This window comes from Hippoglossus stenolepis, chromosome 1 (genome assembly GCF_022539355.2).
Source record: "Hippoglossus stenolepis isolate QCI-W04-F060 chromosome 1, HSTE1.2, whole genome shotgun sequence".
Lineage (NCBI taxonomy): Eukaryota > Metazoa > Chordata > Actinopteri > Pleuronectiformes > Pleuronectidae > Hippoglossus > Hippoglossus stenolepis.
This window is the reverse complement of record NC_061483.1, coordinates 15493405-15704272: the sequence shown is the minus strand read 5'-3', so window position 1 is coordinate 15704272 and position 210868 is coordinate 15493405. Positions and strand designations below refer to the sequence as shown.

Here is a 210868-nt window from a genome sequence, read left to right as displayed (position 1 = left end):
CAAAAATGTTTGGGAAAATAAACACTGTGTAGTGTGATAAGAACTAGAAATGACAAAAAAAAACATCTTTGAGAAAAATATACAGTATTAGACGTGTACTTTAACTTTTTTGTTTGGTCCATTCACTAACGTGGAGGAGGCATGGTTTATGACCTATACTGCAGCAAGCCACAGGTAGTGATGGAGGCGCTTTGGCTTCACTATTGACAAGACGAATGAATCAAGCGAAGCTGCACAACAGAGCTCTTTTCCCTAATGAAATGCTGCCTCCTGCTCATCTCTGTTTGTCCAAAGAGAAAAACACTTTTAACATGAGTGATGACAACAAGAAACACTGATGATGCTAATTTAAACTATATCTCAGAAAATTTAACTTGGTCTATATGTGTGTGACTCTATCATGCAGTGATGGTTGAATCTCAATCGCTTACGAACCACATGGTGCGGAGAGAGTTGACATGGATATCCAAAATAAAAGTTTATAGAAAAGAGAGGTCAGAGGGTACGAGGTGTAAGGGGGGGTTGTAACAGAAAATGAAAGTCTGAAGAGGATGCACCGTACAACATTCTGACTTTGATTGTTATTTATCCTCTTAAAATATTCCCATCTGCTCAGATCAATTGAACTTTGACCCCAAACCCTGAAGCCATGGGAAGTCCTGGTGAGGTGGTTTGATTTATTGGTTATTGTGGATGTGGGCAAACACAGTTTAAATAGATGTTGACCTCTCTGCCAAAAACGATTTGAAGATTCTGACGTCTGCACGACATACCAGAGTTGGCCCAGTACATCTTTTTAGTATGGACTCGTTTCAAATACTAATGATCGTCTGAGAATATTTTAAGTATTTCAAACAAATTACCACCCCTACTTTTAACGATGACATCTCCAAACCTGAACTTTCTTTTCTTCACCACTAAACGTCCAAAAAAAGCCTCTATACTCCTGCATGTTCTGCAGCCAATCAGATATGTGTACACTGCTGAAAAACAAGTTACACCAAAATCATCCTCGCTGATATGATGCCACTGAGACAACAGCCTCTAAAAGAACATAATTACACGCTCAGAGGAACAACACATACCAAATGCGCATGCTGTTGTCGGGAATGAATATCACGGTGTGGGATGTTTTGTGTGGAAGTGTGCATGCAGATTAAATTAGGTTTGGTGAGTTTGACTGCCCGAGACATTTGCTCTGGTGTTAATGCGGTTGAGCAGCAGTCGGGGTGGGAGTGTAGGATTTGTGTAAATTAGAGTGACAGGGTGCCTCATCGCTGTAATCAGCCATTTTTTATCAGCAGCACAATGTGGACGATGGTGGGATCTACAGAGAGAGAGAGAAACAGAGAGTTTCCAAAGGCTGGCAAACCTATGCTGAGCACAGATAAAGCAGAATGCAGTTTTCAGTCCATTTGGGAGATTGGGTTGTGATTACATTTCTGCAACACTGGCACAGATAAACACCTTATAATGAGAACAACTGCAGCACTATTCACTGCATGCCAATTGTTATTGGCAACAAAAATGTAGAGAATTGCATTCGGTAACATTAGCTGACCACCATCACTCTGCATCTTCCTGCTGAGATAGGATCTGAAAGTACACAATGCGCTCAAAACACCACATCATCACTTGTGGCGTATTGCAGCCAAGTCAACTGCATAAACTGTATTTTTGACGTGGATGAACGGTTGGGAGAGAAAGGCTTCTTCCTGTGTGCAGGCAGGACGATGTGTTCCGCCTCCTCCACAGGGAACAATTAGGACACTGGATCTCCACAGAGCACATTTCTCAATTGCAAAAACAACCCAACCACAAGTAATAATGTCACCTGAGACAAGAAGTGATTATTTGTCCTCATGATGCAACAGTGGGCCCTGTAGTAAAGCTGCTATAGGCAATAACCTCATGGATCTACAAAGTGATGGGAATGTACTGGTGACAAGAACAAGAATTTTAAGTCAAATCCCCCCCGAAAAAACCGTAGAGGGGACACAACACACACATGTATCTGAAAAGAATGTTCTCATTTGTGTCACATGAAATGAAAAGTAAATATGATGCTACAGCAGCAGTCCGTGAGCAGGGGCGTGGTAAAGAAGGCAATAGCCGGGAGCATGAGATGAGAGGGGCCCCCGGAGAATGGCTAATTACAGCAACAAGAATTTTGTATGAACTCCCTTAAATTCAGTCATTGGTTATGTACAGGAAACCAAAACCTAACAAAGCCCCACGCCATGAGCTTTTTGCCAGAAGGTTTGTAGTTTTAGAGGTTTGGTTAAAATACTTGAACGTCTTGATGTGTGAATATGATACATGTGGGATGGTGGTGGAAGTTTGCACTTTACTTTACTATTATTTATGAGTATGCACACTATGCACAGAATTGTTTCAGACATTTGAGACGGGTGAGAACCCAAAGACAGATAATGGACTTAGCAGGAAGTACAACAAAGGAAATGTTTAATTCACATCATACAAAATAATACACAAAGGTAGATTCAAGGTGCCGAAGAAACACAAGGAGATTCTGAGACCATAACATAAATCGAAAAATCCTTTCGAAAACTCAAAGAGTCTCTCAAAAGCATAATCATGGCAATTGTCTCAGTTTGGTTCAAAGAGGAGGCCCCCAGGTCCCTTTTGCCTCGGGCTCCTAAAGTCCCTTGAAACACTCCTGCCAGATAGATCAGCGTAGCACAAAGACTGGAAACTCCATCTTCTCATGTAAGGAGATGCAGCATGAGCGGTAGCTTTTTCGCTCTGAGTGTGTGTGTCTACACAGGAGTCACTCAGACACAGTGAGTGTAGTTCCCCCATGCTTTGGCAGCGCCCAATACCCAATCCCTGTGATTATGTAAGTAAAATGGAAAGAAAAAATGATGCTCCAGTTGAGAGAATTGTGAGCCATTATGCAGAATACATGGACAGCTGGATAGGACATATTACAGATGGAGGAAAAAACTGAATGTTTCTGTTGTGTACCCATTTTCCTTTACCACTTTATATATTTATATCTGGGCTCAGTGATATTTGAAAGCAGAATCACATCCTACTAGGATAACCTTTTGGGCACAGTCCCTTCTTCAGGCAAAGACTAAAGACAAAATAAATGTATATATAACAGTATGAGAGGTAGTGAAACATCCTGGCGTCACGCTCCAGTTACATATCTTGATGACTTAGCAGTGGTGACTGAATCAATAAAGTCTTGTAGTGTAACGCCCTTTTTAACCATCACAGCCATTTACATGTGTTGATGAGCATCAGGGAACAATGTGAATGGTGTTTCCCTAAAGTGTGTGGAGCCGCACCCAACACGTTTGATTGAGTCAATGAGTTAAAGGCTCGTGTCACCCTGACCTGCACCCCCACCTCCCTCTTCATCATCCGTGGTTTTTAGGGGGAATTATCCATCTGTGGGGACAAACATGCATCACACACACGGAGGGCAAAGATGTTTAAGTCCAGGAGCTCAGCGCCGTGATGAATCACTGTGTGTTGACAGGCCTCCATAAACAAATGCACCGGAGCGCAGCAAACACTCCCACATGCACATATAAAAGTGCAGTATACATACCAGAGCAAATAACTATATCCTCAGATGGATGTGTACAGTACGTGTGTGTGTGTGTGTGTGTGTGTGTGTGTGTGTGTGTGTGTGTGTGTGTGTGTGTGTGTGTGTGTGCGTGTGCATATTGGATGCCAACAACAAGTGTCCCCGTGGCCTGATTTGTGCTCTCCGCCCCTCCTCTGTCCAGGCAATCCCTTTTATAGAGTCAATTCAATTCAGCGGGTGAACTGAGGTCGATTGATGTGCTTTCAAGCCAAGAGCGAGCAACGTTGAGGCAGACAGGGAGTAAGAGAGGGAGAGAGGGAGGGGGAGAGAGAGAGAGAGAGAGAGAGAGAGAGAGAGAGAGAGAGACCCGTAGCAAACAAAACAGCCAAAAAAGCTAGTATATCAGCATTTAGGTCTGATTGATCAAACGTTCGGTGGTAAAACAATTAAAGTATTGGAACAAATTAATTAAATGAAACTGAAAAGCTTTGCAGGCCGTGCTGGACCTAATCTCGCTGTCAAACTGTTGGTAAACATGTGTGACCCAACAAACATGCACGCCACAGCTTCGCACACAAACTGTCCCGGCAGCTGCACATTTAAAGCTTTGGCTCTGTCGTGTTTTCATTTTGGACAGAAAGTGACACAATGAGCTGAAAGTGCAAGCTGCTGGCTCCGAGTCCAGGCTGGCCGGGTTTTATCCTCACCAGATTAACATTTTAGACTTTTCAGATTTGATTTCAAACACCCCCACCCTCACAGAGAAACGTGGGACATTATTCTAATACCTTTTAAAGTATTTGTCTCCCAAGGTGTGCCCTGCAGTGAATACTTTTATAGTAATGAGTAGTAGATAGTACTAGTCATAAAGACAAAGAGATATAGATATGATTAAAAAGACATTTACGTTGTTTAAAAAATCGGTTATTTCTTTCCAAATTTAATTCAAGATGTCTCAGAATAAGGAATCTAGTATACAAGACATTTGTTCACACACACACAAACTCTGTAGCATACAGGAAATCATATTCTAAAATAATAATAATCAATCTTCACATTACATTTTCTAAATGATTATAAAGGGGATAGTTTGTTAGTTAAAGGTTAAATCAACAATGTTCAAAGACCTTGGTACAAAATTCTCATGAGGAACATAATAATGTCATACACCTTTTGTTGTGTTGTAGAGGTCTGATTAATAACTCATTAAGTACCATACATCTGGATAACTGATTGGTGAAGACATGAAACCGATATATAATAAGATGTAAACACAGCTCCGCCTGCGTCCTCGGACATAAAACACACGTTGTGAGCGACAGATCTGCGTTTCCTGCCGGCTCCTCTCGGCTCACACGAGAGACAACAAAGCAGGAACACCTCAGGAGAGAGTTAAACTGATTAGCATTTTAAAAGGACGAGCCCCAAAAGAAAAAAGAAAAAAACACAGAGCTTTGGCAATAAATCTGAGACTGTCAAACATGATTTACATACTCGATCCATAGAAGCAGCCATTAGAACAGGAACTAAACTGCAATATTTCCAAGAATCGACAGAGATTGACACTCCAATTCTGGCCGAGTGTCAGAGGTTAATTGGTTGTTGTTGTTTATGAACGGAAAACAGATGCCACACAGGAAGATTTGCGACCCCATATCCGTCATGTCTCCTCTGCTGAGTTTTAACATTTTCCCCACAGACTCCCAAGTTGCATCTTCAACCGTCGTTCAGCACCAAAACCGTCGCTTCAACACAAATGAAAGTGGGATCGGTTAATTCCGTCCTCCTCATGGATTTTTCAATTCTCTCTTAGTTAAGTCTCATGGATTAATGTATAAATACAGTCCGGCGTGTATTTATCACTTCAAACATTATCTACAGCAGTCACAGTTTCTTAGCGAGAATGTGTTTTTTTTTATCTCGCAGAGTGACTCATTTGAAGTCAGCCCATCATAGTTTGGTCGGATTACATCTTTACTTTTCAATTTTTTTCTTATCTATGTCCTGTTAGTTCTTTTCCATTTTCAAATTGCCACTAATACTGCAGAAAATAGCCGAGCATTATCACTGTAAGTGTTCTACAGAGCAGAAGGCTTTTTAGAAGTCCTCCGCCATGACAGTAACTTCACAAGCTGTTCTCCAGGCCTGTTCACACAAATTCATATTATAATAACTTAAATGATATTTGTTCATATCCCCATTTAATGCAGAAAAGGTTTGTGTCCACCACACCAGATGTTCTATAGCTCGTGTTTTTTTTCCCGTTTCAGAGATTGATCCATGTTCTCTGTGTTTTTTCGATGATCCATCATTCCTCCATATACATCCATAAGCGGAACAAAGGCGGCTTGTTGTCTGCAGACAGCAGCTGCACGAGGAGGGGGAGTTTCCTCGTTTGCATCGCTGCAGCGTCGCCGTGACAGCGAGCAGATGTTTACTGGGATTGCTTAGTGGGGTGTTTATTTCTACACTTTTCCTCATCTAAGCTGAAACATGACTGTGTAAAGACTCACACTATATTCCAAAATCATCCAACCCTCATACAGGCTCTACATGTATTTACCTGTCATATTTCACTGTCCATTTCTGATGTGATATTTTAAAGACTCCATCCGATCATCATGTATAAATTCATTTTAGATTTTATTTGTGGTGCTTTATACAATCATTATCAAATAAGTATTCTTGGGAAATAGAGCTTGCAATAATACTATTCCTATGTACTAAATACTATGTTTAATGTCTGAAGGATTGAGCTGTCATATGTTGGTTGTGAATCTTTTCTTTTGCTGTGGTTCTGCTCCTGCACTTGCTTTTGTTAAGTTTGTAGTGTTTTGTAAGCCCAGTGGCACATTTTGGTGCAGGACACCAAATTTACGAGATGTTCAAATGTCACATTGCATGAACAAGTTGAAGTTTATGGATAAAAAAAACAACTTTGATATCCTAATCTGATTTGCATTGTTCTGAAAACATGGAAGCTGAAATATCAAACTGGAGCTGGGAGCTGGGGTGCATTTATTTAAAGAAGCTGAATCATGTTGCTGAATGAGCTGAAATGCAAATGATGCACTGCCAAAGCTGGAAGCAGAAACAAAATGCTTTTAACCAGATGAACTGCATCCTCAAACAGCTGAAACCCTCTTCAGTCCCTCTGGGGAGAAACAGCTCAGCTGAGGGGAGAACTGGAGGAGGAGGAGGAGGAGGAGGAGGAGGAGGAGGAGTCTCACATTTTTTCAAACCTTAGTTGGCTGGGATTCAATGACATGTTTAACATAATAACTCTGAAGATAGGTAGACCTACAGAGGCTGAACAACCTGAAACCTCCCACTAGTCAGGTAGAACGGAAGATGCCTCTTGGATGAGACAGGAAACATCTTCAAGAAACAAAACCAATTCCAGTTGCCTAGGTACACATGTACAACTCCTGAAGATACCGTGACTGAAATTCTGCACAAAAACAAGTCCTATAGAGTTTGTTCCAGAGCCTGAAGTCTCACAGGAGAAAATCTGGAAAAGAATCCACCAATTCCTCAGTTTGACGGCAAAAGGAGAGAGAAGGTGTTCACATCCAGCATCCCGATACTCCTTCACCTCAGTGGCTCAGCACCTTCCAGTATCAGCACCTGTCTGCCGCAGGGCGACACGGTGGATCAGTGGTTACCGCTGCAACATCACACACAGACCTCAGCCGAGCAGCGGAGCTATTTCTGTGTGGAGTCTTAATGTGCCTCCATTTGTCAGTGTGGGTTTCCTTTGAGTACTTTGGTGTCCTCACACAGCCCGAAGACATGACGTGCAGATGAACCGGACACTCAGAGTAGCTCCTTATTCCTTAACTCCAACTCCATACCACACATGTATTATAAATGCTCACCACTCGAAGTGATGACAAATAATCACTGTCCAAAACCTCAATCTCCAGGACCCAGAGGAACTAAAGCTTCTTATTCATATTACAAGATTAACCTCCTTATTTGACTCTGGCCCCCATTTCAACGTTTCTATAACCGCCCAGTAAATATGAGCCTGACGGTGGCTCCTGATGTTGGATATCCTCAAACTCATTTGGATACGTTCTCTGGGAACCTTAAATGTTAGTGTGGACCAAAGTGGTGCACCGAAGAGGACTCACTTTGACTTTGTCTTCTTCTCTGTGTCGTACTGCAGTGATGATGTAGCATCTGCTTTCACAGTGACAGTATCATCAACTGGCCAACAGGAAGAGAAATTGATCAGTGAGGTGATGAAGTTAGATAGAACAGACAGGTGTGACCTGACACATTTACCAATCAGTGTTTTTTTAGTTCTCAGCCTGGACCTTTAACTGAGAGCAGTCTATTAAATATGTAGCGGCCAGTGGTGGAATAGGTTTTTTATGCTGAGGATGTTCTGTGCAAAGTTTTATTACATCAACCTACTTTATTTCTTTCACAGATCCGTGATCACATTCACAAATTGAGTCTAAAATGAGAAACTCTCTTACTTGTCATTCAGTCATTTGTCAAAGTGGAGGGACACATGACAAACGACTGAGGTGTGACGAACACGTCCTGCTCTGCAGAGAACACCTCTCTGCACACTGGTTCATCCCTGCTGCTTTGTTTTGTTGCATAACGAGAGTTTCACTTCACCTGATCTGTCATCGCAGACGGCGGAGCAAGTGTCGAGTCTCCACTCAACAGTGAAGTGACAACTAAAACACTGAGATTCAAAGGGCCAGCACAAGATGTATATCAGCTGAGAAACAGCTTCTGTTGAGCTTTGCTGCAGTTTGTCTCATTAACATTGACCGTGTGACAACATGGTGTTTGACCTTTAATTCACTGCTTCCCTCAGGGTGAGTTATCATCAATACACATCTGATTTATTATGATTTAATTTGATTAATTTAATTTGACTGACATTTTATCACCACATATTATATATATTATATATATATGGTATAAACTACTGTATATCATGTCTACTTGTACATACACAGTATATACTGATACATGTTTTTACAGTTGACCGAGTTAAAATTACACACACATCACTAACAAATGATGAATAAGGACTTTTCTAGGTCAACAACCTTTACATGAGTTCACAAGTTCACCATCCAATCACTTCACCCTTCACAGATTAGACGGTGTCAGAATCAGCTGAAAATATTGGTGCGTGTGTGTGTGTGGGAGTACATATTTGGAAAGGCCAGTGCGGTGACAGAAGAATATTGCACTGAGGAAGGATTACACTCCTGCTACACAATACAATCCAGTCACTTGAGTCAATCACACACACTAGCTCTCTGTCTCACGCAACACACTTGCTTTTTACCAAACCTCACCATTTATGCAATGACAATTTCTTTAAGACTCTCACTGTGCCCTCTTCATTTTCTTTCTCTTCCCCATGTAAGAAATTCAGAAATCTCCTGAACCTTAATTTGTATGAATCTGCCTAATTTGAATTTGTGTGTGTTTGTGTAGGTGTATGGTTGCTGGTGTCGCTGGATTCAAACAGAACACGAAGACAGATTACTGGAATGTGATTTGCTGATTTGCTCTCTGATCCAGTTTTTGACTTAAATCCAGGTATTAGACTAACATAATGAAAATTTTGAGATATTGAGATATTTTTTTGATGCCAGTTTTATTGTTGTCTGAGACATTTAAAGTGAACAGGCTGCCAGATCAGGATTGTGTGTGTGTTTCTAACCCTTGTCTCACAGATGCTGAGGGATGCTGGGTAATCAAAGTGAAGGTATGCAGGCACTGCACCAATCACAAATCTACCCAACATATCCATTACCCAAAGGAAAGCTGCTATATAACTGTAGGGTGGGTAAAATGAATGACTGGGAGATAGTGGCAGGAGGACTATTACAACTTATCTGACATCAGATACACAGGATACACTGTATTCTGTGGGCCACAATCCTTGGTGAGTACTCACACAATTTCAAATCAGAGTGAAACTGATTGAGTACCACACCACACATGGACATTAGGAAAACTACAGACTTCAGAGTATTGGACTGTATCTGCAGTGTCACAGTGCAGTGCAGTGTAATAGCGGGTACACATTCATCACAACAGTATCAGTTCACCTGAAATAAACCTAAACATTCACCTGAATTCTCAACTTATGCTGCACATCCATATTTAAATCCACATGTAAAATCCTCACACTCAAATCCTCAAATCATTTAAGCATCAGCAGATGATTAGTAAGAAAATCAGCTGCTATTAATATCCCACAGAGATGGGTCGACTTAACACCTAACTTTCTGAATATTTATGTAAATATTCAGTTTTGATGGCTTGTTTTGTCCAAAAGGTTTATTCTGTAAAAAAATATATATCTGGAATGGATATTTTCCACTATAAGAACAACAGTTTTGTCATATCTGAAAATTCTGAACAATAAGAATTCAGCCATAAACTAAAAGGACTATTTTCTTTCAGCATATTTTCAGGCTTGCTACTTTGACCAGCAGGAAGATTTCAACAGAAAACTTTGACATCACACCAAGTGTCAGTGCAAATTTTTATTTTTTCTTGTATGGAAATGATCTCTTCAGTAACATTTTCTGCATATTAGAAAAACAGAAATCAAAAATCAAATCTACATGTAAACAAATGTAAAAACTAGAAAAATATACAAATACATTTTTATTGAAGCTTATGTGACAGTATGGTTGATTAAACCCTGCAGTACTTATACCTGCATGGTCTAGAGTTTAGTGCAATCATTCTGTCCTTTCATATGAAGACAGAATATTTTCCTCACTGCAAAATGTCAGAGAGAAAAAACATCCAACACAATGAGATGAAATAATGTGTTGTTAAAGACAACAGGCACTTTAAGGTAAATGGATCAAACAAAAAGAGTGAATTTTGTTTAGATTTTTTTCGGTGATATTTAAGCGCCATCTGATATGTTTAGTTAGCTTCTTTTTCTATGATTTATGATGTATCCATCAAATAAAGACACGTCTTTAACAAGGATCCTTCTCCTCTGAGCGGAAAACATTTATAACTGAATATGTACCGAACTGGACATTGTACAGTTTGGAAAATAAACGCGTCTATTCAACAGATTGTTTCATAAAGACGAAAAATATCCTCAATAAATAATAAGCATTAAAAACACATTAGATCAAAGGGTCTTAACGTTTCTCAAGGGAGCGGTGTGAAGTCTGAAGAAACCGGCAGAAAAACATTTGGAGGTGTGACGTTTGAAAGAAGCGAGCTTACCACACCTGTGCAGCCCACTCCTCATCTCTGCTTGAGGCTCGGGGCTACATGAGCTGCTATTTACATAACACACATGATCCTCAGACCTAACTGTCTGTAGTTGAGTTGCATTGTGGGAAATAGAGTTGCCACTTTCTGACAAGGAAAAAGAATGTGTCAAATAAAATTTACCATATCTTTGGTTGTCGCATAAATGTTGATCTGTCCACCAAGATTTAAACATTGTTAAAAGAGTGAACAGATTAATGACTTTTTTAATATCAGCACAGAAGAAAGATTCATAGTCTAAATGCTGGAAGTCGTGCAGTTAAAATTAATGACACCAGTCGTGAATAAATCACGTCACCGCTCAATAACCTGCACTACGACTGATGCATGAGAAGATGCAGCTTCTGTTGGATGATTTCAGAGTTCATGGTCGACAGGAACTCCGTCAGTCCTCCGGTGAGCAGCTCCTCCATGGGGACAAACTGCAGCACCTGTCTGTCCCAGCCAGAAGTCGGACTGTCACCGCCCTCTCCTCTCAACAGCTGACTCATGCAGTTGTGCACGTTTGTGAGAACGGGCAGTATTCGAGCGGCAGCGCCGGCACAGAAGCCAACGCACACAAGCACCGTCCCGACAACACCGGTGGGGGGCGGACACCTGAATGTGACTGAGCGAAAACACACATGCAGGCAGAATACAACAGCTGCTGTGACACGTGTGAGGGCAGAAAACACAGGCAGCAGCAGGGCATCCCCAGAGTTCAGCGTCTGCAGGGAAAACACAACACTGCCGACGAGCTGCTGCTGGTACAGCGGCTCCCCGTCGTGCAGCGTGATGCAGCCTCTTTGAGGAAGGGAAGGCTCTGCAGAAAACACTAAGCCCAAATCCTCAATTTGGTTCTCACGTGCACACCAGACTGTGCGGCTGCCAAACACCAGGCACTGTCTCTTCTTTTTGTTCCCGCCACTGTCACCTGGAAGACCGGCCAAGATGGAGGCTGCACAAACCACATGGCAAGAGTCACAGGGCAGCACACCAGTCCAGTCGACCACTGTGTCCATCAGGGCTTCATTCAGGTGGTTTAACAGCCCTCCTTCACAGAACGGAGAGTTTCTGATTGCAGGCAGCGCGGGCCCCACAATAACGTACCACGAATCCATGTGACACTTGGACTGGGGGCCTTCCAGCACGCAGCCCGTCCCACCGGCCTCGGTGCAGTGTCTTTGTATCCAGGCGGCATGGTTACCCTTCTCGATGCGCTCCCTCCAGGTCAGGGTCTGCAGCTCCCTTCGCTCATTAAAGGACCCTGTTTGCTTCCTCTGCCCCGGAGGTCGACCCCCTGAGACGCTGCAGCAGGCGGGACTCACAGTGTTACGAGAGACCCATCGGCTCCGTGGAAGGAAGCTCACCTTCACACAGAGAGAGAGGATTGATCAAGCCTTTTAGAAGACTTATAAAGTCAGCAACAATGAATCTTGAAACTAATGTTGGATTCAAGTGAATTCGAGCACAAACCAGAACATAAAATACCTTCAAAGGGTAAATCATAATTTTTGTATCTTTTGTACCCAACCAAGGAAAAAATTAAGATTAGTATTTTGTACATATTAATAAATGGTCAATTATGTGATCAATAAAAATCAAACCTGATCCAAATCTTGACAATAAATTCGCCAATTTGGCAAATTGTGTTTGGAAAAAATACAATAAAAAGAGTGATGAGTTGCAACTTTGCTGTCTTTCAAACTAGAATTTTTTTTTACTTTTTGTTTTTTGTTAGTCAAACTAAACAAGGGAATAAAGCAGCATTATTCAAGACAAATTTCTGTGGCCGTAATATCAACACTTACCACCACATAATGATTTAGTATTTAAAATCTTATCTAATCTATGAGAACCTATATTTCTCTTCATCATGTTTGTTCAGTTATTCATTTATCACCAAGTACGATTTAACATACACTTATATATGGTTATTATTCAATAATACCGTATAAAAAAGGTAGTATATGCCGTATGTATAATTCTTTCTGAAGCTACTTTGTAACAGTTGGTAAATTGACCATTAAGAGAAACAGTTTAACTCTGACAGAGGTCCTACCTGGAATCGCTGCAGGTATTCATGAACTGCAGAGTCCCTGACGTGGTCGAGCCGCTGCCTCTGCTCTGTGCTCATCCTTTCAAACAGTCGCAGGTTTTCTGTGATCGTCTCCAGCTGCAGCGTGTGGAAGTAGGAGCACACCTCGTCGTGCTGTTTCAGAAACGACTCTGGAATTAGTTCATTTGGGAAAAGTGCCTCTCGGTCGGCCAGCTCTGGACCATAATTCCGAATGAGTTTAGAGAGCAGGGGCCTCACAGCTTCCTTGCCGTCATAGTTCAGACACACTACGTAAACCTCGGAGTTGCCGGCCTTGCTGGTGGCAGGTTTGAAAACGTTTACAGTGCGGAAACAGCAGTTCAGCAGGTAGAGTAAGCAGATGGAGGAGTCTTCGTACAACGTGAACATCTTCAGCACAAAGGAGCCACCGGGGCTCAGCAGCAGCAGTGCAGCTGTGACCTCGCAGTAATGCAGCGACGCCACCAGCGCCTCCTGCTCGTCTGGGTTCTCCTGGCAGTCGAAACTACCGTCTGCCGTCACCAAATCCACTCTGTGCATGTTAGACACAAACTGCTGCAGCTCCAGCAAGTGCTTCTGGAGCATGATGTTGCCTGTGTTGTCGGAACCAAAGAACCACCAGGGCAGCGTGTTGGCGATTAACCGGTCATCTGCGATGGTCGTGTTCCCCCCGTTAGCCTCGTGGTACGGGTTGAGAGTGTTGGCTGCCCAGGTCCAGTCGCAGTAGCGCGTGGCCTCGCTGGTTTTGATGTAGTGGTTCAGAGCGGCTATAAAGGCCCCCGGAGCTTCACACAGGTGGACGGTGTTCAGCTCTCCACTCTGAAGAGCCTCCTCTGGAAGAAGGTTAAAGGTTCCCAGGATCTCATAGAACTTGCACCAGGCCTGAGTGCAGATCTCGGCGTTGGCAGCAGAACGCACGGCGGCGATCACCTTCCCCGCTCGATTGGTGGAGTTGGTGTGCTGATGCCAGACCTGGATGTTCTTGTCGCTCAGCTGGTTCTTCACAGCGTTCAGAGCCACCTTCAGGGCCTGCAGCCGACAGTGCTCCTCCACCGTGTGTTTGAGAGCATCATTCGGATCGGGGATACTCCACTCGCCATCCGACGGCTTCACGTAGACTCTGACTTTACTGAAAAGACCTTGAATCTCGATCAGTGTTTCGGGGTCAGACGCCACCACGCCACTGAAATGCTGCGGCTTGACTTTCCTCCTGGTCCCATTTGCTGAGCTCATCCTCCCCACCTGTCGAAGACCAACACCAAGAGTTAGATGCTGACTAATTAGAAGAAGAAAAAAACACTCTGTTTTAATGTTATCCACCAGACCGTTCAGTATTAATGTGACCTGCTTACAGTGCATTTCTGCACACAGCACATTCACAGTGAATTATACCAAGACTCAGCTCCGCATCCCATTTTGCTCTACATGCATGAGCGGTGTTGAATTACTAATGTCGACTCATTGTGATGTGGTACCCTCAGGTAACAGAGGCGACTGTAAATACTGGTGATTACCTCACTCAGAACAACAAGAGGGTTTCCACATCACTGCTGATTACATACACTTTTCATTAGAATGACTACATTTTGGCAAATGTTCACATATTTTATCAAGAATTTCAGATCGTGAATACATTTGGATCCAAGTTAAAATAAATACTTTGTTGGTGCAGTGTTGAAAAAACACATCTGCACATTGCCAGCTGTTCATATGCTAAGACAACAGCCCAGTTTTCGGCTTTGTGAAAAGCGTTTTTTCTTCAAATTGATCTTAAGAAGTAGAGAAATTCCCTCAACTCTTCAGGGAACACTCGTTTTCAGACAAGAACTCTGGAAAATATGTGGAAAATTAGATTGTTCAGATTAGACAGGAGATTAGACAGGAGATTGTTCAGGTCAGTACAGCGCATCAACACCAGTGTCAGCCCTTATCACCGAAAAGCTATGTCGTTCTCTTTCCAAGTTGACATCTTCCACGCGTACACTACATCTTTCTCATGAAAAGATATTAGCATTCTATTTTTCAACGTGCCCACTTGCTTGCTGTGAATTTTTCAGACAGTTTCCTGCTATATTCTCTTATGGGCTTATTCAGATGTATTAAGGATATTTTACCAGGAGGCTGGCAGGAAAAGTTACACAAAATGTCGGTGGGAACATTCGCGTTCCCACCGACAGCCCCTCTGGAAAATATCAGGAAAGTGTCCGGACTTCAGTGCATGTCTGAAGGCAGCTTTGATGTTTCAGTTTATATGAAAAATTCAAAATCACTGTGTTGGAAAAAACAAGATTTCACAAGATAATGACTTTATGTTTGATCACCACAGTGTGGCGCACAAAGGAGCATGAGTCGAAAACTCTGTTCAGGTTAATCCATGATGCTAAGACATTTAACTAAGCCACATCAAACTTCAAGTCCTGCTACGCTTGAAATAATTTTGAACAATTCATGCTATTATTGAGCAATTTCTAATTCATGGCATAAAGATCCTTTACAGCCAGAATCATATTAACCCCAAAGCTAATTCTCCGCTCATGTGCACATGATTTAGATGACTACACTGGGCAGGAGGACAAATTTCTGGGTTATTTCTTGATTAGTCTTGAGTGGCTCAGTGATGAATGGCGATATACGGCATAAAGCTAATGACAGCACATCCATCAACTATTCATCATAAATCACCCTGATAAGCACTGCTGCTGCGTATGGAAGTCATCAGCTCTGTGCTGTTTGTAAATGGTTCAACGGTTGTTAATATTTCACAGCTGGATGTTACTGTTTTATCCATAAAGAGATTCAGAGAGGTGATTAAATATAGTTAGAGAGACCAGTCTTGGAACTGATTTCTATGAAGTGTGTGATGATTAATTAGATCCACGCGAATCATCCCAGATGAGCTGTAAGATTATAAAGAATCAGTGAGAGCATAATAAATAAAACCCTTCAGTAAAAACCATCTCGCAAATGAAAAATTACCTTAGAATTATCTATATACTTGTCAGTTGAATTAATATTAGTGGCAAATAATGGGTTGATTAATTACAGACGGAACATTGATTAAGACTAAATATATTTGCACGACAAGCTTGTCAAACATGGTGATTTTTCCCCAATCAAATATTTTTTTAAAAGTCCTTTTATTATTCTTTTAATTTCACATGAAGATGAGAACTTGGTTTCTACACAGCGGTAGGGCTTTGTCCATATTTTCTGTCATTTTATCGACTAAACATTTCATACTTTAATAAATTATCCAGAAAAGAATCTCCCTATCAACTGATTTGAGGAAATGATTGGGAAATGCGTGTTCATCTTCGATCCAAGGATTTCCAGTCTTTCCCTGCATTTTTGTCAAAGTAAGAAGATCTCGTGTTGGTGAAGTTCAAACTATTCACACCGTGTGATCATTGAGTCCTAATCTGAAGGGTCAGTAAGTGATATGGAACTGAGGCATCACCCACTGGATTAGTGTATAGCTTTTACCACAGATTCATTACATACATAAAACATAAGTTAATGAAAAAACAGCATGATGGTGAAATGTTTGCTCGTAGACTGGACACAGAGACAGATCCAGTGAGTGTTTCTCTCTCCTGTTCAGTCAGTGGGATTTAAGGCTGTTTGCTGCTCACACAATCAGAAACAGAAATGTTGGTGTGAGAAAAACAATAATAAAACGACCACGTGTAGACGTAAGCAGCCTTTGAGCTGAACAGTGAGTCCTGCGTTAACGTGGCTGCGCGTTCTGGGCTGTGAAAACCACTCAAATAACCTGTTACGACAACTGCTGATCGTGGAAAACATGGAGTGAATGTGACACACGGTTCTGTCTCCTCCAGGTTTCATCGCCTCAAACCCGCAGTGTGTGAGTTCACTTGTCCTCTGGTGTGTTTCACGTGAATGTCTCTGTCCCCGTGCACAGTCTGCGAGGCTGTTTGTCCACAACTAAACCACGAAACACCCGAAAACAGCGATGGGAAACTCACCAAGCTAATGGCTGCAAACAGGAAGCTGTACCGAGCCTCACGTGACGCAGAACGACACCGCGCATGTGTGTGGAGAACGGGCGTGGTCTCCTTTAAAGGTACACGTCGTGCAAGTTAAAATTAAATAAATTACGTTAAAATAACGATGTGATTAGTGTGAAGAGAGACGGTAAAGCTTCAAATGGATGTCGTACAAGTTAAAATTAAATAGATTACGTTAAAATAACGATGGTGATTGGTGGGAAGAGAGACGGGAAAGCTTCAAATGGAGGTTGTACAAGTTAAAATTAAATAGATTACGTAAAAATAACGATGGTGATTAGTGTGAAGAGAGACGGTAAAGCTTCAAAAGGAGGTTGTACAAGTTAAAATTAAATAGATTACGTTAAAATAACGATGGTGATTGGTGGGAAGAGAGACGGGAAAGCTTCAAATGGATGTCGTACAAGTTAAAATTAAATAGATTACGTTAAAATAACGATGGTGATTGGTGGGAAGAGAGACGGGAAAGCTTCAAATGGAGGTTGTACAAGTTAAAATTAAATAAATTATGTTCAACTAACCATGTGATCGGTGTGAGGAGAGAGGGGAAAGCTCCAAATTCATTTTCATGTCCTCCATCTAAACAAAGCAAAACAGGTTGCTTTAATACTCATTTTACATTCATATTTTATTTCTAATTATTTACACTTATCTGATATTATTAATTTTGTTCTTCAATTCCATATGTACAGCAACATTTGCACTGTCAGAGGTAAAATAGAGGCAGAAATATGAATATGTCACTGATGATTTAATTTTTAAAACGCGCACAGTTTTTTCTCCCTCTTCCGGCAGTGAGAGTAATTGCAAAACAATCCCCCTCCAGTGAGGAAAAGCCACACCAGTGTTCCGAAGCGATCTTTGTTGATCACCTTCTTTTTTTAAACTTAATCCTTCCCCTGAAGTTTCTTTTCTAAATTGCGCATCAGAAACCTTTGTTTGAGAATTCCGTCCCCATCGTTACAGAAGCTCATTACTTCAGTTCTGGCAAACGAGTCATTGCTAATTGATTGTAAAATCCATGACCACCACTGGGTCAGTGGGGTAATGTAACCACAGACACCTGATTTAAAACTCAGACAGAGAGATCTAAAAACCTGCCACTGTTGGACCTAATTAGCAAAATGTGAATCAATTCATCAATTTGAAATTTGTCAAGGGTTCGAATGTGACAGATGTTTATTTATATGTAAAAGTTCTGATGTCCGGCTTTAAGGAAAGATATAATTATAACAAAAAGACAGAAATGGAACTATAACCATAAAAAATGTCAATATAATAAGCACTGTTTCAAATCTGGTGAAAGAGTCAATGGTTTCAAATGGTGTTTACTTGACTTTTCACATGATACTAAAAATCTTGCAGGTATCAAGGAGCCTGAAGCTTCTTTATACAAAACAATTTACAGAATGATAACCCTAATTTCTTGGCTTTGTGTCCAGAAAATATTTATGCTTTAAAAGTTATTTTAATTATGTAACTTTAGTAGACTCAACATTTCAGATGCATGCAAACCAAAATAAGAGAATGACGAAATAAATGCTGCTCCACTTTGAAGTATTTAAATTTTCAGTTTAAGTGTATTCAGCAGGGTCTTTCAATTCAATTCAATATTATTTGTATAGCTCTTCTGTTCTAATGGATTTGTTTGTGTGTGTGTCTTTCCAGATTATCCACTCTGACCTGTGCCATCATGTTATATAATTATCAGAGCTAGCATGTGTGTGCTGATGAAAACAGACTTTTGGGTTTTACTGTTTGAATCGGCTTTATCGTGCTGTTTTTTATTGCGGCATTCTCTGATCGACTTCACATATGCTGCTGATGTAAAGGTTAATCAGGCTTTAACAGGAAATGTGTCGCTTAGTGAAAACAGGACACTTACAGAAGGAGTCTCATCCATAATTAATGGCCCTTTGGGATTTCCAGGTGCAATTAGGATTTCCGTAAATGGTGGGTGTAAAACATTTTTGTAGAATTTACTGCAATAACAGTGACATGTCTTGTAATATTAATGTGCACGCTGTGGAACTATCTTTCTATATATGTTTTAATGCTCCTGCAGTGCTGCCCAAATGGCTGTATGTCAAACTGGGTCATGAAGAAGTGGAGGGGGCAGCAGGAACGGCTTATTTTGGACATGAATGCAAGAGTTTTGGACCTGATAATAATATGAAAATGCTAATATTACAACGAATTTCCCTGTATTCTTAATACATATTTCAATAAAATGTTAACTTGTGAGCCATATTGTTTGTTTTACCTCTGCAAGGGAGAAGTGTAAACCATGACTGGATCTCATGACTGCTTTTCTTCTACTGTGTCCTCTATATGGATAAAGATATGAATACATTAAAAATGACCTCCAAAACCCTGTTTGTTCTCAAAGTTGGCTCATTGGGTTTTCATCTTAGCTGCAGTGTTTTGTGCAACAATGCACAGATTTACATTAACATGTGGTGCTGTCAGGAATGTGCAAGTACACTAGTAATATCATAGTACTAAAAAATAAATTAATTACAGATAAATTAAAGTCTGGTTTGCCTCATTATATTATTATAATGGCTATTTATCTGTATCGGAGATCATTGATCATCTGAGAGTAGTTGCTACTTCCATGTAAAAAATACACAACAAAAGTGGTGGGAAAAGTATTCAGATTCTAGAGACAAGTAAAAAATCCTACATTGAAATTTATATTTTTTAGTTATGATACTGATACGTACAGTAGCCTATATGATAAGAAGCCATGACTACATCACTACACAGCAATAGTTAATTTAAACACAGATTTAGCATATATTATGGGATTTAACATACATGTGATATATTAGCATATAAATGTATTTCTTAATTTACTCTATTGCTATGTTACATTTACCTCATAGTCAGAGCTGGTAGTTATGTTACAACCATGTTGACCAGGTTCATGGTCGGGTAAGAGGGGTTTACTATAGCCAGGTTACCCATTGTTAGCAATACCAGTTGATAACAACACAAAACGTGGGCAAAGAAACACGGTGGCAACATGTGTACAGGTAGCATTTAGACAGTATTGTGTGTACAATTGATTTAATGAGACATGATGTCAAAACAAAGCTCAAAAGATTAAAACATAAAATCTTTACTGTCAACAAGAGCTGAATTTAAGATACATTTTGGTAAAATGTGATTTTATGTTATAAAGGAAAAGGATAAAAAGGAAATTTAACTGTGAATGTGTGTTGGGTCATGTTATTTCTAACAGAGGCTTGAGGCACCAGGAAAGTGCTTCTGAGTTTACAGTATTCAAATCAAACCCAACAACATACTGTATATATATCACAATTGACATTAAAGCAACTGGAGTTTTAAAGGTCATGTGTGAGTATGAACCAAAATTAAATGAGTTCTGAAAATGGTAAGAGAGACAGATACACCAGTACTCCACATGGCACATTATTCCTAAAGGGCATCCGCTCCACAACATTCAGCTCAATGTGAGCTCCACTATCAAACCAGCTGTGTGACGCAGGGAGAGATAGTGTCCACAGACTCATTTAAGTGTGCACCACTGTGATCTCACTGAAGGAAGGCAACACTGATGTGATATACAGGTATCAAGTGGACGTAAAACAACGTTCTTCAAACCAGAGGAGCTTTTGTCTATGTGGAGACTGGCACCTGATTTAGTCACTGATCTACGATGGCAAATGAGAGGATAACGGCACTCACTGAGGGACAGTTAGAAGATGTCAGCCACTCTGCAGCATCGAACCTTTCCACAGTCTGTAGTGAACAATAATCAGGAGACTTATCCACAGGCTATATTGTCTTCACTGTGGTACATGAAGGAACCTGGAGCCTGATGTCTTCAGGTTGTGTTGAAGTTAAAGTGTTGTGGGTCTCACAAGTACGAGAGCTGATATCAGCAGCAGTCGGGTTGAGTTTATGGGTTTGTTCTGAACGATGTCAGCAGCACAGTAATTTAAGATGCTTCACTACAAACATTTTGACAGAGGAGCTGACATAGGTGGGATTATTCCAGAATGCAGTCACCGCTGTGATGTTGTAATCTGACAGGGAAAACGAATTGATTATGTCACCTTTCTACTGGTTTCTATTCATTATTATTATTAATAATATTAAGTATAATAAGTGAATATAAAAGTTTAAATTTAAATTAAAATTTTAACAGTATGTACTTTGCATCTAACCAGTAGTTACCTCCAATAAGGAGGTTATGTTTTCACCTTTTTTTCCGTTTGTGTGTTTGCTGGTTTGTCTGTTTGTGAACAACATCACACAAAAACTATTGCACACTTTACCACAGAACTCGGGGGAAGAATGTGGTGCGGGTCAGGAAATAATCACAGGGGATAATTAATGGATCTTGATGAAACTAATCAGGCATATTGATGTGGTGAAATGTGGTGCATCTTGATTGAATTTAAGGGGACTGTTGGGCCTCGGATGAGGAACACGTTCTAATGAGTACCATTCTGATTAGTAAAGTTTTTGGAACATCTGCTTATGTTCAGTTTCACTCCACTGGTACCAGTGCAGGCTCACAGTTTGCTTTTATGACTTTCCCTGTTGTATTGAGAAATTGTGTTTTCAGAGAGATGGAAAAGATCCGCTCATTATTTGCACGCACATTTCACAAAGGTTTGACGTTTTTTAATGTCTGAGACAAACTAAACTTATTTTACATTTGAGTTATAAAATGGTTAACATGAATAAACTATAAGATTTTTAGTCATTGTGCAATTTAATCTGCCATTTTGCCATTGTGGCTTATTTGCATCATTGTGGCTCTAACCCTGGTAAAATATTTAAAAACCATGATGGAAATGATCAACATTAGTGCCCTTATAGTGTCACAAATAGGATTTATTATGATCTTGATTCACCGCTCCCTCACACACAAGGTGACGGGGGCCTCTCCTTCACCTGAGCTCATTGCCACTGCTGCAATTATCCCGCAGAGTTCCGCCCGGAGGTCAAAGATCTGCTGTCACTGCTTCAATAAAGGCCGAGCAGCGGAATGATGGACGCATGTTATCTCCATGATGATGCTCTCTGCCTGCTGGTCATAACCTTGATGCATATAAAACAAGGTCACACACATGCGTGCACACAACCATATGGTACACACAGTACAGTGTTCGACACTGTCACCCACAACAGTGCTACAGAAAGATATTTATTTTGTATTTATTTGTTATGGGGAGAGACAGTTTTCTTTCCTCCCCCATTCTTAACACAGAAGCTTTGCAGAATTCAATCCGTGTGATAGTGAGGGGAAAAACACTCGTTTGTCTATCGTCTATCTTTGTGAGGACACTCATTGACATAATGCATTCTTTAGCCCCTTATCCTAACATTAATCCATCACAACTACATGCCGTAACCCCAGCCCCAATCTAAACCATATTCTAATCGTAACCCTACAACCAAGTGTCCTCACATTATCAAAATGTTTTCACTCCAATGATTAAAAACTCACATTGGTCCTCACAACATACAGCAAAGTATTCACAAACACACACATGGTAACATAAACAACACGCGGCCGACTGTTTCCATTCAGGCCTTCTGCTGTCATTCTTATCAGGACCAATTAAACGTTTAAAAGGGACGTCGCCACAAATTGCCGTTTCATTAATTAGTACTGCACGAAGCCCACATTACAAGTAATCTTTCAACAACAAAGGGCTACGGGGGACAGCATAATAATGAGGACTGGAAATGAGTTTTCATAGGCGGAGGAAAATTAAATGATAATCTCATGCAGGGGATAATGGATGATTTCTGCAAGGCTAGAAGCGCTGTGAGCTCGAGATGACAGCGTCAGTGGGTCGGTCAGTGGAGTTTTGTGCAGACTGGAAGAACTCGTGGACTGACTGGATGGACTGTGATGAAATCTGTTACACGTGTTCATCACTTCCATCAGGGTGAAGAATAACTGACTCTTCCTATAGATCATTTTATTCTGCTTTGTGGTGATTAAATATTCACAAAACAAATGACATCCCCATCAGTCTCAGCTATAAACTGAGTTTAAAATCATAGAAAGAAGACCTGCCTACTCCATCTTAATGGATGGGACAAACTAAAAAGTCAAAGTACATGTCAAACATATTTCTCTCAAAGATGATTTCACACAATTTGAGATAGTTCTTATCACACTGGTGCTCAATCATAAGTTAGGTTTTAATTAGTTGCAGTAAAACATGATTAACAGCTGACGCTTACTCATGATCGGTCAAGTGTAGCTCCCAATCACTACTGTAGATTCTGGCTACAAATGCGCATTGGTATAACAGTGTCAATTGGACTAAAAATTATTTTCGGATTCCGGGTCACGTTTATACTGTGAATGCTTTAATTCGAGGAAAACATCTTGGGTCGGGTTTTGGACACAAATAAAAACAGAATCCCTCTTGGGTTCTCGTCAGGCTCAGTTAGCTTTCTCCCTCACTCAGTCCGGTTCGGACAGAAAATCGGGGTCTACCAATACCAATACAATGGCTTTGTGAACATGTCTTAACCAATCTTCGGTTTTTTTGAGGCAGAAACGACAGAAGTGGGTTAAATGCTCAAAGAGCCGAAGTGCTAATCTCTTTATGCTAGCTGTGTTTCCAGAACTGCTGAGTTTACAAACCTGTGGGTCAGTTTACAGTGAGGATAGCTGCAGGATTGGAGAAGGAGTTTGTGCTTTGTGTGGTTTGCAGAGATTTTTCTTTTCCCCTGCATTTAGTGGATTTAATCATTTGGCCAGCAGGTTGAGATATAATCCCACAGGCTGAACACAAGTAGAGTATCACAGTTTGAGGTTTTCCCCTAAGGACGTTAATGCTGCACAAGATGAAAAAAAACTATTACATAACTGAAGCGTTGATAAGGAGCCGCTGTGCGTTTCTAGAGGGTCTATTTTTGAACAAAGTTCTGATTGACTGTGTGTGTGTGTGTGTGTGTGTGTCTGATAGTGTGCATGCATGTGTGTGTTTGTGTTTGTGTGTGTTCAGGCAGATAAGTACTGAATGCATTTCTGTGAAGTTGGCGGGGCTGATATGCTGCCTTTGAGCAGACCCCTCCAGGCACCGATACGATGCACATTTTCTGGATTTACTGTAAATCATTACTCACTCATACGCTAACACACGTGTAAGCATGTGCAGGCTGGCAGGCAGTGTGCCATAACTCCTGTGGGCTTGAAGTCAGTAAACAGTGATATGCAGCATACATCAGCCATCACTCAGTGCTCAGTGAAAGCTGCAGATATCACTCATAGGATCCTAACCAAGAGCACGCCAGTGGAAAAATAGGATAAGAATCATGTTCAGGAAAAAAATCTTTATCTAGTTTTATCTCCTAGTAGATGTAAACATGTAGTTCAAGGACAATGTTTCCATCTATTTTTATTTAAGTATACAGTCTGTCTTAGTTCACTTAGGAATTGTCATTTCAAAATTATTGCTGGTACCATAACAGCTATGATAATAATGTATAATAGAATTTTTTTCTCTTATCTCTGCTGCCAACATGCAGTTCCACACATGGATCACTCTGTACATGAATAAATAAATAAATAACTCCTCTGTGAGGCAATACTGCCATCTGGCAGTGCTCTGCAAGTACAGATGATTGTAGGTTTATTATCTGTAAAGCAAACAAATAATGCAATAGAATTTATACATCCAGACATAAATATGTTTTTGTAGACACTCATAATTAAATACATTTCACAGTCTTGTATGTGACTAAATATAACTGTCAACCAAAACAATCCATTCAAATCCACATTTTATACATCACACCAATGAAAAAGGCTAATTACAGTCTCACATGGTAAATATACTTTATATCAAGGAACATGGGGAACGTAACAGAGTGCTGCAGGAATCAGACCTGAAACCTGGAAATAAGTTACTCTGGTTCACGAAGCAGATGAGTTTTTGGTTCAATGCTGGAAATAAAGTCTGTGATTAAACAACCTCAGAGCATTTTCATGTTTTATTCTATGACAAAACATACATCAGCCACTACCACACTTTAGATTTTTTTGAAGCTTTGTCATGTTTTGGGGAAATCTGAGATCTATATAAACAAAAAAGAATGTAAAATATGGATCCTTTAAAGAATGCAGCTGCTAACAAGTGAATAAATGAGAACAAGCTTGCTGGGTGTATAAAACGTCATCATGCCGAACACATTCCCCACTAGTCTACTTTCACAGCCATGATGTGTTTATACTGACATTCTTCTAAACTGTTAGTAACTTTCTAAGAGGAAAGCTTTTTGTTTGAAACGAGTGGAAGCTGGTATTCCTCACTTACAGTCTATTATGAGCTTTTTACTTCTGGTGATTGTATTTAAGCTTCAAAAACCATAAAAGTGGTTTTCATTTGTGAAGATAATTTTGCTGAACAATAATATGTAAATATCAGAAACTTTAGTCACAGAGCTTTGCTGCATTTATCCAGAAGCAAACAGATAAATCCAATTGTCTTTTTGTCGTGAGGAACAGGATGAATCTAATTTACGGATTGGGCCTCTTAGAAATACATCGTCCCTGCAGCCTTCTCTAAGAATCACATGTACAAACAAAAATCACCTTTTTAAATGCAACATTCATTTGTGCAAAAAGAGACGAACGTCACAGTGAAGCAGCTGCTGCAGATGTTGGTGATAATGGAGGTGCAATTCAGAATTTGTTACAAAGCTCCATGACAGCGATTGTCGTACTCTGTCCAAAGATGAAGGCTCCGACCACAATGGTTATGACTCCCCATACCGTTAAAATGACCCTGAAGTTAATGACAAATAAATGGGGATCGAGAGAAAGGAAAACATTAGGTTACAGCTTTTTCTATTTCATTGTTTAAGTTTTAGTAAATAAAAAGGTTCATAGGTTCATAATTTCTACACACTTTCTAATGAGTGATAATCATCAGGAAACTGTTTCCTTGAAAGGTAATCTCCACTTTGGCCAAAGTTAATTTTCATTAATAATTGGAAACTCAATTTCTGTGAACTGATTAAATGACTGTCTAGGCGAACCTGGCAGTTAATTTGATATTAATTAATTAATTGTGAGGAGACCAGTTGTACAATCTGTATTCTCCTCATAATTAATTACCAATTAGAACTTTCAGGAAAAGAATACAAATTATTTGGAAATAAATCAGACATTACTGACCTGTAGAATAAATAAGAATAAAAATAAACTGTAAAAAAATCGTAATTTCCTGCACCCAGTTCAACTCACACTCACCTGATTCTTGGAGTCACAGTTTCCGTTTGCATTAAGAACACTAAGCAAAGACCTGCAACACACACACACACACACACACACACACACACACACACACACACACACACACACACACACACACACACACACAAACATACATACATGCACACAAAATCAGATTTAATCAAACCTTTATTCGTGTAGCAATAAATTTAATCCTTCAAATGCTCCACTGTTGACTGACAAGTTGATAATAAGACACTACAAATCTATTTTGCTTGCTTAAATACACATCCATTTAAATGTGATTATGTGATAAAAGTGAAGGTTGTTTTCATACCAGGAAAGACAAAGATGAAGAAGGCACTGATTCCTCCGATGACACTGATGACCTCGCTCATGTCAGGGACGAACACGGCGATGAGGAGAGTGATGGAGATCCAGATCACAGTGAGGACCAGTCTGCAGCGACTCTCAAACGAGGGAGTGACGATTCCCTCCCGTCGCCTCTGAATTCGTATCATCAGGTTCAGGATGACAGATCTGTTCCACACAAACAACAGAGACATGAACAGTTACAAAGACACACTGACTGCACAAAACAACTCAACAACTGGTGTCACCTACCTCCCCAGGAGAAGAATGATAGGATAGATGGTGATAATCGATATCCCAAAAAGTAATCTGGAAATGATCATGGCCACGTCATCTCCTGGATATGACATCAAGATATCTGAGGCCACAGCTCGTCCGAACGTCATGAAGCCGTACACTCCTGGAGATGCAGAGAGGGGATGTGATCAGGAATGTTCAGGTGAGAACACAGAGGCGAAGAATACATGTCAGTGTCAATGTGAACTCACCGGTTAGAGTGTAGATGAGCAAACAGAAGATCATGGAGACCACGGAGATGACCACCCAGTGAAAGAGCTTCTGGTTCTCCATGCTACTGAAGATCGCTATACTAGATTCATGGCACTGCAAAGACACACACACACACACACAAATTTGCACACACACATTAATGAGGATGTCAGACAAACTCAAGGATGCATTTGATATGAGTGAGTTGAGCTGTGACTTTCATCTTCAACTTGTTCTAAATGCTGACAAAACGAAACACAGTTTCTCTACCACAGCACGATCAGCACTGTTTAAAAAATTGTAACAGGAAATGGTCATCAAGTTTGATTGGTATAAACTTTAAAATACACAGGGTTCTTAATTGATGATCACTTTTCTGTCAGGTATCTTTGCTGTATGTGACTGCCTCAGCTCATTGTCCTAACTCGCTGGGTAGCGTTTATTATCTGGTACTGAGATTTATTACAAACATCCTCATTCATCTCCCTTATGTGTGTGTCGCCTCAGTCACTGCATGTGTTCAAACACAAAACCTTTCTGGGCAAATCTCTACCTACTTGTCCTCTCTCTTAAACTGGAATTAAGGAAGTAATCATCTTTGTTCTGTGGACATTTTGTATTTTGTTGCTCCCAAAGTCCAAACTGAATTGGGAAAGAAAGCTTTTAGGTTTTTCCCAAACTAATGCATGGAATAATTTTACATACAGTGGAGGTTCAGGTTCACAAAGCTGTTTGTCTGAATGTGTCCTGTGATAGTCTGGCAACCTGCCTTTTAACCAAAATCAGCTTGGATTGGTTTCACCCTCTCACAACCCTCAAAGTGATAATAGCTAATAGATGGAAGGATGGATGATGGATCAGTTAACCGTTGGCTATATTGAATATTTGAACTATATGATCTCACCTGGAAGCCAAAGCAGATGGTTGGTACAACACTGAACATCGATGCCCATGAACCCACACTGAAAAAAACACAGGACACACACACACAGTTAGTGATGGACATAAGAAGAGGAGCTGATGTCAAATACACCCATGCATCCAACAGTAGGACTGACCCTTGGCTGTGCTCTGGAGTTATTATGACCGCGTGACCGTCCGCCAGGTAATATTTGACGATCACTGCCACACACAGATACGTGGCAGCCAGCGTCCCCAACACACTGACAGGAGGAGGAAACGGTTAAAGTCACGACACAACTCACAGACAGCTGGATGTTATTCTCACTACAGGTCAGTGTTTTGTACCTTGTGTATTTCTGGATCCCGATTTCTTTTGGGATGGACAGTGGGAGGATGATGATGAGGCACACGAATAAGAGGGTAAATCGCTGGTCTGTGTACCAGTAATACGGCATCTCTGCCTCACTGGAACCAGTCACAGTTTCATATAAAGAAATAGACACTGAGAGAGAAAAGCAGAATTAGAGGATTTCATTTAGGCATCAGTATACAGGACAGCAACATGAACAACAAGACTCCCCAGATACACGGTCGTCTATATTTACAAAGGATTCATTTACATTTTGCATCCTGCTGAACTGTGTGGTTCTTGTTTTTCAATTGTTAGATATATGCTTTGATGTTGGTGGATGAAGATATAGAATAATTAAAGCAGAATATTCTTCGGTGTGTGTTAGGGAATGTGAAAATCCCTCGAGTTTTCAAGGAGCCACCCTGACATACAGCTTTCAAGGGAACAGGCCTGGCCATTTTCCCAGGGGCCTCAGAAACCCAGAGACAGCCAGACCGCTGCCCGTCGGTCAGCCATCTACGACGACCCCCTGCGAGACCTCCAGCTGTTCGCAGTCTGCTTGTCCTTCACCCTGCCCTGACCCTCAGCCATCAGTGGCCACTTAAGTCTATCGTGCCCTCCACACAGTCCCGTTATCCAGACGTCCAATGTCCCACCCTGGCCTGCAGCTGAATCACTTGGAAACAGGCTTCTTTTCCTGACCTCCAGTCTCGTCTCTAAACACCAGAGCACCTACACGATCCGTCCAAGATCTTCAGCTCATGCTCTGCACTTATGCCCCTTGTCAAATGTTTTGGGTTGTTTGTGTGTGTGTGTGTGTGTGTGTGTGTGTGTGTGTGTGTGTGTGTGTGTGTGTGTGTGTGTGTGTGTGTGTGTGTGTGTGTGTGTGTGTGCGTGTGTGCGTGTGTGCGTGTGTGCGTGTGTGTTTGAAAATCCAATCAAATGCTCTGTTTAAAACTGGAACAGAGCAAAACCATTAATGGGATTTAAGGGTTTCACATGGATAAATGATAAATGGAAAATGAAAAAAGGTCGCACTGCTGCGCCCAGTCACATGTTTACCCAAATACTGGCTAGAATAAAAATTAAAGTGCAGATGATTTGTGGTCGGAGAGAGATTAATTTTTTGATATGGGAAATGGCTGCTAAATTGACCATGAACTTGTAGTACTTTGATAACATGAAAACATACTAACACTGTAGAAAACAGAGCTGAGTGCAGATTGCGATGATGATGGTGATTGCCTCATAACCTCATACAGTCCAGCACATATTTTTATTTCTTAATCTACATTTATATGTTTATGCTGATTTTATATGTAATGTTCATCTATTTTAAAAGTTAATAAATCTATTTATATATTATGTACGTGAAACATTAGTAGATTATGCTAAAACTATCATGTCTGGCTTTATTCTTCAATGCTTTGCTAGAAAAGTAAGTAACTAAGCTTAGACTCTATGTAAAAAAAAATTTTGAAGCTAAATTGCCTCAACAAGTTAGTTATATAGAAAATTGCTTCATGCAGAGAAGACATAACCTCAGTCAGTTTTGATCTACAGCATCATAAACTGGTCCTTGTTATAGGCTGGACCCCAAATATTGATACTGATCTGCCTATAGGAGGGGCCACATATGAGCATTATTACTGACACTGATGTCAATGGGTTTTTTACAGTAATTGTTGATCTTGACACAAAATGTGGTTCGAATCCGACACTAGGACCAGAATACTGATCCATTTGAATTATTGCATGTTAAAGCACAAGACGGGCGTATATGGATATAACAGCAACAGAGAAGCTGTGGCCAAACACTTAATATAATGGAAAATAATCCTAAATTTGAAGCAATGAGCACATCTAACAGGAAATAGTTTGATCACCACACGACAATGACAAGAAGCATATCAACTGTAACCTGGACAACATGGCCTGTTATAGGTAATAACACATGCTGTGTTGAAAAAAAACCAACAGAATGACATGGTTCTTGTGGTTCTTACATTTCTCCAGCTGGTCCTGCACCACCACCAGGAAGGCGACAGATATCATGAAGAGGTTGAAGCAGAAACAGACCTCACAGAGCTGCCCCACGGCTCGTCCACACACCTCGCTCACCACATCCTGATAGGTGTTCTGTCTGCTGACGGATGATGCATAGCCGAGGATCACCAGGCCACTGATGAGGAAAACCAGGCATATCTGCAGAGACACAAGGAGAGGAAACTGGACTTAAACTGCACACAGGTTGTTAGACAACTGGCTTCATCCTGCTGCACCTCATGACCAGAAATATATCACAACAACACATTTTTATTACCAATAATCTGAGTCTACTGTTTTTAGAAGCCTTAAAATGTCATGAAATATTAGAAACACTACAGTTCTGCTTCCAGCTATGCTGTTAATATTATTATGTTGTCACACAAATTCGTATTACTTTACAATATTAATGTAGGCTTATGGTATATGTTTGCACAGTGTGGCTGTATTTTTTCATTTCATTTATTTATATATAAGGACAATACACATTAATCAACATAATGTGCCAGTGAGAGCCAGCTGGGTATTTTTCAACAGCAGTCAACACAAAAAATGACTAATCAATATTTGCTCAGATTGGTATCAGCAGATTAAGGAATAGGATTGGAATCAAAATTAAAACAAGTGCCTCACACATTGAACTCTGACTAACTCTCACTTCAGACATGCAGGCTCCTGTTTGGGGGCCCCTGGACCTCTCGCGCCTGTGGGCCCCTTTCTAGAAAGCCCATGTGGTTGTTCATTCAGTCACACACACACTTCTGTGTCAGTCAGTTCAGGTCCTCACCTAAACTGGAAGCTTCATTAGAGCTTAGCTGTGAAAAAGATGAGCCTTTTTCACACCAAGGAGAGACACAGGGGTCCTGAGTCTAGTATGTGCAAACACAAAACTAACCACACAAAAGCCTACAAGTAGCCAGGTAAAGTGACACATCAATAAAAGTAGCAATTGCAATTTATTTTTTAGTTCCTAATTCCCAATTGTTCCTTGAAAATGTAGAGAATATTCATGAAGGCCCAAACTGACACTTTCTAAACGATACAGTAAAAACAGGAGTGTGTTGTTGTAGCAGGTGTCTGACCCTGTACTCACCACCTCCACAGCGATGGCAGTGTTCACTCCCCCTGCCTTTTGGAAAGCCCAGGGGAAGTTGAGCAGGCCGGCTCCCAGCGCAGACTTCAGCATGATGAACACGGCACCGAACGAGCCGAGCCGAGGAGGATCCGCGTGAGACGAAGACCGGGCCAGCAGGCAGATGCTTTCCCTGGCCAGTTCCTCCATGATCCTGAAGCAGCTCCGACACTCACAAAACCAAGAATAGAAACTCTACAAGAAAAAGATTTGTTGTGCAAATAACTTCTCTAAAGTGGTCCAGGTGTTTCTTTCATTCTGCTCCTTGTCAAGTAAACCTGGTGAGCGGTGAAGCCGTCAAATATATAGACCTGCACCCACGACTCACGTGGTCTTATTTGACTTTTTCACCATTAAGCATTTCACTCTGAGGTGAGAAATGTGACACTAAAGTGAGTATGTTTGCTTGTGTCTGCTTTCCCTCTCCCCCCTTCATGTCTGTCTCTGATCTAAAGCACTGAAGAAGCTGATTAACCTAAAATAAGACACATTATACTATATATTATAGGATAAGGTTCTAATAGTGTCTCTACTTTATATAAGAAAACAATCTAAAAGCATTACTCAGCAACCTGGATTTACCTGGTAGGGCCCTCGGCCTCTTCCTCTCTTCTCAATTAATGTTTTGTTTCTTTGCAGAAATGTCATGTGGTCTAAGCTTTAATGAAGCTTTAATGTGAAGGACTAAGCATAATTGTAAATAAGGAATAATGGTATGTGAAAAATAAGTGAAAAAAGTGAAACAAAATATACTATTAAAACTTGACTTTGACATGCAGACCCTTCGTAAGTCATATAAACACGAGGAAGGTTTCTCACAGGTCCCTAACTGATCAGCAACTGAGAACACAATGGATAAAGTTCAAATCCAGAGGGACCATGTTTCAAGGTAAAATGAAATATTTGAACGTTAGCATTCAACCACTTCCTTGCTAACATCACTGTTTAATTACGATAAATTGATACAATAGGAAAGACATTTTAATCCTGGAATATCAATGCACCTGCAGTGAGACAGAATTATTTAAGCCTAGAGGTAAAATGCACTGAATCTAATGCTAAATGCTCAGTTTAATGCAAACGTGCTTGAAACTAACCTTTGTGTTGATGTGAACTGTGTGAACATTACACATATGTTCCAGTGAGCAGACTGTGAAATCTAATGTTGTGATTTGACCGGAATATTTCTGAGCTCAGGTGAAAAGACACAACGACAGTTAACATTACATTGTAAGCTTGTTTACATCCAGTATAATAAACATGTCCAAAATGTGCATCAGTATTTCAGTGTAAAACAGCTCTCACTGCAAGGAAGTGGTTGAATACTAATGTTAGCTGTTGTCTAATACTGATCAAATATGTCCCTTGAAACATAGTTTTCAACTATACATCATCTTTTTAGTTGCTGATCAGTTAGGGACCTGTGAAATGAAATATAAACCTCGATCATTATTATATATAACAACATTATTCTACTCATAAAAGCTTTTAAGCTTCGCACCCTGAGTGTGATGTCAGAGAAAAATGGCCGCCTTGTGACTGCGGTATATGGGCCTAAATTTGGTTTAATTAAGACACTCTGTCCTCCTTATTGTGGAAACTCCAAAATAAAACACACTTTTAATGGAAGGTTATTCGATTTACTGCTGTCCGTCAAAAGGTTGGATCAGGTCATTGCTTATTTATTTCGAACATATTTCATACTTATTCCATGTATTTGCAGAGTAATACAGAATGAGTGTGCAGCTCAGCTTATAGGATTGTAGCCTGTTTTATTTTCTGGTAAAAAAAGACCTGGTTCTATGTATTGGATGGTACAGTCTACTACTACACATGGAATTGATAATCCCAGCCATGTTTTATGTTACTCACCATCTGTTACGGTGCAGCGAGCACTGAAATCCCATGATTGTTGCTCTCCATCTCACTCACTCACTTTCAGAGAGCATGAGATCTCGTTATTAAGGAGAATAAATAATACTTTTGCTGTATCTTAAACATTTCAACAGCTGGATGCAGAATGTGAGGGCTTTGGAGCACTTAAAGAAGATGTCGTGGTGATGTTACAGATTTCCTTTAGTGAAATGCAGGACAAAGAGATTACCGGAAGCTGATGTGTTCTGGGGACAGTTCAGAGACTTAGTGGCTGATCCTTGTCGTGTTCTTTTATCCTTAGGTAGAGAGAAGAGTCGGTCTTGGTTCAAAAAAGTATTTATTTAGAAGCAATGAAAAGCTACTACATAGCTATGGGCACTCAACGTACAGCCCCAGGCCGCTAATACCGCCGGGGAAGTCAAGAGTCGCCCCGAACGGACGACGGGTGCAATATTTATAATAGTAGGTAGAACTTCATTGGTCAATAACGAGGGGGAGTCACCGTGGCTAGTGCACAGGCTGGTCCCAGCCTCTAGGCACTGGAATCCGCCAATGATGAGGAGCTGCTCCCAGTTTCGTCCCTCCTTAGATAGTAGCTGGGCAAATCTTCACATTCTGACAGTGTTTGGTTTGGTGTTTTAAAACAAGCCTTTATCCAGCTGAAGCCTTGTGAGTCTTCAGTATGGAATGCGCATTTTCTAGACAAAACAACGTCTTTCCTATCTGTCCTTCAGACCCTAGTGGCAGCTGCTTGAATTCTTTCTAAGGGTATGTCACAGTTTCTTAAGAAAACAGTGCATTCATGTATGTGTGATGTTTGAATAAAGCTAATGGAGTTTAGGCTGTAATATAGTAAGTTAGGTATGAGAACAAGTTAAAGTACAGTGTATTGTATGCCACAGATGTACAGTCTTCTCAAACAGGCCTTATCAGACAGGTGCAAGACTGAACTGCGATGTGACGCACACACACACACAACAACCAACTTCAAGATTAAAACCAGCCAGCAACGGCTACTATCAGTCACCATCTGAAGGCCGCACATTCTCCCACATATTCAGCCCAAACTGCCCCTGCCCCCACCCCTGTCTAACATACTGCATTTGTTTAGAGTTCAGTTTCATTGCCATCTTCACAGACACACACACATTAATTCTTTCTGTTAAGGTAGAAACATGGTGCGCATAAAATCGATCCTTTTCGGGGCTATAGTGTCTAATTATATTATTAAAATCCTAACATCCTCCGGCTCGTACGGTTTTCACCAAGATCTCAGGATTCCACCTTTTAAAAGACCAAGACTGTATCGATTTTTAATAATGCTACATTTGTAAAACTGCAGAGCGACCACAAGATGACGATCATGATGAACATTACATAACAAAAGGATAGAAAGAAAATATACAAAAAGCAACAGTGGGCATTTTTTAATGAAATGTACTGTTTGAATAGTACATTTAATATATTTATATGTAATACAATTGTAAATACAAAAATACATATATAGATAAATACCCAAAATACATTTACATTGTTTCGTGGCAGACAAAATAAAACGTGTTTCCTTAAAATAATTATTGAGCATGATATTTAGATTGAATCATAATTTATTTTCATTCGATTCTGTCTTTAAAGGGTTAACAAATATTTTTAAAAACTCATTACCTTATCATTAAAAATATAACTGAGTTTTTTTATTCTTCATGACTCGTAACTCATGTTTTAGAACATTATTGCTCATACACCAGCACATTGCCTTTAGATTCCCACTCAAAACCACCGTAGCACTTTTATTTTTTTCTGAATTTATACCATCATATTAAAATCAGTTGTGGTCAGTATGAACATGGAAGCTCAGACTGAGGCTCAGTCACACAGCAACAGATTTCACTCCCTCCCTTCTGTGTCTGTGGTGACCTGCCATCTTTTGTGCAGTAATGGCCAGATCAGGGATATAATCTGGATTGTACACATGTAGTCTGTTAGCAAAAAGTAGACAAAACCAGTGACTTCCTGACATGCAGTCTGAATGATTTCGGCTTAAGAGTCAAATGGAGAAATGGTCATGTGCAAATTGCAACAGAATCATCTGTACAAGCCTAAAGCTAGGAAGTGTGTGAAACAGCACTGTTCAAATCAGCCATTAAATCTGTAAATTTTCCATTACAAAGGCTGCACGGTGGTGACTTCACATTTAATCCGTTTAATACATAAATATTAAGCAGGATGTCCAGCTGAGGTTTCAGTGACCGCTGCATTAACTTCTTAAATTCAGCATACTGCAGAAATGAAGCCATCACCTCTGACCTGCAGTTGTCACACCTGCTTACTTCACGCTCGGGTCATATGTCAAGACACAACCAGTCACCATCATCTTTCTACTCAGTTTATATCCTCCATGCTCTGAGGGCGCTGACACTGCTTTCAAGGGTTTCGAGGTACAACCTGATAGTCTGGACGAATAGAGAAAGATGAGATTAGTCTCCTCATGCTTCTGCTGTTATGAAACAGCTTAAGAGTATGAAGATTAGACGCATACACACACACACACACACACACACACACACACACACACACACACACACACACACACACACACACACTCAACCAAGACACAAACGCACAACTTAAAGAAAAGCAATAGTTGTAATTTAAGGGGGAAAAAAACTGAATTGTTTATGCGAGTATACCTTCAATTACATTTTTGTTGGACTATAAAAATCTGAGTGAAACAAAGAAGTACGTATCACTCTAATAGTGTGAAAACATTTTGAATAATGTAATGATAAGGGGGAAAAAACAGAAAATCAAACAGTAATTACAGTGGTGATGTGAAAATTAGTGAATTAAATATGAGTGTGACATATCAGTGTCAAAGAAAAGTTGTACAACACCTGGCTATTCGCTTCTTTGCATAGACTTTGTATGCAACCGCACTGGGGTGAAAAATTCACTTTTCATTTGGTCTGAACACACTAAACTGAAAAAAGTAATCGAACATAATTGATTGGAAATGGCCACCTCTCAAATGTATCTGTGTTTAAGCTCAAATCCAGAATATGAGAGCAGACAAACATTCTGTTTGTAAAATCTTACGCCCATTACCAGCGTGGAAGGTGGATTTATTCTCTTAGTCACAGTCTGTATAGAAAAAATAATCTCTATGCCCCTGTTAACATTTTCATGTGGAGGAAATGCATTAAACTGCCATTTGAAGTGGATAACAGGAAACACAATAGCAAATATTGCTAGTAAATGTTATTCAACTGTATAGTAAACCTGCACCATTAGTTATTTGGATGATGGAGTATATGAAATACTTATAGTACTACTCAAGCAGACTGTTTTGGGAGAACGAGCTGGAAGGAATGACTTAAAGAAATCAACTCATCGTGGAAGAAGTCAAAACATTGATTGATTTTAGAGGTCTGTCTGATACCATTCCGTAATCTCACAGAATTGCATGCAATACTTTGCCCATTCTTTCAAGCTTTGGCCATGTTTGATATGGACATGAATCATTTTAACAAAAATGACTAAAATGTAGGTAAAGCATAATAGGTCTCCTTTAAATAACATTACAATAACTGTGGGATGGAATTTGGGAAACACTCCTCTGTCTTCCCACTACTGATCCAGTACTTTTAACTTTCACACTATAAATACGGTTACTATACCTTCTGTATACAGTTATTTGCTGATGCTGCTACTTTTGTTGTTTTCACCCTTTATTTCTATATATTTTTACACATGTATATAGATATATCTTGGAAATCTCTTACAATTTCCTTGTATCTGAGAATGATGACAATGAAGACATGAATCTTGAATATTGAAATTTATTTTATATGTTATTTTGCCGTATGTGTTATATTGAGAAGTTTCTGATCTGCTGTGAATTCTTTTTAATTGCCCCACAGGGGATTCATTAATGTATACTGTATATCATTTATCAAGGTTAAAACTTCCCTGCATCGTTCCCTGCATCGTTCAGAGTAGAAAAAGCAACATAAACAGTAAAAATGCTCAAAAAGGACGAGTAAACCACTGAGAGGAGTCACATGAAATGATACAGTTTTAAACAGTGATAGAAATTTAGCAACAACATGTAAACAACGCAAAGAATCCATCCACACAGAAACAAATTCTCTGATTTTAAACCAGTCACAGACAGAGATGAGTTATACTCTCTAAAGTATTGTTTTACCCCCTATAATAGTGATCTCACGCATGATTGGATTACAAATGCATCTGAACACCTGGCATTGAAATAAAAATCCCTCTGTGATGTAGTGATGTGACGTAGTGCAGTTGTGCGATTACTTCTTCTCTCCCTGGATTAAACTGTTTGTTTCTCCAGCCTTAAATATTGTGACTAAGTAATAGTAAATGACGTCAATATAATTTAATACTGACTGGATATGTGCCATCCACATATATAAAAAAGTAAAACCACAGTAAGGGTAATTTATGTCAGAATGAAAGCAGCGTCCTCGGTGTCCTCTCGGAGGCAGAGGCACGTAAGCTCATACCAGTAATAATCTGATCAGTTAATGTCTAAATAGATATTTTATACTGTCCCTGTAAGAAACACAAAACCAAATTCTTCATTTGATCCTGTTTCTGAAATCCGGATTTCAGGGTTTCAGTGAGTAATCTTGACACGTCTGACATGTGAACCTCGTGTGTTTGGATGGCGGCAGGTGGAGGACTCTCAGCTGTCATCACACTGACTGAGAAGCTTACTAACTCCTGAGCAGAACGAGTAGCGTGCTGCACACAGGGAACAGCAGCGTGCTGAGGGTGGGGCTGTGTTTGTGTGTTCGGCCTTTCAGTGTCTCCTTGTTAGTCTGGTCGGAGGTGGGGGGGTTCTGGGGTGCAGGCACAGTGCTGGGTGGGAGGGTCGTGCGACTGGCGCACATGTCGTAGAGGTTTCCAGAAAACTCTGTTTTCCTGGACTCCTGTCTTAGAGACTCCCAGACAGCTGCTGCCTCTCCGGGACAGCCGGCAAGGGCTGAGTTTGCACAATCGTGGAACGCATTCCAGGACCTTCGAGGAAACAGGACAGGAAGAGACGTCATAGAGCTTTCACCAGGAAAGTTTGTTGGAAGTAAACTGCAGTTACACAGTGATGAGACTGTAAAAGGGTTAACACCTGTGCAGAGGCTGTAGAGTAAATATAGCTCCAAAAATCCCCCTTAAAATCTTATTCTGCTTGACATCTGGAGGTTTAGCTCCTCGTCTTGTCACAGCACTGTAGTTTGTGGTTACAGGTTAAACTGAGCACACCTCTGACCAACAGAAACAGACTGGAGAGAGGGCAGTGAAATCAAATAGTGTTAAATTACTCTTTAAAGTTATCCTTTTTGACCCTTTGGTCCCACTTTATTTGTAGACTCCTGTAATCGGCTTTGATTATCCCAGCAAAGTAGGTTATGTTTTCACCCCTGTCTGTTTGTTGGTTTTTTGGTTGGTCTGTTTGTTTATAAGGAAGATTACACTAAAACTGCTGGACAGGTTTCCATGACACTTAGAGGAAGGATGTTTTATGGGTCAGGAAAATAAAATGTTGATGCCGATCCAGATCAGGGGGCGACTAGAGAGGGCTCTTCATGTGTTTACGCAACCCGAAGGCCTCCGTACCTTTAAGGATTACAATTTAAACAAGTTGAAAAATGAAAGTTGTATCAGGACAGACACAGTATGACTGGATGGTAACCATGGTGACAGAGACACACACCTGCAGATTGCATCGATGTCCTGTGTACTCTGGTCTTTTTGTGTTTCCACCAAACTGTCCCCGAGTGTGAGTAAACACTGGGCAAAACTCTTGTAGATGGAACCACATGAAATTGGAATTGCCGCCCCGAAACACACAGGGACCAAACCTGGCGAAGAGGGAAAGACAAGAGACAAGTATACTCCAGAGTTTATCAGAAATTGTACAAACAAATGAACGTGTGTGTGGGGACATTGCAAAACACAGCATGTGTATTTTCAGACTGAGAATAAGAGAAACAAAATCACTATGTTAACATGTTTATAGAGACGAGATCAGTCCAGCGCTTACAGAGATCAAACAAATATAGAAATATGTTGTATTCCATTCATCTGGAGGGATTATACGTCGTCAAAGCCAAATTCAGCGAAAGACCACAAAACCACATGTGAGCCTTCTGAGAGCATTGATCAGCTTATACATAACACGACCTTCTGCAACCAGTTCGAGTTTTCATCGAAAGGTTCCTGAACAGGTGTGACACAAGTCTGACTGGAACATTCAAAAACCTATTTGGCCCACAAGACTTTTGGTGAAAGTAAATTTGTCCATAAAGTTTAGTTATAATGAGATTGATTCCTGTCAATTAGACGCATAGTTGCTTTGTTGTTGACCTTCAAGACATCTCAGGACAAATCCAGTTGTCAGCAGCCTTGGGGGAGAGTTCCAGTATCGGATATGCACATCATGGCCAAAGTGTGTGGACACATGAACATCACAACCATATGGGTTTGGTTAACACCTAATCTGTTGCTCTGACACTGTCCTGCCTACTTGTCTGTTCATGTTAATCTCAACAGTGTTGGATGAGGTCGGAGGTCAGGGCTCTGTACAGACCAGTCTCAGTCTACCACCATAAACTGGGAAAACTATTCCTTCATGGATCGTCTATACTATTAACTTGAAACAGGGAAGTGTGTTCAGAGAAAGACGATCAATTTACCAGAGCAATGTTTAGATCCATCACACATACTCAACAGATATCAACAAAGTGTGCGGATTTTTGTCCGACTTTTGCATTAAGTTTGTTTTTTGATTCAACACCTTGAATATTTTTGGATGTCAGAATCCTCAACTGTTGCCACAAAGTTGACAGGACACCAATTTCAAATGTATCACCATATGCTGCAGCAGCAATATTTCCTTTAACTTGAACCAATGAATCACGTTCAAACCAGGAAGTCCCGGAGCTGAAGGGCACAGGGGATGTGTCCAAATACTTTTGGCCACAGTGTAGAACCCGAGGCATTTACAACCACAACTGTCAGACTGTAGAAGACCCTGCCTCAAAACTTACCTTAATCAATAAAAGTAACTGTACGGTTACTGATGTCAATGTTTTACTCACCACCAAAATATACTTATATTTTCTACAATAGTTATATGCAACTTATTTTTTCAGTTAGCGTTAATCGTCAGCTGTCCTGGTTGAGTTTACTAATCATGTCTAATTAATGGCAGTTAATGACAGTGTGAGTGGATTGTTTCAGTCCTGTTGTATTTACTTATTTCTATTTGTCTGTGTTGTATGATGATTGCTGTTTTATTGTTTATCCTACTGACATGATATTATAGTGTTTATACAGGCGGTAATTGTGATTGCAAAATTTCAGTGTATTGTTTCATAATTGAGCTGTTTTTCCTTCTCCAGAGTCCACAAAAAAAACAACCTCAAATTCACATACACATTGTTATACACCCAACAGCATGTGTGAGTACACACACACACGCACACACACACACGCATGAGGGAGAGAGAATGGGAACACGAGGGGACAGTGAGCATTTCATTTAGGTAAGTGCATTTGTAAAACCTGTTCTCTCATCAGATTCAGAATAAGCTGAATGAAACGTCCTTTATCGCTCACGTTCTGACAAACCTTCTAAAAATCATCTGATCAGCATATCTGAGTTTCTACCTGAAGTCAGTTTAGTTAAAAAAACAGATGCAAAGAAACAGAGAAAAAAAGAACAAATAAAACTACAGTGTTCATAATGAGACAAAAGCAAAGCAAACTCAGCACTGAACTTCTTCCAGGAGACTGAACACACAGACCTCAACCAACTGCAGAAAAAAAAGCATCCTTACCGAGGCAGAGGGCGATGGGCAGCAGCAGCAGCATCGTGGTGCCTGGATGGGACCTCATGGTTTGGCCCAGCAGAGTTTAGGGGAGTTGAGTCCCAACTCTGAACCAGAGGCTCTGATGTGAAGCTCCCACTGACGCAGAAATCAAGAGTAAAGTTGCTGCTTCAAAATCCTGCCATCCGCTGGGAATTCATCAGATTGCAAGTGCCGCAAAGCACAGAGGCACAACCCGGCTGGATTAATAGTGGAAGGGACTGATGCAACGCAAACAGTATGAGGATGTTTGTGAGTGTGTGTGTGTGTGTGGGGAGGGCAACAAGGCGAGAGCGATAGAGAGATGGGAGACAGCAGACCAATGACAGCATCACAAAGCAGCACACTGGATTAGAGCATTCTCATTTCCGGTTCTCAGTATTTAGAGCATTTATTTACAAAACGGATAAAATACATATAGTGTAATTGTGATTGTGCACTGGACACAGTCTGGCACCATCTCTGCCTTGTCACACGCGTCACTCTGCTCCAAAAACCCTGTTTTATTAGTGAGCAACGTTTTTTTCCCACAAATATCAGAGGTGTCAGGAGGATTCTCTTTCATGTGGGCAGATGGAGGACGTCCCAGTGAGAATAAAACATCCAGCCCATCTGGGAGTCCGACGTAGATGTAGAGCACCCTGTGAGAATAGCAGCAGCCCACGTGAGAATCATCCACAGTCACTTAAGAGCACTCACTGTAGAGCACTGTGATGTGTTACACAGTCTAAACCAGAGTCGTGACAAAGACAGAATTAAAATTACGTGCAAACCCAGTTTAAACATGGGTGACTGTAAACCATCCACCCTATTCCAAACTTCTCTCACTTGAGCGCCTGTCTTACATCCCTGTCCCCTCAGCCTCCAAATCCCCTGCTACGCCCCCCCAGATGGCTTACACTCCGTGCATTAGTGTAAATCCTGGTTCACATCTGTATACTGACACAGGAGGAATGGTCACCCATTGTTAATCTGCGGCTTAAAACCACCATTAACTGCAGAATAATCTGTCTGTGTCTGTAACTGCTGCCACGAATCAATACATGCACGAAAGCTACTTTGACAACAGTGAGTCTTCCTGAAAACATCTCCATTAGCTCAGGAAACAGGGGTTGTTTTTTTTTGCTTTTGCATTGTTACCTCACAGATGTGCTCAAGTCTCATCAAGGTGGATGTAAGACATGTCTCCAAACTGTTGTGGAAGCTGTTAAAGCAGCATAATAATCAATCACATGGGTGCTCACGCTTCCTCATACTTTTGCAGATGTAATGTAAATCATCATACTATTGTAATGTTTTTGTCACTCTAAGGCAGGTTGTCATGCAGTAAAATTACCTCTGCCAACGGTTTGTCTGTTTGTTACCAAGATTACATAAAAACTACTGGATGGTTTATCAGGAAACTTGATGGAAGGATGTGTTATTGGTCAGGAAAGAACCCGTTATATTTTGGTGCTGATCCAGGAATTCTTTTCTCTTTCTCCATCATTGCAAGATAGTTTTCTAACAGTTTTCCCCAGGGAATAATTCATGGATCTTGATTTAAAAAGTCAGGCATATTTAGGGGACTGATATCTATGAGTGTGTGAAATTTGGTGCAGCTCGGTTGAATTTAAGATCTGTTGGTAAGGACTGTTGGGCCTTGGTGGAGGTGCGTGCTCTATTCAGAGTACCATTCTTGTTATACAATAACATATTGAGAATCCGAAGACTTCCACAGCAGACAATTATTCTGAAGAATCTGTTGGTCGAGTCCTTGGACAGAATCCTGCAGATGTACATGGACGTCCATTCCTGCTCTGGAGCCAGGCACATCCATTTAAAGCTTTTTGGATAACAGTTTAAAAGACAATTATCTTATCTTGCAAAAGGTACTTGAAGTGCATCACGTATGTATCTCAAGAAAAATGTTCCACAGTGGTCCTTGTTCAATATTCTCCAAATATAAATCCAAATATGAGAAAAGAAAAAAATGTCCACTGGAATTTTTTATCAAAATATCACGAATAACAACAACCCCTGATGGGATTGGATGTATCTTCGCAGGAGCATATCAAACTTTTGCTGATGCTTGCATTGTTTTACATCATTCACATTCAATAATTAGTCTCTAAAGGTGAGACGACCTGAGATGAGAAGCTGTTGTTCGTATATGTAAAGATGGCTGAGGTAAACGGCTACAGCCATAGAAAGGGAAGATAAAGTTAAGTTTGATTGACAGCCCTGGATTAAGGCATTATGCAACACTGTTGAGACTAAAAAAAATAAATCCAGATGAGATTAGGATCTGGATCCTCACTCTCTCCAATGCTCTCCATCTATCCATTCATCCGCCTTTCCCTCTTTCTCTGTTTCATGTGACACATTATCACAATTGGTGTTTAAAATTACACATTTTAAATTTGGGGTTGAGGAGCTACGTCACAGGTTTTGTTTCACATTGTGATGTTCAAGCTCTTAGGGCTTTAATATGCACAACAATTCATCTAATGGTGTTCAAAGCTGCCAACAAACACAGACAGACAGATGAAGCAAATTAGGCTGAAGAGACAGAAGCTTAAACTGCAGCCTCTTAGAGCTTCTATCACACCGCCATCTAGGGGCTCAAAAGCGTAGTGCAACATCTGACAGAGGTCCCTGCAAAACAAAACACACTTCACCACTTGTTGTTTCTACTGAGTTCCAAGAGACTTACACTGCTTTGTATGGGGAAACACTGAAACCACGGAGCTGACACAACTGGACAAAATCATAAGCAGATTAATTATCTGAAGTGATGAATTAAAAACGTCAAATAAAATAACCTGCCTCTCAAATATGAAAATTGGCTGCTTTACAAAAAAACAGACTATTTTTTGTATTTTTCGACTGTTCCATCAAAATAACCAACCTGAAAACAATGGTATCCTCTGGAATCCTGTAATGGCAATTAATTTAATTTGTTTTTTTACATTATGTGGCTTAAATGAATCATGAATCAAGTAATCAACAGCTAACTCCAAATTGCGATCCACACTGACAACACAACTGGGATGTCTGGGCTTCATTGTTGTTGTTTTTTAGAGCCGACCGCTTCATGAGACAGGAGCACAGGAAGGTTATACATGGATCCCTAATCCTGCAAGTTGTGAACCTGAGATAACTGCTGAAGATGCAGAAGGGTTCCCAGCAGTGCAAATGCTGGAACTGTCCAGTCACCATCAAGAGAGATTTGCAGCAGCAGCACATCTTCAGAAGTGCCTACACTTTCTGATGTTTATCTTATCAACCGTGTGCAATGTTTAGTTTGCTATTGCAATCGTTTTTTGGGATTTAGTTGTTTCTCACCGAATTTCAAGTACAACTCTCAATTTCAATAATTCAAGATGAACAATTAAATGACTCACTTCATCTTTTCCAAAATCCTCTTCAGAAACCTAACACGCTGTATGTTAGGTGATGCTTTAAGTACTAGTTGTCATTTGTCACTGAACAGCAGCACATCAATAATGTTTGATTGGCTGTGCAAGTTTATGCATTTGTTCCATTCCACATCTTCATGGTTGAGGATTTTAAATAACACAAATTGTTATTCATCAACATCCCAAAAGAGCCGGAGAAAACAATCCTATAGTATCCGACAATAGAAGTTACAGGAGCCACAGGAACTTTTAAATTGTTTTTTTTTATTTCATCTTTCCTATAAAGAGTCCAAACAAAAGCCCTCAGTGCAGCCCCGTGAGTTTTTACTCAAAGGTAAAAACATTAAGTACACCAGGATCTTCTGACCTAGTCTGTTTCGTTACTGTGACACTGGGCAAAGTCAGGACACATCTGAAATTAGTCAGTGCCATTTCAAAATGAAATTTCCTTCAAATGAGGGCAGATCATAGCTGTCGGACCATGTCGAAGAGTCTGAACGTGCCTGACCTCCAGTGCATGAAATGCACATGATCAGGACAGAGAGATGCAGCCACTAATGTTTTGTGAGAGAGAAAAACAATCTGACCATAAACAGGCACATACAATAATAAATCACAGATCACACAGGCGCTGTTTCGCTGAACAACCTCGGAGACAGACGTACATATTTAAGTTGCATAAAGTATCTTGAGAAAAAGATTTTCTTGGTCCTTCTCTTAAGATTTCCTCAGGAAAAGGAAAAAAAGTCAAAATTGACTTAATGCAACAAACATCCTTTAATAGGATTCCATCTTTTGAGTGCCTTTTCAAGTCTTAAGGAGTTCATTAAAGTCTTTTTTCTGGTCGTGCAGATGTTGTCAGCAACAAAAATAAAACAACTTTGAAGGCAACTCAGATAAAGTCATGGGTTTATGACCAACAGCATAAATGTGCCAAGGATAGTGTTCTGGTTAAAAAATGAAATCCTATAGATTATTTACCGTGGTGCACCTTATATGACCTCTACAAGCTAGTGAGAGATTTCCCGCACAAACCTAGTTCAGTTCAAATGTTAAAACTGTGTTAGAGAGAAGCTTCAGGAGAAAAACTTTAAATGCAACTAGGCAGCTTTTAGCATCAGTTCTGTTGTAAATATGTGGTATGTCTGTCAAACCTGTTGAATGAATAAAACATGATTTTGACCTTGGCTGGGCTGCAGGTCAATAGTGGACTTGTCATGTTTGTATGTGATTAGCAATGAGCTTATTACTATCAGCTACATAAACTAGGCAGCCAACTTTTTTTTTTACATCAGGCCTACGAAAAATCTGCTCTACTTGATGAAAATTAAATTGTCATCGCTCGTAGTTTTATACAAAATAGGTCTGGATCTGCTGGATCTGTTGTCTCCAACCCCCTCGGTGTTCTCTGCGTTAGTCCGAGTCTCTGTAACGGGTGGTCCCCGGTGATGTTTCACCCTTCACACTTTCTTCCGGACGCTGATAGCCACCGAGTTGCCGTACAGCAGCCGGTCCCGCTCCCGCACCTCCTCCTGCAGCTTGGCCTCGGCCACGCGCAGCTGACGGATGGTCGCCTTCATCTCCTTCATCTTCACCTCCATCAGTGCGATGATGTCCCGCTGCTCGTTCAGTTTCCGCAGCAGCTCGGTGGACGTGGTGCCGGTTGTCAGCGAGTACGAGTGGTCCAGCGGGCTGCTGGTCACACTGACGTACTGCATCGGCAGCTGGTGCAGGATGGACGCGGCATCTACCGACGAGTCGTCCGCGTTGAGCTCGTCCGCACTGGCGATCGGCGCCGTGTAACAGGTCCCCTCTGACGGAGCGGGCAGCCGCGCGGTGCCCAGGTACTCGCCGTTCTGGCCGATCTGCACCACGGTGATGGTGTCGTCGCTCGCCTCGCCGCCGGTGATGCCCTCGGCTCCTTCCGCCGTGTTGCCCAGCACGCTGGTGATGACAATCCCGGAGGTCGCAGCGGCGCCGGGGGCACCAACCCCAGCGGACACTTTCCTGCCTCTGCCCCGCCGGCTCCTGCGCTCGTTCACGCCCCGCAGAGGGAAGAGGGACGGCACTCGGATGCTGTAGGTCTTCCTGCCACCTGCGAAGTGCACGCTGCAGACTCGGTGTCCCGTGGTGGGCTGGAAGGTGCTGAAGCAGCCGCTGACCCCGGCCCGGGAGATGTTCCTCAGCCACAGCTCCCTCAGCGCCGTGTCCTTAGGAAACGTGTAGAAGCGCAGGTCCCGGTCCCGGTGCGAGTTGTTATAGCAGCCGGGCACACAGCAGGTGAAGCCGGGCATGTTTACCTCCGCGCCAACGGTGACGGTGAAGTCTCGGCGGCGAAGCTTCGATTATTTTATTGTTGTTTCTTTATTCTGCGCGTTGTTGTCAAGCTCCGCGGCCTGCGAGCGGAACTACACGTCCCACAAAGCTAACGACTTCCTGTTTATTTTTCACCCAAAACTGAGCCGATGTTCTCCGGGCGGCGACCGAATCCACCCGAACTGTCCCGGGGCTTGTTCTTATGCTGGATTAGAGGCTGATGTTTTATTTATGATGGTGAATGTGTGGTTTTGTTCTTCGCGGTGTTCACCCGTCCTCCTTTGAGAACTAAAACTACCAGAAGGCATTGCGTTTCCGGTCCGGGTCTGGCCCAGCTCCGTTAGCACTCTATTCCCCCTGCTGGTCGGAGTGGGGAAGCGCAGCAGAGAGCACGGCACTTTCTAAACTCTTAGAAAGTGCAAGCACAGTTTTAACAACACACACATTATAAAAACACAAATGAAAATGGAATATTTACTAAAGTATCAAAACTACTTCCCTGTCATTGATTTGTTATCATACTATTACAATATCACAAATTAATAGTCATGTAATAAAGTGTCCACTCAGCTTCAGTGTGAAGTTTTAAAATAAAGTTGTATTTTGAATTATAACATGTTAAACCAAACAATACTACCAAGGCAAATTCAATTAACTTGACTATGTGCCCTCCAAAATCCAAATCAACACTTTTCAATACAAATTTATACAGGCTGTTTTTATATGTGTTTCCTGAGGTACAGATCAGTGCAGTTTGATCAAATCAAGTGGATAATGTTTGCCAAGTAATGTTTGCCAACATCTGCTTGTCAAGTAAAGCAGTGCTGGAAATTGTTTACATTACATATAATTTAGCTGACACTTTTATCCAAAGCGACTTCCAATAAGTGCATTCAACCATGAGGGTACAAACCCAAAACAGCAAGAATCATGTCAGTACATTAGCTTAATTTAGATTTAGTCGGAAGATATATTATATTTTCATAGTTTCACATCAAACATCCATGGAAAGTAAAATTAATTTTGTCCATTTTGAATGTGACAGAGTGTCAGAAATTTGAAAGGAAATATGAAACCATATCTTAAGTGTATCCAGTCCACAGGTTTTTCATTCTTGCCATCTGAAGCAGCATGTTGTGGTAGTAACCTCCATCAGCCACCTGATGGCCTCATAGGGACTCTACTCTGTGTAACTGTCATTTTTTTCTATGACTCCCATAAAACCATTGTTCCACCTGTCAGACACATCTGGATATAATCCACTTATCACCATCTCTGTATCTTGTTGGAGTATTTTTGCAACTGAATGGATTAACACGATATTGATAATAAAATAATAATTACACAATATTAATGTCATTTCACAAGGTCTCTGAGTCGTGTGTGGGAGCCACTGTCATTGTAGATTATGGTCATGTTAAAACTTTTTGACAGATAAAAGAAACTGTGTATACAATAATGTCCCTAATATATGATGTATCTGTCAAGAATACCAACGCTGTCCATAGACTGTATATGAAAACATGCGAGGCCAGCCAGTAACTCATGGGGAAACGCCCAGCAGGTAACGGCTGATCAACTGTTCCTGTTCCATGGGCACACCTTCAGTCATGAATGGATTGAGAAAACAAAACCATGACATATGTTGTGTTGTTATTGTGTATAACCAACCCAGTTAATGCTTCATAGCCCTGTATTGGAACTCTAAGTAATCGTTCTGAATCTCTTTGTAGTCACTTTGTGTACCTCAGTCGTTTGGTGTCTCTATGTAGTCGTAGTGTGATCATTTTGTGTCTCACTCTATGGTCACTTTAAGTGTCTTTTTGGTCATTCTATGTCTATGTGGTCCTATTGAGTGTCAGTGTGGTTATTTTATTTCTCTATGTGGTCATTTAATGTCTGTTTGTGGTCATTTTGTGCATCTTCACAGTTGTTTTTTGTGTCTGTTGTCATTGTATGCCTCTGTGTGATCATTTGTGTATATCTGTAATCGTTCTGTGTCTCTATCTTTTCATTTTGTGTGGCAGTTTTGTTTTTTAACTTCTCTCTATACCTTTCAATTAAAAACGTCACATATAAAACGGCCTCCGTGGTTAACAAATGGATTTTTAACCTGTTTCAAACATAAAACAACACGTCTCACTTTAGTCCACATTCTTCACTGTGGTGTTGCAGCCTGAGAGTGTGAGTTCTCCGCCGGTGACCCATCTCCAGCCTGTGCACTATCTCCGCCCCCCCGCCCCCCCCTCACTGCTGCCTGTCGTCCTGAAGTTACCATTAGCAACTGGGCAGCGCCCGACTCAGCTCCCAGCTCCTCCACCGGAGCCTCTGCTGCTGCCGCTGCTCGCTACTGAAGGTAGATAACACCTCACTGTGTGTCTGTACCGTCTACTCACACACTAACCTTTAGATACTGACCACAACGAAGTGCGAGTGTTTGTTGCTAGTTTGTTTTGACTGGCTTTGCGGCTCGCTAGCCGGCTAGCTGAACGTGCTAGCTAACATTATCAATAACCCCAGTGTGGAGCAGCTGAGTGGGGCTAGCTGGTGAGTGGGCGCCGTGGCTACATCCGGAGCACATTACCAATATGCGACTGTTACATAAAACATATTGGCCGCTTTCTGTGTGTTTTTGATATCACAGTTATTATCGCTAATGTCCAGCTATTATCGATCCACACAGCGAAACCAGTGTGGCGTGGCTTTGTTATCTGACCAATAGCACAGCTAGGTTTTCACTGGCGTGTGTGTGCGTGTGCGTTTGCGCGTGTGTGTGTGTGTGTCTGTCTGACAGAGAGAAGAGGGGGTTGTTCAACTGCTGTCAGCCTTGTAAATGTATGTTTGTTTGAGCTCTGGTTACAAGGGTAATGCAGGTGCACAGGTACACACACACACATACTCAAACACACTCAGTCTGTGGTTGCACATGACACAAGTGAGTCCCCTGAGCCAGCTTAACATCAACTCTTCTCCCACAAATACACGTTCATAACATAATTATTAGTTATCTGCTCCACCACATTATTCCTCAGTCAAGTAATAAAACTGCTCATCCTCCTGCTCGATGCAGCTTTCAACCACCAACACGACTCAAAACATAAATATTCCCAGTGTAGGAAAATACCAGGTGTAATTTCCTCCTACATGAAATTGGCAATGTTTCGACAGTGCTTTACTAATCAGTTAATCAGCTGATCGGTGCAGGTCTAAATCTGCAGACAGGTGCTATGACTCAAATCCACACAGGACTTACAGGTTCTAAAGAGTCAGAGCAGGAAATCACCAAAGGTAAAGGAGGAGTTGTGTGAACAAGTAGCAGAATGAAACCCTATAATGTTCTGTTTTGTTTGAAAATAATACTGAATGACGTATCCTTAACGTGGATAAGGTCACACGCGCACACAGACATAAATTGCAAGTGCTGCAGAGATAGAGATGACGTTTACTTTTGGTGGGTGTGGGATATCAGAGGAATGGTATGCTGACTATGTAGCAGGACAGAACGTAAGTGGCTGTCAGAGACTGGAGATAAGAAAAACTGGACTGAGCCTCCATCAGACATGTGTGTCCTGTTTGTTTGTATAGTCACTAGAGCTGGGAGATAAATCAAATCAATAACATAGATATTGTGCCCTGAGGGAAGTTACTATCTGTTGTTTTGGTTATCGTAAGAGTGTTATATAGATCTAATTACGTCTTGTACTGTCCTTTTTCCACATAACTATAAAGAGAGCAAAGTTTTTTGTGTTTTTATGTCTTAAAGCAACAGTAATTTTAACCCAGAAAATTGTTTTATCGTTATGTATGAACAAGCGATTTTGTAGGTGTCACACAGCTTTAATACTCTGATCATTTTTTTTACAGATAAATTCACCCAGAATTAACAGTAACGGTCCCAACGGTGACAGACAAGTGGATCCCGGGCCCCTAGGATGTTGGAGAGTCTGACTATGGTTCTCAGCTGAGGTCACAGTGAATGGCGCTGCCATGTTGCCAGGAGTGGGTGTGTTTGGCACAGGGAGCACAGCCCGGGTGCTGGTCCCACTGTTGAAAGCTGAGGGCTTTGAGGTTCATGCGCTCTGGGGCCGAAGCGAAGAGGAGGCACGCTGCTTGGCCAAGGAGCTTGGAATACCATTTCACACCAGCCGATCTGATGACGTCCTGCTGCACCAGGATGTCGACCTCGTTTGCATCTATATTCCTCCCTCAATGACGAGGCAGATTGCTGTCAAAGCACTGGGTGAGAGCTTGTGAATGAACATACTCTTTTACAGACCTGTCATACAACCTTGTACATATAAGTGTGTAGACTTACACTTTTACAATTAACATATGTGCTGAGCCTACATACATGCAGTCTATTACAAACCATAAAACATAAAACACTGAATATCGGTGGATATTATTTGATAAACAGCTGAATTAATTTATTGGGTAAACAAAAACATTACATTTTCTTCCTAAACACCAGGTTCTGGTCTCATATTTCAGATTCCTCTTACACTGTATGAGCATCTGAGTAACACAAACTTCAAATACGACCTGACTGGGCGTGGCAGGTCAGCTGCGGAACAGATTTGAATTTTTGGACTATGATGACAATTATGATGACATTACTCACTAAGACATGTTTCTACTGGAACTGAACTATCTTCTTCTGTAATATATTTCTCAGGGTTTATGCTTGAGATATTAATTAATGGAGATCACAGCTGTAACCTACAGAAAATGTAGTCATTGGAGGGGGGAAAAAGCTTATCAATTTTTCATTCTTATCAATTAACCACACCTTCAGCTTGTAAAACTGAAGCAATAATCAACACACTGTATCAGAGGAGAGTAGATGTGTAAAGTTAACTTACTGTATCTGATGGAATTCCTGAGTGTTGACTTCAGCTTCCTGTTTTAGTTGCAACTTCCTGAGTTTGTCCCACCAAAGGATTTATCCACGACACTGATTCGAAGGGGTAGTGATGGCTGCCGATCTCCGCAGATAAAAAACTGTCCACTCACACTCTGCTAACACCCTCTGCTAACACATGTGAAAGTTGACTTTTTGTTTGTCCATACCAAGCCGTAGGAACTGGGCCATGGAAAGCCATCAGCTCCTTTGTGTGGCCAAGCACTGAGGCATCAAATACACACCGCACCTTCAAATGATATTTAGTATACTTCAAAACCCAAACTGTACACACTATAGGTTGCAATTTTAAAGGTATATCTAACTAAATAGATAGCTAAATAGTTAAATAACTAAATAACATAGTAACTATAGACAAATTAAGAATCAGAGTGAGTTAAAACGAAACTCGCCACCTTTACCTGCAACATGTGAGAATATTTGAAAGAAGAAAATTAATTGTTAAACTTCCAAAAATTATGAAAGTTGTTTACGTGGGAAGACTATGTCTTTGAATTTATAATCTTTTGATTTTTATTGTCTTTACCTTAGATACCATTAATGAAATTGACCTCAACTATCTGTTTCTCTCTCTCTGCAGGTATAGGAAAGAATGTTGTGTGTGAGAAAGCTGCGACCGCTGTGGATTCATTCAAGATGGTGACTGCCGCCAGATACTATCCCCAGCTGCTCAGCATTATGGGTAATACCCTGCGCTTCCTGCCAGCCTTTGTTGCAATGCGTCAGTTGCTGGTGGAGGGGTATGTGGGTGAAATGCAGGTGTGCGATGTTCGGGTCTACGGCCCGAGCCTCCTGGACCAGTCGTACGGCTGGACCTGCGAGGAGCTGATGGGAGGAGGTGGTCTGCACACTGTCGGCTCTGCCATCATCGACCTTTTAAGTTACCTGACTGGTGCCCGAGCCCAGCGCGTACACGGCTTACTGCGGACTTTTGTAGAACAGAATGGTTTGATCCGAGGCATCCGCCGCGTCACCAGTGACGATTTCTGCTTCTTCCAAATGTTGATGGGTGGAACTGGCTCTCGCTCTGGTGGTGTGTGCTGCACCGTGACCCTGAACTTCAACATGCCGGGGTCATTCGTGCACGAGGTTATGGTAGTTGGATCCACTGGGAGGTTGGTTGCCAGAGGCACAGAACTGTATGGTCAACGCAACGGGAGTAACGGTGAGGAGCTGTTGCTAGGCGACAGCGGGTGGGAGGGGCCGGAGTTGAAAGAGATGCCCCTGCCTCACCTGCGGGGGCTGAGCTCCATGGTGAAGGCACTGAGAGAGTCTTTTCAGGCTCACGAGGAGCGCAGGTCATGGGCGCAAGGACCAGTTGCCATGGCACCAACATTTGAGGACGGTCTGTATGTGCAGACGGTGGTGGAGGCCGTGAAGCGGTCCAGCTGTAGCGGAGAATGGGAGTGCGTTGAGATCATGAGTCAGGAGCCGGATCCCAACCACAACTTGTGCGAGGCTCTGCAGAGAAATAAGAACTAATTCTATTTATACAACCAGTGCATCTACTACATGTCTGACTAAACTGGGCTCTGAATGTCGCTCCTTTTAATTCTGTTGCTTTGGCAGTTTACATTACACATGACTACTTTGTATTTTCACAATTTGATCAGAATATTTTGATTGAGAGAATATAATTGTGTCGTAGATGTTTGTACCCTCACAGTTGCTATTTGCTTTTACACTAAATTGTCATTCACAGCTCCATTATTCAGATTCTCAAAAGCTCTGTATTGAGTTAATTGTGCCAAAGTCTACCATGCCAAAAAAGTAGACATGATCCACAATGATCAGATATTCATTCGCTTTATGAGACAATTTAACTAACTCGTGGAGTCGTGACTGCACATTTCCTCCCAAACAAGACTGATATGTGGCGCATGTTATTAAATCACCACACCTTTGTCAAATATTGGCCCAAATCAAAACTGCTCAGCTCTCAAAAACAAGGGAATATCTCACAATATTTTCACTTTAAACAGATTGCGTAGGCACATGAATGTAGAGAGCAAATTAAGTACCTTATCCTTAAGATATGCCAGAATGTTTTTTTCTTTTTAGACATGCTAACCCGGTGCACAAGCATATACGCAATACTGGCTTCTAACATTCCTTTGCAAAAAATTTGGGTCATGATCAATTTTTGAGAATCACAAGAGTTTGTAAATAACCACTGACAAAATGTTTGTGTCCAGCACAGTCTGTACAAGGTGTTAATTCAGACACTGTGAGGTTGAAATCTAACTGAAATTTACAGTCCAACATTTGAATCTCTACTGAACATAATATATTTTCTAAATATTTGGGTGTTATGTTTTCCCAACACGAAAAAGCACCTTGTGTTTACCACAGGCTTGAATGTGAATAACAAAGCATGAGGGTGATTTGAATAATAAAATCCTTCGCCGGCTGCAGAAGGATCACTGTCGGAATACAAATCACAAACCAGTGGAGATTAGCCTGTGTATAATTCAGAATAAGAATACTGGAGCTGTGTAGTCTTTTAAAGAAAGTGTGTAATAATAAGCAGAGATTCAAATTGTTGAAAATATTGCAAGAAGGGCTTGTAGGTTTTTTTATATTATAAGCTGCCGTGACACACATAAAATACCAGGGATTAGAATAAGCTATGTAGAGAAAGGAATAATAAAATGTCTGATTTGTAGCATTGCCCCTCAAAATCCCCCTTTCTTATAGTGATTCTTCATTTTAAATGAAACTTTAGAGTATCACTTAAACCGTATAAGCACTCAGAGGAATTATGAAGTTGTAGTTTCCTGCTTTACAGATGTACCAGCTGTGATGAGCTGGATTACACACATTTACTGTGGACTTCAGTAGAGACAAGTTTTCATGGTATCAAAAACATTTAAACCCCTCAAACCACAGCAGCATCTTCTCAGTATTTTCAGCCATAATAAATAAATTACTGCAAGCAGTTTCAAGGAGGGTGATAGTGAAACACAGATTCCACATTTTTCGTGATATTTGGGTCCATATTGACTGTTTGGCACAAACACACAACATACGTAAAGACAGAGGTGAATTGGCTCAGATGGATTTATAGGATTGTTAGTACCTGTTTTCTGCTGTAAAGACCTGTCACCAGTGGTCATCTATTTAACCGCTGAAAGTGACTGAAGGAGGAAACTACCAGCCGCCTGTTGGTTTTACACATAGGACAGATTATAGGTGGAGTAACAGGTTGAAAATTTACATAAGCAGAAACAGGTTTGTCCTAAAAAAAGCGACCTTTCATTGTTCAACTGTCAAAACGTTTTTAATACAAAGCCAGAGTTAAAATGTTTCAAAATTTTGTTTACATGTGTTTACATGTTCCTTTGTTTTCACAAGATTGAGTTTCATCGGTCTTTGCATTTAAAGTTATTACAGATGTATAAATCCAGACAGGGGGGGGCACCACCCCTCCTTGTTTTGCAACAGTCACCCTGAATCATTGCTGAGCTTTTCATTGAGTAGAACCACTGGATTTGACGTGCGTGAGAGTAGAAACGCGTGCCTCACCAACGTGTTTACACAACGAGGCAGGAAGTGTTGGTTTGCGGTTGTTATAGTCGCTCACTGCATCTCAGTTCTGCTGAATATCCTAAATAATATTAAATACAGATGCACGCTTACCTCACGCTTTCCCAACAGTGCTTTCCAAAAACCCTGAATCAAGTTTACATTTAGTGTTTTTAATACATTTGCCTGCAGGATGATCCATAACCCACCACTTTTAAAATACATTCCAACTGACTTTCACCATCTTGTTGACAGTTGTATTCGTTTTGTTTTTTGCACTGAAAACTGATAAAATGCCACCTATTTAATATGCAGTGCAATGCTTGTACCAGCCAGCTCACTGCAAAAATTGACTTTACATTTGTCTGTGTAAGGAAGACATTTTGTATTTATTTATGTTTTGATGTGGAGAAGGTTTCCCTCAGTTCATTCTGTTCAGTGTTTGTGTTTTCAGCGTGTGAATATTTCTGTTAAAAGCTGTTATATTTATCTTGTTTCGCTTTAACTGTTGTTTTAATTGATAATTTGGCTTTTTGAGCACAATGTGTTTGAGTTGGGTAACTTTACTGTTCATCTGCCTGACAAACATTTCCTTTAATAAATACAATTGTCTTCATTTAGTGCCTTTGGTCAGACCTTGGTTGATTACTTCTGTAAAAAATGTATTGTTCCTGTACTTGCCAACAAAGCCCTTTTGTGTATTTGAAAAGGAGTATTGTTCAAATCATTATTACATTTTTAAATTATCCCAAACTTTGTAAATCAGATGTTCCTGCCCAGTGTTGTTCTAGACTTAGCAAGGAGAATGATAATCTTCACCCACAGGCACCCTAAACATTAGAGCCAGATTGATTGTTGGGTGCGGCAGTAATAGAAATTCTACCCATTTATATCTATTCATATATCTGCCGATATACAGTGCCTTGCATAAGTATTCACCCCCCTGGGACTTTTCTACATTTTGTCATGGTATAACCACAGATTAAAATTTATTTCATTGGGATTTTATGTAATTGACCAACACAAAATAGTCCATCATTTGGAAGTGGGGAAATATTACATGGATTTCAAAAATGATTACAACAAACTTGAAAAGTGTTGAGTGCATACCCCCTTTATTGTGAAACCCCTAACAAAGATCTGGTGCGATCAATTGCCTTCACAAGTCACATTTGCAAGTCACAGAATTAGTAAATAGGTCTCACTCTGTCTGCAATTTATCCTGATAACATATCTGTTCTGTGAAGGCCTCAGAGTTTGTTAGAGATCATTACTGGAACAAACAGCATCATGAAGACCAAGGAGCTCACCAAACAGGCTAGAAATAAAGCTGTGGAGAAGTATGAAGCAGGGTTAGTTATAAAGAAATATCCCAAGCCTTGGAATGATCTCACACGGAGTGCACCCATGCAAAACTATCATCAAGAAAATGGAAAGAATATGGCACAACCAAGAACCTGTTTAAGACAAGGTCAGCTTCACCTAAAACTGACAAGCCGGACAAGAAGAAAATTAATCAGAGGAGCAACCAAGAGGCACATGGTGGGGTCCTGGAGGAGCTGCAAAGATCCACAGCTGAGGTGGGAGAATCTGTCCACAGGACAACTATTAGTCGTGGGTACTCCACAAATCTGGCCTTATGGAAGAGTGCAAAGAAAACCGTTGTTGAAAGGGAACGCAGAATCTGCTTGAGTTTGGTTACAAGCCATGTGGGAGACACAGCAAACATGTGGAAGAAGGTGCTCTGGTCAGAAGAGACCAAAATTTAACTTTTTGGCCTCAATGCAAAACGCTATGTATATGTGAAACTCAACACTGCCCATCCCTGAGCACACCATCATCCCAACAGTGAAACATGGTGGTGGTAGTATCATGCTGTGGGGATGCTTTCTTCAACAGGTACAGGGAAACTGGTCAGAATTGAGTGGAAAGATGGATGGAGCCAAATACAGGGCAATCCTCTTGAAGATAATCTGATGCAAAGCCTGCAAAGACTTGAGACTGGGGCGGAGGTTCATCTTCCAGCAGTGACAATGACCCTAAACATACAGCCAGAGCTACAATGAACGGTTAGATCAAAGCATGTTAATGTTCAAAATGGCCCAGTCAAAAGCCCAGACCTAAATCCAATTGAGAATCTATGTGACTTGAAAATTGCTGTTCACAGACCATCCAATCTGACTGAGCTCAGCTTTTTGCCAAGAAGAATGGACAACATTTCCATCTCTCTAGATCGCAAAGCTGGCAGAAACATACCCCAAAAGACTTGCAGCTGTAATTGCAGCTAAGGGGGTTCTACAAGTATTGACTCAGGGGGTGAATAGCATCCAACAGATGTCAACTTTTGTTCTCATTATTGTTTGTGTTACAATAAAAGGTATTTTGCACCTTCAAAGTACTATGCATGTTGTGTTGATCAAATGGGAAAAAGTCTATTTAAGTCTATTTGAATTCCAGTTTGTAACAGTACAAAATGGGAAAAAGTCCAAGGGGGTGAATACTTATGCAAGGCACTGTATATCCACAGTAAAATACAAAACTCGTAATTGAGCCTTGATGTTATATGGTTAAACCATAGACTACCAAAATAATATGAAATAAAATAAAATAAATATATAGAGCTTGAATTAAGAAATAAACATACATGTTCAATGCTAAACATAAATCCATCCCTCCTGCATGTTTATTCTGTAAATTCAATCTTTTTCTGCATATTATGTATAAATATATTGGCCTATGTTTATTAGCCAAGTGATGAATGGTAAATTAGTTCACATGTTCACATTTATTATTGGCCTGACTGTTGGTCGTATTTCTGTTTCATGATTGAGGGCTATGTATGAAAATATGAACCGTGTTAGTCACATTTCATCCTGCGGGGGGCAGCAATGCTCCTCACAGCGTCTACACGGCCAAATTACATGAGGAGACAAAACAAGGATTGCCCGGATATGACGTAGCCACAACAAACATAGCATGGCTCAGGCTAACTTAGCATCACAGCTAACACTAGTGATGCCGCTCTTACAGTTGATGAACACATTTAAACTGGTTCAATAGAAAACACAGAGCACAGTAAATGGACCGCAGCGGTGTGGACAACCCGGCGGAGGCAGCCGGAGCCACGAGCCGCAAACGGAGCGTGGCCTGGTGCTTCTTTAAACCCTTGAGCCCCAGGTCGGTGCAGTGTCTGCTGTGCAGCGGCCTCCAGGCCAAACAGCAGGGCAGCACCACCACCATGCTGAGACACCTGCGGCTCAAACATCCCAGAGAGGTCGCCAGGAAGTTCAGAGGACAAGCGTCTGAAGCTGTCCACACGAACGGTCACCAGGGGGCGCACACGGACAGGGAGCAGCTCTGCTCTGGTACAGTTCAACCACGTCCTCTGTGGGTTAGTTTACAGATGTGTTGGGTCAGATCCAGCTGCAAACATTAGGTGATGGAGTTTTTGTTCTTATATTCAGTTAGTTGTAGTTTAATTGAGTTTGTATGAGATCAATGAAGTACATGTATCTATCTATCTATCTATTTTTGAACCCTTTCTTATATTTTCAATATCCACATTGAACCTGAACTCAGACTCACTCTCTGCATTAAAGAGAGCACAGTGGAAACCTCTCGCTTTTACACTGATTATAGCTAAAATATTATTTTTATGTTTTGGCAGAAGAAGGAGACTCTTACCTTTTTAAAATGTGGCTCACGGGATTTATCAATAAGTCCTGTCTTTAATAAAACATACTTGACAAAAAAATGTATTTACAGTAAATGAATCCCCATCTATTTTAATTACTATAGTCATGTCAATATTTGCAGGCTCCTGCTTCTCAAGTTTGTGGTTTTGCTGACCCTTTGGATTGTTGGTCAGACAAAACACAATCTGTCAATGTCAGATTGTAAGATTTAATTTAAATGAAGCCCTTCTAACTTTATTTCCCTATTTCTTTAGTGGAATCGCCTCTGGAGGACTGTGACTCTGACATCCACGAGACTATGAATGAATCTGTCATTAGTTCTGCTGTTACCGGCATGGCTGCACAGGGAGATCCAGCAGAACCGGCTGCACAGGGAGATCCAGCAGAACCGGCTGCACAGGGAGAGACATTTGATGATGGCAATAACCGTCCTGTAAGATGTACCCGGCACAAACGTAGTCTGATCTGGAGGCACTATGAGCGTCTGGACAGTTTGAACGCTGCTCGCTGCCTCATTTGCATGAAGAAGTTGCAGTGCACGGAAAACGGCGGAACCAGCAACTTGCGTCGCCACATGTTGAAGAGACACCCGGAGGTGTTTGCCAGACTCGTGGCTGACGGGCTCAAACCGTTTCCTCCAGACTCTTCACATGGCTCAAACGCCAATGGTGACACTTCCACAGAGCAGAGGCAGCATTCAGGTCTGCTTTTATAGTTTATAGAGGTCAGAGTTTGTAAATAATTGTTTTCAAAGGTGTCTTAATGAATGATGCCTTTCAACAATACTGTCATGGCAAACATATGCATCTCATGAGTTTATACATGTCTTTCTCATTACCTCCTCTTACAGGAGTAGAAGAAAATGTTTGACCTCATCTCAATCAATATCTTTCTTGTTTCATGTGGATTACATTTACCAGAAACCTCCCAACCCCCCCGATGCACACAGAAATAGCACGTTAGCAGAGGGTGAAGGGACTGACCAAATGGGCTACTGGCTGATAGGAACACTTTGTATTGTGAATTAGCCAGCTAGAGAATTTGGACCTGAAGGAATTTGTATTCTTTCACACAGGTGTGCTGCCAGGTTCAAGAGCATTTGAAGGAGAAAAACGGGTTTTGAGACGAGAGCAGGAGCTGATTGAAGCACTGAGGAGAACGCAGAAGGAGGAGGCCCGGGCTCTGGAGCATCAGAGGGAGCTGCTCGAGAAGCTACGTGCAGCGGATGCCAGAGAGGCAGCTGCAGAGTGGAAGAAAATCGAGTCGTTGAGGACGGCACAGCAGGAAGAAGCCAAAGAACTGGGCCGACAGAGAGAAGAGCTGCAGAAGGAAAAGACAGAGCTCCAGAAGAAATGGGAAGAGCTTCTCTTGTTTTCCAGAGGACAGTAACCCTCCTGATGGTCTTACAACATGACTCTGATCTCAGCAGTTCTATAAATGCCATGGAACACTTCAAACACTTAAAGGTCTTTCATTCAGATGTGTTTTGAAACGGTAAATGGATTGTTGGTTGTGTTTATATTGCAGCTGATGACCTGACATCACTGGCATGAAATATAAATAAATATGAACCAGGACAAACATATCCAACTCTGCATTCACTCACAGCCACGACAAACTGATTCCAGTTTAGTTTAGTAAGCAGAGACTGACTTTAACAATCTGTGTGTTCCTCAGATCTACAAGTCTTCAGTGGCGAGGACCACACCAGTCTCACTAATTATTGTCAAAAATAAAAATACTTTGTTTCACTCTGGGGGATTGAAACCATCCGTCAGCATGTTGTCACTAACAGGGGATGTGATCCATGTCTTCATTATTTGACCTCCATGTTGAAAATGAGTGCGTAGAAGAACATAATATTAGCAGTGTAAAACTATGTATATTTAAAGAAGCAAGTTTAATTTCTTATATACATTTTTTTTCCCTACCACTAGTTATAATTTTACATGAACACTGATGTAATAGATACTTTGATCCTGAGGGAAATTTAGGCATCCAGCACACAAGAGCATAAGATTTAATAAAAGGTCAAAATGAGTCAAGAATAAGTTCACTGCAGTGAGATGAAAGTCACCAGAATTACAACAAAGCTGTCACCAGAGAAGTATGTGCTAATGGAGATATTGACAATAGAAATATTTTAAGTCTAAGGTGATTGTAAGACACATGTAACTGACTATTGAAGCCAGGTATAAATACAGATTCAAAGATTAATAACTGAAGCTACAAATAGTTGTGCATTAGACTAGCCTGTAAAATTATGGTACAGCAGTGTATTTATAAAAAAGTGAAAACAGTGCAGGAGTAAAACTTAAAATACAAGACTAGAGATATTTTGAAGAAAACAGGATTTATGATTGAAAAGCCTGAGCAGCACAACTGTTTTCATCAGCACCTACTGTATTTTTATCAACTATCCTAAACACATGATTTATGTTTATGTCTAAATTAAATAGACCAAAACCAGTCCCTGTTTTTTAGTGTGTGGGAGAGAAAAGACAAAACACTTCCTCGTGAACAGTTTGTCCAGTCAAGTTTATTGTTATCCATAAATCCATAAAATGTAAATAATAAAAACATAAAGTGTGTTTCCGCCCGGTCTCGAACCGGGGACCTTTCGCGTGTTAGGCGAACGTGATAACCACTACACTACGGAAACTGACGACATAGTGTTAACAAACCCTATACGATCCTATGTCCATTTTTAATGTAATAGACAGATATATAATTTCTGTTCAAAAACAACACATCACATTGGCCAGTAACCGACAACGTGTTAGTGAGGGTGTGACACACAGAGTTGTTCCTGCAGTGACTGTGTAAGAATTCAATGAATTGTTATTTGACTGTTTGTTAACATCGGAGTAGTATTGGAGTAACACCCGCTATATAACAGAGGAAAACTACAAATGATGTTATGGTTTTACTATTGGAGACAACTCAGCTGGATGTGATGTAAAAAAAAAAACTAAATCATGTTTCCGCCCGGTTTCGAACCGGGGACCTTTCGCGTGTGAGGCGAACGTGATAACCACTACACTACGGAAACTGGTCAACTACGTCTGTCATGTTACAATATCAATGTGTATATCAGCGGTGGTGAAATATTGTCCATTATTCTAATGAGGAGGAATGAAAAAGGCATAATGTGACCAATCGGGAAGTCAACTCAGGTTCATCTTTCTTTTATTAGGTAAGTCCTATGCAACTGCAGTATATATATATATATACACAAAATATAAAAATAAAGACAACAAATAAAGGAAAGACAGAAGAAAAATGTTTGAAACACTGTAAGATTTGATGATTGCAGAGTATTTTTGATCACCTCAGACGATCACAGCCTCATATTAACATAATATTATGGGACATTATTTCAAAGCAGAAAATGTGTGAACGGAAATGGTACAGCGCATGCGTGTACATATAGACGTGTAACCCAGAGTTTGACTTGTCAGGTAGCTACTGTGCTGCCACAGCTTGTCTCTAATGGTGATATCTGAATTCATGTTATCGACGCTTAAAGAAAATATTAAGTTAGTGCTTGGAGTCGCGTTCACTGACATTTTGTCGTGAAAAAGCAGCGTCTTCTTCTCTGTGATTCTCGTCTTTAAACGAATTAGCGCCGCCTGACAGATCAAATTCAGGGACTACCTCCCTGCGGCTCTGTGTTGCTGTGGAGGAAGATGGCGGACAGCGGAACCGTAGCGGCCAGAAGATGTGACTCCGGGCCGGTGTCCTCCATCAGCATGGACACCATCTGTGGGCTGACGGAGCTGGAGGACCTGGAGGGAGTTTACCAGCAGCTCTGCCTGGAGGAGGTTCGTATCAAACGACCGGTTAGCGGTGGTGAGGTGACGTGTACACACGGTCACCGTGTCACTCCACGTAAACATCCGGGAAGCTGCTGGTTCAAAACACCAGAGACACAACTTTAACAAATAATAGATAAACCAAAAGAAACAATCAAGTCCCTGCAGGTCAGGGTTAGAGTCTATTTACTGTTTTGTACTCAAATGCGGAAGACAGGGGTGACACCAAATTATCTGGGTACAAAATACCCCTCAACACCTGTCAAACACCCTGAAGAGGTTCCAGGATGTGGATCACATTTTGACTTTTTATTTATTCATCTTTTAATGCTTAAATGTTGTTCTCCTGTTATTAAGATGACAACAAAATACCCCACTTCCAAACAGTGGTACTTTTACACAAGTACTGATTTACTTAATACTTCACTCCACTTCAGAGGGAAATACATTGTACTTATCTGACAGCTTCAGCTATTCAACATTTTTACATTTAGGCATTTACATTCAAAACACACAATCTTGTAAAATATGAGACTTGGATAGATAGATGTGTAATGACGTTTGCAAAGGTACAAGAAAGTACAAGTAATTCTTGTGTCCTCTACACAGAGTCAGCTTTTACTAGAAAAACAGGCAAATTGACAGAGCAGCACAAAGCTATTCATTTAATTTGTATTTATTTCGAACATGTAAGAGTATTTTTACAAACTAAAGTATTGTTTACAAGTAAATACACAAAGTATGAAGATTTAAGGTCCAAATAAATACTTACAAATATTAAATAAGTACACAAAATAAATACAAAAAAGGGTATGCAGTTTTGAATAATTGCACAAAGAACACTGAAATATTTTACTTAAGACATTGAAGACATTCAATATTAAACTACCCAAAAGTTACTTTAGTCAGAGAGAGTAGTTGAAATACATAGTTGTGTATACATAAATTGTTCCAGATTATCAAATGTGACAATTTTCTGCTTTTACTGATAAGAATTTTGAATAATTTATTTTGAATAAATAGTATCCTTACATTGATTTAAAAAATCAATTTACAGCCCAGTAAAGATCTTTACAGCGTAGATCCTTCAGATCTTAGTTGATCAATAGTCAAATCTTTTTTTGAGACTTAACTAATGGGACTCGTGACATGTTTTGTGTTCTGATCACTGCAGACAGAAGTGGAGGCGGAGCTGGACAGACTGTTGGGGCAGGAGGGGTCCATTCACACCAAGATGCTGGCGCTGCAGAGGATGGGGTACAGTTTTTACAGATTTGAAAGTTGCTACATAAAATCATAATCATCTTTGATTTTAGCTTCAACATCTACTGTCTGTGAGCTTTATAAAAATGATCTGTGCTGTGTAAAATGTGGTCTGTTATCATGTCAGGCCCAACCTACAGTTGATCGGAGGAGACGCCAGTCAACTGTCAGGCATGATCACATTTACCTGCAGCCTGGCTGAAAACGTGAGCCGCAAAGTCCGACAGCTTGACCTGGCAAAGGTAAAAACACACACTCATGAGGTCTGCTTACTTTTGATAGTTATAGAGGAGAGTTTTCTTGGCTGTGTGGACTGATATAAGTGATAATAACATACAAGTTATCACAGCACTGTGGCATTGAGCTGCATTAATGAGCATGTCTTATTTTCTTTAGACTCGGCTGTACAACGTCATCCAGCGTGCTGATGATATCCTCGACCTGAAGTTCTGCACAGACGGCGTGCAGATAGCTCTGCGTAACGAGGATTTTGAGCAGGCGGCTGCCCACATCCATCGGTACCTTTCTCTGGACCAGTCAGTTATAGAGCTGAGCAGGCAGGGAGAAGAAAGTATGAAGCCCCTACCTTTCTATCAAAGTTGCTCAATATACAGTCTTACGCTGCACTGAAGATTTTTTTTGTACAATATTCACTTTGAATTTATATATAATAATAATGGAGAAACAGTAGTTTTTTTCAAACTGTTATTGACTCCTGAAAAGGTCCTCAAGATCGTATTAAAATTAATTATGTGTTATAAGTTTTTTCAGTGCATTGTTTGTTGTCGAATATATTCCTGTACATGTTTTTCCAGCACTTGACACACTCATGTCTCCACAGGCAGTGTTGTGGACGCCAGCTTGGTCATGCTGCAGGAGGCCGAGCAGAAGCTGAAGGTTATAGTTGCTCAGAAGTTGGATGAAGCTGTAGCAGCAGTTGATCTTGCACAGGTGGAAAGGTTTTTCAAGATCTTCCCTCTGTTGGGCCTCCACCAGCAGGGCCTCGCCCGCTTCGGTCAATATCTCTGCAGTCAGGTCAGTAGCGAACTCCACGAGACATGCTCAAGTGTGGGAAAGGTTTGTGGTAAGGGGGTTGCTGGTTGTAATTCCTCAAAGAGTAAATCTAGTGATTAAAGAGTCTCTTGTCTGCTTTTATTCTCCCACTACCTCTCAAGAGGTTTCTGGTTTTTAAATCAAGTCCACAATATTGAAAATTGGTTTTAGTTGCAGATCCATTATGCTTTTATGTACTTCTTAATACTACAATAGGGCAATATGTTTTACTTTTTTCATCACAATTCACTTATTGAATGCCAGACATCTGTGATCCCTGGTTGTTTATGTATATTTTGATGATCAGTGGAAGATTCTGCATCCAGATGCAGTTTAAGAATTTGTGAACACCTCCTGTTGAAATAACAGATTAACAGTAATGTGCAGCTTTGGTTGCGATACATGCTCTCTAAGATTTTGTTATTATTCGCTGTTGTAAAACATACACACTCTTTCCTGTTTGTTGCTTGTAAATTCAAACTTGTAATTTCAGTTTATCGCGATGTTACACTCGTATTTCAGTGTTTAGCTTGTTCTGATCCTGTAAACACACGTTTCTGTTCGTAACAAAATGAGAAAACACTTGGAGTCAGGTTTTGGTTACTAAATCAGATATCTTTGTCTTTTATACAGCTACAGTCACAGATATGTTACAGTGCATGGTTTTGATACCCACTTGATTCCCATTTGATTCTGTCTGTGTTTTTCACACTCCCTCACACAGCTTGCCTCCAAAGCCGAGGAAAACCTGCTTCTCGCTACAGGAGGAGACCTGGGTGAGAAGAGAGCACTGCTGGTTTTTGCAGACACGCTGACGCTGCTGTTGGAAGGTGAGAAAACAGACCTGATACTAACTGTGTTTCTCTGTATATTCTTTTTCTTTTATTGCCTGGTGCAAACCCCACTAATGCACTGGTGTGTGTTTACAGGCATTGCTCGTGTCATTGAGACTCATCAGCCTATAGTGGAGACGTATTATGGTCCAGGGCATTTGTACACACTCATCACTCACCTCCAGCAGGAATGTGACCGACAGGGTCAGAAAATAGTCGACAAGTTCATCCAGCAGAGAGGATACCACAACAAGGTTAGAATGACATCTGCTCTTCTAATTCAGGTTAATCTGCCATTATCAGGTTAAAAGATCCTGTTTTATTCTCATCCAGCAAACTTTATTCTTTGAATGCAGGTTAAGTTAACTTGAATACCACTTTGGGTACTCCCAGCATGCACTGTGGCAGTAGATTATTGTGTTAAGCAATGTGTCCTCTCTTTACACACTTTACTGTTGAATGTGTAGCTCTTCAGACTACGAATGATGTCTGGTGAATAATTATGAACCTGCTTTAAGAAATCAAAGTTCACTAGAATCTTTCAAAAAGCACCTTTTAATGGTAAACCTGCAAACATGCAAACAACGATTGTTTTTTAACTGCATACCTGTACCTGTACTAACTGTGACCTTGAATCCCTCCTGTAGTTCCAGATTGTGCAGAGCAACATGATGAAGGGCATGCCAGGGGAGACAATTGAGCCCAGGTATTTGAGTGTTTCCGCAACATGCTCTGTTCCCCTCGATGTTTGTCTCTGTATGGTTTTGGTTCATTCCTCTGTCTAACATGAACAGGGAGCTGGACCCTGTGCTGGCAGAAGTAACCCTGATGAACGCGCGGTCAGAGCTCTACCTGCGCTTTTTACGGCGCCGCATGATGGCCGACTTCGAAGTTGGAGACGCTCGGAGCATCACACAGGGTAGATTTATACTTGCATGTGATTTTTGAAACAAAGATGAGTCCATAAGTCTGAGATCACATGAGTGGACTCCATTGTAATATTGTTTTCTCATATTTTTGAACAGAACATCAGCAGAATGTGGAGAAGCTGTTGAAACACTGCCTGCTGAGTACAACAATGCAGGAGCTGATCGGCTACTATATTCCAATGGAAGAATATTACATGAGGGAGTCTGTCAACAAGGTAAACTACTCCTTTTTTTATAGTGTCATTTGTATAGTTCAATGTTTATATATTTGATCGTACATCTACTACCAAAACACACCTGTGCCTCTGATGGAGCTGTTATTGAGTTGATAAATACCAAGTTTGAATGAAATAACCATGTGATTCTTTTAACAATAGAAGACAACAAATGTAGATAACATGAAAATTGTTTTATTATAAATATTTTCCAAAATAACAATATAGTAGAACATAATACCGACTTATCAGAATGTATTAAACTGTCATAATAAAATGTTTTGTTTCTCCTCAGGCTGTTGCTATGGATACGTATGAAAAGGGACAGCTGACCTCCAGTATGGTGGACGACTGTTTCTACATTGTGAAGAAGTGCATCGGCAGAGCTTTGTCCAGCTCCAGCATCGACTGCCTGTGTGCCATGATCAACCACGCTAACTGCGAGCTGGAGTCGGACTTCAGGTGCTCACCACTCTTTCACAATGGAAATCGCTTCTAGTGATGACGTTTGTCTGGGTCAAACAGATCACTATATATACAGATAATTATTGTAAGAATTTTAATGTAATATCTCTATATTACATAGATATAAACTAACAAAGTGGACAACTTTGATATTTACTGATTTAAAGATGAAATAAACTGCACAGAGGTAACTCTGCACTCTAAAAACCTCATTCAAATCAGTTAGAATAGAGCTTACGCATATGACAACATGGCTACAACACCTAAATGTTTTTGTCATATGATGTCGTGTATGAAAAGACTCAAAATAAACACTGTAGGAAGTGTTATTATAAGAACAATATATTAACAGCATATTGTATAGGAATGATTTATTTCATATATTTTCCCCCTGTCCGCCTCTCTTCACCTGTCAGGGAGGTGTTGTACAATAAGCTGCGGCAGGGCTTCCCGGCAACGACGCTTCAGGACATCCAGCGCGGCGTCAGCAGCGCGGTCAGTCTGATGCAGAGCAGCTTGCAACAGGGCAAGTTCAACACAATGGGCATCGAGAGCGCTGAACACGCTAAGGCTGCGTTTCTGGTAAGATGCAAGAAATGTCGCATTCACACATACACATGCCTGTCAACCCACTATTCTTTTGAAAGATAGTTTGTCTATGATGAACCAAAAATTGTCTTTAATGACACCAAAACCTAAATTTTATGGATTAACTCATTAACTCAACACAACAGTGATACAAGTCTTAAAGTGATGATTTTGTTACAGTGGAAAAGCTATAAAACATATTGTAACCTCTCTCCGGTCTTTTAGCCTAATATTTGTTGTGCTGGTTTTTGTTGCATCATTTCAGTACTGAGAACTTTGTGAAGCAAATAAAACATGTGTATATTACTTCCTATATAAACAACATATACTACTTAAGTGTCAGGTTTGTGAATCCCTGGGTCACGAGCAGTCCTCTTGTATAATATTATGTTTGCATCTTAAAAAGGAAAATCTGCCGCTTAAATGCCAAAATGTTTCCAAGAGCAGGAATCACTTGTTAACTTGTGTCTATAAACTGAGTTTTCACTTTGAGAGAGAAAACTGATGGTGTGTAAAAGTGTGTCAAAATGTGCTGTTTTGGACTCATTCAGCTTTCAGCTTTTTGCGCAGGGCGTCTTTAAAGAGAGCCGCTGCAATTTAAGTGAGGAGTGAAATGCATGAATAACCATCTCTGATTTGAGTAATGTAAGAAGTTCTTACATTTTTAATATATGGCTCTCCGCTGAAGGAAGCACTACTTCAAAAACCTTTTAACCCATTTGTCAAAAGTCAAATGAAACAAAGACACACTCTGGTTTATGGCTATGTACTAGTTTTACCTTTGAAGCCAAAATGTGGAAATTTCCTTAAAGTTTGTATAGTGTATAGTTTAGCTGATGCCAGAAAACCTTCACACAAGTTCTTTGCAGAGTCATTTTTTTATGTAATATCAAAGGAGGCGATCAAAAAGCCAGTACAAGTTATTATAATAACAGTTTCCTCATAGCTGATATTTATCCGTAAATTACTTGATAATATCCAGCAAAGTCCTTAACTATTGGATTCTGATTATAAAGGAAATGGGTACAGCTTTAGTGGCTGTTAAGGGCCTACTCATTTTATTCAAGTTGTTAAATATGTGACCCATAAAGCAAAGAGTTACCGTTATTAATTGAGTGTGTGGCTTCTAGGACAGCAGTCATAAATATTCAAGAGATAAAACTAAATTACCAGTGGAAATAGGACTTCAACATTACTTCAGGTCAGTTGTGTCGGCCTCAGTGTCCCCACCAGTTCTGTGCTGCTGTAAAATGTCCAACATTTTGCCGGTGATAAAAGCAGAGAACTGCTAATTACTGGAATAAACTACGAGATTGAAGAGTAACACAAGTTTTCTCAAAGCTTTTAAACGAACCAAACTGGTTGTAAGAACTAATCCACACTTCTTTGCTTTCTATCTCAGGTGACTCTGAATAATGTTGAGGTGTGTAGTGAGAATATCACAACTTTAAAGAGGAATCTAGAGGTAAGATTCACATCTTTACCAACACTCCACCTTTTTTATATTCATCACATTGTTAATAGTTTGGCTCATTGCTCAGAAATAGACTTTTTACAAATTCCTGTTTTCTTCTGCAGAACGACTGTTCCAAGTTGTTCAGTCAGGGAGGCGTCTCTGGAGAAAAAGCCAAGATTGAAAGTTGTTTGTCCGACCTCGTCAACACATCCACAAAGTTCAAGGATCTGTTACAGGTTAGACACACACACACACACACACACATGCTCACTTATCAGTGTTACACAGTAGGTGTGGCAGAATGGGAAAAATATTTTTTGTATTTCATTCCGACACTTTTTTACCAGTCACCATATATAAAGATTGACGACACATCTCCACTTCCTCCCATTGTACAAAAATGAAGCTCAAATATCCAGGATGAAGGTGCCGCCATCTTGCGCTGAATCTAATTGGTAGTGATTTTTGTTTGAAGACGATGTGTCGAGGTCCTGCGGATACACACACTTGAACAATCACGAGACAATTTGTCTGACATGGTTTTGACTTTCCACTAACATGGAGTAGGCAGGGTTTTGACCTATACTCAACAGTGGGAAATCAAGATGATTTGGCTTCTTTTTGCTGACCTGTCATGGCATCCATTTTTATATAGAGTCAATCTAGCAGATGCACAGTCCAGCCTTGTTGAATTTAGTTAATGCATCTGCCTAATCTGTCTAATCGAAAGTGTTTGGTGTGAATATGTAGAACCACATATGTTACAATGAGACTCTGTTTGTCCACTGAGTTCACAGTTTGATTCCCTGTTATTTTGTTTCTCAGGAGGGTCTGACTGAGTTAAACACCACAGCAGTGAAGCCTCAGGTCAAACCGTGGATCAGTAGCTTCCTGGCAATCTCACATAACATAGAGGAGGTAATGATCTCAGAATCCTGTACACAAATAAACCAGAGGTCGATAAAACACGTCGCTGTAACTGCTGCTCTTCCTCACAGGAGGAGTTTAATGATTATGAAGCTAATGATCCCTGGGTGCAGCAGCTCATCGTTAACTTGGAGCAGCTCATGGCAGAATTCAAGGTATCTGTGATGTTTGAGCGACTGTCCTTATATTTTCTGAAAATAGGTTCTCTTCTTTGCTATTTTGAACCCTTTCTTTGCTCTTTCACCAGACGGCCCTCTCTCCTATCATTTACGACACCCTCACCAGCCTCATGACCAGCTTGATATCAATAGAGATGGAGAAGACTGTCCTCAAATGCTCATTCAGCAGGGTGAGGAGCTGAGCTCAGCCACCAGGTGGCAGCGAGCTCCCTGTGCACTACATCAAATCACATCACATCACTGGATCACATGATGAAAAGCCTCCAGCCCTGATTTATTAATGAGACCAGGAAGGTCTGCAGGAGAGGGTGCCTCCTTTTGGCATGTTAGCCTATCCTGTTTTGTGCCGTGTGTTTTTACTGAAGACCACAAAATAAATTCTCATTCTCCTCAGTCTTAATTAAAACATCACTCTATAAATAACATGTCCACATTTTTTGTTATTTTACGCAGTGTTGATTCTTCTGTTGTAGCTCGGAGGGCTGCAGTTCGATAAAGAGCTTCGGTCTCTTGTGGCGTACCTCACCACCGTGACCACCTGGACCATCAGGGATAAATTTGCTCGCCTCACACAAATGGCCACCATCCTCAACCTGGAGCGGGTGATTAATTAACCATTTCTCTTTACCCAGTGTGCTGCTTTGACTGAAGAACCTGCTTCACACTGGCTCATTTGTACCTTTTTCTGCTGCAGGTTACCGAGATCTTGGATTACTGGGGCTCTAACTCGGGCCCCCTGACGTGGCGGCTGACGCCAGCGGAGGTGCGGCAGGTTCTGGCACTGCGTATCGACTTCAGAAGTGAAGATATCAAGAGGCTGAGACTGTAACGCCTGAACCAGTCTGCTTGTTAACAGTGACTGTTGTGCAGCACACACCTTTTGATGCATTTCACTAAAGAGCTCTCTGCACAATCCAGGTTTAATCCATGTTCCTGTAAATGGATGTGGGCAGGGCACAGGCAAATGGCTGGGGATTTCTTTTCTCTTTTTTTTTTACGTAGGAAACAAAAACACTTTTCTCTCCCAGGAGATTTCAGTCGAGTTTTCCTACTGCCTCCTGTCCCACACCCAGCTGATGTCAGTGTGTATTAAAGCTGTTTAGGAGTCAGAGCTTGTGCTTACGTGGCAGGAGAACTAATGCAAACTGTAAAATATGAGAATATTCTGCTAAATGTGTAATTAAAAGCGTGTGTGTGTGTAATTGTGCGACAGCGGGAGTTGGAACCTTTTAACCTGTGGCTGGCTCTGAGAAACGAGGACACACTGGGACTGAGGAGTGGAGCTCTGCGGCTGTGAGTGAAACAGAGCAGTAATGAACATCATACCCATTAAACTGACAGAAGCAGGTCAGACAGCTGATCCAGCCTAGTCATTCAATATATGAATAGCTCCTTGTCTGTGATGATGAAACACTTTTAACCTAATAAATTGAGAGGCACAACGGAGCGCTCCTGATCCCTGCCATCCGCCACATTTCACCGAGTGCTGCCCTAGTGCCATGCGAGAACTGTTCCCAATCTTTTATGCGTGTTTCTGACACTAAATACAAAGCTGTGTTCACCAGGTAATAAAGCATTAAAATGAAGCATTCCATTCTCATAATGTTCAGCCTAATTTCCTGGTATAACCTTGTTACACCTGCAGACAAAAGCAGGTCAGCGTGTGTTTAAACTCTGTCAATCAGACTCAGGACACAGGGCTCGTTAGGAAAAGTGTGGCTTTAATGTAAACACAACATTCGATTGGCTCAGCACAAACATTCCACATGAGAGCAACCAATAAACTACCGAATAGGATGGGGGTGCAGCACAAAAACATTCACAGTAAAAAAAAAATCTGGTATAATCATAATATATATATATACAGTACGGTGCTTTTAAGGTGAAGATGGAGATAGGATATGGGGACTGATATGTGAAAGGGAAGAGTATACAGGCATGGGAGGAGGAATTCCTGGGTGCACGGGTGAAAATGGAGAGTTTCCTCAGTGAGAAGAGAAACATGACAGACAGGGGATAGTGGTTCCCTGTTTACTGATCAGGGGAGAAAAGAGTTTAAAAAAAATCCCAACTCCCAAGACAGGCTGCCTTAAATAATATTGTTCTCCTTGTGCAGTCTTCTATTTCTACACAGATTCACATCGAAGGGGTAAAGCACCACATAGAGAACAAGATGTCGTTGGAGAGCTGCTTTCTACCCTCTGAACCTAGACAGGTAATCGTAGTGCCCCAGTTTTTCATGACAGGAAATAAATATGTGGCACGGGATATCAGGAGGTAGGAGGAGGCATGTCGGGCATGAGGGTTAATTACATAAATCATTCGATGATGATAAAATCTTTTCTTAAAATCTTAAATAATAAGGGTTGATAGTGTGAGCTGTGATACCAATCCCCTGTCGTTCTCAGATGGTTGGCAGCAATATGACAATTTTTTTTTTTTATCACTTTATTCAGTTTCATTGGCTGATAGGCGAATCCGCATTCTATAGGCGGCCAATGGAAATAGGCAGCCACTCCGAACAGAAGAATCGTCTCTTTCATTATGTTTTGAGTGAAGAGAGAAGACCTGCAGGCTGCTCAGTCATGTGTGGGGCCGAAGGAGCGGCGAGCTTTGTCCAGCCTGAAAGTGAAAATAGCCTCCTTCTTTCCAGCCACAACCCTCAGCCACGAGTACAGCACCTCCCCAACATCACAACCATTATCTCCACCTTCACACACACACACACACACACACACACACACACACACACACACACACACACACACACACACACACACACACACACACACACACAATACATACATACATACACACATACACACAGCAGCTCTTCAAATGGAGCACCAGAGGTTGTATTCAGTGGTGCAGATGTCAATGCCTCGAGACTTGTACATAAAAAAAAAAAACATCACATAAAGAATGAGACAATATTCCACATTGTGCTTAAAAAATGACAGTGCCCGTTCCTCGTGATGTATTTTCTGGCCTCTGGAGCTGCGACTCCTGTGTCGTCCCGGTTGTTGACACTTTCATCAACAAAACATGAAACATTCAGCTCAAAAAACACATTTTGATATGACAAAAAAACTGGGGTTGTGTACGGAAATCAAAAAAGAGACAAAAGGGGAGAAATCATGGCAATAAATCCAGTGTGGTGTCTGACGGCAGCTCTTTGGGTCCATTCGGACGTGTAGAATTACATATTTTATGTGTTTAAGTATCATCAAAATTATCATTATTAACACCTCATACTCTCCATGACAACCTCTGTGCTTGGCCAGGCCTCAGTATAAGCCACACCCTCTCAGGTTGTTTGCAATAATGATGTCGGTGACGGCATCAAACACTACCTGGATGTTACCTGTGTCTGTGGCACAGGTCAGGTGACAGTAGATCTCCTTATTGGGAGAGCGGTTCTTACTCTCAAACTGAACCTGAATATATGCAGTAGCATCGTCGTAAGTATTAGCACCTGGAGACAAGACGGGGAGAGAAGAGACCAGAGAGCATGAAGGATTCGTGTTGATCACTGTGCTCTGATTCAGAGAGAACATAAACAACGTTAATCACTCACCTGTGTATTCTGGAAAACAGATAGTCAGTGGGGACTTCTTGATCTTCTCAGCAAACAGATCCTTCTTGTTGAGGAAGAGGATGATGGAGGTGTCGATGAAGAACTTGTTGTTACAGATGGAGTCGAAGAGCATGAGCGACTCGTGCATGCGGTTCTGCAGGAGGAATAAATGTAACAGTGAGGGGAGGAGAACAAAATTCACAGTTTGACTGACTAATAACCACAAATCAAAAACATAACACAACATGAAATTGTGCTGGTGAAGAGCTATATGAGGCTTTGAATGTGTACTGGTATTGTTAATCCAATCATTTTTGAGTTGTTGCATCGATCCTAAATAAAGGAATATAATAATCCCTAGATGAATTTTCCTGTTCAGTAGAAGTAGTGTCCTGACAGAAGAATCCCTCCTCTGTTGCTCTTCGTGTTGTTTTTCACAGTAAGAGGTCCTTCTTCATTCATTACTTACTTTCTAAGGAGGATTGAGGGTGTGGCACAGATTGTGAAGCCCTCTAATTTTAATAATTTGTTATACATTAATAACTTGTGTAGAGAGAGAAACACTGGAGTCCTGCTGGTCTTTTATACAATTTAGATGAATGTTGAAATGAAGACATAAAGTATAAAGTTTTGGCATCATCGGCCTGTAAATATTGGTCTTTAGGTTCCCAACTAGAAACAAACTAGTGTTATTGCAGTCTCTTGGCATGAATCTTGACAAGGAATCCCTGGTATCGATCTTTAACATCAGCCAAAGCCCCACTATGATCCGTGCACCAGATGATGACAGAGTCACACTTACAGTAGTCTCGTCCTCATGGAGCACCTGGTCGTATCCGCTCATAGCGACGCAGAAGATAATGGCCGTCACATCTTCAAAGCAGTGGATCCACTTCTTCCTCTCTGACCTCTGCCCTCCCACGTCAAAAAGCCTGGAAGAAAAAGAAGTCAGTGTGGATGCAGAGGCAATATCGTGTGAACCTAATGAAAAGGCTAAATGCCATTAAAAAAAATAAAGCTGTGACGCTACAATGACTCTGTGTTCGTTACCTGAAATGGAGGTTTTTGAAGGTGAAGTGGGTTTCAACGATACCAGTGGTCTTCACTCGGGTTCTCAGGATGTCCTGCTCTGTGGGCTGATAGTCTGGTGCCCCGATCCGATCTAGACTGTCCAGGTAACTGGTGACAACAGAAAGACAGATTAACAAGACTGCGGAACCAGAAGACTGTTCTTTTTCATTTGTCTGCTTTTTGCAAAAACAGGAATCCTTTTAGGGTTACTCACTATTGAGCAGAGTCGTTAAGCTGGTATTCCCGGGCACGGTTGAAGCACTCCTGAGTCCCAGCGTCGGTCCAGACACGTGTCATTGCTGTAAGAAGCTCTGCAGAGTACGGCTCTGTGTCCTCCATACGACTGACCACATCACACACCAGCTTGGCATCGGCCTGGACAAACACATTTCAGAAGATCAGGGGAAGAGGAACACGATTACATCTGTATATTTATCCTAAGTCATCTGTTGTAATGCTATTGTCGCTTCCTTTATTTTATACATCACGATACATAATGATACATTTTTTTATCGAGTCCACGTGAGGGGCATCAAGTAAACATCTGAACCTACACAGATATTGTGATTTTAATGGACCGTATCAAAAAAACTATCTTCTAATCTTTGCTAAAATCTTCTGTTTGAAGACTCACATTTCAACCCTTTTAAGGTTGGATAAATAAAATATCACTTTCTAGTCTGTCCACAGATGAACGTTTCCACTGGAGGGGGGCGGGGGGTTAAGGTGTAAGACTTACTTTTCTATCCTTGTCTCCAAACTCGATGCCCAGGGAGTCCATGGCTCGGAGGATGGCTGCCAAGCTCTGGATGGTGTTGCTGTAGACCACAGGCTTATACTGCTTCACATCATCCCCAGAAAAGCCATCTTCATGGATAATCCTGCAGGCACACACAGATATTAGACACAAGCCCGGACTAAACAGAAAAAGTCACACACGTCCATATGTTCCTGCCAGACCTAAACAATTGACTTTTCAAACTAAAAGCTCCAAATGTATAGGCAGATTATTGAGCTTTGTGTGTGTGTGTGTGTATGTGTGTGTGTGCATCTTTCAGTGTGTCAGTGTGTGATGGGACAGAAATGTATCATATTCTTGGCCTGTGATCACTACTTCGACAGCAATGTGATACTTCAAGTCATTTATAATTTATGATGGACAAAGGAGTGGAATCAGTCAGAGCACTGATCAATCTCACTACACCAGACTCTACTGTTACATTCAGTGCCACATGGTTAAACTCTAGTTGACATTTATTATCCACCCTGACCTCACGTGCACTGAATCCACAAAATATCAGTCACATACTTCCTGAATCTGAAAATCTAAGATCCCCGCTGTTTCTCTTTGCCTCCTTTGTGACGAGTGATTGATGGGAAATAAATGAGGGATGATGGTTTTAACCTTTAATTTTTTCGTCAGAGGACATTATGAAAATGATGTTTTATAGAGGAGGTCCACCACCTGGCGTGAATCAAACAACACCTCCACCATCATCATAAAAAGTGAAATAACACATTAATCTTAAGGGAAAAGGAGCAGAGATGTAGTTTCACACTGCAAATCCCATTAAATCACCACGGGCTGCAACTATCAAGTATTTTAATATTGATGAATCTGCTGATTAATCTATTTGTCCATGAATTATCAGAAAATAGTGAAAATGCCTGTTTTAACTTTGCAGGTGAAATCCAAAACTCATAGATATTTATTTTACTCTCTTATATGACAAAAAAGCATCAAATGCTCACATTTTAGAAGCAGAAACAGGCTGATTTGGGGCATTTCTGCTAAAAACAAAATGTTCAATCGATTATTCCTTCATGCCAAATGATTAATCAGCTTTCTGTTTCAGCACTAAAATAACTGAGATGGGGTGAGATTCATCAGCATCTTGGTTGTTTATCACCTCTGCTAAACATTTACCTGAGGGAACACCTGAATGAGAAGGTAGATTTCTAAGATTGTACAATATAAATAATCTGGAATAAGTGAATAAGCCTCACATGCTAGAGAAAGAGCTTTATATTAATACACAGTTAATACTGCTAATAACAAATATACTCATTATAAATAAATCTGCATAATGTTTTCTCCATTTCATGTTTGGTTTATAACGTTTTCAGAAGTAGTTAAAAACGCTATAGTTTCATAATCTGCTCATTTCAACCGAATGACAATCCAAAGCCTCAAAGAGGAACAACCAGTAAATGTGCACATTGAATCAAGTCAGAACTGGTGGATTTCTATTCCACCTCTGCTTAAACAAATGATTAATGGATGATCGGAGTAGTTGCAGATCAATTTTTAATTGAATGGACGAATCATTTCAGCTCAGCAGCCTGTGCATTTGATGAAATCTTAAACTGACCAATCACAGAGTCTGAAACGTGTAAAAATAGAAACCACTGACATTTCTACAGCTGCAAGTGATGAGCCTTCTCAGAACTACATCTCTCTTCAATGAAGCTAGCTCTCGTTCAATTAATCTAACTCACATTTTACAGATGTGACTCTACCTTCATTTTGACAATTTAAATTACAATTTATTACAAAGATGCTTTTGTGGCTTTCTAGGTTCTCCTAGAAACTCGTGTAATTTCACGACCACAGCCAGGCCTGGACTGCATAACAGAAACCCTGGACCAGCATGTGATGAAGATGGTGATGATGAGCAGAAAAATCACAGCAGAGCATAGCCTAATAAATATCCCCTTCAATACCTGAACAGTATGGCCTATAGCATGTACCCATCCATCTCTGGATTGCTGAGGCTAAAACAAACCACGCAGAGTGTTAGTAAACACCCTTCAGCTCCAGTGTCTTGACTCCAGGAAGGAGCAGTGACTTATGGACAAACCAGAGACACGGGGAGGGTAATGAGGTGAAGGGAAGAGGAGGAAGCGGGGCATGGAGGAAGAAAAGGAGGAGGAGGAGGCGGCGGAGGAGGAGGAGGAGGAGGAGGAGGAGGAGGAGGAGGAGGAGGAGGAGGAGGCAGGGCGCAGTCAGTGCATTGCAGGCCGGGCTGAGCTGAGCAGGAGGCACAGACACACACCGCAGGCTGAGACGGGACAAAATATCCAATGGACCGCGAATGAAACATCGAGAAACTTAACTAAGAGGTTTAGAGAAAACAACGACAATGATTTAAAAAAAATAAAAAAAAATACATCAAAGGGTGATTTGGCTTAGAAAGGGGAAGGTTTAGATGCGGGTTTAGGAGCCATATTTCTGCGTAAATCCGCTTTATAGGCAAAGTACTCCCGGCGATATCGGGCACTTAAAGCCATTAAGATTAAAAGCAGAGGTATTCACTAATGGAGCTGTAGTGACCTCACTGTAATACACACACACACACATACAGAGAGAGGGAGAGAGAGAGGGAGAGGGAGAGAGAGAGAGAGAGAGGAACAACACCCACATATCCCCAGTCGCTCGCTCCCTGTAGTCAACTAAAACCCTCGTTAACTACATTTCAGCACCCAGGGCAGTGAACAGCGCCCTGTGGGACGCACCGGTGCGGCCTCGGCACCAGCGTCACTGTGGGTCCGCAGGAGGAGCTCGAGCCACCGGCTCGGCTCCTCCGGGGCTACGGCCTCTCGAAACATGGCGGCTCAACCTGCCTGAGCGCAGACAGGGGAGGCGCAATCTCGGGCCTTTCACTCTGCCTCTATCGCAGAGAGGTAAAACACAACAGAAATAAAAACGGTCAAATAGAATCAAAATCAAAATCACTCACTTCATCTGTTTGACGATGGTGCTTTTACCGGACTCTCCGCCGCCTGTGGAGAAACGGAGGGCAGAGTGAGAGCAGTGAAATCAGAACCACGGAGAGCACCTCCGCCCCATGCAGTCCCAGCCACCACCAGCACACCGAGCCGAGCCGAGCCGAGCCGCAGCCCCGCGGCCCCGCAGCCCCTCGGCCCGGGAGGCTCTCCTCTTACCGAGCAGCAGCAGTTTGACGTCCTTGGCGGCCGTCACGCCGTCCTCCTTCAGGTTCTTCTCGATGGCCTTGCTCCGGTCCAGAGCGGCGCGCTCCTCGGCGCTCAGTGTACATCCCATGTTTCCAGGCGAATGAACAATCCCGTCGTCGCTCTGGTCCTCACCGACTCTCTGTCAGCGCGATGTGTCTACCTCCGCGCGGTCCGCTACAGCATTAGGCCCGGATTGAGGGCAGAAGAGCCAGGATCCGCAGACGCTCCTTCCTCCGTGACTCCGAGAGTGTGTATAGCACCGTCCCTCGCTCTGAGGGGGTTGGGGGGTGGGGTCGTTGTGCTCGAGCCTGCGGGGTTGGGGTTGTTGTTAGGTGGGGAGGGGATCTCTCTCTCTCTCTCTCTCTCTCTCTCTCTCTCTCTCTCTCTCTCTCTCTCGCTCTCTCTATTCCTCTCTCTCTCTCTCTACAGGGCGGCGCTGAGGAAGATGATGAAGATGATGGTGGTGATGGTGGTGATGGTGATGATGATGATGACAGGGAGCGCGAGCGGTTTCATCGCATGTGTTCACGAAGGAAGGCAGGAGGGGCGCGAGAACACGAGCAGGGTGCACGGCTGTCCGCGCGAGACTCACCTACCGCAGACAATCTGTGTGACGTCAGAGGGCCGAGGTTTAATCACGGCCTGTGAAAGATTATTCACATTAAACAGACTTCATGTGGAAGTGATGCTCTGTCTGTTCTGTCTGCTCTGTCTGTTCTGTCTTTTCTGTCTGCTGCTGCTGCTGCTGCTGCTGCTGCTGCTGCACACTCCTCACTTCAAGCCTGACGTTCAATCATGTCAACAACCAGTGCTGCATAGTACACAACTACATTTACAACATTTATGCTATTTTAAAACATTTCTGTACAACATTCACTGGCTTACGTGACTACATTTACCACATTCATAACATTTATAACATTTACTATGTTTATAACATTCACAACATTTACAAGCTTACATTTACTGGCCTTGATAGCCTTAACTACATTTAGAACATTTAGAACATTTACAACTTTTAATAGGTTTACATTTACTACATACTAGCCTAAATTTCAACATTTACTACATAAATTGGCCTGCATTTACTACTTTGACTAGTCTATATTTACAATATTTACTACATTAACTAGCGTAAATTTACAACATTTACTATCCTGCTTTTACAATATTTACTACATTAACATTAACTGCATTTACTAGCCTACATTTCCAACATTTACTTCATTAACTATGCTACATTTGCAACATTTACTACCCTTTATACCAGCCTAAATTTAATAAATGTACAAGCCTACATGTACTACATTTACATTACTATGGAAAAATAATGTTGATTGATTTTAGATTTTATAAGTGTTAATAAAATTGAGAAGCAAAAAGCCAGCTTTCTGATCTGATCTGTGTATGTCAAACAAAGATGGATGCGCTAACAGAAAAGTTGTTAAATATATAATACATGTGTGCTTAATAAGGTTTTGGGTTATTTTATTCTGAAATAAAGACTAGGCTTTTGTACTTATTCTACACTATACATGTGTCAATAAAGCTAACATAAATTTGAGGTACTTTTACTTCACCTGGGTATTTAGCCTGTTTTATTCTACTTCATGTGAGTATAATATTGCATTTCAGAGGGAGTAAAAAGAGCAATTCTCTATGAAGCGTAGGGAAATAGAAATGATAAAGTAGCATTAAACACTGTGTAGGACTTGATCCTTCTACAGACCAAAATAATTTAAAGTTTCAATTTAATTTTAACTCTCTTTGTTGTGGTCTAAATGTTGTCGACTGCCTTTTGTACATTAATAGAGTCTACATCATTTTTTACCTTAAACCATATAACCGTGACCTTATTTAGACTTATTTAATTATACCAATCAGTTTAATATGTGTAATATTTGTATAAGTGTGGGGCATAAATCCTACAAAAGTGACCAAATGTCAGTTTCCTCAGTAGTAGAAGTTCACAGTAGACGTAAAGCAAGTTGTGTGTGTGTGTGTTTCATAACTTATAAAACTGTATCTGTCTATGGGGGTTGTAGAGTTGAAGCATACAGCAGAAATAAGTGTTTGTGTGTGTGTGATAAAAGCTTCTAATCCACACATCACATCTGGACGGATGCTCAAGTGGAGTAAAAAGGGGGGGTTGGGATTTTTACAGTGGATTCTGAATGAAACCAGTGGAGACTCCATCCATCAGTAAATTTCCTCTTTGACAACCAGGTGGAGAGATAAAACCCACCCACCCACACACACACATACCTCAGCTCCAATCTCCACCTCTGTGACCCGAAGCTCCTGCAGCTTGACACACAGGCACACACACTCTCCGATCAGTAATCAGCAGTTTAATCATATGAGCATGTGCACGTGTGTGAGTGAAAGCGAGTGATGGAAAGCAGGGAGGGAGGATTAACTCCAAATTATACCTGAGGGAATTTTGACAAAATCATTTTTTCAGTTTTAATTACATTAATGCATCAAACACAAACGTGAAGACTTTTTTTCACAACCATTTAATTTGTATGCACCCATTTTATAGAAAAAAAAAATCAATAACCTTCAGTTGTTCAGAAACAAGATGACCAGACAGGTTGCATCTGTAAATCCACATATAAAGCAAAGATAAAAAAGGTCAATGATAACAGTAAAAACAGTGCATTAAACTTATTTTTTAACAGTGATGACAAATCATTTCATCTAGATGAAAACAATTTTCAATAATACTAATGATTGAAAATCAAATCACGATATGAATCACCCAATTCTCACAGAGATGTCAGCCTGTGTTCACACAACCTGTCCAAAACACACACACACACACACACATGCACACACACAGGAATGATTTTGAACGTGAGGATGACAGACATCGATCCAGAACAAACATACTGTAAATTAAAGCAGGCAGGACAGAGTCAACCACTCGTCATGTAGGGAGGACCTGTCAGCCTCAGTTTTCAAAACTCGTACGTGTGGAACAAAAGCACAGGTGTGTGTTACTCTCTTGGCATTACGTCCAGAATATTTTCAGCCAGGCTGGTGAGTTTGCAGTCCTCCAGTGCTTTGACCAGTCGGCTCAGCTTGGCCGCTCTCCCCTCCGCCTGGATGAAGCGGCTGAGCAGCTGATAGGCTTGCTCATACAGCCCCTCTCGCTCGTACTCGTAGGCCAGGTTGTCTATGGCCGGACCCTTCAGAGCGCGGCAGCTCTTCCCCAGGGCCCTCCCTACATGTTTCCACTGACGGCCCACTCCATTAGAAAAGCTCTGAACATCTGCTGCCGTCAGCATTCGGTCCTCTGACAGGCGAAGGGATAAAGGATGAAGGAAAAAAACATTAATGTAAACTGTACTTAAGTATGATTACATAAACTGTGTGAATGTGTAAACAGTAAACATTTCCCAGAATAACATACGACAGCCTTGTTGTCCACCTTAACCTTAAAGGACATCATCAGGATTTTTTTAAACTTTTTCCAAGTACAACAGGAGCATTGTTTTTTGTGGGAGACCCAGATAAAGTGTTACAAACTTTAAAAATAGTATCATCCTTTAATTTAGCCTGGTTAATTTACACAACATTACTTTATAAGTATATAAAGTAACATAAAAATAATCTCTCTCCTTTTCACTTGTTTGGGTTTTTGAGGGAAATGTCTTTCTCTACCACTGTGTTCTCCAGCTGGTCACTGACGGTTTCTGTCTGTTCTTTTGTGCAGGGCAGTTGAAACCTATACTGATGTTTTGATGGCCTACTCATTCGGTGGCCCACTCTATGGCCTATTGATATCTGTCCCGGTCATCCCCAAGACACCTCAAAGGGTCAAAAGGTATGAAAAAGGATGCGGAGGAGACAGACATTACTTGGTGTTATTTTCTATTTAGTATTTGCTTTACCTACTGTGAAATCAGTTTTTATAATTCATAGGTAACTTCAAACCATGACAGTTAGAGCTGTTAGAGGCCTTGAAGGAGGCATTTGGGGAACAGAAGTGGCTTATGTCAGATACAGCACAAAAGTAATATTGTCACTGTAACTCATTGTTGAAGTAAGTGAACCAAATGGCTGCCTGATGAGGAATAACTTTAAAATGTTTGGTATGCTTTGAAAATGACTGGTGTAATGTAATGTGCATTATATTTATAGAAATGACCTAAATCAAACTAAAACAACAGTATGGAGATTTGAAGTTAACAACATACTTTCATCATTCGACTGGTCCCATCGACAGGTTTCTATTAAACTGGATCAAGAATCTCTAACTGAAACGCCTCTTTGATATAGATGCTATTTTCGTCTCCACTGCGGCTTCTTTCAGCTACAGTGGAGTCTGTGAAGGACATACACGACTAAACCGAAAAAAACCACTCATCATGACTCACCAAACACTTTATTCTGAAACTTGAAGCAGTTGCTGGGGACAGGAGGCTCTTCCTGTGTGATGAAGGTGGACTGTGGGGAAGGACCGAGGGCCTGACTCTGCAGCTGCTGCTCCAGATCCTCAATCTCCTCATCGCGCAGGCGCTCGGGCTTACGCAAAATGACAAAGACGCAAAAAACACAGCCAATGCAATGAAACCCCACAGGTTAAGACTTTACACAATACAATTCTACCACAGACATAATTTACATTTTTTTAAACGTTTTTCAACCTTCTTGATCCATCGTATCGTATCGATCCACCGTTCATCGTATGATCCACCTTCAAATGTAGCTGACTACATTAATTAAGAAAAGTGTTGGAAAAACGGTGGTGCCGCTGAACAAGTTGCACTTCCTGTTGTGCTGCCATTATTCATTATTTTTCTTTTCATTTTTTGGGACAAGTTTAATCTTGCAGTTTTTTTAGCAATATTTTTCTGTGTGGATGCTGTCCGCGAAGGTTGACTTCACGTCCTTTGCCCCGTCTGATCTATCACTTTAACATATATTTCCACAGATGATCCTGGTGTCTAGTCAGCTACACTCACCTGTCAATTATTATTAAATGCAAGGTTGTATGAATTGCAAATTATGCAGGGTGTCATCTTTCAAGGACGACCACTGATCCTTCTGTTATTTATAGTATTTCTCTTCCAACACTTCCTCACCGCTGTCACTGCTTATGTTCAATAGCTAGTTGATGTTGTACCTGCTCCCATCAACCCGTGAAAAAGCAGTTCCCCAACATGTGGAGCCACAATTACAAATGACACTGGGAGCTGAATATAGTCAAGTCCTGGTATTAACGTCTGTCTCCAGTCATCCTATCAAAGGCAGAAAGTCTTAAGTTTGTCAGTTCACGCCTGGTATTGAATCTCCACTTGTGTCTCGATTGACCACTTGTAATCGGATCTCACCTCCTCGCATTATATGCAAATAGATACATACATCATTTATGTAAACAAATTATGATGTTTTTGGACAGTCTGGCAATTTAGACGGGTCAATTATCAATGTGTGCGTGTGTATGTTAGTGTATGTGCGTGTGTGTGTGTCGGTGTGTTGGGGTGAGAGACAGACTGGGGCCAGGAGGGTTGAGTCAATCAATGCAGCTCTACAATGAAATAAGACTTTACCAATTTGAGAAAAAAGAGCAAATCAATATGTGGTATTCGGTGTTGATATTGTGTCAGTGGCCACAGACACAAACACTGAGCAGTGTAAAAATACTGCTAGTTCATAAAACAATGTAGCAAGTAAGAGGGAGTCAGCTGAGTGGGCGGTCCCTCAAACATGGCCACAGTTGAGCACCTGATTGATCAGCTCTCAAATGCAGCCTCTCCTTGTACTTAGAGCTGCCCACTTGTTATTTGATCACCCAAGACTGATGTTAATACAAGGTCTGAACACTGAGTCACTTTCTATGGATATGAATATGAATACAACGTCATCCGGCTTGAAAGAAGAGACAGAAACAAGAAGAATACCTGTGAAAGGTGGATGTGCTGTAGACAAAGTTCCAGCTTGTCCATGTAGAGGTCCAGGATGTGCGTGCTGGCCTTCAACTGGGTTTTCAACATCAGCTCTTGTGGCAGAGCAAAAAGCCGGCAGGCGTGTTGAGAGAGAGACTGACGCACCGCTCCGGAGCTGTAGCTCTCCAAGAACTGCTGACATGCTGCCACATCCACAAACTTCACCTCCACCCCCAGGAAGGGATCAGCGTCATGGACCTTCAGTATCTCATAACCACCAAGACCTCCTGCAGAATCTGACAACAGGACATATTCATTAATGTAAGAGACATGAGAGAAAATACATTTATGTGATAAAAAAACTCTTCTGGCATGCTCACCTATAAGTGTCAGTTTGATGACTTTGAAAACGATGAACTTTCCCTGTCGGTCTTTGTAGAGAGAGAGCAGGTTCACATTGGGACACAGCGACTGCAGAAACATAACTGCACATCCTGTCCATGACCCATGATCCACAGTCTTGTCCGCCATACTCTGAATACAAAATGAGACACACATCACGCCTTAATTTCACTGGTGACGAAACGTCAAAGAATCCTCTGTCTGAGCTGCAGACTGAGACGACACAACTGCAAAGACACTGACAGTATAGTGATGAGGTAAAGCCAAAGAAGTGTTTGTGTCGAGTTGCTGTAAAATTACCTGGAAAAGAAAAATCATTATCATCACTTTGTTTGCTCCCTCTCATAATATCACACTTACGTCACGTGTCAGTATCTGCAATTTCTCTAACTTCAAATAGGTTTAGAGTAAAGACCCTGTCCAACAGCTTCCTGTCACATTGGGAGCTGTGAAGGTCAGGAAGTTACCATCTCCTCCCGTTTCATTGTCTTCACAGAGAAACCAGGAGGCTTTCCATCCTCATTGAATGTCAGGATTAACCTACGTTTCCTCATAGGGATGTCAGCTTACTTCTCCAAGTTAAAAAGTCAGTCATTTTTCAGATTTTCTGCTTTCTATTATCTTTTTTTCCTACATTTTCCCAGGGAATGATTCATGGATCTTGATGAAAAATAACCAGGCATGTTTAGGGACTGATATCTTTGAGTTTGGGAAATTTGGAGCAGCTTGATTAAATTTAAGTGCTGTGCCTTGGCCTATTATGCATTATTTCGGGACATCAATTGTGGCTGGAATTGTGATCCGCGTGTTATAAACTAAAACATGAATCCTGTTGAACAACTGTAGCACTGAGTTGTTCCCCGGGTTTGACATAATGGACTGTTAAATATACATTTTCTTTCATCTGAGGCAGAAGAGACCATTTCCAGTGACTTCATCACCATTAAAATAATTAACATAACCTCTACTGAGTCCAACTGACTGGACCAGTGACGGACAGAAATATGTTTATTCCTGGAACTAAAACCACGTCTGTCCCACTGGTTCCTGGCTGTTGTGAACTCCACCTTATCCTTTTTTACCCCAACCTCCTTTTGAAACCCTCATTACATAAAAACATGTTTAATCTCAGCTCTCCCCTCCCCCAGTCCAGCCCCTGACTCCTGCGCTCTGGATGAACCACTGAAGCCCGCCAGCTCTCTCCCTTAGTGTCGTCTCCATGCAGGACAAACGGTGCTCTGCGAGGAAAGAGCATCCCCTGAGCTGGATTATGTACAAGTCCTCATATTCCACTAATACACAGTATGCTTGGAGACTGGCTCTACAGGAATCTCCACAACTTAGCCAGTATGTAATTATATGCTATCCTATCTACCGGTCCTCTGGAAGTATACTGTCAGATTAATTCACCCGATATATGAGGATTAAGTGATCATCAGGAGCTTAAAACATATCATTTAGCTTTTGCTGCCAAAAGGCAACATCTAGTATTCCCTGGAGAGCTCGTCCGACGTTTAGGTGAAAGAAAATAATTAATTCACACGAGAACATGGTTCAAAAAGTTTGTAATTGAACCACTTTGTGATGATGTAAGATGATCTTGGTCCTGACTGTTTTGTCTTAAAGCTCCAGATGCAAACTAAACTGAATAAAGGAAACCAAAACTAAATGCTAACAATTATTGTCAGTATCAAAGTGTGATGAATCCTTAAGTCTATAAAATGTTTGTATTCATAACAAAATACAATCAGAGAAAAACAGTAAGTTCTCGTGTATGAAAGCAAGAAAAACAAATCACTGATATTGTTCCTGTGAAATAACTTAAATTGTTATGTTCTCATCAAAACTACATGTGATTCGTTTTCTGTCAATCAATTTATACGTTATTTCAATATTCTTTCAAATCTTAATAAATTAATTTGGAAATCCATTAAGATATTTAGTATTATTATGAAATTGTGCCACAGTCTAAGTACATATATATCTGACTGTATATACAGTACACATCTTAAATATAACACGAATTGCCTGAAACCAGACAAACAACCCTCACAAATCCAACTCTGCAGCCATACAAACGTCCTGAGTCATAACCATGGGAATCAAGCTTCAGGTGGATGTGAAGTTATTCTGGAAATTACAGGACGTCAGAAACCTCAAGTGCTGCTATGATGTAGGTGTAAGTTTGTTGTTGTAATTGGAGAAAGAAGGAGATGTCACGTCAGTAAATGCCCACATTCCTGTGAACAGATCTTATCAGGCAGAATAACAAACTTATATTATGTGTATATTTATAAATCAATCATCAGAAAAATAAAGAACACAGCAGCATAATCGGCTTTACAAAATGAATTCAAAACTTTGACAAATGGAGAAGTATTCCTTCCAAAATGTTATAGTTTTTAGAGGTTTTCTCACTAACCAGACAAGAAAGAGATGTTGAGATGATTTATAGGCAACAAGAACTGGAAAATATCAACATTTAAGAAGCTGCTACCAGAGATTTATTTTATTATTTTAACCAAAATACAAAGAAGAGACATAAATTATTATGATTCCTCATGTCTGCCAACTTGTTTTCTGCTAATCAACAAATACATGTATCAATACTTTCTGTCCCTATATTGTACTTATTGGTTTATACACTCTGTATGTGTGTGCATGTATGTATGTGTGTGTGTGTATGTAAGTGTGTGTATGCATACTATATATAAGTTTGTATGTATGTATGTATGTATGTATGTATGTATGTATGTATGTATGTATGTAGGTAGGTAGGTATGTAGCTTTAATATATATAAGTATGTTAGCTGTATAATATAAATATGTATGTATGTGTATATATATAAGTATGTATGTTGGGGGGTGAATTCAGGGCCCCATGCTATATGATTAATGCGGCCTTATGCAAGATTCATTATTTTAATCAATACTTTTACAGTAGTATTGTGTATTGATTAATTCAACACGAGTCAGCAGTTGTGTGCTTTTCTAAATCTCACGTTTCAAAGAGTTTGTGTTAAAAGGTTAAAAATGTGAATGGAGTCTGGTGCTGTGTGTTTTTGTGAGCAGGCTTCGTGTGGGTGAAGCTCCCGTACAGCAGACACGACTGACGTAAAACCTCGTCCAAACCCGCCGATGGAGAGATCGTTCCGCAGCTAAAAGCGAGGGAGCAGACGCGGAGGCAGCTGTTTCCACTTAATGTGGGGAAAAACACCTTTAAAGTCGGTTCAAACTTACCTTCAAACTTTTGCTTTATATTGTTCGCCGACGCTTCCTGTTGAGAGATCCCTCCCACTGACACGCTCAGGACGTCCCGGCCTCCCATTGGCTGGGCAGAGGTAAAAACGAGCTGTGATTGGTGGAAATGATCTACATGCCGCCCGGGGAAAAAGTCATGACGGGAAGGAAATGTCTGTTGTTTTTTTTAAAAACATGTTCGTATGTAGGGCGAAGCTTTTCTCACACTTATCCTCCACACGTTACAGCTTCTTAAACAACTGATACAGGACCAATAAAGATGTTTAACTGATCAATAACGTGTTTAAAGGCGACGGAGTGATTGGTGAAATGGACAAACTGTAATTATTTCTCTTAATTTTCTTGTTTTCTTGTAGTTGACCTACAGCCCCCGTGTTCCTGCTGTGAGTCAATACTCACTGTGGGTTTCTGACATCAACCAAAAACAACAGCTGAAAAACAACAGGAACAATAAAGTTCAAAAAGAAAATAATAATCAGATGTATTGATAATAGAAATAATTGTTAGTTCCATCCATGCATAACTCATACAGCAGAGTAATACTACTTAACTTTAGGTCTTAAAACTCAACTGGACCCTGGTACAAACATGAGCTACTGTCATAATTACTGTTCTACATCAGTGGTGTGAATTGTGACAAATTTGAAGATCCAATTCTCATAGATCCACATAATACAGAGTAATAGGGACACGATAATGACAGACCTGCTGAGTGATAACAACAAAGATGGATGATGTTACTCATAAATCTTATCTACTGGTAATGAAATAAGACAAATTAGTCGATTGACATCTTATCACCATCTATTTTGATAGTATAATTGAATTAGTAGTTTATTTACGAGGCAAACATGTGTTTTTTCCAGTTTTAAATGATTATCAATAGAATATCTTTGATTATGAACTGTTGGTCTGACTAATCATGCATTTTGTACATTTCATCCTAGGATATATATATAAGGTATATATATATGTTTTCTTAAAAATAATTGAATAAATGGTTAATCAATAATGGTAAACCATCATTAGTTACAATCCCAGTCTTCATACTTAAAACTGGTATAACATTCATGGATAACATTATGGAGTTACCAATGTCCTGTTCAAAGATATGAAATGGAAAAAGACATAATTGTTGTTAAATTTGATTGTAACTAAATCTTAGTAACACATTGCCATGTGACAAAATATGAGTCTCGTAAAATAAAGTTTTTGTTTGATTATGACAGATTTCCTCCTAATGTCAAATGATATCAGCATCATTCCGTCATGTCAAAGTTATATTTCAGCTCTTACTGAAAAAAAGTTATACCATACTTGATTAAGCAATACTTTATCTCAGTATAAACTGGATCAGGTAGAGATGATTTCTATAAGCTCTGACCACGTTAATAGCAAATACACTTTATTCCTAATCTTTTCATTTTAAGTTAAAGCAAAAATCCCAGATGGCTTCACTGCTTCTTGTTTCAATAAAATGGAGGACACCTGTCTGACATGTGAGACGAGGAGTCTGTCTCATCTCATCCACTCTCACTTATCTTCTCACTTCTCATCCACCTTTAGCAGGTGTAAACTACAATCATGTCTACAGTCCATTTGACCAAAATCTTACATGTGGATGAAAAGGGAGCAATCTTATCTCATTAAAAACCTCATCTTACTTTTAAAAGATAGTTATGCCTGGGTAATATCTATGCACATGTACAAATAAAACATTAAAAAAAGATGTAAATAAACACATGAGATAAATTAAGATTGATGTGAATATATTTATTCATAGTACACAAAAGAAAAGTCATAAAATGCTGTGCAGGTTGAACTCTCGGCAGAATCACAAGAGCTTTTGTTGTTGACGTGTTTGACAAATTTGAGAGTTTCTTTGTCTCTGTAGACGAGGGCGAGGGAGTTGTCCTCTGGATACACCGTCAGGAGCTGAGAGGAAGATGAAAACAATGATGATGATGATGACGATAAGTGAAGGCTCACCTGCACTTCTCACAGTGATCAGCACTCACCTCCTCATCCTCTTCATTAGCAACATAACACGAGAAGCCTCCAAACTCTGACTGCCAGTCTACGAAACATAACGTACAATAACAGTCACAAAATTGATTGACAGAAAGTTCTGTGCGTGTGCGTGTGCGTGTGCGTGTGCTCACCTGCACAGCCAAAAGGTAAAAGAAGATCCAGAGCGTACTCTGCTCGTGCTGCCTCTCCATCATGCAACAGAGTGTAGGCGCCATGAGACCATCGGCGCAGTTCACCACAATATACAGGTGTGCTCAGCTCTGAGGATACACACACACACACACACACACACACACACACACACACACACACACACACACACACACACACACACACACACACACACACACACACACACACACACACACACACACACATTGAACAACCAAGTCAAAACACAAGCACAGCTGTAAAAACCTGTCGACACCACCTCAATCTGATACACACCCTTCTCTCTGTTCCCATTCGCTGATGGAGACTCCATTGAAGATGACGTGGCTTCTGCCTCCCCTGCTTCCTCTTGCTCCCCCTTCTTCTCTCCCTCCTCATCTTTCTTCTCATCATCGTCATCATCAGCGGGACACAGGAAGTGCAATCGAAGGCCAGTGAAGTTGGAGAGGAGCAGAAAGAAGGCCTCTGAACGAAGCAGCTCCCAGCATTCGCTCACACACTGAGGCACGGAGTCCAGAGAGGCAGCTTCATAGCATCTGAGTGCACGCACAGATAAAGTTCATGTAATCAGTCGTTTAAATACACCATCCATCACAGACTAGTGTTAACAAGAGAAATTATCCCACCTCTTATTGGGAGGACCTCTCCTCGTCCACTGAATCTGAGAGAGTCGCAGTGCTTCACCCACCGCCCTGAACTTCTCCTCCTGAAGACGAACACAACATCAATAAACAAGAGCTCGTGGACACAAGCGAGCAAGAGAAAATGGGGAAGACACTGACCTTGAAAAAGTCTTTTAGCTGAATTTCAGAGTTCTCTTCAAATTCCTCCTGGATCTGTTCTTGATAGGAAATGTCGACGTAAATGGGATTAACCCACTCCAGCAGCAGAGTCTCCTGTCATCAACACATAAAAAAGAATATAGACCATACGCTAAAGGAGTAGTTTGACATTTTGGGATATACACTTATTTGATTTCTTTGCAGGAGGTACATGGAATCAATGCTATGTTCACATCCGTTAAATGAGGAGGAGGGGTGTGAGCTCAACCATCTGACACATAACCCCTGTAGAAAGGCATTATGTCATTTTTACACTTTCTTTAATTAGACAAATGACATATAACATGTTAATGGTTGCGCTTTAGAGGTGCTAGTGGGAGTCATTTTAACCTGTAGGTAGATGTGACCTTTTGACTAAATAAGGCTCGATGTTTCCCTGTTTCCAGTCTTTATGCTAAGACAGTGATTCTCAAATTGAGGGTACGGGCCGCAACGGGTCTTACAAGATCATTTCCAGGGGTCGGCAGATGGTTGTGGAGAAAAAGGTTTTGAAATAAATGGATATATTTTAGACAGTTTTTACCTCAGATCAAATTATTCTTCCCTTTGTGGACAAAGCATTTTTTTGCCATGTGCTGTAATAAGAACTTAATTTGTAAATCAGGAGGTCCAGAGCCGGATCAGAGAACATGTTCTTGCCGCACACAGGCTGTTTAGCAGCTCAGGGGAGGAGAAGAAGAAAATAAATATCACGCCTCATGTTCCTTATGACTAATTTCCTCTTAAAGTAAGAAAAGGTTGTGTGCAGCGGCCTGATCTTACTGGTGGGTCATAAATCGAAAAGGTTGAGAACCACTGTGCAAAGCTAAGTGACTGCTGGCATCAGCTTAATAATTAATGTACAGATGTGAGTGGTATTGATCATCTCATTTTACTCTCGCAAGAAAGAAGTTCATGGATTTCCCCAATATACTTTACTACTACTGTTGCTATGGAGATGGTAAAATAACACTGTGTATATATAAATTTTGAACAAACTCACATCTCTTGGTAGGTGTGGACTCCTCGGGATGGGCGGCTCTATGTGGCGAGGAGGACGCTCCAGAGACGGTCCGTGAAACCAGCCGCTCAGAGACAGACGACACTTATCCTGTGACAAGACTTCTGACACCTGGAAAACAAAAACACAAGCTCTAGATGCTCTTCTGGTGCAACAGAAATTTACAGGGTTTCTACACGTTTCACCAAGTTTAACTTAAAAATTATATATGTCCTCATATAGGACACAATTTTAATACTATTTCATTGTTATATCAGCTGAGCTAAATGAAAAATGTATGAAAGGCCTAAAATGATCTACTAAATGTTAAATAGATCAACCATTAAACATGACCTGGACCTGCTTAAGCCAAAGGAAATGTATGTATGTATGGATGGATGCATGGAAAAATATTATTGGTGATTACAGGTTTTTCTTAAACCACATAAAAAAAGCAATATAAAAGGGTCTTTCGTAGGACTGTATAAGACCTGCAGAGAACCTGAATACAAACACCAGAGCACTTTTTCTTACTTGGTGAAATGACACCGGAGAAACTTCAAAAAGGACGAGCGTGTTCCATGAGGGTACGAGCGACTTCACTATACTCTGTGGCTGGAAATTACCTGATGACAAAGATGAAAAATGTACTAGACTTATGTCTAAACACGAGGAAAGAAACACACACACACACATATACACACACATATACACACACCAGCTACCCACCATCTGTTGTGTAAAGATCAAGTGTTCCCCCATCGCTGCTTTGCCACGGCGGCACAAGATACAGAATGAAAGCGACGCGCCTTCCCTCCAACTCATCATCATGACACAACAGAACATCTAGAGAGACGACAGAATAAGTTTATTCATCTAAAGTGTCTAAAATATAAATCAGTCCTTCCTGTTGGAGTTCGAGCAGCAGGCTCACCTGTGTATTCATATCTGGCACAGGAAATATCCACTGTGGGCTCCAGTTCAACCCCCAACACTTCACCAAGCCAGGAGCGGAAACGCCCAAACAGTGCTGATCTGAAAACAAACACACAGAAAAATATAGACTACAATACACTGTGAAATACTGTTACATGTCCTTTGGGGACGGTAAAGCTGAACCTTTAACATTCTATATAAGGAGACATTTACTCAGGCTCAGCACACACACAGGTTGGTCTACTGCCTGACAGCCTACCATGACATTTTGTTGTGACATAAATAATAGATGATGACAAGCAGAGGCCGTTATTGTGCATTTAATTATGATGTTTATGCTCCAGGGCTGCTGTTCTGCACTAGGTGTTGTGCCATATAATAAAAAATAAGTATTTAGAATGAATTACACATTTCAGTCTCTGCACTGCAAACACAGCTGACCATATACATGATGAAAAAACTGCACATTATATCTAAATAAAGGTTGTTTGTATTTGTATCTGCTGTTTGAGTCTACAAGGTGTTGTGTATTTCTTTCTTGTGGTTTAAAATATCACTGACACTGTTGTAATGACAGAGTCAGCACTGTTACCCCACTGAAGAAATATTCTCTATACAGGTTTTCACTGAGTGTGATGTGAGCTGCAGCTGAATCACTTCTCCCTTATATTTCCTGCACAGTCCCAGTGTTGATGTTAACTTGGATCATCATCACCCCTCAATGAAGAAAATATACTAATTAGGTGACAAAGGTCAACTCTGGCTCCACCTGGTGGAGCTGATAGATAACCTCAGAATCTCTCACTACCCGTTGGGTAACATTTACAGTTTATTAAAAAAGAAAAGAACCTATTATCCACATTAGTGGAAAATTGTCTTCAGCTCATCATAAAACAAGTAACAACATGAAGACAGACAATTAAAAACATTAAAAACAACCTAAGAACAACAGGCAATTGGTAAAACAGGCTCGCACACAAGGTTGTCTCGCCCACAAAAAGAGTTCTTGTTGTAGCCCATCTTTCGATTGGATGTCACAGTGTATGGAATTAAAAAATACTTAAGGCTTGGAATGAAGGACTTTAAAAAAAAACATTTCCAGAGGGGCTCTATAGCGCCTCCTGGAGCTGGAAAGCATGGCTGGGGAGAGGGATGTCTGGAATACCCTACTTGGCCGGCGACCTCTGCAAACAGATCTCGAATAAGCGGATGGATGGATGGATAGAAAACAACCATAAGAAGAGTTTATAGCAGATCTGTTTACTGAATTGCATTATATTGAACACGTCTCCCTAATAAAGAAGAGTGTCTCTAATAACTGAATAACAAATTGGGCTTAGTAGTAAAGTACTATTAGATAGAGTCCTAGAACTGACTCAGCCACATGAAATCCAGCCACTGTTCATTAAAATGTCTGCTGTAAAAAAGGCCTATAACATAACCAGGCTCTACAGAGAGGGGGGGTGATTCTGTCAGAGAGAAACTACTGTGAACTAACAAGAGATTAAATGTGCTATAAATCATACTCAGGTTTTTTGTGTCTGGTAAAAATAATCCATCACGATGAGCTGTAGACCAGGAGCAGTTGACATTGATTGGCTGTTAATTGTTTGTTGTGTGGTTCAATCCCGGCTCTTGAGACACATGCTCCCAATAAGTGTGTAACATTGGCCTGTTTATCATCCTTAGATAAAAATAAGTTGGGAACAATGTTCTTGAAAGATACTGTTCCTTCTGACAGAGCAAGCTTTGATTCCACTTTTAGCTCATCCTGAAAGAACATCTGAATCTATAAACTGTATATAAAAATGGACGACCATCTCCAATTCCTCCCACTATCCAGAAATGAAGCCAAAATATCCTGGATATGAACGCTGCCATCTTGTGGCTAGGACGTCATTTGGAGTCAAGAGTCTGTGCAGTAGTGATCTGGGGATGGAGCCGCGGTATCCAGGTCCTGCAGATACATGCACTCCACCAATCACAAGTCAGTCTCAGCTGTCAATCATGACGTTTCACCCCATTTTATAGCATCAACTAACTAATAATTAAAACCAAACTTAAATGAAATGTGAGCACTTGAGCACACATCAGTGTGATAAGAACTACATTGAAATGACAGAAACCATCTTTGAGAAAAATGTATTTGGCGTGTACTTTTTTTGTTTGGCCCATGTCCCACCATTAACATGGAGGAGGAAGGGTTTATTACCTTTACTGCAGCCAGCCACTAGGGGGTATTAGAGACCCTTTGACTTCAGTTTAGGGGAGCAGTCTTGTCCTCCATCTTTAAATACAGTCTATGTATCCACACTTAGAGCACAACAATAAGAGCCCAGGCCATGTCTCACCTCAGTCCGGCGATATGTGGCTCTTTCCTCTTCTTTAAGTCATCTGACTGGATGGAAACAACCACAAAGTGAAGGTACTGTAACATCAGATAACGACACAAACCCACTGGACTAAATCTCTGATGGTTACCTGTTTAAATCTGTAGAGATCATTTGACTTCTCGTGGAAGTTGAGCGCCAGCAGTTCTCTCTGCAGGTTTTCTACAAAGGTCTCGCTGCCGAGGAAGTTCTTGATGACACAGTGAGGGAAAGGGTGGCAGTCCAACTCCAGATCCCCTGTATAAAAAAATAACAAAAAATAATGTGGCCAACTGAGCTGTTCGACATATATCTGCTAAGATATATCTGTCAGTATTCATGCTTTTGGCAATAAGGATCATTTAGTATCAGTTCGAAAAATAATTGTGACAAAGACACACACTGAGCGAGACACGTGAAACTAGTCAGTGCTTTCTCCTGGAAAAACATTTAAACGGAAACCCTGTTTCTAAATGACCTAAAAAATATCTGAAATAACTTATATCTACAGGGAATGGAGGATGAATGGAAGTCAAAGTCCTAGTAAGGATAACTGCACAAACCTGTGTGTGTGTGTGTTCCTGTACTTATAGCATAGACTCTACAGAGTGAGGACATTTTTGGAAAGGCCCTTACTTTTTCAAAGGGCTGTTTGAGGGTTAAGACTTGGTTTTGGGGTTAGAATCAGGTTGAGGTTGGGATATGGGTTAGTCATTTAGTTTGGATGGTTGTGGTTCGGTTAGGGAATGTATTATGTCGATGAGTGTCCTCACTAGACCTACAACCCCGTGTGTGTGTTGTTATTAGAAAGGAAGAAGAACAAGAAAGATTAGTGACCATGTGTTTATTTTTCCAGCCTTGTTCTGATTGAATATGTATTAATCAGTCCTGAGTGCAGACCCAGCAGCAGCCGGACTGGAGGTCTTGTTTACTTGTTTACACCTCACCCACAATGCAGCGGCTCTTCCGGCTCCACGCCTCCTTCACGGCGCCCCTCACCTGCTCGTCCTCGAGCACTGAGCCCAGATCCGCTCTCTCTTCGCTCCTCTTCTGCCTCCTCTTCCTCTCCGCGTCACCACCTCCGTCCCGACGCCGTTTAGAAGCCATCGTGTTCACCGTCCTCTGCTAAAAACCTGCGGAACATGCAGTTTATGAAGAGTTTTTGACAACATCCACATGTGTGTGTGTGTGTCAGTGAAGCGGCCGTCGCTGCTAAATGACGTGAGAGTCTAGGTCTGTGTTTGCCCCGAGTACAGACTGTCAGGCAGAGCTGGCGAACCACGTGCAAAACTAATATTACATGTTGGACTGTGGCTGAAATGAAAAGTGTGCGTTAAAGCTGTACTTAGGGAAGAGAAAAAAAGTGATTTACTATAGTATATAATTTGATTTGCTGGTGTTGATATGTTAGGGTTAAGCCCCCAATGAACAGATGGGAAGATGGAACTAAATCTAATTGCAAAATATTTAGTGTGTGAAGACAAGACCCTGAAATCCTTTTCTTCACTTAGGTTGTTTATGCTTCTAGAATAGGACTCTTACTATTGGTTAAAATCACACATGATTAGTTGATAAGGTTTTTTTTTTCTTCTGTCTGTTATATAACATGATGTATCCAGAGATTTGTCTCAGCCTTCCAAGATGGACAAGTGCAAAAAGCAAGTTTGTTGGTGGCAATGTTTCCATATTTCATGTTGTGCTGAGGGATTTTATGGAACAGACTCAAAAAATGTTTTATTACAAAGCCAATAACTGAGAAGACATTAAGTGACACAAGGCACCCATCTTGTTTTTGGAGACACTTGGAGAACACATGGCTTTGCGTTTTTTAATCTGATTGTATTTCTATATTTTTTTGTGTTTTGCCATTGATTTATTTTGATAGTGATATGAGTCTGAAATACAGCTTAACTAAGTTTACTTTAGGTGTTTCAATCATATGTAAAAGACAATATCTTTGGGGTCCCGGCACAGTTGTTAGTTTTATTAGGTCGGCTTTAGAGAAATGTCTTTCCAATGTAACATTCCACATTAGGACAGATGTAGTAAAAACATATTTACATGTGCAGGGCAGCAAAGCCAGCATGTGGTTTGTTCAGTTAATACAGTTATGACTTGTCATCTAAAATATGTAGAATAATACAGTATAATAACATAGCCTGGTGTGTGTTGGGATGAATCCAGGACCCCATGACTTTGAACATAAGCGGTTTAGAGAAAGGATGGATATTGTATCATACAGGCTACATTCAGGAAGTGAGCAAACACTCAATTTAATTAACCTACATAAAAAACATGACCTTTGTGCTTCAGGAGCCACAGAAAGGCCTCAGCTCCTAGGTAACGTGATTTTATAACAAATGCCTTTTCATTCCTCTTACATTAATTTCAACAATGCATCCAGCCGGGCTTTCCGCAGCACATCAGCGTGCGCTGCAATCTGACCTAGTGCAATGCATTTGGAATTTTGTGTTGCAGTTAAAGATAATTGTTCCTTCCACATGATAATAAAATATGAGTGAAATAATCACACTAGTGGTATTTTGTCATTTTACCCAGTGTGAATGTAAATGAAAAATGTTTTTCTGTGTTTTAACATTAGTACTTAAATATAGTACTGCCTTAAATTCATTGAGGTGATTGGTAAATTAAATAAATTGACAATAATTAAAATCACTTTGCAAAAAAGTTTTTATATAATTATTTCGTAACAGTCAGCCACTCTGAAAACTTTATAAAAAACACACTCAAAGGACTGCTTTATTAAAAGGAAAAAAAACATCATTATTACAGGTTAAAACAGGAAACTCAATTTTGTATTTTGTTTAATCACACTGACCTCCTGAGACAACATAAAATCAGATCGTGAACAAACTGGAATAAGCACTCAGATACCACAAAACCTAGCAGTTTCTGTCCGATAAAAAAAAGAAACATTCACATGACATTTTCGTTTTCTTCTAACAGTATAAACACCCCCATGGACTGTAAATATACCTGACATGACAAGTATTTTTTTTTCTGTCAAAGTTGAGCCAGAGACAAGTCTCTTTTATCACATTGTTCTTCTATGTTTAAGCTTCACTCAGACGGGGCTGCACTCACAGAGACAGCCAGGTGGGACTCCTGTTCACTCACGTTAGTTGTAGATGAAGTTGAACCTGTAAAAAGCAGTTTATGGTAAATGATGACCATCTTTATTAAATTCTTGCAGGAGTCCAGTGACAATACTGATTTTCTTTGTAATACATTGTTTCCCCTTTTGAGCCAATTTATTCAAAACACAGAAATAAATATGTCTGCACACCTGAGTGTGTGACTGGTGCATCAAAGGACAACTTTAATCAAAGTAACAAACACTCACACTGCTGTTTCATTTCATATAAACAGGATGATTTCATTTTATTTATATCTGCAAACTCTCAAATCTCCTTTTCCTCTTTCTGGCCTGATGTGTTGCAGGTTTAGTTACTCAATTTAAAAAGGTCTCCAGTGTTGTGCTCAGAAATATCAGCAGGATGGATATCAGTCTGTAGAGCTGTAGGCTCCGTGCCACCCTGCTGCCCACAGTTGAACCTTAGACATAATAAAGTGCTTTCTCAGATTTTGCCACTGAGTCTTTTCCAGTTAAATTAGGTATTTTTTACAATCACTAAATTCATGCATAGGACAAGAAGATTACCTGCTCAGTAGCTGTGGTAGACTGGAAATGATTGGTCCATATCCAGGAGCATTGTCATACAGTTCAAACAATGGTGCTGCCACCAGTTTATAGTTTTTGGGGACAGCAAACAGCGCTGTAGAAACATGAAGCAAATATTTAAAAACAAGAAGGAATAATACATGTGAACCATTTAAATCTATTAAACTTAAGTAATATAACAAGTTATATAGTAATATATTGACCTTTTTCCTGCAGCTGGACCAGGAACAGTTTCTTATGCTCCTTGGGTTTGGTGATGTGAGCTGGAATGTAGGGGTACTGCAAATCGTAAAGATGTAATTAGTAAACATGAAATATCAGTACCTTTTAAAATGGTTACTTCCTTTATTTAAATCATCAAGACTTCTTACTGTCCTTGTCGTCTGTGTCACTAACCTGTGGAGGCTCAAAGTTGGGGCGCCACCAGTTTCCGATACAGTCGTCAATCACCCAGTCCTGCTTCACCCCGTCCTGTCGCCCGAGGATCTAAAATTCAAATTAAAGTTAAAAACATGTAAAACTCCACAATCATCACAGCAACAAGAAGCTTAAACTGCGGTGTGACGTAGCTACCTCAGTCATCAGGCGCTTCAGACCCTCCACCTCATCTTCTCCAGGACTCAGCTCTCCACCAGGCCTGCAGGAGAAAAGCAAACTCTCACACAATTGTTCAATAAAGAAAACACACTTCTACCAGTTTTTACAGGAGCCTCTGAACATCGACTACTCACAGTTTAAAGAAGGTGGTGCCCAGCTGTAGAAGCAACACGTGAGGCAGTCTGTGTTCATGGACAATGAGGACACCCTCGACTGTCCTTCGCATTCCCATTTTATCAAACTCCTCCCGCATCCTCTGGAACCGGGCTGCCACCGAACTGTCCTTCTCATACAGAGGCTCCTTGGTGCCGAATGTGTAGTTGGTGAGAGGATATCTGAAACAAAAATAAACACATGGCAAGTCTTAATACACAATCCAAAATAAAGCTGCATTATACAGTACATTTTAGCCAGGGATTGCATTTATGGAGAAACACACTGGCAGGTTTCTAACTTTACTTTACATGCCTTTAATGCAAGATGACAGTTCTTAATGACTTGTTTTGCCCGACCAACAGTAGAAAAGTCAAATGTTTACTTTAATGTTATAGATGACAGAGAAAACCAGAAAATGTTCCCATTTGAGAAGCTGAAACTAGTGATTTTAAGGCAATTTCACTTAAAAAACAATTAATGAGCTAATTTTTCATCAAATCAGTTGAAAAATTGCAGCAATAATTTCAATGACCATTGTACAATTTTCTACAATACATTAGTTAAGAAAAGTTCAGAAAAAAGCATCAAAATGTATTATATTATCACCCTATATGATACTTTTCTCAAAGTTCCGACTCCCTCTCCTACTTTAGTCTGTTATTGTCGGAGAACGAACACATTTAAGGCCAGATCATTCACATAAGTTAACATGCCATTTTCACAGCAGACCTTTACTACTAATAACATGGATCATAGTTCTGGTCAGTTCAAGTGTCCCAGTGAGACAATGGGCAGCATGTACAACACCAGGACCCTGAAACTGAAGCAATACTCAACTTATACTTTACACCAGTACCTTTCCCACTGTAACATTTCAAAATGTCTGAAAATATCTATATGTTGTTATACACCATTATCTGATGTTTTATACACTGAACAATCAAAAAGTTATCAATGGAAACACTGTGTCCAGTGTCCCATTTACTGTTTTAACAGCTAATTGAGCTGCTATCACTTTTTCTTCTACCCTCTACTGCCGGTGGACGGTGCACACGTGAGCTCCGGACCCATGTAGACAGTGGTACCGGCTTCAGGTGCATTATTTTCGGCTCGTGGACTCACAGGTTGATGGTCCTCTCCAGGGTGAGCGGTTTCGCGGGCCCGCTGATGTACTTGTTCCCGAACTGAACGGCACCACCGCGCGGCCATCCGGCGGCCGAGCGACTGGGAGGCACCACGGACATCTCTGCGGAGAGCAGGGCGAGACGGAAGCCTGCTGCGAGGGTGCGTCGAGTGTTGGTGGGTTAAAAACTCACTGGATTGTCGAAAGAGCCAAAGAAAAACCAAATATTTGCGCACAGTCCAACAACAATTGCTCCACCGTCTTTTCCCTCCGTCCTCCTTTTCCGGGTGAGGTCCCGTGTTCCGGTGGGATATCCCCTCCAGCGACACCTGCTGTTTGGAGGACGAACAACTAAACAGGCCCCAGTGCCCATAAATACGGTGGCCAAGAGAGCTCAACGCATTGCATATTAAGAAAACACATGCAAAAAAAAAATTAAGAAAACAACTTCATCAATTTGAAGACACGTGCACTGCAAAGAAAGGTAAAACTGAAAAAAGACAATGGAAATGTTTCCAGGGGACCCAAACAAGTGATGAGCTTTGAGAAGTTCCATCACCACTGATGAGTAACAGACTTCAATAACTTCACAGCATTGAACTACAGCCTTGTTGGGTCCCCAGGACACATTTCCAGTGTCGTTTTCTTAACTTACACGTGTTTTTTCTATTTGCATGTGTCTTCTTCATTTGCAGTTCTTTTTAAAACTCTGTTAGCCACCGTACATAAACCCCCCCTTTTTCTTTTTTTTTACAAATGGAGCAAGTCTTGCAGTGAAACACCAAGCATATATCTATCTGTATATTCATATACAACAATGCAAATATCTTTTTAATTGAGAAATAATAATTTTAGTCTAAACAAACAGCTGCTTTAATGTGAGGAGTTGATCCTTTTCTTGTTAATGTTGCAGTAAACTCAGCATGTCATCTGAAGACATCACCTTCTGTGTGAAGTTATAAGATGTCTTTTTTGTGTATTTCTAACATTTAAGAGGACAGACAGACTGGGCCTGTTTGCTCCCCATTGAACAATGCTGGCATGTGTTTGTTTGTTTATGATATCTGAGCTCTGCTCTGTAGTTCAGAGTCTTAACAGTTTAGTTTTCTTGACTGACAGTTGATATTGAGATATGATACAGTTATAAATACATATGATCTAAAAGTATGTGTTTAAATAATTTGTTTGGGAAGGTTTATGCTCTGTATGTCATTTAATCAACCACAAAAAAAACAGGCTTATTACATAACTGTGAAATACATCACGATCACCAGAAACTGCACCCTTGCCAGAAACACTGTTCATCTCCGCTAAAGTTGCAATGCTCTTCTGCTGAGCATAAAGAGCATATAGGGACATACATCCCATTTTTAAAAGGAAGAGAGGAGTGTAAACAGACATTACACAGAGAGGTTTTAAAATAAAGGAGCATATAGGGACAATTATTTAAAAAACCTCTCTGTGCTTTGTCCGTTCACACACCTCTCTTCCTCCAGACCTTTCATGATATTACCAGGTTGTCTGGTTATCGACATTAACAAGACCAACATTGACAGGTGGAACAACCTTCGTTACATCCAGTACCACAGGCTTTGAATTTTGGACTATTTGAGTTTGTTGTACATGCAACGAAACACATTCAACTACAACTACAAAGTATAGAATTGGTTTGGATAAAATTATGACTGTGTTTCAGTTGTGAAAATGTTTAATTTATCAGAATTACTTCCATTTCATGGCTCAGATACACAACATTTTTGACCTAGATATTTTCAAACATAAATTCCTTAACCTTAGAAACAATGGTAAGGCAAATAAATCCTCACTCATGCTTATGAGCTTTTTCCAGATCTTTCAACAACATTTCACAGGTTTCCAATGTGGATGAAGTTTGCTCATTTGTTATTAGACTAATCAAATCTGGCACCTTTGTGGGTAGACACAACAATATGGGAGCAGCTATGATACCAGCTTAGTTATCTCCATGAGCTCCAGAAACCTCTCGCAACTATCTTGGGGTTTAGATTTTCAAGTGAAAATACATTCATTTGCATTAACATCACATATTCACACATAAAACAAACAGAGAGAAAGAATCAATTCAATATTCCATTTAATAGTCATATCTATGTCTCTTATCCACCTATTGTAAACATGGTGTCATTTACCACAGTAGTTGTCTTATGGTACATAATCATACGTGCAATGCAAAAAAGTCAAACAGAAGTTAAAAAAAGGACAAAGACACTGCTGGATTCGTTGATTACATCACACCAAGGAGATCTCAGTTCTTTGGTCCAGTGGCCCACCCTGTGTGGTGTGCTGCAGTAACGTGGTGGTCCCTGTGGGAAGTGCCATGGATCATCCCCCCGTCTCTTTACTGTGGCAACTCCTGTCGCTGTCACAGTAGTTGGTCCCGTATTTAGCTTTTTTTTTCAATTACTTCTCGCTTGTTGACTTTGTTTCCTCTTGTTTGGGACCCTCAACTACTCCCTCTTCTACTTCTCCCTCTTTTACTTCTACCTCATCACTCACCTCACACCACTCACCCTCTCTCCCCGATAGAGGTTCAGCCACTGCGTCTTCTTCAGCTTTCTCACTTTCTTCCTGCACTTCTTTCCTTGTTTCTTCACTGCTGACCAACGTTGGTTTTTCATGCCTCTTCTCATCATCAACAACTCCCTTTTCCTCATCCATCTCAGTTTGTTTACTCTTTTGAACCATCTCAAGCTCCTCATCTGCCATGGGGAGAAAAATATGAATGAGAAAAATATCACAAAACACAGCATCCAACCTACATATACATACATATTAAAGCAGACATACATGCATATGTCACATGCTCACAGAAAACATACCTGTGCTCTTCTCTGCAGGCTCTGCACTGGGTTGTTCTTCAGGAGATGTCTGTAGATCTTTATCTTGGCCTGGACGATCATTAGAGTGTGCTGGACTGGTCAAATGTTGAGAAGTAGCACTTGAGCTATCACTAACAAAGATAGTTGGGGTTGTGGGGATAGTAAGTGTAGTGGTCGCATTGTTAAAATAATCTGGGTCTGAGTCAGTCGCCAGTGTGGAGCTAACTCCTGCTGTGGTTGCTGAGCTGCTGGTGGGAGTGGTTTCTGCATGGTTTAAAGTGGTGGTGGTGGAAGTGGTGTCTGTGGGGGTTGTTTCAACACAAGATGTAGAGGGAACACAGATGTCAGTGGGGCTAGGAATGACTGGGTGAGTAACGGTGGAAGCAGGGATGGAGTTGATGCAGTCAGTGGGAGTTGGGCTTCTATTGGTGGTGGAGCTGGGGGGAGGAGGGGCCGCAGCGATCAGGGTGGAGGAAGTGGCAACGGGGGCATCAGGTGAGACAGTAGCTGGGATCGCATCATAGGAGTTTGATGTTGGAGATGAATTTTCTGCAACTGGTGAAAGTAAAGTCCCACAGCAAGGGGAGGCGACCAAAGTGGAATCATCACTAGCTTCAGTAAATGAATTGATGGTGGTGGACAAGCATGATGGTGCAGTTGATGTGCTGGTTGAGGGTGAAGCAGCTGTGGTGTAGACAGAAATAGCTGCGTCACCAGGAGAAGCATCGACTGAGAGAATACCATTTAGCTCTGGCAAAGTCGATATAGGCGACAGATTAAGCGATGCTGTGGAAACGGAACTTTCACTGATGGGAGCGGAGACAGATTCAATGGTGGTAATGGAAGGCGTTGTTGTTGTGGTTAAATCGGAAGTGACAGAGGGGCTGGGAGGGATGGGCACAGAGGAAGTGGAAATAACTGAGACAGTGGCAGGGGGATCAGTGGGTGTAGTGGTGCTTGTGAGGGTTGTCGGGGTGGTAGTGGTGGGCAGTGTGGTGGTAGCTGCACTACCTTCTGAGGCTGTGCTGTCAAGCTCTGTAGCATTCGTGGGTATTGTAGCTGCTGCAGTAGTGTTAACAGAGTCAGTGCATATATCTGTGTCGGAGGGAGTTACAGTACTTGAAGGGGAAATTGAGTCGGGGATTGAATCTGACATTGTCGGAACAGTAGGAATGGTGGTAGCAGTGGGGGCGGGAGGAGGAGACGGGGCTGCAGTTGGACTGACTTTAGTGGGCGTGTTCGTCTCCCCTTCCTGTATTTGGGCCAGCTCGTTCTCAGGTGTGTTGCGGCCAGATGTTGTGGGGGGTGCACCTGGCTTGATGACTGGCTTTGGGAGCAGAGCAGGTTTCCCAGCTGACTCGTGTGCTGACACACTTGGTCGAATTTGATGCCTTGTATCTAAAGAATAAAAAATGTTGAAACAATTTAGCGTATTCTACACTGCACATATAAGAGCAGGAATTGTGTTTTGTGTTTGCGTGTTTTTACCTGAGGACGCAGACATTGTTCGAGGTTTTGAGAAAGATGCCGTTGGCTCAGGTTTACTGTCAATGATGGTTCCTGCGACAAAAAGATGATTTACGTCGTATTTCACCAGCAGAATTAATTCCTTATTTTGTCCTTATAATAGATGGAGGAAGGTCAAATACATCTACGTGTCTTATCAGCGCTGTGTCTGAAATATTAAATCTTTTTAAAGGAGAATTCATCCATGTTAAAAAGTCTCTCCTTTTGATATAAATCCCTGAAATTTCACTTCATTAACATAAGCTGGAGCAAAGAAGAGCCCAGTAGTGATTAAAGACTATATTACAAAATTTATTATAATTTAATTGGTGAGCAAATTATATTTCTTTCTAATTAAAAAAAATAAAAAATGTATGTATGTATATGTATATATTATTATAAAATATAAAAATGTTAGAATTGCAACACGCAGGGTATAAACCGCCCCTCTGATGATTTTCATTCTTGTTGCAGTCTATAAGGTAATTTTGTGCATTTTTTAAAAACATGGATATTTCCACTAACATTTTTCAAAATAAATAAATAAAGGACTTAAAACAAAAACAACTTTAAAAAAGAATGTAAACAAAAACATGTGCTATAGCCTCATACTTTGACCTTTGTGCTGAGTTTAGCAAAATACCAAAATTGCTGTAAAGGGAATAATGATTATAATTCCACTGTGGACATCAATGGCTTGATATTAAAAATCTAATATATAAATGGACATACCTTCAGATTCTGCTTTCTTCATCTCTCCCTCCTGATTCTACGATAGAAAAAGATGTAAGGTAACCCTTGATGACTCCCACAGTATAAACATGTCAATTCAGACACACACATTCACACACCTGTGTCTCTTCTGGTGGGGGTTTGGAAACTCCAATACGTTGAAGCATGAGATGGAGTTTCTGTTCAAAACTATTCTGGCCTTCGAATTGTTTCTGAAATCAGCAACAGCAGAGATATAAGGGTTTTTTCAAAGCTCATCTACTGATCTGAATGCATATACAGTAACTTAAACTCACCTTTGCAGTGTTTCTGGCATTGGTGTGCCCTGCAGCTGCTGATCCAGACAGCAGAATGAGAGATTGGGACTTCCCCTCTCTGAGAGCTCGGCGTGGAGGCGCCGCGTCACCTCTAAGTGGGGCAGCACCAGAAACAGGTGTCTCCTGAACAGCCGACTCTCCATCTTTCGCTTTTTCCTTTTCATTTTCCTTGTCATGTTCCTTTACTCTGTCCTTTTCTTTATCTTTCTCAGCTCTGGCGACCTCCCTGAGCGGGCGAATGAAATCAGCGATGGAGGCCTTTTTGGGGCGCCCCTCATGGCTTGGCTCCGATTTCAGACCTCGTCTCTTTTTGAGTGTGAAGAAATCGCCGAGCTTCCTCCTGAGTGTTTTTGTCTGGGGTGGACAAGGGACAGAGCTGGCAGGAGCCACTTCGTGCACTGTGATGGTTTCCTCATCCTGATTTTTCCTACATAAAGGATTAAATATATTTAAAATCTAAGCATATTCAGTTGCACAGTTTGTTAAAGCAGTATAGTTTGTATCTAGCTCAGCCAAATGAAGGGACAGTAAAGACAATGTCACGTGTCAGCTGTGATACTCACAGTGTATCAGTAGGAAGTACCCTCTTAGTAAAGAACTCTTCGACTCCTTCATCCACTCGCCCCATGAGCTCGAGGACTTCATGTTCACTCTCGATTATTGTCTCCTGGTTACCACACACAATACAGACCAATCAAACAAACTTATGCTGAAGAGCAACTTGCATCATATGTAACTTTACGTTACATAACTCTCACCTCTGAAAAACCCACACACTCTGGCCTAGTCTTTCCTCTTCCTCTATAGGTGTATTTTGGTTTGAGTCTCTCATGCAGTCATGCTACAAACCAGCCACCTGGGAGTCAGTTGCTCAGTAACGTACGATGGGGGGGCGTCTCTGGATATTGAATGAGGAATGGAAGCAAGATAACTCATTTTGCCAATATAGGTAATGTGATATTGAAATTGCAGCTGTTCGATGTTGCATCATCCTGATCATATTAACATCTGTGCCCACAAGTGGCAATAAAAGCCAGGAGGTTGACTGCAGAACACAAATTTAGCAGAAGTCACCGTTATATGATCTCCTGTCAGGGGAATTGCCTTGAATTTTGTCTCCCCGGCCATTTGTGGCCAAGGGAGTGACTCAATGTCGACAGCCTAATAGCTCTGTGACAATACCATCAGCTCAGGGAAAAATGGAGATGATCACACAGTCTACATTTTGACACCAGCCTGTGAAAAATAAATAAATAAATGCCACTAGCTTTTTTTCAGTGAGAGCAAGAGAAGACATTCAGACCAAAGTACCAGCCGCTCTCCTACATAGTCATCATGGTCTTTTACACAGCAAATACCAAGTGTGGGTTCTTCAAACTGCTGGTGACCGGTACAATAGGACTGCCTCATTCAAGCAGAGACCAGGCATCTTTTACTGCTCTCCCCCTCCATCCTTCCCTTCCCCCTGCCTCTCCCCTCTGTACCCTATTACATCTCTCCCCCCTCTCTTTCTCTCTCCCTTCCACCACCTTTCCCCCACCCTCACACTCCATTTTTTCAAAAATAATACCCTGTGTGATCCTCCTTTACGGTACCTGTGGTCTGCTGGGACGATAGTTCAGTTTTTGTCGATGAGGTCTCGGTCGGCTCTGGGTGTAGTGCCTGAGCGCTGGTCCGCCCAATGGCAGCTCCATTGGGGAGACACGGCACGCTGTTGCCGTGGAGCTCTGTTGCCGTGGCTCTGTTGCTGAGGCACCGTTGCTAAGAGCACAAGCACCAGCAGTATGTAATGCTTCCACACTGGGGTGGGAGGGGCCAGGCCGGGCTAGACTGACAGATCTGACAACAGAGCCTCGCCTTTCTCTGCCCCCTCCCCTCTGAGTGGAAAACCATGAGAGAAAGATGGTGATAAAATAAGAAGAGAAAGAAAGAGAGGAGCACAGTGACCTCATCGACATTTGTTTCATCCATGCATCCTGGAACATCCATGTGCAAATGTATGGACACACTGCAGAGCAAAAAGCTGAAATGGACAAAATGTTCTATTGGTTATGTAACAAATTAATTATTTATTTTATATGCGGAGAAGATGCTCTGAAATGCTGTAAGTGTCAAGCTGAACTGGAAGAATCATTCACAACTCAAAAACTGTACATATACACACACAATTCTATTCTTTCAGTAAATGTCGGAGCAAAATAGGTCAATGATACTCGAGGAAACTGCACTAAATAGCCATTAGAGGATTGTTAGAACCCTTACTTGTGAAATTTCTCACACACACACACACACACACACACACACACACACACACACACACACACACACACACACACACACACACACACACACACACACAACCGGCTGCTATGTTGCTGGTCACCTCTACTTTAAATCATTCATCACTGATTTGTAATAGTTTGATTAACCAGCACTATTCTTCTATGGGGATTATACATTTTTTCTGTCGGTCTATTGAAGTATTTACATTTTTGAGGGAAAAGACATGTGGACTTATACTTTTCTCAGCGGTTTCCCCCTCAACCAAACAACCCAGAAATAAATTGTTTTCCACCTATGAACGCTTGTCAGCTTTTCCACGTGGAGTAATGTGACAGCAGCCATTTGACTACTTGTAACCTAAAAGGAAAAAAAATGTAGGGTATTTCAAAAAGCCTAAAATCTATCAAAGTGGATCACCATAGTAACACAGCCATTCTCATGTTAATTAGCTCTTGCCTGCTTGTTATTATGCTCATGTGTCCCTGTTAATTCTGTTTTTGTTGAAGACCAACAAGCCAAACTGCACTGTATGTTGACCTATTATTTTCTCCAACCAATTCAAATCAGTGAAGGTAGACTAAATAACTCACTACAATGTTTTACAGTTTAACACCACCAACAACTACATCCTCCGCAAATTATCATACAGTTGAAATAAGTCCTGTCAACAAAAACTGAACATTCAAACATTCATAAAGGTAGGATGAATTGACAGTTTAGGTAAGACTACGCCTTCACTACCTCAAAAGGGCAAATAGTAGATTTTTAGGTCAGGTGTTAAAGTTAGGGTAAGTCTCCAGGAAATACATTTCATTCTATGTCCACAAGTGACATATGGCAACGTATGTGTGTGTGTGTTTGTTCATTTTGTTACCTCTTCAGGGCCTTTTTCCGTGTAAACACTTTGTGAGGGGTAAGTCATTTCTGAGGTCCTGGTTAGTTGGTCCTGGTTGGTTGGGAGTAAAATAAGAATTGTGGTGAGGTTACAGTTTGGCATGGATTGGTATTAGTTAAGGTTAGGGATGAGGTTTTGGAAAAGGCTCTACACAATGGATGGAAGTCAATGAAAAGCCCTGAGATGCATCAGTTTCTGTGTGTGTGCGTGCGTGCGTGTGTGTGTGTGTGTGTGTGTGTGTGTGTGTGAGAGGCCCGCCCTGCACCTACAGCACTAATACCGCCCTCCTGCGGTTGATGATCTGAATAACTTCCTCTACTGAAAACAACCTGTGTTTTGAGTAAACACTGACTGGGCTGTTGGATCTGGGGTGTAGGAGTCGCGCTCGTGTCACGGTGAGCTGATCTCTTCATAAATCGAACAAATAATAATCGGTCAGTGGTATCGATCAGCCCCGTCACGTTTCCACGCCCCCGGAGGAATTCAAATCTGGCGCCCATCACCCACAGCCTGGGCTCCACCACTCCCCTTCTTTCCCTCGGGCGCTGGGTCCGCGCAGCCGCGTCCGCTCCCCGGAGCCGCCATTTTGTGTTAGGCCCACTCCTGTAAAGCGGGAGAAAAATATTAGTCCGCCACACATCATCCAGGTGCCGACCACAGCAGGACCGACGAGACCGCAGCGGGGGCACAGACACCGAACGAATACCAGGAGTGGAAGGAGCAGACGGGGGTAAGTAAAGCCGCCGCTTAGCGTCCAAACACGGGGAGGTTTTTGTAGGAGCCGTCGCCGGCCTCTAGGTGTCACGGTCGGGCTTACCGGCCAGGCGGTTGGCGGGGGGTGTTTGTCTCCCTCTATCGTTATCCAAACTGCACTAAATCCCTCTATAAACTGCTGCTCCCTCGCCCAGTTGGGCATTACGGTGTTTTTTCGGCTGATATTTCCCGATGCTCGCCCCGGGATGGTTGGATTGATCAGTAGTTGTGTTTAAAGTTAGTTTCGGGCCTGTCGTCCATCTTATCGTGCCCTTTGTTTCCTGTTTTCAGACACAGTCGCGCCTACCGAGTTAAACAACTATCACGAGTTTAGTAGTTAGCATCGATTCACTGATATGTGCGTTTAGTCGGATGAACCGATAACTAGTCCGGATAAACTAAACCGTACTAAAACGGATAAGCAAGTGAACGAGGCGTTGGTGGATTGATCGACTGTGCAGTTTCTGTTATTGGCGAACATGAAGCATCGATGGCTGATCAGATCACACGAAGGAGCACGTCTACTTTTTAAAAGTTCACTGCAGGGTTGTACATTATAGCAGAGGGGTTATCTACCGAAGTACACTTAATCAAGTACGGTTCTTTACTATAGTTTTGAAGTATTTGTACTCGTCTTGAGCAATTCGCTTGTGCTGCTTTGTACTTCTACTGCGCACTATCTGAGGAAATGGAATTGTTCTAACTACATGTATCTGATAGTCGTACTTAGTAATTCATCTTCACATTATTTATACAAATGTAAATATTATTTTCAGCTACAGCGATTCCTCCATTGCCATTGAATTAATAAGGATCCATTTTGATATGTGTGCCAACATTGTTATCACAGTACATATGTGGAGAGAATAGTGGAGTAAATGTACTTAGTTTCACTCCTTGCTTTATTAAGGGCATGTACGTGTCTGCTGTGGTAGGGAGATGAGTGCTTTGTAGTAGCTCCATACATCATATTATGAAATATACTATCAAGTTTACCTAGCTTTTAAGCAGTAGACACCATTGGTGAATTAAATCAATATATGCCAAACTAATCAGCAGCCCTTCAATCAGCGATTTAAAGGTCTGAGAGATGCACATTATTAACTGTGCCAGTACACATTTTACCTGATTAATATTCAGCCAAACAGTTAAAATATTTATAAAATCCAGAGGTGCTTTCCCGGGACCGGCCACTGTAGCACTGAGGTGCTGATCTCTGCATCCTGGTACATCAACACCACCCGCGTGTGTGTATACATTCAATGGGGAAACACTGTATTGGCCAGGTGGTCTGTTTTCTTTCTGATTTACTGCATTTGCAGCAGTACTGCTGGTGTGTTTTCAGTTCTTCTGTTAATGCTACTATTTGCACAAAAGAAAATGTATTGTTGCTTTTTAACGTGTCACACTAATCCATTTTACATAGTACATTTTAATTGTCTGCTACTGGTTAACACGCCTTGGCTATCGGTGTGAAAAAGATAATTAATAAGAACATCTCTAGTCTTTCAATTTGTAAACACAAGTTGTGCTAACTGTCAAATAATGTTTGTCTTCTTTATTAGGAGTGTCGGTTAGCCCGTTGCCATGGAGGGCGAGGTTGTTTCCATGGAGGCCGCTCAGGCTGCTGCCCTGAGTGCAGCTGGAAAGGTCCTGACAGACGACGGAGAGGACTTGATACAAGGGGCATCTCTAGCTCAACAGGGGGAGGTGGCTGGTAACATGGAGATGATGGTGATGGAGGGTCTCGATCCCACTCTGCTCCAAATGAAGACTGAGGTGTTAGAGGGAGGCAGCACAGTGACTGTTACTGGTGGAGACGAGGGTCAGATCATCACGCTCCAGGTTGGTCCAGAACACGTGTAAAGTTGGTGTTGGATTTTCAGTAACTAATCTTGTTGTGAAATGTCAAGTTAAATGGTTACTGTTCTTTATAGGTGGTGAATATGGAGGAGCAGGCAGGTGCAGCATTAGGCCTTGGTCAGCTTCAACTGGTTCAAGTACCAGTTACAGCAACATCTGTAGAGGGGCTCCAAGCCACGTATGTTGATGCATCATCTATTAACAAGGATTCAGAGCCAGTAATCTGTCACACTCTTCCCCTGCCTGAAGGCTTCCAGGTGAGAAACAGCTCTGTGCTGCTGTGTAACAAGATTAGTCATTTTTAGTCAACTCGCTAGAGTCTGGACACAATAAATAGAACTGGTGATATTTTCTTATAGGTGGTTAAAGTGGGTGCCAATGGTGAAGTGGAGACCGTAGAGCATGAGGAGCTTCAGGCAGCCCACGGGGAGCTTCAGGGGACGACGGGAGAAGATGTGGAAGGGGGAGAAGCAGCAGAAATGGAACCGCCTATGGCTCAGGATGAACCAGAATGGTCAAAGGACCCAGACTATCAGCCCATTAGCTCTATCCGGAGAGGAAAGAAAGGAAAGAAGAGCCGTCTACGCTATGCAGAGGGCGATCGGGATATGGATGTTTCTGTGTATGACTTTGAGGAGGATCAGCAGGAAGGGCAGCTGTCAGAAGTGAATGCTGAGAAGGTTGTGGGCAACATGAAGCCACCAAAGCCCACCAAGATCAAGAAAAAAGGTTAGACTTTCATAACATCTTTTAGATTCACTATATAACTTCCAAGATATCTGAATGTGATTGTAGAAGAGCGTCTTTCTGAATATAGTCCTGAAAAGATGTTGATTTTCACAGTTTTGAATGAGCTGGTTTTCTCCTTTTTGTGTGTCCAGGTGTGAAGAAGACTTTCCAGTGTGAACTGTGTAGCTACACCTGTCCAAGACGCTCCAACCTGGACAGACACATGAAGAGCCACACAGATGAGAGACCACATAAATGTCACTTGTGTGGAAGAGCTTTCAGAACAGTCACCCTGCTGAGGAACCACCTCAATACACACACAGGTAATTCAGAAATCTCTATTAAGATGATTATCAGAACATGTTGTATTTGAATCCATATGTGCTCTTGTTTTTTTGCAACTCGGGCAAATACAGTTTTATTTCCTTTTCTTACACAGGCACTCGGCCACATAAATGCCAAGATTGTGACATGGCATTTGTGACCAGCGGTGAGTTGGTGCGTCATCGTCGCTACAAACACACACACGAGAAACCCTTCAAGTGCTCCATGTGTGACTATTGCAGCGTGGAGGTAAGTCATCTACATAAAATCGAATTCATCTCCTCGTTTCCCATGATGGCCTCTTTTTGACGTTTCTGTCTTGGTCTTCCCAGGTGAGCAAGTTGAAAAGACACATCCGTTCTCATACAGGGGAGCGTCCCTTCCAGTGCAGCCTGTGCAGCTACGCCAGCAGAGATACTTACAAGCTGAAGAGACACATGAGGACACATTCGGGTAACACACTCAGTGTCCTGTTCTCAAAACAAGGTTTAGTTTGAGAAGACTGTAGCACTCACTGCATTCCCTCTTCTCCTTTTGCAGGTGAGAAGCCATACGAGTGCTACATCTGCCATGCCCGTTTCACACAGAGCGGCACCATGAAGATGCACATTCTGCAGAAGCACACAGAGAATGTGGCAAAGTTCCACTGCCCACACTGTGATACTGTCATCGCACGCAAGAGTGACCTGGGTAAGCAGTGTGTTGCCATTTTTACTTGAAAATACAAGTATATGAGTATATGACGTGCAGGCAAGGCTGGTCTCTTTTAGTTGCAGATCATGAAATAAGTTCATAGTTGTCGCTTGTTGCTGTTTAATTTGAATAATCTTAGACTGCGGAATCGGAGGAATCCGAATGCTCCAACATGGAGGGAACAGTTTTTTTGTCTTCATCCATACAACAGGCCTGAGTAGTATTTCTCTCTCTGACTGTCATGTCTTTGCTGTATTTTCTCTCAGGTGTTCATTTGCGCAAGCAGCACTCTTTTATTGAGACGGGAAAGAAATGCCGTTACTGTGACGCTGTATTTCACGAGCGCTACGCTCTCATCCAACACCAGAAGTCCCACAAGAATGAGAAACGTTTCAAGTGTGACAAGTGTGACTACTGCTGCAGACAGGTGTGTGTCACGTCCCCACAATGTAAAACATGTACGGTGATCGTCATTTTATTTCCCTGCTGAATTGGATCTGTTGTGCTACAGGAACGCCACATGATAATGCACAAGCGCACACACACAGGGGAGAAGCCGTTTGCCTGCAGCCAGTGTGAGAAAACATTCCGGCAGAAACAGCTCCTGGACATGCACTTCAAGCGCTACCACGATCCCAACTTCATCCCCACTGCCTTTGTCTGCGAAAAGTGTAACAAGACATTTACACGCAGGGTAAGACTGAGCTTTTAACATGCTTAGCATTGGTTTTATTTATTTTGTTTACATTTGTCACTGAGTAGTGAAAATTGTTAATGGGCTCCACAGAACACGATGCTGCGTCATGCTGACAGCTGCACGGGTGAGAGTGCTGGAGAAGAAAATGGAACCCCTACACCCAAAAAGGGTCGTCGTGGCAGGAAGAGGAAGATGCAGGCCAGGGCTGATGATGAAGATGAAGATGATGAAGAAGATGATGACGACACAGGTATTGTATACGCTTCTGATAAGTTAGTCCACCTCCATTTGATGTCTTTATTGGAAAGCTCTTATAGAATATGCCTCCCAAATCAAACCAGTAGCAACTGAGTCATTTTTGATATAAGCCAATAATGCTGTTGTGATCACTGACCGATATTTTTCCCCCATAACTTAAGTAAAAGTATCTTTCTGTCCATGTACATGTACTAAGCTTTTTTGATGTGGTAACTGTGAGTTAAACTGTCTATATACTCAAGTCAGCGTTTTAACTCATACGTGCTCATCATACTTTGATATGTAGAGGGGGACTTGGATGAAGCAGAGGAAGAAGACGAGCTGCTAGCTGAAATCGAGATGGAACAGGCTGAACCAGTCGTCCCCATCCCAGCTCCCGTGGAGCCACCAGTCAAGAGGAAACGCGGGCGGCCCCCGAAGAACAAGATAGACAGTGAGTGTGCATTTACACAACTAAACCATCAGATCATAATTATTTGATTTTAAACCATTGTAACAGTCTGTAAAAATACATTTGAGTCTGACCTGAAACGTTCTCAACAGCGGCTGCCATCATCCGTGTTGAGGACGAGGCCACTGGAGAGGTTGATGACATCATAGTGAAGAAGGAGGTCGGAGTTGAACACGATGAACAGGAGGACGTCACCGATGATGGTGTAGAGCAGGTGGTGGTCGGTGAAGGGAAGTCGACCATTGAGATGGAGGAGTTGTCCCATGAAGAGGGGACAGCAGAGGTAGCGCAGCTGTCCGGCGCCCCGCCCAACGGAGATCTGACCCCTGAGATGATCCTCAGCATGATGGACCGGTGATGGATGTGAACCTTTAAACAACCCATGACCACATCTTAATTTTAAATCTTGGCATTTAGGATCACAAACACTATCCTGCACAGAAAACAAACATCACTGTTGTAATTTAAGATATTGATTTTTAAACATGTATCAACAAAGACTTGGATTAAGTGAAAAAGATTTTTAATAAGGATTTAACAACCGAAAAAGATTTTCAGTACATTTGAGTTTGAAGTGGCTGTAATTGAAAGCAGTGTCTTTTTCACTGTTGTCTTTAAAGTAAAATTAACTAAATCTAAACCGTTCATATATTTTTACAATTTATTTCCAACCCACTGTTTTTGTCATACATCTATTGCTAAGAAATGCACCTGTGTAAATGGGTACAAGCTAAGTAGTAGGGTACCTTGCTTTATTTTGGTTTCCATATTGAGCTGAAATTCAGTGAGATTTCTCATAAATTTCCTGAAAAAGAGCAACTACCTTCAGGAAAATGTTACTGCCATTGATCACAGTCACTTCAAGATAAAAGAGATATTTTGAATATTTTTTATTATTTTGTTTTCTGTGGTTACTAGGTCCCTTTTTAAGATTTTTTTGTTTTTAAAAGCTTGATAGACTGCTTATCTAAAGCTCCCTTTTCCTACTGTCACCCGTAGATGATGCATATGTACTAAATATGTCTGAGTGCAAGGAAAGGCTGTTGTTTTTGTTCCAATATGTAGTCATTCCACTTTGGGTTGATGTTTTCCTTTTGTACCATTGGCAATGCTACGTAGCAGCTTGAATGACATTTTATTAACTGTGTGTCAGAAGAAAACAGATGTATGACTGTACAACCAATAAAAAAAATTAGGCATTGAGACTGACGTTTAGGTTTCTGGAGCTGTAATATTTTCAATACTGGATATTTAAAATCAGTCTGGGTTAACTGGGCAGTTAACGTAGGTTAGTGGGGTAGTTACAGCAGAAAGGGCTTGAATCACTGAAACTGGGTGCTAACAGAAATCAGTGTATTGCAACTATATTTTATTAAATCGAGGACTTGATATTAAGCTCTTCACTCATTTGTGTGTCTAGAGTTTAACTTTTTAACATAACTGAACACATACTTGATGAATACAGTATTTACATTTCTATACTACATGCATCCGTGCATGTGGGATGTCTGATTAGTTTGCAACGGTTGCTTCTCTGGTTTTTCTCCTAAGTGTCGTGTAGCTTTTTGTGGATGGAAAAGCTTTGCTCCTGAAGTGCCTGAAACACTTTCTTCACGTCCCTGGCTTTTTTTCCCCGTACAGCATCTACATCACGTGATGTGCCCACCTACTGGCTGTTTTGGCTTGGATTGGTATGGCAGAAATTATGTAATTGTCACCTTGACTACAGCAGTTTACTGCTGATCAGGAACGCCTCTGGGTTAGAGGCGTGATATTTCTGACACACTCAAAGCAGTTGACCAATCACATAAGAGTGATCCTGCTGGCTAACCAGGCCAGGTTTTTGTTTTTTTTTATAAGAATCAGGAGCTAAAGCGGAACATTACCGTCAGAAGGTTAAAAAAAAAAAAGGGAACTGCAGCAATAAGTTGTATGACAAATAATGAATGTTCTGAACATTACACCATAAAAACATGTTTTACTAGTTGCTTCCGTAAAATAACATGAACCTGAAAGTGGTCGAAATATGGACAAAATAATATGGATGTAGAACTATTTAGTGCTTGTCTGATTTTGGACTACATCAGTGACTGCAGGACACTTAACTGAATATTATGCCTGAGATTTCATTGCAGCAATGTAAATGTCCAAACTGCTGATGTAACCATCGTCATGGAAGATATCTGGAGTCTGATCTCGAAAAACAATCTCGTTGCTGAGATGCTGAATTGCATTTGGCTCCGGGATAGAAAAGGTAAGCTCCTGCACATGTAGCCTGTGCTCTGGATCAGTCACAGAAAGGTCTCTGTAGTATGTGTGGGTTGAGGAAGACTTTTTTGGGATACTTGTTTGATCATGGGTCATTCTACCTTTACACAAGAACAGCTGATGAAATGTTTCTTCCAGTGGAAACACCACTATGAGTAAGGTTTGGAGTTAAGACACCAGAATAGATGTTAGTATCTTTAATGATGATGGTTATAGTGGCAGTTTGGATACTGGGTGTGATGTGTGAAGGGTTTTCTTTTCTATACGACCATGGAGTGAATCTAAATATTAATATTATATTTAATATAACTGCCTAAACTAACTACATTTTGCATTTACAAAACATTAAAATTATTTAACTTAATATTGATATATGTTACACTAAATGTATTGGCTTTTTCCACTTCATGGTATAAACACACAGCTGAAGCACAGATTCTTCACAGATCATACAATTATCTCGGATTGAACTGATATCAACAGGCAACAGAATGATACAAAATACTGCTTCTTTGCATGTGACATGTCACATGAATCCACATCATGTGAGATGTGCATGTTGATGCTGATTAAATGCCTTCAATGGCATCCCATCATTCTCTCACATATTCATTAGATTAACTATTCTCTCTCTAGTGCTGATATTTGTGTCGGCTGCAAAGGTCCTTCCAGGGCAGAAGCCAAGTTATCTGCCTCATATCATAATGGATTTATGAATTCTTTATTTTAACATGCTGGTTGTCGTCATCTGTATACTGAAAACAGGTTAGCAGGATTTCTGTATGACTGTAACCAGAGTTTCTAGAACATATAGGCAGAGGTGAAGAGAGGACACAGATCCTTACTCCAGTTGATTATTTTTCGCTTTATTTTGTAAACAGTAAACAAATTAAAAAGTTGGGTAAATAGTCCAAACATCAAAATAATTAAAATAAATAATCGTTGATAGTCACATTTGAGAAGCCAGAACAGGCAACATTTGGTGCTTTTGCAGGAAATTGACTCAGTGTCAAAATAGTTGGCTAAATTTAAGTTTTTGTCACATCCTCATATGCTTTATAAATAATCGGAGAATCTACTTAATAAATATAAATAATATATTTTCCTCTGAAATGTTGTTGAGTTCAAGTACAACGTTGCACAAACTAGAAATGTAGCATCTTTTAAAATAATTTTCACCAGTGTATACAGGCAGATTTAATCAAACATGATCTGTGAAGAGAATATTGAACATATTTGCAGAATTCTCTCTGATAGTTTCAGTCTCTCCTGGTGGAAATCCTCCTCTATAACAAGTGTTAATTATCTGTGAGGTATTTATCCATGTTTTGTTTCTCCTGACAACACAGACAGTCTGTGAGTCTGTGGTTTCTAAGGTTGGGAACCTCCTGCTCATGTTATACTGGTACAAGTCCCTGCAGTGAAGTTCTTTAGCTAAGGAAAAAGTTAAGGGAAACTTAACTTAGAGATTCTCAAATGTTCCCTCTTATTGCTGGGAATGAATGAATCAGTTATTTAAGTTACACCCTGTTTGAAACCCACGTTCAAATTTGTAAAAACTTTATTTTATTTATGAAAGCAAGACAAGGAAATATCCCTGAGGTCTAGATGAAAAAATAAATAAATCTTAACTTAGACTTGTCCAGTCTGCACTGAACGACCCCAAACACATGTCACACTTGTATTAACTTATATTCGGTCTGTGAAAACAATTGTGATTTATTTTAGGTTTATTCACTTCTGTCTATTCTCTGTTCAGATCTCCTCGCTCCGTGTTTGTGACGTCTACAGACCGTTGATTTCCAGCCTGTCGGTTATTAAATATGGAAGATGGTCATATCGGCTGTGACGTGGTGTTTTGCAGGAAATCAGGAGTAAAGAAACAGCGCCACATGTTTTTCTTCCCTCGACTCAAACTAACTTGTAGCCTCGGGCCTCGGTGCAGCAGCAGCGGCAGCCCCTCGTTGATCTAACGGCTCCAACTGACCCTACACGTCGGACCGGAGCTCCCGGGGTGACGGCTGCTGACCTCGGTCCTCTCTCTGTCTCTGTTTCTGCTTTGGAAACATCATGTCTGTGTTTTTCCGCTGGATTCACGGCGGCGTCGCCAGCGCAGCACCGACAGCAGCGACTGACTCAACTGTGACAGACCGAGGGACATCCTTGTTGCCACAGCAACTAGCCGCCACACCGTTTCCGGTTGGAATAACGAGGTTTCAAAATAAAAGCGGCCCGTTACGTTTTGTTGTATTTCAGTGATCATGAACAAGCGATGGTCCAAACTGTGTTTTCATCGGTGGCGAAAGGAACAATTTGATTCTTTGCTTTAGCAAATATGTAAAAAGACTGTTTAATGTAAAATATGTACATAAGATCAGTAAAATAAAAAATATTGCAACCAAAAGAAGAGCAAAACGACTCCTGTGACTGTACATATTAGCAGATTATTATTACTCGTGTCTTGCATTTAACCTTCGAAGCAGATTAAGTTGCAGCTAATTTTTGAAAACTTGTATATGTGAGTGAGAAATTAATTAATTTCATCCTGGATTAATCTCCTTTATTTTCTTTCTTTGTCAAAGGCTTGTTCTATTCAACCGATAGTCGAAACCTCAAAATCATAAAAAAAATAAAAATAAGAGCAACATATCGTAAAAAAACTGGATCCTGGCATTTTACCTAAAAAAATACTTTTAGAATAGATGATCATAATAGTTGCCAATTAACTTCTTGTGGATTGACGAATCATTTTAATTTTAATGTTGATCATTCTATACCAAAGTCTCACATTTTATATGATGTTCCAATGTTTTGTATGTAAAAAGCACAATTTGCAGCGTAAGCACTAATTCCAGCAGTCGAATATATGTTGTGGAGTAAAAGTAGAGTTTATAAAGTTTCATAAAAGAGAAATATACAAGTAATACGTAATTACCCAACATGCTTATTTGAGTAGAGGGTGACTACAGAGATTTTTAAATGATTGTCCCTTTCTGTCATTACTAAATAACATGGTTTAATTCTATATTTGTTCCATCAAAGATAGACCTGTGGTGGTGGTATTATTATTTTGATTGTGGTTACGACTACTATGGTAATTATTAGGATTATAATTATGGTCATGATTGTGATTGTTATGATTATGATGATGATGATTAGTTTGATCTTGTCTATTGTCATTTCATACACGTTTGCCAATTCAGCTGCACATTGAGCTTCACATGTTGGACTTTTACACTGAAAAGCATGTGCCGGAAGTCAAGTCTGCTCACTTCTTCTGCTTTGATCGTGGAGACAAAAAAAAAAAACTGCGAACCCCAGGAGAAGGACAGCGCCCAGAAGAAGTAAAACCTCTGCAAACTGTGCGGAGCATCGTGTTGGAAATGCGGCGGTTGTCTGCGGGTGGTCGGACATTAAATCACAGGTAGGCTGGGGGGGGTCTCCTGCTTCCATCGCCAAGGTCACAGCGAGAATCCTGGGAACATTTGTCTTGATGAGTCCGGCCGACGTGAAGTTGCTCTGCTGTGATGTAGTCGAGGTTAAACCCAGCAGCTGGTTCTCATGGACCCGGGGGTTCGACTCTCCGGCGGGGTTTCAGGGTTAGTTGTGAGTCGGTGGGCTCTTGAGGGTCCAGGGTGTCGGGGTGTGTGTGGGGGGAGAGGTCCTGCTGTGGTCCGAGAGTGGACTTTTTTTTTTCTTCCCCCGTGGCCTGTGATGATCTCCGGGGGCTGGGGTGGGATATGTTCGGAATACTAAATGTGTCTCGATGCGCTTTCACAAGTTTGTGTCCTTACTGGGAGTAAAGAGCACGGCCGCGGTGTGTGAGGGTGGTAATCCGACTCAGTGGCCTGCTGCCGCCGGGTTAGACTAATCCAATAATCTGGAACAGAGGTGGTTGCATTTTATTGTAACACCATTACCCCTTCATCCTCCTCCTCCTCCTCCTCCTCTTCCTCCTCCCCATGCTCCAACACACTCTGGATGGACACTTGTTTGATTGGCTGTGAGATCTGTATCCGTGTGTATCTGATGCTTTGTGAGTCCAAATGTCTATTTATAAATAATCTGATCTGAAATAATCCAATTGATGAGAGGATGATCTGATCGAGAGGAAAGGGATCACATTGAGGTATTGTTATGTTGAATACTTTGTCTCTTATGAAGTAAAAAGAAAAGGTTGAAAACTCCATTTAAGTCATTTATTCTTCTTTGTAATGCATTACTCTCATATTTTTGGAAACAGATTAAAAAGTGAATCAAGATACTACTGTTTGGCTGTAGTAACTTGTCACATCTAATTGCTCTTTGTACAGTTTAAATACTGAAACTTTCTGATAATCAATCAATTTGCCATCAGCGGAAAATTAACTGCCGACTTTCTTCATAACTGATCAATAGAAAACAACATCAAGAATCGACTAATTGCAGCTTCTTCAATATGAGGACTTGCTGTGATTTATACCACTCTGCCTCAAATATCTTTATCTGTTCGGCTCATTTTTCATCAGACAACATTAATTATGTGAGGAAGATAAGAGTCCAGTTTATTATCAAAGATCAAACGCGGATTAAAAGGGATTCTGAGATTGTCGAAGGCCCAAACCACAGCCTGAACGACTCTATATGTGCTTGTGCATAAAAGGCTGTTTTTAAACAAAACTCCAGTCTTGTGAGGTGATTGGAAACAGTGTCGTCTTTGTTCGCTCTGCTCTGTGCAGAGGATTAATCCAGCTAATGATCTCTAATGTAAGGAAGGGGATAAAAGCACATCTGACAGAGAGGAAACTGGGCGGCCAGCACTTATTATTATTATTATTATTATTATTATTATTATTATTATCATTATGAATATTTCCGATGCCTGCAGCGCCTGTGTGTGGGCTGCAGGTATACATGAGCTATTTATGTGTGGGTGCTAGTGTATGATTTGCATCTCATTCAATGTGTATGTGATCACAATGACTTTGCACTTTCATAGCTGGGCCCCCCTCCTCAAGGTGTTAGTCCGATTCCCCTGTTCCTTGGAACTGTTTGGCAGATCGTGGTTAGGGGTGTTTTATCCGTAAAGGCTCTCTGGTATGGCACCTTTTCTTTGTCACGTTCTGACCGTGACCACCTGCGGTTAATCCGCCCCAGTGTAGCAGCTCAGATTATCGGTTTAACTGGACCACTGGTGGCTGCACCCCCCACAAGCCCACGTCCTCACTGCTGTGGCAGGAGAACCTAGAAAGACAGCAGGGTGTTATCCATCTTATTCTCACATCAGCAGTGGTTATTCCTAATCATGTAAAACCATAATCCACATGTTTTCCACCTCGGCTACTCCGACAGGTGGAACACTGTATGATCCTGTTGTAGATAATCAGAAGCTAATTTCCCTTGTGTTTGTGTGTTTAGTGTAAGACAACGCAGAGCAGATCCCACCAGTTGCTCTGCCCTGTTGTTGGCTTATTCACAGATCCCATGTGTTAATATGGGCTTGGCTCCTGCTTGGCAGAATTAGTTTGGTTTAAATCTATAATCCCTTTTGTGACTAGATTAACTCAGGCACGACCCTCTCTTCCTACAGTTTACCCCCGATTGTGGCATCACGCTGATCTGCGAGTTGTAATATCTTAGTCAAAGCTAGAAAAGGAATCTATTTTCACACACTCTCTCTCTCTCTCTCTGTGTCTCTCTCACACACACACACGCAGAGTAGAGCGATGGTTTTATATTGTTGGGCCAAACTTCTGTGTAGAATTTCCTGTGTAGAGTCGGCCATGAGACTTCCTGTACTCTGGCGTTGGATGTGGAGGGGGGTGGAGAAGCAGGGAAGGAAGGGGAAGAGAAGCACAGACTGTACTGCCTACTGTTGTCAGTGGTGGCCACTGTGACTGCCGCATGTATGTTGCTCGCCGTCTCAGACTTTCAACAAAACAACACAATCAGACAGAGGAAGCGAAAGAGTAGTTTCCATCCTCTTCTCTTCTTGCCCCCCCTCCACTTTTCTCTGCAGTGACCTTTATAATTATCAGACTCCTTGATAATCACAGAGTCTGAGAAAAAATGCTTGTCAGGTACAGCGAGGTATGAAGTGAAGCGGGACATTTTTGTCACTAATGTCTCTTTTTTGTGTAATTACAGGACATGTCTTTTGGTTTGTTGAAGCCTCAGTGCTACACTCAGCTCCACAAGCATGCAACAGTAGTGACCGTATCTCTCCGTTCAGCAGGTGAGCAGCGTTCACTCTCTGCCCTGCCTGTTTCCTTGATGCCCCATTTGAATGTGCTTCATGTGAAATAATCAGGAAGTCTTATCAGACCTGATCCCATGCTCCATTTCTCCCCCTGCCTCTCCCTCCCTCAGCACCGTTTGATCCAAGAGAAACGTGCCTTGTAAGGAAGCAGGATGTTCACAGGATCCACCAAACTGCCACCCGCTAAAACTCCCCAGCCCGAGCGGCTGGATGAAGTGTACGCTGCCTTACGCAGAGGCTTACAGTGAGTAAACACATCTCAGACCCTGCCTGGTGGGATATCGCTGAAAATGTAGGATACCACTGCTCTTGGAGGATTTAAGTGAAGAGGTAACTGTGGGTTTTTGTTGTCAGGTCCTACCTGCAGGTCCACCAGCTGGAGCTGGACAGTCTGGGTCAGCAGATCAGAGAAAACAAGAGGAATGGTCGCCTGGTGAGAGCCCACATCGTCAAACCAGTCTCACCAGTATTGACCATGATTATGCACCAGGCTGGTTGCAGTCGGGATGTTGATTTGATGTGTTGTGATGCTAAATGTTTTGATTCTTTTCTGTTTCTTTCTTTTCCTGTGCAGGGGTCACTGTATGAGCTGGATAAGGTGAGTTTCATTCACACCAGTTTACACCAGGACACCGAAACTGTGAGAAAGAAAGAATAAGATGGTTTTATTCTGTCAAGCCTAATGATTGTTTTGTGTTTTGTAGCAAGTGAAAGCCATAGAGAGGTTCATGCGCCGCTTGGAATTCCACCTAAGCAAGGTGTGTATGAAAAGATTTAATGAATAGCTTCATGTGTTAACTATTTAAAGCTGCTATTTTCAATGTTTTCACATATTGGCACTAGATGTGTGATGGGAAAGAGAGTTATCACCTTACTCGGCAGAGCTTTAGCATCATTTGACTGATTGTTGTGGTTCTCAAACCTACAACTTTATTGTTTTGGTTCAGTATCAGTCTCATCACTGTTCTTTCCACATGCAACAGCTGTTTATAGAGAAAAAGCTCAGAAAAACCCACTGCACACACCAAACAGTAGCAGGCACTCTTATTGACTGCTCAACATGGAGCATTTAGCAGCTAAAGAGTCTCATATTGATGTGTTCCACTACTTTCAACACAACATTGAATGTTTACAAAATCACATCATTAGGGGCTAAAACAAACAAACAAACACAAAATATTATTGCATAAAAATATACATTTCTAATCTGTGATGTTTTTCATTAAACCACAAAGGCTCTAAAAAAAAGTTCATGAAAACTTTGATTATCTGCAGGTGATATTCTAATGTTCCACTAATGTATTGAAACCTGTGTACTCGTTGCCTCTCCAGGTCGAGGAGCTGTACGATGCGTACTGTATACAGCGGCGACTGCGTGATGGAGCGAGTAAGATGGTGGCGGCCTTCAACTCCGCCACTGGCAGCAAGGAGGCCAGAGAGAGCCTGAGCGAAGCCAACAAGGGCTACAGGGAGTGTACAGAGGCAAGTGACAGCGCTGAGGTCAACAAGTCTGAACTTTATGTGTCAGCAAGTACAATGGCTCTCTGTGCTATTTATATTTTGTTGTAGGATTCTATCAAAGATTACTCAGTCTGTAACTTCAGAAGATTTTTTTCCAGAGTCCAGGATGATGTCTTTCAACTACTTGTTTTGTTTGACCAATATTTTGGGCTGGGAAACCTTTTTTTTTTTTTTATCAAGGGCCATTTCTACTTTTTAAAACACCCATTTTCAGCAATATTAAATAATCAGACACTTACATCAAACTAAACTTGCTAAAGTGATGAATGGAAGTCCTTGTCTTTGATGAGCATCTGATGTCAGATGGTAGTGATGATGAATGATGATGCTACAGGCAGCAGGTTTTCCCAGGTTTGGTCTGTCCTAAGCGAAATGAGCTGCTGAAGTTTGTTCAAAACTCAGAATGGGGAAATCTTGCGGACATACTTTTCATTAGTAGAGCTCTAGCAGATGGAGCTTGTTGCTGAAACTGGGTTGGCATGTTGAGTTGGGCAGTGGGTTGTCGGGCACATCAGCTGGTTCCACATTAAACAGCGTAGCAAATATCTTGAATTCCTTTTGTTTACTTTTCATGTCCTCAATCTGTTTTTCCTGCTGCCTGAAGGAGTTAAGCAAATTCACCAGCATATTCAGACGTCACAGCAGGTTTTTGTTCTTACAGAGCATAAAAATGCAGAGTGTTACCCCTCTATAGTTGCACTACCCAGAGCATGCACATGTAGTTCTTGTTATGTGTGTTATTTCATCACAGGCCACAGAGAATCACTGAAATGTTCCGGCAGTGCAAATTATGACGTGTCATGTCACTAATGTGCTTTGAAACAATCTGACACTTTGGAACAAATTTTTCATTATCCGGTTCGAGCTCTTTGTCTGCAACAAGGCTCCTTTCACAGATTCTCCTTCTAATAGCTTCTCGTCTGTTTGCTCACTCACCACAAAACTCCCCTGCGTAACATTGTCTCTGTCAGAACGTGATCTTCTGAAAGCTGATTGTCGGACACTCAAATGCTGCACAAGAGCGTTGACTTTATCCAATAACCTTTGTCCTTGTATCTCATCCAGTTAAGCTGCATGTTTTGAGCTGTAATGATGCTGGAGATTGAGCCTTTTTTTTATCACTGTGACCATGTCCCAGCAAAATAGGCAAACTGGCTTGTCTATGTCATTTGTAATTATAGAACATAGCTCTGCGACATTCCGCATCTACTTTATCTCATCTGGACAGTTGCCGTGAAACTTGTCGAGGATGGCACTTAACAGCTACGTGTGTGTTCCGTATTCGTCCAACAGGTTTACATAGTCAGAAGAGAACTCTCTGAATCTACTATTTGGATCTACTATTTTACGTTATTTTCTTTTATCGCAGAAACAAATCATTTGCTGACATGATAATTTCTTTGACCTAGATCAAAATGTCTTGTGGGCTGCATACGGCCTGGAGGTTTCCCACCCCCTGATTTAAAAAAAAAATATTAAAACGGAACTACACGTCATCACATCAGAGAATCTAAAAACAGTGACCTTTTTTGAAGTTTGCTTGAAAAATTGCTCAATAGACGAAGCAGTTTTTCAAAGGTTCTTGTTAACTTTCTCTCCAACAACAAATCAATTGATCGTTTCAGTTCTACATGTTACAACAAATGATCCATTATTTAAACCTGTCCCTCTTTGTGTCTCTGCAGCACATGTGCTCACTTGAGGGTGATTTAGAAAGTCAGATGGGGGAATTTCATGTCAAAATGAAGGGTGAGTCACTTATTACAATAATATCACTTCCTATTCCTCATACAAGTCCAGTTCTCATGTCTCTGTTGATTTCTGATGATTCAGGCCTTGCTGGCTTTGCACGGCTGTGTGCTGGTGACCAGTATGAGGTAAGAAACTGAAAATTCTTGCTTATAGCTGCAGATTTTTACAGAGTTGCTGTGCCCGTTGCATCACATCAGCTGTTTTTTTTGGGCCGCATCAGGTACTAATGCGCTATGGGCGTCAACGCTGGAGGCTACGAGGACGTGTGGAAGTCAGCGCTAAGCAGATATGGGACAGCGAAGACTATATTTTCCTGCCTCTCGTCACAGAGCTGCTGTCCATCAAGGTAATGAAATCAGCTTTTAAAATATAAGGCTCATATTATTCTAAATCTACTTATTCTATTATTCTGAAATAGGACTGTAGTTTTTAGCAAATGTTACTCAGAAAAGAATAAATGGTGCATTTGTTGGTCACTATTTTCAGCTGTGGATCTAAACACATGGTGCTTTAGTGAGTATTTACCGCTCTAGGATGACGTATATAAAATCAACTTAAAGTAAACGTCAGTGTTTGTGTTCAGTTTAAGTGTCTGGAAGGTTGGGTCTAGATATTATCTGGAGTTTGCCTTTCACATTTGAAGAATCCAGCTGGAGATTGTCCAGGTCAGACATGTTCAAAACAGCAGGAGAATGTCCAGGATATTCAGGCGACTGGGTAGATCATGCAGGACATGACGGCTAAATCCCGCTGCTGAAATCTATAGCACATCGATACTGACTTATCACCAAATACTCTCAAATCTGGTTGTCTTAACGATTACTACTGTGTTGTCTACATCGTGCATTAGAATCGTCATGAGCGAGTGGGCGTGTCCCAGAATATATACTGGGAAAATGTGTGGGGCAACTGACTTGGACATTTGCGTTCTCTGAGTGTCAGTGGTTAAAGGCTTGAGCCAATTATCATCTTTCTTGAGTTCACATGGTTTCTCCATGTTCTCATTTCCCTGGCATTTGGTTGTCAAGGTGACGGAGCTGAAGAGCCTGGCCAACCACGTGGTGGTGGGCAGCGTGTCCTGTGAAATGCTCGACCTGTTCTGCCCACTCCCCCAGACGCTCGCCGTGGATATCAACGACCTCGGGACGGTGAAGCTAAACTTGGAGGTCACCTGGAGGTTTGTGTTTGCCACGTTTTTATTTCTATGTACATCTCCGCACTTCTATATAGGTGCACGTGAGGGAGTGGAAATTTCCACTTCAGTGAACCAGAGAGCTTCTGTTCCCACATCATGTGATTACAAGCATCATAGATCAGCCCATAATCAGATTCTTGTACTTTGAAGTTGACTCACGTTCAAGCTCATAAACCATTAAACAATACTTAACCTGCAGCACACAGCTCATGTCCTCAGGATCTTTTTATTTCATTTTTTGTAATGTTTAGATCTAAGTGTCTGTATCTCTGTGGCTCACTTTATGCTCTGTGGCTTTCCCCTCTCTCTTTCAGTCCGTTTGATAAGGACGACCAGACATCATCCACCAGTACGGTTACTAAACGGCTGCTGTCCAATCAGAGCCCTCCAGACACGCCCTCTATGCGGGAGCAGGTGTTTTATGTGAGTCACCTTATTCAGCCTCAGTTTTTCTACTAACAGCAGCTCCACCACATCTGCTCTGACACCACTGTGGCCTGTTTCACAAAGACAGACTTTGACTGTGGTTTAGATCTCACTGATGGTCAGACTGCAGATGAACATCTACACTCGTCTGTTGCACAGAGCCAGTTACGGACTAATTTGCTGTGTGTCCTGGGTACATTTTTTTCCAAACTAAAAAATATGAGCGATCATGCAAACCACATCAGACAGCTCGGCTCCATTCTGTTCAGCGGAAAATGGATTCAGTTATGAAGCACATGTTACTAGGAAAATAATTTAATTAACAAAACAGAAATGTCAACACAGTGCCGACGTGAAGCCGACGCTTCTGATATCTGCTGAGATGAGATTTTAATCTGTGTAACTTGTGTTAATTGAATTGTTAAAGGCCGATAGAAGGAGTCACATTTATTTCTCAACATTGTCCCCTTCTTCATTAAACACTTCACACTCATGGGGTCGTGGAGCGTCTCTTCTCTGTAGATGTCGAATCTTGTCAATAGTCTTCTATGTTGCGAGGGTGAGTCATCTTCCAGACTCTCTCCGCCTCCACATTTGAATGGCTGCTTAAAACGCAGCAGAATTACATCAGCAGCTAAATTCTTCACCGTGAAATAAGAAGGGGCACCCTCACTGAGTGTTGCCACTATGTCCTCGTGGATCTCCGAGGTAGCAGATGACTGCACAAAAGTCAGTGTTGTCCATTTTCAATCACCCAAAATAGAAATACCACAGATGCTATTCATTTGAAACTTTCTGCTCTTTTTCCACTCAGACTTTATCTGCATGTGCAGGTTTAGAGTTCATCCCCTTTTCAATAAACCATCGTAAGAGCAAATTTAAAACTGCAGACAAGTCTGACATATCTTAGTGAAACAAGCCCCTGGTTCATAAAACAGTCAAACACTGTAAACACTATTTTTACTATACATAAATACATATTACTATTTGCCATTTACGTCACTGATGGCTACTATTACTGTCGTGTCATTGGCTTGTTCTATTTCAGCTGCTCCCCAACTGCTTTGTGTGTAGCGGTAGCACTGATGTGTGTGAGGATATTAACAGAGGACTGTGTGGTAGGACATGTGGCTGTGGGAGTGGCGTGTCTGACGTGAGGAGAATGAATGATGGCAGTCATGTTTTGTGTGACAGCAGTTTGTATGAGCGAAGCTGTGGTCCTTGTAGCTGTTTAATAGTGGTTGAGTAGCGCTCCATCATGTCCTCCTCCTCTTCCTCACCTCGCTGAAGAGCGTGCCCCATGGCAGGCCCAGACCCAACTGCTCCGTGCCGGAGGCGTTCCACGATGTTGCGACGGACAGGACGGCATCGTTACACTGTGAATTCGGCCATACCACCCCGCGATTCACCTCCGTGCAGTCGGTGTGTTGGGACGTAGATGTAGCTGTAGTTTTAGTTTTCAGTGATCAGAGTAGAAGAAATCCAAAACTAATAATAATAATTTCTTAACCAAAAGTAATAAAGATATGACAAAAATGTGTTTTTAATTGAATTCATTGTTCGAATCCAATCAAATTCATAATCCCAATAGAAAAAGACAAATCACATATTTAATAAAATATAAAAAAAAGACTAATCAAAAGATTCTTGAGCTCAGAGTGATGCATCACCATTACATGCTGAAATGTAAACAGAAGCTAAAAACTGATTCAGTTCATATGACGATGCAGCAAAAATTCAAAGAAGCAATTTTCGCTTTGTTTTAAATTAAATTCTACATTTCAGTGATATATTTAGTATATTGAATTTGATAGATTTAACCAGTGGTTGTCAAACATTTTCTGACATGCCATGGCAGAAAATGTGTCTGATCCCTGTAAACCAGCAAGTTTTTATACATCATTTACAGTGTTTTTATTCCCGCCTGTGTTTCCTCTCTAGTCTCTGCTGAAGCGACAGGGAGAGATGGAGAACGGGACAGTCTGGTCCAACTCCTCTGAATCCTCCGACGACTCCTCCAGTCCGGCGCTGGCTCATCACGCTCAGAGGCTGACGGCCTCCAACATGCTGCAGACCACTCTCCCCAGTCAGCTGTCGCTCACTCCACACAAGTCCAGCGCGTCAACGCCGTCGCTCTCGTCCAACCAAGAGGAGGACGAGACAGAAGCCGGGGAGGTCTTCTCTCAGACAGATGCGGTGCCAAACGGCCATCTGCAGACTTCCTGCTCTCACAGCCTTGTGGGCGAGAGCAGCCCGGACTGTACTGTGACTGACAGGGCGTCTCTGCGGTCAGCTGACCTCTCAGACACCTCAGCGGACCTGAGCTGCTCGTGTCCTGACGTCTCCTCTGTACCTCCTGTGTCGTTAGTGGAGAGAGCAGATGTGCCTGAAAGTGGCATCCCACAAGTGTGTGTTTCAGCAGAGGTGGTAAAGGATGATCCCTGCGAGGACTCCTCTTTACAGGCTGAAGCAGAAGCAGGGGACAGCACCACTGAGGCAAAGGGTGGAAACCAGCTAGAAGCAGCAGAGAAACACAGTCAGCCTCACCCGTCCAGTCCGGAGCTCAAACAAGCAGAGGCCGCTCCTACGGTGAGCTCAAGAAAAGGTTCATGTGGAGTTTTCAAGTGTCGATAGTGATATTATTAACACCTGCATTTTTTTCCTCCACAGGTTTCTTTTCCTACTTCCTCTAGTTTCATCCAGGAAGTTGAGACAGCCCTCGAAAGTTTTGACTTTCTCAACTGCTCTGACCTTGATGAAGAGGAAGAGGAGCAACAAGTGAAAAATGAAGGAGAAAAGGAGCAAGGAGAGAAAGACAAAGGAGAAAAGGAAGAGAAGGAAGAGCAACTAGAGAAAGATGAGGGAGAAAAAGAAGAGGAGCAAGGAGAGAAAGACGAAGGAAAAAAGGAAGAGGAGCGACAAGAGAAAGATGAAGGAGAAAAGGAAGAGGAGCAAGGAGAGAAAGACGAAGGAAAAAAGGAAGAGGAGTGTGGCCAAAATGACGACAACCAACACAAAGTGGAGGAAGAAGAAAAGGATGAAGGGAATTTCTACTCTGGTGGAAGGTCAGAGTTGTTTTTTGTCACAAACACAACACAAGACATGTTTTTAACTTTACTGTTCTGGCTCATGCTCATGGCTTCGATGAGCTCTGTTCACCAACTGTACACAACCTGCTCAGCACCAGACACAGACACACAGTTCTCAACTAGCTTGTTAACATAGTTCAGCATTTAGCAGCTAAAGAGACACAATATTTCCTTTAGGAGTTGGTGGAGGCCAAATCAGAGCTAAGAGAAAATTCATCAGGTGACCAGAGACATTGCTCCAAATAAATATGTTCTGTTACATATTAGCAAGTGCCTATTCAGCAAAGTGGTACTTTTAGTTTTTATTACAAACTATTTAGTCAGAAACTGTCAATAACAATAAATCATCTCTCCACGGTTACCAAAAGCTTCACTGACTAATGAAAGATTATTGAACGCGTTAACCAGAGACAAGCAGAGGTGCTCGAGGTGTCTGTGGCCTGGCATTGGATGAAACAGTGCAACTATACAATAAAAACATAATCTTATTAAACATAATGTAGTAGTGGAAGAAGGCTTACTTGGAGAAAAGCAGGAACACTATGTTAAAGGTTTTTTAATTGATGTGTGTACATTTGTGACCTTAGTGTTTTGTAGTCTACATCTTTTTCTTTCTCTCGGCAGTGATGACGAAGAGGAGGGAGGGGGCCTTGAGATCCTCATGGAAGCCCCAGAGGGATTTAGGAACTCAGATGAAGATCGTTTCTCTGAATCACAGGTAAACATTATTCATCGAACCATCTGTTATCAGACCTTTTATGATAGCCAAAACAAAATGAGAGCTTCGTTTTTTTTCTTCAAAAGGAGTCGAGTGTGGAAGACGTGCAGGATTTGAGAGAGATTGAACTACCTGAGGATAAGGAGGAACCCAGCAAGGGAAAGGGAGCTGAACGACACGGTGAGAGGAGTTTGTCAGTAAATTGATCATGTGACGACGCCCCTGCAGGCGTAATGACTTTGTTAATGTGCCCTGTGCTTTTTTTAATCCTTCAGGAGAGGGCGCATCACATGATCAAGAGGAGCGTCCCTCCACTCCCAGCCATTTGGCCACGACTGTCTTCTAATGACACAGTGAAACCATAGCGAAACCATTTCTCCCGCTCTGTTCTGCTCATGCCATCTCCCTCCTCCCCCCCCCGAGGGACCAGAGGCCTTGAGGATGTCCCACTTACTGCTCAGACAAACAAGCTCCTCCATTACGGCCGAGTTTGTGCACATATCTGCCTTGTTTGACAAAGAATGATAAACCCTGGGGTTTGATGATAAACCTTCAGTCAAGTCTGAAAGTCACGCCCCACACACACACACACACACACACACACACACACACCCCTTCAGTAGTTCTTTGTTCATTCAACACACGCTCTTATCACGTTGCCTGAGTTACAGTGGGATGCCACTTAAGTTTACACGTTCATCAACTGTTCCTGTCATGTGAAAATTCCGTGTCCAAAAACATTTCAGGAGCAGCTAGAAGGGGCCTTGTTCTTGGCTTTATTAGTGTGTTTTTTTTAATGGTCTAATAATTTAGAAATAAGTTTTATATGTTGGAGTTGGTGGATTTCTTCAATCCACAGAGAAGCATACAATCATTTGCCGAGTTGCGTTACAAGTTACCAGTATTTTCAGATATGGGAAAACTATCGAGGTCAGGATTTTTCAGTGTTAAATCGGCGCACAGCCCGGAGCTCTTTCTGACCATGTGATGTTTGTCTGAGGATGTTCATTGACATGAAGTCATTTCCAAAGCAGGAATTCACCCTGAAAACCTACAGGATATTTTCATATTATTCATCAGAGATGAGAATTTTCAGAAATGAAATGTCTAAGCTGCACCAGGGCCTGAGCTAAAAAAAAAAATTAACGTGTTTTATATATATATATGAGAAATGAGTATAAACACTTTAAAGACAGCAGTTTGAGTTTCTCTCCAAAAACTTCTCCCGGTCCAGTTTTTACAAACACGGAAACAACCTGCAGAGTCAAACTATATGTAAACCTGCATGTGTCGCTGCCTCACACTGCCAGCATGTCTGTGTAAAAAGCTCCAGTGATCAGTTTTAAGTGTGTAAGCTAGGCTCCACTCAGAGGACGCCCTCAGCTCTGTAGCTGTGTACAAAAGCTGCCTCACGGGGGCGCCATAGTCTGTCAACGTCATTGCTTTCCATTGTTCTGCGAAGCCTCGTCATTCAGAAAGTGCCTAAAGAGACAGGATGTAAGGTTTTAAATGCCAGGACGGGAGAGATCAGGCGAAAGAAAACAGTGTTTATTTTCTGAATTACTTTTAAGAGTGTGCACAATAAGAGATATTTACTGTTTCATATAAAAGAATTGTATATGTCTTGAAATGTTTATGTTCAGAAATGTTTAAACTTTATAAAGCTTTCTTTAAAAGTAACATGTTGTGGTGAATGTTTTTTTACTGTGACAAACTGTTGATTAGTTGGGTAAACATCACAAGAATGCCCAGCACCAACCGCTCCTGAATTTAATATTAGACACTCTTTAAATTGAAGATGCTGTAAGAACTGAACATTAATAAAACAAAAAGATGCAAAGAAACTGGTCTGAAAAAGAAATACAGCCACTTTATTCAAACAAATTACAAGTACATAAAAGTGAGAGTTGAGCAGTTGTGTGTTGGCTCATCTAAAGGAAATGACATTACCATCAATGGTGCTCTGACCTCATATTCACAGATCAAAAAAGTCAGTGTATGAAACTGTTTAACAAGCTAAATGTTTAAAAACCAGAAAACATTGTGAAATATTCAAAAACTACCAAAGTGTCATTGTCACCAAAAACATTTCCATCTGAATTGAAGAACTTGAATCCTCCCCCCGTTTCCTTTGCAATACTAAAACCCAACATTTAACACGATAAAGCAGACATGTCATTTTGTCACAAATAAAAATCTACAACTCAGCTTTCAGTGCAATAAAACATCACAGATAAAACAAGTTTAAATAAAAAAAGTCCATCTCCAAACTAATTTTGTTCAATTTCTCTAAAAATAAATCATGTAGACATATTTTAATACAGCATGTTATTGTCACACAGAATGCAAGATTTGCACTTGAAGTCCTTTGCTACAGAGATGCTCCTGCTTCTGCTGGGCTGGTGGAGGCTGTGCCTGGACATTTGGATGTGGACAGTAAGGACATGTCCCCTCTAATGTCAAGACTTTGCTGAATTGTCCATAACACTATATTTACCCATCTCAGATGATAGCTGCATAGATCCATAAGTGGATCAGGAACACAGCTCCTACTGCATGTGAGTCATTAACACATGAACATTGCTTGTTTAACTTCTCTGTTACTTTCAGGCATCATTTTATCTTGAAAATCCTGCTCAGCAGCAGCTTGAGCAACACAGACAGACGGACTCAGTGAGAAGTTCAGAAGCTGACTGAAAATAATACCGAATATATTTTTGACAGACTTTGAAAATGAGTTTGATTATTGAGTGTTATGTTTCCCAAATCAACAAACTGAAAGTAGGACAGAACCTCTGGTGAGATTTGAAAATGGCTCACACTCAAGCAATTTATCTTCAAGGAGTTATACATTTATTCTCTTGTAAAATTCTCTTAATAATCTATCACATTTAAATGTTATAATAAAAAACGCTAAAATATATTATAATAATCAAAGTTACAACATCAAACGCTGTCTTCAAGTTAACTTCCTGCTCAGAACAAAGGCACCGGTAAAAGGGTTTTTCAGATGATCTATCAATTATGTCATTAAGACAAAATGAATCTTATGGATGTTAGATTGTGAATAGGACCAGTGGCTACTATCAGTCTAAAACTTCCACACTCACACACAACAAACACGAACAGCTCTGGTGGCCGGATTTGGACGCCACTGTCTCGACTGTCGGGGACGGCGGCCGGGCAGCACAAAGACAAGAAGATAGACAGAGATTTATTAGTACAATTCATGAAGACAGGACACAGCATTCAAATGATTTTTTCTTCTTTTTTTCTAGTTGATAATATATGAAATCAACCATTTCCTGTTCGTTTGACTAAATTGATGTATGTGATGAGGTTATTTTGATCAATTGTTTCTACTCTTTTCCAATCAGGACTAAAGCGCAGTTCACAGCAGGTCTACGTCTTGAACCTCTGGACAGGAAAATATTTAGGTTCATGCTAAAACTTCAACTAAACTTTTTTTTATGCAGAATACAAATTATATATATATATAATTATATATATATATATATATATAGTCTAGACTTAAGACTTCATTGTCACCTGGGTAAAATTTGTTTTCACTTTCATTTCAGTACAAGCAACACAAAAGGACACACAAACAAATCCTGAGGTTAATGCAAAACCAGAGGAGCTGCAGATGCAAATATGAAATAAGAGTTCATAATGTCTCTTATTGACTTTTCAGTTTAAAAAAAAAAAAAGGCTCTGAATTTAAAGCCAAAACACAACACATGTGCAAATGCTGACTGTGAGTTGAATGTCTCATTAATAAAACCAAGGGTTAAACCCTGTGTTAATGCTGTTGACAGACGCGCCCAGGTGTGTTCATACCTGTTTCTGAGTTTGTGTGTGTGTGTGTGTTTGTGTTTGTTTGTGTGTTCTCACCTAAAAACAAAGTGGCTGCTCCTGTGACCCCCCCATATGCAGTAAGGCTGAACTGAGCCCGGCCTTCAGCGCTGAGTAGTCGGGCTGCTCAGAGTACTGCAGAGCCATCACTGCAGTCAGGAAGCTTTGAAATGCACCTACACCAAAATACACTGATGATGAGCTGATGGTATCTAATCACACACTTTTTATACTGAATCCTAAAAACAATTGAACTCACTGGAAACTCTCGTCTTCCCAAAGCAGTGACTCAACAGTGCAGGAACATCATCCATGTACCTTACAATGAGAACTTTAATTATGTTTTTGTACTTTGTTTGGTAATACTGACTTTTAAAAGTATGTGGGTTGGGATCAAATCTCTCACCTCTGTTTGTGGGGGGCGACCTGCTCTGGTTGACTGAGGTCACTCCACGGGAGCGGACCAGTGTGCCATCGCAGCATGCAGTAACCCAGTGACTGCAGGTCGCTGCGTCGAGACGGCGCTGAAAACAGAAAACACAGAGCGATGACAACGTCACTGCTTTTTATTTCCCATGATTCATTTTCACCATTGATTCCTGTGTGTTTCTGTGTCTGTTCTTTGTTCAATGTTTGCTTTGTTCCTTGTGTTATTTTTCTCCGCTTGAATCTATATATGAAACTTTTTTATTATATTTCGGGCCCATCTTAAACAGGATCCTCCTGCAAGACATATTGCATCTCAATGGGAGCTTCCTGGTTACATAAAGGATAAATCAATAAAAATAAATGTACCATAATAAGTCAAAATAGAATAAAATAAAATAGGTTGTACATTAAAAGATATCACAATCAGCATAAGACCAGATCCTATCAGTTTTTATGATGTGCAGCATGTGTGTGCCTGACAGCTCTGCAGACAGATGGAACGTGGGAGGACTGCAGCTGAAGGAAGAAAATAAATCTGGCAGTGTATACCGTACGGTATATGGTGAAAGGATGATTTCCCTGACAACGACAGGAGGGTTTTACTTTGTGGATGAGGAGTCAGTAACCCACCTGCTCCTTTATGTGCGTCCAGGCTGATGAACTCTATGTTGCCCTCATGTGGCGTCCTGCTTAATTCTCGGTACTCCACGTGTTTGCCTCCTGGACAGTACCTGAAAGCATGGCAGTATCCTCCGAGGTAAACCTAACCCCCCCCCCCACACACACACACACACACACACACAGAGAGAGAAAGAGAGAGAGTGGTCAGTGTATAACACATTTCAACTGTCTGACTGACAGTACAGTTGGAATCTTTCTTACCTGTGATGTCTGTCCTGGTCTGATGTAGATGTTTTCTGCGTTGATATCAGCATGAACGTACTCGTTTGAATGGATGTACTGCAGAACATCTAACTGCAGGGAGAGAGAAATGTTAGTTTATTACGAAAGCAGCGATAAGTTCTGGTTCTGTCTTACAACCAGTAAAGTTTACAGATGACACAAGACTCACTAGTCTACAGGCGAGCTGAAAAACAGCTTTCTCAGCCAGACCATCATCTTCATCAATGACAGACTGCAGAGATTGGCCCATGTTGGGGACAATTAGAAACCTATTCATAAAAGAAGAACATACAAGCAAAACCCAGGTTAATGTAAAGTACTGTCGTATTGTGTGAACATATTCACAGATAAACTTTACCAGACCTGTAGGAATCTGCATGAGGACCAAAGCCGACACAGGAAGGAATCCCCAGAAAGTCCATCTTGTTTTGTTTGATCCACTTGTCCACTAGAGAGAGAGAGAGGCGATTTTAACAGGAGGGTTATTATGTGTCATACATATGAAAAGTTACACACATCACAAATCAGAACTGCATCTAAAAGGGTTAAAGACTTGATTTGTCCACTACGCTCTGAACAGATGACACGAATGGCAGACACTTGTTTTTGATGTTGTTTAATTACATCACAAGTGAAACTGTGAGAACTCTTCTAACTATCTACCTCAGCTTTAGACTGTAGTTGTGAGTGGTTCTGTTTCCGACTTACCAGTTAAGACTTTGATTTTTTTACTGTAATAAACACTGATGTTACTACTTTTAGTTTTAACAAGGTTTACTTGCAGTTATCATCAGAAGAGTTAGAGTCAAGCTGCTGTATGACTGCAGTCCACCCTCCATGTGGGGCAGACATTCATCACTGATTTCTGGAACAAACAAAACTTTTGCTTTACTAAACATAAATGAAAACACTCTACACCCTCACCAGATGCAGGTTTAGCAGCTCTCTGCAGAAAGTTCTGCTCATTGAAGAGTCGTCCATCTTTAGCTCCCTAAGATGGAAAAGAACTTTATTGATCCCAGTCAGTAAAATTTAACTGAAGAGAACTGAAAAGCATTGATTATGGAAAAAAGAGAACAAATAAAAATAAGATCTTTGATGGCAATATAAATAAGTAAGTGATTATACTTATTTTCATCATAATAACGACATTATTTGAATGAAGAAACTAAGAACACTTACCAGTTTGAGAATGTGATTCGACTCCTTGGATCGTGAAGCTGTTTGAAAAACTGAAAAGGATAAAACAATATAATGATCATATATTCATAATTTTTGCAAGGTTACAATTGAAACTGACAGAATTATTATAATAATCTTTTTTTTTTTCAAACCTTTTATAAATATCATCAGATTATCATCATTAATTATTTTGGCCATAATAATCGTTTCTTGTGAAACCCTTAGTTGGATGTAATCTATCTTGTTTTAACGTTTGCTTGTGCTTCAAGGAGTTGAGACGTATGAATATTATTCTGGAACAGTTAGCTAAGTTTGCCTAGTAGTGATGATAATCAGACCGTTTATCTGCACCACTCGTTTTCTCTTGTCTCACCTTCATAGATGATTTCCGTGGAGGTTTGACTGAGCAGTTTCATTAGTTTCCACTTCTTGCCCGTTGTGTCTGTCATTTCCTCGCCTTCCTGTAGCGGGTCCACAGCGGACGCATTCTTTGCCTTCTTAGCTTTGCTTTTTCCAGTCGCTGTTCATTCATATAAACATTATCCTTAAGTGACAGTCTCAGTACAAAATAACTGATTTAATAATGCTCGATAACAATTATTTGTATCTATGGGAAAAAAGATTTCAATTTAGTATCAGCAGGTGTATGTGAATCTATAAGATTCAGACTTAAGTGTAAAGATGTTGACGTAAGCATGTTAATCTAACTATCCTCTGATGGGAGGCTGAACATGAGTGGTAAGTTGAATCTGTATGTGGTGTGGTGTCGCTCACCTTTAAAAGGAGACCTGGAGATTGGTGAGGAGACTGGAGAACGTAAAGGAGAGCCGCTGACTGTCGATCCCTCTGCTGTCTCACATGTTTTATCAGTCAGCTTTTTTCCTTCTTCTACCTGCTTCAAAGCAGGACTGTAGAGTTTGGCCTTTCCCCTGACTACACATGGAATGTGGCCAACATAGATACGGATTAAAGAACAGAGCATGACAGCAAAGAAGACAGAGCCTGTAGTATTGTATGAAATATTTAATAAATAGATGCTTGTTTTGTGTTTCAGCTCACCAGGCCGAGGAGTTTTAACAGCAGGAGAAGTTGAAGTCTCTAAAGTTGGTTCTACCTCAGAGTTGACTTTGAAAGTGACTTTGTGCTGCTTTGGTGAGGATGTTTGCAATCTAACGACATTATCTGTCCATACAAAACACATATTTCATTCATCAATATGTATTATTTCTGGTCAAAAAGTGTTTAAATATAAATGCCATGCTGGTAACTCTGCTAACATATATAAATAACACACGGGCACTTCAATAGTCTCCTCACACTACTGAATGTACTTTATCCTCTTGCATCAGAAAACTAAAACAGAAATAACTTTGGGGTGAAACTGGTTTCAGATTTTAATTACCTTCAATCTTACCATCTCTGACAGGATGAGTGGACGGCACCACAGGTGGAGTGGCATCTTTAAAGTTGTCCAGTTGCAGCGAGTTACGAGTCTTTCGAAGTGCAGGACGAGTTGATACTGAAGTTGATGTGAAACATGCTTGGGCTGTTGATTAAATGAACGTATGAAGCTTTAGAATCAAAATGTCTAGAATCTATAAATATGTCAAATTAATTACTAATAAAATATTGCCAAGATATTTACCCTTGCTTTCGATTGGCTCACAGCTTGTGCTTGAATCGCGGGTTTCTTTCCAAACAGATGTTGCTCTTTCATCTCCTTTGTACGAAAAGAAACTTAAAGAAGCAGCTGAGCTCACAGCTCCAGGTTCTTCAGCAGTGCAGGGAAGCTGCTCTCCACAGGATGGACAAAACTTGAAATCAGGCTGCAACTTCGTCCCACACTGGGGGCAGAAACGGAAAGGCATCCTGCTTCGAGGATATCTGCTTTGGTAAACATATGTACGCATAATCAGAAAAATGGCCCCGCTGTAATAATATATGTATATTAGGATATAATATTTTTAGATTATTAATACTCAAGCAGTCATTTGTAATTGGATGTCTCATCGTTTCGTTTATAATAATTCAAAAAATAGTAGAAATGGTCACTGCAATAAACCAGAGCCCAATGTGACACCTACACAATAGTCCAAACCTCAACAAACACAGCAAATTGTCCCATTTGTGAAACAGGACAAATGAAATGCTTCTAAGTTTCATAAGACAATAAATAAAAGGGTTATCATAATCATTATTTCACCTCTTCTCGTATATATACTGTAAAGTAGTTTAATCAGGACGATATGACGAAAACGTATACAGAGATAAAGATTTTCATATCTGTCAGTATCGATTATTATCTGAATAAATATCACATTATCATTATTCTAAGTTTAAAGACTGATGTTTAGTCCTGAGTGAAGGTTGTGGTTTCAAACTCTTCTTTCTGAGCAGAGTGAGAAACACAGCTAAACATTTTACAATCTGCGGGAGAGATCAATGCATGAGCAATATACCGATTAGTAGGAGACCTTTGTGTTTTACTGCCTACAGTCAGTTTCCTCATTAGTGTCACCATATCACTGCCTGACCAGATGTGACATATTAGGGCACAAAATAGAAAAACTGAAGATGATCTCTGGTCAATGTTGTTCTCTTAGTTTGAAAAGAGAGTTTAAATATGAAGATACGGTTAGCTACTGTTAGCACTGTGCTAGGAACACGTCAAATAAAACAAAGGATACAAAAGGTTATGGTCGTAACATTAAGTTATTTCAATGTGTGTCACTTTCCGTAAATAAATACAAATACTGACGTCTGAAGTCTTTCTATAGCAAAGACCGAGCAGCTGAACACGGAACTGAACGTTGCAAAGATAAAGACACAGCTGCTGAGCTTTAGAACCAACTATCGTCTTGTTAGTTTAATCTTCAGACTCTAGTAAAAACCTCGGTGACAAATGCACGTAAATAATGGTCAGTAAAAGTTTCCAAAACAAAAGAGGAGACTTCAGAACCTTCATCAGAGACAGTCCCTCAGGCTGCTTCTTCTTCTCCTCACCGGATATACGCTCCTGTCATCGCAGAGATGTGCTGCCCCCTGCAGGACTTTAGAGCAGCTGCTGGACGGCATGACTGCTCGCCAAAAGTCTCCATCGCCCTCTGGTGGCTGGCTGCTGTACACGTCGTAAACCCCGCCTCCTCTATGTCAGTGAATGGGATATTTACCAAACAAAACAAAAATAATGTAAGTACACTTCAAGTAAAAGTTCAAGCGCAATTTTGTCTGATAAGTTTGGTTTGAATTAGTTATTTGATGCTATAAAAATGCTGTGAAACATCATGATTGACAGCTCTGACTGACTTCCGATTGGTCACTGCAAGATGGCAGTGTTTGTATCCGAGATATTTTGGCTTCATTTCTGGATAGTGGGAGGAAGTGGAGACGCATCGTCCATCTTTATCTACAGTTTCTGGTTGAATCAGCTTTTTTTATTTCTGCGACTGATGATGTGATGTGGAGGCAGTCTAAATTCAAAATGGATTTAACATGTTTTGTCAGTGACAACATTAACCAGGTTATATATTTATTTACAGCATACTGCCGCCATGAGCCTTTCATCTGTTGGATGTTACAGTATACAAATAACATTATAAACTAGGGCTACGTTGTAGCACTAACGGGCCCGAGCACACGCATTTTGAAGCCTGTTGCGGTTAGTGGAGAGAGCGATCAATGACCAAGCGTTGCATGCGTTTTGCGCACTGCAGCAAGGACAAACGCTTCACTTCCTGTGTCCGTCACACGGAAAATCCGTCCGTCTGTCCGTCCCAAAAAAAAACAAAATACGGAAAGACAGACGGACGAAAAAAAAAATATATTAAATCCGTCCGTCTGTCCGTCCCAAAATTTTTTAAATAATACGGACAGACAGACGGACATCTGTCCGTCCCAAAAAAAAAAAAATTTTTTAAAAATAATGCGGACAGACAGACGGATTTACTTTTAGTTACTTTAGTACTTTTAGTTACTTTTGTATTTTTAGTTACTTTTTAGTTACTTTCGTACTTTTAGTTACTTTTGTACTTTTAGTTACTTTCGTACTTTTAGTTACTTTTTAGTTACTTTTGTACTTTTAGTTACTTTTTAGTTACTTTTGTACTTTTAGTTACTTTTGTACTTTTAGTTACTTTTTAGTTACTTTCGTACTTTTAGTTACTTTTACTTTGTACTTTAGTTACTTTAGTTACTTTGTACTTTCTTTTTTTTTTTTACTTTAGTTACTTTGTACTTTAGTTACTTTGTACTTTGACTTTTAGTTACTTTTACTTTTAGTTACTTTTGTACTTTTAGTTACTTTTAGTTACTTTGTACTTTTAGTTACTTTTGTACTTTTAGTTACTTTTAGTTACTTTCGTACTTTTAGTTACTTTTAGTTACTTTTGTACTTTTAGTTACTTTTAGTTACTTTGTACTTTAAACTTAGTTACTTTTTCTTTGTTACTTTTACTTTGTACTTTAGTTACTTTGTACTTTATCTTTCTTTTCTGGTACTTTTAGTTACTTTTGTACTTTTAGTTACTTTTTAGTTACTTTTGTACTTTTAGTTACTTTTGTACTTTTAGTTACTTTTGTACTTTTAGTTACTTTTTAGTTACTTTTGTACTTTTAGTTACTTTTTAGTTACTTTTGTACTTTTAGTTACTTTTTAGTTACTTTTGTACTTTTAGTTACTTTTGTTTTGAATCCCCTGCAAACTTTGGTAACAATTTGAGCATGTCTAGGCCCTGAAAAAGCCCAAAAAGGGAAATACAAATCCTTCGAAATACAATAGGGCCTCCCACCGGAGGTGCTTGGGCCCTAATTAAATCTAATCAACTAAATTGACAAAAAGGGTCTCCAGATTAAGTGAGGACATATACAGGACAACCTGAAGAAATGTGAGTCATTGCTTTACTTTTGCAATAGATTTGTAAAAACGTGTAAATAAGTTATTATTATGGGCCCATGTGCAGACGTCTGTAATGCTTTTTAAAATTTAGTTTAAAGTATCACAAATTACAAAAAAACATTAAAAACAGCTACAAAAAATAGGACCTGATATCAACTGCACTTAGGCCCATATAAAGCCCATAGTCAACATTGTCAGAACCTATTATATAAAATGAGATTCTACTTCAGTGATTACATAAATAGAAATGTTTATTTTTGGACACAATTTACATATTTTGCAAATGCAAGTGTGAGACAATTGACAACATCAAACATTTCAGTTGAGACTATTGACTAATATGATCAAATTTTATTTAAGTGAACGATTTTATTTGTTTTGAAATAGTGAGTGAAACATCAAATTCACAATTGTATACAGAAATAGAGTGCAATATGATTTTTGTGTGAAATTACAGTTCAGAAAAATAACCCCAGTGTATATATTCTTTCCATTTTTGTAAAATATAAGATATAGTTGTATTATAAACTGATCCTCAGCATTGGCATTTCAAATGCATCCCATAAGAGAAACTAAAGTGCAGACCCAATTTTATTTCCTTACTTATAAATCTTGTCAATACAAAATCTATCAATATCAAGATGACCAGATTGAACAGGCTACTGTGCTGTGCTTTAGTTATCATCCCATTAAGACCTGAAACACACTTTCTCAATAAAAGGTTTCTATCACACATTTGAAGCCCATTGTATTATTTCTTACAATGTATTTAATGAGAATATGACCGAAATAGTAAATACACCCATTGAATATGTGGCATTTGCTGTGTGAGATACATGTAGCACCACAGCCCATTTCCCCTGAAGATAGCATTGTACTTTATAAAAGTGTATTATATTATTCTTCATGATATCAGCCGAGGAAGCAAATACTTAAATACATACAATGTGTGATTTAAAGCTGTTGCATTGTAACAAGTGAATAATGGCAAAAATGTATAAATGCAGAGGATCCAGGTAAGGTCAGCCTCACCAAAGCTGGTTTTACTTGATTTTCACAGAGTTAGACTCTGGAAGCTGCCGAGCAAAATCATTTAATCATTACAATGTTGAAGATGGAAATTAAATCTCAAGTTTTGTCATTAGTGACAATAATTGTTTGACTTTAGATGTATTTAACATGGAGCCAGTAGGAAAAAAAGTCACTGAGCTAAAGTGAGCGAACTGAAACTGATATATTAGTATAAACTTTAAAATCTAATTCAAGAAATTATTTTTCTTCAAACTATTAAAATACACACACAAGCAACAGTGAGATTTAGCATTAACTTTTCTTTCTTAAAAATTTATATTATGAAAATTTGAACTTCTATTTGTGTCTTTATTTGTTGTATTTGTGCTTTTTTAAAGCAGGATAAATGACCTGAAGTACCAGACTCCTGGTTCACTTCTCAGTTTTCTCTATTGCTTATGTTATTATTGGCCAAACCAGTTGCTGTACATAATCAAGTTTTCATGACTAACTAACTGTGTTACATAATTCATGTTTTGCAGACAAACAAGCACACGAACTGAGTCAGAAAAGTAAACTGTGTGTAGAGAGTCCAAGTACAGTAGCTTGTGCTGGATGGTCAATGTGAGCTATACTTTTTTCTGGCAGTGGCACATGTGAGATTGTTCAGCTGGACATTCAGCAGACAATCAGTTTCACTGGTTACATTTAGTTTTCTAAAAGCACATATCCCTCCAGCATCAGTGACAGCAGGTATCACAGTCAATATTTATCTGGCTGCAGGAAGACAAGTAAAGGAGACTTCTTTCTTGAGTTAAAACCAGTGAATCCACGCTAATCTCACAGAAAGTATTGATAGAATATTTATAGCACTTCTGGCAGGGCTGCGCTCTTTGCTGCAACAGGGAACACAAAGTTTATACAAAATGTGATCAGTAAACTGCAGTGATGAAAAGATTGACATTTAAGCCAGGCAATAAATATCCAATACTCACAATCAAAATTAATGAATAACATGAATCCTTGTGAAAATGTCCATATTCAAGAGATCTGTACTGACAAATAATATAAGGTGTCAATAAAAGTATGCACAGTTTATGGAGCAATGGGCACAAATTACTGTTAAGTTTGACCTAACACAGAAATAATCCTCTCACTTTGTGAAACATTGAATGTGGTTGTCTTCCTATTTTATCGCCAGTATCAAGGACACACATATGTAACTTAAATGACTCCTCATCATTCTAACATGCACATTTGCTCCGGTCCGAGTTCTCTGGGATTTCTGAGTTGGTCAGTCCGTTAACTCGGACGGTCCCGTCCGGGATCCACGACTTGTCCACACATCGTTCCATCCTCCTCATGATGAGGTCCAGCAGGACGTCCACAGCCTGGCTCACATTCTCCCCGTTAGCAGCACTTGTCTCAAAGTATGGGATACTGGACAGAAGAAAACTGCTGGGTCACAGACTGATGCTACCAATTACAATGAAACACATCTCTATGGGTTAAAATAAAAATAAAAATAAAATAAAAAGGTAAACGGTAGAGTAATCCCTTGACTTTCTACTTTTAACAAAAACTACTTATCTAGGTTAAATTGTTCAAAACTATTGGGTTTCAGTAATTACACTGTAGTTTTACAAAATAAAATAAAAATAAATGAAAAAAATATATATACACTTAGGTTAATTCTGTCAGTTTGGGTCCTCGATGCTATGGCATATTAGCTTTGGCTAACAATGACGACGACGCTTGACAACAATACGTTTTGCTGGTGTTTGGTGATCTCATACGATTTTTTATATAAAGAAAAATACAGAATATAATTAACCTGATTCTTTCAGGTTTAAAACATAAATCATAAAGCGTAGACTCCAATGAAATAAAAAATAAATCGCTGAAATCAAAACAAACATCAATCAAACATTTGATCATTTCTTTATGATTTACATGATGATTAACAACAAACGTCTGTGTGGAGAATCATTATTATGCAGGAAAATGGGCACATGGAACAGACGGTAATGCTGTGAACCAGTTAACGTAGGGTGACGACATGTGTTTTACACTGTGTTTTATTCTGAGGACATTTAAAACGTGTTATAAAGTTCACATCCTCTACGATATCTGTGTTTTTACTTCAGGTGTGTCTAATGGGGCCAGAGCAGGATATTTTACACATGCTCAAATATTTGCCTTTCGAGGAGGACCAGTTCAGGCAGACATTCTCCTGCACAGACTCTGGCAAACAATGCAGCCACTGCCTTCTTGACAAATGTTTGAGGGAGAGGTTCATGTACAGATGGATCAAAACAGTGACATACCCGTACTTCTCTGCCAACTCTCGTGCCTCGTCTTCTTTCACCGCTCTCTGATCCGTCAGGTCACATTTGTTGCCACATAGAACGATGTCTGGATTTTCGCAGTATGCGTGAATCTGTAACTGACCTGAAAGACACATAACATTTAGTTTTAATGTGATTTTTACATTTAGGTGGAGCAGAGTTACGATGCCATCAGCATTTTTTTGAAACTGCAGAGTTTGTGATGTAAAATAAAGAGGTGAACTGGAAATTAAACACATAACGCAATGGAAAAAAGCAGTAAGAGAAACATTCCCTCTCCTTACAGTAAACACAACTCAGAAAAAGTTTGTCAGGCGTCTGTAACAAGGAATTAACGAAGATAAAAGTGCTGTGGAAGTGGATTAAGTAAAACAGGATGTGACTCGCAGCAATGTCGTTATCCATCGGGGTGTTTCACTGTCCTACGCCAATGTGGTAGACATCGCCAAACCCTGCTACCATTAGTGGATCATATCCACCGGAAATAAGATATTTGAGCAGAGAAAATGCAGCAGATTTGGGCAAAATAACATTTGCACAAAGAGAATTTTAACTGGAAGAGACACATTTAGCACACATCTAACAACAATCTATTATCGGATGCTACATGAGCCAGACTCAAAGCTTTTGTGAACAAATAACAAGAAATCTAACAGAATGAAATGTCGTTTGCACTCGTATTTCTCTTAAAATAAAAGATTTGTGTGGTGATTATCTGTAGAATCATCAGCTTTAATGACAACAGATGAACGTACTCATCCAGTTTCGGACATTGAGGAAACTTTGCTCATTTGTGAGGTCAAACAGGAGGAGGAAACCCATCGCATCTCTGAAGAACGCGGTCGTCAAACTCCGAAACCTAAAATCATTCAGAAAAGACTTCATGAGAAATGGAATTACTTATGATAAAGACACAGGAGAGGTGATATGATATAGGAGTTTCAGTAAGGTGATTAAGTGCTTCATGTACCTCTCCTGTCCGGCAGTGTCCCACAGCTGCATGTGGATCTTCTGCCCTTTACCTGAGGATCCATCTTGACCTGAGGATTTGTAGACCTGAGAGAAAAAAAGAAAAACGTAACATCAAAAACTAACAGGACCTTCTCTGCTCTACATTTACCAGCTAGTTATAAAACAAGAACAAGGACATCATCATCCTGTTGTGGGAACACGATTAAGAGCACTTGCCTCCACTAGAAAAAACAAGTACAACTAGTGAAAGACAAGAAATACATGGCAACACCCATCCAGTTACTCATGTATGCATTTGTTTGAGCTGTAGCGAGAAGTCAGAGGAGAGCAACCAACGGCCCGGCCTCAAAAGAGTAGCTCCTGTTGCTATGTCGGTAATATTGTTATATCTGCTATAGACCGGAGTTTACTCAGCTACAAGTGAGTGACTTGAGCTCACAGGAGAAGTGTGGTGGGGAGAGAAGTGACACACACAAAATATAAATAGGTTTCAAGGCAAATTCAATTTTAAACAAATAAACTTTTAAGGATTTACAGACTAAACAATATGTGTGTGAGTTTTGTTTTTTTGGGGGGCATTTCACCTTTATTGATAAAAGACGCACAGCAAAGGGGCTGAGGTGGAACCGACCGGAAGAGGACTCAAATCTCTTTAAATATGTGTTTATATGTATCCGAGCCTTGTGCCGTGATCTCACACATTGTCATAGTGTGTGAGGACACAGTATCTATTTCTACACCAGTAATCTCTGTCAATCAAATATCAAAATCAGTACCTACATACATGTTGCAATGCAGAATACAACACTCATAAAAGGTATCTTGTTTATTCATGAATAAATAAGTCAAATATAAACCCTGCATTTCAGTGCTTTAAAAGATTAAACAAACCAGATTGTTATAAAAAAAAAAACATTTGTAATCCCAAAATGAGCAGCATTAATCTGCTATTTGATGGTAAAATATATGTGTTTTGTTATTAGTGTTCCATCCTCATCCAACAGTTCAGGGAGGGACTTTAATAAAAAGGGCCCAGTGTTATTTCACATTTAATTCCTAATAATAATCTCCACATGTTTTCTATCATCTCTTCATCAGTGCAACAAACACTTTCCTCAGCCAGCAACCAGGGGAGGGGTTAGGGAGATGTTTGAAGTCACATTGTAATTAATTATTGTGCTTTAACCATGACAACTATTTTTGGCGTTTAAAAAGAGCTGCTCTGAAAGTGGCGATTTTATAGTTAATGCAACTTTTCAAATCACTTTACTTTGGAAGATATTCTCATGCAGCATTAACCTGCTGTAAATTTTAATAAGAACCGATGAAAGACGTGAAATGAAGAGAAATTAAAGGGAACTTAAATTCAGTAAGTAAACAGAACTGACTGTTAATGTCCTGTATAGTCGTGATAAAACAATTAGTCAGGCACATTCCTGCAGGAGGAGGTCAGCAGCATTAGAGACGGAGTATTGAGTAAATATGAACACTGCTCAGCTGTTTGCCAATGGCATGAAGTGTTTATTCTTAAGGAGGGTTCTGCTCACCGACATCAGTCAGTGCTCAGATTTCTGGTGCAACCTTCATCAGTAGTCTTTTGTTACACCGGTCTTACTTAATGGTGTAGGAATGCGTTAAAGCTCTTAATTAGGCAACAACAAGAGCTTGTGGAAACACTTAGAAGCAAGGAAATGAGTTGAGCGTAGCATCCACGTGTGCTTTTACCGCGCTAACAACTCCACTCTATCCTTTATTTTACTATTTCATTCAAAGGCGATTGAACCTACCACTCGTTTTTCTCTGAAGTCTATCCCGACTGTGGTGATGAACTTGGAGTTAAACGTGCCATCTGTGTATTGGTAGAGGAAGCTGGTTTTTCCCACGCCGGAGTCACCGAGGGCTAGGAATTTGATGAGGTAATCATAGTCCCCATCCGACATTGTGAGTCCTTAATATCTGAAACGCACAAACAAAACAAATCAACAATCACACTCGGTGCCACAGAAATATATCTGAAATTGAAACGTTTTTTATTCCCCAGATGACAACAGTTGGACCAAAACCCTAACAATCTACATCTTATCCAAGCAATTAAACATCAGCCAACCCTATACATCCATGTAATTATGGATATTTAATTACATGGATGTATAACAACTGTCTGTGTAGCCAAAGCCTGATATAACTCATTACTCTGTGCCACAGGATTCAATTATTGTCAAAACTTTATATTTAAAGTCTTTATGTAAAACTAAATAAATAAACTAAAAGCTATTAAAAGATGTCTCAATCAAAGCCAGTTTGTACAGCACACAGTCCTGAGAGGAGGCAACACAAATGGAAACAGCTGTGAGTCAATATATTTGTCTCCAAACACATAATCAAACCACCTTTTCTTATTATATGTTGAATAAACAATAACGATAATACTGCCTATCATCTTTAAACATGTTCCTTCCTCATTCTGGTTCAGGTCAACAGCCAGTCAACAGTCAGGTTGCAGTTTTACATCCATGTCCGTTCAGACTAATACATGCAGTGGAGCAATGGAAGGAATTTCAGATCAATACAAACAACCACAGTTTAGAGGTGGAAAAATGGAAATATGGTCACAATCTCCCCTTGTGTTTGTGCAGAACATTACGATGTCACAGTGAAGTTGACATTTGCACTATTCGATTTAAATGCCAGCACTGCCAGAATACTTATCCTATTTAATATCTGTGTGAAATTGTCATAACGACTATGTAACAGTAACAGTTATGGCCCAAATAAATGTGTTCATCACCTCATCCTCGGGTCTGACCGAATGTTTGTGCCACAGGTAATGACATTTCCTCCACATCCCTCAGAATATCACGTTCATAAGACGGACTCAGTCAGTACTGACATCATGAATCTAGTGTGTAACATCCTTTACTCTAGTATTATGCAAGACCTCCGCAGCGTCCACCGCACGCTGTTGTGGGCTAATGTGTGTAACGCAAGATCTGTTTCATGTTGCTGACACGGTGACAGGAAACATTTTAAATTCACAGTCACAGTCACATAACAAAACAGAAAACACTTGAGTTTTCTCACCTTATTACAACATCCAGAAATTAGTAGTAGAATGTAGTTTTACACAGTAAATGTGGAAGTTATTTTAGTTAAGGAACTAAGTATGAAATTATTCTCACATTTACACATCGAGTATGAGCAGCTTCCTTTGATATCTACTTGATCCAACATTCTTGTTACTAACGGTCGACTAATTCTAGTCAAAACAATCAGGAGAGAGCGCAGATGCATCATGTGACCACTGCATAGAAAAGTTTTCAGACAAGTCTTAAATTCTTTCTGTGTAAAACCCACTGGACCTTTCATCTGGAGACATAAGCTGCTTAAGGTCTCGTGCAAAATCAAGATCCATGATAAATGTGGTCAGATGGAAACAGCATCTTTAAGCACTGAGCTCAGCCCAACGAACCCTGGAACATGTTAGACTTCTATTTAAATCCTTTAAAAGCCATAGTTCTTTTCCATCGGGCGGCTCGACTTTAGACGATGAGCTCAGCCACTAAGAGACAAATTCTGGAAACTCCTGCTTTAATGCGATGATTATTTGTGTCTGACATTCCTTTTATCTTTAACAATATCCTCTCAGGTTCCTGCTTTGACTTGATAAACTTTAATTTCTAATCTCATTACCTGATTACTGATCTTATGATTTACTGTTGGGATTCAGTTTCTAACTCTGCTTTATGGATATATAATGATTATCTTCGCCAGGGAGGTTTGTTTGTAAGCAAGATTGCATAAAAACAACAGAACGGATTTCCAGAGAACTTGGGGGCAGGATGTGGTATGGGTCAGGGAAGGATCTGTTGAATCGCAGCTCAGATCTTCAACATTGCATCATGTTCTTTAACAACTTCACCATTTCCCAAGGGTATAATTCATGGATTTCGATGAAAAATGATTTCTATGTACAAGTGTGTGAAATGACTGCTTGGCCTCTCGTTTACATTTTCATTTCTCACTGTGAGGCAAAGCAACCACAAATCCATAGCTGGTCACATGATCCCCTTAAATAACCTCCCTCACTGTAAACTGCCACCGTACAGTGTAACATTGCGAAGCAGCTTTGTGTCAGTCAGTGAAAACCACATTCCTCACCTCTGTACATGCATCTTCAAATTGACATGTGAGCAAGAACGCTAACTTAAAACTTTCCATCTCATTTGATCTTTCGGTGCACCACTTTCCTCTTGTCTTTCATTCAAAGGCCCTGCCAGCAAGTACACCATGCCAATGTATTAGGTTCAACTAGTAAATGCTGCATTTGTGGCTGCTAGAATGTTCAGTTTTGTTGAAACTGATATGTTGATTCACATTTATGATCATTATGGACGTGGCAGTTTGTGTGAATCTGTCCTGCACCTTATTTTTTGGTCCATGATTCTAAAAATGTTTTCGAATCCATTCATATCAACAAGGACCAACCTCCATCCTGATCATAAAGTGAAATCTGTGTCCGTCTAAAGTTTTTTCACTAACACCTGAACATTATAAACTCCACAAAGGGAGCATGTATTGTTTTAGCTATTTGTACCTAATAAACACATCAAAATGTGAGCGTGAAAAAGCTCCTTTCATACATTGGGTGGTGGAACAGTCTTGTTTAAAGAGCTTAGTTATAAAGTGATCCAACAGCTGAGGGTCGAATTAATCTGCACATATAAATTACGATACTACCCATGTTACTCTTATCAGTATTTAAAATCCCTGACACAAGCTTAAGTAACTACATGTTGTGTGGTTCAGTATAAACAGGCCCTGGAAGTGACGCAGTAAAGCTAAACCACACACATGCAGATTGTGTCAGCAAACTTCTGCAGACTATAATCAGGCTTTTTAGACGACTCTGTTAGAAAACAAGAACTGGTATAATCCCATGTTAACCAAAGTTATCTTGAAAATAAAGTAAACGATCATTCATAATTAAATACTGTATGTCTAATACACACGTTTAAATTTTGCGAAGCCTTTTACTCACAGTGCACTTCTCGGCCCGATCACATCTGTGAAAGGGAAGCGAGCTCCGATGGAGAGTGTGATCTTGTTTGAGGAAAGAAAACAGAGTGTAGCAAGCAGTCAGAAAGAACCAGAAGTCGTATCCTCTTTACTGCCTTAACACAAACCTCTCTGAAACAACAACACCCCCACCTGCCTTGTGAACGTAAACACAACAGAGCTGGTGAGAAAAGAAAGAGACATGAAGACATTCAGAAAGCTCCTCTCTGAGAAACCTGACTGTTCTTACCGATTGCCATCTTGATAAATCAACTTTAATTATTACTTTTCATACGTAAGGAATCATGAAGGATACATTATAGTCTTATAATGCAGAACTTCCCCTCATGAGGAAAAGGCCTCACAAGCATCTGGACTAAATTTATCTGTGTTTTTACTGACAACTAGAACTTTTCTACCCAGGAAGGAAGCAACATCTTCAGGCTGGTGAGATGCTCCGTGTATCAGATCGTATCAGCTTTGATGGTATCTTTTGAGTTTCAATGAAAGTATGTCGCTTATTACAACTGAGAAGATAAAAAAAGTCATTAACAAAGAGGAATGCAATATTTATTTCTCCTCAAAGCCGATTAGCTGAAACACCATGAAAAACTAACACCATGTGATGTCAGTAGTACATCTTTATAAAATTATCACCGCTCACTGTGACAGAGTAGCCATCGGTGCGGATAATGAATCGGGGGGTAAACTTATACAAGGTGCATTTTACTACAAAAATGTGAGTCTTAAAAAATGACTACAAAGTAATCAATGATCATTATAAATACAATGTGCAGAAAGAGGGAGAGGCAGCGATCAACAGGTTCCCATAACGCATTTTGGCCTCGAGTGTAATAATGCCCTGAGTGCAAAGACTGAATAACACTGTGGCATTTAAAAAAATATTTACATCAACATCATCCTGTGTTGCAGCTGCATTTGCAGAATTAATATGTGAATTAAAATCCATGTCTGCATTGACCACCGAGGGTGTAAGAAGACTGAGTGTTGGTATTTTCCTAAATAACATGAGTTCTGTAAACTACACCTGTGGAAGCAGGACTCCACCATGTTGGACTGTCTAAATCAGAAGCAGCAGAAATGGCCTCATGTGTGTTATCATTTATGTTTTCTCTGTCCTATGATTCTCTATCTGTAACTTATTGAAAATGTCCTCCATCTTGACCAGAACGCTCGGGACAAATGTTGAATTGGTCCTAAAGAAAAGGACGTTATTATGAAATATTGGAAATCTCCTGCCTCACCATCTTTGTGTGCCTGGCTAAAAGGTACCATGTTTTTCCTGAGCCTTAAAAAGATTAAATAAGCCCTTTGAGGATGTTGGGATCATTTCACTAGGAAATAGCAACCTTTGGTTTCATATTTTAATAACCTGCCTGTATTCCTCCTGATTAAGGATTACTCTGTACTCCCCTTGTCTGATTGACACACCATTGGACTGTTGTGATCATCCTCTCAAGAGGGAGTTTGAACTTTTGCCCTCAGGCCACCATTACAGGGCGCCCGTTCGGAAGACAAAAATACTTGTGTAAGTGCTATTGATATGCTTAACAGAAATTAGCACAAATTATTTCCCCTTGTGGGAAAATAAAGATAAGAAAGGTGAGATAAAGATAATACTGTAGTGTTGTAGGAAAAGTAAATCCTTAAGTTTGAATTGTGGCTAACGGTGGGCGGGTTTATTTGCTTGTTTGTTGGTTTTTTGACATGCCTCGTTTGTTAAATATGCTAATATATATATTTAAATACTGAACCTGTTCACCTGTATTCCACATGTCTCTATCGATAAAATGAAGAAAAAAGAAAAACATATCATCTCTTACAACCCTTTCCTGTGTAAATAGAGTTTTAAAAAGCAGAAGTTGGGAAGCTCTGAGCTGCACCTCGCTATCTGTTGGGCAAACTCCTGCAGTGGGAGTGAACCTGGTAGCTGTGATTAGCAGGCGTGTATACCCACCACCAGCCAGCAAACAGCCGAGCGGAGCAGCAAACACAAAAGCAGCTTTAATCATTTGTCAGGGAGGAGTGGAGGAGTGGAGGACCCACCCTGGGCAGCCGTCCAACTCAGAGGCTGGCAGCTACCGGGGAAAATCCGGATATGCACATACCACTAACTTCAGTTTAACTACTCCAGAAGAGAAGGGTGCAGCACTAAGATGATGAGGACGTACATGGAAAGACTTTGAGCATGGGAACACCAAGCATCTTTAAAAGCTAAATATCTGCTAAGGAAAATACCTGAGGGCTTATCTGCAAACAAACAAACAAACAAACAAACACTAAAATCAATTAAGTGAAACAAACAGAAAAACTAATGACCCTCAGCTGGTCCTCATGTGGTTGCCAGTGCAGGTCAGGTGACCTCTCAAACAGGAAATAATCACCTTTTTAAAAAAAACTTAATATGGATCCTGAACTTAAAGGAAACGTGTCTGATCCTCTGCCACACGTACATGTGTCCACACACGCCTCAGACCAGTGACACATATGAAATCTACTTGAGGAGACACGTTTCCACTGGTGTGAAGGGGTTGTGATCACTGCTATTGAGCAAGTGTGGAGGAGAAGTGGAGCAGAGGATGATAAGCAGGTGGAGAAATGTTCCCACAGCTCTGGCTGATAAACCGCGGCTCAGCCGACATGACAGCGGAGGTGGTTGTAGCCAGAAGTGAGAGATAAGAGTGTGATAAAGTCACAGGAGAAGTTTCCAGAGTGAGCCTCGCTCCTGACAGATGCTACAACCTGCGCTCGGGCTGCGTTCGTCATGTTATTTCCTGAAAACAGTGTGAACACTCACCGGCCCCGGGGCGTCGCTGCTGCCGCTGCTGCTCTGGGTCCTGGGGAAGTGGATTTCACGTCTTCAGAAGTAATAACGAAGAGCTGGAAAGTAAATGGAGGAGTTCTTCACTTTGAGAGTCGCCTGTGATCCATGAGTCGACTGCTGCTGCTTCATTAACACCGAACACCAGCTCCTCTCTGTCTCCGACACTCAGCTCCTCCCCACGGACCGATCACTCACAGCCGGATGAGTGAAGGGGAAACGGGCGGTGCAACACTTGTGACAACCAGAGCTGCTGCGCCTCCACTGTAATAATACACATACGTTACATTACTCATTACTTTTACATTACTCATTACTTTTACATTACTCCCTACTTTTACCTTACTGATTACTTTTACATTACTCATTACTTTTACATTACTCCCTACTTTTACCTTACTGATTACTTTTACATTACTCATTACTTTTACTTTACTGATTACTTTTACATTACAGATTACTTTTACGTCACAGATTACTTTTACGTTACTCATTACTTTTACCGTGGAGGGATGTGTGTAAGATTTAGGTGAAAGGGATCTTTTGGCAGTACTTGAATATAAAGTAATCCTAGTGATATTTTCACTATTGTGTGTGATCATCTAAATTGTACGAATTGTCGTAGAATGGGACCTTTTTATTTAAATATTTTATATTTATATTGAAAGCGGGTCCTCTCTACGGAGGCCGCCATGTTTTTTTTTTACACTAGTCCAAACTGACAAATTAAATACCTTTTGAGTTTTTATCACAACTGAAGGCTACCACAGGTTCTCTGTCATGTTTGGAAGGGGAGGCTGAGGTGAGGGGTGTTCAGCTGCAACATGCAACTTCACCACTAGATGGCGCTAAATTATACACACTAAACCTTTAAATGGTGCGGGGTGATTTAATTAGTAATTTGAAGTATTTTGTTGTTTGGGGACAAATAATTTGTTTTGATAAAGTTTACATATATCATCAGCTTTATCGACTGTATGTAAAACCTCATGTGTAACAAGAACAAATGATCAGACAGTGAAGTCGGACAGGATCTTGCCCTGTTTGGCAAGAGGAAGCCATAATTCAGCCTCTGGATACACTCCTCTAGACTAAAATTAATATAAATATGAAATACCACTGCACTTTCATAGTAAAACCTATTGTTACAAAAGAAACTGACAAAAAATGTTTCAGCATTTTAATCCCAGACTATGATTAGTTTTTAAATTTGAATGTGCTGAAACACTCAATCTGAAAACTCGTGTCTCATTTTATCTAACATATTCAATTGACTGGGAGGATCTATTTCTTCTAACATGCTTGGGTGTATTTTGAGATGCGTTAACCGTCATAGGATGCGTTAAAAGTTGAATTTAAATTTTAATATTAGTTTTAATGCCAGCTGGTCAGTCCAAAAGAGAATTTCACTTCTCAGCATGTTCATCATGGGGTTTGCTGAGTGACACAGTTTTAAATGTACCAAAATTACTATGACCACAACTGTGACATTTCACAAATCAAGCACTCTTATTATCACTCTTTATTGTCTGGTGGAGGTTCAGCAGCAACAGTTCTTATGATCGACTTTCAACAGTTACTCAGTAAAATATACTTACACTCAAGTGCTTTATTCTCATTTCATGTCACTTTATGCTTTTTACTCCACCACAGTTCAAAGAGAGGTGTAGTGCTTTTGACTCCACTCCAATTATTTGACAGTTTTAGTTAGACATGAGATTAAGATTTACTGTTTTTCAAGTCTGTCCGGACATGGGTGAGGCCATGAAGAGGTCCCATCCTACTCTGATCCCAGTGGAAGCTCCTCCTTCTGTGCAAACATTTTTATATCGTGTTACTCTTTCACTATTTTAGTATTTCCATCTACTTCTTCCACCACATTGTAAGTGAAGATTCCAATTGAAGTTTTTAAGACTTTTTTCACCCCTGACACATAAAATAGATTGTTGATTTTATGAATTGAAAAACTAAATTTCATACATTTTTAGGCTTATCTGAACCACAGACCTTGTTTCCTGAGAATATGTTCATCCCTGTGGGGAAAGAACATTGGAAATCTTGCAAAGGAGCCAAGTCGCTGAAATTCTTCCAGGTTCTGGCTGTGGTACAAACATGGTTAATCATGAATGCCTGGTGGTCACTCAAGACTGTGGCTTTACAAAGCTTTCAGTTGAGTTTTAAAAGATATTTAGACTCAGACCAAACCTAATTGTGATCTTTTGTTCAAGGCAAAATTAATTAGGACAAATGTGAGTTTTGTCTCCCTTTGTAAGATTTGGATTTCCATGAAAACAAGTCAAATTATCAAATATTTTATTCTGTACATTAACAATTACACAGAGCGCATTTATCCACACAGGTCTTGTCTTTTGTTCAGCCTCCAGCTCTGACAGTCCAGTGTTGTTCTCCTGGCTTCTGTCTGTGAAGTGATGATTTGTTTCAGTCTGTTTCATTCTCTTTCTTCGTCTCAGCCGGGTTTTGCTTACTTGACTTTTTCAGCACCGGCTCAAAAAAGGGTCTGTAGATATATAAACCACCAGCAACTCCGAGCAGCATGGCCACGGCCATCTGTGGGATAGGTACTCTTCGTCTAAACATGACTCCTTTAGTCTGGTGTCGTCTTGAGACACCAGATGATCCTAAAAGAAAAATTAAGTGGTGTTATTAAAGACATTGCAAAACATTCATCATAAATTGTTGCTTAGATATTGTTAGTGCATCTCCATACAGTGCAGGTAAACTGATGTGCTGCTGGCTGAGACAAGTTTTTAAAATCATATCCAGTGCTATCATATTGTATTTCTGTATGAACAAGAGTGTTAAAAACTCCTTAAATCACAGAATACTGTTAATCCTCCACGCCTGGTTACTTTCTACAGATGCCTGCAAAAGTGGACTGACACACAGTCACAGTGCAGCTGGACACACTGAAATATTACTGTTTTATAATAGCCACAATTCAAGATCTCATCATGTTTGATGAACCTTAAGAGAAACTGGTGATTCTTTACATAATGATTGGTCCAAATTTTCCAATTAACAGTCAAAGACTCATGATAAGTAAAACCTGATAACGTCTGCTATCTGACATGCATTATTAAGAGTGTCTGTGTGTATCATTTAGAGCTGGGAATGGGGCCTTTATTTAACAATAAAGTAGTATGATGACTTTATTCTATATTTTTGTGCTGTATTTTGTAATTTGTGTTTTATTTTTATATCCTAACCTACAAGTCTTAATAATAACTATAAAAAGTCCTTAAACGGATTAGTTGACCAACTGAAAGATAATTGACATTTGTCCATATTGATCACTGTAAAAGTAAGTAAGTCAGCTTCTCAAATATGAGGATGTGCCACATTTCAACGAGTCTTATTTTGAAGAACCAAGACCGGACATGAGGACAGAGCCTCTGCAAGCTTGATCATTTCCTGTCGGTTAAACCTGAATTAAAGTCAAACGTGACATTTTAACTGTTCGTGAACGATTCTCTGGAACAATTCAAACTCACCGACGAGACGGTTTGTTGGGGGCGTTTGTGAAACACACACACACACTCAAACAGACAGAGGCACGTGGAGGTGAACACATGTAACAGATTCTCCAAGATCACAACATACAACAGCCAAGCGTTCTTCTTCTGCTGTGACTCCGGGCAGAGCAACTAGCTGCAGCTCGCCACCTGCTGGAGGAAACAGGAACACACCTCCCGCTCTTACATTCAGATGAGAAACTTAAAATCATTAATTTCGTTCAGCTAAAGTAACAACAGATGTGAGTGAACTAAAAACGATCTGTTATCTCCTGTTGAATACACAGTATTATTGTATATGCTGTATTTTTCATTTCTCTTATTGGGCTTATTTAGATTTGTTTAGTAGTAGTAATAGTTATTATTATTATCGTCATTGTTAATATTATTATTGTTATTATTATTATTATTTCAGTCTGGGTGTCCAACGTAGGTGAAGAGAAGGTCCCCTCTTCATGTTTGTGCCTGAGGGCCCACAGTTTTATAATCTGATCGTGTTTAACTACAGATGGAAGTGACCCGACCCAAATGTTTCTGAGGCTCATAATAATAATGCTAAAACACACACACACACACACACGTCTGTAGTAGTTTGTTGTGTCAAGCTTTTATTTTGAAGTCGGGAAGCATAGTTCAACCGGAAGTCGGGCTGAATGCGGAAGCTCTAAGGTCGTGGTGTGTTGTTTAGAAGTGTGCGTGAGTTTAGAGTCGTTTATATGAAAATGTTAAAGTTGAGTTGTGTTGGTTGAATAAATGAAAAGTAGGATACAGGTGGTTCGCCCTCATCAGCGGTTATTTCACGTGTTTTGACGTGTTTATGAGGAGCTGCGTGTGATTGGCTGGAGTTTATTCTCTGTCTCACTGCCTGGCAGGTGATACACACAGAGAGAGAGACACACAGGCACACGCACACAACATGTCCTGATGGAGAACATCCCAACACGTCTGAGGTTCGCCAACAAATTGGAAAATGTGAAACTGCGGAAGAGAAAATCTCAGCTGTACTTGAAGGAAGAAGAATGGCCACTGAACAATGGTGAGGCTTTTCTTTTGACACATTTAACACTGAACATGAGCAATAATGATGAACTTCACATTCAATCAGACTTTATACAAGTTTGACTACTTTACAGCTCTTGGTGCACTCACCTGTCCAAGTAGGATTTTCTCACAAAACAAACTTTGATGATCTTAAACTATGACTTAATTACACTACAATAATAATATTAGTTGTGATTATTATACTAATCATAAAAATATATGCTTGTGGTTACTCTTCTGTTATTTCTTCATCATAGAAAATATATGATGAAATAATAAATAAATCATATAATTAATACCATACCAATTATCTTTGTGTTAATAAAATTATCTCTACTTCAACCACTTGTAAATTGATCTATGATCATTAATATATAGCTACATCGCTCACATGGGTGATTTTTCTTTACAATCATTTAACCGGAGGATGTTTACTTGAAATAGAGTATTTTTACATTGTAGTATTTGTAATTTAACTTCTTATATTTATGAAATATTAAATGGTTTTGTATTTATATAGTGCTTTTCTAGTCTTGATGACCACTCAAAGCTCTTTACAGTACAGTTTTACATTCACCCATTCACACACACATTCATACAGTGCATCTATTAGTAGCACTTTTGTTGTTCTATGAGGGGCAATTCAGGGTTCAGCATCTTGCCCAAGGACACTTCGGCATGCAGATGGGGAAGACTGGGGATCGAACTGCCGACCTTCAGGTTGGAGGACGACCACTCTACCCCTCGGCCACACCCGCCCATAAGACAGTGATTATCAGCTATATGATGCAAAAATTATGTGTGTTTTTTGTGCACCCTACAGGTGAGCTGAGAGCCAAAGTTATTGGCTTTTGTGTCGCGTTCAGAGTCATCAACTGCTTCCTGGTTCAGACCAGCTTCGTCCCTGATGAGTACTGGCAGTCTCTGGAGGTTTCCCATCGTATGGTCTTCAAATATCCTTTGGTTAAAAAGACTAAATTGTCCGTGAGTGTGACTGTGCTGCTGTAGATTTTTTACAGTGCCCGAGCTACAGTGTCTTTTGAATGTAAAATGCAAACATAAATGCACATCTGTTTATTCTGTAAAATAATATCACCCATCAAATATGATTTTTACTGTTGTGCTGTTACAACCTTAACAGTCTGACTTATGGGTATCTGACGTGGGAGTGGAAGGAAGGAATAAGAGGATTCTCCTATCCCCTCGTCTTTGCTTTCATATACAAGATATTACACTTCTTTAACCTCGACTCAGTCCACCTCCTGGTTAGTTCACATATCTCCATATTCAGACATTTGTTTTTTTATCAGACATTTTTATGTTTTACTAAACTTGTTCCCGCTGGCTCTGCAGAAATGGCTTCCCCGAATATTCCAAGCGCTCCTGGCGGCGTTTGCTGACGTGAAATTCTTCTTTCTCGTCCGAACGCTGGAAAGTCGGGACGTTGCAAAATGGATGGTGAGCCGTGTGTCACTCACTGAACTTCACTCCAACAGAAACAGTGTCTGCTCACATCTAATGCTGCATGTGCACAAGTCAGACAATATTTTCTTACTTTGATTTGAGGAGAAAACACAACTCCAGAAAGTGTATTACTGTAGTGAATCATGAACACAAAAACACAAGATCATTAGTGCACCAAACATGATGATTAGCAATACTGTAACTGAGCCTTTAGGGTTTAGTTTGGTCTTTTCTTCTTTAGATTTCATCAGTTTATTTAGATACTTTAACGCTGCCTCACTCATCCGATCACGTAAAAGAGACGTTAAAACATGTCTTGCTGTTTTCATGTGCAGTTCTTCTGCCAACTGTGCTCGTGGTTCACGTGGTTCTGCTGCACTAGGACTCTGACCAACAGCATGGAGACCACCATCACCTGTCTGGCTCTGTTTTACTTCCCTCTTCCCGGGTCCAAAACACACTGCAGGTCTTTGTTTGTTTGTTCATTTGTCATTGTTTATTGGCCCTTAATCTCCAACATTAAAAAACTGACGCTCATGCCATTGGTGTTTTGTTTTTTTTCAGCAAAAAATATTTGACCCTACTTGCCTTGGCTGTCATTTTTCGTCCCACGGTGCTGATCGTCTGGTTTCCGCTGCTGATTTACCATTTCTGTCAGGAAAAGAACAAACTGAGACTCATCACTCATGACTTCATTCCCATTGGGTTTGTACTTTCCCTCTTAGTTTCCACTTTAACTATATTTTCTCCTCCTTTCTCAATTACACTTTGTTTTGTCTTATTTCCAGGGCCTTGGCTTTGGTGATTTCAACAGTGATTGACTGTGTGTTCTATGAAAAGGTAAAACTTTAAAAACGTATCCACTAGCTGCCGCTCATGAAGTCAAACTGTTTGTACCAGTTGCTCTCTGTGTTTTCCAGTGGACCATGGTGCAGTTCAACTTCCTGAAGTTTAACATCTTTCACGGTGTGGCTGATTTCTATGGCTCTCACCCCTGGCACTGGTACTTCACTCAGGGCTTTGCCGTCGTCATCGGCCCTCATCTTCCTCTCTTTCTTCACGGCTGCACCCTCGCCTTCAGAAGATACAAAATCCTGTTGGCAGCAGTCGTGTGGACTGTTGTGGTTTACAGGTAAAATGATAAATTATTTGTTCACGTTCATGGGCCTGAATTTATAAACTTACACTTAAGAATAAATAAGAGAATTTACTCTTCATATGCCCAGTTTACATTCTTAAAAAATCCTCAAGTCTTGATTGATTTTTTTTCTGCAAAAGCACAACAGATTTACTGTGTAGTTTTGTTTATTTGTGTAAAAATGTAATAACTGTACTGCTGGTTTGTTTGCACTCAGTTCAACACTTTCCTTCCTTATAAAACAGCCGACTTATCCCCTTTTTGATAATGTAGAAACGTGTATTTGTTCACATCCATGTTTACTGACTTGCAGTCGTCTTCTTGCCTTCGCTGGGCCATTGTTGTCTTTCTTTACCGTCACCTGTCACTCAGTGGAGCCATGTAAAACATGTTTGATGTGTGCACAAAAACAAACAAAATTGAGACCCTCACATACAAATTTTACACTTTTACGCTGCTAAAAAACAGCTTTAAACTGCCTTTAAAGGTTCAGTGTGAAGGATATAGCAGCATCTAGTGGTCAAGTTGTAAACTTCAACTAAATATCACTCCTCACCCTTCCCTTGTAAGCACGTAGGAGAATCTACGGTGGCCCTCAGGTAACATCCATTCTGGGCTAGTGTAGAAACATGGTGGACTCCGAGGAAGCAGGTTTGCTCCTCGGAGTCCTCCGGGCTAATTCTTGAGTAACGAAAACATAATGATGATTCATTTCAAGTGATAATAGACAAATGAAAACAATATTTATATTTGATTCTGTTTTTGTGGATAGAGCCTCTAAATCCTGCACACTGGACCTTTAAGGGCACATGTTGTTATGAGCAGGTGGATGAGTACAGTTCCTGGTCACTCATGATTTATTCTCCACAAACAAACATGACGCATTTTACTCCCTTGTTTCAGTTTGCTTCCTCACAAGGAGTTCAGATTCATCTATCCTGTGCTGCCTTTCTGTATGATCTTCTGTGGTAAGTTCCCACTTTCACTTTTAAATCTTTTAAACAGTCATGTGTGCGTTTTAATCAAATGTTTCAATCTGTTTCACCTCCACATCAGGGATGTCTTTGGCTCATTTGAAATCGTGGCGTCGAGCTGCAGCGTTCGCCTTGTTAGTGTCCAACCTAGTTCCAGCTCTCTACACCGGCCTGATCCACCAACGAGGAACTCTGGATGTCATGAGCCACCTCCAGACGCTTTGTGACGCCGGCGGCATGTCGTCGCCTCCGCAGCCGGACGTCCTCTTCCTCATGCCCTGTCACTCAACACCTTACTACAGGTACAACGTGATATTAAGGAGTTATTGAATTGATGAAATTACGATCATATATAAACAGCAGCTGATGCTTCCCTCTCCTTGCAGCCACGTCCACTGCCCCATAAACATGAGGTTTCTCGAGTGTCCTCCGGATCTCGGAGAGGACGGTTACGTCGATGAAGCAGACAGATTCTATGACAACCCTCTTCACTGGCTCAGAACGTCGTTTCCATATAAATCTTCTCTGCCCACCCACCTGGTTTTCTTTGACGTTTTAGAAAAGGTGAAGTATTAACTCATATTTCTGCATTTACATATTTCTGCTTCACTTCACAGCTGCTTAAACGTTTGTTTTTTTTGTTGTAGGAAATCTCAGTGTTTTTAAAAGGGAACAACTTTTTGAGGACGACAGAAATATTTCACACTCATGTTCCTGAGGGAAGAGTTGGAGGAAGCATCTTTATTTATGAAAGGCACTGACAAACACAGCAACAATGGAAATTCCTCTCAGAGAACATTGCATTGATACGATACTGAAATAAATATTTTTGACTCAGATGTCATCTTGAATCATCACTTGTCAGATTTGTCAGATGTGTGTGATTTAATTGTTTCTAATTAAATTTGGCGTGAAATTATTTTGTCAGTCTTTTTTTAAAAACTTAACTTACTAAAAGTAAAGTAAAAGTTCCAGGCGCAGTTAAAACAAGCTTACGGTGGAATGTTAGAAAACAGCCTTTTAACTCTGAAAGGAAATTCAAACCAATTCACACAAAACAGTTTTTGTAGCAGCAAATTAAAACAACTATATGACTGTACATGGGAAGCATCCTCAACGTGGCATGTCTTTTGTTGTTTTTAAATTGTGTTTAGCAAAGCACAATAAATACTTTCTGCTAAATATTTAGAAACAAAGGTGCTGTGGTTGACGAGGAGCATCAGTGGTGTTTCAGCATTAAGTCCTGAAAATTATGTGTTTAACATTTGTACAATTTTAAACGATGTTACAAATGTGCAGATGACAGACGAAATGCCACATCTGTCATTCAAACCTAATGATGACTTCACTAAACGCAGAACAGCTCCAGGACGCTCAGTAGCATTAAAAAAGTTAACATTGTGCAAACTTACAAAAAAAAAAGACTTTGCATCTTAATACAAAAAAAGAAGAACCTGCAACTATAACAATAAACCAGCTGAGATGTTTTCAGTACTTGGGATCAAACGGCATCGGACCCAGTTCTATTTTGACATCAGCCATGTGTCTGTCTGTGTTTCTTCCTGATCGGCTCCACTTGCGTTCACTGTGTGCTCGAGATCTGGCTCTCTGCTGCTTACGTTGATGATGCTTTGACCGGGTCTCCTCCTTTGAGTCTGCGTCAGGTCTTTCAAACGGCCCGCTGTGGGAATCAAACACAAAACATGAACATTAGAGTTAAACTCACGATCACCCACAAGCTGCAGCATGATTATGGATGAAAACAGGGGCAAGAGTGTGTCAGTCATAACTTAGGGGTTTTAAGACCCTTTTAGATTCTCATTTATGTGTAAGGTGTAAAGGTCTTCAGAAAAAAATGGAGCTGGGTATGTTTAACTTTGCACGACTGGTTGTAAGAGAAGACAGTTTGTCAACATGGCCACAGGAGACGTACCTCGGGCTATAGCTTTTTGTGTAAACCTCTCCAAAGAGGTGCCTGTAGACAAAGTCGTCCAGGTCTCCGAACGCGTCGTCGTGGAGCCCTTGGTACTCGTGCATGTCTGCCAGAAAGTCCTCCACACCGCTGACAAAGTCTGTGAAGAGCATCTGGTCGTGGATGAACACCCCGTTGTGGAAGAAGTTGTTGACGAACATCTCCAGCTCTTTCCAGTGATGGAAGTGGTCGACCTCCTGCTGCAGGTAGCTCTGCAGCAGCTGGTGGAACTCGTCTGCTCTGATCGGCTCCATGGCTTTGTTGAAGAGACTCATGGACTCCTGGTAAGCGCAGTCAAAAGCCCCAGAACAGCCTTTCATGTTGGCTTTCTGGCTGCTCGGTCCTTGATCTTCATGCACTTTATGCCCGTATTTGCGAGTGTTGTGGCTGCTGTGGAAGAAATCGTCAGATTTGTGCGCCTGTCTGTGATGAGGCTTGTTTGATCTGTGTTGCCATGACTCTTTTGAGTTCCTCTCATCACGTCTCTTGTCATAAAAGCCTCTGGCCTTGTTGATGAGAGTCGAAGCTGAATCCTTGAAATTTCTGAAAGTTGATTTGACAGAATCTGAAAACTTCCTCAGGTTCAACTTCACGGCCTCTTTTGCTTTTTTTATCTGCTCTTTGTGGTGGTGGACAAACTCCTTGGTGGAGTTTTTCACAGCATCAAATGTCTCTTTTACTTTCCCTGCCATGCCCTTTTTAGGTTTCTTCACTTTGGACTCTGTGTCTCCTTTGGCTCGTTCTTCTTTGGTCTCCAGGTACAGCCTCTCCCACAGGTCAGAGCGCTGTTGTTCGAAGCTCAGTCTCTCCTCCAGCTCCAGCAGCCGTGACTGTAGCTCCTCTCCCTCTGACCCAGCCTCCTTTTCAGCTACGGGGATTTGACTTCTCAGATGATTCAGCTCCCTCCTCAGCTCATCTGTCACCTTCCTCTCCTTGTCGAGCTTCTTCCTCAGTGTCTGAGCTTCAGCCTTTAATCCTTCCCTCTGGACGTGGAAGTTTCGGATCTGCTGCTTCTCCTCTTCCAGCTGCCCTTCCAGCCTCTGGTTTTCTGACAGCAGTGAGTCAGCTCCAGCTCCCATCGTCTCCAGATCTCTGATCTTGGAGCGCAGGTTCCTTAGCTCCTCCTGTAACGTGGACAAAGACTTTTCCTCACGTGCCAGAGAGCTTTTCAGTTGCTGGTTTTCAGCTGCCAGCTTCTGCTGCTGTGCCACAACGTTGGTCTTCTCCTCAGCCTTCTGATGCAGCAACATCTCCAGGTCATTTCTCTGGGCCTTAATGGGAAAAAGAAAGTTATGGCTTTTAAAGTGGTGTTTATACTGTATGATAACATTTGCATATGTTTTACGTTACAAAAGCTGTACATTGACTTCAAGTTACCTGAATGTGCTTCTGTTTAATGTTGATCTCCTTATTCTCTTTCTTCATCTTCTCAATCACGTCTGTGAGCAGTGAAATCATGTTTTGCTCATCCAGGTTTTTCAGGTTTTCCTTCTGAGCCTGAGAGAGAGAAAGAAAAGGGTAATGATCAATTACAATAATAATAATAATAATAGTAAATATATTTATATAGCACCTTTCAAAACATAGTTACAAGGTGAAAATATGAATTCATTATCTGAGCAAGTAGGTAAAAAAGAAAACTAAATTTTTAAAGATCTTTTTGTAAAAACCGAATGAGTTAATGACTCTTCCTGTAAAATCCATGATAAATAAATGTATTATTGTTTAACCAGTGATGTCACTGACCTGGTTTGTCAGAGGTTGTTCTCGAACATGCTGATGAAGCAGATCTCTCACACCATCGAGCTCATTCACTCCGATGTTCTCCACTATTTTCCGTCTTTCTTGAATCTGGACTGTGCCTGTGACATTTGTAACACAACAAATTATTTACATACACAGCAAAATGTATTTATTTACATGCAAGATGAGAAATTACTGTTGGGGTAAATCTAAATGTGGTGAAGCAGCAGTCTGCAGTGATCTATGACGTCTATAAAGTCAGAAGCACAGTTATGAGGAACTGTTGAAAGTTCACATAAACACTGGTTCCCACCAAAGTTAAGAACCTCTGAGGTTTCTCCTGCAGCTGCTTTCAACACACAAACTGAAGAAAAGCTGTAAAAACTGTAAAATCAGTGCAACAAGGACAACATCTCATCTGAAAGACACAGGGTCCGAGCCCAATATATAGAAACTATGTGATCTTTCACAGATGACAAAGAACTGCAAATCTTTATTTCTGCTCACTGGAAATTTAAAAGCATGAATATTCTCTACATAAACAATAATGAAGGTATACTCTTCTAAGTCTGTTGTAAACTTCTTACCATAGAATTGACCAAAGCTCATGCTGAAAGCTATGACGAGGGCGAGCAGGATACATTTGTTGAGGACGCTGCTGCCCTGACCCTGCACTCGAACATCCACAGCAGGTCCAACTTCAGCCGGCTCCTCGTCCTCCTCCTCGTCCTCCTCCTGCTGCTTCTCCTCTTTGTCCACATCTTCCTCCACCTCCTCACTCGGACCAGACTCCAGCGCCTCCTCCTCCTCCTCAGGCTCCGTCACAATGCTCGAGGTATTCTTTCTCACCCTTCGTCTTCGTATAATATTACTGGGGCTCTGTCCTGCCTCGTCCTCACTGCTGCTCGAGTTTGTCACTGCCGGCTGCTGCACCGGGAAAACTACAGGAAAATACACAAAGTTACGTTTGCAGTGATAATATGAAATAAAATTGATGTTCACAAAGAGGTGCACACAAAATGAACAGGCTCAGAAAGCAAGCACAGGTGATGCTACACATGCACATAAAAACATATTAATACTTTACTCACTCTTTATTTACGCTTGTGTTCATGGTGTGTTTAAAATGCATTCAAGGAGGAGTTCAACATTTTGGGAAACATGCTTAATTTGCTTTCTTGTGTTAGAGTGAGAGGAGAAAATTGATACCAGTAAATATTTCAGTGTATAATCCCTGTAACACTGCAACATGTTGTTTTTACACTTTGGTTTTTCTACAGATTTGGTTACATTCTTTAAACATGTTAATTAGTGAGCTATATGAGCTGGTAGGTTGGTTTTGTTAGCATGCCACTGACAGGCTCACTGCTGTCCCCTGCCTTCAGACTTTATGCTAAGCTCAGCTAACAGTCCGATAACTGTTGTTCAGATCTTTTTCTGGCACAATTAGTCGTCAAAGCTTAACAGAGCTTTATCCGCTCATCTGTACTGTACTGATATAAGATGGTGTCCATTTTCTTATCTGAAAACCTGAAAAAGGAGCAAAAGGGCCTATTTTCCAAAGTGTTGAAATATTCCTTTAAGCATCATATGGAACACAACATTTTGAAATATTAAGACAAAAGAACAATCCTGAATAAAATACATTTACTGGACGGTTTGTGGCTGCTGGTTATCTTTGTTCTCCAAAACACACAAAATGCATTAAAAAAAATTACTTCAATAATTTGGTGCCTTAAATCTGCTCAGAGATACAGTATCTAAATGTTTTCTCACCTCGAGAGTACATCAGGTTTATCGGCACATCATTTTAATGGGAATTCACCATTATATGATGTTGTATATAACTTTGTAAATTAATTACACTTCTATTTTAGTCAGTCAGACCTACAAAGACACACACTCATGCACACCCATGGAGAAACTGTGAGCTGTGAAGAAACCACACGTGACTTTTTCTGTGGTGGAACATGCTTTAAATACACACATCTTTGACTAGCATGTGTTCAGCAGCAGGATTAGGTCTGTGAATTGCTGAGCATTATATTAGATTCACTCTAGTTTCACATCTGGCCACCTGCATGAGAGCGGCCTCCAGTGAGCTGGCTCCGCAGATGGTAGCCTAACTTCACCAAACTCTGTGGAAGTTTCCAGTGACTCATCGTCAAACCTGTTTTGGCGATGTAGGAAATAGGCAGAGGAAGAAATATGTTGTGTTGATGTGTTGAATTTCTCTTTTTTCACAGTGAGTGGCAGTAAAATATGTTTGCCAAAGAAAACAAGAGGATAGGTGAGTGTGTTGTACCGGTCTCTGCAGCATTGAAGGCGTACTGGCTGCTGCAGGATGTGCCGAGGTAAAACTCCGCGTTGGCAGCTACCTCCTCCTCCACGTCTGCGTGCTCGTCCTCCTTCAAGTCTCCCAGAGTCACGATGTCAGAGTGATCGCTAAAAGTCAACAGAGTCACAGGCTCTTTCCCTGCAGCGCCGTCTCTGTCCTGCAAAACACACAGAGAGCAGCAACAAAGTGGTTGTAGATGCTAATTAGACATTTCACAAATGTCTTATATGAAGTACAATAGAAAAATGTGATTTATAAATGTGTCTTTCAATCCACACAAATATCAAACAATTTAAAAACACAAAACGATTTCACAAATTCTCATATCACAACATGAACATCTTTTATTATTTATTTTTCATTTGTAGATCATGTAAACACTTTTTTTTATTTGAGTCTAATTTCTTTCTAGATTATTTATAAAAATGACCTGCAAGTTATTTTCAGGTCTTCTCACCTCAGAGACAAGCAGTGTCTCATCTGCAGTTCGTTCTTCCAGTGTATCGTCAAGTAAATCAGCACCTCTCTCTTCATCACACCCTGCTGAAATATATAGAGTTAGAGTTGCTATGATTAGCGTCACAAATATTAAATCATACATATATACTCATCATAATTAGAGTCCCTAGGCATTAATCTGTCAATTAATTTTGTGATTAACTGTAAAAATAGTGAAAATAAATCCCCATCATAATCTCTCTGACATATTCAAATGTCTTCTTTGTCCAAAAAACAGCTCAGAAACCAGAGAGTTCACAATAATTATATTTGACAAACTGTTCCTAAATCAGTCAGTTATATGATGAATTTTTTCCCACCTGGTACAGAGGCCTGTGTGGCCTGTAGCTCTGCTTTCTCCACTGGAGGGCGCACTAACAGCTCAGCTCCATATTCCACTGCAGCCTCCAGCCCCAACGTCTCGATATCTGAGCCCTGTAAACAAAGTGAGTCACCATGAAATCTGGCCATGATGCAGTCGTTTCTGGTTCGGATTAACAACCAATGTCATTAAGCAAGATCCTCCAAGTCTTTCTGTGAGGAATTATTTGGAGCTGTGAGCGGCTCGTTTTATTGTAAACAGAAAGACTCCCAACGGTATGAATGACATATGCAACAGAGACTGAACTAACATCAGTTGGCCGACAGGATGCTCGAGGCACCTCAGTGTTAAAGTTTCATCAGCAAAACAGTGACACATCTACAGTCACCACCATCAAGAAGTGGAATCTCAGTGACTGAATAACAGGGGAAATACAATAAGTAACTTAAAGTTTTTTTAAAATTACCTAATTAAGTAGTAAAAACAGCCACTGTAACCATTTTAATGTCTTTGTTGTTACTTATACAGTAAGAGTTGAATGGAAAAAGCTGTGGTTAGGAGTGAAGTAAAAAAAGGTTTATACCTCATTACTGATAATGGTCCAGCCACAGGACGACTCAGCATCACTTGACGTCTCCGACATTTCTGCTGGTTGTCAGCAACAGACAGTAACTACAGGAGATGAGGAGGTTAGAAAGTCAAATGTGTTAAATTCAGTAATCAAGTTTAAGCTAAAAAAAGCACATTTGATTTTATACAAACTTACCTGTGCCCATATGTAGACACACTGATGTATAAAAACAACATTAAATTGTTTCAGGACTTGCTTGTATATTCTCAACTACACACACATACTCTTCATAATAAACTTAAATATTGGCTTTGACCATGGTCCGCTTTGTTTCAGTAAAGTGTTACACAATAGTCAAAAATTCTGACTATACGTATAAGCAGAGGAAATGAATGATAATGTCATTGTCATGATGTCTTTTGTGATACACTTGGCTATAAGAGGCATCAGCACTGTACATAAACATTTAATAAAGAGATGAAACAGGAATGTGGGAACCAGCAACTCAGATCTGTTCTTTGGTCTGATGTCATACTGGTGTGATATTAACTATGAAACAATATGAATTTGTCTTCGGTCAAGAGATTTAACTATCATTATTATAACATGGTATTATCCTTGTAGTTCTGTAGAGGTGATGTCTAATAGGAAGTGTAGCCCATCAATGAGCAGCTCTATAGCAGCTTTATTGGATACCCGCTATATCTCTCTTTTTCTACATCATCCACCACTCCTGGAAACAATGACACTGAGATCAGGTGAAAACCAACAGACCTAAACCCAAGCAGCCTGTGTCTGTGCCCTGGAAACAACATGGGGTTAGTTAGTGCAACAATTACACAGAGATACAGTTGACGCACCATCGATCCTTTTAAATCGAATTTAAAGTGCTCTCTTTTTAATCAAGCTTTTAGTTCAGCTTAAGTTTGTCTTATAATTCTGTTCATTCCTATGATTGTTTTTACTTTTACACTTATTATCTATGCATTTCACTGCATTTCCTTTTCTACAAATTTCAATTTATTTTATCCACGTTTGTGTGGCCTTCGTTTCCCAGGACTGTGAAGCACTTTGGCTCAACTACTGTTGTTTTTAACGTGTTAAATAAACACATCTGGTTACTTTAGAACAATAAATCAGTTGAATTCATTTGAATATTAAGCATCACTGTTATGGAAGACTACACAGTGGTTCATTCACATCCTGTGTGTGTGTCGCCCTCTAGCGGGGACAGCAGCAGCTAACCGGAGATGCGGCCTGGCTGGATTCAGACATTTGCTTTAACAACAGACATGTTAGCGTCAGTGAGCCGAAGCGAACATTAGCCTCGTCTCTTAACGTTAACTAACGCTGTTCCGCGGTGGTTTATCGGTTAGTTAACTAGTTTAACAGGCTGGTTGCTAACGTCTCTACGCGTCTAGTCACAGCCGCGTCGACCACGTCCGCCATCTTAACGGACATTTAAAAGGAGCAGTGTTTTGAAAGCAGAGAGAAGTGAGTGAACTCACCGGTGCTCGTGCCTGAAACGCGGCAGCTGTTGTTGCATCCAGCTCCAGAGTTGTTGCGGTCTACCCGACAATCCGCCAACCACCCACTGGAGCCGGGAGATGTAGTCTTACATGGGCGCATTTGAACATCAGCTCAAAGCCTTTACCGAAGTCTTCAAACTACATTTCCCAGAGGCCAGCGCGGTGGACGAACTGGCTCAGAGAGGGTGGGCTGCGAAAAAAGAAAACATACACAAGGAAGCGTGACAACGCATCAACCTCGGAATTAACGAGCGAGAGAAGACATGAAAACTCACTCAGTCATGTGTGTTGTTGTTGTTGTTGGTGTGTTAGCAGACGGCTTTAAATAGCGTGAGGGTATTTTTAAAAAAAGTGTCCGTGTCCGACAGGAAACACGTGGCGGTCATTGTTTTGATCCGTCTTTCAAACTCACGACATGAAAACAAAGGATCCACCTGAAATGTTGCTCGACCGGTTGATAAAGTTCAGTAACTGTCAATCAAGCCTGTACAGTGATTTGTTGTTTGACATCTGTGTAACTAGTTCTTCTGCAGCCTTCAACAAAACCAGCACATGTGATATATAAATCTGTGTGAGCCGGATACATGAGGCACGTAAAGAAAAGGTTACGTTTACAAAATCTACAATATAAAAAAAAGGGGGAAACAACAATATCAAAGCACCAATTTAGTCTTTAAAGCAACTTTAAAGTAACTTTTACAGAGCAACAGCGCCATCTGCAGCCCAAAGTGGCGATTATTTCGGTAGGGCTTCCTGCATGAGCAACGATCACATGTAGGTGATTCTTTCTAAGTGGAACAACGTGAATACAACTCCTGCAGCAAATAGACATCTCACAGTTTTCATGCTCTTTTGTGTTTTCGCTAATAACCATCTATCAAACATATAATATCAATAAATCCTGGATACAAATGTCCTGAAGTCAGCAGAGAAAGTGAAACTAAAAAGAAGCTGCAGGCCTCGACAACAAGACAATGGCCGACAATAAAATCCACCAAGAACATAATACAGGCTTAAGTGGTATTTTCTACTGTTGTACATGATGCTGCTGCCCGGCCACCACATTCCTGTAGGGGAGATTTTTTACTTTTTCCTGTCCAAATAAGAGTTTATTATCTTGGAGAAAGGCGATTAACAGGTGTCACTTTATTATATTTTTTTATATGGAAGATGTCAAAGGACCAAGAATGGGGAATAAATAATGGGCACACAACATTTTTGATTAAGGAATAATTCAAGTAAAAAATGTACACAGTGATTTCATAAGTGTGTTTTGTATTTTAAGCAGCACAACAACTAAACACGTCTTGTAAAAAAAACCGACTGCATACAAAAAGCTTTTTTTCTTTTCATTTGTGTACTTTATTATTTAAACTGAGATAAAGACTTTTCATAATTTGCCACTTTCTAAAAATCTCCTAGCTAAACATTTTTGGCAAAAACAAAACAAAAACTTGCAAGTAATTTTGCTGACAAAGACAAACTGACAAAATATAACAAAACATTAACAGGAAACATAATAATTACAAAAAGTTACATTCAATTTTCAAGAGATGACGCCTGCTTCTCTTTAGGGAGGAGCAGCTGTGGGTCCCCCTGAGTTTGACTGTAAATGACCCACAGCGCTCCCCCTACATTATTTAAACTCAACATTACTGCAGTAGGAAGAACAAAGAGCCAGTCTGCTCATACACAGACGAGACTGTGTTTTATCCCTTTAAATTCACATGCTCGAACAGGAACACAACTCAAACATAACACCATTCCTGAAATGAAAGGCAACAGGACGACATCCTGGTTCCTCTCTGTGTTATTGTTATCTCAGTCTCACAGAAAATAAAGACAAAGTGTATTTCATCTGTACCTACAACGGAATATGAAACAATTAAAATCACTTCTGTATCTGTATAAGCTGCACGAGGCCCAACCAGAATCTCTACTCCACTACAGCTGTAGTTATTGTGGGGTAGGAGGACAGTATCTTATCCCAGGTAAAATACTTCACATCACATGGACATAGTGTTTTTGGTTCACAAACTAAGCATGAGTGTCGTTTTCAGATTCTGGATTGATGAACAACACAGATAATATGAATACATTACAGGGTTTGAGTTAGAATGGAAATGTGTATCCTCCTTTTCAAGATAACAATGATCCACTGTATCAAAAATCCATTTTATCTTGAAAAACAACCGATTTAAAAAAGAGCCAAACTTGATTTTGTGGAAATTAATGATTAAGAATCGCAGAGTATCGTTTTCCTCCTGCGTTCCTGGAGTACAACACATGATACAGTCGTAAAATGAGTAAGAGAACACTGGAATTGACAACATTTCACACAAAGGTAGGATGCTTTACAACGAATCTCTTGCCAATATACAACGGTGACCTTATAAAAAAAAAAAATCTTTGGTTTACATTGTTTGCTTTTTAAAAAAAGAAAGAAAGCTAAACTGATTGTGTCACATCTCAGCCCAAACGTTTCCTCTGATTGAATCCTCTGCAGAATCCTCTGATTAAAAATACAGCATTGTGAAAACACGCGTACATCCACTGACCTTTCTGAAATCTCTCATATGCAATACAATCATTAAAAACTGCAATCATTACCATTTGTGACATCGTAAAGGATAGTCTTTTTTAAAATAAAACATTAAATCTGAATAATAGAATCATATACTTCATAGATTGATTGTTTAAAATGTACTTTATATATAGCTCTAACCAGGAAATATCTCAAATACAAACTTTAATATCATCTTAATAATTTTGTTAAATTTTTTTTTCACTCATTCACAAGGTGAAAAATCAGTGGGTGCACATTTACACATGACTGCACTGCTGCAACACAGACTACTATCAATATAATATATTGTATTTAACGCTTATTATTTTGAGCTACAATGTACAGATGTCTGCTTGCAACAGTTTTCGAGGAACTCTGCGAGAGGATAATTTGGTTTGTGTGCATAAGATTGATTATTAATTGTCACTCCATCGTCATTAAGGGCCCGTGAATCCTGCTGGCACTTTCCCAGAGATTTAACCCGCAACTCTCTACTCTCATTTTGTCGCAGGTCAAGGCCACTAATGTGCAAGGCTTCGTTTGTGGAGCAGCACTTCAACTGATCTCCAAGGCCGCGTTTAAAATCTTTGGTCGAATGTTTTCTGATTATTTCACCACTCCTCAGTAACCTTCTGCCAGAGATTAGTTGAGAGACTAAAATAAACTTGGGTAGCAAACAACTCTTTGGGTAAATAGCGTCACAGTCACCGCTGCACATTGGCTGATAATATAAAACTACTTGGCAGTCAAGTGCTAATCTTTATCTACTCTACAGCAAAGCAAAAATACTACTTGGAACAAAACTACAATGTGTACTCGGTAGTACATATCTTCTAACAAAAATATAGATTTTTCATGGTGTTCATTCAATTCTTCACTTTCATCTCTGATTAAACACTTCCATTGCTTTTCTTTTGTAAAATCCTTCTTCATGTGATGCATCCTCATGTGGAGCATCTCCCTCAGAGAGATTAGGCTTTGGTTTCAGCCTCCGAGGGGCTTTTTCCACATTAAGGCCAATTGTAAAGCTTTTCTGTACCGGCATGCCGCTGTAAGCACTTCTGGTGTGAATTTTTACATGAACAAAAAGGAAGAAGTCAACAAACACGAGGGTCTGTTGTAAGAACAGACATTGTCGGACCTGAGGAGAAACTACAGAGGGGGATTCCATCTGGAGGGGGGGGGGGGCACACACAATATCTGAGATACATTCATTGCATATTCTATTAGGCAATTACACACTACAACAGTTTAGTACTGAGAAGATACCCTGTCAGTTCACCATGTAACACTACATGACTTTTCAAATGTACTAAACCTTGTTCCCTGAGTTTAGGAAACCAATGAGACAATAAAATAACTTGTTAAACGAGGTAGTATAAAACAGGAGTAGCAAGGGCAGCTGCACACTGACACACAGACATTCATCATTCCTTTCATTCCATTACTCAATAATGGACAAAATGAACACAAAAAAATATTAATACTGGCTCAGTACCTCAGCGACATCTGAGGAGATAAATAACAAACTGTTCATGTGTTTTACATCCTTCAGTCCACAGCACAGGTGGAGCGAGGAAGAAGCGGCAGTGCCCTCACCATCCAGTAAATCAGGACAAAGTAAGAGAAAAAGACAAAAACAGGATGACAATCAGAAAGAAAGTCACCAGGAAGTATAAAATGTGTTGGAGCTGAAGCCCGTCAAATAACGTAGGTATAAGTAGTTATTAAATATACATTGGAAAGTTTACCCGGAGGTAAACTGAGGTAGATAATCAGCGACAGGGACTCACTCTTCCCTTTCGCTCCAGTGATAAAACTCTCTTAAATAATGTCGGAAATGTCACTTTTCACATTTTGGACAATCTTCTTTTAACATTCATGGTGGGTGAGATTTTTCTTTTCAAAAACAAACAAGCACAAATTAAGAGAGAATAAAGAAAAAAATACATTCATTAAAAGGAAAAACAAAGACGTGAAAGAAGTCAAAATACCTTCACTGCCAACATTCTTTATAGTGTAAAAGGCCAACAATGGCATTTTTACACTATAACAAATGAGGAATAAGGTAAAGAAAAAAAAAGTCTCTCTACACCTGTCTCTCTCTTTCTCTCTCTCTCATACGGACATTCAAGCCTGTGGTAACTTCCAACAGGAAATAACTTCAGCGGTGTGACATCGATGAATTTTAGTCAAATCTGTCTGTGGCGGGCTGAGTTAGTCCCTTTTCTATTTCTTTGTGTTATTTTATTTTCTTGGTGACTACTACATTGTTGTATCATGTAGAATACCCCATGTCCCTAAAGGCCCAACTATCCCTTTAATATTTCTGTTATGGAGTGTAAATAAACAAAATGAATACCACTTCCTTTACACTCACTCTCTCTCTCACACACACACACACACACACACACACACACACACACACACACACACACACACACACACACACACACACACACACACACACACACACACACACACACACACACACACACAGCATTGCACACAAACTCACAGACATTCCTACAAACTTAGAGAGAAAGTGCAGATTGAGAACTGCCCTGAACCTCGTGGTGACAGCAGTCGTTATCAACAGACTTCATTAACTTCGGGTCGGCCTCCGACAGCTCGTTGGGTTCTTCAGCAGGGCCGCTGCAGTCTAAGCCTCCACTGTCCTCCGCTGTCAGAGATGGCGGGCGGCTGCTGGCACCAGATGACAGGTTGGTCATCTCTGTCTCGTCGTGAGAGTAGCGACCCGAGTCACCTGTTTCGTGGCTGCCCTCGCTGTTAGAGGATCCCTCTGTGTCGCCATGGTGTCCGAGCAGTGCCTGCAGGGTGCAGGGCTGGTCCGGAGAAACTAGCTCGTCCTCGTAGGTTAACATTGTGTTGCCTGACTGGTAGGTGACAGAGCCATGTCTCATATTCTGCAGCAAAGACAAAGTAACCAGTGTTTTTAGCTCATTGTTTAATGAAAGAGAGCTCATCTTCATTTTACACTACCCTTAAACTTAATATTTTCTGTAATCCATATTTATGTTTACTACTCAACAAATGTGTTTCCTTTCCTCTAAATCGTATTGCTTTTACATACACAACAACCTCAGTATCCTTCTGACTTCTTACTTGGTTCTTACTTACAGTGGAATCATAATCACCAATTAAGGAGCTCTCGAGCTCTTGTTAGCCTGAACTGATTTGTGTAGTACTTCGTCCTGAGAAGAGCACAACTTCCAACCACCTGAGGCTGAGGTTTGGGAGTCAGGCTTATATGAGACTCAATTGAAGGTAAGAGAATCCCTTATAGTTTACAACTGTGTTGTGGGAACTTTTCTCTACCAAACTACAAATGGCGGATGACAACTGAAACAGCAGGATTTATGATTGTTAATCTTACCTGTACTGCTTTACTGTCCTTCTTCACATTATTGCTGAAGGAGAACCATTTCTTTTTCATCTCAGCACTGGGCTGAACCGGACCAAGACAATTGATCATGAGGCTTGTTCCACCCTACAAGTAAAATACAGTGAATACGATTAAGTCATATCTGGTATGAACTATAAAATAATATGAAAGTGATATGACTTCGAGTGGCTTTACTACTCTTGCAACTACATTTGATGTGGTTCTGATAACTTCCACGACCAACATCTATTTTCCAAACATCTAATTTATACGAATACAATATGTTACTGTTATTTTGTTAACATAACTTATGTACGTTTTAATTACATGTTCCTGTAATAAGTGTTAAGTACCTTTGCATCAATGAAATGGTTCATCATTGGCACAGTCACATCAGCGTTCTCAACTTGTCCATCAGAGCCCAGCTGTCCTGCAGCCGAGGCCGATGTGCTCACACCTCCTCTGTAAGTTTTAGCAGCTAAAAATTTCCTGCAGGGAAACAAACATGACGTCATTACGGACTGAAAATTCTCCAGGAAACTGTTTTTTTTCTTTTGTTGTGTCCACACAAAGTTAAGTACCTGTTTTTGCCTCGGCAGACAAGAATGAAAGCGCATATGATGATGCAGATGAGAGCAATGCAGACACCCACAGTGATCCCTGTCATTGATTTTTGGTCCAGGTGGTAGAAGCCATCAGAAAAGCCTGCAAAGGATGAGGAAACACAGTCAGGTTATAGCGTATACATCATGATTACCATATATCAGTTTAAAAAAGAACCTTGAATAGTTTCCCATCATTAGATATCAAATGATTCAATCAGGACAGTGTTGACGGCACTAACCTGTGGATTGCCGAGGGTCAGAGGAGAGATCTGAAAACACTGTCAGCTCCACTGTGTGAGAGAATGGTCCATCACCCATGTGGTTGGATGCAGAAACTTTCACCAGGTAAACCTGACCAGGCTTCAGGTTCTCCAACAGCGCCATGGTGATAGTCCCTGTTGGTCAGATTTAACTCTGATGTTTAACTGCACATTGTGAAAATATTATTGAAACAGGGCTTTTATCTTCTTAACATTTACTTTTACTGGTGACTGCACCAGTAAAAGTGGTGTTTATTTTATCACATGCTACAGCACAGTGTTTAACTGTGTTTAGTGGTACTTTTTGAATCGGTAGTTCAACATTTTGAGACATTGGTTTATTTTTCTGTACACTCAATATAAAGCTGCAGCTAATTATTTGAGCTTTTCATAAAGATTGATAATACGGGGAATACAGCCAGCCTGACCCTGTCCAAAGGTGACAGGGGATCGTTCCCGTATCCAGTACCACCAAGTCTCTAAGCCACCAGGGTCCCAGAAGAGACTGAAGGGGGTTGGGTGTTCAGTGTGAGTTTATAGGGGGCTGGGCTGAGCTGGTTAGGCTTTGTGAACACTTTCACTTTTGACCCCTTTCCCAGTAAAAGGGAGAAAAACTACCTACTCTGACTTAAAAAAAAGAGCAAATATTAGAGGTTCTACTGTTTGTTTCTGAGAAAAATGTCTGCGTTACAAATACACAATTCCCACTTATACAAACGATACTGCACAACTATTCTCTAAGCATAAATTCTAAGACAAAAATGATAAGCGTCAATATGTTACTATATTTTTCTACAGACAACATTACAGGAAATTGTGAATCTTGTTTTAAAGTATGTAAGTACGACCCGAACATCTGCTGAAAATTATAAAGTGAAACTCAAAACATATTGTGCCACTGACTAATTATGGACACAGTGATGTCTGAACATAGAGTAACTAGCAACTCTCTACAGTTACATAGTAAATGGGGTTTCTCCACAGGGACAGAAGATCCAGCTTTTTACAGCAGCACAGAAAACACACAAGCTAAAATCTGTGGGGTGCATCTGGGAGAGAGAGTTGAAAGCTGCAATTTTTTGTATCACTTAGATTAACTCAGGATCGCATGCAAACAGATAAACATTGAAACAGAGAACTAGATGCATTCACCACTGCTGCACTTTGATAGGAATCTGTGGTCTTTGTGTGATCAGGGTCAATAAGTCTGAGCTTGACCAGTCATGGCACCATTCAGAGATCACAATGAACAGACATGGAGTGGATGATCAAATGAGTTACTGATTTCCAATGGACCATTTGTCTGGGACAGGATAGAGGCTTTGTGTCTGCGCCCTCCTCTGGACACCTGTATAATGTCTCTACTTCTCTTCCCACTTCCCTCCTTACCTTCTCTTTGCAGCACTTGCCACTCCCCGGCTATCCACGCGTTTCTGGAGGCGAACAGGATTGTGTAGTGTGTCACGGCGATGTTGGATTCATCTGGGGACTTCCATGAAACCAGCGCAGTGTCGTCCTCAATCAGAGTTACTTTCACGTTGGAAGGGGGGAGCATGGGAGCTGTGGAGGAAAAGAACAAGGTCATAAAATAAAATATCATATATACTACACACAAAGTGTCTTTTCAAAACTCCGACCAACTTTGTTTGTTCATGCAACAACAATAGTTAAAGAAGTACCATTTAAATAAATTTCTTTTACAATAATATTAAAAACAGCACCTCCATCTGTGGCGTAACACCTCAAAAGCACATAAGAACTTACTGAATGGTACAGAAGAGTATATACAGTAAATAATGTTTAGTGCTCACGTTCAGGGAAAGTGCTCTGATAGACCACAGGGCTCCAGGGGCTGGAGAGCTGATCAATGTGAAGGCGAATAGCAAATTCATACTTGGTGTTGGGCTCCAGATCTCGCACCAGGAGGCTCTGCTCATTCCTGCAGAAAAAAGACGGATCAGTTGACTTGAAACCTCTTTTTTTCATCAAACTAAGGTCAAAGCAGAAGTGTCTGAAAATATGTTCATCAGCTCCCCTGTAATAATGGCCAGCAGGTGGTGCTATGGAGCTGTGCTGACTGATAGAGGAGCATCAACACAGAGATACTGTTGAGCTGTGAGCTTCTCCACCCTACAGGTGTGAGGAAAGCATCTGTGCTGTTAAGTGTCATAAATAAACACTTTAGGTGATGTGATTCAGCTGAGTTTAGGCTGTGATGATGGACTACTGCTGAACAGTGAAATTACAGCTAAACTACGGTGTGAGCAACAAAGGGAAGCCATCATGCAGGACGTCACACAAAACCCAGTTACTAGTTATACATGTGGTTTCACTTTACAGTGACACCCTCCTCTACAGACAGGTTAGCAATGAACAGCAGTCACATGAATTTATCGTACTAATCAATAGTAAAGCTCATCAAGTGACCAGGAACAAACATCAATAGGATACAAATGGGCTAACATGTTGGACAAAACTTCATAATATATATAAATCAAACATGTTAAGTTCAGCTATTTGTTGAATTCTGCAAAATAGATTAATGCTGCTTTGAATGAATCGTAGCCATGTGTGTAGAAGATTTTCTTACGTCTGCAGGTAGAGCACCAGGGAGGCGTTCTGCAGATCCACAGGGTTGCAGCGGATGGTGTAGTTGACTGCATTGCCGGAGGTGAAGGCGGGTCTGCCCCAGTGCAGAAACATGGCTGTGGAACTGTTAGTCTTGGCGTACACGTTGTGTGGTGGAGGTGGAGGAGGCACCATTCGATCTCGAACAGCTGAGAGAAACATTATAATGTTATTTTATAATAATAACAACTTGTATAGCACTTATCTAAACAATGTTACAAAGTGCTTCACACAAACAATCCATGGCGAAATGAGGAATGAACTATAATAAAAGGTATTAAGTTCAGTTACATTTTAAGAGCCAAATAACATAAAAAGGTCAAGACCTTCAATTTATTGAGAGACCCAACAGTTCCCAGTTCCATGATCATATATACATGGTATGATCATGCTGCAGGCACACTGAAATAATATCTTCCCAGGTATTCTTTATGACTTACAGACACATCCAGGGGTGCTGATAGTCTGGTCCGCCTGGTAGCCATCTCCGATGAAATTGTAAGCCAGAAGTTTAACGTGGTACTTCTTCCTTGGATCTACATTTAGAAAAAGAGAGAAACCAAAATGTGTAAATAAATCACATCACAGAAACATGAAAAATTGCTTCTAGCCGTAAAATACTTAAGTCTACCATTTGTGGTGTCTCAGATCTGGACTTCGAGTAACTTGGATTTTGAACTTTGGTTTTTTTCTCACCATCACTCTGAATTCAGTGTAATAATTCAATACAGGCCTGATGCCTGGTGCCAGATGACAATGTGATTCTTTCGGCCAACAGGAAGCAGGGGTGCTACATGAAAGAGAGCTGGACTGTGTGGGTGTGGGGTCAGGGAGTGTTTTTTCCAGTTTGATGGTGTGGTGGGAACGAGAGGTGAGGCGGTGTGACAGATGCTCAGTGCCGTGAGTCCTTTGGTCAGTTTCTGCAGCACTCAGGGCAGCAAGAACACAAGAGCTCCTCCACGATCCATCACCCTGTCACCAGGTCTTTTCAGCACCAATAAGACGGACCATTCTCCAGCCCCAACAGGCCTGCTGGTCAGTGGTCACTCCTATTTAGGTCCAGAATCTGGGGGTTAAATCGACTGACAAAATCCCCTGAGAAGGACGTGGCTGATGGTCAACAGCAGTTCCAGGCCTCAGTGACCCTCAAGACCCTTTCCTAAATAGAAGCCATCTGACCAAATGTCCCTTTTAACTTTACAAGTTATATGTTGCATACAATATCAGTTGTGTAAGTCATACATGTTGAGTCTTGACAACATCTAACAAGTAATGTGTTTTGTGAAAGTGTTTTTAAATAAGAACTTTTCACAAATGAACACAAAATCTTATGCATATCACTAGTATTGTGTTCCTGCAAAAAACAAAAGACAAAAAGGCAAACTAACTAATGTTGCAGTATGAGAGATTTAGGAGGACGAGAAAAGAAGGAGACCACAGGAGATGAATGTGTGTCCAGGGAGGTTAAAGGAGTTTAGGAGGGGTGAAGTCGAGTTACTTCCACCCCCATGCAGCCCTGAGGAGTTTCACTGGAGCCAGACCAGGGCCAGCAGGTCAGGCCAAGATAAAACTTTGAAAGAATCTGGGGTCATGGGTGTGGAATATGAGATGAGCCTCTTTTTTTTGCATTTGGATTCTCGCTGCCTACAACTTAACAATTACTTGCAATTCGAATTAAGAGCTACAAGAAAAAACGTACACACTAATCTACAATATAAAGTGTATCATGAGTTGCTGGCAGAGTTATCTTTGCAGAATAGGTTAAATGTTAACTATGTTAAGACTGAACAAAGATATGATCTGCCTGAAAACGAGACACTTCTTTTTGCATGTGTCCACTTCTTAGATAGATAAATAGATGCAATAGATAAATAAATCCAGAAGGTAACTTTTCGTACAATGTCCAGTTTAGTATCTAGAGTTTCTGTGTAGTTTATTACGCCTGTCCACTTCTTAAGAGAGGAGCAGGCATGTATGCACCTCTACCCAGCCCCACATTACAATGGGCCTGCCATAATTATGCGAGAGAGGAGCTCTGAGAGGGGGGAAGCTGTGACATCTGGGCCATGACCTTTGACATGGAATCTTGGCAAGCTAAATCCTGCAAAAGGAGGGGTTACAGGGCTCTTTGAAAGGGGGAGGGTCAAGCTGAGGAAGTGAGTGGAAAAGCAGGGAAACGCCAAGAGTCAAAATAAAATGGCACTTAATAGTTGGTGACAGTGTCCTGATAAGAGAAAACACAGCGGACAGGTTTGTTTTTCACCCACAGTGGAGGAGACACCTGAAGCTCAACAATGTGTTGGGACCACAAACACTCTTTATTACATCCTGTGGCCTCCACAAACAATGGCATTATATGAAACCCCTAGGATGTTACTTATCCATCCATGACATAACATAACATACCAACTGCACATAATGGCTGCTTAGTTTGACTTCTTTTTTTCATTTTGTTTGTGAAATGTCAAAAGCCCAACTTCTCAGAGCTAAAGTTAATGTTTTCAACTGCCATGTTTTGTAATTTTACAATGATATGGAAAATAGAAAAAAGCATTAAAAAATCCTCATAGTTAAAAAGCTGGAAAGGCTACAATTTGCTGCTTCACGACAAAATTTACAACATATAAATAAAAATATATATGAATGTAGCTGCATTCGTACACATTATATTCTTAGAGCGCTGCATTCTGATTTAGATGCCATTCCTCGAGTAAAGATATTTTCCTGTCCTACCCACTGGGAAAGATCTCACATGACCTGACTCCCATAAATTATGTTGTTGCATTAAAGGGCATTTTTTTGCCATTTGTGGTCCCCCCCATTTTTTTTTTTACAACCAAAATGCAGATCCTGTTGGTTTTGTTCAGCCCTGTGAAAGGCCCCCCAGGCCTCACGCAGTAAGCCAGGCCTGAACAGAGGCCATAAATGTCCACTCCTGTATGAACCCTCACACCAGCATCTATCATCTCTCTCTCACCCCCCCCACCCCTCTGTTTTGTCTTTACTCATACAAATCAACGCACACATGTGCACACAAACACACAAGCATGTTAAACACCAACAAAACTTAAAATAATGGCTAGAATACAAAACTAGTTTTCCAACTAGCTTTGTATTGACTTTGTTTTGACTCATGTTTGAAGAAAGGATTGGAGAAGATGCAACATGGCCTGCAGCTGTGAGATAAATCTACAGTTGTGCACAAAGCGTTGCCTGGTGACGACAGGTATGAGAGGTACTCAATCCATGAATACGGCTAACCGTCCTTCTCATGGACCAAGCAGAGAATACACACAGGAGGAAAGGTCACATCACTGTGTCATTTATACCCAACCAGAGCCCCTCACACACATTCCTCTCGCTCAGGGTGGGCTTTCATTCACTTGGGTCATCATAAGTGATAATTCAACGGCCAGCTCGGAGCATCTTCTGTGCAGCAGTGCACAGAGCTGAATCAACTGTATCCAGTTTTGCCACAGCTGATAGTTCAGAAATCAATGTTATTGGCAAAGACAGGATGGCTGCTGTGTACAACATGACGCTGATTATAGGAAATGCAATTTACAGTACAAGCAGATTTAATTAGCAGAGATCAGCCGCTGAGAAAAAACCACATTCAGCATTCATGTGTCTTGAGGACATAAAATCTGGACTTTTGCATTACAGCATGTGTAGCTTTAAATCTTCAATATGCAGTTAAAAAAATACAGCATCAGAATTTATCTGCAAAAAAATAGTTTAATATAAAAGGCACAATATTCTCGCATAGAAGCGAAGATAACCTAAATACTTTGTATTGATTGAAGCATAAAAGTGGCAGAAGCAACATCTACATAAATTATAAAAAAACAAAGTTCCCTGTTCCCTTTAATTCAGGCCATTTGCTAATTTGGGAGCCAACATTATTTGATGTCATTGTTTGATAGAGGTCTAAAATACATATTTCCTTATGCATTATTGGATAGGATACAGGGGTTTCCACAGTAGTTGTAATACTAATATGCTCCACACTGGTGGAAAAGATTACCACAAGATTTAAGGTGAGCACTATAAAGGTGCTTTTTGTAAGTTTTCTCTGCCACAGAATTTGCCATGAGCATCAGCCACGATTGCATTTACAAGAGAAGAGGTAGTAAGGTGTTTTCTGAGCAGAGCTACTTTGCTACTTGTTCAGGGCAGACTGGACCCTACAGGGACTCTGCTGGAAAGCAAAGGGACAGGCAAGGCTAGCTGGTTAGCATGGTAATGAGTTGGAACAAAAAAAGATTTTCCATTGGCTGTTAATGCAAACACTGGCTGTGTAGCTATAACAAAAACTTACATATAAATTTATAAAGTGAGATTAGGCAACTTTTCCTCTTGTAAGCAAATATATATGCTCAGTTGTGATTAATATGCTCAACTCAGTACACTTTATCATTGAGTGAGTCCACTGACTTTATGACTCCACTCCATTTGTGCGACTGTCAGATCAAATTTTTTTATTTAGCATGGAATAATATCAGGGCTGCTTATAAATCTATATACCCATTTACATTTACATTTGTTGTATTCAGTTTTTTTAAAGTTTGCTTTCATTTTAAAATCTAGAAGTTTTAAAGCACAACTTCCTCTCATATACATCAACAATTTGTCGTCCCTTCCATTGATGGTATAGGTACAGTAGTCTTGAAGAAATAAGTAATAATTGGTAATTGGCCTCAAAGCTAATTAGTCAGATTCCTCCGCATAGTGAAGCCTTCTCTGCTGCAGGAAGTGTGTCCTCACAGGAGGTCAGATGCTTCACCTTACACCCCTCTCCTCGTGCAGAGCGCTGCGGCTAATTCGTGAGACAGAAATCTATGAAAAGTAAAACATTGAGCTCACAAGACACCGTCAGTGTTTGGCCTACAGCTTCGTTGGTGACAGGCTGTATTTCCTTAAAGTCTTGGCTAATAAACTCTCTCCGTGGCTTTCAAAGACGAACACAATGAGAGTCTTTGATGTCAATGCTCCTCCAGCAATACATGCTCACAGCAGTCATAAAACACATAATAAATCTGCCTCCACAAAACAGCTTCCCTCTCTTCAAAACACAGCCACGCAAAGCTCCTTTATCAAAGAGGAACAAAAAGATCATTCTTTTTATCCGACTGAAGCTCTATTTTTGTTGTTTGATGCTAATCTTACTGATCGGCTTAATATTTATCTTCAGCAGTGACTGCAGCTTCCTCTTCCTCTTATTCAATAGTCAAAGTGATCTCATTAAGCAAGAAACAGCCTGAGGGGAAAACTCAAAAATATTCTAAAAATATGTCATAACCATTATGACAATAAAATTAACTTTAAATTAATTCACTTATTATTCAATCTCATAATGTAAATATTAAAGTGAGTAGTAAATGCATGTTTCATGGTAAGTGTTTTCTGGCATTAACATAATTCGTAGTTCTGTTTAAATCATTAAACTAAATAACTAACCAAACGCCTGCAGGAGTTAGAGTTGACACCTACAGTAATTTAAAGTTCCTCCTCGTCTTTCTTTCTCTCTTTCTGATCCTGATCCAGCACTGAGCCTCCTGATTTACAAGTCAGCTGCTGACCACCTGGTTGACCCCCTCTGGCCACAGATGGTCAGTTGTCCACTTCTTTGGCCTGAGCCCCCCCTCCTTCCTCTTTCAAATGAAAAAAAGGTCAAAATGAATCTGACCTAAAGGCCACTAAGGCTGTGATATCCACAAACACCATCCAGCAGCTGATGAAAAGACACACACACACACTGAAACTCCACACAGAGGTTGGGAGGTCATGGAAGTGGGATGTGATGCTCTTCTGTTCCACACTTCGTCAACCTCTGCTCAGCACATGACAGGACTTGGGCTAATTAATCACTCATGAGTTTGGCTGACAATAGATGCAGCTTTGAAAGACATTCGTCCACCATGAACTTTACACTTAAGACTTTTTGAATGTGAATAATGTAGTTGACATGCAATTCAAAATCTTTGGATTGTCTTGGAGTAATTTGTAGGAATATATGGGTGCATACTTAAATCCTTCCATGTTTTTTTGTGTTTTGTATCGTGTACATGTGTTCTTCTTTTTATATATATGAACAATGATTCTTCAGCTGGCTAATGACCAAATATAACCACTAATTACTAACATCTACATTCATTAAATGCAACCACTTATCCTCATAAGGTCAATAATTACCCTAATTAAAGTTGGAGAACTATAATTTCTGTCACTGTACTGTTCTCTTCAGTACACCGGGCAATATTGATAAGAATATGTACCTTAAACGTTTATACCTAATAGACAAAAAAACAAACAATCAAACAATAACCTAAAGATATTGCTTTAAGTTGCATGTTCCTATCAGTAGTGCCTGTGTATGATGTGAAGAAAAGTGAGGAAGTTATCTAGCTTTAATTAGCGTAAGGTGTATAAGATGAATGTATAAAATCTAGATGTAAGTCTATGCAGCAGAATGCATCAAAATCCAACTAAATCAGAAACATGTGGCATTAATAGGAAGCTTGTGTCACATGTTATTGAGTGATGGTGTATGTTCACATGAAAACCATGAAATTACTGTCTATAATATCCTGCCTACACAATGTACAGGTAGCACAGAAGCAGGAGGATCTCAAATGATCTGAAACCAAACTCACCAAGGCCTCCGATGGTGTGTGTATTATCTGAGGCGCGCAGCTGAACTGGTGTGTTCTCCGGCTGGCTCTCCTCATGATAGAAGAGTCTGTAGCCCTGCACACTGACTGAGTTTCTGTTCGTCAACTGCCAGCGCACCACGATAGTGGTGCAGTTCAAAGGCTCCAAATGCAGCTCGGGAGCCAGAGGTACTATAGAAATAAAAGAAAACATACATTTTTGTTTTTAGTGATTACTATTTAAATGGGTTTACAATCCTACACTGAAACAAGTTATTTCAGTTTCATGATAATAAAAACACTGGATAAACAGCCATGTGATCAAAATATAGAGTCAAACCATATATTTCATCATCATTTTCATACTGTGCCACATGAAATTATATTAATATCCTTCATACACACTGTCATTGCTATTTATACCACATGACTGAAATTTTTCAGGAACAGGAAGTTGTTCCTAGAAAATTAGAAACTGTTAATGTGATGGACAGGCCCCTGACCAGCTTTTCCTTTGAAAAGTGAAACTACCAGCTGTTTCACACTCAGTGCACACCAGAGGCAACAGCTCTAATAGTCAAGGGAGTGATTTCACACGTTTTTCCTTTAGGAATGAGGGGAATGAAGTTTACCGAAAGAGGACTTCTGTCCTGAGTTTAGATTGGAGACAGGGGGCAACAGAGATGGGCAGGAAAAACAAATCCACCCTTCCCCCCACCACAGAGCTTCAGATGTAGCTCTAAATAGCCAAATACTCTTTCCCACCCGGAGGCCTGAGCGGTTCCCTTTATGACCCATGACTGAAGCCCTCCAGTGTTACTGACAGTGGAAGGCAAAGGTCACAGAGTAACAAACGCAATGCCTTAACAAGATTATTTGAGCAAGCTCTTCTCTTGGTTTCTGTCTGTTTTGTTGCAAGAGTTTAGTGACAATTCCTCTTTTTAGGTCAAATTCTTCAATGTGTACATGAGAATATTTTTCCTTCATTTTTTTAAATCACAGACTTTTATATCAGAAATCGTTAAGACCGTTCCTAATGCTGTACCTCGTGCACTGGACGCCTTGGGAGTGCGGTGGGATGTCCAGGCCGACTGCTCACCAAACCCTATGCTGGTGGCAGCATTGATACGCAGAAGGTAGATGGTGTCAGGCTGCAGGTTTTCCAGTAGATGATTGGTCTTCTCTCCAGGTAGCTCTATCTGTGAGACTGTATTCTCAGCACTGGTGCGATAGGACAAACGATAGGCAGAGACTCGGCCGCGGCTCAGCTTGTCTGGAAGAGGCTGCCAAGACACCTGGATGTCTGTGGGGCTGCGGCTGGTGAGGCTGAGCTCAGGGGCTCGGAGGGGAACTGCGGACAGAGAAAACAAGAATGATTTGACTGAAAGCAGTTTTGTATCACGCAGTAAAACTAAGATGATTGACCTACTGCTACACAAAAAATAAATCATATTAGGGAGCTACAGTTAAAATATGAAAAATATCACCTTTGTTCAGATTTATAACATACTGCTCCAGTTCAAATTAAAGAAGTTAAGATACTAACAAAGTTGGGCAATGACAAGGTACTTGGCGTGGCACAGAATAATTTTGTAAGCCATTTATACCTGATCCATTAATATCACTGGCTTTATTAGTACATTGTGGAAAACCTTAGAAATCCATGAATCAACGTTTCATGGCTTGTTTGAATCAATATGATAAATTACTTTGACTGATCAAGTATCAAATTGGATGGAGTAGTCAAAACAGACATTCCTGTCTGGTTTTATTATCCATCAACCGATTTTCAGTCCATTTTATCCATATTTTTCACCCTTATGCAAACTGACCTCGTGGCAGCTGCAGTGTGTAGTGGAAACAGTGATATTTATGATATTAACAATAATACGTTACAGCCACAGATGCTGCTTGAAATGTGAACATTGACATGCAAATCTGACATCAATGATCATGCATGATCAACTTATCTTTACTTTTCCCTTTTTAAATGTGGATTACAATTTCTTTACCTCGGGCCCACAGGCCAAGGCCGTAAACAAATGAGGTTTGCCTAGGTTTAAAAAACACCCTAGTGGGATGGGACGTCCAGAACATAGACAGCATAAATATACATGAGCCTGTGTACAAAGACACACACATACATGTACACACACTGTGCACACAAATAACTTGTTTATTATGTCAACAACAAAGCTCATTCACTGCAGTTTAAACATCTGGTAAACAAACAGTCTCTGAGCTCCCGCTGCATTAACAGTCTAATTAAATGGTAAAAGATCAATTACTCTACCACCCCTCTGCGTCTGATTTTGTATTTACTGTGGGATCGACTTTGTTTATGAGCGTCACTGGGTATGAGCCTCACCATCCTCCAGCGTGTGCTGGAACACGTGGTCCGACATGCGACTGGCTCCCATGGGCATGTAGGCCACAACGTAGAAGGTGTAGTTGCGAGCTGGCTCCAGGTCATCAATAATGTAGCGAGTCGTATCGTTTCCAATGACAACTTGATATTCCTCGTTGTTTAATCCTTGAAAAATGACAACATTGTAAAATGAGTTGAAATACTCAAAATTTCCAATTCATAAAACAACCTAAATGAACAGTATCCCTGCCCTGTCAAGTGATAAACCAATTTTTTCATATTTTGATATTAATTTGATAAATTACAGCAAATTTCAAGAAGATTGTAGGTTTTACTTTATGTACAAGTATATAAAGTGGGACACAAAATCCTATCAATTATTGAGTCCACAAAAAAAAGAGTAAATAATGGCAAAGTTTTAAATTACTGATAACAAAACCTTGTAACAGCTTTTGGTGTGTATGCTTTCATAACAGAATATGTGGCCGGTCTTATCACCTGTGGAAACAAACATTTTGGAAGGCGAGATGCCAGCACAACCATTTGATGCTCTGATAAATATATTCATGTTACACTTCTTCTGGAAGAAACATTACCTTCCTGGAAGGTAAAATAAATAAGTTAAAGGGAGCATTAACTGGTGTGTGGAGATTCTTGCCTTCTGATTGTCATCACGTCCAGCAACTAAAGTTTCTATTCAAACTATCAAGTTTGAATGTGTGTGCTCCTGTATAATTTCAGAATACAGTATTTTCCCATGCTTATTAAATTTGTTAAATGGTAACATTTTGTCTTCAATTCAAAATCTTTTTTTTGCATGATAGTGTCATTCAAAATTATTGCAAAATTAAAATGTTCCCTTCCAACAACAATAAGGGAAACAAATTTACATTAATATCCATGTTCGCATGCACTAACTTTTCAAATAAACCTCAGTGTAATAGTGATTTAATTAGTGCAAAGTCGAAAGAAATGTATTTGTTCCCTGGGTAAAAAGAAAACACCTGGTCTAATTTTAAACCTGGTAAATAAGGTACATAAAAGTTTTTTGAAAGCACTCTGTCAGCTCCTCACACTCTGAATGAATCAGTTAGCCTTCCCTGAAACGTGTAACAAAGTCTGCCTTACAGTCCAATCCCTTTACTCTCCCATTGCCCTAACAGAAAACACACTTTAGGACACTCCATCACACAGACTAATTAGTTCCTCTTTTTTGTTAAAGCCTCCATTTACTGCCAGGCCTCTCCGACTGCAACCTCAGGTGAAGAGTGCACTGTCAGATACTCTGTCAATGTCAATGAATAGCCACTCTTTGTGACTGGGACTGAGGAGATTGTGAAACTAGATCGAAATCAAGTGCAGAAAATCCTTGACAGTTATAAAAGAATAAAGCAGGAGAATTTGTTCAACTTGTTCTTTTTATTTTGACCTCTTTATCCTCAACAAAATCCAGCAGGTGTTTCTTTTTTTCTGGGTGAATTCTGTATGTCTTACTTCCCCCAATTGGAAGTCAGTGGCATTATAATTAAGTGCAGTGCTTGAATGAACAAGCTAACGTTTTTTTTCTGAGATGCTGTATTGTTAGTATGTGACTCTTGTCAGTTCCCAGGGAAGCTGACAGGCTTTCAGGCTTTTCTGCTGCCACACTGCAACCCTTGTGCTTTTTGTGGTTTTGTCTGCATTCTGCTTTTTATCAGCCAAAGGGACCCTGCATCTTGAAACTCCACAGGACTATGGCCTATGAATTCGCATTTTAAATGCCAAGAGGGACGTTCAGACTTATTTTAGCAAATTTGAACCTGTGTCACTATTTGGTTTTATTTGAAACCATAACCTGCAGCCTGGATATAATTCCCATGAAAGGTTATTTACACAGTTACCCAGTATTTTAATGATTCTTAATAGATCCCCAACAGAGGGAATATTTCCTTCCAGTTTTAAACACGCTGTGGTCCAACCTCTTTTAAAGAATCTTAATCTTGATCCCCTCTGCTTTCCTATCTCTAAACTTCCATATATATCAAAACTTTTAGAAAAAGTGGTTTGGACTAAACTGTTGTCTTTTATGTGTCAGAATAACATCTTCGAGAAATTTCAATCAGGTTTTAGAGCTTAACACAGTACAGCAACTGCCCTCCTTAAAGTAACCAATGACCTCCTTTTAGCAGCTGATAGAGGAGAGAGCGCAATTTTAATCCTCCTAGACCTAAGTGCAGCCTTTGATACAGTAGATCAAAAACCTGGGTTTGCATCAAGGACACTGCACTTAGTTGGTTTGATTCCTACCTTTTAGACAGAACCTGCTCGGTCACCAATCACCATAGGTAAATACATATCCTCTAAAACTCACATTACCTGTGGTGTACCACAAGGTTAAATTTTAGGCCAAATGTTATTTTCCATTTATGTGCTTCCTCTTGGCCAAATCATCTGACACCACAACGTCTCCTTCCACTGCTATGCAGATGACACCTTCAGCTGAGGCCTGATGACCCTGAAAGCCTAGCTGTTGTGTTAGACTGTCTAAATTATGTCAACTGTTGGATGGCACAAAACTACTTGCAACTCAACAACTCAAAGTCAGAAATAATATTATTCAATCCAACTAAACCTCCAACCACATTGAACTTGGTCCATGGTCGGTCAACGTGAACCATGTTGCCAGAAACCTTGGTGTACTGTGTGACACAAAACTAAACTTTGAAGCACAGCTAGAAAAGTCCTGTCCTACTTCCTACAAATTGGAACCATCTCCAAAATTAAACCCATACTTTCACACCCAGACTTGTAAAAAGTAATTCCCACACTAGTCTTCTCTAGACTGGACTACTGTAACTCCCTCCTCTCTGGCATAAGCCATAAGTCACTCTCCCCCCTCCAAATAGTTCAGAACACAGCAGCTCAGCTTCTTACTGGTTTTAACAGATGACATCACATCTCCCCCAGCCTCGATTCTCTCCATTGGCTGTTACATTGCTTCCTGCCGATTGTTATTTCTCTTGTATTTGCATTTTGCTATGCTGTCAAAGCTCTTTGTTAACTCTTTTTTTTTTAAAGGTGCTATATAAATAAAGTGTGATTATAATAATAATAATAATAATTATTATTATTATCGTAAATGACAAAAAAAGAAGTTCCTTCATTTTCTAGTTTTTTTCAACCTTTGTCCACCAACGGACCACATTTGATTAGCTTGAACATTATACTTTGTAGACAGGAAAAGACAAAGTTTAAGTTCCTGTACTGCTCATGGACAGTAAATGTCTTAATGATTTAACAATTTCCTTCCACCAATTTTGTCCCTGTGAGAAAAAAAGACCAATAAAATGCTCTCTTCTTTGTTTACACACCACTCACCTTCAGCCTTCATGTAGTGCACCGAGTAAGCAATAACTTTATCGGAGTTATACAGAGGTCTCTCCCAAGCCAGAAGGATCGCAGAGCTCGACACGGTGTCAGCTCGGAGGTTCCTGGGTGCGCTCGGTCGATCCTCTGACATCACCACAATGAGCCTCGCCATGGAGAGGACCGATCCCTGCTCATTCTCTGCCTGGCACTGATAGATGGCATCGTCCTCAGGTATGATCTGGTTGATCACCAGTTTGCTGCGGCAGACACACAAACACAGATGGCTTTATCCTGGGGCTTCTTCACTAGGGTCTTTTCACACTATAATTACCTCTAACAAGACGGTTGAATAAGGAGCAGGAGCAAATTATAGGAAACTCACTAAAACCCCATTTGCACAGCTTTAAATTATTTAGTTTCCTTTCTACTGTAGGTATTGTAGTTAATTATTTAGTCCAATTTTTTTTCCCCTTGTCAATAATGACTGTTAAATGAGAGGAGTTACAGCTCATGTTAATTATATCTGTGCAAACAAATAAAAGACATTTGGCATGTCAGAAAAGCAATTTATTTGATCACAGGAATGAATAAATAAACAGAGAGAATAATACCTGTTGTACATCTTGATTCGACCATTTGAGTGAACTCTCTCTCCGTTCTTGAGCCAAGTGATTTGAGGTGTTGGAACTCCTTCAGCTTGGCACACAAAGCGGGCGGTGCCAGCGCGTGGTCGGGTCAGGCTCTCCGGCCACTCCACCAAAGAGGGTGGTGCTTTGGACGAGAACACCAGTGAAACAAATTTAAATATATGAAGCTTTTCATTTATCAATCATCAATGGATAATCCAAGCATACACAAGCAAACTTCTGTGTACTCAGTATCTACCTAATACAGTGACGTTGGCTGAGGCAACAGTAAAGTTCCGTGTGCCAGGAGTGGTGGCTCTGCACAAGTAGACTCCTCCATGCTTGGGCTTGATGTCTGTGATAATGAGGTTGCCATTTCCCAACACTTTAGTGGTGTAAACATCAATAGACTTGCTGTCCGCTCGGCTCCAGGAGATGATGGGTCGGGGATTGCCTGTGGCCATGCACTCCAGGATGGCACTCTGGTGGAGGGACACTGAAATGTTCTGGGGCCCAGTGATGATGCGCGGCCTCTGGGGAAGCTGGGGGCTGAGAGCTGTAGAGAGAGAGGTAGAGGGGGAGGGAGAAAGCTTTAGAGCATATGTTTTTTGTAGGTTCGGTGAAAATGCCATCTCTCTGCTGTCCCTTTAGCGAATGAATAAGCCTTTCAACAAACTAAAGCCGTTTTCAGACATGACCAGACAATAGGCTACAGAGTTTACCCAGAGTTTGCCTTTCACACATGCACAACACAGCAGCAGGTTTTCTGCACATACGCATTCACAACAGCATCGAATCCTTAGCGTTATTCAGGTGAGAGGTGGAGCAGCCGGGTGCAGCAGACAGAGACAGGAAGTGACGTATTACCTCCGCTGCTTAGATCACGTGATCATGTTCACAGCACCCCGACACCGGACGGTGTCGGCTCTTATCACCACAAACTCTCTTGACATCTTGTTATGTATTCATGATCTTTACAAAATACATTTATCCAACGCGAGTTAGGTGACTCACCTGGGGTGACAGTGAGGGGGGCCTCCGTGCTGCGGCGCCGGCTGGCAATGTTGGTGGCAATGCAGCGGTAATTTCCAGCATCTGCCCGCTGCACCCCATGTATTTGAAGAACGCCACTGGGCAGGACTGTGATTCTGAAAGAAAGAGACACACACAAATATGGTCCAACTTTTATCACTGAGAAGATTGTGGAACTAAAAAACATGTTCAATGTATGGCTTCAAAAACGAACTGCTGTAGAACAAGGATGTGTGAAATGTCAACAAAAGAGTGCATACCTTTCAGTGGCAAGGGGTAATGTGACCCGATTGAGTTCCCAAGTGATGATGGGAGGAGGGTGGGCACTGATTTTGCAGGAAAACCTCGCGACTGAGCCTTCAGTAACCACTATGGGTGTCGGCTGGATTGCAAAAGAGGAGATACCTGCAGTAAAACAGACCAGAGGGTTTTTTATGTTATGAACTGATATTGATCCAGATGTATGGCTTCTACTAACACATGAGATTTGAAGGGATTTCTCTGCTACAATCAAAAGAGTAGCCATGCTTTTATTCCTCAACACGTTGCCTTTACTGATTATGTCAAAGGAGAATCCTTTCCCTTGAGGTGTTTCTTTGTTGTAAAAGCCGGTGTTGTGTTTCACTCCATTTGTTGTTTCAGTCCTTGCGTTGACACTACCGCACGTTACGAAGTCAAAGCACAGACATGAAATCAGGCTTAAGAGGAATTCCCTTCAATCAGGAAGGAAACATTTTAAATCAATATTATCATAAAATTTGTATTCATGGAACAAATGATTAGTGTAAGATCTCGGATGAATTATTGCCCTCCATCTCCAAACATATTGATGTATTTCAGCTACATCCAGTGGACGTCAGAGAACAGAGATGCCTGCCTATTACCTAAAGCTACAGACCTGCTGAGTGCTGCAGGAAGGTACTGACTGGATTGGAACAGCTACATCCAACGTGGATACGGTTTCCCTGAGACTGAGCTGTTGCCAGCTACCGGCAAATAAGGCCCAACATGAATTACAACAAGGCCTTTTATCTTGAAACAAAAAAGCCAACCGAACTGTATGATGAAGATTTAAGTTGTTTTGAATTCTTTTTGTTTATAAATGCTCTCTTTGGCAGTGGCTCCTCCTAGGTCATAAAAGCCATTAAGGTCACACACACTTCTGTCCCATCCCCCTCTGGGCTCAGAAAGCTGCCGAAGCCCGGGATCAATCATTAGTTAAACCAAATCAATTGCACTGATGTTCTGATAGAGAGTGAGCACTGAGAGTACCAAAAGAAAAGAAAATCTAAAAACAATGGGCATCACAGCTGCTAACATTAAATCCATCATCACAAATCAAACCATCAAGGTACAGAGATGCAAATATCAACACACATGAGGATTATTCCAATGGAGCAGAAATATTAAGCTGTATAACTTTTCAGTTATTTGCATTTTCTAAAGCTCCATTTCAAAATGTCTGTGAAACCATCACCACCTAAGTAATAGATGATGTTTAACCTTCTTGCAGCGTGTCATCAGCAATCAGCAAACAAGAGACAGAAACTAGTAGGACATCAATTTAAAAATAAATCTGTTAGAAAACATAGAAAATATCCCAAATGGTTCTATTCTGCCACAAATAGAAATACACATATGTGGACAACTTGAATATGGAAGCTCATTATCTACTTCTGAAGTCAGACACCACACAAGAAACAAACACATGACTTTCTTTGTGACTTGCCCATTGCCTGCCTCAATCGTTAGTGTTAGGGTAGTGAATTGGATATGGACATTTTAATCAGCAGATTCTTCCACAGACATACAATACCATGCTGTAGTAACCTTTGCTTTCAAGAGAGGAAATCCCTCCACTGTCATATATACACAGCAGTGTTTATGAGGGCCATGATGGATGACGGTGTGTAGGCAGTGTTGCCAGGTGTTGTGGTGCTAAACAGCAGTAGAAGTGCCAGAAAAAAATTGAATCAGCTGAATTATGACTTTTACACAATGAACAGCAACGTACCTTAAAATCTCTTAATTAATTTCAATAATGCGTTAATGAAATATAAAATAGTTTACTAAACATCCGTTTCCCACACTTCGGTCTGTGTGACCGATGTCGTTTTTGTTAAACCACAGACAAACTGTCGTCTGATCTTTTTACCAGGGACACATTTAATTTAATTAATCCTGACTGCTTACCCCTCTTAGCTCCGCTGTGGTTGTTTGATGTGAAGACAGCAGTGGACAGAGACCCCCACCCCTCCACACCACCCTCCTCCTCCACCCCCTCAGTTAACGCAGGCTCTTACAAAAATGCCATTAATGTGCTGAAGTGATATGACTGCAGGGCATGAGAGATGAGCTGCACTGATCCTCTGCCTCTCTACTTTGCTGCTCCAGTCGGTCAAATGATGGTGGATTGACAAACAGTGAGAAAATCATTGATTATTGATAAAATACTAAGATAATGTGGAAAATCTATATCCAGCTTTGGCCAGAGCACTCCCAACTGAAATTAGGAGGCTGACCTTCTACTTTCTGCCAGGGAACATATAATTTGGAGATTAAAGGATCTTTGTTGCTAAAGGGGTAAAAGAAAAAATGGCTTTAACTTTCTCTCTGAGTCTATACATAGAAACACCTTAGTTTTGTTTGCCATAGTTATTTTCACACCTCAGCCTTTCCCCCAAAAGCATGAAGAAAGAGTTCTGACCATCTGCCCTTCCGAGCAATCTCACCTCTGACCTCTGACCACCACAAATCCTGGCTAGCACCCAACTCAGGCCAGAGCCCCCCGCATGACCACCCTGAACCAGCTCTGCTGCCCTGCAGACTGCCTGCAGATCTCTCACATCATCTTCCAGCTGTTTCAAATGCTGTTTTGTAACAACACCCTTCCCTGCTGTATCAGTGACATCTGCCAGTTGCTGCCAATACAACAACTAAAATAATACATGCAACCCAGCTGCTGCAAGACAGAGCTACACACCTAGAAACGCTCACTCAACACTTTCGCTTTCGTAATCTGCATTATTTTAATACACACAAGTTGTGGCATGTTGAATCACAAAGTTAAAACACAAAGCACGCTTGACTAAAAGTGAGAGTAATGTCATTATAGCTTTTTGGTTCATTACACTGCGTTTTCTTAATGGTCCGAAGGAGAGAAGCTGTATTTGCTTCCCATCAGCTTGCAACAGATGGGCCGGCTGATGGCAGCAGCTCAACAAACTGAAGGTCAGTGGACAGGTCAGGCCCAAACAAAGGTTCCCTTACAAATACCAGGAATTAGTTCAGCCCTCTCTCCTCTGATTACTGTGGTCAGTTTCTGAGCCAGAGCACAACATAGCACTGCATACCTTACCTGAATGTTACAACTGGAGGAAAACAGACTTGTCGCTCTCTTTGTGCTCTGATGTAATACTGCAATGGAAGTATGCCTACCATGCTTTTCCTGCTACGAATAACTTTCAAAACAATTTAACTCTCATCTTAACCACAAACCACCTGAATCTTCTTCAGACTTATAAAAGGATATTAGACCTTCAACAATCGGTTTCTGTTGGTTTAGTTGTTTTAGTTGTGAATATACTTTGCAAGGAAGGTGCCGGAAGAAATTCAACCTGTATCTTCAAATACTGACCTAACTGTCGTACTGGTTTGCCCCAGAGCTCATCTTCCACAACTCATATTTAAACAATATGCACTTTCTATATCATACCTAAAATTGACAAGTTCGGGAGCAATATATTATAATGAAATTGTCAAAAAATAATAGTTTTTCAAGACCTAAATGCAGAATGTTTATCAGGAATAAGGCAAATTATTTTTCTATGGAAGAGGATTAATCTCATCAACAGTATCTGTGACTTTATTGTCACCCCCACATGGTTTCAACATTGTAGCTGACAGAAGCAGTTTGTGTTCAGCTCATTAACTATGTGGATGGCATTGATGTCCCCCAACCATCCCTAACCCTGCCCAACCCCCAGGGTGCCGTCTTTTAGGAGACATTAAAATTGATCATCCTCTCCCGATCCTGCAGGCAGCATGTTAAATTGATGGCCTTCAGCATCAGGAGGCCTATGAAAAACCTTCACTGAATTACTAAGATAACCCTCAGAAGTTTAAAATGTACTCATGGGTCCTATTCCTGTGAACTGGTTAAATCTAAATAATTGTATTTACTCATTCCACAACTTCTTCTAAGAAACACAGGTATTTGATCATGTTATAAGTACTTTAAAGTGTTAAATGACACCACAGAAGATTAAAATAAGGCTCTGGGAAAAAAAGAAGAGGGCTGATAAGCAAGAAGGAGAAGAATGCAAAGCTGAAAGAGCCCACAAATCAATCACTCGCTGGTTGGCAGATGTGCCGCTGCTCCACACAGGCTGCAGGATAGTCAACTGACCACTGGCCTGGCTAAACAAAGAACTATTCCCATGAGCAGGGTGACCTCTCAAAGTGCCGGCCGGGTGGGGGGGGGAGTGGTGTGAGAAGGAGCATTTCGACCCCTCCTCCAACCCCTTATCTCTGCCACAAAGTTTTCCAATCATTCAACAGCAACTCTCCACTCACCACAGACAGTGTCTTCATTGTCTTTAATCTCAACCTCACGACACAGAGGTAAAGAAGTCAATGTGTAAACATCTATATGTTGTCTTAACAAAAGTTTGATCCTTTGTCAGAACGTATTCTAAAAATAAGTTGGTGGCTGATAACAAAACAAAACTTGTGTGAATGTTAATATGACAAAACAGAGATAGAAAGACATTTATGAAAAATAAAAGTAGACCCCTCGATGACTATTGCAGCAACTGATAAAACTAGACTCTGTCTCACTGCGCTCCACGTATTGAACAATTAAAGAGACCTTTGACCTCTCGGCCTGCCATTCAGGGGAACCATGGTAACCTTTCGTGTCCAGCAGAGGAGAAAAACAAGATTCCAGGCTTTGCGCGCTCTCACTTAAGGGCATTTCATTCACTCACATCACAGCCCACCCTGTCCAAAGTTTGCTTTCGACTTATTGGGGTTTGTAATTGAACCGAGCCGGCGAAAGTCAGATGTATTCCTTAGCAACTTAAATAAAGCTGTGGTGCTGATCTGACTGCCTCTGGACACAGCAGCAAGTTAACATAAACTTTTAAAGTGAACTGCAGTAGCTAAATCTAAAACCTTTTTTTGGCTGAAACACAACAGCTCTACCTGCAACTGACCTCTTGATTATCTAAATTTGCTCATTGGCTTTTGCTTTTTTTAAATGATTTGGCACGAACAGGCACTTTTACTTCATCAGGTAGTGGGACTTGTATCTGTTGGCGTATCCAATCCTCTCAGCTCCTGTGTCAGGTGTTTTGTGGGTTTTGCCTGTATGCTCATGGCAGGAATGCACAGAGCTAAAGCTGAAACCAGTAGTGTTATGATGAGTGAACTGTGGCTGACAACGCTGTCAGCAGCCCCGACAGGAGAGACAGTGTGGTAGAGTTCTCAACTGAGCTGTGACCAAGATACAAATTTCATGTGTATAAACAAGGAGCTGAATCTCCGATTTCCTGCCCATACACAGTCTACTTGTATTCAACTGTCATTTACACCAACCTGAGCCGTACCTGATGATAAATCCTCTGTTTTCATGCTCTACATGCAGTCACATGGTGCAAGAAGCCCCCCCGAAAAACACATCCAACCAACTCAGGAGGCAATCTCTCGACTGAAATCCCAATCAATCTGAGGTCTATTGACAAAAGTCACATGCTGAGGCTCATGTGTCACATTCCTTTTAATCAGGTCCAAATCCCATCTCACCTTTGTGCTTTGGCAAGCCACCGTTTAAGGTGACCCTCCATCACCATCACACTGCTAAATGAACGCTGGTCCACAGTTTCAACAGATGAGCGTACAAAGCTCACAGGTTCCCCATGATAATTTTGAAAGCATCATCAACTGCATCTTTGTAAAAAACTAAGTTAATGGGAAAAGAGAGGGATATAAGAGGCATTTCAATCTACAGCTCTGGAAAAGAGGAACTGAGGCTTCAGGACATAGTGACACCGAGATCAAAATGTTCATAATAAACACTATTTCATTTCTTTCTCTGAAGTTAAAATATACTGGATTTAAATGACACACACATTGCCCACATCCCTGAGCAGACTGTGATGCAACAGGCAGGTGATACAAGAGAGTCATGCTGTTTAATGAGGACTGACACCCTGACATTTTAATCAAAAAAGTAAACTTTGACCTCCGAAATTTAACTTTTACAATTAACGTAATTAAGCTTGCGGTGGTGAACAGGTCCGGCTGTTCTATTCCCCTGATATCAGGACAAATAGTTGCCACCAAGGAAAGCCCCTTCTTTTGCGAGCATGGGGAGGTGGGGGGTGGTGTGGACAAAAACAGTCAGAGTGAAAAGCTTTTCACTCTTTCACCAGAGTAGTGAGGCAGAAAACAATTGTGTGCAAAGCCTCCAGCTCCCTCTGACCTGGCAGGGTCTGCCATAAAGTTCGGTCATTTAGACACTCAGGGTTAGGCCAGGGTACTGGGAAACAGCAATTCACATTGGTGTGTGTGTGCGCGTACGTGAGTGTGCGCACACCGCCTGCAACAACCCCCACAGCTACCTCTGTGTCCTTCAACTGAGCATTTCTCAGGTATGTGCAAATTTTATGAGCTTCCAGATAGACCCTCAAGCATGTCTAAGTGCCATTTTAAAACAAACTAGTAAAGCTTACTGGCAGCCTTTATCACCTCTTAACTTCTATAAAGCAGGTAAATCACTCAATTAATTAATAAAACTCAATTTACTTTATGTACCAGGAAATATTAGCACAACAGCAGGGATGTCAAACCGAGAGACTGTTAAGTTAAATACTACTCAAAACATTTAACTCACACTAATTGCGTCAATTAGTACATGAAGTTTCGGGTACAGACTTTTAAACCAAAACATCCAATATGGAATTAAATTGAAAAAAGGATTATTATTCCAAGAAAAGACATGCAAATCTTTAATCAAATAAAATCTCAGCATCTTGCAAAGTAAATAAATGCATCTTCAAGTGTGAATGCCAACGCAATGCATGAGGGGTAAGGGGGTTAATATACATTCTGCAAAAGTGGCACTGCAAGATGTATGGCCTGTAGGGCAGGAGGAGGGGATATGCGGTCCGAAAAAACTAACTCTGCCTGAAGCTTCTCTACTCCCCCCTTTAAATTACGAGGCCAGTGCTGGAGGAGAAAGCATTCCAAAAGAACAATTCCTCTAGCGATCAGGGTGCAATAACATGAAAGCCCTGGCCTGTGAATAGGGGTCATCTGCTCTTTAGCACTGGAGAGTCGGTATCCTGGACAGCTCCTAACCTTTAAATTCTCCTGCTCCTTCATTTACACACCAATGGGCATATTCCCCCTTACAAACAGTATCTTTATCTTGAGGCTCCAACCGTACAGACTTTGTCCAACTCCCTGCTAGCTGCCCGAAACGCAACACTGAGCAGCGGAAAGTTAAATAAACCAAATAAACAGTAACGTGTACAGGTTGACATTTCTTTGGATGTTTGCTGCAGGGGGGTGGGGGGTTGTGATGTAAACATGATTTGTGCATGGAAATGGTAGCAAACAGAACCAAGTCTTCAAGATTTGACTGCCACCATCACCCTACATGACACCACATGCAACTTTTACAATGACAACACACGATACTCACTTGCGATTGTAAGACGGGCTTTCTGACTCAGGATTGCTCCGTACTTGTTCTGAGCCAGGCACTGATAGAACCCTTCATCTGATTTGTCGGCTCTTCGGCTCTCCACTTCCGAAATATAAAGGGAGCCATTGGAGAGAAGATACACGCGTTCGCTCTCCGCCACTTTTACTCCATTCTTGAGCCATCTGAAGTCGATGGGTGCCTCTCCATGCGCCTGACAGTTCAAAATAACAGCTTCTTTTCGCATGGCGGTGACATCATGCGGCTCCTTGATGAAAAACAGCTCGCTAAAGCATAGAACACCTGTAGAAAGAGAGAGAGGAGGGGGGGGAAACAGAGGTAGTTATCAGGATGGGAACTTCTGTAAGGGAGGAGGAGCCCAATAAAGAGTTTAAAGCATTTACACACTAGTCAAACCACTGGCTTAAAGCGATTTAAAAGGCGAATTGTAAATCTGTCTGCATGCTTTTCCCTATCCTCCCTGTAGATATTATCTGCATTCACAGTGTTAGAAGGATTAAAGCTTGACACGGATTAAAACGTCTCCTCTAAAGTGAGGTACCACACTGGACAGGAGGTGTGCCAGCAGGAGGTCCACTGTCCTGTACAGTCATCTCACCGCTGCAGCTTCATAAACTCTTTCTACTCCGCTTTAATCCAATTACTCATGGCTCATAATGTCACATGCTGAAGGTGAAAACAGCTGATCCAATTAGTCCCTTTGGTTTACACAGAAATACACGGCCGCGCTCTGAACATGGACTTTACGTAATGTTTCATTAATCTGAGATCTGAGGGGCCGAGGGACACAGAGACACTGGGTCACTCATAATAGGACACAATCAGGATTCATTACATCAACAGAAGGTTCGTCACTTCTAATTCAAAAGAACAACATAACAAAATGCAAATATTTTCATTTGATAATAAGGATTTTCTCCCAAGTCAAAGGCAAGGAATGTGCCTGAACCCTGATTATAACATGCATCTCTCTTCAGCCATTTATCTCTGTATTGATTTTATATTGGTAGATTGTTTATTGGACAGACACACTGCTTATCCCACTGTTCTGATGTGTCACTGATCAAATCGGTCACAATTAAATACAAAAATACACACATTGTTAATTTTCCATGTTTTGTGTTTGGAAACGAGGTGCTGCATCTCAAGGGGGTTCATCCTCTAATTTAGTTTTTCAAAAAATATGTACTCTGGTCTCCTCTGCTCTAACTACTCGTTGTGATCATCAGTGTTTACAGATGATGATATAAGTCACATGTTTGGACACCCACCTTAAACAGAACTGATTATATCTCTTTATATTCAGCTATTAGAGCCATAGAGTTAACAAGGGTCTAGAAACAGAGCTGTTTCAATGAAGCAGTGAATAAAACCACAGCTGAAAATATATTAACTATTTAAAGTATGTACTATTTAAACAGTTGACAAGTGAACGTAAGAATAAAAAGATAGTTGACTGACAGTCGAATTAGCTGAAACAGGACGGAAACGAGCATTTGGTGTCATGGATTATTTGGTCTTCAGGCTCTTTTATCAGCGGATGTAAAACTTTTTTTCCTTTTTAAGCTGTTTGATAAATGTTGTAACTTCTCAGGAGCTGGAAACTCAAACGTGGTCCGCTCCTGCTGAAGCTCCACAGCTCCGTCCCTGACGTTACTCTGTGTGTTTTCCATCTCACACGAAATGCCCAGGACGTGTTTTATCCTTACCTGAGAGCGGGAGCAGGACGAGGAGGAACAGCAGGCGCTGCTTTAATTTCCCTTTAACAGGCGCCATTTACGTGAGTTGTCCGGGCATCGCTAACTACAGCTGCTCTCCCATGGCTGTTCCCTGCAGATGAGCTGCGCTGCTACTGAGCTCAGGGACCGGGAGAGAGTGCGGAGCTGCATCTTCCTCCTCCTCCTCCTCCTCCTCATCATCATCACCGCTGCTCACAGGACAGCTCAGTGCAGCGCCACCTGGCTGCGAGTCACACACAGGACGGTAACAAACACCACGTGCCTCCTGCTCCACATCAACACGTCACACCGCGCACAGCAGCGTTCACACTGCTGACACATCTCATGGAATCATCCTCCATAAACAGAAATCACATGATAACTTTTACACACAAGTATATATAGTAAAATGTAGGGATAGACAGATAAATCCTTTATTGATCAGCCTGGGGGGGAATTCTCTTTCTTTCTTTCATTTGGCTTCTTTTTGATTAATCATTACTTGACTTTTAATCCCTTTTTAATCTCTTTTATTTAAAAAAATACATTTGATTACATTTAATTAGTCTTCTAAAGCCCTTTGTAACTTTATTTAGAAAAGTCCTATATAAATAAAGTTTATAAGTGAGATATTATTTCACAATAAACAATCCAGCAATACGGCTCAGTCTAAGATGTATAATGTATAATAAGCACTGTGTACTGAAGTACAAGCAGATATATCCACTCTTAAGATGGGCCCACCAGGCTACTGTCATTGTAACCCTGCCTTGGCTGAACCTCTTTATACTTTTACACTCTTTATTCAGTATTGTGCCATATTTCACAATCATATAATCAATCAAAATATACGTATTGATCTACAAAGAACTCTCACCTGCCAGATACTGTAAGGGTAGATAAATAATAAAAAAAAACTTTCCCTCTGAATCACCACATTAACCAGGAGAATATTGCATGTGAGCTCCAACCACACCTCTCCTCACGATGCATATTTCCACACAAAGTCTATTTATAAGAGAACACAAGTAAAATTAAATTTAAAACTTTTGGCTGCAAAATATATCAAATTTCAGTTTCTTAGTTTCAGGTTTCAGCTGTAATCTGTCTGGAATATTAATATTGAATGATCTGAATTAATAACTTAACAGTTGTGAAGTCTGGACCTGACAACAAAACCCAGATCGACCCATGATGAATGTTCTGTTGATCTTTTAACAATGAGACTTGTCCTCCTGCTCACTTTTACCAATAACCTTTCACTTTGCCTTATCAATACAACTTGAGCAGTATTGATGAGAGCAGATCTCTCAGTATCAGAGACCGAATGGTCTCTACAGATGGAAAGAAATGTTAATGGAAATGAGTTTGTCTCTTGTTCTTTAAAACCGGGCCCTGCATTACCAGGAAGCATTGATAGGAGCAGGACAGCTGCTGTGTCAATGTCGATATTGATCCGATGTCCATCACTTATTGTGGAGCGAGATCAAACCCCCCAACCTTTATTCAGCAGCTAGACCGCAGCCCAGCTGTGATGCCCACTCAGTCAGAAAAATATGCAAAGCGCTAATTCAGTCACTGGGAAAACTGCTCTCTTTGATAAATCTGGAAAATACAAGAGAATTATCAGTGATATTAACTGAAGCAACAAACAAACAAACACATGTGCTTATGTTCCATTAAAATGCAGATCACTTTCAATAGTTCTAATTGTCTCAATGAAGTTAATTTTACATGGGTGCTTTATGTTTGTTTTCCATGAGCTTTTCTTATTTAATTTTCGGATGCCATTTTCTCTCTGAAATTGTTTGGGAGAAACGGATGCATGATTTGTTTCTTCAACGCAATATTCACGTATAACTTTGTGCAGATAAAAGTCCACTATAAAAGAAACAGTTTTGAGTTTTCTTCCAAAGTAAATGTAGAATCTCACAGTGTTATCTGCATGAAGAAATGTACAAAAAGATGTTAATATCAATGCTAGTTTGAATATATACTTGTTTAATGTAAAATGCAATGTGATGAAATGTAAATGTAAAATTCCCACATTAATCTTCACAATTGCCTCAAGTTATTAAACAGTTAATAATAACATGACCAGTCATAACACATGTTATTAAAATGACATCCTCTACCACAACATCCTCTCCCACACACACACACACACACACACACACACACACAATCAATAACCTATTTGTTTGTTACACTTCCCTTTAAAGTACTTACACTGTGTTACATAACCTAATAAGTGAGCAGAGCCTCAGTTTAGGTTGCAGGCTCCTTCCTTACATAACGTGAGAAAGTGAGAGCCTGGCCTCGTTCATGGTCAGCAAAGTTCTCCCCAGGGTGTTTAATTAATCAGGAATTCAGTATCGGCACCTGCCAATATGGCACAGATTGTGTGTGTGTGTGGGGGGGGATGCTTGGCCTGCATGTGAACTCCGAAGCCAGATCGATGCAGTAAAAGTCATTATCGGGTTATGAATGTTGGTAAGGTTGTGGGTAAAGGGGGAGCCAACTTCACCAGTGCCTGCTGCCATTGGCCGAGGCCTGTGCCTTGCTGTTACCACACATGCCCATCCCCACTGACCCCAGGGGGTGTCCAAAAGGCCGGCCTGAATAGTGTGTGACCTTTCCACTGACCTGCGTGGAGGGAAGGGGGATTTAGTGCCACGGCAGGGGGGGGGAGGGGTTGGAGAAATTAGGGCTGTGGCTGCTCATCGGAGTCACACAAAAAGCTCCGACCACAGAGATGTTGACAAGGCTTTCCCACAGCGCTGCTCGTGTTAACAGCCAACAATACATGTGAAGGAACAGTCCAGAGTGTAGGTCGGCAGGCACAAGGGACGATCACAGATTGGTATCTGACTACAGCTGAAGTAGCCTCAGATAAACAGTCAGACTGGGCTCTCGGCTCTGTAATGCAGTGACATGTAGTTTAAATCCAATCCCACGATGAACCCTGGGAAAGGAAGTCAACAGTTCCACATAAAAAAAAGCATAAACAATTATTATAAGTAAGAATAAGTAAAATTCAAGTAGAATTATTGATGTAAGCCTTTAATATGATTTAAAAAACAACAAGTTTTAGTTGACAGAAGTTTTTCAGCTCAGGGAGTTTTAATCCTCAGGGAGAATACAGTGTGTTTCATCTCCCCCAGGTGGAGCAGTTCAGCACTGCATCCAGCTCCTCTGAACAGACTGTTAGTACAAGTTGCACAGAAACAAAGTGTGATCATACAGACACAATACATCTAGGGAATTAATTGATAATTTAAAAAATATAAGGCATCAGAATCAATGCTCACAAACAACCATTTCAGGATATTAAAGTAGTTTCATATCCTGAAATGGTCATTTTAAGTTTTTCTCCACTATTTGATACAGTATTAGATTTTGTGACGCAGAAATCCTTTCGCTCCTGAAGGTTCTCCAACATCCTGACACAATCATCAAAATCACAATAAAAAGGAAACACAAAAAAAATAAAAACCCCAATAAAAACATAAGCTGTTCTGTGCAAGTAATTAAAATAGGTGTGTTCTTTTTATTGGGTAATAATGCAATTCAGCATTGTTTTGGAGTTAGTTGGTCATATGACATGGAAGCTATGGAATTAATAGTTTTTTAGAAAATGTTAACATTCATATAAAATATAAGAAGCTATAATATCTAATAAAAAGAGGTGTGTCCTGTTTGTCTGGGGCTGTAATACAATTTGCCACTTGTTTGGAGACAGATAATCACATGACATGGAAGCTATTAAAAAGTATGTGCTTTTTTAAATATTAGCATTAATATAAATAGAGGACACACTAAAATAAAAAG

The 210868-nt window shown here is 40.7% G+C and overlaps 20 protein-coding genes and 2 non-coding genes across 33 annotated transcripts; 6 read left to right on the top strand and 16 right to left on the bottom strand.

The window, feature by feature from the left end:
• Nucleotides 1-10083: 10083 nt before the first annotated feature.
• On the bottom strand, nt 10084-16950 carry cmtr2 (cap methyltransferase 2). Of its 2 annotated transcripts, XM_035161508.2 has the most exons (3): nt 16898-16950; nt 12897-14153; nt 10084-12204 (listed from the first exon to the last, which is right to left on the bottom strand). In XM_035161508.2, the coding sequence occupies exons 2-3, from the start codon at nt 14142-14144 to the stop codon at nt 11170-11172; spliced, it is 2283 nt and encodes a 760-aa protein (XP_035017399.1). In that variant the 5' UTR covers nt 14145-14153; nt 16898-16950; the 3' UTR covers nt 10084-11169. The 2 variants fall into 2 exon arrangements, with proteins under 2 accessions (XP_035017399.1, XP_047196911.1); XM_047340955.1 differs by having other exon boundaries at nt 12897-16923.
• An 8678-nt stretch (nt 16951-25628) lies between these two features.
• slc38a8b (solute carrier family 38 member 8b) lies at nt 25629-31624 on the bottom strand. Its single transcript, XM_035159502.2, has 10 exons — nt 31436-31624; nt 30303-30501; nt 28290-28446; nt 28100-28204; nt 27946-28003; nt 27041-27155; nt 26805-26952; nt 26518-26720; nt 26199-26250; nt 25629-25731 (listed from the first exon to the last, which is right to left on the bottom strand). Exons 1-10 carry the CDS (start codon nt 31622-31624, stop codon nt 25629-25631), a joined length of 1329 nt encoding a protein of 442 aa, XP_035015393.1.
• A 5548-nt stretch (nt 31625-37172) lies between these two features.
• On the bottom strand, nt 37173-41527 carry nrn1lb (neuritin 1-like b). Its single transcript, XM_035160220.1, has 3 exons — nt 41218-41527; nt 39090-39237; nt 37173-38398 (listed from the first exon to the last, which is right to left on the bottom strand). The coding sequence occupies exons 1-3, from the start codon at nt 41273-41275 to the stop codon at nt 38095-38097; spliced, it is 510 nt and encodes a 169-aa protein (XP_035016111.1). The 5' UTR covers nt 41276-41527; the 3' UTR covers nt 37173-38094.
• A 3365-nt stretch (nt 41528-44892) lies between these two features.
• thap11 (THAP domain containing 11) lies at nt 44893-47288 on the bottom strand. Its single transcript, XM_035160208.2, has one exon. It carries the CDS (start codon nt 46940-46942, stop codon nt 46109-46111), a length of 834 nt encoding a protein of 277 aa, XP_035016099.1. The 5' UTR covers nt 46943-47288; the 3' UTR covers nt 44893-46108.
• A 1935-nt stretch (nt 47289-49223) lies between these two features.
• gfod2 (glucose-fructose oxidoreductase domain containing 2) lies at nt 49224-56119 on the top strand. Its single transcript, XM_035162294.2, has 3 exons — nt 49224-49320; nt 50829-51204; nt 52466-56119. Exons 2-3 carry the CDS (start codon nt 50952-50954, stop codon nt 53365-53367), a joined length of 1155 nt encoding a protein of 384 aa, XP_035018185.1. The 5' UTR covers nt 49224-49320; nt 50829-50951; the 3' UTR covers nt 53368-56119.
• A 2225-nt stretch (nt 56120-58344) lies between these two features.
• On the top strand, nt 58345-60901 carry LOC118111502 (zinc finger BED domain-containing protein). The gene is made up of 3 exons (XM_035160513.2): nt 58345-58775; nt 59360-59806; nt 60181-60901. The coding sequence occupies exons 1-3, from the start codon at nt 58490-58492 to the stop codon at nt 60492-60494; spliced, it is 1047 nt and encodes a 348-aa protein (XP_035016404.2). The 5' UTR covers nt 58345-58489; the 3' UTR covers nt 60495-60901.
• Nucleotides 60902-61694: 793 nt separating this feature from the next.
• On the bottom strand, nt 61695-61767 carry trnav-aac. Its single transcript has one exon. It is a non-coding gene; the product is annotated as a tRNA-Val (tRNA).
• Nucleotides 61768-62084: 317 nt separating this feature from the next.
• Nucleotides 62085-62157, bottom strand: trnav-cac. The gene has a single exon. It is a non-coding gene; the product is annotated as a tRNA-Val (tRNA).
• A 425-nt stretch (nt 62158-62582) lies between these two features.
• Nucleotides 62583-72414, top strand: cog4 (component of oligomeric golgi complex 4). Its single transcript, XM_035160392.2, has 19 exons — nt 62583-62929; nt 64095-64177; nt 64311-64425; nt 64580-64754; nt 65025-65218; nt 65961-66066; nt 66166-66323; nt 66717-66775; nt 66864-66988; nt 67095-67213; nt 67509-67675; nt 68095-68260; nt 69669-69731; nt 69845-69958; nt 70548-70640; nt 70721-70804; nt 70897-70998; nt 71302-71430; nt 71523-72414. Exons 1-19 carry the CDS (start codon nt 62795-62797, stop codon nt 71655-71657), a joined length of 2322 nt encoding a protein of 773 aa, XP_035016283.1. The 5' UTR covers nt 62583-62794; the 3' UTR covers nt 71658-72414.
• A 115-nt stretch (nt 72415-72529) lies between these two features.
• On the bottom strand, nt 72530-80002 carry gnao1b (guanine nucleotide binding protein (G protein), alpha activating activity polypeptide O, b). Its single transcript, XM_035157438.2, has 8 exons — nt 79422-80002; nt 79217-79259; nt 76216-76357; nt 75691-75851; nt 75456-75584; nt 75208-75337; nt 74406-74559; nt 72530-74303 (listed from the first exon to the last, which is right to left on the bottom strand). Exons 1-8 carry the CDS (start codon nt 79537-79539, stop codon nt 74116-74118), a joined length of 1065 nt encoding a protein of 354 aa, XP_035013329.1. The 5' UTR covers nt 79540-80002; the 3' UTR covers nt 72530-74115.
• Nucleotides 80003-81903: 1901 nt separating this feature from the next.
• On the bottom strand, nt 81904-89076 carry tradd (tnfrsf1a-associated via death domain). The gene is made up of 5 exons (XM_035157451.2): nt 88991-89076; nt 85729-85882; nt 85364-85644; nt 83837-83984; nt 81904-82752 (listed from the first exon to the last, which is right to left on the bottom strand). Exons 2-5 carry the CDS (start codon nt 85877-85879, stop codon nt 82454-82456), a joined length of 879 nt encoding a protein of 292 aa, XP_035013342.1. The 5' UTR covers nt 85880-85882; nt 88991-89076; the 3' UTR covers nt 81904-82453.
• A 1687-nt stretch (nt 89077-90763) lies between these two features.
• Nucleotides 90764-97584, bottom strand: ogfod1 (2-oxoglutarate and iron-dependent oxygenase domain containing 1). Its single transcript, XM_035158456.2, has 13 exons — nt 97287-97584; nt 96452-96597; nt 96322-96368; nt 93969-94069; nt 93764-93880; nt 93569-93660; nt 93038-93166; nt 91996-92109; nt 91840-91919; nt 91490-91749; nt 91174-91302; nt 91030-91088; nt 90764-90946 (listed from the first exon to the last, which is right to left on the bottom strand). The coding sequence occupies exons 1-13, from the start codon at nt 97444-97446 to the stop codon at nt 90785-90787; spliced, it is 1596 nt and encodes a 531-aa protein (XP_035014347.1). The 5' UTR covers nt 97447-97584; the 3' UTR covers nt 90764-90784.
• Nucleotides 97585-99012: 1428 nt separating this feature from the next.
• On the bottom strand, nt 99013-102240 carry nudt21 (nudix hydrolase 21). Of its 2 annotated transcripts, none has more exons than XM_035158473.1 (7): nt 101918-102240; nt 100774-100974; nt 100616-100679; nt 100439-100528; nt 100246-100321; nt 100022-100136; nt 99013-99500 (listed from the first exon to the last, which is right to left on the bottom strand). In XM_035158473.1, the coding sequence occupies exons 1-7, from the start codon at nt 102037-102039 to the stop codon at nt 99479-99481; spliced, it is 690 nt and encodes a 229-aa protein (XP_035014364.1). In that variant the 5' UTR covers nt 102040-102240; the 3' UTR covers nt 99013-99478. The 2 variants fall into 2 exon arrangements, with proteins under 2 accessions (XP_035014364.1, XP_035014355.1); XM_035158464.1 differs by having other exon boundaries at nt 99013-99915; nt 101918-102239.
• A 1368-nt stretch (nt 102241-103608) lies between these two features.
• On the bottom strand, nt 103609-111009 carry LOC118107284 (serine-rich adhesin for platelets). Of its 2 annotated transcripts, XM_035155634.2 has the most exons (11): nt 110779-111009; nt 110489-110560; nt 108927-109208; nt 107895-107998; nt 107311-107758; nt 107134-107226; nt 107015-107051; nt 106265-106336; nt 106002-106174; nt 104777-104845; nt 103609-104656 (listed from the first exon to the last, which is right to left on the bottom strand). In XM_035155634.2, the coding sequence occupies exons 1-11, from the start codon at nt 111007-111009 to the stop codon at nt 104450-104452; spliced, it is 1788 nt and encodes a 595-aa protein (XP_035011525.1). In that variant the 3' UTR covers nt 103609-104449. The 2 variants fall into 2 exon arrangements, with proteins under 2 accessions (XP_035011525.1, XP_035011523.1); XM_035155632.2 differs by having other exon boundaries at nt 104777-106174.
• A 92-nt stretch (nt 111010-111101) lies between these two features.
• On the top strand, nt 111102-117482 carry LOC118107320 (transcriptional repressor CTCF). Of its 2 annotated transcripts, none has more exons than XM_035155635.2 (13): nt 111102-111239; nt 112828-113107; nt 113200-113382; nt 113485-113854; nt 114007-114177; nt 114294-114427; nt 114511-114631; nt 114719-114868; nt 115138-115298; nt 115383-115565; nt 115659-115818; nt 116113-116259; nt 116370-117482. In XM_035155635.2, the coding sequence occupies exons 2-13, from the start codon at nt 112850-112852 to the stop codon at nt 116633-116635; spliced, it is 2304 nt and encodes a 767-aa protein (XP_035011526.1). In that variant the 5' UTR covers nt 111102-111239; nt 112828-112849; the 3' UTR covers nt 116636-117482. The 2 variants fall into 2 exon arrangements, with proteins under 2 accessions (XP_035011526.1, XP_035011527.1); XM_035155636.2 differs by lacking the exon at nt 111102-111239 and adding an exon at nt 111725-111856.
• Nucleotides 117483-121813: 4331 nt separating this feature from the next.
• Nucleotides 121814-135164, top strand: LOC118106549 (rho family-interacting cell polarization regulator 1). Of its 2 annotated transcripts, XM_035155199.2 has the most exons (18): nt 121814-121969; nt 124672-124759; nt 124894-125027; nt 125138-125216; nt 125358-125381; nt 125488-125541; nt 126116-126265; nt 127990-128053; nt 128138-128181; nt 128277-128402; nt 129085-129233; nt 129566-129674; nt 130968-131099; nt 131619-132266; nt 132348-132742; nt 133391-133484; nt 133571-133664; nt 133760-135164. In XM_035155199.2, exons 3-18 carry the CDS (start codon nt 124936-124938, stop codon nt 133828-133830), a joined length of 2325 nt encoding a protein of 774 aa, XP_035011090.1. In that variant the 5' UTR covers nt 121814-121969; nt 124672-124759; nt 124894-124935; the 3' UTR covers nt 133831-135164. The 2 variants fall into 2 exon arrangements, with proteins under 2 accessions (XP_035011090.1, XP_035011097.1); XM_035155206.2 differs by lacking the exon at nt 130968-131099.
• Nucleotides 135165-135334: 170 nt separating this feature from the next.
• Nucleotides 135335-142889, bottom strand: vrk3 (VRK serine/threonine kinase 3). 3 transcript variants are annotated; one of them, XM_035155218.2, is made up of 16 exons: nt 142813-142889; nt 141499-141737; nt 141256-141399; nt 140913-141035; nt 140628-140786; nt 140227-140373; nt 139854-139903; nt 139596-139662; nt 139035-139119; nt 138841-138940; nt 138651-138743; nt 138399-138531; nt 137746-137863; nt 137599-137657; nt 137379-137515; nt 135335-136647 (listed from the first exon to the last, which is right to left on the bottom strand). In XM_035155218.2, exons 2-15 carry the CDS (start codon nt 141719-141721, stop codon nt 137379-137381), a joined length of 1638 nt encoding a protein of 545 aa, XP_035011109.2. In that variant the 5' UTR covers nt 141722-141737; nt 142813-142889; the 3' UTR covers nt 135335-136647. The 3 variants fall into 3 exon arrangements, with proteins under 3 accessions (XP_035011109.2, XP_035011118.2, XP_047195675.1); XM_035155227.2 differs by having other exon boundaries at nt 141499-141740; nt 142813-142888; XM_047339719.1 differs by having other exon boundaries at nt 141268-141399; nt 141499-141740; nt 142813-142888.
• Nucleotides 142890-144980: 2091 nt separating this feature from the next.
• Nucleotides 144981-157206, bottom strand: rab27a (RAB27A, member RAS oncogene family). 3 transcript variants are annotated; one of them, XM_035162702.2, is made up of 6 exons: nt 156952-157206; nt 150866-151034; nt 149077-149162; nt 148862-148965; nt 148092-148209; nt 144981-147198 (listed from the first exon to the last, which is right to left on the bottom strand). In XM_035162702.2, exons 2-6 carry the CDS (start codon nt 151016-151018, stop codon nt 147003-147005), a joined length of 657 nt encoding a protein of 218 aa, XP_035018593.1. In that variant the 5' UTR covers nt 151019-151034; nt 156952-157206; the 3' UTR covers nt 144981-147002. The 3 variants fall into 3 exon arrangements, with proteins under 3 accessions (XP_035018593.1, XP_035018575.1, XP_035018585.1); XM_035162684.2 differs by having other exon boundaries at nt 148086-148209; nt 156952-157199; XM_035162694.2 differs by lacking the exon at nt 156952-157206 and adding an exon at nt 154117-154248 and having other exon boundaries at nt 148086-148209.
• Nucleotides 157207-159271: 2065 nt separating this feature from the next.
• On the bottom strand, nt 159272-160648 carry LOC118109392 (protein PIGBOS1). Its single transcript, XM_035156488.1, has 2 exons — nt 160488-160648; nt 159272-159614 (listed from the first exon to the last, which is right to left on the bottom strand). Exon 2 carries the CDS (start codon nt 159571-159573, stop codon nt 159415-159417), a length of 159 nt encoding a protein of 52 aa, XP_035012379.1. The 5' UTR covers nt 159574-159614; nt 160488-160648; the 3' UTR covers nt 159272-159414.
• A 497-nt stretch (nt 160649-161145) lies between these two features.
• On the top strand, nt 161146-165962 carry pigb (phosphatidylinositol glycan anchor biosynthesis, class B). The gene is made up of 12 exons (XM_035155616.2): nt 161146-161544; nt 162373-162502; nt 162697-162814; nt 162903-163007; nt 163349-163479; nt 163578-163718; nt 163802-163853; nt 163934-164145; nt 165055-165119; nt 165208-165427; nt 165512-165689; nt 165773-165962. Exons 1-12 carry the CDS (start codon nt 161433-161435, stop codon nt 165884-165886), a joined length of 1578 nt encoding a protein of 525 aa, XP_035011507.1. The 5' UTR covers nt 161146-161432; the 3' UTR covers nt 165887-165962.
• On the bottom strand, nt 165852-174234 carry ccpg1 (cell cycle progression 1). 3 transcript variants are annotated; one of them, XM_035155612.2, is made up of 11 exons: nt 174078-174234; nt 172582-172670; nt 171997-172111; nt 171636-171721; nt 171146-171335; nt 170918-171010; nt 169428-169781; nt 168844-168959; nt 168475-168594; nt 167059-168368; nt 165852-166806 (listed from the first exon to the last, which is right to left on the bottom strand). In XM_035155612.2, the coding sequence occupies exons 2-11, from the start codon at nt 172639-172641 to the stop codon at nt 166614-166616; spliced, it is 2637 nt and encodes an 878-aa protein (XP_035011503.1). In that variant the 5' UTR covers nt 172642-172670; nt 174078-174234; the 3' UTR covers nt 165852-166613. The 3 variants fall into 3 exon arrangements, with proteins under 3 accessions (XP_035011503.1, XP_035011504.1, XP_035011505.1); XM_035155613.2 differs by having other exon boundaries at nt 171636-171718; XM_035155614.2 differs by lacking the exon at nt 170918-171010.
• Nucleotides 174235-175503: 1269 nt separating this feature from the next.
• prtga (protogenin homolog a (Gallus gallus)) lies at nt 175504-207162 on the bottom strand. Its single transcript, XM_035155931.2, has 19 exons — nt 207029-207162; nt 205299-205601; nt 197851-197995; nt 197573-197706; nt 196818-197114; nt 196544-196703; nt 195942-196189; nt 192585-192749; nt 191262-191567; nt 190220-190408; nt 184004-184099; nt 183526-183712; nt 182747-182874; nt 182325-182495; nt 180915-181070; nt 180652-180775; nt 180424-180559; nt 180062-180175; nt 175504-179591 (listed from the first exon to the last, which is right to left on the bottom strand). Exons 1-19 carry the CDS (start codon nt 207093-207095, stop codon nt 179199-179201), a joined length of 3519 nt encoding a protein of 1172 aa, XP_035011822.1. The 5' UTR covers nt 207096-207162; the 3' UTR covers nt 175504-179198.
• Between the last annotated feature and the right edge of the window lie 3706 nt (nt 207163-210868).

Excerpts from the sequence above, each read along its gene's own strand:
- cmtr2 (XM_047340955.1), bottom strand. The coding sequence starts at position 14,270 with ATGCACTGTAAGCAGGTCACATTAATACTGAACGGTCTGGTGGATAAC. Across the intron at positions 12,205-12,896 it reads AATACCTGCAGCGATTCCAG|GTGAGCTTCCTTCCACGGAG; the intron begins GTAGGACCTCTG and ends CTCTGTGTGAAG.
- slc38a8b (XM_035159502.2), bottom strand. The coding sequence starts at position 31,624 with ATGGAGGAACTGGCCAGGGAAAGCATCTGCCTGCTGGCCCGGTCTTCG. Across the intron at positions 28,004-28,099 it reads ACTCCAGAGCACAGCCAAGG|TGTGGGTTCATGGGCATCGA; the intron begins GTCAGTCCTACT and ends TGTTTTTTTCAG. Across the intron at positions 26,721-26,804 it reads ATCATTCTTCTCCTGGGGAG|ATCTGTCATCCTGAACCTGA; the intron begins GTAGGTGACACC and ends TGTGTGGAACAG.
- nrn1lb (XM_035160220.1), bottom strand. The coding sequence starts at position 41,275 with ATGAGGTCCCATCCAGGCACCACGATGCTGCTGCTGCTGCCCATCGCC. Across the intron at positions 39,238-41,217 it reads GCCCATCGCCCTCTGCCTCG|GTTTGGTCCCTGTGTGTTTC; the intron begins GTAAGGATGCTT and ends CCTCTTCGCCAG. Across the intron at positions 38,399-39,089 it reads GACATCGATGCAATCTGCAG|GTCCTGGAATGCGTTCCACG; the intron begins GTGTGTGTCTCT and ends GTTTCCTCGAAG.
- thap11 (XM_035160208.2), bottom strand. The coding sequence starts at position 46,942 with ATGCCCGGCTTCACCTGCTGTGTGCCCGGCTGCTATAACAACTCGCAC.
- gfod2 (XM_035162294.2), top strand. The coding sequence starts at position 50,952 with ATGTTGCCAGGAGTGGGTGTGTTTGGCACAGGGAGCACAGCCCGGGTG. Across the intron at positions 51,205-52,465 it reads GATTGCTGTCAAAGCACTGG|GTATAGGAAAGAATGTTGTG; the intron begins GTGAGAGCTTGT and ends CTCTCTCTGCAG.
- LOC118111502 (XM_035160513.2), top strand. The coding sequence starts at position 58,490 with ATGGACCGCAGCGGTGTGGACAACCCGGCGGAGGCAGCCGGAGCCACG. Across the intron at positions 58,776-59,359 it reads CAGGGAGCAGCTCTGCTCTG|TGGAATCGCCTCTGGAGGAC; the intron begins GTACAGTTCAAC and ends CTATTTCTTTAG. Across the intron at positions 59,807-60,180 it reads AGAGCAGAGGCAGCATTCAG|GTGTGCTGCCAGGTTCAAGA; the intron begins GTCTGCTTTTAT and ends TCTTTCACACAG.
- cog4 (XM_035160392.2), top strand. The coding sequence starts at position 62,795 with ATGGCGGACAGCGGAACCGTAGCGGCCAGAAGATGTGACTCCGGGCCG. Across the intron at positions 67,676-68,094 it reads GAGCTGGAGTCGGACTTCAG|GGAGGTGTTGTACAATAAGC; the intron begins GTGCTCACCACT and ends TTCACCTGTCAG. Across the intron at positions 69,732-69,844 it reads CTTTAAAGAGGAATCTAGAG|AACGACTGTTCCAAGTTGTT; the intron begins GTAAGATTCACA and ends TTTCTTCTGCAG.
- gnao1b (XM_035157438.2), bottom strand. The coding sequence starts at position 79,539 with ATGGGATGTACACTGAGCGCCGAGGAGCGCGCCGCTCTGGACCGGAGC. Across the intron at positions 79,260-79,421 it reads CGTCAAACTGCTGCTGCTCG|GCGGCGGAGAGTCCGGTAAA; the intron begins GTAAGAGGAGAG and ends GTTTCTCCACAG. Across the intron at positions 75,852-76,215 it reads TTGGAGACAAGGATAGAAAA|GCCGATGCCAAGCTGGTGTG; the intron begins GTAAGTCTTACA and ends GTGTTTGTCCAG.
- tradd (XM_035157451.2), bottom strand. The coding sequence starts at position 85,879 with ATGGCGGACAAGACTGTGGATCATGGGTCATGGACAGGATGTGCAGTT. Across the intron at positions 85,645-85,728 it reads CATCAAACTGACACTTATAG|ATTCTGCAGGAGGTCTTGGT; the intron begins GTGAGCATGCCA and ends TCCTGTTGTCAG. Across the intron at positions 83,985-85,363 it reads AGCACATCCACCTTTCACAG|CCCGAGCGCCTGCGCGATGA; the intron begins GTATTCTTCTTG and ends ATTTTGCGTAAG.
- ogfod1 (XM_035158456.2), bottom strand. The coding sequence starts at position 97,446 with ATGGCTTCTAAACGGCGTCGGGACGGAGGTGGTGACGCGGAGAGGAAG. Across the intron at positions 91,920-91,995 it reads AGCTAAAAGACTTTTTCAAG|GAGGAGAAGTTCAGGGCGGT; the intron begins GTCAGTGTCTTC and ends GTTCGTCTTCAG. Across the intron at positions 91,750-91,839 it reads AGAGGTCCTCCCAATAAGAG|ATGCTATGAAGCTGCCTCTC; the intron begins GTGGGATAATTT and ends GCGTGCACTCAG.
- nudt21 (XM_035158464.1), bottom strand. The coding sequence starts at position 102,039 with ATGTCCGTGGTGCCTCCCAGTCGCTCGGCCGCCGGATGGCCGCGCGGT. Across the intron at positions 100,680-100,773 it reads GGCACCACCTTCTTTAAACT|GCCTGGTGGAGAGCTGAGTC; the intron begins GTGAGTAGTCGA and ends TTTCTCCTGCAG. Across the intron at positions 100,322-100,438 it reads CCAACTTTGAGCCTCCACAG|TACCCCTACATTCCAGCTCA; the intron begins GTTAGTGACACA and ends TACGATTTGCAG.
- LOC118107284 (XM_035155632.2), bottom strand. The coding sequence starts at position 111,009 with ATGGGCGCCAGATTTGAATTCCTCCGGGGGCGTGGAAACGTGACGGGG. Across the intron at positions 110,561-110,778 it reads AGGAGGGCGGTATTAGTGCT|GACCAACTAACCAGGACCTC; the intron begins GTAGGTGCAGGG and ends CCAACCAACCAG. Across the intron at positions 106,337-107,014 it reads GAAGAAAGCAGAATCTGAAG|GAACCATCATTGACAGTAAA; the intron begins GTATGTCCATTT and ends TTTTTGTCGCAG.
- LOC118107320 (XM_035155635.2), top strand. The coding sequence starts at position 112,850 with ATGGAGGGCGAGGTTGTTTCCATGGAGGCCGCTCAGGCTGCTGCCCTG. Across the intron at positions 114,178-114,293 it reads CCACCTCAATACACACACAG|GCACTCGGCCACATAAATGC; the intron begins GTAATTCAGAAA and ends TTTCTTACACAG. Across the intron at positions 114,869-115,137 it reads CGCACGCAAGAGTGACCTGG|GTGTTCATTTGCGCAAGCAG; the intron begins GTAAGCAGTGTG and ends ATTTTCTCTCAG.
- LOC118106549 (XM_035155199.2), top strand. The coding sequence starts at position 124,936 with ATGTTCACAGGATCCACCAAACTGCCACCCGCTAAAACTCCCCAGCCC. Across the intron at positions 128,182-128,276 it reads GTGCTGGTGACCAGTATGAG|GTACTAATGCGCTATGGGCG; the intron begins GTAAGAAACTGA and ends GGGCCGCATCAG. Across the intron at positions 132,743-133,390 it reads AATTTCTACTCTGGTGGAAG|TGATGACGAAGAGGAGGGAG; the intron begins GTCAGAGTTGTT and ends TTCTCTCGGCAG.
- vrk3 (XM_035155218.2), bottom strand. The coding sequence starts at position 141,721 with ATGCCTTTCCGTTTCTGCCCCCAGTGTGGGACGAAGTTGCAGCCTGAT. Across the intron at positions 141,400-141,498 it reads TGAGCCAATCGAAAGCAAGG|CCCAAGCATGTTTCACATCA; the intron begins GTAAATATCTTG and ends TTTAATCAACAG. Across the intron at positions 137,864-138,398 it reads GGACGCACATAAAGGAGCAG|CGCCGTCTCGACGCAGCGAC; the intron begins GTGGGTTACTGA and ends TTCTGTTTTCAG.
- rab27a (XM_035162684.2), bottom strand. The coding sequence starts at position 151,018 with ATGTCGGATGGGGACTATGATTACCTCATCAAATTCCTAGCCCTCGGT. Across the intron at positions 148,210-148,861 it reads CAATGTCCGAAACTGGATGA|GTCAGTTACAGATTCACGCA; the intron begins GTACGTTCATCT and ends TGTGTCTTTCAG. Across the intron at positions 147,199-148,085 it reads GAGTTGGCAGAGAAGTACGG|TATCCCATACTTTGAGACAA; the intron begins GTATGTCACTGT and ends TCTTCTGTCCAG.
- LOC118109392 (XM_035156488.1), bottom strand. The coding sequence starts at position 159,573 with ATGTTTAGACGAAGAGTACCTATCCCACAGATGGCCGTGGCCATGCTG.
- pigb (XM_035155616.2), top strand. The coding sequence starts at position 161,433 with ATGGAGAACATCCCAACACGTCTGAGGTTCGCCAACAAATTGGAAAAT. Across the intron at positions 162,503-162,696 it reads TCCCATCGTATGGTCTTCAA|TTATGGGTATCTGACGTGGG; the intron begins ATATCCTTTGGT and ends TAACAGTCTGAC. Across the intron at positions 165,690-165,772 it reads TCTTTGACGTTTTAGAAAAG|GAAATCTCAGTGTTTTTAAA; the intron begins GTGAAGTATTAA and ends TTTTTGTTGTAG.
- ccpg1 (XM_035155612.2), bottom strand. The coding sequence starts at position 172,641 with ATGTCGGAGACGTCAAGTGATGCTGAGTCGTCCTGTGGCTGGACCATT. Across the intron at positions 171,336-171,635 it reads AGACACTGCTTGTCTCTGAG|GACAGAGACGGCGCTGCAGG; the intron begins GTGAGAAGACCT and ends TGTGTTTTGCAG. Across the intron at positions 169,782-170,917 it reads TGGAGGCCGCTCTCATGCAG|TTTTCCCGGTGCAGCAGCCG; the intron begins GTGGCCAGATGT and ends ATTTTCCTGTAG.
- prtga (XM_035155931.2), bottom strand. The coding sequence starts at position 207,095 with ATGGCGCCTGTTAAAGGGAAATTAAAGCAGCGCCTGCTGTTCCTCCTC. Across the intron at positions 197,996-205,298 it reads AGCCCGTCTTACAATCGCAA|GTATCTCCTCTTTTGCAATC; the intron begins GTGAGTATCGTG and ends GTTTTACTGCAG. Across the intron at positions 181,071-182,324 it reads GCAAGTGCTGCAAAGAGAAG|GGACTATCACCATGGCGCTG; the intron begins GTAAGGAGGGAA and ends TCTGACCAACAG.